The sequence below is a fragment of the Mesoplodon mirus genome (genome assembly GCF_964341445.2).
Source record: "Mesoplodon mirus genome assembly, chromosome: 9".
Taxonomy (NCBI): domain Eukaryota; kingdom Metazoa; phylum Chordata; class Mammalia; order Artiodactyla; family Ziphiidae; genus Mesoplodon; species Mesoplodon mirus.
In genome coordinates, this window is record NC_138985.1 from 98,159,165 (window position 1) to 98,447,522 (window position 288,358).

Here is a 288,358-nt window from a genome sequence, read left to right on the forward strand (position 1 = left end):
AGTTAATAATACTGTATTGCACATTTGAAAGTTAAGACAGTAAATCTTAAAAGCTCTCATCCAAAGAAAAAGGATTCTGTAACTGTGTATGGTGACCATGTTAACTAGACTTACACGGTGATCATTTTGCAGTACATACAAGTGTTGAGCTATTATGTTGTACACCTGAAACTAATATAATGTATGTAATTATACTTCATTTTTTTCAAAAAAGAATTAACTGTTCTTATTTTAAGATTTCAAAGAATTTTGTGTATACAGTTAAAACAATTAATTGGAGCAATGAGGGAAGTTACAAACAATGGATCAATTAGACTGGGGCACAGTTGTACCCCTTACCCCAGATAAATCACAAATTGGTTAATTGCTATTACTTCCATGTTTGCAGTGCACTCTTACAGCTTGGTTAAACTCCTCCTAAGTAATTGAGTATACCTCCACTTAGCACTTATTTTGCCTTAGAAAAAGTTTATTTTTGTTTAAACAGCACTCACAGAGCACTAAATGTCAGGCACAGTCTAAGCACTTTATGAATAAGCCTCTTAACGACTCTACAGTGTAGATACTAATATTATCACCTGCATTTTGAGATGAGAAAACTGAGCCACTAAGGAGGGTTTCACAGCTAATAAGTAAGGGACACAGAATTTGAATCCAGGAAGCCTAGCTTTAGGGTCTGCGCTCTTAGCCACAATTGCATACACATGGCCTCTCTCTCTGCCAGTAGATCTTGGAAGCACCAAGTTCTGCCAATTGTTTTTTCCTGAATTGTGACTGTAAGCCAGGGATGTGGTAGCAGCAGGGAATACAAATGTAAAAAGACATAGCTGTTGCTCTCTGGGAGTAAATCAGTTGTTTATTGAACATAACAGACCACAAAACTGTGGTCTAAAACAGCAGCCTTTTACTTGCTCACAATTCCGAACTCTGGGCTGGACTCACTTACCCATTTGCAGTCAAGTGATGGCTCGACTAGGACTAGAGCATCCGAGATGGCCTTACTCATGTCTAGCATCTCAGCTGGTTTAGCTGGAACAGCTGGAGGCTGGCTAGGCTTCTCTCCTCCTGGTCTTTCATTCTCAAGGAGGCTGGCTGGGGTTTCCTTTCATGACATCTCAGGGCAGTAAAAAGCAAAAGTGGAAGCAGCAAGGCCCCTCAAATGCTAGGCTTGGAACTCAACCAACGTCACTTCCACTGTACTGTTTTGGTCCAAGCAAGTCAGAAGGCCCACCCAGATTCAGTGAGGCAGATGATTACATAATGGCTTGAATTCAGGGACGTGGGTGGTGGTAACTTGGTGGGTGGTTGACAGAGGAACATAGAGAGAAAGATAGGTATTCTAGGCAGATAGGAAAGCAGATGTACAAGTGCACGTACCAGAAAGCATGTCGTACCTGGGGAATAAGAAATAGTTCAGAGTGATTAGAGTAAAGGGCACTTGAGGGAGAATAAGCGTGAGGAGGTTGAAGAAGGAGGCGGAACCAGATCAGGAAGTGGCATGAGTGCCTTCCTAAGAAGTTTCAAATGTTACCCATAGGAACTAGGTCACTGAGAAATTTTGATTAGGGCACGTACATGATATGATTTGTGTATTTGAATGTCACTTTGGGAGACCATGAGAAGGGGTGAGATGGAAATCAGGAAGACCCTTGAGAAAGTTATTGCAAAATACCAGGTATAAGAAGATGAGACCTTGGGCTTCCCTGGTGGCGCAGTGGTTGAGAGTCCGCCTGCCGATGCAGGGGACACAGGTTCGTGCCCCGGTCCAGGAAGATCCCACACGCTGCGGAGCGGCTGGGCCCGTGAGCCATGGCTGCTGAGCGTCCGGAGCCTGTGCTCCACAACGGGAGAGGCCACAGCAAGTGAGAGGCCTGCGTATCGCAAAAAAAAAAAAAAAATGAGACCTCAATGGAACAATGGCATAGGGAGCAGAGAAGAGAAAAAGGACTCCAGAAATATTTATGAGGCAAGATGAATAGGATATGGCAATTGAAGGAAGAATATGGAGTGAATCCCAAGTTTCCAACTTTGGCAACTGAGTAGATACAGGGGACTGAGTTTTATGAGAAAAGTGCTCATTTAAGCTTTGGATCAATTGACTTTGAGATGCCTGTATGACAGTCAATAGAAGTGTGGGGTAGACAAGTTGGATATACAAATCTGAATCCTAGGAGAGAGGACTGGATTAAAGATACAAATACAAAATTCATTAACAAACATGTGGTGGTAAGAAGCCATAGATCCCAGAAGCATGTAGAATGGTAGAATAGAGGCTGGGAATGACCAAAAGGGAAGAACAACATTTAATGATGAGAAGAGAGAGAGAAGGTGCTTCCCTGGTGGCGCAGTGGTTAAGAACCGCTTGCCAATGCAGGGGACACGGGTTCAATCCCTGGTCTGGTAAGATCCTACATGCTGCAGAGCAACTAAGCCCGCGCACCACAACTAGTGAGCCTGTGCTCTAGAACCCGTGAGCCACAACTACATGAGCCTGCATACTGCAAGTACTGAAGCCCACGCGCCTAGAGCCAGTGCTCCACAACAAGAGAAGCCACTGCAATGAGAAGCCCGCGCACCGCAATGAAGAGTAGCCCCACTAGAGAAAGCCCCCACGCAGCAACGAAGACCAAACACAGCCAAAAATAAATAGATAAAATAAATAAATTTATTTTTTAAAAAAGAGAGAGAAAGAGAAAGCCGTATAGGAAACTTTAAAAGGAGAACTATAAAGACAGGAGGAAAACTAGGAGGGGTGGTGCCCCATAAATCAAGGGAGAAAAGAATTTCTAAGGTATTCGGAAAAGTGCTTGTGGGATTTGACAACCCATCACTGGTGACCATGCTGAGAGCAGTTTTAGAGGAGCTAATAACCCAATTGCTATGGATTGAGTAAACCTCAGTCAAGTGAGTGCATGCCTGTATGTGAGATGATGGGTGAGGGGGAGTTGCAGGAAGTTAGATTTCTTTCATCGAAAGTGATCTACCAAGAGGGAAATGTGTGGGCTTAAAGAGTGTGTGAGGGGAAGGCTCATAATAGTTGTGCTGAGAAAGAAAATCTTCTTTGAATGCCACTTCCTGCCAAGTTTCTGCTCAATATTTTTCTCACTTTCATGCTAAACTTCGGAAAAAATCCCTTTACCTTTTCATTCTCTCTTCTCCTTCACTCCTTAAGACCACTTTCACTGTAATCCGACATTTGTCTCTATATAACAATGACTTTCAAAAAAATTACCCTTGACTTTTGTGTTCCACCTAATGTACATTGTGTCATTCAATATTATTTGTTCAGAAGAATGAATATGCTTGCTATTCTTAACAATGTACTCTGTGATTTTGTTTAAATTATTTAATTCTGATTTCCAGTAGTGAAATGAGACTATAAACTCTATTTTCTTCCAATCTCAGTGGAATGTTGGGAGGAGTTGATAAAGTGAGGGTGTGAGGTACATGGAACATCTATGAAGTAAACAGCTATAATTATATTTCCCTAGTAGGATTGTTTCAGGGATTAAATGAGATAATGTAAAAACAACAACATTCTTAATAAATATTCTTAATAAATATCTGGTATATGTTAGCAAATTCATTTTTTATTGAAGTATAGTTGAGTTACAATGTTGTGTTAATTACTGCTGTACAACAAAGTGGCTCATTTATACACATATATACATACATTCTTTTTCCTATTTTTTTCCATTATGGTTATCACAGGATATTGAATATAGTTCCTTGTGTGTATACCGTAGGACCTTGTTGTTTGATAGCAAATGCTTAATAAATTCTTAATAATTACCTGGCATATGATAGCAAATGGTAATGACTGTATTTTAGTTTGAAAATTAGCAAACTAAAATTTAGCAAGTGAAAAAAGAAGGTCCAATTGTTTGGGGGTGCTTAGGTAGAAAAATATTTGGTGTTTATGAAATGATATGTCTGCAAATTGCTTCAAAATAATCTCCTGTGTTGGGGGTGAGGAACAGGAACTGACCAGCTATTGAAGCTGGTCATTCATTATTCTAATTTTGTATACATCTGAAGTTTTCATAGTAAAAAGTTATGATTGTTTATCTGCATGCAACTATATTGACGCAATACACTGGTATATACAGTAGATGAAATGTAATGAACTTAGTTTGCAACCCATCAAATGGATTTTTGAGGTTTAGACACCTTACACCCCACTCCACTCCCCAAAGTAAGGGAGTAACGCAAGGAAGATTTAATTTGAAATGGAGATAATTATTTGGATTTACGGCTTTCATATCATAAGTGGGCGTCATTTCAATAAACAGTCTTTTTCTGTTCCAGCTAACCAACTTTAATCACTAGAAACAAACTACAAGTCCCAGGATGCACTGCACGATTAACGTAAACTCGAGGACCTCGGGTCTTCGAACTGGTTACCCTCGCCTGACTTGAATGGGAATTTTCGTCAATCCCGGCGAAAATTGACGTCTGTGACTTAGAGCAGATTTTGGAGTATTTGTACGCCTGTGTCGGTCGAGCGTGCATTTCGGAAGGGACAGCGTGGTATCTTTCTGATTAGGCGCGGCCCCGGGCAGCCTCACCCCCTTCTGGGGCTTCCGTGCGGCGGGAGGGCTCTGTTAGTTCGCCTCCAAGATGGCGACGCTGTTGGCGGTAAATTCGGGTAGGTACGGGCCGGGCCAGAAGTCAAGCTGTGGGGCAGGGTGCTGGTCCGTTCTTCAGGCAGAGACGCGGGCAGTGAGGTTCCTCGGAGTCCAAGTCCGCACTTGTGCATAGTTCCCGCTTCTCCCTAGCTCTGGGCCTAGAGTTCCGCCCCTCCCCAGTTTGAATGGCGGGCGTCGGCGCTGCGGCTCTAGCCCTAGAGTTGGGGCTTAAGGATCGAGGTACGGAGGCTTGGTCCCCTGGAACCGGGCGTGCAGTTCTCGCAGCCCAGGGCCGAGTCTGGTCCCTTACATTCCCCACCCCATTATGTGTCTGCGGTCCGAATTCCTGCGGGATTTGCAGTTCTCTGGCAATGAGGCCGGGAGACCTGAGATATTTTTCAGCCACGAGCGCAGGCTGAAAACTCGCACCTCAAAATGGACACTGGGGCCCTTCTTGGAGGTTGGGTGGGTGGGTGGGTCCTACAGGAAGAGAGGTCCCTTGATTATGAAGTCTGTAATCCGGAAGGTGGCCCAGGAGTGCCGTGATTCCCAGCTCTGCGTGTGTGGCCCGCCCCTGGATGCTCCTGTACCTTTGGAGCAGTAGATCTTCGGGGAGGGGCAGAATCTAGAAGGGAGTAAAGAAACTCTGGAAGATTTGGGTTGGGTCCTCTGGGCAATTCTCAATCAGGGGCGGACCCCCCCCCCCATCGGGGCGTTTGAAAGAGTGGGTGCATTTTGACTGTCACAATTCCTGGGATGCACCGCTGGCTCTTAGTGGGCGGGCCAAGGATGCCAAAAGTGCTGCAGCGGTCGGAGCGGGCCTGAAAATGAAGAATTTCCTGCTCAGAATGCCTTGATTGAGCCGTACTAAACTTCATGGGCGGTTAAGAGCACGTCTGTGTGGTAAATGCTTGTAGAGGATCTCACTCAAGAGGAGTCTTTTCTGGGCGCCTTTTCTTTCCGTCCTTATACAGTCTTTTTGTTGCTGGTTTATTCTTTTCACACGACTGATATTCTTGAAAACTTGTCTAAACCTGACTTTAGCAAATCAAACCATTTCGGAAACACTACGATAAATTGTTGTATAATAATGCATGATTATGTTTATCGAGTACCTCCTTTTTCGCAGCCACTGGACTAAGCGTTGTACTTTCATCTTATTTAGTCCCCTTTATACAACTCTGGGGTAGCTGCTATTAAACACCCCATTTTACAGGTTAGGAAATAGAGTGTTAGAGTGGTTAAGTAACTTCTCCCAGGTTATACAGCTAATGATTCTAAGCCAGTCTTTGATACTTAAATGTCTACATGCTCCTACTTAAGCAAAACCTAATTCATTTCATTACATAATATTTCCATACATCTGAATGTTAGTAGTGAAATTACTTCCTTAGTACTGCTGTCCTGCCCTCCCACACAGATGTAAACTTAAAACAAGACTTGGGTGTTATATGTGTGGTTATATACTTTTCTTTAGTATGTACTCGTCTTAAGTTACTATCATTAAACATAAATCATTGAAGGAAAAGGAGTTGCCAACAGTTGCAAAGAATATACATTGTATAACAAGGCCTTGTGGCAGGAGTGTTTAATTGGCAACATAGAAAGGAAACATTTTAAAGAGCCCAGTCAGGAGAATATTTTTTTTAAAAAAGTAAATGTCCAGCGAAGCAACCCAAATGCCCATTGATGAATGAATGGGTAAACAATGTGGTCTATAGATATATAATGGAATGTTATTTAGCTTTAAGAAGGAAATCCTGTCCTATGCTCAGCATGAATGAACTTTGAAGACATTCTGCTAAGTGAAGTAAGCTAGTAACAAAAAGACAAATACTGTATGATTCTACTTGTATGAGGGGTTGGAAGTAATAGAAACAAAAATGTTGGTTGCCAGAGGTTGGTGGGAGGGGGAAATGGGGAGTTGTTTAACGGGTACAAAATTTCAGTTTTGCAAGATGAAAGAGTTCTGGAGATATGTTGTACAACAATGTGAAAGCCCTTAATGCTACTGAACTGCACACTTCAAAATGTTTTTAAGATGGCAAATTCTATGTTATGTGCTTTTTACCATAATTCAAAAAAAAAAATTAAACATCTCAGAGTTGTAGAAGGGGAAAAAAGTAGAGGTAGAGTTTGAAGGCCTATGCCTGAGTTTCAGCGGCATGATTTACTAGTATTGTGACCTGTATCAGCCCTGCTGAGTAGACCTACAGGCTTGTGAGTAAAGCAACCATTAACACTGACAATCCTTGGATGGCTGTCTGGTCACCCCTGTCCTGTTCATAGCATTGTCTATTTCAGACCTTTTCCACGCTCCTCAAATCTTTAAGCTCCAACTGATCCCTCAGTCTCCTAGTCACAGAGAAAATAGAAGCCAACAGGCATGAACTCTTTTTTTCACCCTTGAACCTACAAGCCTAGATATATCTGCATTCTTTCGAGTCAGTTTCCCTGTGTCTTCCTGTCTAAGGTAAATCCTGCCCTTTACACTCTTCTCCCCATTATTCCCTCCTCTCTCTTTTATTCCTTTTCTTTCCACTAATTGCCCAAATCTTTATCTTGATCTCATGCCTCATTCCAGTTACCGTCCTCTTGCTCCTCTTCACAGTCAAACCTTTCAAAGATTCATCAGTGTTCAGACTCTGTTGCCGTACCTTCTCCTCCTCTACCCACTCTAGTCTGTTCCCATCCTCCTAACAGCTCTCAACATTTACATGCTTTTCTGTTTCACTAAGTCCACCAGACATTTGAAATCTATCTCACTTGATCTTTTAGGGTAAAGACCCAAATCCTTAACATGGGCAGGTAAGCCCTGCATGGTATGGCAGTTGCCTCCCTTGCTGATCCCTTCTTGGTACTCTCGCTCTCTTGGCATTTTCAGGGATTTGAGAGTGCAGCATTTCCTCTTGCCTTGGGAACCCACATGCTGTCTTCTTTTCCTGCAGTGTACGTCCACCACCTCCCACTCCTACTTTTATCCTTCACATTTCAGCCTAATTATCACTTGCTCAGTGGATCCTTCCCTTCCCTGATCTCCCTGGCTAGGTCACATTCCCCTATTATGTGATCGTTGCCCTGGGTACTTCACCTTCATAGCACATACCATAATGGATATTGCCCTTACATATGACTATATGGTAAATGTGCTTCCTCACTACACTGTGAGCTTACCTATACCTAGTACATGATGAATGAGTGAATAAATGTGACTTGCTGGAAGTATTCCTAAAATTTAGGAAAATAAATGTATTCCTCAAACAAGCAAATGACTTATGTTAAAAATACATATTTAGTAATTTGGAAAAATTATAGCCTCCTTTCATCTGTAATCAATAACGGAGATATTTACCAAAATTAGTCAAACCAAAGACAAAATGAATATAATTCTTTGTTGCACCTACCTTCTGTGATGTGTTGATGTTAATGACGGACTCAGGAGGCTGGTATCTGTGGGTTTTTTTTTTTTTTTTTTTTTTTTTTTTGGCCATACGCGGCCCTCTCACTGTTGTGGCCTCTCCCGTTGCGGAGCACAGGCTCCGGACACGCAGGCTCAGCGGCCATAGCTCACGGGCCCAGCCGCTCCGCGGCATGTGGGATCTTCCCAGAGCAGGGCACTAACCCGTGTCCCCTGCATCGGCAGGCGGACTGTCAACCACTGCGCCACCAGGGAAGCCCTATGTGGGGTTTTTTAGTGTAGATTTTTGATCTGTTATTGGATGCCTCCCCACAAATGGGGGGAAGTGGAATTCTCTCTAGAATTCACTGAGTTTATTGAAACTAAGTGTGTATAGTGCAAAGAAAGTTATTCTTCAGGGGTTCTATTGAGTATTACTTTTACAGACAGTTTACTTTTGTTAGCTTTTTGTCAGGTTTTAAAAATACCTGTGGTAAGGCAAGTTTCACATTTGCCTACAAGTCATTTTTGATAACTTTCCTTCATCCCCTGTGCCAATCAGTTACCAGTTCTGACTCTACCAACAGACCTTGCCTTTCTATTTTACTGCCCTCATCCTGGTTAAGGTTCCATCACCTCATGAGTAGCTTATCTACCCAACAACCTTGGGTCCTGACACTTCATATTCTAGTTAGTCCATTGGTCACACCATTGTCCAAATTCACTTTGTCATCTACTACTTGAAACATTCCCATTTACTAACAGGAAAAATTCCATCTTGGCCAGGAATACAAGGCTCAAACCTACTCTGTCCTTTGCAGCTGGAAAGAGCCAAGAAAATTATCTCTAGGGAAGTCAGTTAGTCACCATCCAACTAGCACCTCACAGGCAGTCACCAGGATCCAGAGTCAGGTCCTCATTTTGGCAGGCCTGGAACTGGATGTTTGTTAGTGTATCCACAGTTGAGTAGATTCCAGTAATTGATGTTCTCTGATCACATTGGGAAAAGACAGATATATAAACCAGTATGTCAATTAATTGATCTTTAGTGGGAAGTACATCTGCATGGGTACTCATTTCATCAGCACATTTTTAATTCTAGAAATTTGTATGATGAGCTATATTTTTCATTAGAAGATTGGCAAGTTTAGGATCAAACAGGAGAAGCAAAGCAGGGAGTTGGATGGTTGCTCTCTATGTAAGGTCTAGACATGGTGATTCCCATTCCTCCACATCCCCGCACCAAAGACCTGATGCAAAACTTCCTGCTCTGCCCTTCAGATTAGGTTAGAGTCTTCCTTTTATATGTTCGCATAGCACTCTGTACTTCTCCATTAGACTAGTAGTTCTGTTTTTTTTTTTTTTTTTTTGCGGTATGCGGGCCTCTCACTGTTGTGGCCTCTCCCGTTGCGGAGCACAGGCTCCGGATGCGCAGGCCCAGCGGCCATGGCTCACGGGCCCAGCCGCTCCGCGGCATATGGGATCCTCCCAGACCGGGGCACGAACCCGTATCCCCTGCATCGGCAGGCGGACTCTCAACCACTGCGCCACCAGGGAGGCCCTGTTTTTTTTTTTTTAATTTAATTTTTATTTTTGGCTGTGTTGGGTCTTCGTTGCTGTGCGTGGGCTTTCTCTAGTTGCGGCGAGTGGGGGCTACTCTTCGTTGCAGTGCGCGGGCTTCTCATTGCGGTGGCTTCTCTAGCTGCAGAGCACGGGCTCTAGGCACACAGGCTTCAGTAGTTGTGGCGCACGGGCTTCAGTAGTTGTGGCTCGCGGGCTCCAGAGCGCAGGTTCAGCAGTTGTGGCACATGGGCTTAGTTGCTCCGTGGCATGTGGGATCTTCCTGGACCAGGGCTCGAACCCTTGTCCCCTGCATTGGCAGGTGGATTCTTAACCACTGTGCCACCAGGGAAGCCCTGGTAGTTGTGCTTTGAATCCTGCATTTAATGCCTGTCTTTCTTGTCAATCTATAAGTTTTCTGAGGCCTGGGATCCCGTCTGTCTTGCTTGCTCTGTAGTCCCTGGCACATGCATGGCCCTCAGTAAATGTTTGTTGAGTGAATGGCTGATCCAGCTTGACTGGTTTAGTCTGTCCTCTCCCTGCACATCCTTTTTTTTTTTTTTTTTTTTTTTTTGCTGTACGCGGGCCTCTCACTGTTGCGGCCTCTCCCACTGCGGAGCACAGGCTCCGGACGCGCAGGCTCAGTGGCCATGGCTCACGGGCCAAGCCGCTCCGCGGCATGCGGGATCCTCCCGGACCGGGGCACGAACCCGTGTCCCCTGCACCGGCAGGCGGACTCTCAACCACTGCGCCACCAGGGAAGCCCCCTGCACATCCTTTTAAAAAAATTTTTTTGCCCAGTAAATTGCCTTCTTCTGACAACATTGTTCATAAGATTGTAATGCATTTAGTTAGGTTATCTTGCATGTCATTCTGACTGTTCTGGTGACTTCAGTGGGATTTGTGTTTTCTCAGATGGCAGTTAAACATGTTTGCAGACCACCCTTTACGGTTTAAGCTATAGTTAATTCATCTGTTGAGTTGAGTGAGTGGTTTTGATTAGTTTCTCTTTCAGAGTCTTTATAAACACAGGGGTGCCATATCTGATTGTTTGCAAACAGAAACTTTGGGCTTCCAGGTCGTGTTTTTCAAACTATGCTTAGTAGCAAAGCTCTCTAAGTATTACTTATTATTGTTATTACCTTTACAACGCAAAATGTGATCCTTTTTATAAGAGTTTACAAAAGAATTCCATACTTCTATGTTGTTTTTTAATAGCTAGTGTCCCAGCCAAAATAAAAACTTATTTTTTCAGCTTCCAAGTTTTACAGAATTTGATTTTTCCCCCCATTCTTGCTTTTCCTCTGGATGATAGGGAGGGAAGGAAAGGCAGTTACATTTATTGAGTGACTGTGATATGCCAGACACTATATTGTATATTTTACCTAGTTTATCTCATTTAATTCATTCAACCCTATGAAGCAGGAGATGTCCCTATTTTATATAAAAGGAAACTGAAGTTCAAAGAGGTTATTTTCTCACTCCATGTCACGTGAGTAATATTAAGTGACAAAACCAGGTTCAGCTGATATTCCAATTTAAAGTCAGGATTTACTTTATATTAAGTTAGGTAAAATGACATTTATATTATTGCTTGTGAATTCTAATATTCTTTTATATTAATGTTTGGTTTGTATATATAACTCCGTATATTTAAAAGTAGCTGTGAGCATGGCTAAAATGTATAGACGATAACCTTACCTTATTTTCCAAATATATGTTTTATTTGATGCTGATTTTTATTTTTTTTCTCTAAGCTGCTAGTCTGTGGGGTCCTTACAAAGACATTTGGCAGACTGTGGGAAATGCTCTTTGGAGAAGACAGCCTGAAGCTGTTCACCTTCTTGACATGATTTTGAAGAAACACAAACCTGACTTCATCTCATTGTTCAGAAACCCAGTAGGAAATTTTCTTTTTTTTGCTTCTTGCATTTGCTTTTTCCTTTAAAGATTGAAGGAGCAAGTAAATTCTTAATGCATGTAAATGAAATGTTACTTGTTCTAGTCCATTGATTCAAGTTTTTTCTAAAAATGGAAGTTTCCTGGGAGCAATTATTATCTTTTTTCTCTTCTCCATAGAAGTTAATATTGTATTTATTTCTAGCTAGGAGATATCTTAATAGTATTTGAATACAATTTAGAAAGTTCCGTATATTTCAGAAATATGAGCCTCCTTGGAATTTCTGACTTATAGTTAATCTGTCTAAGCTTACTTAGTAAGATTCATTATTTTATTTATTCCCAGGTACACTTCAACATTTTAGCTCTTCCTAATGCTATGTAAGTTGTGTTAGCAGTTAATTCTTACATATTGTTAATCACTGCATCTTGACGTACTTTTCAACCAGGGGTAGTGTACTTCAGTGGCAGGGATTCATACTTGGAAGCTCCTTTCCCTGCTGCTTGACAATTTTTTTTTATAGACCAGCAAGACCATCTAAGAACTATTTAAGAGCCCTAGCCTGGGAGCCAGTTGAGCTGAGTTCCAGTCTTGGCTCTACCACTAAAGAGTTGTATGACCACAGGCAAGTCACCTGACTTATCTGGGCATCAGTTTTTCCATTCTATTAATAGAGGAGTTGAATTAAATGACTGTATGGCCTTTTTCAAGGTGTAAATACCTAAGATTTTATGATCTATCAAGTAATTCTATACTATATGTTATTTGTTAAATATTTGCACTAAGGAAGCCTTTTTGCAAATAAGACTACATTTTAAAATAACATACTAATAAGCTATCATTAGCCCTACTAATTAATTCTATAATTCTTGTCGATTTGCTATTTCCCACTTGAAGATTTATTGTTTTTATATTTATTAAAGACATAATTGGAAAGTTTCTTAGACATTTGAAAAATAGTATGCTATTTTGTGTGATTTCTCAACATTTTGTAGTTCAGAGTTTAGCAGAAGCAGTTATTGAGAAGGTAATAACAGTATAAAAAGTTGAAAGTGATGTAAAATGTTACCTCATAAAGGTCTAACTATATCTGATAGTTAGACCTTTATCTGATAAGAAATGCTCCTGTTTGTCACTTTACCAGACTGCCTTGTGAATAAACTTCTCTAGGTAACAATTTACCTTGTCTCCATGTGCTATTGTCATTACATGATCCTATTTATTTATTTTTATTGTTGTAGCCAAAAAATGTTCAACAACACGAGAAGGTTCAGAAAGCCAGTACAGAGGGAGTTGCTATCCAGGGTCAACAGGGAACCCGACTTCTTCCTGAACAGCTCATTAAAGAAGCCTTTATCCTCAGTGACCTTTTTGGTATTGGAGAATTGGCAGCTGTTGAGCTTCTCCTTGCTGGTAGGTTGACATTTAACTGAACCTATGCTAAGGTAGTACATAAATGTAAAATTATTCACTTGTAATTTAAAATATTATATCATTTAGATTCCAAAATAGTTTCTAAAGATGTAGTTTATTTGATATTCACAGTCTTTCCTTTTGTTTATCTTTTTTTTTTTGTGGTACGCGGGCCTCTCACTGTTGTGGCCTCTCCTGTTGCGGAGCACAGGCTCTGGACGCGCAGGCTCTGCAGCCATGGCTCACGGGCCCAGCCGCTCCGCGGCATGTGGGATCCTCCCGGACCGGGGCACGAACCCGTGCCCCCTGCATCGGCAGGCTGACTCTCAACTACTGCGCCACCAGGGAAGCCCTTAACTGTTTTAAGATAGACTTTTTCATGGTAATTGACTAGCAAAGAATGACTGCATCTCAGAAGTTTTGTAGCACAAAGCATTTATTGTTATATAATGAGTAAGAAGGTAACGTCACTGCTTTTTTGGAGTTTCTTTTTGAGGGGGTGATTCAGCTAATGAATAAAGAATAAGATAATTTCGATAATACTGAGTTCTAGGAAGAAAATAAAACAAGGCAGTGGGATATAGAGACATGGTGGGTGATAGGGGGCACCTGTAAGTAGGGTACTTAGGGAAGGCCTCTCTGAGATTGGGGCATTTGATCTGCGACCTGTATGATGACAAGATATCAGAGTTGTTGGGGAAGGGTGTTCCAGGGAGAATAGACAGCTCAAGGTGCGAACAAAGGCCTGCTGAAGGCTACAAAGACCACTGTGGCTGGAACATCAGGAACTAGGGAGAATGAAGGAAGACGAGGACAGAGCAGGAGTCGGATCATAGTCTTGCCGACCGTGAGGATTATTTGGATTTTATTCTAATTACAGTGGGAGGTTGTTGGCAGGGGCTTTAAGCAGGAGTTGCAGAATCCAGAATAACTGAAATTATTTCTCTGGCTGCTGTAGAGAGAAAAGATTGAAATTTCCATAAAATAAACAGTTCATTTTAATTATAGCAAGGGAACCATGTGAAGAAGCCAGGTGGGCATTTTAATTGAAAGAAAGTCTAATACGTCTGAAGATAGCATGTGGCTGCCAGAATCCTTTTTGACCTAAGGCTGCATTAAAAGAAATATGATATTGAGAATGACTAAGGTCGTTTTCCCATTCTGTGATGCAGATGTTAACTAGACATGCTTGAATTTTGAGTTTAACTCAAAATTTCATTTAACAGTTATTTTTTCTGTGCATATTATGGGCCAGGCACTGTGTTAAGACTCCAGGGATATAAAGATGAATAAAACTTCAACTAGTGTAAAGGAGCTCAGGGTCTAGTAATTGAGAAAGACATGGAAACCAATAACTATGCCACCATTAAGTGCACTAATGCAAGGTTTAGGGATTGTCCAGAGGGGAGGCATTTAAATTGACCTCAGGTTGTACAGGGAAGTCCACAAAGATAACGAGGCTTACGGTAGTTGTTGAAAAATGAGTAGGCATATGTCAGATGTAGTAAGTGTGCAGTCAGGAGGACAGAGGGCATCTAGACAGAAGAAATCGCCTGTAAGAGGTGTGAGGCAGTGAGATGAATTTGGGGAACAGAAGGGAGTAGAGTGTAAGAGCGATTGGGCCAAGGGGCGAGAAAAACCATAGGAAATGAAACTGAAACTATAGGCAAAATAGTCCAGAAAAGAGAAAGTAGAACTTGTTCAAAGGAGAGCAGTTAAAAAGGGCGAGTAAGGCTTCCCTGGTGGCGCGGTGGTTGAGAGTCCGCCTGCCGATGCAGGGGACACGGGTTCGTGCCCCGGTCCGGGAAGATCCCACATGCCGCGGAGCGGCTGGGCCCGTGAGCCATGGCTGCTGAGCCTGCGCGTCCGGAGCCTGTGCTCCGCAACGGGAGAGGCCACAACAGTGAGGGCGAGTAAAAGCTGAAACATAAGAAAATGTTATTTAATTTACTAGGGGAAGAAACATACAAATATTTGAAAGACTTCTTGTGAAAGAGAGAAAACAATGGGTAGATGTTTGAAGTAGGGACTCTTAAGACCCTTTAAACCCTGAGGTTCTGCGATTTCTGTGAACTGAACATTGGTATAGTGATTTTTGTCTCAGCCTAAACACATACGTGTTTATTTACTAAATTATTTCTCAACTTCCTTTCCTAGGAGAGCACCAGCAGCCACATTTTCCTGGCCTCACCAGAGGCTTAGTAGCTGTTCTCTTATACTGGGATGGAAAGCGATGCATTGCAAATTCCCTGAAAGCCTTGATACAGTCTCGACGAGGAAAGACATGGACCCTCGAACTCAGGTCTGTTTGCATGCTAGGATTTCAAGGGGTTAATTAGAAATTGCTTGAAGAATTATAATTTTAGAAACAAAAATTCTCTTTAGTAGGTATAATTTAAGTGTATAACCTAAGCTGAGTAATAAATAACTCCTTTATTCTGCCAAGAATGACACAACAGTTTAAACCTGCTTTATTTTGTTTACAAATGAAATGTAATTCAGTTATTTATGGTTAGAAGTTTATTGAAACACAATGATCTAAAAAGAATGGCAAGAGCTAGGTTATAACTCATCTTCGTTGTTTCCAGTAACACAACATTGTCATCAAGAGTGTTTGCTATATCCATGTGATGAGAAAGTATAAACATTACTGTTTATTATAACTTTATTGATTATTTTCATTACAGTCCAGAGCTGGTTTCCATGACAACACGGTTTACTGATGAGCTGATGGAGCAAGGATTGACTTACAAAGTTCTTACTCTTGTGTCACAGATTGATGTTAACAATGAGTTTGAGAAACTACAGCGTGAGAGAGGTTTGGGCAGTGAAAAACATCGAAAAGAGGCAAGGGTTCAATGACATCAATTCATGGGTTGTCTGTGTCACATCTTGGAGGCAGAAAAGTCATGTCACTTAGAACATTCTTCTAATACAGGCATGGGAAAATTAACAATGCCTAGGAAAGTGTGTAGGCAGTTGTGTCCATGAAATTGACTTGCACTTGTTTCAGCCTCTTTCTAGTCACTATATGCCATGCTAGCACTTTTTCTGGAATGAGCCCTTTAAGAAATTTCTTTTTTTTTTAAATTTATTTTTGGCTGTGTTGGGTCTTTATTGCTGCGCGCGGGCTTCCTCTAGTTGCAGCGAGCGGGGGCTACTCTTTGTTGCGGTGTGTGGGCTTCTCATTGTGGTGGCTTCTCTTGTTGCAAAGCACGGGCTCTAGGTGCGTGGGCTTCCGTAGTTGTGGCACGTGGGCTCAGTAGTTATGGCTCGTGGGCTCTAGAGCACAGGCTCAATAGTTGTGACGCACGGGCTTAGTTGCGCCACGGCATGTGGGATCATCCCAGACCAGGGCTTGAACCCGTGTCCCCTGCATTGGCAGGCTGATTCTTAACCACTGCACCACCAAGGAAGCCCCGTGGACTTTAAGAAATTGATTGTCCTATAGAGGAGGTTGGGACTTAAGATTGAGGAATTAACAGTAGGGTTTGTTCAGAATTGCAGAGGTGAGATTTTAGGGTCACTTACGGATTCAGATACATTTATATGGTTCGTCTTTATGATAGATAGTTTACATTTTGGAATAAGATCAGGCTTCAGTGTAATTTATTTATATCGATAATCATTCATCTTTATTTCTAGGTTTCTGATCTCATCAAGGAGTGCAGGCAGTCTCTGGCAGAAAGCCTTTTTGCGTGGGCTTGCCAATCACCTTTAGGCAAAGATGACACTCTGCTCCTTATTGGACATTTGGAAAGAGTGACTGTTGAGGCTAATGGCTCATTGGATGCAGTGAATCTGGCTCTTCTTATGGCACTTCTGTACTGCTTTGATATCAGTTTTATAGAACAAAGCACAGAGGAACGTGATGGTATTGGATTTTGTACCTATTAATACATTTATTTCAAAAATCAGATTTAATTGTGGAGATAACATTTAAGAAGGATGATTTTTTAACAACTAAGATAAAAATAGTATATTTTATTCCTTTGTGTGTAATTCATTCATATTTGAATACTTAGATATAAGATCACATTTTTAAAGTAATTGCAGCCTCGTTAGATATTTCTGTTATCTTTTGAGGTTTTGGAATGGGAAAGTACTAAGGAATTTGCAATATATGTTTGTTGAGTTAGGCATGCCTAATTTACTTGCTTGTTTTTTTTTTTTTTTAATTAATTAATTTATTTGGTTGTGCCAGGTCTTAGTTGCGGCAGGTGGGCTCCTTAGTTGCGGCATGTGGACTCCTTAGTTGTGGCAGGTGGGCTGCTTAGTTGTGGCTCACCCATTCCTTAGTTGCGGCATGCAAACTCTTAGTTGCGGCATGCATGTGGGATCTAGGTCCCTGGCCAAGGATCGAACCTGGGCCCCCCGCATTGGGAGCTCAGAGTCTTAACCACTGCGCAACCAGGGAAGTCCCCCTACTTGCTTGTTTCTTTACTATTCACATTTTAAACCTTTCATTCTAAGGGAGGATAACTATAATTTTTAGTAATATATTATCTTTGACTTTTTTTTTCTGTGAAGTAGATAAAATTCCTCTTGGTAACCTTGTAAACAGTTACTGCTTAGAACCGAGGATCTCAAAAATGATTCCCACAAAGGAAGCTTATTGCCATTTAATGTCATAAATATTTATAATTATTCCAGCAGTTGTCCGCTGTCCGCTTTTGATTGTATCATCCCCGTCTCCTTTCGTTAGGTATGTGAGGGGACCAGACATTTCCCATTCCTCTTTGGTGATCATCCTTAGCCATTACAAAAGGCTTATTTAAAATGCAACTACTCCTTACCTCCAATCAAATTGTCACATAGTACATTATGTGTCACATAACAAGCAGTACCTGTGCTTCTCATATAGGAATGCTGCCAGTTAATGCATTGGTCAGATTTCCTGTATTGAATGAAATGAATCACAGAATTAAGTAGATGTAGTCTGTTTTTATGATAGTATACTTATTACTTCAAACATTAATTATAATTAGTCATAATTTTTTGATGGGAATACTCTGACTTTCTAATTCTTAGACATTATTCCTGTATACTCTAAGTAAAAATTTCTCTACTTTGGTATAGTTGTCTATTTTTGTTTTCAGATATGATTCATCAACTTCCACTGTTGACAGAGAGACAATACATTGCAACAATTCACTCTCGTCTTCAAGACTCACAGCCTTGGAAACTGCCGGGGCTGCAAGCCACTGTGAGACTTGCCTGGGCACTGGCGTTGAGGGGGATATCTCAGCTCCCTGATGTGACAGGTAAACTGATTGTAGGTCATTTTGTTATGAGGAAATGACATATCAACGTTTAACGCATTTCAGAAAAGGTGTTATCTTTTTCTTTTTTTTATTTGGCTGTGCCGTGTAAGGAAAAGGTGTTATCTTTGACATGTATAAGCATGAGCCTAGGAAGATACCTAGAGTTGTGGTAAATGAAATTTTGTATTGTGAAATATGGACCTTTTCCTTTTTTCTTGTCTCCCAAAAGAAATTATTTGAAAAATTTTTTCCCTTTCTTGCAGCCAGTGACAATTCTCTTTTAGCTTCTTTTTTTCCTTAAGAGTTTTAAATTTGAAATGACAGTATAACAATATTTTTTTTACATTTTTCTTTTTGGTTTTGTTTACAGACAGACGAATTTTTCTCACATTGTGTCAGATTAAAAGCTACTATTATTTTAAAATATAGTATATTAAGTGATATTTGGTTCAATCAATAATGGATGTGGAATCTGACTTCTAACAATCTGTTACCCACTATAGCATATCCTCTTCTGCTGTTTATGTTCATGTAATTATCATACTAATAGTGGTTTACTCTAACAGGATGAGAACTATGCTTTTGTTGTAATTTGAAGCCCCCAAAATTGTCACTTCTGTAGGTTTTTACGGTAAATCTGGAAAGGTTTTATTAAAGTTTACAGTCCATGTCAAAGTCTCCTAGTCTTAGAGTGTCAGCAGATTCCAGTATCTTATCAGTTGTATGATTCCAGAACATTTTGTTCTCTAGTCTCATGCTGTTCCCAAGTGGGCTGTGGAAAGATTTTTTTTTTTTTAATTTTTGAAATTTATTTATTTTTCTACAGCAGGTCCTTATTAGTTATCTATTTTATACATATTAGTGTATATATGTCAATCCACATCTCCCAATTCATCCCCCCCCCAACCAGTTTCCCCTTTTGGTGTCCATACGTTTGTTCTCTACATCTGTCTCTATTTCTGCCCTGAAAACCGGTTCATCTGTACCATTTTTCTAGGTTCCACATATATGCGTTAATATACGATATTTGTTTTCCTCTTTCTGTCTTACTTCCCTTGTATGACAGTCTCTAGATCCATCCACATCTCTACAAATGACCCAGTTTGTTCCTTTTTATGGCTGAGTAATACTCCATTGTATATATGTACCACATCTTCTTTATCCATTCGTCTGTCGATGGGCATTTAGGTTGCTTCCATGACCTGGCTATTGTAAATAGTGCTGTAAATAGTGCTGCAGTGAACATTGGGGTGCATGTGTCTTTTCAAATTGCAGTTTTCTCTGGGTATATGCCTGAAAGTGGGATTGCTGGGTCATATGGTAATTCTGTTTTTAGTTTGCTAAGGAACCTCCATACTGTTCTCCACAGTGGCTGTATCAATTTGCATTCCCACCAACAGTGCAAGAGGTTCCCTTTTCTCCACACCCTCTCCAGCATTTGTTGTTTGTAGCTTTTCTGATAAGCCCATTCTAAATGGTGTGAGGTGGTGCCTCATTGTAGTTTTGATTTGCACTTCTCTAATAATTAGTGATGTTGAGCAGCTTTTCATGTGCTTCTTGGCCATCTGTATGTCTTCTTTGGAGAAATGTCTATTTAGGTCTTCTGCCGATTTTTAGATTGGGTTGTTTGTTTTTTTAATATTGAGCTGCATGAGCTGTTTATATATTTTGGAGATTAATCCTTTGTCCGTTGATCATTTCCAAATATTTTCTCCCATTCTGAGGGTTGTCTTTTCGTCTTGTTTGTAGCCTCCTTTGCTTTGCAAAAGCTTTTAAGTTTCATTAGGTCCCATTTGTTTATTTTTGTTTTTATTTCCATTACTCTAGGAGGTGGGTCAAAAAGGATCTTGCTGTGATTTATGTCATAGAGTGTTCTGCCTGTGTTTTCCTCTAAGAGTTTGATAGTGTCTGGTCTTACATTTAGGTCTCTAATCCATTTTGAGTTTATTTTTGTGTATGGTATTAGGGAGTGTTCTAATTTCATTCTTTTACATGTAGCTGTCCAGTTTTCCCAGCACCACTTATTGAAGAGACTGTCTTTTCTCCATTGTATATCTTTGCCTCCTTTGTAATAGATTAGTTGATCATAGGGGCATGGGTTTCTCTCTGGGCTTTCTATCCTGTTCCATTGATCTATATTTCTGTTTTTGTGCCAGTACCATATTGTCTTGACTACTGTAGCTTTGTAGTATAGTCTGAAGTCAGGGAGTCTGATTCCTCCAGCTCCGTTTTTTTCCCTCAAGACTGCTCGTGGAAAGCTTTTTTTGTGTTACAAGTTTTTCTTTGCCCAAGTATTTTTTTTTAATAAATAAATTTATTTCTTTATTTATTTTTGCGTGCATTGGGTTTTTGTTGCTGCACACGGGCTTTCTCTAGTTTTGGGGAGTGGGGGCTACTCTTTGCTGTGGTGTGCAGGCTCTCATTGCAGTGGCTTCTCTTGTGGAGCATGGGCTCTAGGCGCATGGGCTTCAGTAATTGTGGCATGTGGGCTCAGTAGTTGTGGTGCACAGGCTTAGTTGCTCCACGGCATGTGGGATCTTCCTGGACCAGGGCTCGAACCCATGTCCCCTGCATTGGCAGGTGGATTCTTAACCACTGAGCCACCAGGTATTTTTTATATTAAAGCTGGTAGATGGCAAATTAGACATTTACAGTCATGTACAAATTCTGTTTCTCAACTATACCTCTTATTCATTTACAAGTCTTATTTCAGTACTTCTCTGGCATAAAATTACTGTATACTTTTAAGTAGCTGTGTGATAGTTAATCAAATTCATATACTGTAAATTACTGTACCATTGGCCTAATCTTGAGAGGCACAGTAGAAAATACTATATACTTCACCTACATAAGAATAGGATTCCAGGCCTAGTTTCAAGTCCTAGATCTTTGGCTACTTAATCTCTTTAGTTTTACATGCTCATACCCTTTTATAATCTTTAAAATTAAGGGTATTATAATGAATGTTTTTCTTTTTTTTTTTTTGGCTGTGCTGCATGGCTTGCGGTATCTTAGTTCCCTGACCAGGGATTTGACAGGCCCTCGGCAGTGAAAGCGCAGAGTCCTAACTACTGGACCACCAGAGAATTCGCTATAATGAACATTTTAAAGTATACATTTTAATCTGTTAATTTGTATTTTAAAAATTACTAGAAAAGATGAATAGCTTATATTGCAGAAATGGTCATTTCTTGAAATAATCCCGACGAGTTTTAACAAAGATGTGAATTTAAAAAAATTAGTTCCTACTGTTTTTGTAGACTTCTGGACATTTTATAAAATATGATTATTACATTATTTTATAAAAAGTGTGTTTTGAATTTTACTAAATTGAGACGATAAAACTCAATTTACATTAAGATATTAGTGTGCTTTATTACCTAAGTAAGTAGTCTTCAAGAAATAGTTCTTAATTCCAGTATTTCTGAATTCAAGTGAAGGCTTGGAACTAGTTATTGTTATTAATATTTAATTAATATTAATAATTAATAATTTTAGTAATCACTACTGTTAGTAGTATTAAAGAATTAAGAAACTATTTTGTTCTCAAGGAGTTTGTATGATATGGGTAGATATACAGGCTTTATTTCAAAATGCAAAACAACACATAAACAAAAAAAGGGAAAAACCAACCAATCTCTTTTCCTCTGGTTGAGACTATCCTGGTTTATATCTATTCCTGACCCTTTTCAAGGCATTGAAAGTGTACTTTAAGTAACAGAATGTATTTGGTCTCTATGACAGTGAAGCAGAATAAGCTATTTAACTTTTTTTTTTCAAAGACAGATTATCACAAAATTACCTAGTAATTAAAAATTTTATTTATTTATTTATTTATTCATTTTTGGCTGCGTTGGGCCTTCGTTGCTGTGCGTGGGCTTTCTCTAATTGCGGCGAGCGGGGGCTGGTCTTCATTGTGGTGCAGGGGCTTCTCACTGCGGTGACTTCTCTTGTTGTGGAGCATGGGCTCTAGGCACGCAGGCTTCAGTAGCTGTGGCACGCAGGCTCAGTAGTTGTGGCTTGCGGTGTCTAGAGCACAGGCTCAGTAGTTGTGGTACACGGGCGGCATGTGGGATCTTCCCCATCCAGGGCTCAAACCTTTGTCCCCTCCATTGGCAGGCAGATTCTTAACCACTGTGCCACCAGGAAAGTCCCTTCAGTAATTTTTTTATCACTCTCGATGTTATTGTGAAGAGTAGATGATTTTCTAATGTACTTTTTCTGTAGTTCTTTGGGGTTTGTGAGTCAATTACAGTTACACACTGTCTTATTTTGTGTACAGAACATGTTAGAAGGTTGAGAAGAGATCTTAATTTTGAACCATCAGCAGAATATTTTGAGATATTATAATCTAGTTTAGTAATTTTTCCTCCATGTGCTGTTTTTCTAAATGTGTTCCTAGCTCTGGCTGAATTCACAGAAGCAGATGAAGCAATGGCAGAGCTCGCAATTGCAGACAGTGTTTTCCTGTTCCTCACTGAATCCGTAGTGGTGTCAGAAAACTTCTATCAGGAGGAATTTTATATTCGTAGAATCCATAATCTCATTACAGATTTCCTGGCACTTATGCCAATGAAGGTAAGTGTAATAATGTAGGATGAGTAAAAAGTAATAGAAGAATTTTATAAAATAATTTAAAATTGACTAACCAACTTTATGTTTTGGAAACGAATAAAATCTTTTACTGTAGACTAATATTCGGCAGTAGTTGTTATGTTACAGCTTGTGAATTAGTTTGTGATTCATGAAAATGAAATAATGTAAGACCCATTAACTGAGAACAAGCTAAAAGGAAGAAATATTTGACGTTGAGAATTGTTTGTAATGAGAAAATAATAGGCAAATGAAAATGCTTCTGTGGGGAGAAAATTATTAACTTCATGCTACCCTGGAGAATCAGTGCTAAGGTTGTCTTATTTAATGCCTTTTATACATGATTTGGAAGAGATATAGTGGAGAATCTCCAGTTTTATAGTTTCATAGATAATTGTTTAGACTCTTAATTATAGTGTATAAATAGACCTCCACATAGATACGGGTAAAGTAATGCGTTTAAGACACTAATGCAAAGGTTGCTTTTTTTCTTTCTTTCTTTTTCCTTAGTAACAGGGCCCAGGGGCCCTGCCTACCTTTAGTGAGGTTACATTTGAATAAAGTGCTCGAGCTATAACTTTGATCCAAAAAGGAATTCTTAGAGCCATTTCAGACAGTTCCTACATAGCATATGTTCTGTGTGCCATTTTGTGTCAAGGAAGCCATCAGAGTCGTGGCAGGAAGTAAAGGAAGGGGTAAAGTCCTATAAAACTGCCTTTTGTGTGTTTGTGCATAAAAAAAGCACCCGAAGGGTCTACACCTATAATACTAATGTGCAGTTCTGATATCATACCTACTGAAAAACATAAGGCAAATGGAAAAACTACCCAGAATGGTAGCAAACAAGGAATGAAGTGCTTACTCATGATATAATGAATCAAGTGTTCATTGAGTTTCTCCTGTATTCCAGGTAACCTTGCTAGGAATTGTGAAGAAAACAAATAAGTAGGAGATTGATTCCCTGCCAGCAAAGAATATATAGTCTAGTTCAGCGGTCCCCAACCTTTTTGGCACCAGGGACTGGTTTCGTGGAAGATAATTTTTCCACGGAAGCCGGGGGAGGGGGTTGGGGGGGATGGTTCAGGCGGTAATGCGAGCGATGGGGAACGATGGGGAGCGATGGGGAGCGGCAGATGAAGCTTCTCTGATTGCCTGCTGCTCACCTCCTGCTGTGCGGCCTGGTTCCTAACAGGCCACAGACCACTACTGGTCCACGGCCTGGGGGTTGGGGACCCCTGGTGTCTAGTTGGAGAAATGAGATATACACAGAAAAATACAGGTAGTAACAGTAAGTAAATGACAGGTATAGACAGTAAATTACAGTGGATTTCTTAGGCTAAGGATAGCTCACTCAGGACTGGAACAGTCAAGGAGTGTTTAACAGGTAACTTGAGACCTCATCAGCCTTGAAGGATGTGATAGATGAACATCATAGAATTTTGGAATAGGAAGAAATCCTTTCATTTTACATTTGTGGAAATGAAGCCTTAGAAAGGGTTAAGGCTTTAACTTTTTCCTAGTTATTGGTCCAGAAGGGACTTTTACTATGGAAAGATAGTGGTCATCTGGAAAGATAAAGGCTGAGAGGAGTTTGAATAAACAAAGTCATATATGGCTTGGATAGGGTAAACAATGAACTTATTCACACAATTTTGGGACACTGGAATTTTGTTAATAGATACAGTACTATTTAGGTTATCTATGTCTTCTTAAATGAGCTTTGAAGGTTGGTGTCTGTCAATGAATTTGTTTATTCCAGTTATCAAATCAATTGGCATAAAGTTATTCCTAATATTCCTAATATCATACTTTTTATGTCTGTATGATCTATAGTGATGTTTCTTCTTTCATCCCTAATATTGGTTAATTTGTGTTTCCTCCCTTTTTTCTTAACCCGGCTAGAGATTCATCAATCTCATTGATCTCTCCAATGAGCCAGCCTTTGGCTTTGTTGATTTTCTTATATTTTCTTTCACTGTTATTGATTTCTGCTTTTATTATTTTTTTCCTCTCTGCTTGGGTTTTAATTTGCCCTAATCATTTCAGTTTTTGACCACAGAAGCTTAGATTATTGATTTGAAACCTTTCTTTTTTTCTACTATGGGCATTTAATGTTATAAATTTATCTGTGATTTCTGTTTTAATTGGGTCACACAAAGTTTGATATGTTGTGTTTTCATTTTTATTCTATTTAATGTATTTTGTAGTTTTCCTTGAGACTTCTTTGATTGCTGAGTTATTTACAAGTACATTGTTTAATTAAGAAATGTTTGGGGAGCTAGTTTTGCTCATTACATGACTATAGTGGTGGTATTAGTAGTTAGTAGGTAGTACCAGGGATGCTAAATGTCCTGTAATGTTTAGAATCATCCAACCTAGTGAAGAAGTATCCTACCCCAAATGTCAGTAATTGAGGAACACTTTAGTTAAAATTAACTTATCTGTAGTGGAAAATGCATTGAAGTCATAAGATATTACAAATTATGGTTAATAATATTGCAGTAAAATTCCTAGCATATTTCTTCACATTTTTAAAGTGGAATAGATATTTAAGCAATATTTTTCTTTTATGTAATCACTTTTAGACAGTTGCCTGATTTTCTGATTTCATTATTATTAACCCATATAATAAATTTACATATAAACTATATAATAAATTTAATAGGTGAAGCAGTTGAGGAATCGGGCAGATGAAGATGCTCGAATGATTCACATGAGTATGCAGATGGGCAACGAACCCCCCATTTCACTTAGAAGGGATCTGGAACAGTTAATGCTCTTGGTAAGTTGTTATATTGGATGGACTATCATCTCCCTGTCTCCGTTATTTTTTCCCTACCTTTGGAAAATTTCAGATCTCATATCTTAAATATACAAGTGAATTCAATAAAAATGTAAATTTTTATTTAAAAGTAATTTTTGAGTTACAGGCATTTTCCCACAGTCTTTGTTTACTGTTTGCAGATTGGTGAGCTATATAAAAAGAATCCTTTTAATTTGGAGCTTGCACTAGAATACTGGTGTCCCTCAGAACCTCTTCAGACTTCCACTATCCTGGGTTCTTACCTTGGGGTGGCTCATCAGCGACCCCCTCAGCGCCAGGTGAGCTCCTAGTTTTTCTACTTTTGTACTCTGGGATGGTAACTGGAAATCTTAAAAACATGAAAAATGGTATTTCCTGCTGTTATTGCTGTTTGTGCAAATGAACATTATTGTAACCTTTAGACATTTATACTTTTTCCTTTTATTTAAGGAAATTGAAACTCTTAAATTGATCTGATCATTTTGGAGTTTATGTAGTCAGCCTTTTATTAGTTTCTAGCTATGCATCAAAGCATTAGACACAGAAAAGTGTCTAGCTTCTTTATGAGTTGCTTACTTGGATTTAATTAGTATTTATTAACATACTCTGTCCTCTAGAAGCATGACAAAGAATATACATCATTCTTAGCAAGTTGAGGAAGATAGGAGAGGTAAAAATACTACAGGGAAAAGACTTAGAAGTTATAATTAATGACAGAATGCCTATGAGTCAGTAGATAATGTAGGAAAAAGTCCATTTTCTATCCTGTAGTAACTAAAGGATGCTGTGCAGCAGCAAATCAGATGGATTGCCATATCTGTCTTCATCTCTTTGGGATTTTCTGTTCTAGATGTTTTCATGCATATAATACAATTTTCATTTGTGTTAGCTAGAGTCTAAGATCAGGACCTCCCCTTTTTTTAACTGTATTTCTTACATTTATTGTTTCACTTTTTTCCATTTAAAAAGTTTTGGAGAAGGGTTTATTAAAACTTTATAAATACTAAAAGAAATTTCCATTATGAAAATTTGCAAACATATGAAAGCTAGAATAGTTATAATAAACACCCAACATCTTAATTTATTTTTATTATTTTTACAGCAAATTCCCCTTTCCATTTAATCATTTATTTATTGACTGTGTTGCAGTATGTGGTATCTTAGTTCCCCAACCAGGGATCAAACCGGTGCCCCCTGCAGTAGAAGGGTAGAGTCCTAACCACTGGACTGCCAGGGAATTTCCCCAGAATAATTTCTCTTTTTTTTTCTTGCCTTGTGACTTGTGGTCCCTTAGTTCCCCAACCAGGGATTGAACCCAGGCCCTCAGCAGTGAGAGCATGGAGTCTTAACCACTGGACCACCAGGGAATTCCCCAACATCTTAATTTAATAGCTGTTAACATCTTGCCATGTTCACTTCCACTCTTGTTATTTCTCCTGCTTTTATTTTGCTGGATTATTTTAAAGTAAACTATAGGCAGCATGACCTTTCACCTCTCATTGGTTAAGTTAGTATCTCTTAAAAATAGGGATATTTTTCTGTATAATCATAAAATTGCTATACCTAACAGATTTAACAATTTCCAGAGATCTGTAACATTTTTGGTTCTGAGTTCCAACTAATTAGTCTGAATAATATGTTTAGTTGTTGATAATAGATTTAAGGCATAAGCAAGAGAAAAGAGAAATCTAAGAAGCAGACTTAGAGAACAGGAGCGTAGGAACATGTATTGGCCAGAACGCAAAACAGAATATGTTTAGGTTACTATAAAAAGTTCTTTCAGGTTCCTAGATCTTCATACTAAATTTGACTAGGATTTAGGAACTCTGGGTTCTAAGTGTACCTTTGAATTTGCTAGTTAATTTTAAATGAGTAAATTTCTTCAGTTGTTTTACATATTTAGAATGTGAGTAGTCTTATGTTTTGTGACATTAAGATTTTTTAAAAATGTACTTTATGTTCACAAAGATATTCTATAATTGCATTAAATTGCTAATGACAAACTTGAAAATGCAATTTTTCATAAATAGAATACCAGATTATTTTGTCTTGGGTGGGGAGTTAAATGAGAGTACTTAATTCATTTTAGTTCATATGTAGTCTTTATTAGCTAGTCCATGTTAGCTTAAAGTTAAGGTATGCTTTATGTAAACTGTTGGTTTTTCCCTATTTCAGGTTGTCTTGTCAAAGTTTGTTAGGCAAATGGGTGACCTGTTGCCTCCAACTATTTATATTCCTTATTTGAAAATGCTCCAGGGATTGGCCAATGGGCCCCAGTGTGCCCACTACTGTTTTAGTCTACTCAAAGTCAATGGTAGCAGTCACGGTAAGAAAAATCTAGTTGTTGTCTGAGTTTGTTTTGACATTCAGTATCCTTCTACCTATTAAAGCATATTGGTTATATGTGCTAGGTTCTACTGGGCGTATACGTTATTTTTATAACAGAGAGAAGCCCACTGCTGGCTTTATGTATGGCGATGCTTTGATTATGGTCTCACAGACTGGAGAGTTACCATTTGCTTTATAAAATACAGTTCAGTTTAAGAAATGAGAATTAATATACATTTTTAAGAACACATCTGGTGCTCAAAGCAAAATATACACCTTTGCTACATAAGTTTGATTTCTTTATCTTCATAAGTCCTTATTTTCTAAATTTCTGTTCTTACAGTTTTTCTCTCAACCCTCTCCCAATTTCCTCACTTAATTTTCAGACTTGAGTCTGGTTACACCAAAAATAGTGCAAAAGGGAAGAGGAAGAAATATTTATTAAACACCTCTGTCAGGTAGATATTATTACTTTCATTTTTACGTGTGAGGAAACTGAGGTTTAGCAAAGTTAAGTAATTGACCGAAGGTCACGAGTCACAGGGAAGCCATGATTGGAACTGAGATCTGCCTGGCTCCAAGACCTGTGTTTTGACTATTCTGTCAAGCCTTCCTTGTCTTATCTGCTAGGCTTTTGCTCTCAGTGCTTGGTATGTAATAGAGTACTGTAATTTGCAAATCTAGATGGTAGTTCTCTCTCTCTTTGGGAATTTAATTTAAGCTCAACATTTGGGAACTACTCATGGGAAAAGCAGCCCTGTATAGTTACATGACAATACAGAGTACTGTCCTGGATTCGAAGTAGGTAACTGACATCCAAAGTAATTTACCTTTGCATTACATGGGCACCACCCAGTTTTAGTCCCAGGGATAAATTGATCCAGAGTTTAGTTTACAGAGGGTTTCTAACCCATTTTCAACACACAGCTTATCTAGGACAAAGGCAAACAAAGTTTATTGTTTTAAATTTATTTTCTTCCTCCATTTCCAAGCAAATGCTTAGACAATTTTGAAAGGAAATTCTGTGCTGTGTTTCTTTACAGTTGAAAATATTCAGGGGGCAGGCGGCAGTCCTGTTTCCTGGGAACATTTCTTTCACTCCTTGATGCTTTACCATGAACACCTCCGGAAGGATCTTCCGAGTGCAGATAGTGTCCAGTACCGTCACCTTCCTTCACGTGGCATCACCCAGAAGGAGCAGGATGGGTTGATTGCTTTTTTACAGCTCACATCTACCATCATTACTTGGGTAGGTAACCCACCCACCGCATGTGAGAATGTAACTTTGTGTTCTAACACAGTGGCATTGTAAGGAGCCCCCAAGTTTCCTTATAACGCTTAAAGTTTATGAGTGATAAATTTAGCATATATATTTGGCGTTCTGTTCTTTTTTTTTTTTGTGGTTAGTATTTTATGCTATTCTGTTCTTAAGTTCTTTGTTTCTTCACCTTTAGAGGGTATAGTTCTGGAAGCCCCTGCTTACTGCCATAAATGTGTATGAAAGTAATAGCCTAAGCCTCAAAGAAAATAATCAGAAGGGCAAATAAGAATGAGCTGTTGGATACACATCCTTCTAGAAGGTTTCCTAGCATAGGTGTGGATATATAGGTTCTTGTGTATATACATATATATATATACACATAAAGAGTATTTTTTTTTTTTTTTTTCTTTTTGCGGTATGCGGGCCTCTCACTGTTGTGGCCTCTCCCGTTGCGGAGCACAGGCTCCGGATGCGCAGGCCCAGCGGCCATGGCTCACGGGCCCAGCCGCTCCACGGCATATGGGATCCTCCCAGACCGGGGCACGAACCCGTATCCCCTGCATCGGCAGGCGGACTCTCAACCACTGCGCCACCAGGGAGGCCCAAGAGTATTTTTAATTAAAAAGAAAATTTATTTACTGAATATTTTTTCTCATATATATATATATATATATATATATATATATATATATATCTCATATCTTCTTAATCCATTTATCTTTTGATGGACAGTTAGGTTGCTTCTGTATCTTGGCGATTGTAAGTAATGCTGCTATGAACATTGGGGTGCTTGTATCTTTTCAAATTAGTGTTTTTGTTTTGGGGTATATACCCAGGAGTAGAATTGCGGGGTCATATGGTAGTTCTGTTTTTAGTTTTTTGAGAACCCTCCGTACTGTTTTCCACGGTGGCTGCACAATTTACATTCCCACCAACAGTGTAGGAGAGTTTCCTTTTCTCCATATTCTCGCCTTCGTGTTCTTTTTGATGATAGTCATTCTGACAGGTGTGAGGTGGTATCTCACTGTGGTTTTGATTTGCATTTCCCTGATGATTAGTGACGTTGAGCGTCTTTTCATGTGCCTGTTGGCCATCTGCATGTCATTTTTGGAGAAGTGTCTTTTCAAGACTTCTGCCCATTTTTAGTCGTGTTGTTTGTTTTTGTGACGTTGAATTGTGTGAGCTATTTATATATTTTGGATATTAACCCCTTATTGGTCATATCATTTACAAATATTTTCTCCCATTCAGTAGGTAGTCTTCATTTTGTCGAGGGTTTCCTTTACTGTGCAAAAACTTTTAAGTTTAATTAGGTCCCATTTGCTCTTCTAGTTGTTTCTTTTGTTCACTAGAGCAAAGCTAAGTTCCTTAGTCTGACATTCTCTCCGAAGGATAGGAAGAGTGTCTTCTAACTTACTGGTTTTTCCAGTAATGCTAAATAGTATTAAAGGTCGAAACATAAAGTTTGTAATTATTTTTTGTTGAATTAAAATGGAGTGATACTTCATACCGTGTGTGTGGGAGGGTGTGTGTGCACATGCGTGTGTGCATGTGTGTGTATTTCCATTTTTTTCTCAGAAAAGGACAAGGTATTTTATTCATTCATATCTAACGTTGTTCCAGAAAAGATGTAAAATGCCTATGTAAGATTTATGTGACCCTGGAAGACATTCTCTGTTTGTATGTATTATTTTCCATTCTTAGAGCTGTCAAAGTAATTCTACAAAGGCTATCTTTTCTCCATTTTTTACACTGACTGAGCTAGTGACCTGATTTGATCTACTGGTAGAGTTCAAGCATTTGCCGTAGGCTTATCTTTGTTTTAGTATGTATTAAGCCTATGAATACTCAGTGTAAGTGTTAGCAATTTAGATGATTACTGGTCATTTTTCTTAGCTTTTGAAAATGGAAAGTCTCTCTTGTTCTTTTTGTATTCAATACTCAGAGTGAAAATGCTCGTTTGGCACTCTGTGAACATCCTCAGTGGACCCCCGTGGTGGTGATTCTGGGACTCCTGCAATGCAGCATCCCTCCTGTACTAAAGGCCGAACTACTGAAGGCACTTGCAGCGTTTGGAAAATCTCCTGAAATTGCTGCTTCTCTCTGGCAGTCGTTGGAATACACTCAGGTAGTATTATGAGCTCTCTTATTTACATTATTACAGTTTGGAAGTGAGATTTGATAATATTGTACAAGCAAGTGCATCCAGTTGAAACGTATAGTATACCACGAACTTCACAGATAGAAAGTTATGATTTTGGTACTAAGCATAGCATCAGAAACTAACAGTCTAACAGTCTTGGGTTTTTCTCTTGGATCAGCTGACAGCTTCACTGGGTTACTGGAGACTGGTTCTTCTCTTTGTTTTTCAGTGTTTGTAAGATTAATAAATTCCTCAACTCTGTCTTTGATACTAGGCTGATATAAGCCTTCAGAAGTCATGTGTACTCATTAAATGTGGGAGATGCCTGGTTTTTTTGCTGCTTCCTTCTGTACCCTTCCTGTCTTAAAGCAGACGAGTGAAGTGTCTCTATCAACTCTTATTTCTTTAGTTATAAGCCCTATTGGAATTTTTATGTCAAGATAGAGTTATTCTATATGTGGTAAAGTAAAAAAAGGAAAATAAGAATGTGTCCTATAGAGATTTTTCTAGTAAAATGGTTAGGAGGAATATATGTTTGTCTTAGAAATAATACCACATAAGGGAGCCTATGATTCTGACACATTGGTAAAGCTACTGTTTTGAAGCAGTATTCTAGTTGTTTTGTGACATACATGTCCTGAAGATGTTAATGATACTTTATAAAAACAAAAATTAAGGGAGTTGGTGTGTGCTGGAGGCTTGGCCACTTTTAGTTTAGTGTTGATACTTCATTTTTTCATTCATGAGCGTGTCAGTACTTATCATTGTCCTAAGTGCTTCTTTATACCTAAGATGAAGTGTGTTTGGGTGAGGTTTTATCTCATAAATCCTTTTAAGGTTCATTCCTGGAATATCTGAGAGGAAAGTTGCTGAAAACACATCTTGTGTGCACTTAGAAATTACCAGTTTTCTGAAGCCCAGGTAATTGGAAGTTCTCCCTGAGCCTGGACGCAATTGCTAATGAAAGTTCATCAGAGACTTCTCAGTTGTCATTTCTGATTGACATTGTAAGATGTAGAATGTGGTGGGTGTTGTATATGACTGTTACTGCAAAGCTGCTTCTTTTCATTGATAAATGAGTGCTCCTAACATCTAATTCTTATTATTTTAAGGTACTGCAAACTGTAAGAGTTCCAAGCCAGAGGCAAGCTATTGGTATTGAGGTAAAGCTTTCCTTTTAGTTTAAATGCTATATTCATAGATTCACATGATAAAAAGACTAAGAAAAAATATACTTACCCTATTAGGGTTCTGTAATTTTCAACTTTAATGTATTTTCATTTGAGGGTTTTTTGTGTTGAAATGGAGATGAAACTTTTTATGAAAGAAATCAAAATACTTTTGCTTTCAGAGTTGGAAAGGCATGTTAGATGGCAGCCATCCAAACTGAAAGTTTGGTTTGAACTCAGTTTAATTAGGCTACTTGGGTCAACCCTAAACTGAGAATTTACTTGTTTTAGTTTCTTTTCTTCTCTGTCCGCTCCCTTCCTCTTTTTTAAAGAAACATTTAAGGTTTCCATTTTTAACTTTTGTGTCTTTACCTCTGAATAAAAAATGATAATATCTGTGTGGGTCTTCGGGTGTGATATTAAACCGATATTAATGAGTTAATGTCTGAAAATGCTTTGCACTTTATAGCTGATGGTTTTATGTTACCGAATTTCCTTTATTTTTCTTTGGAAGGTGGAACTAAATGAGATAGAATCCCGATGTGAAGAATACCCATTAACTCGTGCCTTTTGCCAGCTAATCAGTACCCTGGTGGAGAGCTCCTTTCCTTCTAATTTGGGCGCTGGACTCCGGCCTCCCGGCTTTGACCCTTATTTGCAGTTCCTTAGAGATTCTGTGTTTCTCCGATTCCGTACAAGAGCTTACCGGAGAGCAGCTGAAAAGGTTATGTTCAGAGAAAAACTTTTGTCTCCTTCCTCATTTATTGCTGCTTTTTCTTTTATTAGAGGTACAAGATGTTATAAGCTCATTTTAGCTTTTGAAAGTTAGTAAAATTCATAGTCTTATACTGACATATCCATGGTCTGATTGGTTTATATGCATTAAAAAATAAATTAAGGCATTAAAACCAAAGCAGTGACTTTTTAGTGATCAGTAATTTAATTGATATGAAGTCATAGTCATTTAGATCCTTAATTGAGCAAATTTTGACCAAAATTGAACCAAAAGTGTTACACCTTTGGCAGTTGGAAACACACTATCCTTTATTGGGATGATTTTGGTTAGGGATTGAAATAAGTTTAAACTTGCACGCTAATTTCTAATGATTAGTAGCACTTCTGGGTTGTGGAGTCTGGTTTAGTGGGAAGGCATATTGTGATTCATTAGGTATGTTTGCCGTGGATAGTGGCTGAGGGAGCACTGACAGTTATGTACATATTTGCTCTGGTTGCAATACACTCACAACTGAGCTAAATGTATATATCAGCTTATGTAATTCTAATATTACTGCAAGGCAGGTACTATTAATATTCCCATTTTACAGATGGAGGCTTAGCAAAGTTAAGGAACTTGCTTAAGGTCCAGGACCAGGATTTGAACCTAGGACTCTGATTCCAGATCCAAGCTCATAACCACTAAGCTATGTAAGAAACCCTTCCAGGTTCTGATGTAATTCACTTTAGTCTATAATACTGTTTATTGGTTCACAGACTACCCTTGGATATATCTTGTAGGGACATTTCTGCTTTATTTTTATAGTTTGCTGTTTTTGAACCTGTTGGGTTTATTTGTTGTATTAATGATTATAAAATAATATAGTTCATGCTAATTTGGGAAATTAGGAAAATATAGAAAAATATACGAAGAAATTATATCACCCATAATCCTGTTGCCAAGGGAAGGGTAACTATTATTCTTTTTCTTATGCATATCTACTTAAACTGAGATAATGAGCTGCATTAGCTTGTATGCCTTTTTGGCCACTAAACATAGTATTATGAGGATTTTTTTCATGCTATTAAAGATTCTTTGAAAACAGTCTTTTTAATGACTGCATAATCATTACTTGTATCTAGCATAGTTTATTTTTCATTGCCGTATCGTTGGACATAGTTTGTTTCTAATATTTAGTCCCAAATAACTGAAGTTTAGTCTTTGTCAGCTGCTTTAGAAGTTTTGCTTCTCATATGGCAGAAATAAACACTGAGAGGGGTATACATTTTACTGAAGCACTAGAATTACCTTATTAACATATGTTTCCTTATTGGATGTAAACTGTAACAGCAGCCATGCCTCATTAATAGAAGTCATTTCAGATGGATAATGGATGCTGATAATTGCCATCTCTTCAACAAAATGTTCTGATACTTTTTGGCATTTCTTTTAAATATCTTATTTGCCTTTTCTTACAAAGGTCATTATGACCTAAGGGTTTAGAGCTTTAGTCAGCAACTTTTTTTACGTGTTTATTATTTTTGACCCATGCATTTTTCTATATTTCTAGCACTGCTGCTCTTCCCAGCTACCATTTATTTCCCCATATATTACCCTAAGAAATTTTCCCTCAATTTTGTGAATTTATTTCACTAGGAAGTCTTCTTAAGGTTTAACTTACATCTTTGTATTTTAGAACAGTAGCTTCTCAAAAACAATGCTTTGGATTGAGATAAATAACTATAAACAGAGCGTTAGAGGCAGTGTGTATATTTATTAATCCTAAAATCCATTATTATGTGGTGATAAGCATTTTTTATTTAAAGAAATTATTTTGAAAAATTTGGAAAATAGAGAAAAGTAAATAATTTTTAAAAAATAGTTTAAAAATGATTATCCCAATTCTCAAAATCAGCCATGATAAAATAATGTACAGTGGAAATAATGACTAAAGTAATATTTAAAAAACCACCATGTACAGTTACCAAACTCAGCCTTATTAAAATTCTATGCAGTGGATTTTTTAAACAGTTTAATTTTATTGTCTGTACAGTTATATATATTTTCCCTTTTCCTTGTTGTTACATAGCTTTTGAAAACATTTTAAACAAAGAGGTGATAATGAGGTCATTTGGGGGAAGCCTACCAGTGATTCTTAACTTTTTTTTTTGATCTTAACTTTGGCTAGAGCCATGAACACTGGTCTTGGAATTAGAAGTGCAGGGCTGGACCTCCAGCACGTTTGCTTCCAAGCTTTATGGTCTTGGGGATATCATTCACTGCTCTGAGCTTCACTTGCTTCACCTGCAAAATAAGTGTTGATTAAATGAGATGATTCCTCCGATCCTGTCCAGCTGAGATTCTTAAGAGAAACTGAAATATTTGACACTTTGGAGAGGTGTTCAAATCTGGTGTTGTTTAATTATAAATCGACTATGGCTAGATAACTGAGTGCTTTAGATTTATTAACAAAGCCCAAATATCTGCTATAGAGATGTTTCTTTTAGACTAATGCTTTTACAAATGTTTTACCTTGAAAAATTAACCAATCCATTGTCCTTTAGCAAAACAAAGCAAAATGAACTGAAATTTCTGTATTGCTTAGCATAAATAAAGTAGAAAGGGGACTTCACTCATTTTCTAGAGGAAAGTGGGAGGAATGAAAAACTTAGCAAGGTTATCACCTTGAACTGTTACTGTTATTGAAATATTTATATTTTTCTATAGTGGGAAGTCGCTGAGGTTGTTTTGGCGGTGTTTTATAAATTGCTCGGAGATTATGAACCTCAACTTGAAGATTTTATAGACCAGTTTGTGGAACTACAAGGTAATTTAATTCTGTCACTTTCAAACAAGGTGTCAGCTATTTATAAACCTATTTATAAATTATTATACATAAGCTATAAATTGTTTCTGGTTATAAGTTAAATTATAATTTTATGTTTTTTGGTGCATTGTTTAAGTCATTTTGATTGTTCTGAGCAAGATAAAATAAAGTAAAATTTCACTGAATGGAGGAGTAAGAACATTGCCTTACAGATTCTTTAGTGAGTTAACATATAACATGTGAACTAATTGCTATGTGCAGATCAGCTCTTTTGGAAATTACCACTGTATATAGTTGGTGTCACCGTCTCTAAATTGAAACTTGCCTTCATCTGTTTAGATACCATTTAATTTACAAGTCTCACATATTTCATAGAAATCAAGGGTGTGACAAAAATACGAATTCACCATCTTTTGCACTATGTTATGTTCTATTTAGGAGAAGAAATCATAGCCTATAAGCCACCAGGATTTAGTCTGATGTATCATCTTCTGAATGAGTCACCAATGTTGGAGCTTGCTCTTAGTTTACTGGAGGAAGGCGTTAAGCAACTTGATACCTATGCTCCTTTCCCTGGTATGTGCCTGAATGTCTTCATATATTGAAAACAGTTTTGCTGGTTTTGTCTTTTGTAAACTGAAGGTTTGAAGTAGATGACCTCTGAACTTCCTTTCCACTGTAAGATTCTCTCTCTGTATCTACAGTGTTGTTTTAGTGAGTCATACAATGAAAGTATATTAAGAGTGAAAGCAGGCTAAAGTACAGAGACTCTCATTATAACTGTCTTATTGCAGGATCTTTGGTAGGTAATCATAATTATCTCTTATCACTTTAACGTCTTTAACATGTCTAACTTTAAATTTTTAAATTTAATTAATTAAATTTTAATCTTTGTTTTGTTTTCTTCACAGTATTTGTAAAAGCCCTTACTATAGGGTGTGGTACATAGTGTTCAATAAATTTCATTTACTATTACTAGTAGTTATTATCATTTATTGAGTGCTTACTATGCATTTGGCAATTTTTTTTTTTTTTTTGCCGGACGTGGGCCTCTCACTGTTGTGGCCTCTCCCGTTGCGGAGCACAGGCTCCGTACACACAGGCTCGGCGACCGTGGCTCACGGGCCCAGTCGCTCCGTGGCATGTGGGATCTTCCCAGACCGGGGCACGAACCCGTGTCCCCTGCATCGGCAGGCAGACTGTCAACCACTGGGCCACCAGGGAAGCCCCCAGAGCACATGTATTTTAAATTTGAATGGTGGGATTATAGGTGACTCTTGTTTATATTTTCTGCTTCTTTATTTTCCAGATTTTCCACAATGGTTATGTATTATTTTAAATCAGTTTCTTGGCCTCAGCACCATTGGCACCTTTGGCAGAATAATTCTTTAATGTAGAGGCTGTCCTCTTGTCCTCTACCCACTAGATGCCTGCAGCACATCCCTTGTTGTGACAACCTAAAGTGTCTCCAGATATTGCTATATGTCCTCTGGGGCCGAGCTCACTCCCATCCGAGAACCATTGCTCTAAATAATCAGGGAAAGGATACAGGAAAAATTACTGAGAAGCCATTGCATTAGAGTAATCTGAGTCACAAAAGTTACCATGACTTGTCTGGGTGAGGAGTCTTGTAAAGTTACTGCTGAAGATTTGAAAACTTGAGGTCTTTTTGAATCTGGAACTTGTCCTTTATCTTGTTTTCCTAAGAATTGATGATGAGTTTCTAAGATTCATGTAGAACTTTCTAACTTTGATTTTGCTCTATAGGGAAGAAACACCTGGAGAAAGCAGTGCAACATTGCCTTGCACTTCTCAATCTTACTCTGCAAAAGGAAAACCTCTTTATGGATCTTCTAAGAGAGAGTCAGCTGGCTCTAATAGTCTGTCCTTTAGAACAGCTATTGCAGGGAATCAATCCCAGAACTAAGAAGGCTGATAATGTGGTGAACATTGCCAGGTAAGTTCCATTTGTAGGTAGAGAAATGATGAAATGAGTGAGATGGCATTCTAGCTTTGATTTCCAAATCTGGTCAGATCCCTAATGCATCACTTAAAAATTTTTTTTGTCTCCTTTTATTATTATCTTCTTTTGCTTCTCTGATTTTAATTACTCTGAACCTTATAATCTTTCTCTTCTTTTTAACTTACTCTTTTTTTTTAAGTGCATTTAAAAAAATTATTTATTTTATTTATTTGGTTCACTGGGTCTTAGTTGCAGCAGGCATGCTCCTTAGTTGCAGCTCGTGGGCTCCTTAGTTGTGGCATGCGAAGTCTTAGTTGCAGCATGCATGTGGGATCTAGTTCCTTGACCAGGGATTGAACCCAGGGCCCCTGGATTGGGAGCATGGAGTCTTAACCACTGCGTCACCAGGGAAGTCCCTTTCTAACTTACTCTATGTCCTAAAAATTTCTAAGTACAAAATGACATAATCTTAATATTGTTTGTGTCCTCTTGGGAAATTGGATGTTTGGAGGATAGGACTGGGGAGCAAACTTTTCATTATATAATCTGAACTTCTGGTGGTTTGGTGGCAGTGCTTGGTGTTCCATGACTTGTGGAAGCATCTCCCAATCTCTGCCTTCACCTTTACACAGCATTCTCCCTGTGTGTGTCTCTGTGTCCACATTTCCCTTTTTTATAAGGATATCAGTCACTGGATTAGGATTCTCCTTGATGACCTCATCTTAGCTTGGTTAATTATATCTTCAAAGACTCTATTTCCAGATAAGGTCATTCTGGGTTTGGCTATCAACATATGAATTTTGGGAAAACATGATTCAACCTGTAACAGGTTACATCTAGTTAGAAGGGGAAACCTTTGTCTAATTTACCCAAAAGTGCTGTATGGGTAGGGGAAGCCCTGATCCTAAATGTTCTGTATCGAGAATAGTAAGAAGCAAAAATTTCATCACATAGTTCCTCAAATGTTCTCTTGTTTTAAAGATACCTATATCATGGCAATACTAATCCAGAATTGGCTTTTGAAAGTGCCAAGATCCTCTGCTGTATCTCTTGCAATTCCAATATTCAGATAAAATTGGTTGGAGATTTCACACATGACCAGGTAACTGATTTTGTTGTTGTTATTTTTTGGTGTTTCCTGAGTACATCTTACTCTTGTATGTGGAAAAATTCTGAGTGTAAGTATATTTGTATATGATGGATGAAAGCCTACCCATGTACTGGGCTGTGATTTGTGTTTGACGATAATACCATTCCCAGTGATACTACATATACTATAGTATGTGATTATACTCTATATTATGGTATGTGACTGTATGGCCTGATGAGACTGTTGCTACTCCAGGCACATTAAAGTGATTATTAGGTTTGTAAGTGCAACTTCTGTTTGTTTCTTGCATCCTTTGTTTCACCCTTCCTCAGTTGCCTCTGTGGTGAGTGAGCCTCTGCAATTCTGATTTCACTGTTGTGAGTTGTCTACTTCTATGGCTTTTTGGTGACCCACATTTGTGTCACTTCATTTGATACACTGAAGAACGTTTTTAGATGTTTTCCTCTTTTAGTCCAATTTATAATAGTTCTCTTTCTAGTCACTGAATAGCTATAATTGGGGAATCTGCTATTTTTCTTTCTCTTTATAGACATTTGTCCTTTTGTATTTTATGCTGGTAATCACTGCTCTTGCTAGTTGAAGAATATTATTGTCTTACCCTGTTTTGAAACAGGGACTCTTCTGGCATTCTGGGTGGGACAGATCTTCATTTTATGTGTAACTGTCCCTCAAATTGCAGGACTCTTAGCATCCCTGGTTCCCTGCCACTGTCTGTCAGTAGTAATCTCTAGTTGTGTTGACTCAAAATGCCCCCCCACATTTCTAAGTGCCTTCTGGAGTGGCAGTATTGCCCAAGTTGAGAACCATTATTTATAGTAAAATATAGATGTCTAATCTGGTTTTTGGATGAAGTTCATGAAACCACATAATTAATTAGGGGATGTTGAATGAAGATTTTCAGTTTGCTGTCATTCGAGTATGAATTTGAATCGTTATTACCAATTTTAGCATCCTGCTAGAGTTCTTGTTTTTTATTTGTTTTTTTTTTTTTAAGTGTATCTATTTATTTATTTATTTTTTTGGCTGCTTTGGGTCTTAGTTGTGTCACGCGGGCTCTTCGTTTCGGCACGCGGGCTTCTCTCTAGTTGTGGCGTGCAGGTTTTCTCTCTCTAGTTGTGCTACACGGGCTCCAGAGCATGTGGGCTGTGTAGTCTGTGGCATGCAGGCTCTCTAGTTGAGGCGCGTAGTCTTAGTTTCCCTGCGGCATGTGGGATCTTAGTTCCCCGACCAGGGAACAAACCCATGTCCCCTGCATTGGAAGACGGATTCTTTACCACTGGACCACCAGGGAAGTCCCCATAGCATCCTGCTAGAGTTTTTAAAGGAGGTAAAGTAGTATCTAGTCTCTCAGTCCAGAAATATAAAACTGGTGTACGTGTACATTTCTAAAGAGAGAAGATGAGAATTTTATTTTATATTTTAGTTAAGATCTGATAGCATTGAGTATATAATGAAGAAGTTATGAAATAGCAATTTAATGTTATTTTTTAAAAAAACTAGTTTGATTCTTTGGGAAAGAAAATTAGTGAAGCAAGTTTTAAAACCAATAAACTTTAAAAGTTTTTGTTTCTTTATTTCTATAGCAAGCTAAATGGCACTCAGTTAAGGAACTCAGTTTTATATTAATTAAAAATGTAACTAAAACCTAAGTACTTTCCTTGGAGCAGATTTGCCTTTTTTCTTTATAGAAAAATGTTTCTAAATATATATCATATTTATCATAGTTTCTCTAATATTTAGTCACTTAAAAATCTTTATATGACTTCAGAGTGTAAGTCAGAAGCTGATGGCTGGATTTGTGGAGTGTTTGGATAGTGAAGATACAGAAGAATTTGTACGTCTAGAAGAGGGTATGTCTTAGATTAACATGTATATTTTTTATTTTATGTAAATGCTTACTGTAAAGAAAACTGTTGAATGTCTAGTGGTGATGTAAGAGAAATTTAAGAATTTGCTAGCATAAAAGTATATAAGGCTTTTGGGAAACCTCTTAAATCTGAACTTAATGTAATGGCTAATCGAGTAAACTAAAACTAAAGAAAACATGGAGGTTTGGGATACAAGTTTTATATTTTTCCATTTGATTTATGTTAACTTTTTATTGTTTTGTGATTTCCACATTAAGGATCAGAACTTGAAAAGAAATTAGCTGGAATCCGTCATGAAACAAGAATCCACATCTTGAATCTTCTCATCACCTCTCTGGAACGCAATCCACCAAATCTTGCTCTCTACCTACTGGGCTTTGAATTGAAGAAACCTGTCAGTACCACAAACCTACAAGACCCAGGTATAGCCATAAGACACATAGGCATTTATTTCTTTTCATATTTATGTTGCTAAATGGTCATTTATTGAATTCCAGGCTCATGGGATAATTCACTGAAAGAAATAAATAATGTATGAAAGGTAATGTGATGGGCCAATCTTTAGGACTTATATCAAGTGTGGACAAACTAAGCCTTGAAAAGTTAGTATTTAATAAATTTTCTGTATCAATAGTTGAAAGGATGTTTATGGTAGGGTATATGTGTATGGAATGTAAGTTTTATAAAGGTATTTTAAGGTTTTTAATGCAGAAATTTGAAAAGAGAAGCTGAATTTCCTTTTGGTTTTACGCAGGAGTGTTAGGTTGCCCTCGGACCTGCCTTCATGCCATCTTAAACATCTTGGAGAAGGGAACTGAAGGGAGAACAGGCCCGGTGGCAGTGAGAGAATCTCCTCAACTCGCTGAGCTGTGTTACCAGGTATACAGAGGGCTGCACTTTGTAGCAGTTAGGAGAAGAAGCTTAATTAAATGCTTGATTCCATTGCAGATATGAAAGTATGACAGTATGACTGAACTGAAATGAGTTTCATGTAGTGGTTTGACCAGTCTTTCATTTTTGGATAAAAATCCTGTAGATCTACATGATCCTATATGTTGATCACTTGAAACATAAGGGAAGTTGGATGCATTTAGACCAGATAATGTGGGAACTTTTCAAGGATGCTGTGTTTCAAGTTGTTTCTTTTTGGTGATGAGAGTAGTAGATTTGAGTCAGAAGACCTCTGGTTCCTATCTCTGCCCCTTAACTAGCTATGTCACCTTGGGCATACCATGAAACTTCTCTGAGTTTTTAAATCTGTGAAATGGGCTGTTGTGAGACTTACATGAGAATGCAAGAATGTAAGTGAAAGTACTTTTTAAGAACCATGTAAATTATGCAGCCCTATAGCTATATGTAAGGTGGTAGACAGTGAAATTAATGTAAGTTTAAACTGTAATGAGAACTGTTGTCTTATTTGTGTTTTATTCTTTTGTTTATTTCTTGTTTTATTCATTTTATAAGTTTTAAGAAGTAGGCTTTATAAGATATGACTAATTTCTCAATTTAAGTGACACCCTGATTCTCATTTTCATGATAAGAAATGAGTCATTAACTTCTAGTAACGTGGAGATTTTTCTTTATTTTCCTGTTTTTCTTTTTGTAATTCTTTGCTGTTTTCCTCTATCCTCTAGCTATCCAAACAGCCCTTCACTTCTGAGTACTACAGCTAGGTCTTCCTGTGAATCCCTTAATTTGGGAACAAACTTGATGTATATTTTAGCACAGTGTTACAGATTTTGACATATTTAGGTAGCAGCAATTGATAAGGTTAATCATCTGGGCTAAAGGAGTTAGGCAGGCGAAGTAAGTGAATGAAACCAGATTTAAGACAAATAGATGGGGAGGGGAGGGAGAGGAGAGTCTGGCAGACTGGAGAGCACATGCCCTGCTACTCAGCCCCTGCTCATTCTTACCCTGTTGGGATGCAGGCCCTGGTTTGCCAGATCCTCTGCTTTTCGAAACACTGTACTGGCCAAACAAAACATGTCTAAACCAGCAGTGCGCCAGTTTATTACACGTGCTCTATGACTTTGCTACTCAAAATGTGGACCAGCATCATCAGCATCACCTCTTGGAAGCTTGTTAGCACAGAATCTCAGGCCCCACTCCAGACCTGCTGAGTCAGAATCTGCATTTTAACAAGAAGCACTGCTCCATTTTTAATGAAAGAGGCTTCCTTTTCCTCTAGTTTATTTATTTGTTTGTTTGTTTGCTTGTTTATTTATTTAGGGTGTGTTGGCTCTTCATTGCTGCACAGGGGCTTTCTCTAGTTGCGGCGAGCAGGGGCTACTCTTTGTTGCAGTGCGCGGGCTTCTTATTGTGGTGGCTTCTCTTGTTGCGGAGCACGGGCTCTAGGCGTGCGGGCTTCAGTAGCTGTGGCTCGCGGGCTTCAGCAGTTGTGGCTCATGGGCTCTAGAGCGCAGGATCAGCAGTTGTGGCGCACAGGCTTAGTTGCTTCGCGGCATGTGGGATCTTCCAGACCAGGGGATGAACCTGTGTCCCCAGCTTTGGCAGGCAGATTCTTAACCATGGCGCCACCAGGGAAGTTCCAACCTCTAGGTTTATACTTCACTATGCTTCAGGAAAAAATTAAACCTCTAAGAAGAGCTTGTTAGTTTAAAAATAAATTTGATCAATCAATCAATCAATAAATAAATAAGTTTGATCATATGGAAGGGAAATAATTTGGGCCTTATTGATACTTTCATCATCCAGCAGTATGAGGTCTTCTGGTTGAAGAGTTGACACTGAATCTTGTGCCTTTGCTCTCTTCACTTTAACGATGGAGATTTTTCCTACCTGGTCTTGGGAACTAGGAAGTGTATCACGCAAACCCTTGTAAAGTGGCTCTTCATGCTTTTGGAACTCACTATTGTGTCCTTCTCCCTCTAATAGTATTACCCCTCCCATATCTGAGCATATTTGAGCATCTGTTCTTGAATCTTCTTAACTTACCATCTAATATGAATAACTTGGTTTTGTTTTGAGAAGTTCAGTATTTATAGAGTGTCAAAAACAATATCAAAGCTGTTTGAAAGACAAGCATACATCTGCAAGTACTTAAGCTTTACCTTGTATTCCCTTCTTATGTTTTCCTTGGGTATACATGTTATTTATTTAGGTATGTTCAGTAGACATACAATTTTGTGTCCCCCCCGCCGTAAACTTTCTATGCTGCTACAATATAAATTACACTTAGGTTGTTTCTAGTCTTTTTACTCTGCTTACTCAACATCTTTAGTTACCTTTTGTTATTTTATATTTTTCTTAAGACTGTATTTCTAGACACAAATTGAATTTACAGTCCGTTGTCGTTACTAGTTGTATAGTCAGAGCGAACACTGAATTGGTGAATACTGAACCATTGCTCTTCGGGAATACATAGGGTTAGATACCTGCAAGGTATTCTCTGATCCCAACATTTTTATCAACTGATTAATACATAACTTTGGTTTTTAGAAGTTACTTCTGAGTAATTTGCTACTAATAATAGTTAAAATACTAAAACTTGTTAATTAACTACATGTATATATATTGGAGTTGGCCAAAAATGTCGTTCGGGTTTTTCATAACATCTTATGGAAAAACCCGAACAAACTTGTAGGCCAACTCAATATTAATATATTTAGGGTGATTTCAAGATTAGTCCTGTAATACTGTTGTCAGCATTCTCCAGTTGTATTCCAGTATATTTTGAGTTAGTGTGCCAAGAACTGCTTGTAATTCTGAGCTTTTATATGTACATGTGTTTATCCATTTTGCTTTAGTTGCTAATGGGTCTTAGTTTCCACTTAGTAGATTTAAGTATGCCTTTTTTCTTAAAATGTATAATATAAAAAGCTGATTTGGGAGTTTTCTTATTTTACTGTAATTCTTTAGGTGATATATCAGTTATGTGCATGCTCCGATACATCTGGTCCTACTATGAGATACTTGAGAACCAGCCAGGACTTCTTATTTTCTCAGTTGCAACATTTACCATTTTCTAACAAAGGTAGGACATTATTTTCCCTTATTATTAAAACAAATCTGTAAAGTATGTGTTGAGTGATTTTAATTTCATAACAGTTGGGGGTAATAGTTTTAGAATTTGTGGAATTCTGTTCTCATTTTATTACTTTGCGTCTGTGTTCCTTTGGGTTACTTTTGTAATTTGTGCTTGAGAAACCTGATGTTTTAACTGCCAGCATAAAATTATTTTAAAATAGCCTGTTAAGGATGGAATTTGATCCTTTTACTAACAAATAAAATTTTAAAATTGTGTTGAAGGGATAAGAAAATATTTATGTAAGAAGATTTTGGAAATTTAGATTTTTTGAGTGAAATTATTTCATAAAAATCTGTTTTACTTTTGTTTCTTGTGTATATATTGAAACCAATTCAGGTCTTGAAATGAAAAATAGAAAACTAATTACGATGGAAACTATTTATAGCTTTAGTTTATTGGCCTGATCAACAACACAGTTATCCCAGGCTACCTATGTTTTATAGGATTCTATTTTATATAATTTTATTTTTGATCAAGTTATAAGTTTTCTGAGTTCATATTATATCCAGACAGTAGTGGTTTTATTGAGTTTTTTTTTAAAGTTTATTTTGCATCATCTTTATGTTTCAGGAAATCTAGGCTCACAAATTTCATGAATTTCCATTACTAGTAGTTATCAGCTTCTATTTACTTTTTAGGGTATGGTGTGAGAGACTGTTGGGAATTACCTAGTGGCAGAAAATTTTCACTTAATTTTCATAATAAGTGTATTTTATTTTTAGCCCTAAGATTTTGTTTATAAGGTTTTTAAGAAACCCTTTTTAATACCTAATTAGAAAAAAACAATTAATATCTTGCCTATTATGCTTTCTACTTCTTAAAAATTGATCTAGCTTTGCTTGTAATCATTATTACTAGCAGCAGTAGTAGTGTTTGGTGAATTTTATTTATAAAACTGTCATAATGTAGGACTTCAAAGCCAGGCATATTGAAATAATATTGGATTCAAAAACTTCTATCGTATAAGGGATTCCCAGTCCTAATTATATATTAGACCAAATGTCCTTCGTAATCTCAAGACATCATAAAATTATGCAATTTAGATTTATTTTAGTTTTTTAAAATGTATTTGTTTTCTGAAATAAGAATCAAATTTTATGATAGTGGGTTTTTTTTTAACAAGTTAAATATTTGCGAATTACTTGGGTTTTCTTTTTTATTTTCATCATTCAAGGATTTATTAAGTCATACATACAAAACATACTGCTAATTGCATTAGCAAAAGATCAATGTAAAAACACTCCACCATTCTGCAACTGTCAGCTTAAACAATTTTGTTCTAGTGGTTGAAAGGTCCAAGCTCATATTCTTACCAGTGGGTAAGTTGTGCAGAACTTCGTTAGCATGAGCACAGGGTTGACAGAACCTCACAGACCCCAAGGAGCATCGGGCAAAGACAGGAAGCGTGTGTGCACTCAGTGAGGCAAGCGGTGGGGGTCAGTGTTATTAGTCCAGGTGCAGTGTTGGTGATCTGGCAAGGTTTACAGTTTAAGAATATCTAAAGTATTTTAAAAACTGTAAAGCTGCAACACATGATTTTTATACCTAGTTACTAGAAGACCAGGGAAAGCACTTATTGGCTTTGAATAAAGTAACATGAAAACAGGAATGCACTTTTACTAATCTACAAAAAAATTTTTCTAATTCATATTCAGAAAGATTTTATAATACAAGGAGGCATATTGCTCATTAAGAAGGGTTTCTAGGGGCTTCCCTGGTGGTGCAGTGGTTAAGAGTCCACCTGCCAATGCAGGGGACACGGGTTCAAGCCCTGGTCTGGGAAGATCCCACATGCCACAGAACAACTAAGCCTGTGTGCCACAGCTACTGAGCCTGCACTCTAGAGCCCACAAGCCACAACTGCTGGGCCCGCATGCCTAGAGCCCATGCTCCGCAACGGGAGAAGCCACTGCAGTGAGAAACCCGCGCACCGCGACAAAGAGTAGCTCCCGCTCGCCACAACTAGAGAAAGCCCGCGCACAGCAATGAAGACCCAATGCAGCCAAAAATAAATAAATAAATAAATTTGTAAAAAAAAGGGGGGGGGTAGTTCTTTAAGAAAAGCACTTGGGCTTCCCTGGTGGCGCAGTGGTTGGGAGTCCGCCTGCCGATGCAGGGGACATGGGTTCGTGCCCCGGTCTGGGAGGATCCCACGTGCCGCGGAGCGGCTGGGCCCGTGAGCCATGGGCGCTGAGCCTGCGCGTCCGGAGCCTGTGCTCCGCAACGGGAGAGGCCACAACAGTGAGAGGCCCGCAAACAAAAAACAAACAAACAAAAAAAAGAAAAGCACTTAACTAAGTTTGCAGCTATGAGAATGACCAGATCAAAGATGCATTAAATGCCCAATCTCAGGAGGGATAGGCAGGTTTAAGGAAAAGGAAATGCTTAAGAAAACACTTACTGATGATACTGACCTTTCTTCATCATCTACTGCATTTGACAGAAATTAACCTTTTAAAACTTTACCTGTGACACTTAGAATAGTTTAATTATTACATATACAATGTAGTGTAAATTTCCATATTTTGTAAAAATACAGTCTTCATCCTCTGATCACAAGTGTTCCACACACTCCACCCAGTGCACCCACGGCCAGAGCAGAATGCTTCATCGGAGGGAGCACGGGAGTAAGAGCTCTGTTCAAAATCTCACAAAAGCTAATACACTAATTTCTTCTAAAAGTCTCACTATGAAATCAAAAAGATTGATCCAAAGAGCTGAGCTGTTACATTCATTCATTATGATGTAAAGTACAATGTTAGGTAGTGAACACGGGCTGGTAAATCAGGATGCATTAAATGACAACGTTTCAGGAAGGAGGCTGTACCGCTCTTCACGTCTGAAACTCATTAGCAAGTGCCTGCATCTCCTGCCTCAGAAGCTACAGTCTCTTCCAAACAAAGGTCTTTAAACAGTTTAGTGGTTAGTGTTCTTAGCCCAGCAGTGCAACTTAGTTCACAAGGTATTTTGGCAACTCTTAATCTGAGCAAGAATAGGGGCTTTGAAAAATAAGCCTTTAAGGAAGCTTGTCATTTTAGGGCTAAACTTTAATAGAATGTGAAAGTTTGAACTCTTACACTTTAAACAAACAAAACCTGGAAATTACTGATTGGTTCAAAATGGTTTTATGGAAAAACTAATCTGTAACAAAAACTTGGCATTGAGCGCAAAGTCTCCACCATTTGACCAAAGCGTACAAAGGGTCCTGGGGGACTGGACAGGCAGGAGGGGCCCAGACATTCACAGCAGCAGGCATTTTCTCTTTCTCTGCTTGACGGGAGGTGGGCAGAGAACTGCCCAGATAGCTTCATCAAAAACTGTCTTGAGGCCTCGCTGCGTGAGCGCCGAGCACTCCCGGCATTTGATGGCAACGATCTCCTTGGCCATGGCCGAGGCCTGCGGGTAGGTGATGGGTGTCAGCTTCTTCTCCTTCAGTTTCTCAATCGTGTCTTTATCATCCCTCAGATCAAGTTTCATCCGCACCAGGATGATAGGAGTGTTGGGACAGTGGTGTCACACTTCAGGGTACCACTTTGCACAAACATTTTCAGGACTCACAAGAGAAAAGCAAATTAAGAATCCATCTGTTTGCTGATAGGATAGGGGATGTAATAGGTCATAATCATCTTGTCCACCTGTATCCCACAAGCCCAGGTTCACCAGTTTTCCATCCGCCATAACATTGGCAGAATAGTTGTCAAAGACAGTGGGGTATACTCTTCAGGAAAGGCATTGGTCGTGTAACTGATGAGGAGGCAAGCTTTACCTACAGCGCCGTCTCCCGCCACCACACACTTGGCCTGCATCGGGTATGGTAGACTCAGAATCCTCTACGTCTGTGTGAAATTATTCTGTTGACAGAAACTTGATTCTCTTTTGTTCTTCAGTTGCTTTTGCTCAACTTTCGTACACATATACTAGTTTATTTTTTCTCCCTTGGCATCTGTTTTTTTTCTTTTTTAATTTTCTAGAGCGATAAATTATTATGGTGCCAATTTTCATAAAATATTGACTATGTTACATGGGAAAATATCTGGTGAGTTATGGATTTTAGGTCTGTTCTGATCTTGTGTTATTATACTGGGAAACTAAACATTCATATTTCAATTCCAGAATATGAAATATCTATGCTGAACCAAATGTCGTGGCTGATGAAGACTGCCTCGATAGAACTAAGGGTGACTTCTCTGAATCGCCAACGGTCACACACCCAGAGGCTCCTTCACCTCCTACTGGATGACATGCCAGTGAAACCATACTCAGGTGAACGTGTTGGCATTTGTATTGTTATGCTGCTGACTGGTCTGTGTGAATGCAAGCACAAATCTGAATCTTACGGTTAGTATGTGACTGTAGGCCAAACAAGCTCTTTCTGCCTTTAGAATTCTTTTCCTTAAAACACAAAATCACCCATAATTGCAATTTTATTGTTGTTTGGAGCATTCACATTTTGCTGTATTCATAGACACAGATACACAGTGGAGTTTGTCACACTGACCCAGCATGACCCAAGATATTCTAATACGTGTTTTACATGCAAATTAAGCATAAGCTTTTCTAATCATCTCACTGGCATGATTGGGTCCTGCTTCCTTTGGAGTTCTGATTATGCTCTCTACAATTGTGAAGTGGATCTCATAGAGACGGAAAGAATTAGATGAATGTTGTTGATAAGTCCTCATCATCTTTGCATTTTAATTATCCATTCGCAAGGGGCTCTTTGACCTAGAAACAGTGAGATAGAAATAAAATACCTTGTGTTTGTTATTTCCAAATAAATTTTATGAGTGTGTTGTTCTTTTTCTGATCTATTATTACTGATGCTCCAACAGATGGGGAAGGAGGAATAGAAGAGGAAAATAGGTCTGTCTCTGGGTTCCTGCACTTTGATACTGCTACAAAAGGTAAAGCCCTTTGAATTTGTAATAAATTTGTAGATATGTATATATTAAATTGCATAAAATCTCAAGAGGTAATTAATGCCTGTATCTGCAAATTCTGAACTGATGCAGAAAAGCTATATGAAGGATTGTTTGTCATCAAAAAAAATTTTTTATAACTAAGATGATAGGATGGGAAAACAATATTTTTGCAAATGAATGTATTAGAAATAAAATCCAATTTAGATTTCAACACAGTCTTCAATTTCCAGACTGCTGTCCTTTCTGAACATAGTGCTGTCTTTGAGGGTGAGCTGAGTACGGTGGTTAGCTCTTCTCTTCAGTGTCCCAAGTGAAATAGAACTACTTTTTTATTATTTCTAGTACGTCGAAAAATTCTCAGTATTCTCGACTCCATTGACTTCAGTCAGGAGATCCCCGAGCCTTTGCAATTGGATTTCTTTGATCGGGCCCAGATTGAACAAGTTATCGCTAACTGTGAACACAAGAATTTACGGGGACAGACAGTCTGCAATGTCAAGGTGAGCGTTGCTTTAGAGCATGTGCAGTATCAAGTGGTTCAGACTTTGAGTCGTTAAGGAAAAAACAACTTTTTATTTTCTAATAGAGATATTGGTTTATTGGACTGGTTTTCACTTTTCAAACAGTCAGGAAAGAAAACTGAATAGGCCACACTAATTTTGCCTCTATAAAAGGTTCCCTATCACCTTCCTCTTAGTAGTCATGCTACCCAGCTATAACAATGGAGTGGTTTTACCCATTTAACTCTCTACCAGGTAAATGGTAATCACCTCACTAGTAGGAAGAAGCTATCCCGTGCAGTTCCACTAACTTTCCTGCCACAGGCGCTCTTTGGTATCACTCTCCGGCATGTGAGGGATATACTGTTTTTGACAGAAACTTGGACAGTGCCACTATTAGATTATATATATAAAGGTATCTGAAACTTGTCCGTCTAGGGCAGTTCAGAGTAATTGCTAGGTTATTGTTCTACCAGTGTCTGAAATGGTCTTATTTTTCTCTCATTTCTCAATTATATAGCTTCTTCATAGAGTTCTCGTAGCCGAAGTAAATGCCCTTCAGGGTATGGCAGCCATAGGACAGAGACCTCTGCTAATGGAGGTAAGCCCTGTTGAGTATATGTTAGTTTTAACCTTTTAACTACGTAACTACTTAAATTGCCAGTTAGAAGACAAAACAGTGAATTGACTTCTAGTTCATTATTAGTAAACTACTTAAAAGTTAAATTTTAATGGTATCTTTCGCTTTTGACTTTGTGACTGTTAAAAGCTGAACTGAAGTTAATGTCTGGATGCCAGGAGAAATAACATCCTTTCTGCTAAGCTAGTTGAGGATTTTGTAACCTTTTCATATTGTGTAATAGAGTTCACTTGCTCCCTATCAGCGAGGAAGGAGTCATTTGTCACTACAAATGGAGAGATACGGGTAAGAGAGCAGGTGGGAAGAACCACATTCATGGAAACACAGTTGGTGAGGTCAAAGCAAGAGGCAAAGAAATAAAAGACACATCAAGGAAACATGCCATTGAACTTGGGTTTTAGGGAACTCTAGTGTTCCAGAGTAGTATAACTAGACAGTTGCAAGAAAAAAGAAGATGGGGTTAAAAACTCATTTCCACGCACATCACCTCTGCCCTCTGCCTTACACACGCGCGCATGCGTGCACACACACACACACACACAGCCTTATTTATTATTTTTCATAGCTCTGGCTACCAGTATAATGTGAAAAGTTATCTGCTGACTTGCAAGCATGTGGAAGGTTTCTGGACTATTCTATAAATGTTTTCGGATTAACTGACAGTGTTAAAAATAGGAACCTGTTGGTTAAAAGACGTTATTTGCCTGTGTGTTAACCTTGCAATTCAATTTCTGCGGCTTTAGGAAATCAGCACTATACTTCAGTACGTGGTAGGAAGAAACAAATTGTTGCAGTGTCTTCATGCAAAACGGCATGCTCTGGAGTCATGGAGGCAGCTGGTAGAAATTATACTGACAGCTTGCCCTCAGGACCTCATTCAGGCAGAGGATCGACAACTGATTATTCGTGATATTTTACAAGATGTGCATGATAAGGTGACATGCTTCATAAGTTACTTTATACTGCCAAAAGAATATTTATATCATTTAAACATAGAGTTTGCCACTCCTTTTTTCCCATTTGGAGTAAATAGAGTTGTGCAATGCCAGTGTTAAGACTTTCCTTTAGAAAGGTATTAACTCTGTACAGTAATGGTTCTCAACCAGAGTGTGTATCAGAATTTTCTGGGAAGCTTTTTAAAAATCTACATGACACATCTTACCCTAGACCTACTGAATGGGAGACTCTGGTGGTGAGGCCATTATGTTAATTTCCATGAAAAATCTCTAGGGAATTCTGATAGGGCTCCCTTCTGGTTAAGAACACGTTACCCAGCATTCTATTTAAATTTCTTTTTGTGTATTAGCTTCTACTGTCTTTGAACAATACAATTCCATTCTTATATTCTTATGGTAATTGAAAAGCTAAATGTATAAGACATGTTAATGACTGTAGCTGAAAGCAGGGTGCTCACTCTGATTTGTCTTTCTGCTTTAAGATACTGGATGATGAAGCAGCACAGGAGTTAATGCCAGTGGTAGCAGGTGCTGTATTCACCCTGACCGCTCACCTAAGCCAAGCCGTTCGCACAGAACAGAAGCAACCAGTAGTCTTGGGACCCGGAGAGGCTCATTATGCTTTTGTGCTTGATAACTCTTGCACCTCACCTCCGCCTGCAGAGAATGCAGTGATGGGGTTTGCGTCTATTGGAGATTCTTCGCTTCATATCATATTGAAGAAACTGTTAGACTTCATTTTGAAGACAGGTTTTTTCATCTAAATTTTCTATAACTTACAACTTCTGTATTTGTTTTAACTTAATTTGAAAAAAGGTTTTTACGCTACTGTATTTTCCTAGGTGGCGGATTCCAGCGAGTGAGGACACACCTGTATGGCTCACTGCTTTATTACTTACAGATTGCCCAGAGACCCGATGAACCAGACACCTTAGAAGCAGGTAGAATTAGATTTCTGTCTTTTCTGTTTTTAGAGATTGGTTACTTTAAATTTTTTTTAAAAATCACCTTTTCATCTTTTGGCTCAGCGAAGCTTTAATAAATGAGTCTTTATGGAATCAAAGTGCTTGCTCTAAAGTCAAGGAAGAATGTTTAGTTTTCTAAAATTGCGACAATAGTACAAAAGTAATGTAAGCACAGACCCTCAAATACTACTTTAGCTTATATATTTTTGTAACTCCCACTCACCTCTGGTCCCATTGAACAATACATACAGTACATATCTTTTAAAATAGCTCTGTTATTCCATAGTATAGAAGTACCATTTGTTTAACCATTTGCCTTATTCATAAGTGTTTAAATTGTTTCTAATTTTTTACTATCACAAAAAAGCTGCATCAAATATTCTTTTATATGCCTATATATTTCTCAGGAAGGATACTTCATGGTGGAATTTCCATGTGAAAGAGGGTGCACATTTTTATTTTAATAGATTCTACCAAATGGCCTTCTACCAGTAAATTCTCATCAGTAGTATACATATGTCTTTTTGTACTAATGTGAAGTTTTTCTTGGATAAATTCCAAGGAGTAGAATTTCTTGGTCAAAAGATCTATGTATTTAAAACAATGATAAATCAACTTTGTAAACTATTGTTATCTTTTTTCTTTTTTTCTTTTTTTTTTTGACTGCGCTGCTCAGCCTGTGGGATCTTAGTTCCCCAACCAGGGACTGAACCCAGGCGGAGTCCTAACCACTGGACCGCCAAAGAATTCCCATATAGTTAGCATTTTTAAATAAGAGTTAATAATATGGATTCTTTCATCGCCAAATGTGAAAAATGTTTTTAACTATTCAGGAGACCAGCGTATAATACTCTTTGCCAGAGTTACTCTGCTATTTAAGAACTTGTCATAAGTACCTTCTCATAATGGGCTCCTTGTGCTTTCTGAGAACCTTAATGAGTATTTGTTATTCTTTTTTTTATATATAAATTTATTTGTCTGTTTTTGGCTGCGTTGGGTCTTTGTTGCTGCGCGTGGGCTTTCTCTAGTTGCGGCAAGCAGGGGCTACTCTTTTTCGTGGTGTGCGGGCTTCTCATTGCGGTGGCTTCTCTTATTGTGGAGCACGGGCTCTAGGCACGCGGGCTTCAGTAGTTGTGGCACGCGGGCTCTAGAGCGCAGGCTCAGTAGTTGTGGTACACAGGTTTAGTTGTTCCGTGGCATGTGGTATCTTCCCGGACCAGGGCTCGAACCCGTGTCCCCTGCATTGGCAGGTGGATTCTTAACCACTGCGCCACCAGGGAAGTCCTGTACACAGATTCTTAAAAACCACTCTGTGTGTAAGACTTAGATTATCTCATATTATTCATTACTGGCTATATATTTTTGTATAATATCTCCCTTAGAATGTAATAATAGCCAAATGACGTATTTATAGGAATTTCCTGCCAGCATAAATAATGCACAAAAATATTTTTAAGGTCGTTAAAAATAATAGTTCAGAGAAACTTTTTAAACAAATAGGAGCTTTTTTTAAGAGAGATAATCCGCCAATACACCTCCCCCATTTTCCTCTTGACTAAAAAAATTTTTTAACATTGTATTTAGTTGAATTGGCAAAAATCACCACTTAACCACTAGATGGAGCTCTACAACACAACGTGCTTTATAAGAAGTCATTATCAAGATGTGGTAAAAGCAGTGTGACCATAAAAGAAGATTCTCCTTTTTTTAAAAAAAAAATCTGTTATCTTTTTATTATTATTATTTTTTATTTTTATTTTTCTTATTTTGGTTGTTCTGGGTCTTAGTTGTGGCTCACCGGCTCCTTAGTTATGGCATGCATGTGGGATCTGGTTGCCTGACCAGAGATCAAACCCAGGCCCCCTGCACTGGGAGCGTGGAGTCTTAACCACTGTGCCACCAGGGAAGTCCCTCTCCTTTGTTTTTAATTTTCAAATGATCTATTTTTAGAGCAATTTTATCCCTTAAGTAGCTTTTTTTTCTTAGTCATAATTACTGCTTATTTTGACTTGTTTTAGATAGATAGCAAAGTACTTTATTCCCTAGATACTAGTATTTTTAATTTTCAAATTAAAAATATTAAATTTAATAAATATTAATTGAGCACATACTTTTGTGCCAGTGTACCTATTTTCTGTTGTTTTAAAACAAAAACTGAATTTTTAATGTTTATATACTTATTTTTTGATACCACTTTTTCTTTATTTTTACATAAACATATGTACTGAATACTGGGCAGCCATTTTCCCTGTTTGGTATAAAAGGAATCTGACTTAGAGAGGCTAAATGACTTGCTTCTTTTTGACAGATCTGAGAATTAGAGTTCAGTATCAGCAATGTATTTGTAGCTCATATCACAGATGACTAATTTCTAATAAATAAAGAGCATCTACAAATCAATAACCCAACAGAAAAATGGGCAAAGGATATGAGCAATTTAGGGAAAAGGAAATTCAGACGTCTCTTAAGCATAGAGTTAATTTTCTGAAAATCCATATGGGTGGATCCTATCACTTTGAGCTGGCAATGCAGTAGATCTGGGGAGGAACCAAAGCATATTTTGGGTTGGCCCAAAAGTTCATTTGGGTTTTTCTGTAAGATGATACAGAAAAACCCAAATGAACCTTTTGGCCAACCCAATAATTTTTTTGATAAAATTATTTGGAGGATCTTACATGTTTCCTTAATTAAGAACAGTGTAGTTCAAATCTGACATTGCTTTTGCATATGTAATTCCTGGGGCTTAGTTGACAGCCATTGACATCACAAATATCTCTCTTTGTATTTTTTTCACTTTTTTTTCCTCTCTCTTTTTCACCAGTGACTAGAAAGAAAAAGTGGATAATCTGACCAGAGCCTAAATGTTTAATATGAACCCCAATTATTATGTTCTTAATTTCTCTATTGATCTGTTCCTTAAGCTCTAGTATTATAAAAATATTTCACATTTAAAAACAGATTGATAATGACAAAGATATATACTTTTCAGCGTATTTTTAATCAGATTAATGTTTTCAATAAAAGTTTATAAAGCCAACCTATAAAGTTATGCTAACACCTCAGTGTAGAGGATATAGTTTATCCTCCTTAATTTTATTTCTGTGAGATTAGCCCTGTTTGAATGTTTTGTTGTAATTTCATTAAAACGGATTATATTGCTTTTAAAACAGATTCATTTTTAACTTTCCATTTTCTAGGAGCTTATCATTCAACTTTAAATTATAGTTGATTGATATAGCTGTATGAAAGATGTCAGTTTGAATTTTTAATTTTAAAATTGTTTAGATTGTAATTTTAAGCACTTTTATTATAAGTTTTTCTCATATGTTCTATTTTCTTCTAAACTGGCTTTTCTTTTTAAGTTTGACAAGTTAATGGTACTCGGTAGTATCTTTTATTTATAAATAAGAATTAGGAATTATAATAAGAATGAGGAATTTTCTGCTCTGCTCATAATTCTTTTGGGCTATTGCGACTTTTGATCAAGAATATTCCTGTTGTTCTTTGTTTATGAAACCATAATATCCAATCATCTTTTTAAAAGAGATTAGAAAAGATAATCTCTTGCCATTATTAAATTTTTTAGGATCCTATCATGAGATTTTCAGTTTTTATGCTCTAGGTGTTAGTATGATCTAGAATTATAGTACAAGTACACCTCTGATTTTAGTCATAAAGTAGTGGGACTAAAAGGATTTCATAGAGCATCTTGCCTGTTGTTAACTCCGTTCTTGTGAATCTGACTCCAATAAGTGACTTAAAAATACAGTACCAGCTACAGGAATTCCCTGGCAGTCCAGTGGTTAGGATGCCGCACTTTCATTGCCGAGGACATGGGTTCCATCCCTGGTCGGGGAACTAAGATCCTGCATGCTGCGTGATGTGGCCAAAAAATAAAAATAATAAAAATAAAAATACCAGCTGTAGCTATATATGTGTGTGTAGTGGGTGCAGGCTTTATGCTTGATGTGAATTTAGATGTACATTTCTCACCACTCCTTTTATTTTTTTTACAACCTGAGTCAGGTCCTAGAACCTTAGAACCTGACTAAAAATTCATAATCAGATATTTAAAAAATATCTTTTGGGGCTTCCTTGGTGGCTCAGTGGTTGAGAGTCTGCCTGCCGATGCAGGGGACACGGGTTCGTGCCCCGGTCTAGGAAGATCCCACATGCCGTGGAGCGGCTAGGCCCATGAGCCATGGCCGCTGAGCCTGCGCGTCCAGAGCCTGTGCAAAAAACAATTTTTACTTTTATTTTTTTATTTAAAAATAAATATTGATTATAGGAAATTTAGAACATACTAATAAACCAAAGGAAAAGTCACACATTTTACCCTTCTAAGATAACTATCACGACATTTTGGTTATAGCCAGCCATCTTTTTTAATTGATTTAAATCTTCTGTTTTCTCTCTATTTAGTATTTTATCAGCTTTTCCTGCCTCATTAAGTAACATTTTTAATACCTGTATAGATTTTGTCACTTATGGATATACCATAATTTATTTAGCCTACCCATTTTTGGACATTTAGATTATTTCCCCTTTTTACAATTCAAACAAAAATCAGTAATCATTTGGTGGTTGATTATTTTTAGTTGTTCCAGGAAGCAGGAAACATTAATTGGGTTCTTGCTTTCATAAAATCTTTTTTTTTTTTTTTTTTTTTTTTTTGCGGTACGCGGGCCTCTCACTGCTGTGGCCTCTCCCGTTGCGGAGCACAGGCTCCGGACGCGCAGGCCCAGCGGCCATGGCTCACGGGCCCAGCCTCTCCGCGGCACGTGGGATCCTCCCGAACCGGGGCACGAACCCGCGTCCCCTGCATCGGCAGGCGGACTCTCAACCACTGCGCCACGAGGGAAGCCCCATAAAATATTTTATCCTAGTAAAAATGGCAATATATGTGTTTATAAAACAATAAGCCTTAAATTGGATGATATAGACCAGATGCCAGCAAGCTTTTTCTGTATAGGGCCAGATAATAACTAGTTCAGGCTTTGCAAGCCATATGTTCTCTGGTGCAACTACTCAACTCTGCCATTATTGTGCAAAAGAAGCCAGAGACGTATGCTATGTTGCATTAAAATTTTATTTACAAAAACAAGTGGGAGATCACATTTTGCCCACGAGCCTTAGTTTGCCAACCCCAAGTATAAATTACAAGTTTTATAAGAGTTAAGAAGAGAAAGGAAATCAAGAGTTTTGCTGGACTCTTCTGGTGGGGTTGCATATACATAAGAATGTTTGAACTAAGGAATTCATGGCTAAAATATGTTAAACCTATAAGGTAGTGGCTTTCAGACTTTTGTCCAAAGCCTTTATTCAGATAATTTTGTGGCAATCCTATGCGTAAAACAGAAGAGGAGATGCCATAGCTCCTCAGGCTGGGTTCCTGAAAACCCACCCACCGTGGTACTCCACCCTGAGAGCATCTGGTGGCATCCCTGGAGCAGTTTCTAAACTTGCCTTTAAGCTGTCAATCAATCAGTAATTAATATTTGAGCTTCTATGTGCTAGACACTGTGCTAAATTCTGGAGAAACAGTGGTAGACAAGACAGAATCCGTTGTTAATAAGCTTACACTCGATGTGAGCAGACAGAGATACAAGCATGGAAACTAAAAAATAACAATTTGAGTAAATCTGATAAATAAGTACTGTGGAGAAGATAAAATAGTACTGTGATATATTGTGTGTGGGGTGGGAGGAGGAGGGAAGCTGGATGTAGTTGAGGAAGCAATATTTGATAGAGGCTGAAATGATGAAGAGGAGGCAGCCATGCTAAGATCTGGGGAAGAATATAAAGAACAGCTAGTGCGAAGATCCTGAGACTGAAGGAAGTGCTGAATTTGAGGGCTAGTGTGGCGGCAGCGTTGGGGTGGAGGTGGAGAGTGGAGGGAGGTGAAATAGAAGTAGATGGGACCAGGTGACCGAAGGAAGTGACACGGTTGAGAAAATAATCTCATACCCTGCTTTGACACTATTAGAAATTAAATATGACTTAAAACAAAATCAAAGTAGTGGTAAAGATATTTTAGGGAAAAAATATCCTTAAAACTCTGAAGGTTTGACTGCTGCAAACTTTATAGTGGAATATAGACCACATTGAGTGTACTTATTTATTTATTTTTTTTTGGTACTCTCACTGTTGTGGCCTCTCCCGTTGAGCAGCACAGGCTCCGGACGCACAGGCTCAGCGGCCATGGCTCACAGGCCTAGCCGCTCTGCGGCATGTGGGATCTTCCCGGACCAGGGCACGAACCCATGTCCCCTGCATCGGCGGGCGGACTCTCAACCACTGCGCCACCAGGGAAGCCCTTGTGTGTTACTTTTATTTTTCTTGGTTAAACCTGCTTTGTTTTGTCCTCCATTCTGATCACCCTGTCTTGAGAATCTTTCCTCAGTTTAAAAACTGCTACCATTGGGGCTTCCCTGGTGGCGCAGTGGTTGAGAGTCCACCTGCCGATGCAGGGGACACGGGTTCGTGCCCCGGTCTGGGAAGATCCCACATGCCGCGGAGCAGCTGGGCCCGTGAGCCATGGCCGCTGAGCCTGCGCGTCCGGAGCCTGTGCCCCGCAATGGGAGAGGCCACAACAGTGAGAGGTCTGCATACCGCAAAAAAACCCCAAAAAACAAAAAACTGCTACCATTGACATATATACACTACTAAATCTAAAATAGTTAGCTAGTGGGAAGCAGCCACATAGCACAGGGAGATCAGCTGGGTGCTTTGTGACCACCTAGAGGGGTGGGATAGGGAGGGTGGGAGGGAGAGGCAAGAGGGAGGGGACATGGGGATATATGTATACGTATAGCTGATTCACTTTGTTATATGGCAGCAACTAACACACCCGTGTAAAGCAATTATACTCGAATAAAGATGTTAAAAAAAAAAACTGCTACCATGTACTAGTTGGGGAAAAGTCATAAGATTAGTTTCAAATACAGATTATTGCTTTATGTAGTGTATTTATGAAACTTTTCTAAAAGGTTTACAGGAATCTATGTAAAGCATATGATCCTATCTTTAATTATCAGTGTTCCTTGAATTAAATTAAATTTAATTAATTTAAATGATCTTCATAATGAGTATACCTTTTCTTTTTAATAAATATTTCAATTAAAAATATAAAAGAATAAAATATCTGTTTTTTGGAAGCAGATCTTTGTCTGCTTTGTACCTGCTCCTTTGTAGCCAAATTCTCATAGATCTCAATAAAAGATAAAACCAGATTGATTAGTGGAATAAATACAGGAATGTTTCTCCTGGAGTTTCATAATTCATTTTGATTTCTTTAAGGATAGTTTATCCTTTTCCTAATACCATTGTTATTTCAGTGTACATGCATGGAATAGTGCATTGTGTTCTTAAAGTTTACCTGCCTAGACTCATTGGTTGATGAGTCTTTGTGTGCAGGCAATAATGGAAGGATTTTTCTGTTGTCGTCATGTATGAGGTGTAATTACTCAGTTACCAAACTGCTTTTTGCTGGAGTGTTTTATATTTCTTCTCTTGTAACCCTTTAGCCAAGAAAACCATGTGGGAAAGGCTGACTGCCCCTGAAGATGTGTTTAGTAAATTACAGCGAGAAAACATAGCCATCATTGAGAGCTATGGTGCTGCCCTCATGGAAGTGGTCTGTCGAGATGCTTGTGATGGTCATGAGATTGGAAGGGTACGGTAACTCCTGCTTAGTATTATAATTGGATAGGTATTTTGACTTATTAAGGCATAAACTGGATCAGCTTTTCAAATGTATGTTATATATTGGGAATTATTTTCTGTAATATATTTCAGTGAATTTTCTTATTTACTATAATTTGGAATTTCTGTTTTGTTCATTCATATGTTTTGTTTACTTACGTTCAGAATCCTTTATTAGTTCAGACTGTACCCTCAGAATAATCTTTTTGCTAATTTTGAGATTTGCCTTACACTGGTAGAAATTAACCAGCAGAGATGCTGGTTAATCAAGATCTTGGCATAAGAGAATGCTGGATACGTAGCTTTTATACTGAATGTATCTTTCTCTGCTTTTTCAAGGAGTATTTGCATTTATGTATCTTTAAAATATTATGTCATACTGGTGATAATACAGTGAGAAGATAATTCCCTGCTGGTGGAAAATTACATAGCATTTGAATCATGTACTCTCTCAATTATGTTAAAAAAAAGTATTTGGGAAGACATAGAACAAAGTAATCTGTGTTTGTCAGATAATGTATTTTCTGTATAGTTTTCTGTTTTCTACAAGGAGCATGTGAAACTTTACAGTTGGGGGGGAGCTATTTTTAAAAATCCCTTTCCTCCAGCAAGTAATGTTTAGATTTTGCTAAAATATATTTAATGCCATTATTTTAATGTGTTAGGTTTTGTTTCAGAAATATAACTTTACCCTGAAATTTTTTCTTTTATTAATAAATCAAGATTCTGGATACATACATACATTTTTCTCAAAAAAAAAAAAGAGAGAGAGAGAGAGAATTGTATTGCAGGCAACCATTCTCCTTGTAAGAAAACTTTTAAACATTGCCAGATAAAGGGAGTTACTGTTGTTGATTTTGGTAGCCATCTCCACATTTTGGATTTTGATCTGTTCTTCCGTCAGATGCTGGCACTGGCTCTACTTGATCGGATTGTCTCCGTAGATAAGCAGCAGCAGTGGCTTCTGTATCTTTCTAACAGTGGCTATTTGAAGGTGCTTGTGGACAGCCTGGTAGAAGATGACCGTACTTTGCAGAGCTTACTCACTCCACAGCCTCCCCTTTTAAAAGCCCTTTATACTTACGAATCCAAAATGGTAAGGCTTTATATTCACTTGAAGTTAGATCAACAGGTCATTTCCTCTTGGGGTTAAGGATATATTAAAGAAAATTAACGTGGCCTACATTTTGCATGTTTCTATCATACAAACTTTAATCATTTCTAAGGAGTTTTAAATTTGGGGACATGTGCTAGAACTGTATCTTCTGAGCATGCCAAAGTTGAGTTGAAATGGTCCTGAGAGGGTTAGTTGGGTACTGAGACTGCTGCTTACTCACTTCGATTGCTGGTGGTGGCAAAGCCACATGACACCCAGTGGTCTATGAGGAGAAGAGTGAGCAAAAATGTCCTTCCGCAACAAAAATCAGACTGTTAGTTGCCTGTTGAGATTCCAATGTAGATGTGCTGGTTCTACTTGAAACACAGGATTTTTCAGTACAGTATGTATAATTCATTTCTTTTCCTCCAAATCTGTTTTAATTTCTGTTTCCTCCTGCTTAAAAATACCACAAATGTCACAATAAGAGAAGCACTAGGGCCTCCCTGGTGGCGCAGTGGTTGAGAGTCTGCCTGCTGATGCAGGGGATATGGGTTCGTGCCCGGGTCCAGGAGGATCCCACATGCCGTGGAGCAGCTGGGCCCGTGAGCCATGGCTGCTGGGCCTGCGCGTCCGGAGACTGTGCTCCGCAGCGGGAGAGGCCACAACAGTGGGAGGCCCAAGTACCGCAAAAAAAAAAAAAAAAAAAAAAAAAAGAGAGAAGCACTAAAGTCTTAGATTCTTCATTAATTCTGTTTTCCCTCCTTCCTTCATTTATTCAACAAGTATTTATTAAATATCTGTTACATGCCAGGTATGGCACTAGGTAGTAGAGATACAGCTGTGAACAAAACAATCTTCCCTGCCCTCCATAAGCCCACATCATGATTGAGTTGAATGCTTAATCCATGCAAGGCGTATGTAGCACTTCAGATACGCTGTGCCATTTACTCCTCATAAAAATCCTATGGTTAAGGTGGTATAATATACCCCTTCCTAGCTAGCTCAGAATTTCTCTTCACCAATGATTACAGATCAGAAATGTGCTATGAGAAAGTCTCATTTTAATGTGAGACCCTTGGCTCTGATCTCTGTACTGATGACTTTTGTTTCATAACTTCTTAGGCATTTCTCACAAGAGTAGCCAAGATACAACAGGGCGCTTTAGAGCTGCTGAGGTCTGGGGTGATTGTGAGGCTGGCACAATGCCAAGTCTATGACATGCGCCCAGAAATGGACCCACAGGGGTAAGCATCCATATCAATTTCTTTTTTTTTTTATGGTTTTTAAAATTTTTTTAATTTTATTTTATTTATTTTTTATACAGCAGGTTCTTATTAGTCATCTATTTTATACACATCAGTGTATACATGTCAATCCCAATTGCCCAATTCATCACACCACCATCCTCACCACCCCCCCACCGCCTCTTTTTTTAAAGTTACCAGTAAAGGATTATTAAGGAAAAAAAAATTTCAAACACAGTTTTGCCGTTTATAATTCTGTTGGAGCAGTACTCTCATCTTGATGGTTTTGTTTGGTCATATACACCTGCCATTAACTAATAAATGAAAATTGCTAATAAGGGTAAAAGTGGGTAGGGACCTAGTGCTTTCCATTTTAGAGCAGTAACGTAAGAGGGAAATGGGAGAGCATTTTGTTAGACGTTTTTCTTCCCAACTTTATTGTTCTGTTTAGTAGAAGTACATGTTTTCGGTTATACTGGTCTTTTAAAATATTGTAACGAAATTATAATTTGTTGTGGATTTTCTTTTCTTGATGACTTGAATAGTATTTTATATTTTTCTCATTTTAACATTTTACCAGCTGCTTGCTAATTTGAAAGCTTCAAGTGAAATGATTTTAAGTTTCAAACTTTCTAGCAGATTTCTCAGTTGAGTTTGAATATGAATTTTTTCTTTTTTGTCTACATGGCTTCAGTGTTGTTAGGGCCTATAGCATACTCTCCTACTGTTAAATAACATTTAGGTCAGTTTGAGTAATTTTCCTCAAAAGATCCATTGCCAAATTGTATGTTTGAGTTTTTCAGGCTTAACTATAGAAGTATTTTACTTCTAGAAAAGAAAATTTTTTTAGTATAACTTTCTAAGGTTTTAAACACGCGAATTGTTACTTTCACCTTAGGTGAAGAGGATTGAGTAAATTGTGTTCCTCAGTTCATGGCACATTATTACTGCCTGTCTTTGGAAAGCCTTTCTGTTATTTCTTTTTATTTCCATATTCTGCTTTCATTCTCTTCTCTTCAACAGGCAACCATTTTTTTTGCTCAAAAATTTAAATAGAAATATTTACAATAAATAAGAGTTTATGAATACAGTGCTCTGAGACCTCATCTTAAAGGTCAAGTGATTTTACAATCTCATTTTAATTTTTAAAATCTTGTTTTATTTTATATAATGGACAATGTAGATTCATTTTTGGCTTTGGGTGTACAAGAGGGAAATTTGGGGAGAGTAACTTTTGTTTCTGTCTGTTTCTCACACATAGTCTCTGTGGCCCAAGGGAACATTTAGAGTAGAATAAGTATGTTTGGGGAATTTTAGCACCATCTTTTCAAATTAATGCAATTATTCTTTACGAAGATTTTAAAAAATTCAGATAACTGTTTTCACTAACTGTACCTCTGGGATACAGTGTCCTCATTAGTAGCTTTACATCTGAATTAGCCACCTGTGATTGTTTGCCGTGGAGATGGTTGGGGACTGTTTTAACTGTTGGACTGTTGCTCTCTCCTTGTTCACTGGATGCGAATCAAGCATGTTTGGCCTGAGAGATGCCCCAGTGTTCATCCCTACTCCAGTGGACCGGTACCGCCAGATTCTGCTTCCAGCTCTCCGCTTGTGCCAGGTCATCCTCACGTCTAGTATGGCCCAGCACTTGCAGGCAGCAGGGCAGGTAAGAGGAATCCTTGGTGTAGAAATCATCAAAATCTTTATTTTACAAATGCAGAAGCCCTAGGCATAGAACACTTAACGTGAATTTACCTTAATTGTTCTGTTTATGGCAGAGCTGGGTATTGAAAATAGACCCCTTGCACTTTGCTCTGAACTTTATTGGCCTGTTTTTGTACTCTTGTTTGAATGAAACGCCACAGCTAATTAATAGAATAGTGAGATAGAAGGCAAGAGATCTAAATTTGTTGTTCTGCAAAAGGAAGCAGTTATTGTGATAGAAATAAGCTGGCTTCTAAAATGTAATTTAACCAGGTATTTATTAGAGAATGCTGCTCCTTTTATTAGACCTTGCAGAAAATACAAAAGATATATGATGATGCCACATTTAGTTGTGATGTTTAAAGAATGAGTAATTTAAATAAGTGAGTTTCTAATAAAATATTTTTCCTTCAAACACCATAAATTAGTTTTATTTTCATTGCTTTTCAGTGAAATCTTCAAAAATATGTTTGTTTCTTAGAGTAATAATGCAATATACAATTTAACCTTTCACTGATTAATTAGGCTTATTACTAAGAATCTGCAGTTTTTTATTGTGTTGCTCTATTATTATGATACCCTCAGGAATTAGGACACATCCTAATAATTTATGGTGATTTTTATCTGCTTTCCCTGCCATCAGTCTTCAGGCGTACCTTCCCAAGATAGAATGCTGCTGCTTCTAGTGTGCTACCTGATTTTATATTGCATTAGTCTAAGTGACATTCTACCCCTTTCATATGCGGCCTTTGAGTCAGTTCCTTAACACCCAAAAACTTCGTCTTCTTCTTTCTCGAGATTAAGGTTTTTTAATAGAAGTGGGAGATTGTGATACAAGGCCAGTCTTATACTGAGCATAGAGGAATTACCTGAGTAGCTTCTTTAAAAAATACAGATTACTGAGTTTCATGTCCAACAATGATGGGCTGAGGCCAGGAATCTGTATTAAAAAATAAAAGGGGCACAGTTCCTGAGAGATTCAAATGTTCAGCCAGTTGTGGTGTAGTCCCTGCCTTCAGGGCATCTATAATCTAGTTAAGAAGATGTTTGAATGTGAAAATGAGTAGTCTTCTCTACTGGTACATTGTAAAACGCTAAGCTGAAAGGGCAGAGTTTAGAGGTCAAGATTTGTATCTCATTTATTTTCATCATATCAAAAGGAGAGTTAGACAAAAGCTTTTATGTGATTGTCCCCATGTCACACTAGTCAGACTTTCACAGAGCAAACTTGAATTCAGTAAGTCATTTTTTAAAAAATAAATAAATAAATTTATTTATTTATTTTTGGCTGCATTGTGTCTTCGTTGCTGCGCGCAGGCTTTCTCTAGTTGTGGCGAGCGGGGGCTTCTCGTTGCAGTGGCTTCTCGTTGCAGAGCACGGGCTTTAGGCGCATGGGCTTCAGCAGTTGTGGCACGTGGGCTCAGTAGTTGTAGCTCGTGGGCCCTAGAGCGCAGGCTTAGTAGTTGTGGCGCACGGGCTTAGTCGCTCTGCGGCATGTGGGATCTTCCCGGACCAGGGCTCGAACCTCTGTCCCCTGCATTGGCAGGCGGATTCTTAACTACTGAGTCACCAGGGAAGTCCCAGTAAGTCATTTTGGAACACACTCATTTTAAATTCATGTTCTAGTTCCATTTAGACAAAAATAAAAAAAAATAGGGGTCAAATAATAGTTTTCAAGTTCCAAGTTATATTATACTCTTCTATACTGGCTTCTAAGTGTATTAATCTCTAAACTTTGAAATAATCCTTATCTTTAGCTTTCTTACGAAATTTAGTTAGATGTTTGCTTCTTGAAGAAATAAACTACGTAAATGCAAAAGACAACTGCTTATCTAATATTCTTCATTACATTAAATTACTTGCTTCAATGTTATTAAACAGGTGGATATAAATTTATAATACAATTTTCTACTCTTCCACCTCTGTTTTTCCATTTCCCCTCCTTTTCTTCATCTTAGGTGTTGCAGTTTCTCATTTCTCATTCTGATACCATACAAGCAATCTTGCGCTGTCAGGATGTTAGTGCTGGGTCTTTGCAGGAATTGGCTCTGCTGACAGGAATTATAAGTAAAGCAGCACTTCCTGGTGAGTTGATTATGTTGAATGGATTTTTACCAGTGCTTTACAGACTGACATACACTTAATAGAATGAGGTTATTATTACTTTGCAGCTATATATGACTTATTTGTGATTGGAACTAACAGAGTTAACTGCCTTTTTAAAAAATATTTATTTAGTTATTTATTTTATTTTTGGCTGCGTCGGGTCTTAGTTGTGGCACGCAGGATCTTTGTTGCGGTATGTGGGATCCTCTGCTGCAGCACGCGGGCTTAGTTGCCCCGCGGCATGTGGTATCTTAGTTCCCCGACCAGGGACTGAAGCTGCATCCCCTGCATCGGAAGGTGGATTTTTAACCACTAGACCACCAGGGAAGTCCCCTTAACTGCATTTATTTGAAGTAATATGTTTATAAAAGTGATATATGGTCAGTGTAAAAAATTCAAAAAGTTCAAGAAAATAATTAACACTCAAATCCCACTATCTAGAGATTATCAAATGTTAACATTGATAAGTAGCTTTTCAAACATTGCTCTATGTATATGTATGTATTGGTGGGGGGAGGGGCGGTGGAGAGAAACAGACATACAGAGGTAATTTATGAGAATGGGATACCTTTTACATTCAGTTTTAGAAAACAACTATTTAATTTTACGTGAACTTTACAGATGAAAAACTAATTGAAGAGAAACTGAAGACATTGATGAATTCCAGACAAATGTTTCTTTACTACAAGTGTACAAGAGATATTAGTTCTTTTTTTTTTTTTTTTTTTTTTTAAATTTTATTTATTTTATTTATTTATTTTTTTGCGGTACGCGGGCCTCTCACTGTTGTGGCCTCTCCCGTTGCGGAGCACAGGCTCCGGACGTGCAGGCTCAGCGGCCATGGCTCACGGGCCCAGCCGCTCTGCGGCATGTGGGATCTTCCCGGACCGGGGCACGAACCCGTGTCCCCTGCATCAGTAGGTGGACTCTCAACCACTGCGCCACCAGGGAAGCCCGAGATATTAGTTCTTAAAAGATCACTATGATTAAGAAGAAAAAAAGATTATGCTAAATTACTAAGATATTTTGGTCATTAAAAAAGTTTTTTTTTTACTACATATAAATTTTAGACAGGGGGCTTCCCTGGTGGTGCAGTGGTTGAGAGTCCGCCTGCCGATGCAGGGGACACGGGTTCGTGCCCCGGTCCGGGAAGATCCCACATGCCACGGAGCGGCTGGGCCCATGAGCCATGGCCGCTAAGCCTGCGCGTCCGGAGCCTGTGCTCCGCAACGGGAGAGGCCACAACAGTGAGAGGCCCACGTATCGCAAAAAAAAAAAAATTTTTTTTAGAGAGAATCAACTAACTCCTGATGTGAAAGATGAAGTAATAAGTTATTTTACAATTCTTCTTCCACCCTCATGTTGTTTGCTTGTATTATTTTTACTTTGTTGAGTAAATATTATTTATATTCAGTCCTGCAACCATAATAACTTCAGCTATTTAGTTTTACTTGTATATTTACATGGATTCACAGAAAAACACCAATTCTTTTTTTTCCTCCTATAGCTTCACCATTTCTGAGTTCTTTCTTTTGATTTATCTCTTGGTGTTTTTAATTCATATTGAGGTCCCCTCCCCTAAGAAAAAGTATATAATCTTCCCTGAACTCTCTAATGTTTACAAACATCTAAAGGTTGCCTTTATTCTTGAATGACAGCATGGCCTACTATTAATAATAATGTCATATTTTTTACAAATGAGGAAACTGAGGCACAGAGAGGTTAACTTGTCCAAAGTCACACAAATAATACTGTAGGGTTTTTCATGCAGTGTGGCTTCTGAGTCTGTGTGCTTAACTACTAGCCTATACTACCTCCATCTTTATATTGCTGTGGAGAAGTCTGAGGCCAACTTCTGATTCTACCCCAACACCTGCAATATTTTTTCCTCTCTGGGCATGCCTCAGTGCCTGAGCCCTTTGTGTTGGGAGGAGAGAGTTTGGCAGGGCGGAGTGCAGTGCATATTACGGTACTTAGAGCCTGTGCTCATTCTGAGGAGATCCCAGGGTCAACTTCACCCAGCCTTGGAGTGTCTTAGTCCTGTGTGCTTATTATGTTCATTTCCCCACTTCATTCCAGTGTCCTGAGATGATAACCAAGACAGGCCACCCTTCTTGCCTTTACTAAGGTCCCATAGTGCTATGTAGTGGTTCTTCTCCAAATGGTTTTTACGTTGGTTTCTCCTAATTACTAGTTCTCCTGATTACTTAATTTACTTAATCACCCGAATGTGCTTCTTTGCAAATTGTGGGGTCTCTATGAGAATTTGCAAGAGTTTGTTGGCTTATCTTCTTTTCTCTGTACTGCTTCTGAGGGGTGGGATGAGGGTCATGAGTTGAATTATGCTACTTACTCCCCTGGAGTTTTCTTCATCTCCCCCCCTTTTTTTTCCCTTAACCACCACCATGCTTTAGTATTTATGGTGAAAGTTGGCCCCTTTCCCTTTTTGGTGAATTTCATTTATTTGTAGGTTGATTATAGAAGGGACATTCTATGATACTACTTCATTCAGCCATCTTAATCCAGAAGTCCTGAGTTAGTACAGAGAAAATTTACCTTTTATCAGATCCTCTGCCAACGTGATTTTATTGATGAATTTTCCTTTTGTTACTTTTTAAAATTACTTGAAATATTCTGTATTTTGCTAATAGCAGCATTTAACCCTGTCACTGTATTAAAGTTTTCTTCAGAAAGGCACAGTTTATTTTAACATGCTCATGATATATTCAAACAAAATAAAAGAATAAAGCACCCCGACCAGCAATTCCTGCTCCCTAAAAGGAACCAATTATCAATTTATACTTTGATTTTCTAGCAGTTTCTCTGCACATGGTGTAAACATTTTTTCCTCCCTACACAAATGAAATACCATACACACTGCTCTGTAATTTTTTCCCCACATTATGTCTTGGGGATTTTTTCTCATCGGCATGTATAGTTCCTACCTGACTCTTTAATTGGTGGAATAGTTTTCCAATTGTGAGGTGGTTACCCAGACCCCTATGACACGTTGACTGTTTCCGATCTTTTTAAAAATGTCAAACTGTTTGGCATTTAATAACTGTGTGTGTGTGTGTGTATACATATACATATACATTTTTGTATATATGAGCTGGTAGGCTTGCTAAGTTCCTGGCAGTGCTTGGTCAGATATAAATATACATATATATATATATATATTTATACATATATACCATTACATACGTGTGTGTATGTATACATACACACACACACTTTAAAATAATTTTAAAAGATAATGCCAAATTACCCTCCTAATTTTTAAAAATAACTTTAAAAAATAATTTATACGGGGTTTCCCCTGGTGGCGCAGTGGTTGAGAGTCCGCCTGCCGATGCAGGGGACGCGGGTTCGTACCCCGGTCCGGGAGGGTCCCACATGCCGTGGAGCGGCTGGGCCCGTGAGCTATGGCCGCTGAGCCTGCGGGTCCGGAGCCTGTGCTCCACAACAGGAGAGGCCACAACAGTGAGAGGCCCGCGTACCGCCAAAATAATAATAATAATAATAATGATTTATACTCCTCTTAACCCTACTCTGCCCAGTTCAGCCCTTGATTACATATGGTTTTGTATTATCCTGTAATTTTACCATATGGTTTTGTCTTAAATGCTTAGCCCAGTACCAGATATGTTGTACCTCCTCAACTACTTATCATCAGGTTAATTTTTTATCTGTGACCCACAGATATTCTGTAAAGTGTTTTGGAGTTGAGGATGATATATATGGTCCACAGCACTCAGGTGGCATGTAGCGGAAAGGTCTTAAGAATCTGAGAATTGGACTTCCTGGTGGTCCAGTGGTTAAGGCTGTGCTTCCACTGCAGGGGACTCGGGTTCGATCCCTGGTTGGGGAAGCTCCGCATGCCACTCGGTGCTGCCAAAAGAAAAAAGAATCTGAGAATTGCAACTTTTTTAAAATAGAGGCAGCAGTTGGTGTGCAGGAGGAATGAAAGAACTGGGGAACAGCAACACAGGCTGCAGAGATCAGAAAGGTTAAGGACAAACAGGAAAAAGCCAAAGTTCCATGGTAGTGTTAAGTGCAAACTCCAGCTTTCAAGGAGTTAAGATGGAAAAGGAGGGCATAAGAATCACAAGCAACAAGTGGAGAAAAAAATATTTCAAGAATTTGATATTAACCAGGGTTTTACTTGGTTTTGTTTTGTTTTGGAGTACAAGGGAGACCTGAACACATTTTTAGATAGTGTGGAAAAATCCTCTGCGGTAGGGTCAATTTTAGAGAGTAATTAAATAAAGTGATTCTGGGAGCCTACTCTCCGTGGAGGTGGAGGTGGGAAAGGGAAAGGAGCTAGTGGAACAATGAGGCGCAGGTGAGGTAACAAGCCAGCATGTGCCAAGTGATATGAGTATTTTCTGTAGGTTTGTGTAGAGGTTGATGGGCTGAGAAATCTAAAAGGAGGAAGGCTTGTCATTATAAGGAGCAAAGGATAAGGTTCCGGGTTATGTGCTATGGAGTGTATGCTTGGAAGTAAGAAATGGATTAAAGGGATTGTGAAAACACATGGATAGTTAGGATGGCTGGGACCGGATCAGCTGGGTTCTCCTCATGGCTACAGTCATGGAACAAAGAAACACACCAGTGGAGAGAATGACCCATGGGTTTGCTTGGAGGGCTCAATAGCAATAAAGGGAGTCCATGGTACTATAAAAGGTTGATCAGCTTTAGGGATTTCATAATGGGTCCAAACTGAGAAATTGAATGGCAACTTTTTTGTGTATGTGTAAATGGTACTTTGCCTAAGGGAAAAGAAAAAAACTCAAATGGTACAATACATAGAAGAGATAAAAGAAAAAAAATGCATTTCGTTCTTAGTGTTTTATATTCTGAACTGTTACATGAGAAAGTAATTTACTGCTGAGTTTAGAAAATTTTAACTTTTATGTTTATAAATAAAAAGTAGATTTTTCTCGAAAACTTTGAAGTGCCTTTTTGAATTACTGATTCAATCTAGATTTAGCTTGCATATGACTGAATATGTGGTGTGGTACACTTACATATTGTGTGGTGGTACACAATCTTTGTAAAGTCGTATTTCTCAAACCTCCTTCATGGCAGAGTCTGTGTCTATTTATGCATATATAAAAAAATATATATATTTATACATATATAAATATAAAATAGTAAAACTGCCATTCCTGGTTTTTTAATGTTTTTATATTTTTGATTATAACACTACATTTAAAAGCATTCCAAATTTTATAGGTATACTAAGTGAACTTGATGTTGATGTAAATGAAGGATCTCTAATGGAGCTACAGGGACATATTGGAAGATTCCAGGTAACTGATTCTTTCTTACTTCTTTTTTATTTTTATTTTTTAAATTAAAAAAATTTTTTTACTTCTTTAAAGAGCAGCTGTAAGACTTGTAACAAAATACAACAGTCCTCTCACTGATCCGCCCCATTCTGCTCCCTGAATTTGGGTAAACCCAGCAACGGTTTTAATTGATTCTTTCATATCTCTAAATAATATGCTTATGTTACTACTACTTGATTTTCCAATTTTAAGAGTCATCTATTGACCTTCCATCGAGAAGGATGGGAATTTAGATCTCTTTACTCCTGTTCTTCTGTCATACAATATGTACCTCTCTCGTAACGTGTCCCCACCCCCAACTCTAATTGTATCATAATTTCGATTAGATTAATATTTAGTGTTATATTATTATTACTATGAAATGTCATTTATGAATAAGCCATGGATGGACCATATGTTACTTTTCTATACAACACTTTTTCCTAGAGTAATTGTTTCTTTTTTTTATTTGCTTGGTTTTATGTACTTATTTCTAATTTATTCCCAAACTCTCCTCCAGTTATGTAATCTCTTTTCAATATATTCAAACAGAGTAGATAGCTTATCAATTAGATATTTTATCACAGTCTTTCTGGGAGCCTCCTGGCCTGCTTTGATTTGAGCACCTTCACTTTTTTTTGGCTGCAGAAGAATTATATTTATATAGTAGAATTTATATTCCATTGTTTTTGATACAGTAATTTTCTTAACCAGTCCTCTTTTCATGAGCTGTTTTTCAAGTTTCCAAAAGAAAAATGCTGCCATCAGCATAATTGTTATCACTGGGTGCATGGGTAAACAAGTAGTACATTTTGAGTCATTGTCAAATAGCACTCCAGAAAGGCTTGTACTCTCTCTAACCAAGCCAAAATACTCTGTTTTGTTTTGTTTTGTTTTTTTAAGCCTTCTAACTTTTTTCATTGGTGGGGAGAAAAAAATATTTTTGATGCATCTTTCATAAGGTAGCCTCTGGAAATGTGTTAGTGCATCTGTTTTTGTAAGAATAGCAAACAGCCAGTTTTAAGTTTTAAAAAGAGTATTTTGACAAATTAAATTTATATTATAATCTCCTTAGTATGTTTTGCCTTATCCATACTTACTATTTAAACTAACATCAGTTTAAGTTAGATATTATATAATATATATGGATATATATATGTAGGGGTGAGTGTGTGTATGTGTAATACCAATGTTTTAAATGTGTTTTTATTGTGCACTTACTAGGTGCAGAACACTGTACTAAGCACTTTAAATACAATTCAATGTCTCAGCTAATCCTAACAATAACCTTATAAGGTAGGAATTGCTATTATTACTCTAGAAATATGAACACAGAGGCTTGAGGAAGTTAAGTAACTTGTCCCAGGACATATAGCAAAAAGTCATGTACCTGTTATTGGAACCCACATCTCTGATTCTGGACATACTGCCAATTTTGCAAAGCTTGTCCTTTCCCACTGAGAACCTTAGGAACAATTATATTCTCAGGTGAAAAGTACCAACATTTCAAACAAATGAGCTTTGCGATTTATCTGCCAAGGTTTCTTCTGTGTTCCCAACTCCTTTTTGAAGTCCCCAGAAGCAGCCACAGGAGTAAGAGCCTTTAAATTTGAGCCTCAGTAGACAAAATTATCACGAATCTGCTTCTGTTTGCCATCTCATTTTGCTTCTCATTGTTTATTGATTAGTATTTATTTAATGGGAATCTACTAAGGAATTATTTGGTGTGATACAAAAAATCTTTGGCAAGCACTTAGATTTTAGTGGGGGTTAACTGCTAAAAGAATTAATATTCTTTTTTTTTTTTTTTTTTTCGGTACGCGGGCCTCTCACTGTTGTGGCCTCTCCCGTTGCGGAGCACAGGCTCCGGACGCGCAGGCCCAGCGGCCATGGCTCACGGGCCCAGCCGCTCCGCGGCATATGGGATCCTCCCAGACCGGGGCACGAACCCGTATCCCCTGCATCGGCAGGCGGACTCTCAACCACTGCGCCACCAGGGAGGCCCAGAATTAATATTCTTTTAATGAGTTGTCTGCCAAGTAAATACATTTGCAGAAAGGTACATTTTAATATTGCTAACTTTAGTTGGGTCCGTTGGAAGTAAGAGATTAGATGCTTTAAAGAGTGATTTCACTCCCCACTGAGTTTTTCTTTTTCATCTCCCTCAAGAAAGATAGGTCACTAACTTTAAACATATACAACTAGATATGAACAAGAAAGTATCTTTTCTTTCCTTAGCGCCAGTGCTTAGGACTACTAAGTCGCTTTGGTGGCTCCGACAGACTGCGTCAGTTTAAATTTCAAGATGATAATGTGGAGGGGGATAGAGTGAGCAAGAAAGATGAGATCGAACTGGCCATGCAGCAGGTAAGAGGAGTGAGAGTTGTGGAAATATTCTTTAAGCTTTTTATGTTTTTGGAGATATTTGAGAAAAATAATAGATGTGGGTAATTTTACAGATTGATTTGTAACTTTGTTGTAATTTTACAAACTGATCTATAACTTTGTTCTCCTTCAAATCTGGATTTCCATGATATGAGGCATTTGGGGAGCTAATATTTTTGTTACTGCTTGTTCTTCCTTTGTAGATTTGTGCCAATGTCATGGAATATTGCCAGTCACTCATGTTACAGAGTTCCCCTACCTTTCAGCATGCTGTGTGTCTCTTCACCCCTAGCCTGTCAGAAACCATTAATAGAGATGGGCCCCGGCAAGGTGAGCTAGCTAGTTCTTTCTTTCTGTATTTGAGGAATTAAGTTGCCAGGATTATGACAAGCTCTAGTTGGCCCCAGTAAGATGCATTTTTTTTTTTTTTTTTTTTTTACCACCAGTAATGAATGGGAAATTTTAAAAACGACTTCTTTAAGACGGGGTGATGAGGAGGTACTGTTGTCAGACCTGTGGATACAGCTGGAGAACTGGAAAGAATAGAGAAATTTAAGATTTTCTGAGGATGAATCTGGAAGAGCCATGTGGGGAGAGTATAGTTTTATGTAGCATGTGAGACCCAAAAGGCTCTAGGATTGGAGAGTAAACTAGCTAGGTGAAAAGTATGAAAATAGACAGTTTGTATGTTAAATCATGTTAAGCTGAATTTAGTGTCTCAGTTGGGTTTTGTATTTAGCTCCAAATTTCTGTAACATAGCAAAGTAAAATTTCGATACTTAGTAAGCTGATGTAGCCTATGATTCCCTAGTGACCCAGTGGGGAAGATTAGGAGTATGAGGCCATTATGGATTGGTTAAAGCTTTTGTCCCATGGGACATTCAAAAGCCAAAGCCCGTTTGGATCTTGGTGGTTGTATTGTGATGGACTGGTGGTGATCTCAAGAAACCTTTTGTTTGAGATTTCTGTGAATCATTTTGTCACATTTTCATCGTCTTCAGGATCTTATTTTCTCTGAAAATTGCTTAATCACATAAAATATCTATTTAATAGAATAATATTATGAAAAAATATGTTATGCCAAGAACTCTTGTTTGTCTAACTCCATTATAAAATGTCCTAGCAAGTGGGATTAAGAAAAAATGTTTTATTGAGGTTTTTTATTTACATACAACAAAATTCACCCATCTTAGGTGTACAGTTTGAGTACTTTTTGTAATTTTATGCAGTGTGTAACCACTACCACAACCAAAATATAGAATAATTCCCTCATCCTTAAAAGTTTCTTCTTGTCCCTTTGCATGTGATTGTTTCCTTTGACCCCCTGGTCAAGGTGTCTATTATTTTGCCTTTTCCAGAATTTTATATAAATGGAATCATACAATATGTAGTCTTTTTCGTGTTTCGACTTCTTTCATTTAGCTCAGTGTTTTTGAAATCCATCCATGTGTGTATTACTATTTTGTTCCTTTTTATTTCTGGCTGGTATTCCATATTAAAAATATACCATAATATATCTCTTCACTAGTTGATAGACATTTGGGTTATTTCCAGATTTTTAGCTATTGTGAATAATGCTACTATGAATATTTGGATATAAATCTTTATGTGGACATAATGTTTTCATATCTTTTGATTAGATACCTAAGAATGCAATTGCTGGCTTCTGTGGTATGTTTAACTAAATAAGATGCTGCCATTCTGTTTTACAAAGTACAATCATTTTGCATTCCTACCAGCCATGTATAAGAGTTCTAGCTGATCCACATCCTTGCCAATGCTTGGTTTGTCAGCCATTCTAGTGGTTGTGTTGTGATATCTCACTGTGATTTTAATTAGCATTTCCTTGATGACTAGTGATGAGCCTGTGTCCAGTTTTAGTACCATTTGTTGAAAAGATTATCTTTTTCTGTTTGGATTACTTTGATACCTTTTCTCAAAAATCAATTGACCACATAAATTTGGGTTTATTTTGGACTCTCGATTCTGTTCCATTAATCTGTATGTCTGTTCTTTCTCTTAATACCACACTGTCTTTATATACTTTATACACACTGTCTTTATATACTTATTCTTCAATAGCTTTATATCAACAATAAAAACCACCTTGAAATCAGGTGGTTTAAATCCTCTAGCTTTGTTCTTCTTTTTCAAAATATCTTATGCTTATGGTTTACATGGTTTATTTCTTTCTGTCCATTTATTTTCATCCTATCCATGTTTTTATGTTTAAAGTGCATCTCTTGTACACAGAGAGTTGAGTCTTTTTTTTCTTTAATCCATTTTGACTATCTCTGCTTTTAGTGATGTGTTTAGTCCTTTAATATTTAGTGTAATTATTTTTTTTTTTTTTTTTTTTTTTTTTTTTTTTTTTTTTTTTTTTTGCTGTACGCGGGCCTCTCACTGCTGTGGCCTCTCCCGTTGCGGAGCACAGGCTCCGGACACACAGGCTCCGCGGCCATGGCTCGCGGGCCCAGCCGCTCCGCGGCATGTGGGATCTTCCGGGATCGGGGCACGAACCCGTGTCCCCTGCATCGGCAGGCGGACTCTCAACCACTGCGCCACCAGGGAAGCCCTAGTGTAATTATTGATACGATTGGATTTGGGTCTATCATTTAATTGTTTTCTACTTATTAATTGCTTTCTACCTCCTTTGTTTTTTTTATTTTTCCTTACCTGCTTTAAAAAAAATGTTTTATAGAATTTGATTTTAATTTTACTATCGGGTTTTTACCTACACTTCTTTGTATTATTATTTTTTTTTTAGGTGTTGCCATAGTTTTTCACAGCCTATTTATTGTTAATAGAGTACCACTTCATTCAAAATTTACAACTCTTACAGCTGTATAGGCCCACGTTCCCCCCTTCTTTTATGTTACAATTGTTACATGTATTACATCTACATACACTATAAATTCCCTTAGACAATAATTTTTATTTCAAACAATTTATTGCTTTATAAGTAAAGAACAAAAGGGTAAAAAAGAAAAAAATAGTCTTTTGCATTTATTTAGATGTTAAACACATTTGATGCTCTTTATTCTTTCTCAATGATCAGAGTTTCCACGTGGTGTTATTTCCCTTCAGGCTGAAAAATTTCTTATATAAGTACAGGTCCGTTAGTGATGAATTCTCTTAACTTTCTTTTATTGAAAATGTCTTGATTTTGCCTTCATTCTTGCAGGATAATTCTGCTGGATATAGAATTCTGAGCTGGTAGTTTTGTGCTTTCTGTACTTTAAAGATATGGTTTCACTTTCTTTTGTCTTCCATGATTTCTAATGAGAAGTCAGTCATTGATGGGAATATTGTTCCTCTATATGTAAAGTTTTGTTTTTCTGTTGCTGCTCTTGAGATGTGCTCTTCCTCTTTAAACAGTTTGACTGTTAACGTACCTTGGTGTGGGCATATTTGTGTTTATTCCGTTTAGTGTTGTTGAGAATTTTTTATCTATACATTTCTTTGTTTTATCAATTTTGGGGAAATTTTGACTGTTTTTTCTTCAAATATTTTCAGCCCCATTCTCTTCAAACATATATTGGATGGTTTGATACTATGGTTTTTTTTTTGTAATGCTCTTTATTTATAAGAAATAGGATGAGAACATTTGCTATACTTTTTTATTATTTGATTTACTATCTCATGTAAAGTTGCATTACAGTTTATGTGTGTTAGCATGATTTCAAGGCCCTGAAGGTAAATGTAATGGGCAGATCATTTATTTTTTGCAAACATTCTTCCTTGTAATTTTTTGTTTATATCTTGGTATCATATGAATATGTAAATTTTATGTTAGCAACTATATTTACAGATAATTGAAGACTGGAATTTTTTTCTTCCAGTTTTATTGAGATATAATTGACATACACTGTATAAGTTTAAGGTGTACAGCATAATGATCTGACTTACATACATCATGAAATGGTTATCACAATAAGTTTAGTGAACATCCATCATCTCATATAGATACAACACAAAAGGGGAAAAATTTTTTTCCTTGTGATGAGGACCCTTAGGATTTACTCTCCCAACAACTTTTATGCATGACATAGAGCAGTGTGAATTATATTTATTGCATGGTACATTACATCCCTAGTGCTTATTTATCTTAAAACTGGAAGTTTGTGCCTTTTGACCACTTCAGTTGCTTTATCTTCAAGTTCACTTATTCTTTCCTCAATAAGCTCTATTTGGCAAAATATATCCAGTGAATTTTTTTTATTTCAGAAATTGTATTTTTCAGTTTTAGAAATTTTGTTTGATTCTCTTATCTCATTTCTATTTTCTCTACTGAGATTAACTATGTTTTCATTGTTTGTTTTCCCTCAGTTATAATAGCTACTTTAAAACGCTCATTCATTAGTTACCAACATCTGGTTTATCAGGGATTCGACTTGCTTGGTTTTCTTGTCCCTCGAGAATGTGTTCCATTTTCTTAGTTGTTTATATGTTGGGTATTTAAAATTGTATACTGGACATTACAAAGGTTTGAAGGTTCTAGATTCCATTATTTTTTCCCTGTATGGTGTTTTTCTTTTGTTTTGGCTTAATTACCTTGGCTATTTTGACCTGTGAACACTTGTTTCTTGGGTGACAGGTGCTGCGTCAGTTTATGTCTTTTGCCTTTAGCTGAGATGTTTTGAGTGTGTTACGTGCATGGTTCAGTTAGTGATGTGGGTAGCTATAGGGATCCCCTGTCTACTCTTCCGGGATTCCCCTAAAACTTTCTTCACTGGTCATGGTTTCCCGGCTTCTCTTTTTTTGGTTTGTCAGGCGTTAATGACTGTGCTTTTTTCATCAGCACTCCTGCTTCTGCATTGTGTTGCTTGTGCTACTGCTGGGTGTACTTAGCCCCGGGCCGAAGGCCATGAGCTGAGAGCTTAGAGTTGTACAGGTTCCATCTGCCCTCTTTCCAGTGCGCCTGCACTCTCCCTACCAGCGTCTGTCTGCTTCTATTTACTTTGGTAACTTTAGGTAGTTATTTTTTGTGTTATGTCTAGGTTTTTTATTTTCTGCCATGAGCAGGGAGTGGGCTGTTGTCTGGTATGGTCTTAGTTTGACATATTTGGAAACAGAAGTTCTTAAAACCTCATAAGATACCTTTACTTAACAATACCTGTCATTCAGTGATTCATTTGGAGTAGGCTTGGGTGAGAGTATGTCTTAAAGAAATTGAGGAAGTAACTATAAAGATTTATAGTAATATTTTATAGAGTAAAGTGCTTAAATCATTCAAACTGGATATATAAAACAATTTCTTTGACTTAGTTAAGCAAATTAATTCTACATAGTTCTAGCTTTCTCCTATATTCAAAAAGTTTGCTGCCAGGAAGATCACTAGACTACAAAGGTGCAGCCTCACCGGCATGAGGGAAAAGTGCTAGTTCAGGTGGCTCGGCAAATAGGAAAAAGGAGGTCTTCTTCACTTGGAGGGGCATGGAATGATTGGGAATCCTACTCAAAGACCCCTTTTCATTCAGAAGAGTGGTTTTCCTACCACGTAGCCGTGACATTTAACCTGCTGTGTCCCCCTTTCTGTCTGGGAGTTTGTAAATGATCATGAATCTGTTTACTAATCCCTGTAGGTCTATAGCTTGATGCAGACCTCTAACTCTGCCTCAAGAGGGCAATCCTTTTCTTCCCCTTTGAATCTAACTTTTTAAAACAAACTTAACCTGAGCATAAGATTTTTCAAACAAAATTCTAATTTTGTCATTTATTCTTCAAAACATTAATATCACTAATAATTATTAAAATTTCATTAGTTTCTTATCATTTTGAGCCAGTCTTTTGCATACCATGTCATTTTTTGATCTTTAATACTTAAAGATGAACTTTATGAAACCTTATAAATTGGTCTTTTTCTTCAGACTTTTTTAAGGGTTAATAAGCATATTCTTCTCTGCCAATTCTAGACATATGAGTGGGTAGGTATCTGGTAGGTTCTAGAATATTTAGTTATAGAGACATAGTTTAACCTAGTGGTTAAGAGCACAGACTGATGATGAACTGCCTGGATTTAAATCCCAGTGCTACAAGTGACTTAAGAAAAATGACTTATCTCTTTGTGCCTCAGTTTCCTTGTCTATAAAGTGGAAGTAATAACAAGCTCCCTCTGATGAATTATTGTAAGGATTAAATGTGTTAATATGTGTAAAGTGCTTTAGAACAGTGCCTGGTGCTTGGCATGACATCAATGTTAGCTATTATTATTATTCTTATTATTGCTCTTGTATTATTGTTATCCTCTAGTATATTTACTATTACTTGTGATCAAGGAACCCTTTTCTGTAGCACTTCCACTTCTTTGACTTCATGGTCTTTTCTGCAGAATCTGTTTCTGTAGTTATATATCTCATGGGCCATCCTCATCTGATGTCTAAGTCTGGTGCCTCTGAATGCTCTAATATTTTCTAGTCTTAAGCAAGTTGGTATATAAGAACTCCTGAAGTGATTTGGAATACTCTCAGCATTAGACCATCATATTTATGGATAGCTTCCTATCAAGTTGAGGTCACACAAATGTCTGGGGACCAGCGTACCTAATTTCACTAGAAGAAGGCACTGTGTGATGACCTGTATCATAAAGATTGTCGTATCTTCACTGAGACTGGTGAAGGAGAATTGGCAAATCAGATGAGTATAGGATATTTTTTTGGTGGCAGAATCCACTGACAAGGGACTCTTTTCTCTTTTCCCCTCCACATGAAGGTCTATGAGATTGGACTTTGGAGCAAAGTTCAAGGGGGTGGCAGTGAAGGAAGCAAATGTAGATCTCTCCTTCAGTGTTCATGGCAGTTGGGGCCATTAAACAAAGATTATCTGCATATTAAACCTGAAATTACCAAGGTGTTTCTCAAAGAAATTCCTCAGTCACAAGGGGAAATTGCTTTACTTGCATCACACAAACCGTCTCTATCAATAGAATAGGAACATTATTGCTCGCCTTGTTTTTCTTCCCTCTGCAAACAGCTTTTCCAACATCACGTTTTTCTTTTATACCTTCATCAGAAAGTCGTCAAGTAAAAGGCAGACCATTTTGTTTTGCTATCCAAATGGAGTTATTGTGGTAGAAGACTTACTAAACTTTAAATTTAATTATCTATTTTTTAACTATTTGTTAGTGTTCTCCTTGTCTCTTTGTAAGAATAACTTTGATCTGGGAACTCAGCAACCAGAAAGATGCAGACTGGAAATGAGTCCATATAAGTAGAGCCACAGGGCAAGGCAGGAGTTATTCACCTGGGGTCAGGAAACTATAAACTGTACTTGTGTGCACGGGGTGGGGGGTGGTGGAGAGATGGGTGTAAAGGTTTATAACTTCTAGAGTTCTCAAAGAGGTCTTCACCCAGTAAAGGGTAAGCTGTCTCAGTGTCCATCAGCCAGATTTCCTTATTGTCTCAAGGCTCCAGCATTATGTACCTACCTCATTACAGTAGCTCCTAACCACTCCTTTGAACTGTCAATGGTATTTAAAAGTAGTCTTGGACTGGTTTTAATAATAGTTTACATGCCCTTAAATTCCTGGGTTTCCTTTTTTTAAAAAAAAAACAGGTCATTTGAGATTCATATAAAATGGCTATAAGTAGAACATTGTTTTTTATCAACTCTATTAGATACCCAAGCTCCAGTGATTCCATACTGGCGCCTACCTGGTTTGGGCATTATTGTCTACCTGCTGAAACAGAGCGCTAATGATTTCTTCAGCTATTATGACAGTCATCGACGGAGTGTCAACAAGCTACAGAACGTGGAACAACTTCCCCCAGATGAGATAAAAGAGGTATAAATCTTATAATGAGCAGTAGATACTTTTATTTTTTTAAGATTTATTTTATTATTTATTTATTTTATTTATTTTTGGCTGCGTCGGGTCTTAGTTACGGCACTCGGGCTCTTCGTTGTGGTGTGCGGGCCTCTCTCATTGTGGCGTGCAGGCCTTCTCTCTCTAGTTGTGGCTCGTGGGCTCCAGAGCGCCTGGGCTCTGCAGTTTGCGGCATGCAGGCTCTCTAGTTGAGGCGCACGAGCTCAGCAGTTTTGGCGTGCGGGCTCAGCTGCCCTGCGGCGTGTGGGATCCTAGTTCCCTGACCAGGGATGGAACCTGCACCCCCAGCATTATGAGGCAGATTCTTTACCACTGGACCATCAGGGAAGTCCCAAGCGATGGAGACTTTTGAGAAGCCATTGTTTTTACTGATAAGGACAAGGGGCCTGGTGTCAGACTTGTAGGTAAAGATGATGCATGCAGTGAGATGAAAGGAATTACAATGACTCAGAGCTCTGTGTGGCTTGAAGAAGAGTTCCTCACCTAAGCAGCACACCTCATGAGCATAGAAACTCTTGAATGAGTGACAGGAAGTTGTACCTGTTCAAGAAAACCACCTGCTATTCAGTAGAAATTTCGGCAGCTGGCCTTTGAATAAAGAGTTTGGTAATTTATACTCTAAAAATCTGTGCTGAGAAACTTAGGTGCAGATGCTTTTTCAGTTGGAAGTGATTCCTTAGGTAAGATGTCTCTGTTCCTTCAGCATTTTCAATATCTGTTAAGTGAATTTTTCGGACAAATGAGATGGCATATCAGACTTGACTGCCTTCTCTCAATGATCCAGAATCATACCCTGGCACTTACTGTTACTAAAGATGCTGAGTTACTGGGCCTGCTCTCTAAGTAGCCTGCCTTTCTTTCCATTTGGCACAGCTAAGCTATAAGGCTTCCCTTGGCCAGTGCTGAAGCTTCGTGGTGTCTTTTGTGGCAGCCTGCATGTTGAGCCATTTTGCCATTCCTGGTTCACACCAGGTTTTCTGAAAAACACCATGTCACTCTTAAGAGTAGTCAGAGCCTACTCCCTTTTACCATTCTTATAATTCTAGGGGACATTTATTGAGAGTTTATGATGTGCCAAGCCATGAGCTACATATTCTACCTGAATACCTTAGGCAGATATTGTTGTGTCTCCTATTTCTCAGATGAGGAAGCTGAGGCACTGAAAGATTGACTAACTTATCCAAAGCCACACAGCTAGCAAGTACAGGTTGAGGCAGATGTCACTGACTGGGTTCAGGTAATCCCTGAAATTGTGTGGTTTACACCCGGCAGTCCTTCCCTGTCGTGCACAGCTCACGGGTGATGCTAGTACGCACGGGAGGAGCTGCAGCATCACAGAAAAGCATGTGGCACTCCCCCAGTCCCACTGCAGAACACCTGCCGCCAAGCCCAGGGTCTGCACGTTAAATTGACCCATTGTGCTTGCAAGTGTGCTAGATGGAGAGGGGAGGTTCTGGTTGATGATCTTATATATTATGCTCTACAAGTCTAATTCACATTTTCTTCAGAAGATACCTGACAGCTGTTACAGAAATTCTCCACACGGCATTGTGACACTTACTGCTTGGAAATCCCACTGTTTTGTTTTGTTTTATTTTAATTTGACAAGAAATTCAGGATTGGTTGGCCCATCAGCAGATTGGAAATGTCTGTTTCAGGGACTGGACTTTCAAAAAGCAGCAGATGAACGTTCATTTGTGAATTCAACTGCTTCTTTGGCTCTCGTTTTTTTAAATTACTAGCTTCCTAATTAGATAATTAACTCTTGTCTGCAAGGATGTTTAAATTTATTTGAATGTGTTTCACAGTACGTATCATAAGTAACTACTTATAGTATATAGATTTTCATTAAATTTTTGTTACAATATATGTCATTCTTAATACTGTTTGTTTTTTTTCTTAGTTGTGTCAGTCTGTGATGCCTACTGGTGTTGATAAAATCTCCACTACCCAGAAATATGTTCTAGCAAGACGCCGTTTGGTGAAGCTGATCAACAATCGAGCTAAACTGCTCTCCCTTTGTTCTTGTATCCTTAATGGATCATAGTGGGGCTTGAAGGGTGACCTTTAAGAGAATTTTCAAATGTGGGAACTGTTTACTTATTTTCACATTATTTGGGTATCAAAATCATGTGGAAAGGGACATAATTACTGTTAGTTTTTTTCTAGTTAAATGTGTGATATATTTCTAAATTGAAAATATTTTTCTTACCTTTTAGAGTAACTAGTAATCCTCATAATATACACAGACACTTTCTGTCCAGACAGGAGACAAGGACACTGAAGGCTATGCTGGCACAGCATCCCACAGTTTCCACCTCCTTCCTCTCAGCACATCTTGCTGCTTTCTGGAGAGACCTTACATCCGGTTTATTAGACTGAGGCTGTGGTACATCACTGAATGGTGCAGTCTCTTCTTTTCCCTCCTGCTCAGAAACTGTTTTGCAAAATCATATGATGAGATTGTTTTCCTTAAATCTGAGCTCTCCTCTATAGTTATCATAGAGACCTGCCTGTTTATTCTCTGGCGCCATCTGGAGTACTACTTGTTACATTGCACACCCACGGATTCTCAAGACTCCTTATTTGCCTCCAGGACCTTATTTAAAAGCAGAAGACTACAAGGTAAACTTTATTCTGAAAATTAGTGAACCATAAATGCCTATAGATTTTAGCACCTTAAAAAACTAGTTACATTTAATCTACTTTTTACTGTTCAGGTTACTAAGGGTGGACTAGGTAATCAAGAGCTACTTAGTTACTAGGCATAGCTATGTTTTGTATTTTCCCTTCTGTCCATGGGAAATTGTGTGGAGCACAAGAGCGTTGTAGAGGCTGCCTTCAGCTGCTCCTCAGCTTCTTGCAGTTAATGGCTGACCCAGGTCCAGAGTCCTCTGATCACAAATAATTTTCCAGAAGAATGGACATGGGTCAGCCTAGGCCATGATTCTTGTTGCTCGAGGGAACTTCTGTGACTGATGAGCGTGTATTGGATCCCTTAGGTGGCAAGAAAGACAAGGAAAGCTTGAGAACCCTGGCCTAGAACAGTGAAATGCTTCCTAGGGGCTTCCATTTACTGAAAGCTGAAATAGAGTTCTCAGTCTTGACCCATGCTTTTCACGGCGCTGTGGTTCATTGTCATCAGGTTCTTCCATTGTGTAGTAGACACACACCTGCAAAGCTGGTTTGACTGTGTCTTTATCTCTAGATTCCTTCGCTTCAGAAAGCAATCTGGATTTTAGAAGTGGGCTGACTGTAGTGAGCCAACATGATATAGACCAGGTAAGGTTCTATTCTCATACTCTTTGTTTTTTTTTTTTTGAAAGTAAAAAGGGAAAGCCTGGTATATTAGTAAGATAATAGTTTTCAAGTTTGCATACAAAGACCTGGCTTGAATTCTAGCATAGCCACCTATTAGCTACGTGACTCAGAACAATTTACTTAGCTTCTGAGCCTCCATTTCCTCAGCTCAGAAATGGGAATGATAATTCAACCTCTAAGCATTTTGTCAGAATTAAATGAGGCTTCATGTGTGAGACTCGTAGGGTAGTGCGTAGAACATAGTAAGAGTTCAGCAAGGGTAAGCATCATGATCTGGAAAGCAAATTTTAAGTTTTACACATTTATACAACAAGGGAAAGAAGGAAAAACATTAGTATCATACCAGTAAATTCTAGGGTGGAAAATGTGAATGTTGAGTTAATTTGGCACTTGGGAAAGGACCACATTACAAAAATTCAAAGGTATTTTAAATAGGAAGACATAGAATAAAAGAAGTATTTGAGACTACTTAATAATGAAATGTCACCTGCGTTACTTGTAGCTTCAGGCTGATGCCATCAGTGCTTTCGGAGAATCACTACAAAAGAAACTTCTGGACATTGAAGGATTATATTCAAAAGTTCGATCTCGCTATAGTTTCATACAAGCTCTTGTCAGACGTATCCGAGGCTTGCTGAGGATATCACGGAACTGAGAGCCCGTGCTTATGCTCTTCTGAGGAAGAGAGGAATTGGGGAAAACTGTCTCCTTTTTATAGTTTCTTTCTAAATTATGGCCAAAAGATATTTTGCTATTTCTTTCTTTATATATGGACTTCTTTTCTGTAAACTTCTTTGCCTGGTGTCGTCCTCACTAGTAATAAATAAATAAATAAATACTTTTTAGAAAAAACAAATATGTGGTCAGTCTCTTAAAATTTTATCTAGAATATGGTCAATATTATCAGGAATTCAACAAATAATCCTTCCACAGTGATGGTTTTCCCCCAGGGGTGTTATTCGGAATGCTAAATTAAAGGCATGGTCTGAAAATTCTAATTTTTTCTCTCTTTGTAGCTACAATACACTTTTTATGATAATGCTCTTTAAAGTCAGGCCATCTCTTTACTAAAATTATTTTTTCTTTTCTGCATGTAAATGACAAAATAATCACTTGCATTTGTTCCTTAAAATATCTGTGGAACTTTTCAAATAAATCATCTGCCTGTATTTCTCATATAGTTAATAGGATGGCTGCAGTTAGAGAAAAAGAATTTACCCAATCACCACTCTATTTCTTGCCCGATAGTATTTATGTGCACGTGACTACCTCATCTGAAAGTCTGTTTTCCCGTTTCCAGCCAAAAATTATTTCAGCCTGATATATAGAAGAGACTGCTGAGAGGGGAAAGAGTCTTGACTCTCAGGTAGTGGCAGAAAATTAACACTTAGTTCTATGGTGTTATGGGGTTTTTTCCCTTAATCTTATAATAAAATTTCCATGGCTTTTTAAGCATTTATAAAAGGCTTTGTCATTGTTATTGTATTTTGAAATTAATCTACTGCCTACCACTTATAAATATCAAGCCTTAGCTGGAAAGCATCCTGTTAATAAATAGCATTCTTAGAGGGATGTGAATGAATAATTAACTGGTCCAAGATATAGTAATACTGACTGCTGCTCCACTGGTGAGGCATATGGTAAACTTTATCACGTGGAACACAGGCATGAACACAGAAATAATCAAAAAGAGCTTGGGGCACAGATTCAAAGCATCTTATAAACCTCTGAAGTGTGAAGCCTTCTGCAGGACAGAGATATTAGCTAATTTGGAATTAGTTACGCTTTGGGATTTACTAAGCTTCTTTATTTTGTTTTCCCATCATTTCTTCCAAAATTACAGCAGACTGGGGGTCAAAAGTTAGGGCAGTGGAGAAGTGTGTGGGAGGGAGAAGAAGGAAGGATTGCAGCTGCACGTATGCTACTTAAAAGACTGACCAGAAATGCTGTTTGTGTAACAAATACGACGGGGAGAGGCCAGCACTCAAGGCCCACGCCGCCTGACTCAGCACTGTTCCCTGGGGCGTGGAGAGAGGCTGTTTTATGCAGCATGTGCTCTTCAGCAAAGCAAAGGAGATTGAACGAGATTTTAGATGGCTTGTTTAAAAAAGTTTTAGCATTTAAAGGTAGATTCATCGGGCTTCCCTGGTGGCGCAGTGGTTGAGAGTCCGCCTGCCGATGCAGAGAACGCGGGTTCGTGCCCCGGTCTGGGAGGATCCCACATGCCGCGGAGCGGCTGGGCCCGTGAACCATGGCCGCTGAGCCTGCGCGTCCGGAGCCTGTGCTCCGCAACGGGAGAAGCCACAGCAGTGGGAGGCCCACGTACCACAAAAAAAAAAAAAAAAAAAAAAAAAAAGGTAGATTCATCTATTCCTCAACAATACTAAATAAATATAGGATCTTAATATGTTGTTTTTACTGAGTTAATTAGTTTGGTGGAATTAGGAAATCAAAAAGAGGTGAGTACCTTCTTCCTAGTTATTAGTGTTTTAGTTTTGATAAATTAGTGATGTTTAAATATAGCTGTCTGAGCTTTAGCTGAGCTATTTATAAAAGCAGTCATACACAATCTAGTCTTTTCTAAGTATTTGTCTATTGTTTTCCCAACTTATTTTGACAAACTTTGAATCTTCATAAAAGTTGAAAGAAAAGTAATGAACCCATATACCTTTCACCTAGCTTCATCAGTTATCAACATTTTGCACATTTGCTTTATCTCATTTTTTTAATATGTATATATACTGGTTTGCTTCCTTAACTATTTGAAAGTAGGTCGTAGACATCATGACACTTCATCACTAAATATTTCAGCAGGTAAGAACAAGGATATTTCCTTCCTAACCACAATACAATTATCACACTTAAAGACGTTTACCTTTTTAAATTTTTTTGGCTGTATCTCACAGCTTGTGGGATCTTAGTTCCCCAACCAGGGATTGAACCTGGGCCTTTGGCAGTGAGAGCGAGGAGTCCTAACCACTGGACCACCAGGGAATTCCCAACAACATTTTCTAATGTTTAGTCCATATTCACATTGTCTCAGTTGCCCTGAAAATGTACTTTTAGAACTTTTTTTTTTAACCCAGGATTTAATTATCACACATTACATTTAATTATCTCTTTAGCTTCCTTCATTCTGAAACAGTTCCTCTGTCTTTTGGGGGAGGAGAGGGTCTTTTACAACATTGACTTTTTTTAGCTGTTTTGAAAAGGGTATTTGGTTTTTCTTTATTAGATTCAGGTTAAACATTTTTGGCAAGAATACTGCAATTATTCAGGTGATATGCCTCGGCGTGTCATATCAGGAGGTACGTATCAGTTTGTCCCATTATATTGTTTGGTCATTTGGTTATGGTAGTATTTGACAAACCATCTCTATTGTAAAGGTTCTCTGTTTCCCATTGCAATGAGTAATCTGTGGCTTGATACGCTGAGACCATGAATATCTTGTTTCTAAAAAATCTTTCAGCCATAGCTTTTATCAGTCATTCCAATTAAATATTTTTATTGCATACTGTTTCAGTCATACAAATAATATAGTCAAGGTAATAAACGCCCATCTAGGTGTTCTGTTCACTCTGTCATTTCATACAGCTAATTTTATCAAATCTTAAAATTAATTATATTTGCTGTAGATCTTTCTAAAGAAAGAAATATGGGGAATGTAAATTGGTGCAGCCACTATGGAAAACAGTGTGGAATTTCCTTAAAAAACTAAAAATAGAACTATCATATGATCCAGCAGTTCCACTCCTGGGTATATATCCAGAAAAAATGAAAACACTAATTCAAAAAGGTACATGCACCCCAGTGCTCATAGAAGCACCATTTACAATAGCCAGGACATGGATGCAACCCAAGTGCCCATCAATAGACAATTGGATTAAGAAGATGTGGTATATATACAATGGAATATTAACCATAGAAAAGAATGAAATACTGCCACTTGCAGCCACATAGGTGGACCTAGAGAATATTATGCTTAGTGAAATGTCAGACAATGAAAGACAAATATATGCTGTCATTTATATGTGGAATCTAAAAAATAATACAAATGAATGTATATGTGAGACAGAAACAGACTCAGATACAGAAAACCTGTGATTACCAAAGGGGAGAGAGAAGGGGGAGGGACAAATTAGGGGTATGGGATTAACAGATATTGTACAACTCCTGTATATAAAATAGATAAGCAACAAGGATATACGGTTTAGCACAGAAAATCATACCCATTATCTTATAATGACCTATAATGGAATGTAATCTGCAAAACTACTGAATCACATCACTATGCTGTACACCTGAAACTAAGAGAGTATTGTAAGTCAGCTATACTTCAATTAAAAAAATATATAGATACAGTTGAGGCTCCTGTGAATTCTCTGATCCCATTCCCCTCCCTCCTTCTTGGAGATAAACATTATCAGTCATTCGTTGTTGTTCTTTCCCATTTATGCTTTATACTTCCACTACATAGGTGTATTCATAGGCATTACAAAGTATTGTTTTACAGGTTGTTAATTTATATATGTGTATCACCAGGTTATTTTTTTTTTTTTCTTTTCTTTGGCTGCACTGCATGTGGGATCTTAGTTCCCTGACCAGGGATGGAACCCATGCCCCCTGCATGGGAAGTGTGGAGTCTTGACAACTGGACCGTCTGTGTCATCATAGCATGTCATCATATTATGAAGCAATTTGCAGGTTGGTTTTTTTGTTTGTTTTGTTTAACATTGTGTTTTTGATAGTCCCTCATGCTCACTTATTATACTTATGGAATTGTAGTATTGCAGTTTACAAATACCCTAATTTATTCGTTCTGCTATTGGTGAGCTGGTAGATGTTTAAGTTCCCAGTGCTTTGCTATTGCCAGCAGTGCTGCAATAACGATTATCATACATATAAGAGGGCTTCTCTGGATGATGCAACTAGAAATGGAAATCCTGAGTTGGAGATTAAATGCTTCAGTTTCACTAGACATTGCAGTATTTTTCTTAGGGGTCATACCAATTTGCTCCTACCCATAGGGTGAGGGCTCCTGTTCATCCACACCATTGATAACACTTCCAATTGTCATACTTTTTTTAAGAGCAATTTTTTTTTTTTTTTTTTTTTTGCGGTACGCGGGCCTCTCACTGTTGTGGCCTCTCCTGTTGCGGAGCACAGGCTCCGGACGCGCAGGCTCAGCGGCCATGGCTCACGGGCCCAGCCGCTCTGCGGCATGCGGGATCTTCCCAGACCGGGGCACGAACCTGTGTCCCCTGCATCGGCAGGCGGACTCTCAACCACTGCGCCACCAGGGAAGCCCCAAGAGCAATTTTTGTTTTACAACAAAATTAAGAGGAAGATACAGAGATTTCCCAAATACTCCCTATAGCTACACCTGCATAGTCTCCCCTGTTACCAACATCACTCACCAGGTACATTTTTACCAAGGATGTTCCTACATCCTACACTGACACATCATAACCAGTTGAAGTCCATGGTCTTTATCTTAGGGTTCACTCTTGGTGTTGTACATTCTATGGGTTTGGGCAAATGTATAATGACATATGTCCTTCACTGTAACATTGTACATCGTATTTTCACTGCTCTAAAAATCCTCCGCGATTTGCCTATGCCTAATCATTTCTCCACCCGCCCTGGCAACCAATGACCTTTTTATTGTCTACATAATGTCATATAGTTACCTTTTGCAGAATGTCATATAGTTGGAATCATATAGTAAGTAGCCTTTTCAGATTAGCTTTTTTCACTTAGTAATGTGCATTTAAGCTTCCTCCATGTCTTTTCGTGGCTTGATAGCTCTTTTTTTTTTTTCTTTTAAGCACTGAATAGTATTCCGTTATCTGGATATACCAGTTTACTTATGCATTCACCTACTGAAGGACATCGTGGTTGTTTCCAAGTTTTGGCAATTATGATCCAGGCTGCTGTAAACATCCACGTGCAGGTTTTTGTGTGGACATAAGTTTTCAACTCCTTTGGGTAAATACCAAGGAGCACGATTGCTGGATCATATGGTAAGAGTATGTTTAGTTTTGTAAGAAACCACTAAACTGTTCCAAAGTGGCTGTACCATTTTGCATTCCCACCAACAGTGTATGAGAGTTCCTATTGTTCCACATCCTCTCCAGCATTTGGTGCTGCTATCAGTGATCTGGATTTTGGCCATTCTAATTGATGTGTAGTGATATCTCATTGTTGTTTTAATTTGCATTTCCCTGATGACATATGATGTGAAGCATCTTTTCATATGTTTATTTGCCATCTGTATATCTTCTTTGGTGAGGTGTCTGTAAAGGTCTTTGGTCCATTTTAAAATCAGGTTGTTTGTTTTCTTATTGTTGAGTTTTAAAGTTCTTTGTGTATTTTGGATAACAGTCCTGTATCAGATTCATCTTTTGCGAATGTTTTCTCCCAGTTTATGGCTTGTCTTCTATCTCTGTTGATAATGTCTTTTGCAGAGCAGAAGTTTTTAATTTTATTAAAATCTAGCTTATCATTTATTTCGTTCATGGATTGTGTGTTTGGTGTTGTATTGAAAAAGGCACCACTATACCTAAGGTTATCTAGGTTTTCTCCTATGTTATCTCCTAGGAGTTTTATAGTTTTGTGTTATATATTTAGGTCTATGATCCATTTTGATTAATTTTGGTGACGGGTCTGTGTCTAGATTCATTTTTTTGCATGTGGATGTGCATGATCTAGTTTTACTTTACTTACTTTTTTCCCATGTGGATAATCAGTTTTCTTTTTATGATTCATTGAATAGCCCATGCTTTCTCACCAGTCGGTCATATTGCCTCTGTCATATGCCTCAGATATGTAGGAGTTCTTTATATAAAGGAATTAGTCCCTTGTCATAGGTACAAATGATGTTTCTTTCTTCTTTTTCTATTTGCCATACTAACACTTTGTTGTTTTCCACTTATACTGAAGATCTTTCTATATCAACACATATAAAACCTCTCCCTTTCTTTCTGTCTCTCTCACAAACACACATATACACCCAGTATTTCAGTGTATGTATATAGCATGATTTACTCAGTTACTTATTAACATTTCTATTTTTTTTTTTTTGCCACGATGAATGTTTTTGAATATACACAAGTTCATGCGATTGCTGAGATAAAGGATATGCTCATTTACACTTCTGATAGTTTTGGCCAAATTGTCCTCCACAGAAGTTTTTAACAATTTGTTTCCAGACTTCCCTGGTGCTTCAGCGGTTAAGAATCCGCCTACAATGAAGGGACACAGGTTCGAGCCCTGGTCCTGGAAGATCCCACATGCTGCGGGACAACTAAGCCTGTGCACCACAACTACTGAGCCTGTGCTCTGGAGCCTGTGAGCCACAACTACTGAAGCCCACGCGCCTACAGCCCGTGCTCTGCAACAAGAGAAGCCACCGCAATGAGAAGCCCACAGACCGCAACGAAGAGTAGCCCCCGCTCACCGCAACTAGAGAAAGCTCACGCGCAGCAACGAAGACCCAACACAGCCAAAAAAAACCCACCAACAACAAAAATTTGTATCCCCGTTAGTACTGTATAGCTATGCCTGTTTCCCTACTTTTTCCAATACATTGTATAATCAAGCTTTTTGATTTTTGCTAATCAGGAGAAAAATGACACCTCATTATGGTAGTAATTTACATTTCTCTTAGTGTGAACGTCACTGGGTATCTTTCCATATGTTTGAGCCATTTGTTTTTCCTTTTCTATGAGCTGTTCATGTCCTTTGACCACATTTTATTGGATTGTTGGTCTCAATGAATTGTGGGAGCTCTTTACATAAAGAAAATTAGGCCTTGTCACTTATTTTACAAATAATGTTTTTCTTCCTTTTTCTCTCTCTCTCTTCCTTTCTGCCATACAGAAAATTTTTTATTTGTATGTAGTTGATTTTATCAGTCTTTTCTTTTATGGCTTCTGGGTTTTGTACCATGTGGGTCATGTGAAAAACCTTCAAATTTGGAAATTATAAAAGAATTTCTCCCTTTTTAGTGATTTTAATATTTCTTTTTGTTTTGTTTAGGTTGTTATTTATCTGTAACTTATTTATGTGTAAAGTGTGAAGTAGGAACCCAACATTATTTTTTCCAGGTGGAAAAATAACAGTGAACCTCATTAGATCCATATCATTTGTTGAATGATCCATGTTATACGCATTTGATGCTCAGAATCACTGGTATGGAACTGAAAAAGGCAGACTGATCGAGAATTAAAATTTTGAAAGGCAAGTATCACAGAATGGCAATGGATATGAAATTTGAGGCTAATGGTCCTTGATTGAAGTTCTGATCTCTTGGGGGTTTAGACCAGATAGAAAAGGGTGAAGCCAGGAGGAAGCTCATAGCTTGTGAGAATATGGAACAGCTGAGAGACTGGACATCTGGCTAAGGTCAAAGAGTTGATAGGATAGAAGGTAGGATTTTGGAATGTAATACTTCACAGGTGGAGCAGGTCCAGGAGGTGACAAAGTGTGGGTTATGAACATGATGGTGGATTGCTGAAGTGGTGTGAGGATCAAAGTCATTAGAGGTAAGGATTCTTTGAACATACAAGTGTTCATGGCCTTTGAAGTCACCCATGATGATGATAGCTTGAGACTGAATGGAAGGCTGTTAGATGCCAAACCTTCAGTGAATGGGGGGACTGCCTAGGAAGTCAATAAGTTAAGGCATTGTGAAGGGATAGAGGGAAGATGTGAATTTTAAAGGCGGTTTTTAAAATATGAGAACATTTAAGTAATAACCTGGGGCTTCCCTGGTGGCGCAGTGGTTGAGAATCTGCCTGCTAATGCAGGGGACACGGGTTCGAGCCCTGGTCTGGGAGGATCCCACATGCCACGGAGCAACTAGGCCCGTGAGCCACAACTACTGAGCCTGCGCGTCTGGAGCCTGTGCTCTGCAACAAGAGAGGCCGCCGTAGTGAGAGGCCTGCGCACCATGATGAAGAGTGGCCCCCGCTTGCCACAACTGGAGAAAGCCCTCACACAGAAACGAAGACACAACACAGCAAAAATAAATAAATTAATTAATAAACTCCTACCCCCAACATCTTCTAAAAAAAAAAAAAGTAATAACCTGAAAGTAGTCAAAGAATCCTGCCTTTTCCATGCCTCGTGGTTATTTGGGGTTATGGAGAGAGAGCCTTTGGAAAGGCCTTAGGGGAAAAGCCAGACTTCATTTAAGGCTTTATCTGTAAGAAGGAGACAGGTTTGTTTTTTTTTTTTTAAGATGTTGGGGGTAGGAGTTTATTAATTTTATTTATTTTTGCTGTGTTGGGTCTTCATTTCTGTGCGAGGGCTTTCTCTAGTTGTGGCAAGCGGGGGCCACTCTTCATCGCGGTGCACAGGCCTCTCACTATCGCGGCCTCTCGCTGCGGAGCACAAGCTCCAGTCGCGCAGGCTCAGTAGTTGTGGCTCACGGGCCTAATTGCTCTGCGGCATATGGGATCCTCCCAGACCAGGGCTCGAACCCGTGTCCCCTGCATTGGCAGGCAGATTCTCAACCACTGTGCCACCAGGGAAGCCCCACCCGGGGACAAGGTTTTATACAAGGAATTTCAATAAATATTGTGTTCACTTTCTGGGCACTAGGAATGGAGTTGTGAACCAAATAAAGTCCTCACCCTCATGTAGCTTATAGTCTGGTGTCTTGTAACTCAAAGCATGGTTCACAGACCACTAGTAGCAGCATCTCTTAGGAGCTTAGTAGAAATACTGACTCTCAGGACCCAACTCAGATATGTTGAATTAGAATCTGCAGTTTAACAAGATCCCCAGGTTATCTGAGTGCACATTAATTTTGAGAAGCCCTGGTCAAGATTTGACTGACTCAAGTTTTAACCTAGACATATTGGAAAGTAGAGTGTGTTACAGCCATCTACCAGCATCTCCTTCCTCTTGGCAGCCACTTTAGTTCAAAGAGACCCTGTCCCTTCTAGTTACATACAGTTGATTGGAAAGCAACTGACACCAATCATCGTTCCTTTCCCAGGTATTTGAAAATAGTAATGAAAGAGTGATCCAGTCTTTCTATTGGATGGACCATTTAATGAGTAAATTTAAGTAACAGTGGCCATATTCTGGAAAGCAGAAAAGAAATGTAAAGCAAAGAAAGAGAACAATGAGACAGATGTATGGAGAAGGGCAGAAATGGAGAGAAAATGCTGCTTAATTCCTAATAGCTTTCCTATTCCTCCTTGTTGTCTACTGTATAATACACTCTCATTTGGTTTAAGCTAATATGATTTTGTTTTTATTATTTGAAACCAGAGTTCTACTTAATATAGCAGATAAGGGTGAATTCAAAAGGCTGAGAGCAAAGAGAAGACGGTGGTCTTACTTTATAAGTGTGTGTGTTGATGGAGGTTGTAGAGGGATTCGAAGACCAGGAGTAGGAGGTGGCAGCTCTGTGTGCAGAGAGGCCAGGAAGAGGTCTTCCAGAGCTCACTGTCCACAGTCGACACATGACAAGCATTTATGGATCCCTTACCTTGTCTCATTTGATCCCCCTACAATTCAGCAAGGGAGCTGGTGCTAGCCCCATTTACACTGAAGAAAAGCAAACTTCAGGGAGGTTAAGTAACTCGTTTCTGGCTGCCCCAGGAAGTGCATGGCAGTCATGAATTGCACCCAGCTGTGCCAGACTCCAAAGGCCTCCATCTTACTACTTAACCTCTATCACAGATCCTCAACGAAGGTTACACAGCATATCTGTGGAGCTTTTGAAAAATACAACTCTGCGTGGGGCCCCAGTGGAGTATATCGCAAAAGCTCCACAGGTGATTCACTTTGCACGTGGGGATGGGAACCACCGCCTCCTGTGATCCTTCTAGGTCAGGGAGTTCTAAGACTGGCTGTGCATCGTAAGTGTGGCGATGCCGGTTAATAATATAGATTCCTGGGCCCCGACCCGGCTTTACAGAAGCGGGATTTGAGGACTGGGCCCTGGAATCTGAATGTTCAAAGCTAATTCAAGCCCGGCTTGGGGCTTGGGACTTGATCCTACCTGACCCCGCACGCTCGCGCCGGGCGGTCAGTTCAGGAGGTGATCCCGAGGAGCTCCGCCAGGGGGCGCCAGGAGCCACTTCCGGGTGAGGCGAGGCGGAAGGCGCCAAAGGGGCGGAGCGGGGCGTGAACCGGAAGTCGGCCGCGGGCTCCGCCCGTCGCGCCGGGGGAGGCACTCTCGGACGGCCCACGGAGGTGCAGCTGACCTACACGTCCTCCTTGCCGACACTATGCTCCAGTTCCTGGTGAGTGGAGCTGCCGAGGAGCGAGTTGGGAGCCCGGAGCGAGGGTCCCTCGGGTCCCACTGCCCCCGCGCCTGCTAGTCGCCTGCCGGGGTGGGCTGCGGGGTTTTGTTTCTGCCTCACCCAAGTCCGTTGGCCGGCATTTTTCTGCCGCCCTTCAAGTCCCTAAAACTTTTGAGGGGTCAGAGCGTGCGTTTTCAAAGCTCTTCTGTGACGTGCCCGCGTGCTTTGTGTATTCTTCGAGTTAAGGCTCCCGGGGTCCTTAATGGCTTTTTCTGCCCTGCCACCCCCTGACGTAGACGCATACCCCGTCGGCTTAGAGCCCTGCTGGTTGGCGTCTTTGAAAACCTAGGAGGGCCAGGAATAAACTCTAAAGGAGTAAACCGCCAGAATTAGAGGCCTGGGGAGCCCTCATCAGACCTATTATAGCTTCCAGACGGAGGATGGCCGGTTGCTGGCCTGAGTCAGGGCCTGGTGTACAAATAATTTTTCCAAAATGCTCACTCTTGGGTAAAACGACTGTTACCATGAGTAAACAAATTATTTTTCATGCGTCTTTACTACAGTTAAAAGCGGGTTTTCTGGCAAGGCCCCAGTGTGTTTCAAAGATTGCCTGGTTGAAGGTTTCAGGAGGACTTGCCAAACTTCCAGGTGAAAGTCTTTCTTCCAGGTTTTCGTGCCTTCAAAACTGGATATTTAAATTCTGATTCTGATAAGAGGCAGGTATTCTAATACCTTCCAGGTGGCCGATGGAAATTGAGTGCTCTTGGGATAAGATACTTTCCCAAACGTTACGTTCTTTATGAAAGAGATTAAAGAAGAAAAAGTGCCCCTCTGTCCTTTTTGAGATGGTAATTAATTTTTCAGTCTCTAGGCCGGAAAGAGTATCCTGGACGTAAACTGCCTAAACAAGACATGGCTACACCTCTGCTTCTGGAAGTTTCTCCAGTGTCCTAACTGGGTATTAGCTTAGGAGTCAGTAGAAATAATTACTGCCATATGGTTGTAGGAAACACTCAGGTTAAAAACAGTGTCAGCCCCAAAGTGTGAGATGATGTAATTGAGTCTCCTGTACAGCCGTAGCTCATTGGTAACTGGGAGGAAGCACATGGATTCATTTACACTTAACTTTCTAAGTACCTTTGCAGAGTGACTTTATTTGGTTTTGAAATAAACTTTTTGCTGTGTATGAATACGGATGTGACTGATATGCAAAAACAGAATTCTCAGCATTTAAGGAGAGATGCCGAGGCCATTCATTAAATTCCTAGCTCAGAAGTAACATGGATGTTCTCCCACCTCCTCATTGCATTTGTTGAAAGAAGTGATAGCATTACTTTACCTTGATTATTCTAACTCTGTCAAATGATTCACCAGCTCATTTGAACTTGGGCGAATCTTTCTCCTTGCTTTCAGCCATTTCATCTATAAAACAATGGGGTTGATGTAGGTGATCCCTAAGATCTCCTCGAGCTTTTAACCTGTGACCAGCCATCATGTCCTAGTGCTTGAGAGGTCAGATTCCAGAATCAGACTCCTGCCTTTGAATCATCATTTTTAAGCAGTGGGAACTTGGGCAAGTTATCTAAATTCTTTATGCTTCAGTTTCCACATCTGAAAATGGGAGCCTACTTCATGGTTTTATTGTGAGGATTAAAAATGAGTTAATACATTAAAGTACTTGAAACAATGACAGTAAGGACTCAGATATTGTTCAGTCTCTCTTTGGCAAGGTATCAGTTGTACTCTGAGTTTCTTCTCAGGAATGGGGATCAGTTTTCCTCAGAAGGGTAGTGATGGAACAGGTTTTGGAAGTGACGGGATAGTCACAAGTTAAATATCTTGGAGGGTGCGCTGTCATCACCCATTTTGGAACCCTCCAAGACGTTTTCTGCAGTTGTCATTTCCTGGAACAGTATTTGAAAACCACTGCACCTGATTGTGTTACTTGTATCTTCTTTTCATTGTTCATTTCTCCTTGGATTAAAATATTTGCCCATCATCCCTGTAACGAAACTTGCTCCTGTGGTCCTGCTGCGTCTTTCCCCTTGCTTGCACTGCAGTAGCTTCCTTAATTGCAGCATGGTTTAGCCAGTTTGGTGTAAGGAAACTTTTGAAGCTTTTAAAGGGAAACCTGATATGATGGGCACTGCTCGTGGCTTGTGTACACTGCCTGTTGTACTGTTACTGGGGTAATGCATTGCTTTTCTTCTCTCTCAGAGCAGCAGCACCTGGTACTCTTAATCACCTCTTTAATCCCTCCTCCCTCGGCTTTTGGATACTGCATCTCAGTGCTTTCCAATATTCTTACACATTGTAACACACATGGACTTTAAAAAAAAATAAATTTATAATTTTATTTTTGGCTGTCTTGGGTCTTTGTTGCTGTGCGCGGGCTTTCTCTAGTTGCAATGAGTGGGGGCTACTCTTCGTTGTGCGTGGGCTTCTCATTGCAGTGGCTTTTCTTGCGGAGCACGGGCTCTAGGCCCACGGACTTCAGTAGTTGTGGCACGTGGGCTCAGTAGATGTGGCACGTGGGCTCAGGAGTTATGGCTCGCAGGCTTTAGAGCACAGGCTCAGTAGTTGTGGTGCACGGGCTTAGTTGCTCTGCAGCATGTGGGATCTTCGCAGACCAAGGCTCGAAACCCGTGTCCCCTGTATTGGCAGGCAGATTCTCAACCACTGCGCCACCAGGGAAGCCCTGGAAGTCCCAAATCTTACTGTTTTTTTTTTTTTAATAGTCTTGAGATACAGTTAGTTCACATATCATACAATTCACCCATTTAAAGTGTAGGATTTAGTGGTTTTTTAATATGTTCACAGAGTTGTGCAAGCATCACCACTATCTAATTTTTATATCTAATATTTTATTGCCCCCCACAAAGAAACTCCATACCATTAGCATTCATTTCTCATTCCTCTCACACCTAACCCTGGACAACCACTAATTTATTTTGTGTCTCTCTGGATTTGCCTATTCTGGACATTTCCTTTAAGTTAAATCATACAATATGTGGTCTTTTCTGACTGCCTCTCACTTGGCGTAATGTTTTCAAGGTTTATCCATGTTGTAGCATGAGTCAGGACTTCATTCCTTTTTATGGTTGATTATTATTACATTGTGTGAATATGCCACATTTTGTTAATTCATTCACCAGTTGATGGACATTTGGGTTGTTTCCACCTTTTGGCTATTATAAATAATCTTGCTATGAACATTCATGTAGTTTTTGTGTAGGTACATGTTTCAGTTTTCTTGGTTATATACCCTAAAGTGGAATTGCTGCGTCAGATGGTAATTCTGTGCTCAGCTTTTTGAGGATTTGCAAGACTTTTCCAAAGTGGCTACATCATTTTACATTCCCACCAGCAATGTATGAAGGTTCTCCATATCCTTGCCAACACTTATACATCTTTTGGATTTAAGTCGTCCTAGTGGGTGCGATGAGACACCTCATTGTGGTTTTGATCTGCATTTCCTTAATGACTAATGATGTTTTCATGTGTTTGTTGGCTGTTTATTTGTATATCTTCTTTGGAGAAGTGTCTATTCAAATCATTTGCTTGTTTTAAAATTGGGTTGTCTTTTTATCATTCAGTCATAAGAATTCCTTATGTATTCTAGGTACAAGTCCCTTATCAGATAGATGATTTGCACATATTTATTTCATTCTGTGGGTTCTCTTCACTTTCTTGTTGGTATTCTTTTTTTTTTTTTTTTTGCGGTACACGGGCCTCTCTCACTGTTGTGGCCTCTCCCGTTGCAGAGCACAGGCTCCGGACACGCAGGCCCAGCAGCCATGGCTCACGGGCCCAGCCGCTCCGCGGTATGTGGGATCTTCCCGGACCGGGACACGAACCCGTGTCCCCTGCATCGGCAGGCGGACTCTCAACCACTGCGCCACCAGGGAAGCCCTCTTGTTGGTATTCTTTGAAACACAAATGTTTTAAATTTTGATAAAATCAAATTTATCTATTTTTTTCTTTTGTTACTTGTGCTTTTGGTGTCATATCTAAGAAACCATCGCCTACCCCAAGATCATGAAGATTTACTTGTATGTTTTCTCCTAAGAGATTTACAGTTTTAAGTCTTACATTTAGGTCTTTGATCCATTTTGAGTTAAGTTTTGTTTATGATGTAAAGTAGGGGTCCAACTTCATTCTTTTGCATGTGGATATCCAGTTGTCCCAGCGTTCTTTCCCCATTGGATGTCTTAGCACCCTTGTTGAAAATCACATGACCATAAATGTAAGGGTTTATTCCTGGACCCTTTATTCTATTCCATTGATCTTCATTGATTTTAAAGAAGAAAAACAATTCATTCGTGTTTACTTGCTATCCCGTGTGCCTTCTCTAATCTGTATTTTTTCAGCCTTCTTTGGGAACAGCTGTCAGGTGAATGCTTACAAAGCAGTGCTTTCATCCTGTTGCTGCTGGTAAAGAGCAGTCATTGGCTCCCCACCGTTTTGTAAATGAACTAAACTCCATTGCTTGGTTTTTGAAGTCCATCAGCTAACCCTACCCAGCTCTCTGTACTAGTATTTCTCTCCATTTTTTAGTTCAAATCCACTTTTCTAATTGGGCCTGTTTCTTTTATTCAGGTCATCACATTGTCATTCCTATCTTGTACCTTGATTCTCCACAGTCACGTCCCTTTCCAGTTTAAATTTTAACACGTCCTCAGCATCTTTAGAGCCTTTAATAACAAGCTGAGGTACACCGATCTCTTTCAGGTGTGGTTTCTTAAAAGAATCACTTCTGTATCACTCTTTTTGTTACTTAATGCATGACTCAGTTCTGGTTTTTCATGCATTTATTACATTCAACGTCCTGTGCTGGGTGCTGCTTTCTGTTGTTATATAACTATTTTACTTACATGTAGCTTTTCTTTCTATACATCATATAAATTCTTTAAGATAGAGACCGTTTTATAATCTTTTCCCAGGGCTGGATATGAAACTGATTTTCAGGATATAAGGGACTGTAATCCTTAATCAAAATCTTTGGAGGCCAGATGTATTTGGGAGGTTTTTTTTTCAGATTTCTTCTCACCTGTTTGTCCTCTACATTACTTCGCTCATGTCACTCCTCAGTTCCCAAACTTATGGTGTTTTACCATTTATTGTCCCCAATATGTTGGTGAGAAGAAGCTACGTATTCCTAAAGTCTCAAAATGACGGCAGAGAGGACATAATAGTGATGTATTTAGTGTTGAACTTGGGAAGAAGGCATTTCCCTTCCTTCTGCACTATCTTCTCTGCAGGGAGTACTCTGGGGGGACCATGTGATGTGGAGGAAGACCATGGTGATAGCATCCAGCCATCCGGATGGACCACTGAGGAGGCTTCCAGGTCTTGGCCTGGAGGAGGTTAAGCATTCTTGGCCTGCAGAGAGGCTTCAGACTCATTCGAGACGTTTTGTACTCTGGCTCCAGTCTAACTTCTCAGACTGAGTCCCTGTTCCTCAGATTTAGATTTTATTTTTTGAGATCCTTTATTTATCCAGATTAAAATTTTTTACCTGTCTAAACTTGTCTATTGAGTATCCCATGAACAACATATAAATGCTTTTCTAGTGTCATGCATTTTCCTCACATTTCTCTTCATGTGTCCATTTCTCTCATGTTGTTTATGTAATTTTGCAATATCCCATTGGTAGACCTAGCAATATTCTGAAACTGGAATTGGATATGACTTGTCTAGAGACCCATGGTTTTTGTTTTGTGTTTTAAAATAACTGCTATTTTTTTCATGTGCCCTGATGCCTCGTGAAATTGCCAAAATGAAGACACATTAGATATGCCATATTTATTTTGAGACACACGTGGTAAGAACCAAGAACCCTAGAATGTTGGAGCTAGAAGGAGCATTGTTAGTATAATGTTTTATAAATCAGGAAACTCAGATCGGCAAAGCGCCAAGGAGGTTAAGTGTCATGCCTAAGGGTACACAGCTAGACAGTGGTAGAACCAGAACTCTAATTTATTTTTCTTGAAATTTTTCAACCCTCTGTTCTTTCTGTTTGGTGTTAGAGCTAACATTCTTAGATGATTTTTTCCCCTCTTCTTTTAAGCAAATTTAATACTCTTTCTGGATTTGGAAAACCTCTGACTGCCTGGTTTCAACCCATAGGAGTGAAAAAAATCATTTTGCTTCTTGGTGCACATTGGCAAAAATATTCACAAGATATGTTTGATTAATCAACTGATCAGAAAATGGTCTATGATTAGACTTGATAGCCTCTTTTATGCTTCTTAACTTACAACAAACCTATTTAAATTATGCTTTTGGTGTTTAAAGCTTAGTAAGCTTAAAACTTATTAAGGATCCAGCTGTATTCTGAAGTTCTCCAACTTGTTCTCTGTTCTCCAACTTGAAGACGATTCGACCACACCACGTATGACCATTAGTGTTAAGTGCTGCGCTTTGTTTTTCTCTTTTAACCTCTGCTGTGTATTGAATAGGAGCGACACTGATTAAAAAAAATGATTAAAAAATCAGATGCCAGTTCAAATTTATAAAATTAGAAGTTAGGCGTTCAGTTGGAGGTTTTTAATTATTGGGGATAAAAACCAGGAAATAATAGATCATCGTTAAAACTCCAACCTTAAGGAACTCTGAAACTCTTTTGGTGTGAAGGGAGTGCTTTAAATTTTCATGAAACAGTTTTTGTTCAGGAAAAGTCACCCAGTGGGATAAACATTTACAGTTCTCTAAAAATCGTGCCCGTCTGTCTTGTCACTGATTAAAAGATGGTAGGGGACCTGCGTTCTCTGCAGGTCTTAAGTGCCCTGCCCCTTAGACTCCTCCCAGGGCACAGTGCTAACCCATGTGCTGTCTCAGTTGCATGTCAGCTTCCTGCTTTATGTCACTGTATATTTTAGTGTTTGAGTGTGAATCTAATTTAGGTTGTCCTGTGCTCCTGTTATGAATGGCCCTGTCCTAGGCCTCAGGTGCCTCTTGAAATATGAAGAGATTGAACTGTGGAGGTCCCTTCATTTTCTAAGATCCTACGATTTAGCCGAATGCTTTTTAAAATTGAATACTTTTTTTTTTTTTTTTTTTTTTTTTTGCTGTACGCGGGCCTCTCACTGCTGTGGCCTCTCCCGTTGCGGAGCACAGGCTCCGGACACACAGGCTCCGCGGCCATGGCTCGCGGGCCCAGCCGCTCCGCGGCACGCGGGATCCTCCGGGACCGGGGCACGAACCCGTGTCCCCTGCATCGGCAGGCGGACTCCCAACCACTGCGCCACCAGGGAAGCCCAAAAATTGAATACTTTTTACTTGATGTAGCAAGAAATAACAAATCTCAAAACCAAAAAAATAAAAATAAACTGGCTTTTAACAACAAAAATCGGAATTTTTGGCTTGAGTTTCTAGAACTTACAGCCATATATTTATAAGGTCGATGTGTTCAGTGCTACCGTATATTCTTTCGTATACTCTTTGACCTTTTGGGAGGATATTTCTGTGTTTATTTTATAGAAGAAAGATGTGAATTTCATGCTATGCACAGCCCTAGCCTGGACACCGGGGTCTTATAACTGTCCTGCGCTCCTTAGGAGAATATTATCATGTAGTCTTGTGTGGTATCGGATGGCACAGAGCTCCGTCTCCGGCGTGACTCTTCCTGTTCTATCCTTACAGCTTGGATTTACTCTTGGCAACGTGGTGGGAATGTATCTGGCTCAGAACTATGACGTAAGTGACCATATTCACGTCTTCCTTGATTTCAGGTAACTAATACATAGTGACTTGTGTTTGCTGAAGTAAGGTATGCCTTCCAGCAAACAAGGTCCATAGGTCTGAGGAAAAAGTCCTGAATTTGTAGAAAGATTTTCCATTGTTTGAAAAAATAACAGAACTCACAGAAGAACCTGTCACCACAGGGGTGCAAAATCCCATCAGTTTAGGTGGTCTCATGGTGATCCTGAGCTGAGTTTGTTAGCATAGAGTAACACTGTTAGATTCTTACAGTTCTATGGAAAATCATGTGAAGTGATACTGTAATTGGATAATCTTTTCAGCACCCTACCCAGTAGTAGAGATGACTGAGTAATTTGGAGGTGGATTCATATAGTGCAACACATTTAAGGAGAACAGTGGTTTGTGAAGTAGGGAGTTGTATTAGCTTCACTTTACAGATGGGGAAGTTGAAAATCAGGTGACACAAATGCCCATGAATGGGGATCCTAAAAGGTAATGCTTATTTTAAAGAGATAAGGAAGGGAAACATGATACTAACTTTTGATTTGTTTTAAAGTGAAGCTTTTAGTGTGATAAAGGGAATTCCCTTTGTCAACCTTCACTTGAGTCATGTGGTTTTCTAGTCATGTGCTTGTTAATTTATGTCACATTTATTGTTTATATGTACAACTTTTACTTGGCACTGGATTGAGGGGCTAAGTGGGTATATAAAAGTAGAAGTCAGGTTCTGGCTTTTGGGGAGGGAGCCTACTTTAACTTACATCTTTTGGTATCCTTCTTAGGCAGTTATGAGGCTAAGAAAGACCACTGTTGAGCAGGTTTCTTTTAGAGGAAAAGTAAAAAATCCATTTATCTTTAGAGGAAGAGAAATGAAAAAATATTGATTAGGTAGATGGGAAATGATAATAATTTCTTTTCTCTTTAAAGATACCAAACCTGGCTAAAAAACTTGAAGAAATTAAAAAGGACGTGGATGCCAAGAAGAAACCCCCTAGTTCATGAGGCCGACTCCAGCACTGCCTCCTGGATAAACTGATTCTGCTGTTCTTGAGGGCCTCCTTTACCATCTGAACCAAAAGCTTTTGTTTTCATCTCCAGCCTCAGCAGTTTTCTTCTTTGCTAGACCCTGCATTGCCTTACAGCACAAATGGGGCCACAAGTTAAGAACAGCCCTTACTTTTCCAACATCCTCACTTCTTCCCTTCCTCCTTCCAGCCACTTGGGAGGTCCTGAGAATGGAATTATGGTGCTAGATTAGTAAACATGACCTTTAATTAGTAGTCTCTCCCTTATTCTTTGGGATTTCTACTACCGTTTTCAGAAGAAAAATTGATGAGTTTTGTATAGCTGATGAGATATAAATAATGCTGATTTCACAGTCTAGCAATTATATTGGGTGTTTAAACCTTTGGTACTAAATTATGTTGTTTCAAAGTAGTAATTAAAATGAAAACCTAGAAGCCAGTTTCTGGTGAGTTATCCACTAATTTTATGTTGTTGTCAGGAAGCTCCATAGTTGCTAATTTAACCAATAAATCAATTTGCTATTCATTAACCAAGAAACTCTGTTCTGAGAACCCTATCAGGAACTGGGGAATTGAAAAGTATTTAAAGTAATGGCCTTTGTCCTCAGTAGAATTCATAGTCTAGCATGCATGTGTTTTCCTAATGATGCATTCGATCTGGCTCTGTTCTCTCATAAGAATCATACTTATTTTATGGGATTACAGGCACATTTGACATTACATGGTAGATAAATGAGAAGTTGTCTATAAAGGAAATTTTATGCCTTTTTACATTTAAAAAATGTATTTAAGTTATAACTTTATAATGATTCTCATAAGAAGACTTTTTGTGTTTTTCTTTCTGCAACCATAAATTACTCTTGTAATTTTTCAAGTGTATAATCAGTCCATAATTTTTTTTTAATTGAGAAAAATGTTTAAATACCTAACTTTTCCCCTGGGTCAGTACAAAGTGATTTGCGTTGTCCCTCAGCTCCTAGTTCCTCTCCCTGGAGTCAGGCACTGCCTAGTTTCCTGTATCCTTTTGCGAAAGATTTTGTGCCTGAACAAACACATGTACATTATACAAATTATACACATTATACAAATGATAACAAACTATATACAGTGTTTTCCCCAGTGGAGGTCATTCCATATCAGTAGGTAAGGAACAAAGAACCTCTTTCCTTTTTTTGGCTACATAAGGTTCTACTGAATGAATATACCATAATTTATTTAATCTGCTCCTGAGGAACATTTAGGTTGTTTCCTATCTGTTGCTATTACAGTGATAATCTTGAATCTAATGTTATTATACATATCTGTGCAGGGGGATAGCTCCAAGCTAAAGTCCTGGAAGTGTATTTTGCACTAAATATAAATAAAGGCCCATTTCACTGGGTGTTTTGTTCCAGAGGGCTTGTTGGGCAGCTTCACTGATGATGCCATTTCTGAAGACATTTTAGCAGAATTAGTAAACTGGAAGAATGGTTTAGAGACCTTTTTTTTTCAGCCAGTGGATGCCACTGATACTAAATGTGATTATAAAATGAAGTGATTCTACTTCTCTTTGGAAACATGGATCTTTCATACATGGAGATAAGTTTTGTCCCTGCAGGTTGTACTGGTGTGTGAGACAGGTTAGGATCATATTATGGTTGGCTTCTCCCTTGCAGTGTGGTCAGGGGCAAGCAGCTTAGTTTTCTGAAACTGTTGTGTTCTCTGTAAGATGTGGATACAATACCTACCTCATAGGGCTTCCATGAGAAACAGTAGAAATAATGTATGTGATGTGTAGCACAGTGCTTTGCAAATTGTCCAATAGATAGTAGATACTAGTCCAAACATGTTGCTTTTGGTCAGAATACTTTTTGTTTTTCTGCACTCACTTTTGGAGCCAGATTATGAACCGCGCAAAATTTGTCATTATTCTATGGTCACTGTCTTTGTTGATGAAAATCTATAGTATGCACCTTGATCATACCACCTGGCTTACAAGGTTTGATCTTGAATGACCAAATCCTCAAACGCTAGAGGTTTACCATCCTTGAGGGTATTCAAAATGCCACAAGCTTGGAAAACTGTTTCCAAAGAGGGATCCCTTGTTATCAGTCATGGAGCATTGTTATTTGTGCGTGTGTTCTCCCAGAGTGGCTTCTTTGAGGGTCACTTGGACGTTGGAAAATTAGGTCTCTATAATTATATATTGTAAACAAAGCTCGTTTGGACTTGGAGCTTCCCTCAGGAGTGACACTTACCTTGACGACAGGATCATCTCTGCCAGTGGGAGCCACCCAGCAAATCACCTTCACCGTGTAAACTGCTACACAGTGAACGCAGGCCGACTTCCTGGTCACCATTCAGAGCCCCTCTCCTAGTTTTAGGTTCTTGCAGGAGTGAAAAGGAGCTCGGAGTTCTCAGGCAGGATTATCTTCACTGAGATATATTGTTAGAGGAACCCAGAACCATGATAGCTTTTAAGGGGTGTGGTGATTGTGATTGTGGCACTGAAAGGTACATTCCCTGGGTGTTTTGTAGAGGCCCTTGCCTTACAAAGCAGCGGAGGGATGGGAAGAACCACTGCAAGACATGCCTTTTTTTCTTTTAAAAAAGTTTGAAAACTGCTGATGTGACTTAAGGAAACTTTTTGCTACACCTGACCTTAAGAGGGTTACATAAAAGTCTACTGAAGGTTACTCACGTGTGAAAAATAAGACTTCAGGGTTTATGTTGGGAACCTAAAAAATACATTGAACTGGAAAGCTTATTCTTAAACTGTAACCCTCCCAAACAAAAAAAACCAAAGGGAGAGAAAAAAACAAAAGAACCTTACAGTTGTTAAAAGGCGCTGTATTTTATGAGTTGAAGTTACCAGTTGATGTCTTTAGATGTCTCTTCTGATTTAGTGTTTTATACAATTAAGCAGTTTTGATTTAAAGGGACAATTTTATTTCCTTCTTTCTAACTTATAGTGAACTTTAAAAAAAAATTTATGGCTGCATTGGGTCTTCATTGCTGCGCGGGCTTTCTCTAGTTGCAGCGAGTGGGGGCTACCCTTCGTTGTGGCGCGTGGGCTTCTCATTGCAGTGGCTACTCTTGTTGCGGAGCACGGGCTCTAGGGCGCATGGACTTCAGTAGTTGTGGCACATGGGCTCAGTAGTTGTGGCTCATGGGCTCAGTAGTTGTGGCACATGGGCTTAGTTGCTCCATGGCATGTGAAATCTTCCCAGACTAGGGCTCGAACCTGTGTGCCCTGCATTGGCAGGCGGATTCTTAACCACTGTGCCACCAGGGAAGCCCCTGAACATTTTAAAGCAACGTGACTGTAGTGATCTGGCTTCGTCAAACCAGACGTAGTGTACCTAATACTGGTATTTCATATGGGCTCCTTCACTTTTATAAGTGGCCAGATAATTTGGCTTAAGCTAATTGGCAGAAGCAGTAATATTCCTGATTAAACCTGGTGCAAGTTTGTCACAAAAGAACTTTATAACTCACAGATACTTGATAAACTAAGGGAGTGACTTATTGGTTAATTATTGTGGGAAAACTGCACGTGCTATCAATAGTAACTTAAAATCAGTTCAAGAAGTGCAGCAGCTATGGGGTCCTCCTTTTCCCATAAGGTGTATTTAGCAAGTAACTGATGGTAGAAATCAGAAATGTGTAATGCCTGAAGACCGGAGGGCCTGGGAGCTTCATCCAGTCCTATAGCAAGGACCTCTGTCTTGGGGGAAAGGGTGTATAGTACAGGAGGAAGGAGGAGGCCTGGATTTCCAAAGTGATTTTTCTCAAAGGAAACATTTATTGAGCAGGTACAGTTTACTATATTGTATAAGTTGTTGGGGACTTTAGGAGACGTAAGACATCTCCCCTCCCCTCAAGAGGCTCATTAACTTGTAGAAAGTGACTGATGTGTTTGGACCTTTCTGTGCTTGTCTTCTCAGGGACGAACTACTCATTACCTCCAGAAGAAAGTCCGTCAAATATCATTAATAGTGCTATGGTCTTAATCCCAGTGTCGGCCTCTTTAATAAGACAAGTATGAACGTTTTTTCTCCCTCCCGACACTTAACCAGCACGGTGGTATTGGTGGTTAGTGATGAGTGAAGAGAGAGACACTAATCTCAATGTGTCTTCTTTCTCTACTTCCTTTTCCTTTGACAGAGAGAACAGCACCCGCCTCTTCCTGAAGGGGACACTATTTCTTTACAGGAATTTGGTGCCAAGATATAGAGAAGCCATTGAAGAGAGACGCTTAAAAAGGAGTCAGAGTAGTGATAAAAGAGTACTGATTGCCACAAAGAGGACTTACTAAGAACTGCCTTTTTGTGGAGAGAACTTACGATAGAAACACTTGAGAGAAAGGAGCCAACATTAGGTCTCAAGTTCTAGGTGAGATTTTCCCCCAAAGAGGAGAAATCACTGGTGTCACTCTCTGTGTATAGGTAGGATGATTTGGATTTCTCCTTCTACTTCTAAAAGGGATTGGGAAATTAAGAATAACATCAAACCCAGTGAGACTAGTCAGTTTGTGAGGCTTAGCCTCTGAGGGGCAACAAAGACAGGCTTTTGTCTCTTCCTGTCTTCAGAAAGAGCCGATTGGAGAGACTAGATACAAGGAAGTGAGAACGGTTTTAGGTTTCCTTGAGCTGTGGTGCTGAGGAAGGAGGGCAGAGCAGAAGACACTAACATCCGAGCCTGTGCATCTGGTGGTTGGAGGCTCCCTGCACTTCACTCGAGGTGGTAGCTGGCGGAATCTTCTGCTGGGGGCTTTGCACTCCTGGTGGTTTGCTTGGCCTGTTGGTCAGATTCCTGCCGGCTGCTGGCAGCTCCTTTGGTTGGGCCGTTTGCCCACTTGTGTTAGGCCTGATCAGTGATGTTACTGACCTTAGCCCAGGCGGGAAAAGTGTCCAGGTGGAAGAGGCTAATTCCCCATGTATTGATGGCCACCATCACTATCACCAGGCCAATGACATTGACCCCCAGACCAGCTTTCACCTGCAGGAGACAAAGCAGGGCACACAGACTCTAGTCACCGTGAGCAGGCAGCAGCGCAGATCCCCAGATGCTCCCCACCTGTGTCCCCTGCCTGAGCCTCACCCCCGATGTGATCACAGCCCACCTGATTGGCCCTGATTTGTTCCAGTCACTGCCTGGGGTGCCCTCGTGGTGCCTTGTAGGGGGCACAGGACTGTTGAGGACAGGAGAGCAGGGAGGACTTGGGGCTGGGAGACGGCCATTAGAAACTTCTCTGTGTCTGTAGCACTCTCACTATTACATGGAGGCCTAGAAGCTATGTACTTGGAACACCAGATCTTTGGATGCTAAGTTACGCCTAAAAAGGGTTCTGTAGCTACATAATAGGGAATGTGTTCATCAAGATTAAACAGAGCTTGTAAAGCAGGAACCTCTCAGAGCCTTTAATGTGCTGACACATACGACTCGTAGGAGAGCCTGTATTCTATGACTGTTACCTTTTTTCCCCCAAGGAGCAGCTCATGGAAGTAGTGTACCTTAGGTTCACCTGGGGCAACAGGTCAGCTGCCTCCCCACCAGCCCTTCCACAGGAAGGTGACACAGGCACCCTGGCTGGCATGGGGCCTTTGCTGCTTTCTCCTGAGGGAATGTCACCTCCACAGCTCTGACCCCTTCCATTCCTGTCATGGCATTGACACTATCAGACGGAAGGGGGACGTGAGGGATGGCAGAGCCAGGGCCATTTGGAAAAGTGTACAGTAAGGATGGCTGGCATCCTACCAGGTGATGAGCAAGTATACAGCGTGTCACCACAAGTCCACTAGCTGGGACTAAGTTGGGAACGTTGCAAGGGAAAAATGAATGCTAGGAAATTGTTCTAAGCAAATGACTAGATGTGCCTTTCTGCCTTCTGGCCCAAGCCCTGGACTTATTAATCACCCTGGTCTCCTGGGCCTTTTGGCCTGGAGAACTGCCCACGTTTCCTAGCAGATGAGAGGAGGCAGGTTCTAAAGGAGCTAAGTTAAGGCTGTTTTAGAGCTGAAAGGGACCACGTAGAGCATCTAGTTTGAACCTCCTCACTTAGCAGGTGAGGAAACTGAAGTCTTGAGTCGGTGCCCAGGCTGGGAATAGAACCCAGGACCGGCTCACTGCTCGTCATCCAGTGCCTTTAAAAATGAGTCTTTCTTCTTAGAGGAAAACATAGGCAGAACACTCTATGACATAAATTACAGCAAGATCCTTTTTGACCCACCTCCTAGAGAAATGGAAATAAAAACAAACATAAACAGATGGGACCTACTGAAACTTAAAAGCTTTTGCACAGCAAAGGAAACCATAAACAAGACAAAAAGACAACCCTCAGAATGGGAGAAAATATTTGCAAACGAAGCAGCTGACAAAGGATTAATCTCCAAAATATACAAGCAGCTCATGCAGCTCAATATCAAAAAAACAACCCAATCCAAAAATGGGCAGAAGACCTAAACAGACATTTCTCCAAAGAAGATATACAGATTGCCAACAAACACATGAAAGGATGCTCAACATCACTAATCATTAGAGAAATGCAAATCAAAACTACAATGAGGTATCACCTCACAGCAGTCAGAATGGCCATCATCAGAAAATCTACAATAAATGCTGGAGAGGGTGTGGAGAAAAGGGAACCCTCTTGCACTGTTAGTGGGAAGGTAAATTGATACAGCCGCTATGGGGAACAGGATGGAGGTTCCTTATTAAAAATAGAACTATATGACCCAGCAATCCCACTACTGGGCATATACCCTGAGAAAACCGTAATTCAAAAAGAGACATGTACCACAATGTTCACTGAAGCTCTATTTACAATAGCCAGGACATGGAAGCAACCTAAGTGTCCATTAACAGATGAATGGATAAAGAACACGTGGCACATATATACAATGGAATATTACTCAGCCATAAAAAGAAACGAAATTGAGTTATTTGTAGTGAGGTGGATGGACCTAGAGTCTGTCATAGAGTGAAGTAAGTCAGAAAGAGAAACAAATACTGTATGCTAACATATATGGAATCTAAAAAAAAAAAAAGGCCCTTAACCTAGGTGCAGGACAGGAATAAAGACGCAGACGGTAGAGAACGGGCTTGAGGACATGGGGAGGAGAAGGGTAAGCTGGGACGAAGTAAGAGAGTGTCATGGACATACATACACTACCAAATGTAAAACAGATAGCTAGTGGGAAGCAGCCACATAGCACAGGGAGATCAGCTCGGTGGTTTGTGACCACCTAGAGGGGTGGGATAGGGAGGGTGGGAGGGAGACGCAAGAGGGAAGAGAGATGGGAACGTGTATATGTATAACTGATTCACTTTGTTACAAAGCAGAAACTAACACACCATTGTAAAGCAATTATACTCCAATAAAGATGTTAAAAAAAAACAAAAGACTGTCTCTGATCACTTGATTCCAGGGTAGAAGGCAGGGGTGAGCAGGGGAAGCACATGGCAGAGGGAGCGGGAGCGGGAGAAGCGGTGGGGGTGGTTTGTGGGGACAGGGGAGTTGGGGCAGAGCTCAGTAGGGGCAGACAGGGTTGTGTAGTAAGACCTGAGGGGGGCAGAGGGGTGGCTGTGACCTCTCTTCCCTGAAGTAATTCAGATGACTCAGCTGAGCAGTTTGAAAGTAGAAAGGATCTGGATATCTGCTCCCAGCCTGAAGCTCTTCCTTTTCTCCATTTGATGTTTACAGGGCTGCTGAGATCAAGTTTGGATTTGAGTGAAAAGTCAGTAGGCCCTCAGCAAGGGTGAAGGGGCCGGGTTTCAGTCAGCCTGGCCCAGTCATCTGTATTAGCTTTTTCCTCCTTTCCCAACCCCGTCAACCCTGGGTATTAAAAAGCATAGCAGTGAACGTAGGTTGAGGGGTGGAGAGTGGATGTGCTGCACGCTAAAATCAGCGGCAAAATGTACCCTCAGAGCTGTCTTTCGTGAGCCTCTCTGAAAACTAAGAAATGAGCTGTGAGTGCTTCGTTTTATAGTTGTTGCTTCGGGGGTTCCTTGCTTGGGGGAGAGAGTTGAATAGAAGGATCCTGTTCTTATCACCCTAGGTTCATGCAATGTCTCAGACTTAACCTTCTATGAATAAACCAGCAACTCTAAGTGAATATCCCCACAGTCCAATGAAGAAACTGAGGCAAAGACTAGAACAAGCTCTTACCTTCTGGAACTGAGTCACATCCTGTGTCTGTCCCAGCTTTTTCTGTCCACATTCCCACTTCCTCCCAGATTAGGATTTTGGGAAGAGCACATTTTTGCTATTCTTGGTGCGCATGGACCATACAGAAACCTTTTACCAGGACTATTTCTGCCACAGCAGACTGAGCTATGACAGGTCAAGGGCACTGCTTACAAAATAATAAACTTGAGGAGAAGGCGGTGGGGCGGGTCATCCCTGTCCTCATGGCAGGTGGGCCTGGCAGGAAGAGGACACCCACGACTCACCATATCTTTAATCTGGCAGTGCCCATAGCTGAAGACGATGGCGTTAGGGGGGTTGCCCACTGGCAGCATCACTGCAAAGGAGATGCACATGGTGACTGGGATCAGGGTGTAGAGTGGATTTATGTGCAGCGTTTCGGACTAGGAGAAGAGAGAATTCACAGAAGCATTAGCCTTGAGATTAGACTTGCATTTCCTGTGCTTACTCTCATGAATGTGCTTTAAATGATGGCTCGGTGTTGGCTAACCTTGGCTGGACACCATGTGCTGGGGGCGGTTAAATCACACCCTCAAAAGCATGTAGTGCTGGGCTACTTGGACAGGTTCCCGCTGCTCACTCACTTCCCATGGAAACATGGGCTCCAAGTTACTTTCTTCAAACACAAATCTCATGAATAAGCTGCTTTGATTGGAGTAGGCATCTCTCACTCTTGGGGTGCAGAATTAAGGGTTTTTTTCCTAGGTAAAATAAGTGCCTTACATGGGACTTGAACCCGTCGTGGTCTTACCCTCAATGTTGCCAAGTTTTAACTAAGTGCATTCCCATGCTCACACAGGCAGGATGATGGAAGGGAGAGGTGGAGGGAGTCATCTGAGCAATGAGCAAAGAGTGGCTGGGAGGAGTTTGGGGTTAGAAAGAGCAGGAGGATATTTTGTTGGCAGTGAGAAGGAGCCTTCATTTTATGGGTTCCACCTCACAGAATGGGACAGAGGCAGCATTTTGTTTGGTGCATTACCTTTGGGGCTGCTTAGCCAGGCTGAGATCTGGCCGTTGCTCCCTCCCCTATTCCATTAATAACAAATTGTTCTGAGACCGTGGAATGAGGCTGGCATTGCTCATAATTCTCAGAATCTCCTGGACAGAGAAGCTGGGTGGAGGCACTGATGACAGAGCTGTGGTTTTGGTCTCTGCAGCCGAGAGTACTTCTGGGAGCATTTTGCCTCCATTTTCTGTAGCTATTTCTCCCGCCCTCCTGTTAGGTCTCCTCTTAGGAGAGACAGGTTGATGATGATTGTGGGGAATTAGAATCCTAGGATTTTAAGGTTATCTTGTCCACTCTTGTTTCCATTCAGGGCTGCCCCTAAACTAAGCCTAGTCCTTTGGAAAAGGGTTTCTAGAACTCTTGCTGTTGTTAATTATCTATTTACTTATCAGTTACTATTTGAAATAGACTTCATTTATCAGACTATGGCTTGAACACCAATCAGTGAAGGCTGTGGCAATGACCAGAAGAGAGAGTCCAGCCAGGGAACTGCCCCTGGGCCCAGGCGTGCCCCTGTCTGTTCCTGTGGTAGCCGGTCTGGATATCTGGGAACCCTGCTCTACTCACCAGCGTGCACAGGATGGGCAGGAAGATGGTGATGGTGGCCGGGTTGCTCACAAACTCTGTGACAATGGACACCAGGATGCACGCCAGCAGGGTGACAGCCCACGGTGGGAGGCTACTCAGAGACAACATCTGGTGCCCAATCCACGTGGAAAGGCCGGAGCTCTGCAGGAGACAAGGTGATGCAGTGAGAAGAAAGCGGGGAAGGCCACTCCCAGTGGAATTCTTAGCCTCCAGAAGGTCAGGGATGGTGAGGGGCTGAAAGGGACCCCACCAGGAGCCATCTAATTTGCTTCCCTGTTTTCAGGCAGACTGGACCCACAGGCATTCCTGATTTTTTATGGTTAGATCACTATGTAGCCCAGCAAATTCTTTTTTTTTTTTTTAATGATTGTACACCATTCAGTCTATTTAGGGCCTCCTGGTCAGTCATTGTCACAGGGCACGGAGAGCCTCTACTTGCTGAGATCCTCCTTAGCCCTGATGTGACTTGGCAGGGATTGGGATCTTTGGGGTGATCAGCCCCGCAACTTCAAACTTGTTACTCTTTCTCCGGCCTCTGACAGTCTCATGCTGTGCATTCAATCAATAATGCCCTTTACACAGATTGCCAAGTGTAATCCTTAATCCTGCTTTTGAAATCTATTTCTCTTATTTTATCACCCGTGAAATGGGAAAAATTATCAACATGTTTGGATAGTAACCTTTCCTCTGGTTTGGGGGGCCTTGAATGGGCAAGACTGAACATGAGAAGTTTTACATGAGTAATGAAGGAGAGAGGGATTACAGGTCTATCTCCATGTAGTGGGGAAGGTGCCACGTCACTGGCCTAGAAACAGTCATTCAGTCTCAACCTGTGTCAGGTTCAAATCTCATCGTGGCTGACATCAGGATCTACCATCTGCCCATGCTTTTTGGCAACACGATATAAAGGCATATTGCCACGCTTGAACATTTTCCATTAGCAACACCTGTACACATCTACTCAAATCAATGCATATTCCCATTTGGAAGAATTCATTAGGTTGGAAGATGTTCGTCTGCCAATGATGAGGGCTCTCCCCCTCCCCTAAAAATGAAGGGCACAATTGAGTTTATGTTCTTAAAAAACCCCAGGTTACCATATGCATTCTCCAGCTCTCCCCACCCTCCCTCCTCTCCCTTCTATGGTTGACAAGCTCTGACTTTTCCTGTTTACCCTCTAGATTGCAAATGCAATAAAGAAATGGGCAGCAGGGCAGAAAGCAAGGTGAGACATTTTATGATTCCTCAAGCTGTAAGCCCTACTCATGTTTTACTGTTAAAGACTGCCTTACTACACTGTCAGCAGGCCACCCTTTCTCCTCTTTTCCAAGTTCATCAAAACCTCATTTGATCTCCACAGCACCCTGGCCACTTCATGACATGCTCATGGACGACTGATGACCAAAGGGCTTCAGAATTCTCTCATGTAGCCATTTTTACCTTGGACCACTTCCCTTTCTTTTTTCTCAACTGACCGAGAGCTATAAATCCAGTATGTGGGGACTACCTCAGTTAATGGTGGGTGCAGAGTCTCGAGACCTACAGGAACTCTGTAATTGTTATCTCTTATGACACATTAAACTTTGCTCTCTGGACAAAGAGAGGGGAGGGAGAGCAGTTAGCTGAGTGGAAACAGTATGTTTTATAAAGAAATGGATTTTTACTTATCATGTTTTCCACATAGTACTCGTAAGTAAAGTGAAATAACTTAATGGCAATTTTTTTTTCAGAACAACTAGTTGATACTATAATGAAATAAACTGGTAAATTAGACTGCAAAGTTAGGAAAAAAAACACAACAAAGGAAACCTTAATTTTTTAAACCCTTGGTATGAAAAGTTTTTTTACTGGATTTTCCTCACTAATGTTAAGACTGAAATTATTTGAAATTCAGTAGGAATCACACATATTGTACCTGAATTATATTATTAAAGTAGTAGTCAGTAGGTTCTACAGTTATACCAACTATACATGCACAATTTTGGTTAAAAAAAAAAAAAAAGATCTTGCCAGGCTAGGCTCAGAGGCCAAAACTAACCACTGAAATTCAACAAAGATAAATATGATGTTGTGAACTTGGAATCAAAACTATTGACAGCATGTATACAGGATTGGTTGAAGGACTTGACGCTTAATAGTGGCTAACAATGAAAAGAATGAAGCGTTTTAGTTGACTGCAGTTTCAATATAAATATTGACATGAATGACAATGAAGCCTTATAAAAGCTTCCATAAAAATACAGGATGGGGCTTGGGTAATTAACTCTTGTACTCTGCACTAGACTGACCACCCCTGGACTGTGTTTGAGCAAAGGCAAAGTGGTCCCAAGGAGAAAGACCAGCATGGTAAGGGGTCACTACTATGAGGAATGGTTAAAGGAACTAGGGAGTTTTAGTTGGAAGAAAAAAAATGGTCTCAAGGGACCTGATTGTCTTTGTTGTTTTAATAATTATTACAGGAGAGGAGAGGGTTCCTGAGAAGAAAGCCAGAACAAATTGTGGAAGACATCCAGAAGACCTGAACTGAAAGTAAAGAACAATTTTCTTTGTTGGCTGTGCAGGGCTTGCCCTGTCACTGGAGGTGTCCTGGAGGGAAATCTCTATTTGGGTGGGAAGATGGGACTCAGTGTCCTCCATGGCTCCTTCCAAGTGGAGGATTCTGTGACTTTGTTACTGATGCAGAGAGCATTTAGGCCCACACTGAATGGGCAGTCAAAAGTGAGCCAAGTTTAGAATGGGTGAATGTAGATAGACGAGGTAGAGGAAGAAAACAGGGAGACCCCTAACCTGCTTGATTCTTAGGGCTGTTTATTTCAGGAAGGGCTAACAATCTAGGAAAATCAACTGTTTCCCACCAGCCCCCTTTAAAAAGTCTCATCCCGAATCCTCCCAATCAGGAAGTGGGGGGCGTTTACAACTGCTTTAGCATACATTCTCCAAAGAGTCTCAATATACGCATATGGAGTCCATATGCATATGGACTCACAATTTGCTGTGAGTCAATCTGGAGCATCTCTGGGCCCTTACACCTTACACCTATCACCACTGTCAAAACTCCAGAAGGACATGCCTACAAAGTCCAATACATCTTTTGCTTGTAGCAGCGTGGGCCCATAAGTGAGGTGTGAATGCCTGTGTGCCGTGACTGTGGCACAGCTTTCTGTAACTCTGTTCCCAGTAGTGCCAGCTTAGAAGGTGGGACAGGATGTCCGTTCCTGGCTGAACCGCTTCCCTTCCCAGTGACTTGGGTGAACATTCACCTCTCAGCGCCTCTGAATCTTCCTTCCCAGCACCATAATGACTCATTAGGTAAAGCTGCTGGAAAAATATTGGACCCAATAAGAACAGATTCAAGGGTTACCTTGCTGCCAGAAGCCAGAGCATAGCCTCCTCCCACCAGAATGACAATCTCCCAGGGCATGGTCTTCTGGAAGTCCTTCCACGTGATGATGGGCTCCGTCCCCAGCGAGGGCTCCTGGTCCTCCCCTGGATCACAGGTAGACAGCGAGGCACAGCCAGATGAACCCTAATGGGTGCGATTTGTGGAGACAGGGGCCTAATTGATGAACCAGAGGATACTCTGCTATTCTGGGAGGAGTTGGAAGGGCTTTGGTAAGGCTCCTCCCAAACTTCTGACTTCGACCATGATTTGACTAGAGCCAGCCCCAACTTCTTCTCTTGAACTCCTCTCACCATCGTTCTTTTTCCCGAAGCAAGGCTTCTTCGCTGGAATCAGGAAGAGGAGGAAGCCAAGGAAGACAGAGACTGTGGCGTCGGTGCGATAGCCCTTCCTGGCGAAGAGACAAGGAGAGCTGGGGAGAGGGTCAGGAAGCCCAGGGGTAACACAGTGTCTCAGGACAGCCTGTCTGAACACAGTGCCTCTTGAGGACCTAGTCTAGAGGGGATGTCAACCTTCCTTCCTGCCAGTTGCTGCCATGCTGTCTGGTGGTGGATTTAATGGGCAACGGTTAATGTCTGGAGGCAGGGCCTGGTTAGGGTAGATGTCTTAGTGTGAATTTATGGACCTCTTAAAAGGAGTGGTCAGGAGTTATTTAGATAAAGGAGACTAGAAAAGGATGAGTTCTCTTTCCTGGGAGGGTCACAAGCTGGCACTGAGAGCTTGTGGCCTGTGGCCCTGGCCCTTGGGAATATGTAGGGGTGGGACAGGCCTCGGCCACGATGGCCATGGTCTTTACAGGTGGTGTTTTACTCTACAGACATATTCTTCTTTAACTCTCATAACAACTGAGGTTCCAAGAGCTTAAGTAACAAGACCAAGGTCATGTGGATGGTAAGTGGCAGCTCTTGATCCCAAGCCTCGACTCAGACTCCAAAGACTATTTTCTTCCTGACTCCACACTGAAGCTTCCCTAAAAAAGGGGGACTTTCAAGGGAACAAAGTGCTTCCTGGGTTCACGACCATCCCGAAGAATCTAGGAGGGGACACCGGTGGGTACTGCCTGAAGGGTTTGGGTTAGGGGGTTGTCCTCAGAGACAATATCCTTTACTTTTCAAAGAAGGAATCCCAACCAGGAACAAAGCCAGGCTCCCGGGTAAACCACAGCACCGTCATCAGGATGAAGAAAAATGCAGTCACCATTTCCGGGTAGCTATAAAAGAAAACAGACCCACTCCAGGAACTGGGAAGTTTCTGTTAGCTTTCAGACTTTGCTTTGGGATGCTCCTGTATGCAGAGCTCTAATAGTGGAGACCTAAAACGCAGCTACTGCTTAACCACTTGGACTTGGAATACAGCAGAGGGGAAGGGTGGCCCTTAGAGTCTGGGCCAGCTTGACTTTGGCATTAAGTAGCGCCTCTAAATACCTAGATTCGTAGTTGAGGAGAATTCCCCCAGCTCAAGGGACCGCTGAGAACAAGGCTGCTTCTGTGCACACTTTACCTGCCACACTTTCTCCTGGGGAAGGAGAGAGGGTGAAGGGCTGATTCTTACGTAATGGCTCCCAGCTTTTCATATTCCTCTTGGATCCTCTTCTCTGATAACTCTTCCCTTTTGGTCTTCTTCTTCTTACTCAGAGAGCAGGTCTCTTTAAAACTGAGATGGGAGAATGAGCAAAAGAATAGAGGAAGCACACTTCTGAGGCCCAGAGGAGAACAGGTCTTAAGCAAATACTAAACTACTGGCTGGCTGGCTGTGATGGCGCTTCTCTCCACTCGCCCCACCTATCATGCGACTTGATCTCTTGATCTGCCAAGTTACACAGCCTCTCATCAGCCTTCTCCCCAGCCTTTCAGGTATATCTCTGGTATATAAATGTAAAGTCATGTCTCATGGACTTGTGCAAGTGTACTTATGTGGGGTTGTTTCTACACATTTTTTTTGCCCAGTTGGGGTTTTTAATTAATTAATTAATTAATTAAATTTGGCCACTCCATGCAGCATGTGGGATCCTAGTTCCCCAATCAGGGATGGAACCCGCACCCCCTGCATTGGAAGTGCAGAGTCTTAACCACTGGACCACTGGGGAAGTCTCTACACACTCGTCCTTTACATAAGTGAGAACCAATGTGATGCGGCATGTGTGTATAGATGCTTATATATTTGTGTGTTGCACACACACATAGGTGTGTGTATGTGTATCTGTCTAGAGACAAGGTTTGTCTGGGGTGAAAGTGGGTGTTACTTTTCAATTAGCAACACTGGAGGCATAGAAGTATACAGTTATCTTTGATTTGACAATTGTCTCTGAGTTATTAAAAAAAAAAAAGCCAACTCAGAGAACATTCCCTGAGCAATGGGAATGTTTGGGTCCCCGGACTAATAGCAAAACATCATATACATCTTCCCTTTATGTGTTCGGAGCTGATCAAATTTGGAGTAAGCATCCGTAATGAGTAAAAGGCTGGCTAAGCAAATTAATATTAGAAATAATATTGCATGAGGAATATCTAATATTATTTTGAGGGATATGAGGATATTTCATACAGCTGCTAAGTATAAATCAGTCATGTCTATAAAATTAAGCCTAAGGGAACTTCTACTTGGCATCATTTCTTTAGAAATTAGTTCAAATTACTCTGTATGGAACTACATTAAACACTCTCCGATTCGGACTCTTTATGAATCCAGCACTTCCCCTGACCAGTTGGTTGAAATTAAGAACATTTCATTGCAGAGCTCATAGTGAAGTGCAGAGTCCATGTATGTTTAGAGTGTCTAGAAGATGTGATGCCCGACTCCTCATCTAGTCCACTGCATCCTCCTCCAGGCACCCTCTGTGGTTACTTGGCAGCTCCCCGTTGGGTGGCACCCTCCAGGGCTTGCGCCATGGCCCTGGCTGGACAGGAGAGCCTTGCTGGCAGGGCCCTGGGACTCACTTGCAGCCCAGGAACAGCCAGTGCATCCAGAACCAGCTGACCACCAGCATGATGAGGGAGATGGGGAAGCTGAAGAGGAACCAGGTGCCGAAGTTGACCACTTCTGCTGCTGGATACTGGCTGGAGGGGAAAGAACCAGGTCAGTGATTAGAAAAGGGTGGATTTCCATTTGGTATTTCAGGGTAATAAGCTAAATGGTCCTTAAGAAGACAGAGCAGAGCTAATGGTAGAGATAATGATAAAAATATGGTAAAACATTATCTAGAACTCACCTGGCAGCTGCAACTGTACTGAGCCCTGCCAAGAATTATGAAATAAGCTAAAAAAGCATCCAAGCAACCAAAATTGATACCACTGAAGTGTATATACTTTGCACTCAGGAGAATCACTCTGGATCTGTTTGCTCTTAATTTATGTAAAGATTCTGATCTGGTTTTCAAGACAACAGAATAGAGGAGGCAATCTGATGTACTTTGTTTATAAAGCCACTGAAGGAATGTTTTTTTTTTTCATTTATTTTTGGCTGCGTTAGGTCTTCGTTGCTGCACACGGGCTTTCTCTAGTTGCGGCGCATGGGGGCTATACATTGTTGTGGTGCGCGGGCTTCTCATCGCGGTGGCTTCTCTTGTTGCGGAGCATGGGTTCTAGGCACGTGGGCTTCAGTAGTTGTGGCACATGGGCTCAGTAGTTGTGGCTCAGGGGCTCTAGAGTGCAGGCTTAGTAGTTTTGGTACACGGGCTTAGTTGCTCTGTGGCATGTGGGATCTTCTCGGACCAGGGCTCAAACCCGTGTCCCCTGCATCAGCAGGTGGATTCTTCACCACTGTGCCACCAGGGAAGCCCCCAAGGAATGTGTTTTGACTGGGGGACACAAGGCATCAATTCTGGAGAACTTCGGTCTCTAGAGCCTTGTGAAGGTTCTAGACATGAACTTTGCCCACAGGAGAACCATGGCTTGGAATCTCCAAATCTGTTATCAGCATCCACTGCTTAGTGGGCCTCCTTGGTCTTAGGGGGCCAAGGAGGTTATCTGGTGGACTCCTTGTTCATCATTGGGCAGAGCTGTGGCCCCAGCCCAGCTGTCCACCTGGACATCTCAACCACTGTATCAACATTTCCTCATCTTTCCCCTCATTTACGTCAAGGGCAACTCTGTTTCCCCAGCTGCTGAAGCCCCAAGCCTGACAATGAGACTTGGGCTTTCCCTCTCTCAGGCTCTTCCTAACCCTACCCAGGCTAGTCGAGCCTCCCTCTGAATCTCGCTCAGATCTGGCCATTTCTCCTCCCACTGCTGCCCAGGCCACCATCAGCTCTCTCCTGGGCATCTGTAGCCGTGTCCTGGATTATCTTCCTGCTGCCTGCCTTTTCTGTTCCAAACCATTGTCCATTTTAAAAATCCAGAATGAGTTTTCAAAACTGTAAATATGATAACCTCACTCCCTGCCTAACATTCTTCAAAGGCTTCTCACGGTCTTGCGGATGAAGTCCAAGTTCCTTAGTGGGCCCTGCGAGGCCCTCTGTGACCTGCGCGTCCACCTCCCTGGCCTCCTTTTGCCCTCTCATTCTCTTTTAGGTGTTCTGCTGTCTTGCCTCTGAGCCTGCTACACTGTTTTCTTTGTCTGGAAGATCTCCCTTCATCTAGTTAACTCCAGCTGGGCCTACAGGTCTCCACTTTCATCGTCGCCTCTTTGGGGAGTCACTTCCTCCCTCTAGACTGGGTGGGGGTCCCTCAGCAGGGCTCCCCCAGCAGAATCCCACCCTTCTTGTCACATTTAACTGTAATGACTTGATCATCTTTTTTCCCTCTTGGTACAGAAACTGCTCTGGTTCGATTTTTTTGTGGTATACTCAGCACCTGGTTCTGTCCCTGACACACAGTGGGTGGTTAGTAAACATTTGTTGACCGAGTGAATTACTTACTTATTGAAGTGTTCCAAGAAGATGAGGCTGGTGGAGGTGCCAATGATGGTGGTCAGGCCCCCGATGGTGGCGGCGTAAGAGATGCTCAGAGAGAGGCACTTGCAGATCATTTGGTCATGCTGGGACTTGTACTTTCTTTTGAGTTCCTGGTTCCTGGGGCTGGGGGTCAGGACTGGTGGCTTTTCCTACCAGAGGAAAATCAGTGAATTTCTCCAACCCAGCTTGGGCTGTCTGGCACACAAAGCATGAAAAACAGGGGCACCATTGTGCAGTGGAAAGCTTGGGTGTCAGAAAAACAAATCCCAGTCCCAGTTCTACCTTTTACCAACTTGGGCAGCCCCATCCCAGCTGCAGTTTCTGTAAAATGAGGAAAATCCTATTTTCTCTGCCAGATTGTTTTGAAAAGTACATGGAAAGCACTTGGAACACTTCCTGGCATTTAACAAATGGTAAGCTATTATTATTTTTGTTGTTATGGGTTTTAACAGCATGTTCTGTTTTTTACTTGAATTCCAGTAAAACTGACTGCTCTCCACTTTCTGTCTAAATACCAAATAGAAGGTGGTTATTCTACGTGGAATTAAAATACAGTCCTGGTTGGGAGATGACTAAAAAATAAGCTTTGCATCATAGAAAGAGTCCAGCTTTCACTGGGCGGAGAGTCAAAGTGTGTGATTCTCTCCTCCCTTCTTTCTCACTTTTTCCCTTCTTGCCTATTGGCTTTTCCTTCCCACTTTCCCCTCCCCCTTGCATATCAACCTCAGCCTGGCCATGGTCCTCTCAGGCCCTGCGTGGTCCATGTGATGGCCTTTCAGGGTCAGCGGTTGCTGACCTCTGGTCTCAACTGTGGACTAAAGAAGCAAGTGCCCCTCTGTCCTGCCAGGCCTGGCCCCAAATCGTGAGACTAGGAGTAGCCTGGTACAAATGTCAGCAGGTCAGGTCATAGGAAAACCAAGGGGAAGAGGCCACCCTGCCACATTTCTCAAAGCCCGTAACCACTGCCCCATCTGCCTCGGAGGGCCCGGAAAAGGCTGGATCCTGCCACATTTTCCTGAAAGATTCATTGATTATAAGAGCTAGAGGAGACCTCAGAGATTCTCTGGTCCAGTGGTTTTCCACAGTCCTTTCTCCTAATGAAAATTTACATGGACCTCCAATAGAGAAAACAAGTGTAGCATTTAATGGGCAAACATCTATTTTTTAACTGAAAGTATACACATAGGGTCAGGGAGACTTGGATTTGAATCGAGGTTCTCCTCTCACTAGGTCTGAGGCCTCGGGTACATGATTTCCTCTCTCTGTGTCTCTGTCAAAATGGAGTTCAAAGTTGCTACCTCTCTGGGCCAAGACTAGAGAGCAAATGCTCAGCCCAGTGCTTGGTATTTAATAAACAATGGCATTTATTTATGATGATACGGATGCTACATAATTGAGACGATTTTGATGAACACAAAAATTTGAAATCAAGGGTTATAAGTGATGGTTGGAGTTTTACGCCACCTTCGACGTCCATTTTACTTCTGCATTTTGTTTCAGTGATAAAGTACCAGGAAAATCAGGGAACAGAAAAGCAGTTGCCTTAAAATCTCAGGATACTCAAATAAAATATTTACAGTGCCCCTGAAGCACCTTTGAGGAGTAGTTTGAACACCTCTGATCTAGATCAAGTCTCAGTTTTTATAGCTGAAGAAACTGGGGCTCAGACAGTGGAATGACTTGCCAAAGTCAACAGTGAGTGGGATGTCTTATCTCCATGGCACACGCAGGCCAGACACATAGATGGATGAAGTGTGCCTGGTGACAGCCCGCTAGCCTGACACCCTCACAGCTTCATGAGCAGTGCCCCTTGGGAAGCTCAAGGCACTTCATGTAGGAAACAGGATTAGGAGGTGCAATTCCATTACCTGAGATGGGTGCTGCTTCTTGTCCTGGTGGTTTGCTGTTCTGGCGGAGTTGGTGATTGCGGGCACGCCATTCAGGTTCTGTCAGGACACAGACCGTCACACTATCACGAGGAGACTGTGGGGCCTGGAGAAGCCACCTGATCACCCTGGGGGCACCCACGCCTCCTCCCTGTGGGACTCAGAGACCAGAAGCAGGGCGAGCAGGTGGTAGGGAGCCACCCCTACTGTGCCTGCCTCCTTCTCGCAGGTTCCCCATTTGAAGAGGCTTTTGAAACTTGGAAAAACATGGCTCTGTCCTTATAGGAGAGCTTGGCTTTCTAGAACTTCATTAGCTAATGAAGAACCCTTCATTTTTCTTTTAACACAAAGAACATGAAAAAAAAATCATGCACAACCAAGTCCACAGTTTGGACAGATCAAAGCCCATCCATTGGGACTGAGGTAAGAAGAGACGTAAAACCAGCCCTGGGCGAGGGGGTGAGGCCGCATAGAGTGTGCAGGCAAACTTGGCTTTCCCCTATAAACGTGTCCCCTTTTTGTAATAAGATTTTTGTAAACGAATCCCTCCTGAAGGGGATCCTGAGGCTGAATACGTGGCTCTTGAATATCTGGATGGCTGAATACTGGGTTTACGCGAGGAAACGTTAACCTGTCCTTTGTGAAGCTAAGCCCAGTACTCAGGGCTGGGGCTCAGAACTGCCCAAAGCCTCATGCATCCAGGCTCAGGGGAGCACCTCTGTGCCCTCACATCAGAGAAGGCCGCTCGACAAGCTGCCAGGCTTCTCTGGCCCTGAGTTATCTTGAGGGTCTTTCAAGTATCTCAAAGCACAGAAGAAACCCAGGGCCATACCTTGTTCTGCATCAGAGAACTGAAGTCTGCATTCGACGTGCTGGAAGAAAGCAAAGGAAGTGGGAAAATCAACAGTGGCCCAGACTTGATGAGATGGGAATTCTCCCCACATTGGTGTTTGGTATTAGTGACCCTGCTAGACTCAGGTGTTCTAAGCTACACCTAGAAGAAGACGAATCTCACCTTCCAGAGATGTGGTAAGGATATGTGGGAATAGGGGCAGGGCATTTCCTTTGGAGGGAAACCGAGACTCCTAATAATAGCTGACATGGAATGCTTATTAGGTGCTGAGCGCTCAAATACGGACTTTAATCCTCACGACAGATCTAAGGGGCGGGTATCACCACCTACATTTACAGAGTAGGAAACTAGGCAGAGAGAGGTTACTAACTTCCCGAGGGCAACGGGTGCTAAGTGGTGGTGCCAGAGAGGAACCTGTCTCTGTCTCTGCCTGGAGAGCCTGGGCCCCTGACTGTGTTCTCACTGGCTCACTTTCTAGAAGGAGAAACATGAAATGCTTATCTAAGGCGACAGGAGCAGGGAGGGCCAGGGCCACACATGGTAAAAAGCGTGTGAGAGCAAGAAGGTGGGGGTGAATTTCTCATCAGCAGCTGCACCTCAGAGGGTGGCAGGCAACGCGTGTGCTGAGTCCCTCCCACTCTTACTGGTCCCCAGTCTTTGCCTTGAGGAGAGAGGAAGGTGGGGATTTAACTGCCAGCACTACGGACTCACACTGAGCACTAAATGCATGTTTCTGGTCTGTCCTAGTCCTGAGGACAGTGGGTGCTATGAGCTCAACCGCTGGGAAGGCCAGTGAGAGGGGCTGGACACACGTGCAGGAAATGGGGTCCTGGGGTTGTCACCCACCTCCAGGCTCTATCAGGGAAGGACAAGGCATTGATGGGGCTCAGAGGAAGCATTCACCGGAGAGAGTCATTCGGCTGGGAGGAGTACTGTGGTGTTTCCCAGCCTTCCTTGCCAAATCGGGTGAGGGGGCTGGCATGGAACCCCTCAGACAGCATGGGAGGTGCTGGCGTGAAAGAAGACCGCCATCCTCACACCGTGACAGCCCTGGATCCCCCCTGCACGCTGCTGAGGAAGTCCGGGACAACGTGAGCTTTGGCTTTGGAGTTTGGGGACATGTATTTTCATCCAGAAAAGAACAAAGGCAAGAGGCCAGCGTGAGGAGAAAAGGCCCACTGCACTGGGAGCAGGCTGTGCCCTCAACGTCCAGTCGTCTTTATTGGGGGAGGCACAGGGAAGGTAGCTGGGCTATTGCCACCTTGAAAAGGCCCTGCCCAAGAGGCCAGAGGCGTCCCCAGAATAAAGAGGCTGGGGAGCAAGCCACCAGAGCACAGAACCGAGGGAGCCCAGGCGGCCATCCAAGAGCGCCTCGTGCCATGAGGCCCAGGCTCTGCAGAGGTGGCCTCAAGGGGACACTCCGAAGACCCTGAAGGTAAGTGCCCGACGTGTTAAAGGGTCGGGGCCTGAATCTCAGGGCACTGGCCGCACTCTGGAATACCTCCAGCCAAGACCCTCTTTGCCCCTTTATCTTTCCTGCTCACTACAGCCTCTGCCCTGACCCTGGAGAATTCAGACGCAGAGAGTTGGTGAGGGGAGAGGAAGGAGGTGGGGGGAAGAGGAAGAGAAAAGTCCATTGTCTCACCTGCTCACTTCTACCTCTTATCCTGCAGACCTGGGCTGAAGGGGGGTTGGGTGAGAGCGTGAGAGGAGGCGGGGAGAAGCTTCAGAGGGGGGATTGAAGTTTTGCTCTGGGTCTGGACTAGACTGCCGAATATCTAAAAATGAGATCATGCTAATATCTGAAAGGAACCAGAAGAGCTAACAGGATTTGCCTGAGATACGGTCAAGGCTGGGGAGGAAAGTCCAGTGCACTATGACTGGAGCCAGTGGCGGGAGGAAGATAAGCTGATGGCACCCTCTGCCTCTGTCCCTGCACACCGTGCTGGGCTCGCTCAGTGTGACTTCTCCATTTTCAATGAAAAGAGCAAATTGCAAAACTGAGCTCTAGTACAAATGCAACTTTCACAATGTCCTGTTCATCCCAGTATTCCTTGAAGACCACATTTTGATATCAGATCTCCAAAAGAAATCAGCTGTTAATGGCTCTACCAAATGGGTGTTTGAGACGATATTTCTCCTTTTCTAAAAGCTGCTTTTTTCATCAGCACGTGGCTGTCTCACCAACGGTCTTCGAATCCCCTGCCACCTAGTTTTTCTTTGCCATATCTAATAAGATCAATAAGACCACATCTAATATCTAAAAAATACTTTGTGATTCTCTAAGACTCTCCAGTGACATCTAAAATGTGAGCCTTTTTTCATTAATAGATTAAATATATTATTCTCCCAAGAGGGACATCAATTTAGCTGAAATGCTACTTGGTAGATGTATAGATAGTCCACATACTCCCTCAGATTCAGTGTAGTCTTTCCCCCTCTTCCCTCAGCCCTGCGATACCCGGTGGTTAAGGGAGGTGCCCTCAGGGTCTTGGCAAGTGGCTCCCTGGCATGGAGAGGAGAGCGGGACGGGGGGAGGTGGTGGTGTGGCAAGATGTGAGCTTGGCCGGTGCAGCTGAAAGAGGCTCCTTCTGGGAGGAGGGAGGTCATACTCACTCTTCATTGACAAAAATGAGTTCCAGGGAAGGTTGGCTGTTGTTTACGTCGAGATCTACGGTAGCAAAGGAAAGCATGAAGTGAGATGTGGAGCCTGGACCTGACCCTGAAGGGCAGGGGCTCTGGGCTGGGGCTGGATAAGGAAACAGAGGCATCAGGGCCCCTGCTGGGCCTGCTGCCTGACGACGCCCCTTCCCTCCGCCCGGCAGGCAGAGTGGGACTCAGGGACACAGACAGGCCTGGGGTCTTGTCGTAATCCTTGAGCGTTTGGGGGAAAGGAGCAGCAGTGGCTGCTCTAAGTAGGGCAGGAAGGAAGAGCTGGGGATGGGGGTCACAGGGAAGCTTCAGGTTACAGGGCTGGTACGGGGTAAGGGGCCAGGAAGGGGAAGAGGCCAGAGGGGAGGCGGGACGCAGGTGAGGGTCGGTGGGGGCGGGCGCAGAGCTGGGCAGTGTCAATCGGGTGGAGAAGCAACGGGGAGATGAACTCCAGCAAACTGTACTGATGGGCTCGGCCTCTTCGGCGCTGGAGCTGCCGGCCGCGAGAGGCTCCTCCTCGGCCCTGACCAGCTCCTGCAGCACGGCCTCCACGATGGGCATGACCATGGCGGTGGTGGACGTGTTGGAGAGCCACATGGACAGCAGCGTGGTGCAGCACATGAAGCAGAGCAGCAGCCTGGAAGGCAGGGAGGCGCAGGGGGAGCATCACAGCACGCCCACCTCCCCGGGTGACACTTGCGACCTCGCACGGCTCCCTCGGGGCCTCCTACGAGCCTGCTGGTGCTGGCATTTATCCAGAAAATGGGGGTTTTAGGTCATACATTCAGCTTTGTACTCCCAGGGCCTGGTACAGAGTAAACGTTAAATAAAGATGTGTTGAATGAATGCATCACACTTCGTGGGCTAGTGGCCTTAGCCAAAAAAAAAGAAAAAAAGAAAAAGAAAAGCCCTTGCTTAAGCAAAGAATAGCTTTGGTGGGAGGGTCACAGGGCATGGACTTCCTGATTGCTCTCCTCTGTGGGCATTAGCTTGGTGATGATGTGTGTTTTTTGTGTATAAAGGAATTCTTTTTTCGGCCCTTGCAGCCAGCAGTCCTACGAGTACCATCCCATTCCTCGCTTTGCAGCCAAGTCACCGCAGTTATTAGTGACCAAGTAGAGACTAACGGACAGAGCTTACAGTTCCGCCCACTACTTGTCCCACTACCAACCGTTGAAAGCATAGCCCCCAACGGCTCAGCAGTGTCCCATTGCACTGTGTGCACTTTTTCAAGGCTGTGTCTATGAGTTGACACTTGGAGGAAAACACTAACAAAGATAACTCTCAAGTTCTCCTTGACTTTGAAAACATGCACTGTGTGTTTGTACAGATATAGTTCTTATTTCCGTAAGAGAAGCCAGCATAGAGACTACCCGTGTTGATCGCCTTAGGTGGGATCATTGACTTTCACAGTTTGGGGCCAGCACAGCTGTCCTGTGGATCATGACCGGGCAGGTGCCAGAGCCCTGATGGTGTCTCTGTTTAGGCTGATGGAGACATGAGTTTGTCTGCCCTGGACATGCACCGGCAAACAGAGGGCCCCGTGGTGGGTGGAAACTTGCTGGAGGGTGCGGTAAATAGAGACGAGTAGAAACGCAATGGGATAAAAATTCTTGATGACAGTACCCGGGGGTTTCAAAGAGCCGCAGAGCCTCAGCCTGATGTGGGGAAATGCCATTGTGTGTCTAGGAGGTCAAGTGTGGAGTACAACACCTCAGGTTATTACTGAGTGATTATGCTTTGAGTTAGGCTGTGGTTCAGTGGGAGACAGGAACATCTTTTTAAGTATAACATGTCTTCATCTAATGACCAGGGATGAAAACTAACACCGTATTATTTATTTATGCTCTGTTGGACTCCCAGGAGAGTCAGGGCAGCTTACATAAAAAGTGTTGCAAGAAAGTTGTAAACTAGGAGGTGAGGACGATATTCCAAAGGGAAGATAAGGGCAGGGTTATCCAACAGAGCAGGAATGAGTTCACACAAAACCGTCAGTCCTGACCTTCCTGAGCGGCCTTCTTGACAGCAGAGAGAAAAGAGGAAGCAGCTGGGGGCCTGCAGTGCCCTGCAGATGCTGGGTTAGATGCCACATTTGACAGGCCTCTGGTCTAAACCAATGTCAACAAGAACTCAGGGTGGATGGGAGGAAACCTCCATATGCCTCCTTAAATGACAAAGGAGAAGACACCACTTCCTCATCCAGCCTGTTCCCTGATACAAGGGAAAAAGCGTGGGAAACAATTGATGCTGGTCCCTTTTGTTTTACCAGATGAGCCTGTTAGATCTTGTAACCTGCTGCCCCGGCAGTCTAGGTTACTCAGGTTACTAGAACACACAAAAGTCACCCACTCACGTCTCCATTCCGTGGTCACAGGCCCTCTCACTGGAGGGGGAGATGGGAGCCCTGAGGCCCTGGTGTCCTCCCATCCCCACTGGTAGAGAGCCTCAAGTGGATGTCCCTCTGACCATCCAGGGGGCCCACTGGGAGCTGAGGGGATGCACTAAGTGTGACTTACATGCCCGGCTTGGCTCCGGCCATCAGGACCATGCGCAGAGCGATGCGCTTGTGCAGGTTCCACTTCTCCACAGCCGCCGCCACGCAGATGACACCCACCAGCAGCAGCGTGGTGTTCTTGAAGTACTCGGCCGCCACCTGCAGAGGCCAGCTCGGGTCACCCCTACCGGACCCGGGGCCCAGCCCCCGCCCGACTAAACTCAAGCTCAAGCAGAGGCTAGCAAGCAAAAAGCAGGGAGATGAGGGTTATTAAAATAGCCAGTTGTTGTATATATGTATATTACATATATATCTAATTTTAAACTTAAAAAACTTTATGTATACGTACATACATACATACTACCTTGGGCAGGCACTGTGCTAAGCACTTTACAAAGATTTCATTTAATCCTGCCAGCAACTCTATAGGGTAGATAGATATTCTTCTCCATTCTAATTGTGATATGAATACGATATCAAAGAATAAACATATTTACAATTTTATCTTAATTCTTAAAAATTATGAAAATAACCCTGAGTTTGTCAACTGATCTCATTTTCTTTAGCTTTTTAGAAAATTATGTTCGTTTTTTTATTGGAAAGTTAATACATGTTCATTATGGAAAACTTTAAAATATAGAAAAATTAAAGATAAAATTACCCTTAATCCTACTACCGTTAGTACTGTGGTATATTTTCTTCAAGTTTTTAATGTCTATATAGATACATAATTGGATTTATACAGTATGTACTGGTTTATATCCTGCTTCTTTTTTTCATTTGACATTGTACCCTGATCATTTTCTTATGAGACTGAAATTTATTGAAAAAATTCATGCTAATGGCAGCATGAAGTACCACAGAATTTACTTAGTTAGCCATTTTCCTTTTGTTGAATATTTAAGTTGATTTCTTTTTTTCTTTCTTTGCTGCAAATGGAGCAAACAATAATTTTCAGCTTAAATCGTTAACCTTATATAAATGTGATTATTTCCTTAGGACAGAGTTCTTGAAGGTGTCTTTATAACCTGCCTTAAACCTTTAAAAAAACTTTATATTTGAATAACTCTTTAACTCCAAATAATTCGAGTTCCAAAGGGTTCCAAAATGATAATAGTGCAAGAAATAGCCATCCACTGTCTGTATAGGGTTTTTTTTTTTTTTTTCCTGAACCGCTTGAGGGTAAGTCATATACATTTTGGTCCTTTATCCCTAAATACTTCAGTGTTTATTTCCTAAGATTAGGGGTTTTCTCTCACACAACCATAGCACCAGTTACCAGCTGCTGCTTCTTGCTTTTTAATGACGAGGAAATTGAGACCTAGTCCTGCTCAAACATGTTTTCTATGTTTGTGCTCCAGGACCAGCTCTTTGTTGATTCCCTCTCTTGGAACATTCTCTCCTTATCTCCACTTTGAGGAGACTTCAAAGCCCAGTTCAGGCCTGGTGGCGTCCAGAAAACCTTCCTTGTGACTCTAGCCTCTGACTTCAGAACATTCCTTGTGGGTACTACTAACTCTACACATCACAGAGCACATAGGGCAACGCTAGAACTGTTGCTTCATGCTTGTGCTGTTTATTTTTTTATGTGTATCTCTCTTGTCTCTTAACTGAATTCTAGGCTGCAAAAGGCCAAAGACCATGTTTCTTTCTGTATTTCTTAACACCTAATAGGATAATATGGAAAAGTCGATGCTCAATAAATACTTGTCACATACAAGAGAGTTGTTCCCAACAATGCAACCATGATATAAATTGGGAGGAAAAGATATAGAAAAGTTTAACTCCTAACTTAGAAATCCTCTTAAAGTGAGAAAACAAGAACATTTTTAACTGCAAGAAAAACAAAAACTGAACAGGGAAGGAAATACAAATATAGTCAAATCTGCGGTGTTGGAAGTAGACAGAATTTATATAATCATACTGTTAAACTTTGATTATGGAATTATATGCCTGTACTGGGAAGGTAGAGGGAGGAGAATTGGGTGATGTAAGAGTAGAAAATCCTCACCTGCTATAATCAGAAGTCAACTGATAATGGCTAAAAGTGATAACTCAAGAATTAATATAAGAATATCATATAGGACCGTGGAGCTTAATACCAGAACAAGCAGTTAACAAAGTTAAGTTATTGACTCTGGGTCAGGGGAGGTGGGATTTGGTGGAGGGAGGGGTGGGGAAGGAGTCTGCTGTTTTTTTCATTGTGACCTTTTCAGTATTATTTGAGTTTTAAACTCTGCACGGAACACTTTGGTAAGATAAGAGCCCCCAAAAAGGTAACCTGCTCCATTTCTCCCTTCTCCCTTTTTCCCCACAGAGATTTCCTTGTGTCTGGTTGATGAGTTCTGTGCAACAGAAGGATCATCTCTCCTCTCTGAGACCATTTCCTGGGGTAAGAGGCCTCTGCTTCTGGTTAATCTAGTCCTCGTCCTCGACCCCAGTCCTCATGGACACTGTCACTAATGCTCCCGGAGGGCAGAGAAGCTCTGCTGGGCTTGTGACTCTGGGGCAGAGTCCGCACTGGGAGGGACGGGAAGGCCTCGGGCCCTGACGGTGGGTGGAGGTGCGGCCCCCTAGTGGGAGGTGGAAGCACTGCTGGGATGGGAGGGCTGGCTGAACTGGGGGCCTGGGACCTTCCTCACTGCCCACTCATGTTCCTAGGCAGCTGAGAGGCAGCTTTGTGGTGCCTCTACCAAGGAGAGGAACCCACAGAAGACCTGAGACACCATTGTCCTCCTGGGTAATGGTCCCCCACTGGCCCCATGACTCATGGCTCTCTGTGAAGCTTTTAAAGACTCAGTGCTACCAGGGTTACTTTCCCAGGGGACTGACTGACAACATTTTAGTTTTCTGCCTCTTTGGCACATATCCTAATAGACCCCAGTTGGTGATGGCCTTTTAGGGGGATCAGAGCCTGCACAAGGGGTGGGGCTACTTTCTCGGGGTTCCTCTCAAGGGCAAGGAGGAAGGAACCAACATATGGTAGAGTGCATTTTACATGCCAGAAATGTATTTTGCATTCACTTTCTCACTTAAGGTGAGAAAGCAGACTCAGAGAGGTTAAGGAAGTTTTCCAGGGTCACAGTGTGAGGGGTGGAGTTGGGATATCAATCCAGGTCCATCTGGATCTAAAGCTACTATTCGACATGCCACTCAGGGTGGCCAAGTAGAAACCACTCATCTAATTCAACTCCAGGGGAAATTCTGGGTACCCCAGACAGCACGGGCCAGCCCACATTCCTCATCTTTATTCATAATCACAGTCCTGACACTGGCCCCAAATACCTGGGCCCGGTCCAATGAAAGCCCCAGGCCCAGGTTTAGTGGGATATTGGCCCTGTGATGTTTTCTTATTTGGTGTTTGGTGTGCTCAGGTCTGTTCACGTGTCCTTCCTGCCCCCTTGTAAGCGATGCCAAGTGTTTGGTGATGTAGCCTGGGTGTAGTTTGTGACTCGGCTGTATGCTGGGCAAGTTACTCAACCTCTCTGGGCTTCATTTCTCTCATCTAAAAAAATATATGAGGATTATATGAGTCCCAATATTCTGTAAAGCTGTTGTGAAGATTAAATGACACATGCAAACCAGCTAGCGTGGCCCGCCACGTTGACAGCCAGGGTTCCTGGTGGCTCTTCTGTTACTATGTGGTCCACACAAAGGCTGACCTGGTCTGAGGCCATTAGCAGACAGAGAGGGCCCAGGCACAATAAATAAAATTTTGTCCAATGGTGTTGTTGGTTAGTTTTCTAGCCCACTGATCTTCTTTTTCTTTACAATAAAACCTTGGTTATTTACAACCCCTCTGGGAGTTCCAGGATCCTTGAGGATTATTTTAATCGTTTTCTAAAATGTATTGCGTCCTCACACTTGCCATGAGCATTCCTTTCCCCACTATCTAATTTCTAAGACTAATAGTCTGTGAGTTGGGAAACTAGATAATGAAAATTGTTAGAACGATCTGCAAAGAGAAGTTAGATTCTGAAACGAGTGCTCCTCCCATGGCTAGAGTGCATGGATTTTGTGACATTTCTGTCGGCAGTGTTATCGCCTTTACTGCTTTTCTGCTCTGTGGTTTTTCTCAGTGTGCCGAAACCCCAAGTTTGGAGAGCAGAGATGTTTCTGGACTGTGTTTAAGAAGAGATGGGCTCAAGGAGGCCGCTCTGAAAAGGTGGAGCAGAGGATAGCAAGTAAGAACTCAACCCGGGTTCAAATGCTTGCTCCCCACAGGTGAGTTGTATGTTCTTGGACCAAATACCGAACCCCTGTTCCCCCATCATTTCAACCTTTTACGTAGTAATACACAACACATTGAATCCGTATGGGCCTTAAGTAAGATGATGCAAGACAGGCCTGGCACATAGGAAGTGCTCAGTAATGGTCCATTATTATTGTTAAAGAAGTGAAAAGATGAAACGCTTCAAGATGAGATTGAGGGTTAGGAATCAGGTATGCCAGCATGACCACGTGGGGGAATAAGAGAAAGAAATGAAGTAGGAAGGAGCAAGGTGGACCTAAAAGACAAAGATTCCCCCAAACTTTCTTAAGTGAAGGGTGAGTACATCTCAAGAGTTTTCTAACCCAGCCTGGATTGAGGCACAAGGACAGAAGTGTTGACCAATGTAGTCTTTTAACGAACTCGTTCATTGTTAGTAAATTGCAGGTGACATCTGTTAGTGATGAGCTTTTAAAAACATCACTCTCTTTGATCATGGAATTATTTATTGCTCTCTGGATATGTCAGGTTTTAATGTTTTTACAAAGTTGTTTTTTTTTTTTTTTAATGGGAAGGTGAGGGGAGTTGTGGCTTTAATCCTAGAAGTTTGAGGAGAATGGAAATCTGGATATTGATCTCAGTTCAGTGCTTTTCTCACTAAGAACAGGGCCATCGTCAGGGAGGAAGACAGATGGACCAATGAGTCATTCGTGCAGATAAGCTGCGTGCTGTGATGGGCACTCTGTCACTCAGATCGGTCTAACATCCTCACAACTCCCCATGAGGTGGGTATGCCTATTATTCTTATTTTCCAGATGAGTAAAATGGCAGTTTAGAGAGGTTACACATGTAAAGAAAAGAATGTTGCCCGCCATTCCAGTTCAATAACGATCAAGCCATTAGCCACTGCAGTCATGCACCCTGAGGGGAATTCAGGATGGAGAAAAACAGGAAGCATTCTGTACTTTGGGTACTGGCCCTAAATAGTTAAGATGCATATCTAAGGAATCATTTCAATGACCCCAGATTCTTACTTCTTCCCATAGATAGAAAAGCACTAAAATCATTAACTTGAGATGGCTGTTGTGATTAGCAGTAGTCTTTTGATATCTGACTACATGTTTTTCCAGAAAAAAAAATTCATATATTTCCTGGCTCCTACCTTACCTCTTAGGAGCAGTACCTCAGTTACCTAAGAGGGTGTCTCCCAGGCCATGGTCCTCAGTAAGTTCCCCAAATAAAACTTAACTTGCAACTTTTATTTCAGTCAACGCACAACTTGCTCAAGACTAGTTAGTGAGAAAACTGGATTCAAACTCAGTTCTCCCCTACTCCCAACTTGGATCCTGACCCTCTCCACATTGCCAGTGTCCTTGCTTATAGTGGTGGCAGCCAGAGACTGGCAGAACGCGTGGATCTGAATGTGTCCTGACGTAGGCATTGGTGGCGTTGTATGGGCCCCGTCAGAAATGCAACCAATCAGCACGCTGCTGCTGGCTGCACACACCTAGGCTCTCCTTGCCAGTTGCTGTGGGTGTGCCTCTTCACGTGGCAGGAATGTGGCATTCCCTCAGGAGACCAGTGGTGGTCTCTGGAAACGGACCTCTTTTGAGGCTCTTTTGGTTCATCTGAACAATTTTGCTGCGACCCCAGGATGGGATGCCTGGGCTGGCCCCTCTCCGGGCTGAGCTAAACCCCCATCAGAGCTGAAGCCCCTCACTACACCATTCCAACCACCACCCTGGCAATGCAGCCAAGTCCAGCGTGGCTGCCTCTCCGCCTTTCCCTGGGGGCAGGAATGCTGTTTCTGCTGGTAAGTCTCTGCGGGCTCAGACCCCCTCCTAACCACCTGTCTGTTTTCCCTGAGGACAGAGGTTTTCAAACCACTCACTGCCTCTGAAACTTCAGCTGCAGGAACAGGGTGGCCGTGAGGTACTGGGAGGAAAGGGCCCGGGCAGCCAGGGCTCTAGGCCCCCGTGCCTAATCAGAGCAGGACTTCCCCTTCCATCTGCTTCGTGTATTGATTTTCCTAAGATTTACTTTAAAGGAAAGGTTTTGTTGTTTAAAAAACATTCTTTGTAAACCCTACCCTAGAGATGTCTAAAGCAGAGAGACCCAGATGGGTGCTGACCTGACCCAAAGTCGGCCCAGCTCCTGCAGAGCTTGGAAATGCTGACTCATAAGGTGTCCCCAGTTTCTTCAAGACTGAATGATCTGCCCCTGTAGCTCTTCCTATGGAAACATCAACTTGGCCTCAAAAGGCTGCAAGATCTTTGGGTTCCTGGTATCGGGCCCACGTATGGCCTGGGTGTGGGCTCAGCTCTGGGCTGTGTCTGGATGGCTGTGGGTGAGGGTGTGTAGCTGGGCACGGTTGCTCAGCCTGTATCCTCACAGGCCTGTATGTGTGGCTGGGGGATGGAGGTAGGGGTGTCAGCCTCCATAGTGAGTAGAGGCCAGAAAGGCAGAGTGGAAAGTGATATACGAAATGCCCCCAGGTTTACACACAGCAAGTCAGGGTCTAAGCACTGGTCAGGAATCCAGTGGGTCAGAAAGATCAGGAGCAAACAGGGAAGCAGATTTCATGACATCAGACTCAAGTATCACTTGGCTGTAGAGGCTGTTTTGTTTCTCCAGCTGGAGCTGCCTTGCTGCCTCTCTTTCCTTGGCAGGAGCTAGAATCTGAATTAGACTTGCTAGAAGCCTGCAGTGCAGGGCCACTGAGACACCAGAAGGAGCGTGTCTGTATGTGCGTGCGTGCGTCGGTGCACGTGTTGGGGGGTAGATAGAGAGCAGGTGTAATCACTACCAGAAGTAGGTCCTGACCCTGGGCATCTCTGAGGCTCTTTACAAGTCCCAGTGTTCAAACCATGCTCTTCAGTTCCCCAGAGAGCCGCTTGGTCCCCGCATCTATGCCATTCTCCTATAAACAGTGAATCTCAGCTCACTTGATTGACACAGGTAACACAGTAGAAAGGCTTAGAGGACTTTCAAGGCGTATATGATGACAGTAACGAGAGTCACAATGGAGGCAAAACAAAAAAACAGACCTAAAAACAAATCGGAAATACAGGACTGAGCTCTGTACACCAGCAGAGGGGAGCAGAAGCTGGATGCTTACAAGGCGATAGAATCCTAAAGTCAAGGGGCCCTTAGAGCCCAGCCCCTCTCCTGAGGCACAGAGTCTACCTCTAGTGTCCTTGACCTGGTCATCTGGTTTGTGCTTCTGGGGACAGGAACACCAGGACCATGTGTGGCCCCCATTTCAGGGTCTTCCCTCCCAGAGGGGGCATCTACCTTATGGTGCTTTGACTCTGGTTCTGGTTTGACCCTTTGAGCCTGGTATGTTGAGCTGTACAAGCCAGAAATCATGCCCCTCTTGAGGCTTTTCTTCATTCCTCATGTGACTTAGCTTCTAGATTTCAGACATCTTGGCTGCCTACTTCTGAATGAGCTCCTTATCCAGAACTTCCTGCTCTGAACACATACGTTTATTAATTGAGCAGATTTCAGTACATACTGGCTAGCAGTTAAGGGTGAAAGTTCTGGAGTCAGGCAATTCTGGCTTCAAGTCCTGGCTCTACTACTTACTAGCTGTATCACCTTGAGTCAGTTACTTAACCTCGCTGAACTTCAGTTTCCTCCTCTGTAAAACAAAGATAAAAATAATAGCCACTTCACAGAGAATTAAAAGATACAGTGCATGTAAAGGGTCTCCCACTGCGCCTGACATGTGGTAAAGGCTTGGCATTCTGGCGGCCACCCTGGACAGAGAGCCGACTCCCACTGAGTCTATACTCAGCTGAAAGCCAAAGATCTTTTTCACACACACTGCTAACATTTATCCTTATTAAGCTTCATTTTGCCTGGACTTCCCTTCCAGTCCATTGTCTCTTCCTGGCAGCATTGATTCTGTCACTGTACATTAGCTAGTGCATCTAGCTTTGAGTCATCTGCAGTCCGATAACGTGCCTTTCTTATTTTCATTTGTGCTCTCTCTCCAGCGCGATGCCAACATGTTACTCAGATTCTTTCGGTTCAGCTATTCAACCAGCACTCAAGTTACTCAACTGTGCTATCATGCAGCCCACATTTCTCTGATTGAGAAATTGTTATCCCTGGAAATATCGAAGGCTCCAAAAAAAAAGTTAATTTATATTCAGCAACATTTGTTTAAAAGACCAGGGAGGACTTCCCTGGTGGCGCAGTGGTAGAGAGTCCACCTGCTGATGCAGGGGACAGGGGTTCGTGCCCCGGTCCAGGAAGATCCCTCATGCCGCGGAGCGGCTGGGCCCGTGAGCCATGGCCGCTGAGCCTGTGTGTCCGGGGCCTGTGCTCCACAACGGGAGAGGCCACAACAGTGAGAGGCCCGCGTACCGCAAAAAAAAAAAAAAAAAAAAAAAAAAAAAAGACCAGGGAAATTATAAAGCTTTGTGGAAAGACCTCAGTCAAAAAGTGGTCAATATAAAGTTTGGGCACTCGACAGGGTAAATTTCATTTATATAGAACATTCCCTCATGTGAAATTGTGTAAATTGGGGTCTGCAAGGCCAGAAAAGGAGGCATTACTGCATAGGGTCTTCTGTGTTATTCCATGTGGTTTATACTTTCTCTCTGCTAGAGTAGAAACTTCTCAAGGTCAGGAGCCATTTTGACCATTTTCTGTCCCTTTTCAGCACCTGAGTTCGGCTGATAGAAGACAGTCTAAGCTTTGCACACACTGAACTCTTAATACCTGCAGACTGACAATTCATCACTGTAAAATTTAACCATTTATATGCACACATCCAGCCCTAGGGGGAACCCAAAGCATTAGCTATGAGATTCAAGGGCGCAGAAATGATATATTAAAAAAAATTTTTTTTCTTTTTTTGGCTGCACCACACAGCATGTGGGATCTTAGTTCCCAGACCAGGAATTGAACCCGTGCCCCCTGCATTTGGAGCACAGAGTCTAAACCACTGGACCACCAGGGAAGTCCCAGAAATGATATTTTTTTTCATTTTTGTCACCAGCAACATCGTCCATATTGTATCGTGCACGGTAGTACAGCACTCAAAATATTTTTCTGAATGTTGACTGAATAACCTGAGGGACAAAAGCCACAGATTCAGGGTCACACTGATCCTATTCACATGCCTTCCTTCATATGGAGAGTACACTACTGACACACCATCAAGAAACGTTGCAATCAAGAAACATGAACTAGGGCTTCCCTGGTGGCGCAGTGGTTGAGAGTCCGCCTGCCGATGCAGGGGACACGGGTTCTTGCCCCGGTCTGAGAGGATCCCACATGCCGCGGAGCGGCTGGGCCTGTGAGCCATGGCCGCTGAGCCTGCGCGTCCGGAGCCTGTGCTCTGTAGCGGGAGAGGCCACGGAGGTGAGAGGCCTGCGTACCACACACACAAAAAAAGAAACGTGAACTAAGGGCTAGTGCAAGAATGGCCCGGATGCATAAGATATCGTAAATCCTAGAGGGCGTGAAATCTGGATGGAGAGAGGACGTGTCCACATCAAGTTTATATCTGATGTATCTCATGTACCGTTAAAAGGACAAAGGTATCAGGGGGCTCCAAGGGAAGGGAACAACACTTTTAGCTGAGGTTTTTGGAAAGGCTTCAACCAACAGGGTAATTGGGTAGGATCTTAAAAGCTGAAGGAATTGGAGAGAACTTTCCAAAGTGGAAGAATGGCCTGAGTCCCGGCAAGGGGCTGGGCAAGCACAAGGTGGGTTTGGGGAGTGACAAGTGGATGATTTGTCTGGAGTAGGGGGCTCCTGCAGACCCCAGGCCTAGCTTTTCCCAGGGAGCCATGGCACATGCTGCTGTAGGGGAGAAGTCGGTGGCTGTGGAATAGATATTTTCTCTGTCTGCAAAGTCAACTGGCTCACAAAGGGCTATAACCCATGTCCTCTACCTGATCGGCATGTCCTTTAATCTGAGTTTAAAAGGCTAGCTAAACAGATTATATTTGGCCTAAACTGCTCTCTGGAGCTCAGCTGTTAAATATCACCAGCCAAAGCCACTTTATCAGACAGATGGGGTAGGGTTTTTCTCCTCAAATAATAAAATTGGCCCCTGGCTTCTCCAGTGTTTTCCACTTCCAGCCCCAGCGATAGCAACACCCAATCTCTCCCTGGAAAGTCTTCTTTTTCTCCTTACAAAGTCCTGTTGCCTTTGAAAACAACTGCCTCCCTAGACTCCTTATAGGTTGAGCCTTCCTGGCTGTGCAGGGGGGCAGGCCCTAGGATGAACTGTTGCCTAGCAACATCCCTAGTGTGTGGAGGGGCTGATTGGCCCACCTGTCTATAAGATTCCGCTGCAGGAGGCCCTTGGGGAAATAGAGACATCATCTACTTTAAGACTAAGGCATACTGTTGGCTTTTGGGCTGCCTGTAGTGAAATACAAAGATATCAGTCTTTTAATGAATAGTTAGCTCACTTTAAAAATGTTACTAAAGTTTCAATTCTTTCTATAACTTCACTTCTTCCTCTGCTCTCTGCTTTCACCTCCGGACTCATTGGCTTTTGCTTTCACAATTTTAAAGAGAAATCTGCAGGACAAGTTCATTTATGTTTCTCTTAAGAAAAGTAATATTACACTACCAAATGTAAAATAGCTAGCTAGTGGGGAGCAGCCGCATAGCACAGGGAGATCAGCTCGGTGCTTTGTGACCACCTAGAGGGGTGGGATAGGGAGGGTGGGAGGGAGGGAGATGCAAGAGGGAAGAGATATGGTGACATGTGTATATGTATTACTGATTCACTTTGTTATAAAGCAGAAACTAACACACCACTGTAAAGCAATTATACTACAATAAAGATGTTAAAAAAAAGAAAAGAAAAGTAATATTGGTGCTTGTTCTTTTAGGCATGCACACAGACCCAAACTACCTGTTCTCTTTCCACAAAGGAAGGGGGATATTTGGAGTGACTGCCTAGTGCTTCAGGTCCCAGGCTAGCTTTTATGTGGGTCCCCAGGATACTGGTGTTGGGCCCATCTCCAGGAATCAAAGCACTGCTGAGGGTTTTGGGGATGCTATCCTTTTTGGAGAGTCTGAGGCTATTATGATTACTAAATGCCAGCAAACGAACTGATGTACCAACAGCCTCCAAACCAAACTGCCCCAAACCAAAACAAACAAACAAAAACCAGCCAGTTGAGTCCATGCAGTAGAAGGACAACTTGTGAATTTGTAGTCAAGTACAGCAATTAGGGGATAGCCTAATTTGTATCTCTGGACTTTAAAAAAAATTCTGTTATCCATGGTTAAGGCATCCCATGGACCCAGGTTCATTATTCCTTCCTCACATCACACAGGTGAAGAGATGTACAGTTCTTAGTATTAACTCACCATGAAGCTACATAATACATTATGGAGTGTTTTTCTTATGGTACAGTAAGCAAGTGCATAGACTTTGAAATCTGACAGGTATGAGTTTGAATCCAATTCTGCTATTTCCTACTTTGTGATCTTGGGTAAGTTTCTTAACTCTGAAACTCTTTCCTCATCTGTAGAATGGAAATTTTTTTTTTTTTTTTTTTTTTTTTTTGCGGTACGCGGGCCCCTCACTGTTGTGGCCTCTCCCGTTGCGGAGCACAGGCTCCGGACGCGCAGGCTCAGCGGCCATGGCTCACGGGCCCAGCCGCTCCGCGGCATGTGGGATCTTCCCGGACCGGGGCACGAACCCGCGTCCCCTGCATCGGCAGGCGGACTCTCAACCACTGCGCCACCAGGGAAGCCCCAAGAGTGGACATATTAATATCCACTTGTAGACATCTCGGGAGTAGTAACTAATACAGCACTCCTGGTGAAGTGCCTGAGTCTTAGTAGGAATTCAGACATTAGTTCCCTTTCCTCTTTCTTCTGTGCCGCTGTCCTTAACTAACCTCTTCCATTTAATCTCCTTCAGAAACCCTAAGCGGAGACCAGGTGCTATAAGGAGATACTCCAAGTGGAACCAGGTGTTAATGAATGAAGACCATTCTTCATCTTGCTCCAGGTTTCTGGCTGTGATTTTCTTCTTTCCTGTTTGTGGTAGGCTTAACTGTTTGCACGGGCACCACCCTGGGCTTCCTGTTGACAATTTCTGTTAGAAGTTTAAGAATGCCATAGAGAGAGAGAGAGTGAACAGAGGAGAGATTCTAGGTGGACAGCAGTCAAGGAAAGAATATGCAGTAATCTTGAGTTGGGGAAGGAGGGACAGAAATGTCTTTTAGAGAAAGTGAAGACATTGTCAGGACTCAGGGAAACATGGTAAGTCTCTCTGTCGGCAAGCATTTATTGAGCACCTACTCCATACGGGCTCAGCTTCATCATGAGATTCCAAGGACCTGGGAGGCCTGATTTCCTGCCTTTGAGTGCTTAGAGTTTAATGGACAATCAGAAGACAGAGAAAGAGTAACAGCGGTCTGGTTGAATGTGCCAAGCATACAGTTCCTAAAGGGTTTCAGGCTGAAGGGACAATTGGATGTGATTAACCAAAAGGCTTCCTGAAAGAGGCAGTTTGACAGAGATGAAGGTCATGGGTTGAAGGAAAGGAGCTCAGGGTCCAGAACAGCAGGTGCAAAGGCTTAGTGCTAATGGGTTGTTCTAGAGGGTGAAAGAAGCCCCCTCCTCAACTGCTTTGTGAGTCTCCCTTCACCTTGAGCCCTCTTTCACTGGCCCAGCAGGGACCGAGCAGGGGGCTACTAATGGTCTAACCTCGCTGGATCGCAGGACTCCGAAGAACGGGTAGAGGAAGGCAGGCACCAGGGCTGCAGCTCCAAGAGGCATCGCCTCGGACACCCAGTACACAGCAGTCACGATCAACACATAAGCACACGCAGCCTCCTGGAAGGGGAGGAAAGTGGGTGGTTAGTCACAGGGACAGCCACTGCCACCGAGGATCCAAAAGAGACCCAGGGCAGAGGCAGGAGGCACACGGACTCAAACGTGGGCACTGGAACACAGTTCTGGGAGGTGCAAAGGTGGACTTGGCAGAGAAGTTTGGTGGATACATGCCATTGTATTTTGGTGGGTGAAGTTATGGCTGCTCCTTGGGGCGACTGATGCCTGGCATGTGGTTTGCACTGGTTTGCAACAGGGTGGCCACCAGACTGTTATGCTATCACAGCTCGGTTGGTTCCTGAAACTGAGCAGGGTAGGGACTGAAATTAACTGCGGTGTCCAGATCATGTACTATAAAGGTGTAGTTCACAGTTTTAACTGGGTCTAGGCAGGATATTTTGGTGTCAGATTGATCAGATACTAGAGGTTCTTGGGGTAGCTGAAGGTGGGGATTAATTTGTGTAACTGATTCACATGTGAGTTCTGAAACTGGCCCGTTTGGGGTTGGATCACTCCTTGCTGGGTTGGTGGGGAGAGCTGTCCTGTGTATTGTAAAATGTTTAGCAGCGTCCCTGACCTCTACCCACTAGATGTCTGTAGCACCTTCCCAACTGTGACAACCAAAAATGTCTCTAGACATTGCCAAATGTCCTTTGGCGGCAGGGGGGAGCGGAGGGAATCATCCCTTGTTGAGAACCAGTGCCCTAACCAGTGTCTGGGACACTCCACTTCCTGATGCACATGGAAACTTCCTTCTGACAAAGAGAGTAGGAGTGCTGTCTATCTGGAAGGGAAGGCCTGGAAATTTACCAGGGTTTTCCCCAGCCCACTCCCTCTGCTGGTTGTACAACCGTGGGGTGTGCAGAATAAATAAGTACAACATTCTTATAAAAAATCAGTCCTCCTTAACCTTAGCTCCAGTAATCCTGGTTGCCCCCGAATGGTGCTGATTAATGGTGGTGAGAAAGGTCACTGGCTTACTCTTGGGAGAGGTCACTGTCCAAGGGTTTTAACAATGGACTCCGGAGGGCCACTGAATAGAAGATCCATGCTGGCTGTGGACTCCTCTGTTTATACCTAGCTCTAAACCCACTGGGCTCAGGTCTGACCTGCCCTGAGGCTGGCTGGTGATCAAGGAACCTGCCAAATCTTGTTCTGTTTATCTCTCCCCTGGGTTCAGAACAAGCGTCCTCAAACTCTTACACAAAAGTTACAAAAGGTCGCCACCATCAGTGCCGGGCATCAGGAGTGATTAACCCAGCCTGGCTGGATGGAACCTTGTTCCCTCCTGATACGCATGGATTATGGGGTTGGGGGTTGAGGAATGGGAACTGGGCGCAACAATTGTTGACTGTAGCTCCCACTGAGATTTCCTCTGGGGCCAAAAGATCTGAGAGAAGTTAAAGCTTTTGAAAGTGCTGATAAGACAACAGAACCAATACTGGGGGGAAAAAGGGCTCCATTTGAAAAAGAATGCAATTTAGAGACATGCTCCCTTTACTGCAGAAATAAAAATACCTAAAGGAGTTCAAAGCCCTTCAGCCCACTTGAGCTCACTTATTCCCATCTCCTTCCTGGGAAAGAGACAGAATGGCAAGTGTTGTTTCTAGTTGAAGAAAAGGAGATCGAATGTCTTTCCCTCACTGAGAAGCCCTTATTCCTTACAAAGAACCTTCAGTCTTTCTTGGCTTGGTCATTACAGGTCCAGGAGCAAAGGAAGGAGAGAAAAGGAAGGGAGAGAGACCAAGAGCTATTTCTTTCTACCATGCATCATTCTGGTTTGAATTAGGAGAATTTGGGTAAGCCAAGGTAAACTTTTTGATTGTGACTATTGTTAGGAATTAGAATAAGTTACTGGAGGAAGTCACCAAGCCACCTTCATCCAGCAGTATTAAGAACAGGATAGGGCTTCCCTGGTGGCGCAGTGGTTGACAGTCCGCCTGCCGATGCAGGGGACATGGGTTCGTGCCCCAGTCTGGGAAGATCCCACATGCCGCGGAGCGGCTGGGCCCGTGAGCCATGGCCGCTGAGCCTGCGCGTCCGGAGCCTGTGCTCCGCAACGGGAGAGACCACAACAGTGAGAGGCCCGCGTACCACAAAAAAAAAAAAAAAAAAAAAAAGAACAGGATAAACTGCCATCATTTTTATCTGAACTTTCCTTAGAGCTTTCTAACTTTCATTAGAAAAATGGCCAAGAGACCACCTTCAGATGGCCTTTCCATCTGCTTCGCACTCAGTACACCCATGGAATTTACATAAACTTCCTTTTGCCCCTTCTCAACTGTCTCAAAATTCAGTAGGGAAGCGTGTACTCAGATAACCCAGAATACTCTGTGAAGTTTGTTTACAGGATCCTGTGTCCCTGCGTCTGGCAGGTAGCTCAGTCAATGTTGGTGAACTGAACTGGGCTCCTCTGCTGGCTAACAGGTCTCTCTTATCTACTGGAGAAAATATTCTGGAAACCGCCAGCCTCTTATCGCTGCCACTGGTCCGCAGGAATGTAGGGATTGGTGCATACTCGGGCAGTGCCTTTAAGGGATAGTGTTGTCAGTTCTTTTCTGCTCCTGTTGACAAATAAAGGAGCGAGTTCAAAAGTGGCATTTGCCCACAGCGGATGCTCCCTGACCCTGCTACTAACTGATGTTTGCATCTGCTTCTTTCCCTACAGTCTGACCACCCCGATGAAATACCATTCAGATTCCACTGGAAGGAGCTTGAGGTCATGTAATTTGGTGTCATAAATGACTGGAAGGGCTTTTGAAAATTTAGCTTGGGAGTTGAGTGTAACTTTTATCCCACCGGGATGCTGAAGCTGGGCTTAGTTACAGATGCCCCCCTCTTGCCCCTCCTCTTCTGTATATGGGAAATCAAGTCTGGGCCCCTGGCTTTAGAGAGCTGGGCAGGAAAAAAGGGGAGGTCATGCTAATCCTTCCTAAAATGCAGCTGCAGCTTGTCACTTTGAAGAACCATCAGAACTGCAGGCCAGGAGCTCTTGCCCAGATCACTTCTCTGTTCCAGCCCAGAGCAAACAAGGCTATTTAGGGATCTTAAGGATTAAATATCAGAATCTAAGTGTGATGCAAGGGGGCCGCATAGATGAGAGCCAGTCCCCGTGGTGGTTTGTGCCTACTGTGACCTCAAGGTGCTTCTGCGTCATTGCAGAAGAAGCAGCATCTTACTGACACTGTGACACACGGAGGAATCATCTTTGCAGGGCACACTGGGGCGAGTGGTGAGCAGGCTGCATCCAGGTCTGAGGGCTTTGGCCACCCAGGCTCCATCTAGCTGTCCCGAGGGCTACCCATGAGCACAGACTGGGAAGCTCTGAGGTAGCATATTTCTATTTTCTTAAGGCACTGGTTCTCAGCTGGAGCCAATTTTGCCCCCCAGGGAATATTTGGTAATATCTGGAGGCATTTTTGTCTGTCACAATTGCAGGGGGTGCCTGTGTGCTGCTGGCACCTGATGGGTAGAGACCAGGGATGCTGCTAAACATCCTACAATGCACAGCACAGCACGGCCCTCCTCTCACGACAGAAAACTATCTCCCCCCACCCCCAAGTGTAACTGTGTAGCTGTTGAGAAACCCTGCCCTAAGGTGAAACTTAGTTGGATAGAAGGGGCTAGGTCAAGGAAGGGCAATGTCTCTCGGTCTCAGTGTGTCCATCTTTCTTTTTTTTTGGGGGGGGCGGTACGCGGGCCTCTCACTGTTGTGGCCTCTCGCGCCGCGGAGCACAGGTTCCGGACGCACAGGCTCAGCAGCCATGGCTCATGGGCCCAGCCGTTCCGCGGCATGTGGGATCTTCCCGGACCGGGGCACGAACCCATGTCCCCTGCATCGGCAGGCGGACTCTCCACCACTGCGCCACCAGGGAAGCCCTCAGTGAGTCCATCTTTAAAAACCTATTCAAGAATTTTGATTGACCCCAACAGAGCAGAGGCTTACCTTTCCTTCCTTGTCTCTCCTCTTTTTTTTTTTCCACAACATCCTTCTTCTGTCACATTTATAGATTTTTTTTTGTCTGCTTCAATAATTTGTTATTTTGTTTTCTTCTTCATGTTAGTACTTCTCACTAGTCATTGGTAGCTGAGAAGCTCCAAGACAGGCTCCCAGAATTAAATGGCAGCACTACCCCCTGGAGTCATGGTCCCCAGAGATAGGGCTGCCTCAGGGGACACGGGGGGTGCCTGATGCTGCTAGTGAGAAGAGCAGGTGCCACTTGGTTGGCATTCCCTTAACCCATCTGACAGTGAGTAAAACAAAACAAAACAAAAACATGAAAAGGAAAGAAAATCAGCCTGCTGGGACAAAGCCGGAAATGGACTAGTGTCTACGCCGGGAAAGCTTTCAGCACCAATCACTGTCTGCTAATCCCAGCCCGGTTTTCATCAGCAGCTCCCTGGTGCTCTGAGTTTTTATTCTACTAAAGATTTAAGCCAGTTTGTTTTTAAGAAACCATTCTAATCCCCTTTAACTGTATAACTTAATCTTGGTTACAAGGTTACTCTGGGAGCTGAGTGGAAGACACCCTTCCCCTCCCACAAACAAGATTAACCTTTCTTAGCTTATTTTTCCTAAAGTCTCAAGGGTAGTGCCAGCTAGGGGAAGGGGTAAAGCCACTGGGAGGAAGAGGAGAGGGAGGAGGGAGAAAAGGAGCCGGAGGAAGGCAAGGACGGCAAAGGACGGTCTCAGAAGCAGAGCCAGAGCTCAGGCTCTTCTGCTCACACGAACCTGGACAAAAAATTGGGCCACAGTCTAGAGTTGGGGTCTCTTATTCTTTTTTATCGAGTCATTTGCTGTCTCTCCTTCAAGAGCACAGAGAAGAAAACACAGAGGATACAAATAATCAAAGGGCCATATGCATGGGACCAGGGCAGGCTGCCAAGCTGCGCTTTCAATTTAAAGTTCAGAAGGAACTTGAGAGATTAAGAGTTTCAAATCCTGGTTACCAGAGCCCACCGTGGTCACCCACAGACCCTGGCTAGATGCACAAGAGCCCGGCCGGGGACCCCACCGCAGTGCACCTCAGGCCGGGGTCCACAGTCCCCTCCCTCCCCGACCCTCCTCTACTGGGAGGTCTTCCTGCATGTCCAGTTGCTCTCCCATATGGACAGTCACATGTTGACTCCTGGCAAATACCGGCTCTCCAGAGCACCCTTCTCTTTATCGGGTGTCCGCCTGGCCCCTGCCGCCGAGCAGGCTGGCCCACTGCTCTGTGTCACACAGATCAGCCACTCCAGCCATCGCCCTTCCTCTTATCTCAGTCCTGGCTGGGGTCCATGGGGCTGGGGGACTGGGAATGGGGTGAAGGGATGAACATGGCAGTTTTTAGGCAGAAAGTATGTTAGCCTCCTCCAGGAAAGCATTTCCATTTCTTTACACCAACAGAAGAATGCTGAGGCGCTGCACGAGCACCCCACTCCCTCCACCGACCTCCCCTCTGACCTCCCATCTGACCCCCTGGCCCAAGGAGGGGACCGACTGGTACTCACGCTGCTGGGGTGGAGCATGGGCAGAGGCAGCAGGAGGAGCGGCACGAAGATGACGAGCAGCAGCTTCCTGGCTCGGAGGAGGCCCCTCAGCAAGCCCATCCTGGACCTCCTCCCCTCGGAGCCCGCGCCCGCCGAGTGCCTGTGCTGCTGGCGACGCTCGCCTCCCTCCAGAAACACTTCTTCCACCTTCCTCGGCTTCCAAGAGTCCTCTTTCGTCTTAAGAGCAGAACAGGAGGGCAGGTGAGCCCCTGTTTGCAACAAAGGCCGGCCTCCTCGCCTTCGGTTTTAGGTGGGATTGGTGAGCATAGTTTTATGCCCAGCAAAAAGGAAGCGGGAAAGGATGATAAACGGGGGCATAATGGCTCTCTCTTTGCTTGATCAGTAATGGAGTAACTTCATTCCAAAGCTCAGCAAAAGCCCCCTTAATCAAGATTACACCTCTGCTGCAGCTGTCTGGCTGCCGTCTATTGTGCCCTCCATCATTTTTCCTCTCTCTGATGGCCTGTTTTGGGCAGTACCACTTTCGCTTTCTACCTGTGCTGGCTGTACCCCCTTTCCTTAAAAAATCTAGTCCCCCCCGCTTCCCTTAAAACAAACCCCCGAGTTTGTCAGCAGACCATGGAGACTTCAAATAGGGCTGGTCTCTTCTCCCAGGACCTGGCACCTTAACTCTGTTCAAATTGCTTTCCTTCTAATTGGTTTCCCATTATAATTTGCCTTGAGGCTGGGCCTCCAAAGCAGAAAAAAAAAGTCCCCAAGACATTCCTTTTTGTCACGGGACAAACTCTTGCTGGAGGCCCACCTTAACTTTCCTTCACCTATGGGACGCAGGACAGAGGCAGTAGCCACGCCCATTCCTCACAGCCAATCAGCACGTTGGAAAGAATGAGTCATTATCTCTTCCAAAGGCAGTTCATGATTGGTCCCAGCAGGGGCCTGCTGATTCTGCAGAACCTAAGCAATTTGCAAAGCTTATTTTTGTTTCTCAAACATCCTAGGGGCCGGAGTGATGACCATCACCGTAAACATAATCCCACTTCCTCCAGCACTGCTTTAACGTTGCAAAGCATAGGACCCTGAGTTTTCGCAGGGAGGGCCACTTGCTGACCTAGTCCTTAGGAAGATGAAATGTCTGGTGGCAGGGAGAAAATGAAATATTAATCCTGGAGAAATTTACCCCCGAGTATAGAATATTAAGTCTTTTAGATTTCCCTGGTGGCAAAAGTTGTTTGCTTCAGCACCCGGGTGAATACAAAGCATCTGAGTCAACAGAGGATGTTAGCCTGTCAGAAAGACCACAGACCCTTTCAGGGAGAATGGGAAGGGTACTGCCTCTCTGGAAAAATCTAGATGCCAGTCTCATTTCAGAGGCCCTTGGAGCCCAGACATCGGTGGTCTTTCTGGCTGGAGTAGGTGTTCCAATGTCCCTCTCTGAGGCTCTTTACCAAAAACGAAGCAGGAGGCTTCCTTTGGCTGGTGTGCAAGGAGGAGGTGGGAGGGCAGGAAAAAAATGGATGGGTTCAGGAATAGGGCCTTTGCAACCCTTGGACGCTGGAATTTCTGCTGCTTACAGTTTAGGAGAAGCATTCTCTTTTCTCTGAAAGGTCATGTGGATATGGGGCAAGGAAGAAAGAAAACAAAGAGAGAGGAGAGAGAGAAAGCCCCCAAACTTTTATATTTGGTGGTCCTTGGCAGCATTGCCTTGATCTGAGAGATGCTGAGCAGAGTCAAGTGTTATGAAATTCACGTTCGCTTGAATTCACAGAATGCAAGGAATGGCATTCTAGGGTCTGCAGCTATGCCAGTTGGAAATAATCCCCAGGCTAAAGGCAGAGTGACTCCAGAAAGGTGACTCTAGAAAACCAGTTCTTCTTGACCTCTAAAGCAGGAGCAACTGTGAACGACCCAGTTTGAAATTTTCTTGCCATTGTAGGATGCGCTACAATGACTCATCTCTTTAAATGCATTTTAAAGACTGGCTACTGTATTTACTGCATTCAGGCCTCATTTTGTGATGATTTGGAAACTCAGAATGAGCAAAAACACATGTGTGATGTTTTGGTGGCAAATATTAAAGAGACGGTACAAATAAACAGCTGTGGAAGTCAACATTCTCTGTTAAACCCATGAGCCACTTTAAATTCCTTGGTGAGATAATATGAGATAATACAGATTCCATTAAGCCTGGAAACTCGATCATGACATTTTTATTACACCATAAGTGAGTATTTGTTAAATTATGTGAGTGACATAGTAAGACCAGTAGTTCTCCTTCAGGACTCTATCCACTTTTTAGATAAGGAAATTTTATACATTGCTTAAGAAATGTAAGACAGGGCTTCCCAGGTGGCGCAATGGTTGAGAGTCCGCCTGCGATGCAGGGGACACGGGTTCGTGCCCCGGCCCGGGAAGATCCCACACGCTGCAGAGCGGCTGGGCCCGTGAGCCATGGCCGCTGAGCCTGCGCATCCGGAGGCTGTGCTCCACAACGGGAGAGGCCACGGCAGTGAGAGGCCCGCATACCGCAAAAAAAAGAAATGTAAGACAAATTCCACCTATATGAGGTATCAAAAGTAGTCAAACACTTAGAAACAGAAAGTCGAATGGTAGTTGCCAGGGGCTGGGGGGAGAGGGAAAAGCAGAGTTGTGGTTTCATAGGTATCGTTTTTGCAAGATGAAAAAGTTCTGGAGGTCTGTCACACAACAATGTACATGTAGTTAACATCACTGTACCGTACACTTAGAAATGGCTCGGATGGTAAATTTCATATGATGTGTTTTTTAACCACAATAAAAAATGAAAGATGTTAAAATGGGTTAGGAAAGTCAGGGGCACCATGTAAAGTCATTTAACAAACATTTAATTTTAGGCCAGTGCTCTGGCCTTTACCACTTATGTGATTTACCACTTACGTGATTCTCCTTTAGTTAGATTCAAGGTGAAATGACAGAGCAATGAAGGTTTCAGCATCGAGATGTTTTTCAATGTCTCTTGAGTGACACCAGAGGTAGCCATGAGAATGCCAACTATAGAGGAAACTTCCAGAATTTTTAGATCCTAAAATTTCCCAGCAGTCTAGAAATGGCAGAAGGGTTCCACTGAGTCACAGGCAAGCTTCCACTACTAATGTCGCACTCTGAATTATTCTTTGAGTAAATATGACAAAATGTGACTGGGTTGTGATGGTGGTGTGTATGGTGCAGCATTAATGAGGCAAAATGGGAGAGTCCGTTGCTGTCCAGGTTACTCCCTCACTGCTCACTGGGCAAAGGGTCGGGTTTGGGGGTGGTGGTGGTGAGGAGAATATTTGATTTTGCTTGTAAATGAAGTCTGTGCCATAAAACTTTTTGTGGGTAAACAATTCATTTGTATTCAGCCTAAAATAGTGTTGAAGTATCTAGTTACTAAAAATGAAATTTTCATTTGTCTTTAAAAAGGTTGTGCCCTTCTTCTTTCTTTTCTTTTTTTCAGTTGCGTGCCATATAAGTATGGACCCAATTTACCAGTACAAAAGTGCCTTTAATTTTTTGTGGCAGGGTGGATGAACTGCCATTGCTATCACTGGTCCTGGGAACCACCCTCCCATTCACAGATCTCCTACCCCTGGGAGCAGCCATGTATATCCTAACATGGTAGGCAGGGACGACAAAGGTAGGTCTTTCCTCCTGGTGACTAGAAGAAAGCTCTCAGATCCATTCTGATAGGGGTGGAGCGCCAGGGTGTATGCAAGACTCTGACTGTTAAGAGTATTGCCCAGTGTCTAAGGATTGAGGCCCTGCTGACCCCCTCTCCAGCCCACATCCAGGAAAAGCACAAATACTGAAGGTAGGCCGTGAGGCTAATCTGCTTTCTGGGCAATCCCAAACTTGTCTGTACCTCTGTCTTCACTTTGTTTTAATCAGACAGTGATCCGCAAAGGAAACAGTGAGCAACAGAGTACGGGCAAGACGAGGCAGCGAGAGGTCAAGCAGAAGAAACTGGGAGATGCCTCGAGGAATGGATATAAAGATAATCAGAACTGGACCCAAAGACAGAACAGCAGAGACACCAACTACAATGAAAAGAAAGAAGCAAGTGGAGTGACTACATGAAAGAGAACATGCAATCTTAGAAAGAGAAAAATTGAACAAAAAAGCATATATCAGAGTCTGTATTTGAGGGAGGTAAAAGAGCAATATAACCGGGGAATGAGAACCAGAGAGACTGATTAATCTTCTGAGCCTGAGAACATCAGGATGCAAAGTGGGATTTTTCTCTGATGATAAACAGCTTGTTCCTGCATCCTGGTATTACTTCAAAAGATCATGCAGCTTGCGCTGCTAGGCAAGGCTCACTTATTCAGATATTCTAAAGAGGTCCAGACCAGCTTTCATCTTCATTCAATGACAATGGTTAAATACCCATTTCAGAATAAAAAATTTAGCCCAGTGAATCCTTGTTTATTCAAAGATAAGACGTCTTGCAGCTTTAGCCTCCAGAACCCAGCTGTAAACCTCGGAGAAGCTGGAAACATCTCTGAGCTCGTGGGGAATCTTTATTACGACCCAGGTGCTTTACTCCTAGCAGGGACCTTCATCTATTAACTCTTATTTAATGTGGAATTATAACAAGACTTGCTATCCTATTTTTCAGGCGATGCCCAGTAAGAAAGAATAAATTGCAAAGGGCAAGTTATGTTGGTGGCAAAGAAAAGTGCTCCTTTTATCACCTGACAGTGAGGAAGGCAACAGAAAAACTCACATCAGATTCAGAGTTAAGAAAGCCTGGGACCTTTCAGGGTTGATACAAACAGGCCAGCAGAGACATCTCAGGTCCAGGTGTCCTCCCTGTAACATCTCACAGTTAGTTAAATGCTTGTGGAAATTTCAGAAGCAGAGGCATCTTAGAGATGATCTCATCTAACTCCTTCATTAGAATGTTTCCAAGATACTAAATTCAACCTTACTGGCTTTCATATATATCCAGTCAATATTGCTAAAATGAAAGTTTTGGCATTTGAAAGGGTAAAATTCTGTCATCTGAAAATCATTTTTATTTGGAGCACTTAACTCTCTGATGATGCTCAATAATTTTAGCATTAGGATAGGCAGGCCGTGGCACTGGTGCCACCTCTTTCGTTAGGTTGACCCTCTCTGCATTAGCCTGGTTTCTCTGTTCAAAAGGCAAAGCATGACAGTAGCATTTCTGTTGGCCCCCTTCATGTTTCTCCTCTACATTAGACCAGCGGTCAGGAAAGAAGAGTCTAGATATATAGCTCGTAACTGATTTTCTGACTGATTCTTTTTGGGGACTCTTGGAAAAGTTGAGAAGTATATCCTTGGTTCACAATGTATTTATTTGGCTATAGCTCTAGTTTCTTTATATCTTACTACAGAACTTTGGAAAGGTGTTCATTCAGTCCAGCACCCTGATCTCTTAGGACCAAAGAAACCTGTCCCCCACTTTCCCGCCACGCCCAAACTTCTGTTATGTCTCTCCTGGCTCTGTCCTCACTCTTGGGTGTTTGTGTTACAGTCTCTCAATGTTCAAGCATATCTTAGACTCCTGCAATTCACCAGGCAAACCATTCAGCCTCTGGAGGCAGCTTGAATTACCATTCCAGCCCTTTTTTCCAGCCCAGGTCACATTATGATACGAATCACAATCTTATGCTTGTCAAGAAGTTACAGGGGGCAAAGAGCATCGGTGTTTCTTATGTTATCTTTGCTGCTCTGAGTTGGTGGTATGTGTTTTGTGGCTGGTCTCTGTAAATGGAGTAGAGAATGAAGAATTTCTGGATTACTGTGTGCTGGTCCCTGCTCCGTGGTCCTGGTGCCAGCCAGTCTCTCAGGGAGATGCTCTGGGACATGAGGACCGCATCAAGTCATGCCTCAAGGCATGGAAGAGGCTAAGGAGGGACTGGGCCCAGATATCCTTCTGATGCCCTTGGGACGAGGCTGTGCGGTAGGCTGTGTAGGCCAGGGTCAGCGCTGTCCTTTCGAAGTCCTCTTTCTTGAGGATGCCTGGGTGGCTGGAGAGGCTGGCGCTCAGCCGCCGGATGTCTGGGATGCTCTTGGGGATCACATCATTGCAGATGGCGCGGAAGTCCGAGGCCTTCCGCAGGGAGGCGAGCTCCTCGTCCTTGATGGAGATCTTCAGGTCAGGGCCGATCTCAAGTTCAGCCAGCAGGAACTGGGGAGAAACATGGGGTGTGGAAAAGCATGAGGCACTCGTTGTTGAGGACATCACTGGATTCATGATCACGTGCGTTCGCGTAGGGAGGTGGCTTGCAAAGAGCTTTGGAATCAAGAGACCTGGGTCCCAGTTCCGACTTTTCCACTACCTGTGTAACCTCGGATGAGTCACCTAACTTCTCTCAGCCTCATTTTCTTCCTCTGTGAAATGATTAATAACAGCAATACTTCACTGGGATATTGTGAGGAGTAAATAAGACAAATATGGGCGACATCTATCACTGTGCCTGGTACAAAGCCACTATTAAGTGACTCTTTGTTGTTTCTAGTGTCCCGAATCCCCCCCTTCTCTCCTTCCTCCCTCCCACCCACCAAAGATCTTCTAAAGCACAAACTGACTATTTTGGATAATTTAAAATCAGAAGCTGGGAATTAGAAGGATGCAGAGAATTGTGCTAGGAATTAAGTGTGCTACAGAGATGTGTCCTCATTTCTTGACTGTTCTTTAAGAGTGGGGGTGAGGTCTGTCCTAGGCACCCCCCGCTCAGTGCCACGCTCATATCAGGAACCTAATCAGTACAATTTAGACTGAGTCCTAACTCTCCCCTCTGTCTCCGGCTTCCCCCGGCTCTAATCCATCCTGCATGATGCTGTCTGTTATCTTCCTAAAACAGGTCCCTTGCTCTGACTCCCATGTTCATGACCTGGCAGAGGCTATGCATTTTCCAGTTTGTTCCCCGAGGCAGGATTTGAAATCTGCTGCCTGGCTCAGCTGCTTGACTATGGCAGGCTGTCTCCTTCTTAGTCAGACAGTTCTAGTACATGCAGGATGTCAGAGGACGTCAAGACAGGAGGGCAACTTTGGCGATCTTTGGAGTCCCTCATTTAACAGCTGAGGAGATTCAGGCCCAGGGAGAAATGGTGGCTTATGCAAGGTTACATAGCTGAGGGGCGGCAGAACCAGAACTAAAGCTCAGGTCTCGAACCTGGAATTTTATCACTGAACCAAACCAAGCGGCCTTGGTAAATTTACCTGTGGTTTGGAGGAGAAGTGGGGTCTTGGTGCCAGAGGTGTGAGAGGCAGAGGGAGAGAGCCTTTGGGGCGGCCCCAGATTCAAAAATGGGGCTGTCACAGTAAGAGGTTACTGAGACACAACTCCACTCAAACAATAGGTTTGGCATTGCCTGGGCACTGCTGATGAGTCCTGGCTTAAAGCTCTGGCTGGGGAATATTGCCCCGCTCTGTTGCTTGGGTGCAGGTAGAGGCACCTCTGGGCCAAGCCTAAATCTCTAATTTTGCCTCGACTAAACCCCTAATGCCATCCTTCCCTGGGACGGCATGCGGGAAAGGAGAAGGGGGTACGAGGAACACTTTCCTTTGGGATGGGCAGGATTCCACAACCTCCACACACGAGTCTAGGCCAGTCCCCCGGGCAGCAGAGATCACTCATTTTCAGGGGCTCAGGTCACTTCTCCAAAAAACATAGAGACGGAGCAATGCCTTTTGAGTTACTTGAGTGGCCCACTCTCCCCTCTGCCTACCTCATAGAGCAGCTCTACTTCCTCCAGGGAGCTCTGCAGGACGGGGTTCAAGGGCACCGATGAGGATCTCTTTGGCCGGTGGGCGGCAGGGAAGAGCACGGCTGAAAGAAAAAAAGAGTGAGTTCGCGGGGCTGCAGCATGCACTGGCTTCTCCCGTGGGTGAACCCCAAGCTTAGCCATCCAGTCTTGAAAGTGACTGACTCCAAGTGGTGGTGGAGCTGCGAGAAAAAGGGGCAGCTTCTTCAAGACACTTGGTGTGATCTACCAGAAAACTGGGCAATAACTGTAAAAATTGGTGAGGCCTCGAGGTAAGTAGGGGCCCCTGAAGTTGTGCAAAGCACAATTTGCGTGACCATACATGACAGCTCTGCTTCTTGATAATGGTGCCCTGGGCCATCAAGATAGTGTCCAGTGATGTCCAGAGTACTGTGTTGAAGAAGGGAACTGCATAGGCAAGGATTTCTATTAGAAGTGATAAGAATGAAACATCTTCAACGTAAAGGACACTGGTAGGAATCCCCCACCTCCTGGAAAAGCTGGTTGGCTGTAATATTGCTGTAATATGGCTTTCTCTGTAATCCATTTATTATCTAGCCCACAAGTTCCTCAGGGGCTTGGATCAATGTGCTTTCATGTTTATGCCTGTGCAGCGTAGCCTGGCAGGTTTCCAGGGTGCACACAAGGCGCAGTTCTTGGCAGACCGCATCCCTGCATTGGTGGGGGCCTTGACGGGCAGAGGGATAGCCCTGCTTCTGCAGACCATCTTGGGGGATGGAGCCTACAAACTCCAGAGCAATAGTTCCTGGCCCAGAACTTTAGCCGGATTTGTTCTCTTTGCCAGAAAAGTGCCCATTTCCCACAGAATCATAGATTTTAGGACTTGAGAAGGCCTTAGCCTCTGCTCACTCACAGCCTCGGCCTCTGGTCTCAGGTGGAGCTCAGGAGGGCGAGGCATCTCCTTCCTACTCTACAGGCTCACAACCTTGACCATACATTAGAGTCACCCAGGGTGTGTGGGTCCCAGCTCCAGTAGTTCTGATTTCAGTGACTAGGATGTGATTGAGACAGTGAACTTTTTGAAAGCTTCCTGGGTACTTCTAACGGCAGCCTAGGTTGACAGTGAGAAGGTGCTTGACCCAAGGCTGTGTAGAAGGAGATGTTCCTGCTGAGTGGACACTCCCAATTTAGCCCAGTGCTTCTCAGCCTTGACTGTGCATTAGAATCACCTGGGAGCTTTATAAACCTACATGCCCAAGGCTGCCTCCCAGGCCAGTTCATGGGCATCTCTGGGGTGGATGTAGGCATCGGGACTTCTGACAGCTCCCTGGTGTTACAACAGGCAGGCAGTGTCCATAACCCCTGGACCCACCGCCAAGCAGCTGGTGCCCGGCTAGAATTCAGAGCTCACTCCCATCCGATGAGGATTTACAGGGGCATCTGAAGAGACCAAGGCCCTCATGTTCTCGGAGACAAGAGAGTGGCGGCACAGGAAGGGTGTGCTTTGACCCTACTTTCTCCTTGGTGGCAGGTGACACTAGGACCAGAACTGGTCCTGGACCAGGATGTGGCCTATTCCTTCTTACCATGAAACCCCTTTTCAAGGTAGGATCTGAGAGCAACTCCTTTACGTCTTCTCTGTTATTGTGAAATGAAAGGTATTGTTCCCTTTAAAAAAATTCACACTGCAGCAGGTGAAGGGGATAAGAGGGGACAAGGTCCTGGCACGGGGCCCCTTCTGCTGCCTCCCGGGAAGTTATTCAAGGCCAGACCTACACGCTCTCCACTCAATTGCTTCTCTGCGAACAGCCACTTCCTTTAACATGCACACCCCTGGTGGATCCCTAGTTCTCAAGAGTTGGGAAGAAAATACTTCCTGATGCAAAGCTGGGCTTAAAAATGGAAACGTTGCTTCCAAGAGGCCTTGTTCTCATAATTTTTAAAATAATAACTCAGTTTGGGGAAGATTGTTAGAAAACAATTCAGCCTCTGGACTAGGGCTGATTATTGCTTCAGAAAGTATATGTGGGGAGCACCGGAGTCTCACAGACGGACCCCTTCCCCCTTCTTCCCACCTTCCACGGGTACCCCTCTCGTTGCTGTGGCTGCTTTGACGGTGTGTGTGGGGCAGGGGCTTTTATGGCCCTCTGGGCTGTGACGTGCAGCCAGCTCTGGGGCAGGCGTCTCGGCAGCTGCTCGTGTCTTACTTCCTGTGCATGAGGCTAGGTCTGGAGACCTGAATTCATCTCCACTGGAGATGCTGCCTGTGTTGGGCGAGAAATAAGCTGTGTCTGGCCCACGTTGAAACATTCAGGTAAGAAGTTAAACGACTAACCACTCCAGATGTCCTTGTCCATAATGACAGAGGCCAGGACCCTGACAGAATGCAAATGGCCCGACCAAGAGCTGACCAACTCCAAGAGGTAGGCATGCAGACCTTTAAACCAGACCGGCTCCCACGTCGTTAGAAAAACAGCCCTGTGCCCCTAGGAAGCCTTTCCCTGGGACCCCACCGTACACTGCTGTGTTCCTTCTCCATCGCCTTAATTCTCTTTTTATCTTCTTCTTGTATCCTTTCTACACATTTCACATCTTGCTGTCTATTGCTGGCTCCTGGGAGGGAATGAATTTTATGCTTCTGCTTGACCTCAGTGTCTGCATAGAGCTCAATATATATACTGAGTGCAGTCTCAATATACACATTTTGGAATGATTTTAAAAATAAACTAGGTATTAAAACAACAACAACAAAACAGAACATCCCTGGAGACTCCAATTCAGGCTTTGCTGGTTTTCCTCCCTTTCCCTTCGGCTCCATCTCCCAAAATTATGGTCATTTTAAGTTCGGCTCCCTCCTCGCTGTGAGTGATTATAAGCGGCTTTGGGCAGCCCAGTCTTCGTGAGGCTGGTAGTTCTGAGGCCTGAATGCTCCCGCTGGACGGCGGTTAGCAGCTGCACCCTCTCGGAGGGAGAAGGGAGAGAGGCGAATGGGGTGGGGAGGCCAGAGACCGGCAGAAGGATCCTACTCCCTCTTGGGCACCAGCTGAGTGTGGAGCCTTGGGCAGGAAGGCTGCTGGGACAGTGCTGTTAAGATCACTGACTTTGTGTGTCTTCTGCCTGGTGTAAAACTAGGCCGATTTGTTTCTTCCTTTTTGACTTAATGCTCCACACCCAGCCCACACTCCGGCTATTTCTTCAGGTTGTGAATATGCCCACAAGGACCACTCAGTGTGATCAGGGGACTCCAGAGACTCCCCCATGGCCTTGCATGAAGGTCTGCTGCACCGGCCAGCCTCGGGCAGGGGGGCCAGCCCCTCCTCCCCGACCCCCCGGACTCATGAGCCTTCAGGGGACGTTGAGTATCTGTGATACACTGGACCAACCCGCATGGAACAAAAAATTTCCTTGCTAAAGTTCACGCCACATGCACTAAGTTAGTTCAGGAACTGGATCCAGGGATTCGTGTGTCTTAGCATGTTCTGTCCGTGTCTTCTATTGAGAGACACATTTGGACCTCAGGCCAAAGTTGTTCACATGTGGAGCCCAGACATCCTAACAGCTTATGCGCTCACTGTGGGTCAGTCAGCATGCTTGGTGCTTTCCTTATGTACCTTGTGAGGTAAACATTCACATCTCATTTTATAGATGAAGATACTTGGAGGCTAAGAAACTTGCCCTTGGCCACCCAACTTGTTTATAATAAGACTGAGATTAAAATCCAGGTCTCAAGGGCTTCAAAACCCAACTGCTGTATTTAAAATAGATAACCAACAAGGACCTACTGTATAGCCCAGGGAACTCTGCTCAACACTCTGTAATAACCTAAATGGGGAAAGAATTTGAAAAAGATAGATACATGTACAGGTATAACTGAATCACTTTCCTGTATACCTGAAACTAACACAACATTGTTAATCAACTATACTCCAATATAAAATAAAAATTAAAAACAAAACAACAGACAAACAACAAACAAAAAACCCCCAATCTCACCAATAGGGTGAAGTACGCTATCTTTTTGTAGGTGCATCTGCCCCAAGACTGGGCGTTCTTCAGTTGTGTGTAACCATGGGAAGGATACATGTAGTTAATTAGGAATGAATGAATGCATATGGTATAAAACACACTCAAATGAATCACACATATTTAAACAAATCTCTGACTTTGATTGATAATGTGATATACAAGGTCAAATTTCTACAGCCCTATGATCTTTCTCTTGCACAAATCCTCATCTCCTTTGCTCCCTCTTAGTTCCTTTGCAGTCACCAGGCAAAAACACACCCCATCTCTTTACCTGTTCCACACCTGCACCTGGGTTAAGTGGTCTCACTTGAAATTTGTGATCGTTATTCTCAGGAGGGGCCTGAAATGCTGCCTGACCATTACCCATATTTCCTGATTCCCCTCACTCTATTTCAGCGTGAAATGGATGATGATTTCACACCTCCTCCTTTCTCCTTAAACCTCTTGCCCAGATCCTCTGACTTCCCTTCTGTTATTATGTCCCTGCTCTTATCTCAAGCCAACTTTTCCCCGCGTGCACGAGATCTCCAATAAAGTTGTCGCTCACCTTTCCACCTTTCTCTCCCACATCATTAATTTCCCCCTCTCTAGTGATCTTTCAAGCCAGCATGAAAGCACGTTGCTGCTGCTTCTTTAAAAGAAAATCCCCCCTTGCTGGCCGCTCTTCCTCCTCATCCGCCTCTTCGCATTGCAGACTCCTGGCCTCAGCCTGGGTCTCTCCCCTCTCACTAGCCACACTGACTTTGTACGGATGTTCTGCTGTGTATTTCCGGGCCCGACTTCTAGATATGCAGCTGCCTGCAGGAGAGTCTCCTTTTGGATTCGTAATAGTTGTCTCTCCTGATCTCCATCCCAGTCCCAACCCCCGCCATCCATCACAACTGCTCCGCATCTCCTGCTTTGTCTGCTGTCTTCCCATCTCTCGTAGTTGCTCAGGTCAAAACCTGGGAGTTGTCAGTCATCCTTGCCTTTTCTCTTTCTTTCACATCTCACACCCCACTAATCAGCAAATCTTGTTGGCTCTACCTTCAGAATATATCTGGAATCTGGCTACTTCTTACCACATCCCAGCTAGCCTCCTGGTCCAAACCTTGAACATTTTTCCTAATGGTGTCTCTGTTTCCATCCTTGGCTGCCATCTTTATCCTCCTCATTGTATTCTTTTTTTTTTTTTGACCACGCCACATGGCATGCGGGATCTTAGTTCCCCTGCCAGGGGTTGAACCCGTGCCCCTAGCAGTGGAAGCGCAGAGTCTTAACCACTGGACCTGCCAGGGAAGTCCACCTCATTGTATTCTTAACACAGCAAGTAAAGCGATTCTGTGAAAACATAGGTTGGATGATGTCAATTCTCTGCCCAGAAACTTCTATGGCTCTCCATCTCCCTCAGAGTAGAAGCCAAAGATCTTCAGATGGCCACCAGGTACTATGCGACTTGACTTCTTACTACCTCTCTGCACTCATCTGCTATCATCCTCTGGCTCATGCCCCTCTAGCTGCAGGCCTCCTCACTGTTGCTTGAGCTCACCAAGCATGCCTCTGCCACAGGGCCTTTGCACTTCTGTTCCATCTGCCTGGAATACTCTTTCCCTGGAGACTGGGAAAGCTCACTCCTGTGTTTCCTTCAGGTCTCAAGTCACCTCCTCAGTGAGGCCCTCCCTGACTCTCCTATTTAAACTTGTGGTCCTTTATACCCTCTAATCTGTCCCAACTTTATTGCCATCCAATGAACCAGATGTTTTACTTCTATATGTGCTTATTGTCTGTTTCCTTTCACTAGGACGTCAGCTCACAAGGGCGTGGGATTTTGTCTGTTTTGTTCACTGCTGTATTCCCAGCGCCTAAAGTCCTGCTGATGACTGTTGAATGAATAAACAATCCCATAGAAACACATTCACTCTCCTTGTTATTCAACTCCATTGTTTTCAGAGTGCCTCACCAAATCCTTCTCTCCTTCCCCCCCCCCCCACCCCACGGTACTCGGGCCTCTCACTGTTGTGGCCTCTCCCGTTGTGGAGCACAGGCTCCGGACACGCAGGCTCAGCAGCCATGGCTAACGGGCCCAGCCGCTCTGCAGCATGTGGGATCCTCCCGGACGGGGGCACGAACCCGTGTCCCCTGCATCGGCAGGCGGACTCTCAACCACTGTGCCACCAGGGAAGCCCTTCTCTTTTTAACAGGGTGATTCTGGAACTTATTTGCAGTTACAGGTCCTGGATAATTATCAGAAAGTAGATGTTGTCTCCTGTCTCCATCACACCCTCCCTTTATCTATGAGGAACCCCTGTTTGGGTCTAGGAGAAACTGATTATTTTTTTTTAATTGAAGTATAGTTGATTTACAATGTTATGTTAGTTTCTGGTGTACAGTAAAGTGATCCAGACATATGTATATATATATACACACACACACATATATTTAGTTATACATATATATTCTTTTTCATTATAGGTTATTACAAGATACTGAATATAGTTCCCTGTGCTGTACAGTAGGTCCTTGTTGTTTATCTAGTTTATATATGGTAGCTTGTATCTGCTAATCCCAAACTCCTAATTTATCTTTCTCCCACCCCTTTCCCCCTTTGGTAACCATAAGTTTGTTTTCTCTGTCTGTGAGTCTGTTTCTGTTTTGTAAATAAGTTCATCTGTATCATATTTTAGATTCCACGTATAAATGATATCGTATGATGTTTGTTTTTCTCTGACTTACTTCACTTAGTATGACAATCTCTAGGTCCATCCATGTTGCTGCAAATGGTGTTGTTTCATTCTTTTTTATGGCTGAGTAGTAGTCCGTTGTGTATATATGTACCACATCTTTATCCATCATCTGTCAATGGACATTTAGGTTGCTTCCATGTCTTGGTTATTGTGAATAGTGCTGCTGTGAACATTGAAGTGCATGTAACTTTTCAAATTATGGTTTTCCTCCGATATATGCCCAGGAGTGGGATTGCTGGATCATACGGTAAGTCTATTTTTAGTTCCTTAGGGAACCTCCATACTGTTCTCCATAGTGCCTGCACCAGTTTACATTCCCATCAACAGTAAAGAAGGGTTCCCTTCATACCCAGAGAAGCTACTTTTAATTATCTCAGTCAAGGCTTGCACCTGCACCTGTCTTGCTCCCCAAGCCTTACCTCCTTCAAGCTTTCTTGCCCAGACGTATAGGCAGAAGCCTCCCTAAATGGAAGAGCCTATTTTTGCTTTGAGCCTGATCTTCTCTTTGACTTTTTATAACCTGGGATAAAAATCTCTTCTTCCCTCCATCTCCCAAATAGGTTAAAAAAAAAACAGAACAATATTAAGGCTGACCATGGTTTCCATGTAACTGTGCACAGCATCTGTACCAAAGAGCTTATTGGAAAGGATTCACACTGTAGACCATATCATACCAAAATGCAACCATATTTTTAATGAATCAGTTGAAGCAACTCTATGGAAATGACTGTGGGTGTGGAAAGGAGAAGCTCTCATTTATAAAAAGTCTTTTGCCAGATCCTACTGATGTCATTTACTTTTTTTTTTTTTTTTTTTTTGCGGTACGCGGGCCTCTCACTGTTGTGGCCTCTCCCGTTGCAGAGCACAGGCTCCGGACGCACAGGCCCAGCGGCCATGGTTCACGGGCCCAGCCGCTCCGCGGCATGTGGGATCTTCCCGGACCGGGGCATGAACCCGCGTCCCCTGCATTGGCAGGCGGACTCTCAACCACTGCGCCACCAGGGAAGCCCCAATACAACCATATTTTTAATGAATCAGTTGAAGCAACTCTATGGAAATGACTGTGGGTGTGGAAAGGAAAAGCTCTCATTTATAAAAAGTCTTTTGCCAGATCCTACTGATGCCATTTACTTTTTTGCTCCTGGGCCAGCCCTTCAGAAACATGGTGATGTTCTGAGGGAGACAGGACCTTGGCCCCGTGTCTTGGGGTCCCCTGGAGTGCTTCTGAAAGGGCTGCTGTGTGTTGGCTCCCCTTGGCCAGAATGTGCCACCTCCCAGGGGGAGCACTGGAAGGGATGCAGGAGCATGAGTGAGGACATTGAGACTCTGCCTCTGCAGACTGGGTTGGGGAAGTGAGATTCAGCTCTAAGCTTCCAGCTGAGGGATCTGGGGCGTGCTAAATTCTCCCCCATCCTCCAGCTTTCTTACCTGATAGTGGTCGGAATAACGCCTCCTAAGGCAGTGACCATGGAGTGAATGAGGTGGCCGCTTAGTCATCCTGGCCCAGTGAGTCAGTTGACACTTACTGAAAACACCCACCCGGGGCCCTTCCCTTCACGGAATATTCACGACTGAAAACACACACAGCACTAAACTGGACACCTGAAGATGACATACATTCCACCACTGCAGGGCCACCCTTCCTTATGAAACTGCTTTTCAAAGAAATAACATATGTATTTAATAAAAATCAGATACTTATGGGAATTAATACATGTATTTTTGTTTTTAAAGACTGGCTAATTCCCTGAAGCCCCCCAGGCAGGTGTGCCGGCAGGACCTGGGTGGGGCTGGGACTTGGGCCAGGTGTGTCCACTTCCCAGCAGCCTCGATAACCACAGGTGGGTCCCTTTGTCTTAATCAAGGAGGTGGGGCTGGAGCAGCCATCCTGGCGCAGGGAGCTGCCTCCCAGGGCGGAATCCTAGAGAGCGTGTCTGCGTCCGAGGGAGAGGCTGGGAGAATGGTAAGAAAAAAAGATGTCCTGATGGCAGGCTGTATTCCTTTTGGGTTTATTTCCACACTTCTACCCGTGGAGGCAGGGGGTGGTGTTGGGGGGGATGGAGGAGGAGGGTTTTGTAGGGAGAAGTCGACCTCTGACTGTTTCCAGAGGGAATTCTTCTAAATTAGGCCTAGCACTGGGGTGGGGGGCAGGGTTGGGGTAAGGATGCAGGCAAAAGGAACAGTTAATACATTTGGAAAAATTGGTTTTTCTCTGGGTGTGACTCCCAGTCTGTCATAAAAAAAGGGCAATTGTGTATTCCTTTTATGATTAGAAAAAAATGTTGAAAACGGAAAAAAAAAAATCAACTACGTGGAAGACTTCTGATGATGGTTGGAAGGGCTCCGCATCATTTGTTGGCCCTGAACACTGATATGAACGGCTATTCCAGCACTTAACATCAGCTGCCTCACCATGGCCTCTAGTTCAGCTGTGTTGGCCTTGTGTCTTTATACAGATTGTTATCACTGTTGGGGGGCAGACCCACCCCGGTGAGGAGGGGTGCAGCCAGAGCAGCTGCTCTCAGGACATTGCTATAGAACCGATAGGTTTTCTGCTGAGAACCTCAGATTTTCTTTAATGAAATTTTTTCATTTTTTAAGTGGTAGGTAATAGCTGACATTTATATAGCTCCTCATCACTTACAAAGCGTTTTATTTACATTTTTCAATATGACAACACAGTGAGGGTCAGTTTTTGTTACTGTTAATATGTAATCTGTTCATGAACTAAAGCTCAGAGAGGTTAGGTCTTCCCAGACATCACACAGCCAATTAGAGGCAGAACTTAAATCTTGGAGTTCCTTGCAGGATAGCTCATCATGTGGCTATTGTGTTTACAAGCCTTGTAACAAATCAAATCATCTCATTTGGCTTTCTAACAGCCTGTGCGTTAAAGAGTGGATATTATCATCCTTTTTTAATAGGCAGGTTAAGGAAGGCCCCCAGGGTCACACAGGGGTAAGTGGCAGAACACAGCGCCAAGGTCTCTTTGCTCTGTGCTTCCGAGTGTTGCCCCCCGAGTGTGTGCACATGATGAGCAGGGAGATGTGTGTGTGAGGGAATAAAAACCCTAATAAGTGCATTGGCTTTTTCTTTCCCCCGTTTCACATCTGCTCTGCGCCCCCAGCTGGCCATCCTTTCCTTCCCTGACACTTGCATTGAGAACCAGGGGGCTCATCCTCTTGCTGCTGTGCAGTCGTCACCCTATTTTGGATCTCTGGAAACACCAGTGAGCCTGACTTCTTTTTCCAGTTCTTTCCAGGAGAGAGACCTCAGTTGACTTTAGGCAGTGGAGAGATCTCAGTTCAGATCGGTGTGGAGCAGTCAGCACTCTTGGTCCCTTGCTTCCTAAGTGATAGACCCTCATTGACTGGAGGTGCCACCAGTGTCTGCCCACGGGAGCCATAAAAGATGCCAGGCCGGCTCTGAGAAGCTGTGTCCCAAGAGCAAGGAAGTCGGCCGTGGGGAGCAGCCTTGCTGGGCTCCTTCCTTTCCCAGGGGGCTGGCCAGGGCGGTAGCAGCCAGGCAGACATGAGGGTGCTGAGGGGCTACTCGTCCTCTCCTGCTGCTGGACCAGCTCTCTCCAGCTGGAAAGATGCGTCCACTCCTGCTCAGGAAGCAGTGTGGAGCCCTCCATGTGGACACCCCACTCCCTCCAGGTAGCAGGCCTCTTGCCAGTCAGCACCCCCAGTCCCTTCATGTCAGTATCAGTCCCGAGCACCTGCTCTCCGCATGCCCTGCCCAGCTGCAGCAGCCTGGGGGGAACTCAAGGGAGTCTGTTCACATTCTAGGAAGCAAAGATGACTTCCCTCTGGCCTGTCAGAAAGGGATGCTCTCTGCATTCTCCCCCTCGGCCCAGTTCCCTCAGCGACTTTGATTTTTTGGTGTCATTTCCCCCATCACCTTCTAATACCTTCTAGCATGTCAAGAAGCATAAAGCAATTGGCAGGGATGAGATAAAAGGAGGGTGCAGGGCTTCTAATTTTCTCCTGCTCTCTCCATTCTTCCCCCCAAATTCCTAATTGTACTGAAGAAAGAATGAGCATCAAGCAAACAAATAAAGTAAAAGCAACTCACCCCTGCTCCACCTGTGCGACAGAGTGGCCTGAGCATCATAATACAACAGCAGAAGCAGCAACGTCTTCCAACACATCTTTTCCTCCGAAAAGGTGAAAAGTCACCCTCAGACCCACTGGGACCCCAAGAGCTACAGGTATGCCCGTACTGGTCCTCCCAGTATGACAATATCGTTCTTACCTCCCCTTCCTTTTCAGACCTGCAGGGGTGCCCTCTCCTGCCTCAGAAGGGTAGAGGCAAGGGCTGCCACCTGGGGAGGACAGGAGCGGGACCTCTGTTAATCCTACTCTCTCTGGGATTGGGGGACTGGGCTTCCACAGAGAGACTCTGTTTTTGAGCACATCTGGAGTGACTCACGGGGCATGTGATCTCCTTGGCAGTGGGGTGGATAAATATAATTTCTGTACTTGAGTTCCATGTGTTGGATGCACCCACTGGAATTTTTCTTTAACAAACAGACTTGCGGAACTTGTTAGAGAGCCCGGCAAAGACCTGGCCGTGGTCCCCGTACACACACACACACACACACACACACACACAGCTCCAGGGGCGAGGGCTGCAGCAAGAGCCAGGTGGCTTGCCTGGCAGACGCGGGGGCTGACTGAGCCCAGAGTTGCCTTCAGGACAGCAAAGTCATTGTGGTGTCTGGGCTGAGTGTCACTTGTTCCCTTCCCTGCAGCTAGCCCTAGTGAGGAGCAGGAGAGAGCTGCCGTGGTGCCTGGGTATTGTGCAGGCAGGTGATGATCCAGGGGCCCACAGGTGACCCCATTCACATTCGTGACACCCCGATTTCTGGACTGTCTATATCTGGTACCAAATCACTTTGATCCTCTCAAGCAAAATGGTAGTGTTTTTCCAAGATCATTCTTTTGGCATTAATTAATTTTTATTGAGATATACTTGACATATAACATTGTGTAAGCTTGAGGTGTACAGCGTGTTGATTTGATATACTTCTCTGTTGCAAGATGATCACCACCATGGCTTGAGCAACCCACTTCATTGCATCACTTAATTATTCTTTTTTGTGGTGAGAACTTTTAAGATCCATGACCATTTTTTTTTTTTTGGTTGGGGGTAGGAGTTAATTAATTAATTAATTAATTTTTGCTGTGTTGGGTCTTCGTTTCTGTGCGAGGGCTTTCTCTAGTTGTGGCAAGCAGGGACCACTCTTCATCACCGTGCGCGGGCCTCTCACTATCACAGCCTCTCCTGTTGTGGAGCACAGGCTCCAGACACGCAGGCTCAGTAGTTGTGGCTCACGGGCCTAGTTGCTCCGCGGCATGCGGGATCCTCCCAGACCGGGGCTCGAACCCGTGTCCCCTTGCATTAGCAGGCAGATTCTCAACCACTGCGCCACCAGGGAAGCCCGATCCATGACCATTTTTAAAGTTCTGCCATAGACACCTTGATTTTGTTCAGTACCACTTCCTCGCCTTCTCTGAAATTATAGACGTACAATGCTAAAGCTTGCAGGATATTTAAAGTTGATTTCACTCTGTGGGTTTCCAAGCTGTGGAGGTGGTGCCAGGGTGAATGAGCTGCTGGAAAGGACACCTCTTTGCTTCAATCAGATGTGCTTTTTTATCTGTTAGAGGAAGTTGCTTGAAAAAGAAAACTTGGCTACGACATTTACAAAACACTGATCTTTCTAATATTAGGAATAGCTGTTGGGTGCTTACTTTGTTCCAGGAATTGTGCCAGGTGCTCTCCTTGTATTCATTGATTTAATGCTTGAAGCAAACTATGAGGTCAATATAGAACAACCCTCTCCAATGGAAATATAATTCGAGAAACAAATATAATTCGAAATGTTCTAGCAGCCATGTCAAGAAAGTAAAAAGGAACAGGAAAATCAGTTGTAGTAATACATTTTATTTAACCCAGTATATCTACAATATTATAATTTCTACATGTAATCAATACAACGTTGAGAAGATATTTTTATTCCTTTTTCATACCAAGTCTTGGAAATCCAATGTGTATTTCACACATTTAGCACATTTCAATTCAGACCAGCCGCATTTCAAGTAATGGCCGCATGTGGCCAGTGGCTACTGCATTGGGCAGCGCTGGGCTAGAAGGTAAGAGGACAGGTTCTGCAGCCGGAGGACCACAGTAGGTTTAATTAACGTCCATCACCTCACATAGTTACACATTTTTTCCCCTGTGTTGAGAACTTTTAAGATCTACTCTTTTAGTAACTTTCAAATATACAATACAATGTTATTAACTATAGTTACCATGATATATGTTACACCCCCAGAACTTATTTATCTTATAACTGGAAGTTTGTACCTTTTGACCACCTGCACCCATTTCTCCCCCCTCCCCCAGCTCTGGTAACCACCAAAGTGTTTTCTGTTTCTGTGAGTTTGTTTTTTTAAGATTCCATGTATAGGGGCTTCCCTGGTAGCACAGTGGTTAAGAATCCACCTGCCAATGCAGGGGACACGGGTTCGAGCCCTGGTCCGGGAAGATCCCACATGCCACGGAGCAACTAAGCCCGTGCACCACAACTACCGAGCCTGTGCTCTAGAGCCTGCGAGCCACAACTACTGAGCCCACGTGCCACAACTACTGAAGCCCGTGTGCCTAGAGCCCTGCTCCACAACAAGAGAAGCCACCGCAATGAGGAGCCTGTGCACTGCAGCGAAGACCCAATGCAGCCAAAGATAAATAACTAAATTAATTAATTAATAATAAAAAAAAGATTCCATGTATAAGTGAGATCATATAGTATTTGGCTTTCTTTGACTTATTTCACTTAGCATAATGCCCTCAAGGTCCATCCATGTTGTCGCAAATGGCATAATTTCCTTCTTTTTTTATGGGTGAATAATATTCCACTGTATTTTTACATACCACATTTTCTTTATCCATTTGTTGATGGACACTTAGGTTGTTTCCAGGTTTTGGTTATTGTAAATAATGCTGCAATGAGCATGGGGGTGCAGATATCTTTTTGAGATGGTGATTTCATTTCTTTGGATATATCCCCAGAAGTGGGATTGCTGGATCATACAGAAGTTCTATTTTTAATTTTTTGAGGAACCTCCATGCTGTTTTCCATAGCGGCTACACCAATTTGTATTCTTACTAACAGCGCTTAAGGCTGCCCTTTTCTTGACATCCTCACCAATACTTGTTATCACTTGTCTCTTTGATGATGGCCATTGTCGACAGGTGTGAAGTGATATCTCATGGTTTTGATTTGCATTTCCCTCATGATTAGTGATGTTGAGCATCTTTTCATGTATCTGTTAGTCATTTGTACTTCTTTGGAAAAACATTTATTCGGTTCCTCTGCCCATTTTAAAATCAGTTTGGTTTTTTGCTATTGAGTTGTATGGATTCTTTATATGTTGTGGATATTGACCCCTTGTCAGATACATTATTTGCAAATACCTTCTCCCATTCCATAGGTTGCCTTTTCATTTTGTTGATGGTTTCCTTTGCTCTTCAGTGTACTTCCTTTTTAAATCTGCAGAGCTTGCCCAAAGGACCTGGCACAGGACTGGGTGCTTTGCAGTTGCCCCTTGAATATCTGTTGATTGATGCTGAAGCTGAGAAGGCTTCCACTCCCCCTGTTCTCTTGCCAGGAGAACTCCCATGAGCGAGGAGGTTGCTGGGGAGGGAAGATGGACATGACTGGCCTGGCCACTGGTCCTGGAAACCAGGACCAGAAAGCACAGTCTTGGCCTCCAGTCCTGGACTTTCTCATCTTCAAATGCAAATCATCAAACTGTCACCTACTAATTACTAAACTAGGATGCGGATTAGCTTTGGATCTGGGCTGGGAACAAATGTGTTTGCTACTCATTTCATTTGATAAGGCAGGCCCTCTCTCCCACCACTTCACCCCAGCAGCAGGAGGCGAACGTGTACAGTTTCTCTAGGAGCCTGATGGAAGTCTTGGGAAACCTTGGCCTAACACACTGATTTTTTTTCTCTCTCTATGTTTTTCTGGGTCTTGCTGCAATTCCATGCATGCTGGTTAAGACTGGCAAGTGAATGCAAGCACTGCCTTTTGTAACAGCCCAGTAAACCCACACAGTGGCGTTTCCCACAGCTACTGATTATGTGTAAAATACTTTTTTGGGGGGAGGGATGTTCTACTTAAGGCAACAGTTGTCAAGTCCGTTTTCACCTCTGAACTCCCACTGCGCCTACCTGTGTATCTCTTGTCAGCGCCATTTTCCAGCTTAGTGACATCTACCGTTTACTGAGTTCTGACCATGCACCTTATTTCATTCAATGTTCACAGCAAATCTGTTCAGTGGATGCTGTAATAGAGTCCATTTTACAGAAAACTGAAGCTTAGAAAGGATAAATAATGAAGGTCGCACAACTACTGTATGGTAGAAACTTCCATATACTGCCTATTAGGGACTGAGATGAAACAAATACCAATAAAGCAGCTTCTATAGGTTGGAAGAATGATCAGTAGAGGGAGAGCTGAGCGGGGACCCATGTAATAGGGATAGTTGTGTGTGAGTGGGGGGGGGAATTCTGTTCATTTTGAGGGCGTCTGTCTTTAGCACAGAAGTGGCCCAGTCAACCCTCATTTGATTGTCATTCCACTCATTCATTCATGTGCTTTTGGAGCAATAGGTATAGGAAACCAAATAAGATATGGTTCCTGCCATCAAGGATCTTCATTCTACTGTGGGAAATAGCTCCACAGAGATTTAGACCACGTGATATTAGATTTAATGAAGGATCCTATGGTGGGAAATGAGAGAGGAGGGGCGTCAGGGAAAGCTTCTTGGAGGGGTTGACACCTGAATCAAGATTTTAGGCATGAGCTGGATTTAACTAGATTGTGGGAGAGGGTACAGTGAAAGCTGGGACAACCTGAAAAATGGCACAGAAGGGGAGAGATGACTTGATGTGTATGAGGAGTTAAGGCGTTTGGCCTTTTGCTGGAAGATCAGGGATGGGCAGTGGGAGACAGGCTGGCGGGAAGGCAGGGCCCGGTCACACCTGGACTCTACCATCCTGGGAGTAGGTGGTCAGGCAGGGTCGCCCGCAGGGGAGTGAGGTAGTTGGCTTTCTTGTGGCTGTGCTGTTGAGGGTGGATTTGCCAGGGTAGAGACCAGTCAGGGAAGGAGAGGATGCAAAGTTCTAGGGAGAGACGAAGGACCTGAAACCGGGCAGGAGCCAGCGGTGAAGGAGAGGAAGGCATGGGTTGGAGAAAGCTTGAGGAGGTAAAGTCAGAAACACACAATGATTTCTCAGAGGAGGAGCTGAGCGAGGGAGAGGGGGAGCAGGTGAGACATGCTGGGGTGTCCCCAGTGAGTCTGGGAACACAGAGCGGGAGGCGCTGCTTTCATAGGCGCTGTGATTTCGGTGTTGGGTGTGTTGAGGCTCACGTGTGCGCTGGCTGTCTCTGTTCCTGGGTTTCCAGGGCGCTTGCTCCCTGCCATGCCCTCTGTGACGTGCTGCTGCTCTTTGCCTGTAGCCCTGGGGATGGCCTCTTGCTCTCTGATTTGGGTGCTCTCTTCTGCACTGGGGTTCTCTGCTGTGGTCTGCAGCTGTGAGGACAGGAGACAGTGTAAATTCTTCCTGGAGAGAAGAGTCACCGGTGGATGGATTAGGATATGAATGAAGGTAGATCTGCCTTTGGGGGGAAATAGGGACACTGGCTTCCTTCTTCTGGGTCTTCTCCCTTAGCTGGGGGCGGGGGTACCTTAAGATCCCCTCTTTATCTGGTTGACTCCATTCATCCTCCACATTCTGGCTCCGGTGTCCTCTCCCTGGGAAGCCCTCCCTGACTAGAGTGACTCCCCGATTAAGCATGTTCAGGGCTCTGTGAACCTCTCCTTTGTATCGCATTCCAGTTGTAATTTTACTTTGTGATATTTTGATTCAGCCAATTAAATGGCAGACGGTAAGCCCTATGAAGGCAGGGACTGTGCTAATGTTTTTTGTTTTTTTTTTTTGCGTTATGCGGGCCTCTCACTGTTGTGGCCTCTCCCGTTGCGGAGCACAGGCTCTGGACATGCAGGCTCAACGGCCATGGCTCACGGGCCCAGCCGCTCCGCGGCACGTGGGATCCTCCCAGACCGGGGCACGAACCCATGTCCCCTGCATCGGCAGGCGGACTCTCAACCACTGCGCCACCAGGGAAGCCCAACTGTGCTAATGTTTGCTCACCATTGTATTCCCAGTAACTTCTGGCACTTACAAGGTGCTCTAGGGCAGCCAGGCAATAGGGGTCTCAGTCAAGGTCCTGGCAGGAAACAGGTGGCACTTTCTAAAAAGGAATTGAAAAGACTCTAGTGAAGGGACTATTTATAAAGGAGTGATAGGATTAAGGGAGCAGTCCAGGGACTAGCCATGGTGGGAGGCTGTTACCACTTGTTAGGCATTGAAGTATGTCCTCCAAGGAGATATATATATATTTCATTTTTTTTTTTTTTTGGTTGCGTCGAATTGTTGAGGCATGCGGGATCTTTTGTTGCAGCACATGGTCTCTTCGTTGTGGTGCTCAGGCTTCTCTCTAGTTGTGACGTATGGGATTTTCTCTCTCTAGTTGTGGCGCACGGGCTCCAGGGCACGTGGGCTCTGTAGTTTGTGGCACGTGGGCTCTCTCATTGAAGCAAGCGAGCTCAGTAGTTGTGGCATGAGGGCTTAGTTGCCCTGGGGCATGTGGGATCTTAGCTCCCTGACCAGGGAGTGAACCCACGTCCCTGCATTGGAAGGCGGATTCTTTACCACTGAACCATCAGGGAAGTCCCTATATTTCTTAATTAATTAATTAATTTAGGCTGCACCGGGTCTTCGTCGCAGCACATGGGATCTTCACTGTGGCATGTGGGATCTTTAGTTGCAGCATGCGAGCTTCTTAGTTGCAGCATGTGGGATCTAGTTCCCCAACCAGAGATCGAACCTGAGCCCCCTGGCATTGGCAGCATGGAGTTTTACCCACTGGACCACCAGGGAAGTCTCCAAGGAGATGTTTTGAAGTCCTAACTCCGTTTTTGTGAATGTGATCTTATTTGGAAATAGGGTCTTTGCAGATGTATTCAAGGTAAGATGAGGTCATTAGGGTGGGTCTTCATCCAATCTGACTGGTGTCATTATAAGAGGAGACATAGGCAGAGACACACAGGGAGAAGACAGCTGTGTGGTGATGGAGACAGAGATTGGAGTGATGCACCTATAAGCCAGGGAACACCAAAGATGGTTGGCAATCACCAGAAGCTAGAAGAGGCAAGGAAGTTTCCCCTACATGTTTCAGAGGGAGCATGGGCTTGCTAACACCTTGATTTCAGACTTCTAGCTTCCAGGACTGTGAAGCGATACATTTCTGTTGTTTTCAGCCACCTAGTTTGTGGTACTTTGTTACAGCAGCTCTAGAAAATTTATACACCACTTCTGGGCCTGAAGGGACAAGGGGAAGAAATGAACCATTTGCAATGATCTGTAGCAGAGGGGCCACCTTCCAGGAGCTATGGCCCAGGTAGAAGAACGCAACTACTGCAAACCCTGGCCAAGCAGGGAGGGAACAGGGGAGTAAAGGCCTTGACTTCTCACCTCTCCCACTTTCTAATTTGCATGTCTTGCTCCCGTCAGCCAAACCCATCTGGCAGCCAGAGGGAAAGGGAGCTTGATGATGTGGTCTGTAGAAGTCAGCGTCCTAGACACAGAGCAGAGAGGCTGGGGAGAGTGATCTGGAGGGCAGGGAGAGTAGGTCTCATCGAGGAAGTAAATAAACTATTGAATGAATGAATGAATGAGTGAATGACTGAGTGGGAGCATGATGGAGACAGAACTGAAAGTTAATCTGCGTTTCTAGTTCGGGAGCAGATGCCCTTGTGGCACTGCCCTGTCCCCATCACTAGGCGAGAAGAGAGGCGTCATAGGATTTTCGTAGTTAGGACTTTTGGGGTCGAGCTTGCAGCCCTGCCCTCTGGCTTAGCACCCAGGTTTTGAGTCTTGAGAAGCCTCCCTCTTTGTTTGTTCAGTCAGCACCTTTAGGCTGGATTCTCTTTTAAGGCTTTAAGTGAGGTAATTTGGCACGACAACAGAAACACAGCTGTAATTATGAAGTGCCAGCCTCCGAAGCAGAAATGTCGTCGGCCCTCAAGGGTTGCCAACATGAGTGGCTCAGTCGTACATGCAGGCTTGTGCCAGGCAGGCCAGGCCGTCCCCCTGCAACGTGCACCGAGCAAAAGGAACACTGGGCTCATTCAGCTCCTGTGTTGACCTGGGCCCTCAATAGCCAGGTGCTGCCAGCTCTGCCAGCTGGAGCAGTGATACAGGGGAGTCAAGGTGGCCCACCGACTCATGGGCCAATTGAACAAAATGGGCCAGACCTCTCCTCTGGTGGAAATACCATCAAGACCAGGCTGTACTGGCACAGCCTCTGAAGCTAGGTTTACATGTCACTAAAACATCTGCAGCGTGATCAGGTCAGCTACTTGGCTTTGTATAGACCCGATGACTGCCTCATCTCCATTCTCCATCAGGTAGCTTGACTTGCCCAGCCCAGGGTCTTTTTCTTTCTCAGATTAAAAATAACCAAAAATAACCCTTTGCCTCTAGGGTTTTTTTTTTGTTTGTTTTTGAGGGAGGTTGCTAAAACAGAAACATGGCATGAGTAGAGATTTGAATGGAACAAATTCTCAGTGTTCCCATCCATTGCTCAGGTTTTCTGACTATGCTAAGAATGCTGTGAATTCCTCTCAGAATTATCCCAGATGACAAGCATTCACTGGTGTCCACCATGTTCAAGCCACTCTGGGGAAAACATAAGCAGTGGCTCTGCCCTCTGAGAGATTTCTACTTTTTCCTTTTTTAGCAAATGGAACTGCCAAACAGTTTCTGTAGAAGCTGAACCAGAAGGGCACCTCAGGGCAGATGTCGAGACTCCTCACTTACTAAACAGATATAAGGCAGGCAGGAGACCTTGAGAGGAGAGGCAAAATGAGTTCTTTGAGAAGCCTCTTTTGGTGTGAAATGCTCTGGGGAGAAGGTGGTCTAATTTGTACAAGGAGTCCCAGGGTATTCAGGGAGGGAAGGACTGGATATTAACTTTATTAGTCAGGGTTTGCAAGGTTATGCTGCTTTAACAGATAACCCCAAACTTTCAGTGGCTCACAACAACAATAATACAGGTTTGTTTCTCACTCATGCGACATATGCATCCTGAGTTGGCCATGGCTTTACTCCATGTTGTCTTTGTCCTGGGATCCTGGATAGTGGAGCAGCTTCTATATGAAGCACTGTTTGGTCTTCATAGCAGAGGGAAAAAGATTCATGTAAACCACACTCTGGTTCTTACAGTTTCTGCTCCAAAGTGACACATGTCCCATATTTCAATTCCTCCCACATTTATCAGTAAATGGCTAAAACAAGTCAGGGGGCAACTCCTGAGTTCAGCAGGGCAGGGATGTATAATTCTCCCATAGGATGGAAAAATGGAATATGTGGTGAACATTAATACAATCTGCCATATATATTTGCACCTTCCTCCTGAGGTTCATAATTAGGGAGATGGGGATATAGCTCAGGGGCAGAGCGTGCGACTGCAGAATTAGGGAGATCGATTATTGTTGGCATCAGGCAGCTCTGATCATGGCCAGTTGCAGAGATGGGCAAGTGGATTCCCAAAATGAAGTTACCAGGAAGTTAGAGAGAGAGAGAGAGAGAAAAAAAAAAAAATCTGATGGGTCCACCTGAGTGAGGCTGGAGAGAAGAGGGTAATGGTTCTGGGTCCACGAGGTGCTTGCTGGAACCCATCCTGACCCAGTTCTCCAGGGTTTGGCTCACCCTGAGAAACAGCTAAAGGAATCCTTGGGAGAGGAGCTCAGATTTTTGGTGTAGTTTTCTTTTTTCCCACAGTTTTATTGAGAAATAATTGCCATATATCACTGTATAAGTTTAAGGTGTACAGCATGATTGTTTGACTTATATATATTGTGAAATGATTACCACAGTAGGTTTAGTTAACATTCATCATCTCATACAGATACAATAAAAAAAAGAATTCTCCTTGTGATGAGAACTCTTAGGATCTACTCTCTTACCAACTTTTCTATATATCATACAGCAGTGTTAACCATAGTCGTCATGTTGTACATTCCATCCCTAGTACTTATTTTATAACTGATACTTTGTATCTTCTGACCACCTTCCTCCAACTCTCCCTCTCCCTGGTGTAGTTTCTTGACTGAGCATAGGCCAGAGGGTGGCTTCCAAGGGGCACTTTGCTTATCCTGACTCTACACCCAGGGAAGTAAAACTTTTCTCCAGCCACCAGCCTGCCACTGCTGTTGGCACAGCTAGAGAAGACTAAATAAGATTTGACCCCTTCCCAAGGCTTCTCAGTTCCTTTGCATTTTCTCCCTCTATCCCCTACCTACATACTAATCAGAAGTCAGATATCTTTGGATATAAAGAGGCAAAGGAGTTGGGGTTTTGAAAAATACAGACTGGATTTCTAGCTACTACCAACTCTGGAACCTGGTTAAGGCTATTTGTACTACAAACTGTGAAGAGGGACATCTCAGTTACATAAAAATGTATAAGTCACAATTCCTCCAAGAATTATGACCTAGAAGGCAAGACATAGAATTTAGAAAAAAACTCACAATTAAGGCAATATTTGCTAAGAACAACAGGTATTAAATGTGAGAGGCAAATAAGCTTTAGTATGCTAATCCACTGAGATGTTGGGAATGTTATAGCTAGACTGTAACATGACTAATTGTGTGTGTATGTGTGTGTGTGTGTGTGTGTGTGTGTGTGTTGTGGAGAGGTGGGAATAGACGTCAGAGATCCAGAAGGAGTTTCTCAGAATGGAAAGTTCTCTGGGATGGGCATTTTGGCTGCTCTTTGACTCGATTCCACAGAAGGAGAAGATAGTGCTGAGACTTTATGGAAGAAGTGGTCAGTGTCTCTGCAAGTTAAATCCCATCTTCTCCCCTAAACTCTCACCTGGAAGGGATTTGATGAAGTGGATGTGAAAATACATTATGAAGCTGTAACTTACAGTAAGTGGCCCATCGAACCAGCCCGTCAGAGCCAGTGGGTGGCCAGGAAGCCAGGAGAAATAGCCAGGGAGGAGTCTAGTTTCCTGATCTCAGCAGGCTTCAGGAAGAGAGGCTAGTTATGCAGGGAATTTCCTGCCTTCGAAGTCCTTCATGCCAATAACCACAGCTTAGCAAATTCACCTCCTGGCTACTTTTGGGAATTTTCAAAAAATACCTCAGAAGCTCTTTTAGGTTTGTCCTTAAAATCCAAACCCAGTTCAGGACTGGTTCATTTCTGAATCAGATTTTGGTAAAAAACAACAACAACAACAAAACCTGACAATTAGTTTATTTCATCAGCTATCAAAATGGAAGAAACTCTTTTATCTTTTCTTCTTTATTTGGAAATTCTGGGGTGGGGGGAGAATTTGTTCTTGAAAGAATAAGAGGTAGGTGGAGGGCGGGGAGAGGTTAGAAAACTACCTTGGTTTCTGGATGGTGCCGTCAGGGCTAGAGCCGGCCAGGGGCTAGGATAAGGCTGATTGGGGTGGGATGAGGCTGTCGGCAGCCGATTATACACAGTATTGTCACTTTAAGAAAAGGGGGAGGCCAGTCTAGGGAAAGGAAGGAGGAGTCAAGTAACAGACAAGCACCACCCCTGCCTGTTTTGAGGATGAGAGACATGTGAGCTCAGGGGCCTGGACCAGATCATTAGGATCCCAGGGAACTGTTTTCCTTCCTATCTTAGAAAAGCAAAGTACGTGGGAGGTGAGAGGTATGTGTCTTGATTTGAAGGAGCTGGGAAAACAGTGATGTATTAGGTTAGCTGGTGCAGATGAAGTATTCCTGAGGTACATGTGGGGTAATTTGAGGGACAAGCAGTGCTTAAAGGGGAGATGGGGGATCTGAAAGCTTGCTTGCCTAAAGGCTATTTAGTTGTGACATCTACACCTGGTTGTCCTCTTCCCTTTTCTTGTAAACCCCTGAAGAGTGGCGATCAGTAGAGAAATGGAACTAATTAGCAAGAGGAGAGAGGTGTGGAAGAAAGGAGAGATCAAGGGCTGAGCTAGGAGGGATGAGAGAAGCCCAAGAGGGAATGAGATGGAATTTGTGTCTCCTCCCCCTGCCCCACCCCGCCCCACCACCTCCCACCACCCTTTCTGTGGTATGTTCTGTCCCAGGAATGTGTGAGGAGGGGAGGACTTCACTGGTCAGTACCCAGGCTGGATGTTAGCACAGTAATAATGATTCAGACCATTAGGAGTTCTCGTCTCTGTGGTTCAATCAATATTTGTTGAATAAACCTTAAGGCAAAGTGATTATTTCTTATGTGTATCATCCAAATGATTGTTCCCAATCTTCTTTTCTTTCTCTCTCTTTTTTCTTTTTTTTTGCCCACGCTACGTGGCTTGCGGGATCTTAGTTCCCGACCAGGGATTAAACCCCAGGGCCACGGTAGTGAGAGCACCAAGTCCTAACCCCTGGACTGCCAGAGAAATCCCCCCACACCCAATCTTTTCTTTGTATGGGCAAGAAAGACCCTTTCTGTGGTTAAATGGATGCCTGACTTTGTGCTGGAGTTTCAGTGTGCACTGCAGTTAGACTCACAAGGTGTAGTATGGACATGTTTAAAGCTAGTGTTAGACAAAATAAACAGCAGAAGGAAGAATGAGTGGTGGGAATTCACTGAAGGGTCCAGCAGCTCCAACTGCCAGAAATGCTTGGAGACCCAGTTCACATTCCCGCTGTGAGCCTTGCTCTTTCCCACATACCTCAAGGGAGAAACTGCTGTAGTTTTCCGTGGAGGACAGGAGAGCTAGCTGAAGTAGACACCTACTTACATCTCACCATGGCAGCTGGTCCCTCTCAACTAGCCTCCAGTGGGTAGAACAGGAGAGCATCTTTCCTTTGTGAATAGATGTCACCTGGTGAAGAGAAATGGGTGTATTTCTTGTACTTGAATAAGACCTGTTGTCTTTGTTGGTGAACTCGTAGGTGCAGGAGTCATATCTCTGTTTATGAGGAAACAACCACTCTCTGCTCTGCAATTCAGAGAAAACACTGTCATAACCCATGTGAAGGTAGGTGCTCCATAGCAGCTCTTAGAGAAGAGGCAGAGTCAGAGGACCTCAGGGCTGAAAAGACTGTCAAGGTCAGCTGGTACCTCTTCCTCTCTCATCATGCTGTGACCCATGGAGGGTGACTCTCGTTAAAGTTCATTTGAATAGAGAATTAAAATAGGCACATGAGACTAATTAATTAATAAAAATCACATGAACATAGTAGCCCCAAACTGAAAACAGTGCAAATATCCATCAATAGGAGAATGGATAAACAAAATGTGGTATGTTCATACAATGGAATACTATCCAGAAATAAAAAGAACAAATTACTGATACATCATGGGTGAACCTAAAAAACATTACCATATTGAGCAAAAGAATACGAGGTTGATAAGAGGCTCAAGAATAGGCAAACTATATTATGGTGACAGAAGAAAAAAAAAAGGCGTTTACTTCTTGGGGTCATGGTGGCTATTGACTGTAATCAGGCATGAAAGAACTTTCTGGAATGATGGAAGGGTTTTATATTTTTATCCAGATGCATGCTGCATGTGTGTGTATGTGTGTGTGTCATTGAGCTGTATACTTAAGGTTCGTACATTTTACTGAATGTAAATTATTCCAGAAAAAAAAAAAAACAAAAACAAACCAAAACCCAAACAATGAACAATACAGAATGGGAAATATGTGGTTAACTGACTAAGGAACATTTACTGTTAATAAGCTCAAGGAAGCAAACTGAATAGTGAGCAACACTAATAGAAGTCCCCTGACCTAGCAGTTTAAGTAACTTGGGCCTGTTCCTTAATATCTCTGAATTTTAGTTTTTCTTTTATTAAAAAAAAAAAAAAAGGTTTCATTTGTTCCTTGCACACAGAACCTGCCACGTCAGATGGCACTGGTCTAGCAAGGGGAGGACACAAAGACTCCAACTGCAGACCTGATTGTATTCTGCCAGTACAGGGAGCCCAGTAACACAGAAATCAGAGTAGCTGCCAAAGACAGCCCTACCCTGTCTCCCTTTCCTGCCTTTCTGGTTACAGCCAGCACTGTGGGAGCTGTGAAAAGGCCTGTGTTTAGGGCCAGATGCGAGCCTGTCTCCTTCCTCCAAGGGGCTTGCTCCCCCTGTGCTCCAGAGCTGCTCTTGGGCTCCTCCAGCCCAACAGCCCTGAAAGGCTCTTTCTGTTTGGTGAATGAGTTTGAAGCCAGGGAGGGAGGGAGGGAGAGAGGGAGAGAATGAATCTGAGGGCACTTGACTCACACCCAGCCCCAGTGCCTAAAATATGTGGCTAAGAATCCAAGTCTAACTACCTTGTAGGGAGACGAATGACAAAGGTCCTCCTTCAGGCAGTTCCAAAGACCTGTAAAGAGGTCCTGATGCCTCTCCTGCCCTCAGCAGCCTAGGCCGCTGAGCTAGCTCTAAGCATGGTCTCTCCTACCACTTCACTTCCTCAGAGCCCCCCAAAAGGGGGAAGAGTGGGGTGTATGGTTTGGACCTGGTCACCAGAGCAGCACCTGGGTAGTTTTCCATCTTGCTTCATTTACTCCATCCTTTCTTCTGGACACAGGGAGGCAGACAAGTTGTGTCTCTTGTTTGCTGATGGGGAAACTTAGGCTCTGAGATAAAGACCTCCTAATGGCAGTCCTCGGGCAGAGGGCACACTTGCCCTCCCCGATTTACATTCATGATCCACACAGGAAGCCAGCTTAGCTCCTTGACTTGGAGCAGAGTCAACAGCCCTTGGCCAAGGCATGCTTCTCACAGGAGCAGGGTTCAGTGAAAGTACAAATACTGACCCTGTGAGACCATAGATTCTTATGCAGGAAGGGATGTGGAGGTCAGAGACTCCAGTGTCATTTAATAGATGAGGAAACAAGCGTGGAGTAACTTGCTTAGGGGTAAAAGCCAATCAATGGTTGAACCAGGAAAAGAACACAAGTGGCCGTGTGGACTCAAATTCCTGAGCCAACTGGATAGAATTGACCACAGCATATTTGTCCCACTAGACCAGGCTTCTCAACCTCAGCGCTACTCACATTTCGGGCTGGATACTTCCTTGAGGGGCACTGTTCTATGCATTGTAGGATGTTTAGCAGCATTCCTGGCTTCTACCCACTAGATGCCAGTAGCACCCCTTAACCCAGTTGTGACAACCAAAAATGCCCTCAGACATTGCCAAATATCTCCTGGGGGATGGAATAGTCCGTGGTTGAGAACCACTGCAATGCAGAGCCTGTGCTTTCAGTTCAACACGCAAAGATGCACTGTGATGCACTTACTCTTTGTAGAGCTGTTCAGGTATTAGTCTGTGAGTTTTTTGAGGGCACCGACAGGGTCCGATTCCCCTTTATGTTTCCTGTGCCTTGCAAAGTATCTGGCAGGTGACAGATATGCAATAAAGGGTTTTGAATGAACAAATGAACCAACTCCCTGGGAGACACTGAAATTTAAACTTCCACTCCCTGGAAACCTGTATTATATTAAACATCACCTGGGCAGTGGCTGGTGGAGGGGCAGGAGACTGACCTTCATGACCTTCTATCACCTGCTTTGTCATCCACTGTCCTGGCTCCACAGAGGCATCTTCTCCTTGAGCTCCTTTCCTCGTGCTCCAGGCTTAATTATGTGGCTTCTTTTCCTTCTTGCAAAACAATAGAAATAGACACTACACCAAAGAGATTTTTCTCACCAGGGGTTAAGCCAGCATTCTGGAATGTTAAGCCCGAGATTCTCATAGTTAGAAGCCAGAAGCCCCTAAATACTGCCATTAGCAGCCATGAGAGCCATGGGAGGATTTTTGTGATGGAGTCATAAAATTTTGGCATTGGGAAAAGTCATACGTAAAGTATGAAAGGAAACATTTCTACCACAAAATCCTATCTTACTGTTTTTCTTAATCCCAGAAATTTTCACAAATGTTGTCTTTGGGCAGGTGACTAGACTCTTGTGTATCTGTTTTCCAAACAATTAAGTGCATGAGAAGGTAGAGTTCTTTTTGGTAAGACCCCCCAAAAAAAGAAAAAAAAGATTTCCGAGGACCTTATATGTAAAGTTATAAAATATAAGTTCCAATGAATTTTAAGATTCTGGATTCTTGAAATTCACTGGAACTTTATGGTTTACTTTGGGCAGAATAAAAATGGAAGGAACAGAGAGAAAACATAAGCTGTTGGTTACATGGATCTTATAGGGGAATTAATTTAAAAAAAAAGATGGACAGACCTTTCCAAAGACCTTACTGGCCAATTAATTCAAATGGACAAATTGACTTGAATGTAAATGGTGAAAGAGGACACAAACAGAAATAAGGACAGAAAGGGGAATAAAGAAATGGCAGTGAGAGGGAAGAATGATTGGCTACTATTGGCCTAATGTGATTTTATAGGTGAGTTTTGCTAAGCTGCTGAAGTGCATCCAGGACCCTATCATAGAGCCCTCATGTCTGGCCTCACAGTGTTGGAATATATATGATTGCTCTTCAGCCTAAATTTTAGTAGGTCACTATCAGGGATAATGACTGTTTTTTAAAAATTTTATTGAAGTATAGTTGATTTACAATCTTGTGTTTAATTTCTGCTGTAGAGCAAAATGATTCAGTTTTATATATATAATATATATATATTATATATATATGTATTTCTTTTCCATTATGGTTTATCATAGGATATTGAATAGAGTTCCCTGTGCTATACAGTAGGACCTTATTGTTTATCCATCCTATATGCAATAGTTTGCATCTGCTAATCCCAAATTTCCAATCCATCCCTCCCCCATCCGCCTCCCCCTTGGCAATTACAAGTCTGTTATCTATGTCTGTGAGTCTGTTTTTGTCTTGTAGATATGATCATTTGTGTCGTATTTTAGATTCCACATATAAGTGATATCATATGATACTTGTCTTTCTCTTTCTGACTTGCTTTGCTTAGTATGATAATCTCTAGGTCCATCCATGTTGCTGCAAATGGCATTATTTCATTCTTTTTAATGGCTGAGTAATATTCCATTGTATATATGTTCCACATCTTCTTTAAGGGATAATGACTGTTGCTTATTTTTGACCAGTTGCTCTTGGGGACGCAGGAGATAAACCTGTGAGATAGACCTGTGAGAGAGCCAGAAGGCTTGAGGTCCCAACTCAAAAGAGGACCTCTGAATGGGACCCATAACTGAGACGGGAGGGAGAGGTTGGGAAGGTGGAGAAGTGTCAGAGGTTTCAGGAAGAGCTGGGGAGCAATTTGTTCTGGGACTGCCATTGAGAGAGGAGTTGGGGCAGGAGCTGGCCCCCTGGGTGTCCTGGGACTTGAGCAGGTCTGAGCAGCACATCAGGGAGGGAGACAGGGCTTTCCAGCCCACCAGGGGTGCACAGACTCACAGAATTTCGAATTGGAAAAGTCTTAGGAATCTAGCTGAAACCTCACAATTTTTAGATTGGGCGCAGGGAGATTGACATATGCAAGCAGGAGGCCTCCCTCAAAAATTTCACCATTTCCTCTAGAGAAATGGTCCCTGTTTTCTCTGAGAGCATAGAACATATTTATTGGTTTTTTAGATGACCTTAGGCAAGCAAGTGTGAAGCAGCCAGACATGAAACATCTCCCAGTGAGATTTACCTCCGATGCTCCTCAATGCTGAACCTGCATGCATATCATTTTATATGCTTCTGGTGTGTACGCACATAAATCCTCATCTGCGGTGACCAGTCCAGGACTGTGTGGAGACCAGAGCCAGCTGTGGGGGAGGCTACAGGAGATGGGGGTGGGGAGGGATGATGTGATCAGTTTGCCAGATTTAGCACACAAAAATACAGGACGCCCAGTTAAATTTGAATTTTAGATGAAGAATGAATGATTTTTTTTTTTTTTGGTATAAGTTTGTCCCCCGTATTGCATGGGATATACTTACATACTAAAAAAATTATTCTCTGTTTATTTGAAATTCAAATCTAACCAGGCTTCCTGTGTTTTATCTAGCATCCTTTCTTGGGACCCTCAGCAGCAAAGAAGTCTGGATCTTTGTTAATGGTAGTGATGCTGAGGGCATCGTGCTGCTCCTGTATCAGATGGAAGATGGCTGCCCCGGTCCTCTTCTCTCGTAACTTCTCTCATTCACCTGGGGTTTCTAGAAGAGACAGGAAATCCTATTGCCTTGTAGATGTCCAGGCAGTAAAGGAAGGATAGAACAGCGTTTGTAGGTCATTGCTACCACAAATTTCTTTCTCCAGTTCCCTTTTGTCTTGCTCTAGCAAGAGGAACAACTCGGTCTTTAAGGATTTGGGGACAGGAGGAAACGTGGCTGGATAAAGCTAGCACACACTGACTGGAGCATGTGTCCTGGGGAGATAATGGCTCTGTACCTACTAAAATAAATGGTCTGCTTTGTTCTTGAATAATAATCATTTGGCAGCTTTGTTCTCTCTTCCCGGCAGCTGGATGAGGGGATTCTGATTTCAGAGGAAATTGGGTGACCTAGGGCTGGCCATTTTGGACAGGGGGGGAGTGGAGATTTACCACACCAGGGAGTCCCATGTGGTGATACAGCCCCTGCTGCAAAATATTTCCCCAATGCCTGTCTTAATGCCCAAACGTCTGCCATAAGTCTTAAGGTTAATGACCATCACCTTAAAAAAATGCATATTTCCCTGAGAACCAAAACATATTAAGTGATTATCTTTTTGGAATGAATTGGTTCCTTTTTTTAAAAAAAATAAACTTATAAACAATGGAAACTTATTTCTCATTGAATTAGTTCCTTAGAGTCTTCCTAACCGCACATTTGGCTGAGAGCAGGGTCTTAGGTTTGTTGGATCCTAGGCCAGACAATTCTTTGGGGGACAGAGAGATAGAGAGGTTGACCCACAGAGGAAGAATAGGACAAAAGCCTAGAAATTAAGGGTCTGGGCAGTTCAGGAGGACAAGGGAAGGGGGAGAGGGGGAGGAACAAGAGGAGAGGAGAGACAGAGGGGAGGGGAGGAGGTGAAACTACCTACCTTATTTGCTACCATCCCTGCCGGGGCTCTGTGGACAGAAGCATCCTCCACTTTCCAGACAAATTTGGGCTGGGCATTGCTGAGGTCAGGGCACTGAGTTCCTGGCCTGCTCCTCTGTGTGAGTCGGGGAGCCACTCAGCTCCACTTAGTTTTCTTGACTCTCCTCCCAAGTGCCAGGAGACAAATGAGAGCACAGAGAAGGAAGGCTCTGCCTGGCTATAGCTGGGAGGAGTGTATTAGGCTGCAGGGAAGGGAAAACTCACACCCAGTGGCTTGAACCTTATGGGGTTTCTTTTCCTCACGTGACAGCAAGTCCAGAGTAGTCAGTATGGGCTGACTTAGTGCTTGAGCGTGTCATCTGGGATATGGGCAATGTCTGTTAGCCTGCAGTAGAGGAGGTCAAGGGGCTTGGTGTTCAGTAAGCTGCAGTGGCCCAGAAGAAAATCACTGGAACATATTCAAGATAGCTCTGGCATTCTGGGCCTTTCTCTTTGCCACCTGGAGAAAAGTCCACCATCCTGACATTGTGCTTTCCAGCACCATTCCTCTTGAAGTGGTTGAATGTTTCATTTCCTCCACAGATATCTGAGCCCATCTAGGTGCCACTTCTGTCTTCCCCTCTATTGGGCAGGGTACCAAGAACACTGCAGGGTCCAGTTTGGTGCCTGGATCTCAGTAGACTCTCTGGACACAGGATTACTTTTTCCTGAGCCTTCCATCCAAAACCTACTTTCCAGGAGAGCAGTGGTCACAACCCTTGCTTCCCCTACCCAAAGAATTCTTTCGCCACAGTCAATTCAGTACCATTTTTTTCCTGAAGACTAAAGCCTGAGAAAAGATACAGTGGATGACTTGAAGGTCAGAGAGGTGGGCTAGCTGGAGCAATGCCTGCAACTTTCCATTGAGAGTGAACTTTTCTGCTCCCCCTAAAATGTCTGTAAGTCCCCGAGGTTGCCCTCTGTCCAGTCTTGGCCAGCTGACTGAATACCATTTCTAATTCTGACAACAGCAGAATTTGGAGTGTGATGAAGCTGGTTGCAAACTTCTCTCCATGGATGGATAGATCATGACACAAATGGGGGTTAGTGGTTCCAGGAGCATAGCCTGCACTCTGACTGGAGCCAGCTGTCCTAGAAATGTGTCCTCTAGGTTCCAAAGGATAAAGAATGTGTAGCATGTCCTCTCCATGTGGCAAAAGCTGCCTGATTTAGCGACGATAAGAGCTCTGGAATCAGGAGGTCAGGAGGGAAGCCCTGGTTTCTTCCCCTCTCTAGTTGAATGGAGCCGTACAAGTACTTCAGCTCTCAGAGAGATTGTTTCCTCCTCTGTAAAATAGGGATAAAAATCCTGGATTGCTGCTCTCATGGGAAGGTCATGGATATGAATGTGAATTTCAAATGCTGAGCTAGTACACAGCTTTAAGTAAGTACAGTTTGATGACTGTGATCACAATTGTGGATAGAGAGTGTTAACTTCATAATCAAGGGACAGTCTGTTTGGCCCCTGATTGTCTCTGACCAAGACAGTGATTTCTAAAGCAGTGCCTTGAATGAAGTAGCTGCTAATCAAAGTAAAAGTGACATGAATTAGTTCAGATGAACAAATGTCAAAGGCCCTTTCTTCTCTGTTTCATCTCACCCCAGGACTAGGACCACTGTGGATTCAAAGGGATTGTCCATTCTGAGACACCACACATCACTAAATGTGCCCGTGAGCCAGGGCTGACCACCAGTAAGGCAAAGTACCATTGAATGAATCCCTTCTGCCTGAAAGGACATGAGAACTTCTTCCTGATGGACGCCCTTGTTTGTTCTAGCTCTGGTCTTCCCCAGGAACTCTTCTTTGCTACTAGAAAGTATTTTTTCATTTTCTGGTTACAAAAAAATACACTAGTGTAAAAAATCATTGGCTATCTCCAAAATGATTAAATGAAGGCAATCATCCAGATGATTCCAGTAAAAACCTTAGTGGATCCAGGCATCCTGTGCATGGACATGGGGAATGCAAATGGACAGAAGAAACAATGGCTAATATTTATTGAGTAGCTACTATGTGCCAGACACTGCATGACATGTTTACATGTATTATTTACATGTAAACATTTAATTCTCACATCAACCCACTGGGGTAACTACTACTGTACCACTTTACAGATGAGGAAACTGAGGTGCAGGGAGATCAGGGAATGTACCCATACAGCTAGGAAGTAGCAGGGCTGGGGCCTAAACCCAGAACTGTCTGATTGCCAAGCCCATCTCTTAACCACCATGCAGTTATTTACCTCTTTGCCTTTTATCCCCAACTTGTGATTTCCAATCAACCTAAGAGAAAGCACATCTCTTTTGCCCTCTAACTACCCGTGTCTCCTTTCTTCTGTCGGGCAGCTCTGGGTTGAATTCCACAGTGAGCCTCTGCTGAAAGGAGAATGGCCTTTGGTGTTGAGCTCTGGCCCAGGCAGGCTTTGACGCTATAAGCAGTCTGACCCCTCTTTGGCAATGACCTTGCCCCTTGCACTAAGGGTGCTGCAGAGGCCCCTGGCAATGCTTGGGGGGGGGGGCAGGGCTTAAAGTTTCAGGGACAGGATATTCTGCCACCAGGGGGCACTGCCTGAAGCAGGCGGGTGTCCTGCCAGCACTGTCCTAACCCCAACGCCACAGGCAATCCCAGGACAGAGCTGAAGTCTCTCTTTTCACTTTCTCCTTTGAAATGAGCATAGTGATGGGATACCAAGGGATAAAATGTTGAGAACATGTGTTTTGCCAAGTGTTTTAAAAGGCTCAGAATCAACCCCATGCCTCCCTCCTGTGCAAGTCTTGCAGAGGTGCTCCTGGCTGCTACTTCTCATCTGAAATCAGTGCTGGAGTCACACGTCCAGGAAGTCTCCCCTGAGGACCCAGGCTGGGTTAGGGCGCCCTCTCTCTGTGCATCCTGCTATCATTGTGCATCATTAGCACATTAACGCGATTAGTGCATTTATTACCAGTTTCCTTATCAGTCTCCTCGGCTCCTTGAGGACCAGACTGCGTTTCCTGGCATGTAGTAGATTCTTCTGCATGTTTGTTGATCTGAACCTAAACTGAGTTGAAGAAAAGATCAATATCCATTTCAAAGGTTTTTGTTGTTGTCGTCTTTCATTTGTTTTTAATATCTGATGCTTCCACCTTTTAGGCAGAGCTGTTCCTCAGAATTTTAGACACCTTTGGGAGTTTCCTTGCCTCATGCAGATCTCTGGGTCATGACTTCGTGTTCCAGGGAACTCCAGGGGGAAAAAAAATAATTTGCTTCTGCAAACCCTAATGTCCACTGTTCTGATAAAGGATCCCAGCTGTGACAAGGAGATTATTTACTTGAAACTAATGAGTAAAGCTAATTACTGCAGTAGATTTGGGCAGGAACAGAGTGTACCAGAGCAGGCTGCTGACAGATATCCCCAACCGTCCAACTTGGCAACTGAGCCAGCAAGCCCACTAGATGTGCCAGTGCCTTTTGGTCCTTGAATTGCATGTTCAATAGCAAACAGACTTTAGGATTGTAGTTTGCGGCTCAATTTTCTGAGAAGAGCCAAGAATGAATTTCTGTGGCTTGTTCTTTTTCTCCCTGGTTCCAATTTTGGTAAAATATATAATAAAACAAAATCTGACTTTTTGGAGGGTGTGGGATTAGAGGTCCACTGACCACTTCCACAACTTCATTCTTCACAACTCCTCCATGACTCCTGTCTTCCAGAACAGTAAACCCACTTCTTACCTGCTGCTCACAAATGCTTGCTTCCTATGGCTCAGGCTTTTCTGTTTCCTTCGCTGCCTGCAGTCAGAGCCATGTCTCTCCTAATGCAGCTGCAGCTTACCTGCCAGGAAATCACTGCCGTTGACCCCAGCTGATGATGATCATGCCCTTATCTGGCATCCTGAGCCGTGCTTGTCCCAGATGCCAAATCCCATTCTACTGAACTATGTGGGGCATCCAAATTCTTTCCTTTTGGTGGAATTTTGTTAAAATTAGACCTGAGAGGGAGTAATAGTGGTATAGGATGAGAATTAAATGTATGAATTAGATAACATATAGTGCTTAGTCCAGTGCCTGGCACAATTTATATACATTTAAAATATATATAAACGGAATCACTGCTCTACAGCAGAAACTAACACAATATTGTATAAATCAGATACTTCAGTAAAAAATAAAATATGTACATTTTTAGACATTTAATTTTAATATGCATCTTTAGAGTATATATTGTGAAACCCAACTCTGTTCTCTACACTGAATAACAGGAATTACTACCCACCCCCCGCCCATAAACCATAGTCTCTGCTCTCAGTGTGTTTGCATTTTGGAGGGAATGACAAGAGACGTGTCACAAGCTAGAAGCAGTCTGCATGTGATGCACAGGCCACAGGGAGAGAGGTGGTGTGGAGCACAGGCCGAAGGGTTGTTGGGATTTAAAGTGAGGCAAGGACAGCCATGGGTGAAGTTAACTGGAAAAGGCTTAATGGGGAAGGATAGTCTGAAAGTGTAGGTACTGTTTTGCCAGAGACTATTGTAGGAGGCACCCTAGGTGTGGGGAAATGTGCGGGGAAGCCCAGAGATCGTTAAGAGGATGAGAGGGCAAAAAAGGATGAGAGGACTCTGAGGTGTGCAGGGTCTGATGGGCCATTGATTGGGTCTGTAGGAGCTGAGGATGTGATGGCCCCTGGGGTTGGATTGTTAGTGAAACTGGGCAGCAATAACTTCAGAGAGGGGTTGGTAGATGGTGGGTATTTCAAAATCGGAGTTAGGAAAACATTGGTTTTCGTTGGAATTCTGGAGGGAGGAGCGTTACCCAGCTTAAGTTAGAAGCAGTCAGAGGAAGAGAGTCTATGTGTTTGAGAGGAATGGGGTTGAGATGTGCTCTGGAAAATGGCAAGTTCAGCCAAGATGAAGTGGAAAGGCGTGCAGATGGCCGACAACAAAGGCAATTTAGCTCTAGGAAATGGAGCCTCACAATATGAACCACGGAGGCTGTAGCAGGAAGCTCTGGGGCAAAAAACAGTGGCCACCTATTTTTTTGTTTTTGCACTGAATTAGCAAGCACACACTGTACTTTGTGCTTTCAATCCTTAAGGACAAATAAGAAATTTTGATGGATCTAAGTTCTTGAATTTTTAAAAACTTACAATAGAGAGATTCTTATTCCATACAATTGGTCAAAATAAAGAAAAAAAAGTTGACAAATCAATATAAAAATAGGACCTATGTATCTTAAGCATTTTAATTTAAAACATAAAATGTACATCCCTAACATTTTGATATTCAGCCTAGGCTTTTTCTCTGACCATGGGGATGCTGATTGTAGTTCTCTATTTTCTTTCTTACATAAACAGCATTCTTAATGAATCAATAATGGCCCCAAATCCTTTGCTACTCCTTCCATTGAGGGGTGGAATCCAGTACTCCTCTACTTGTTTTGAGCTTACCTTCGTGATTTTCTTGTCCTACAGAATGCAGTGGAAGTGACGTTCTGGGAATTCCATGTCTAGACTTTAAACTCCCTGCTGGGCTCCTTGGAATGCTCTTCTGGGAGCCCTGAGCTTTGGGAAGCTCATGGGAGCTGCCATCTAAGAATTCACTACCTTGAGTTCCCCTGGTTTGGAAGGCCACATATGGGTGCTCCAGAGGACAGTCCCAGCTGGGCTCAGCTTTCCAGGCATCCCCATGAAGCCACAAGACGTGTGAGTGCAGCTGTCTTGGGTCTCCTTCACTGATACCATGTGGAACGGAAAAACTGAATGGCTGAGCCCTCTCTGAATTTCTAGCCCACAAAATTGTGAGATAGTAAAATGGTGGTTGTTTTAAGCCACCAATTTTGGGGGCAGTTTGGTATATAATAGATATCTGGAACTTTTTTTAAAGAAGGCTGGGCATGTAGTCATAGAGCTGGGAGAGACTAGAGATCAGGTAGTTCAGCTCTCTGATGTGCACATGAGAATTCTGAATACTGACAGAGGCTTCCAGAAACTGACATCAAAATGCCTTGATCATACAGAAGTGCCTGAGCCTCCTAATTTCAGCTTCACCTTTCCTGCCCTTGAAAGTGAGGGGTCTCCTGTGTTTACCTTTCCTGGATAAACTTGCTGGAAAAGCACCAGCAAGCCGAGTTAGATATATAGAGTCAGCCACATCATCTTGGCCATGGGAAGTTGTTCCAAGAATCTGTTCTTCAGCAGTTGGTGTCTGCCTTCCCAGGGCCCCAGAGAGTCTCTGAGGTCAGGGACTCCATTTCCTGTTTGTCTGACTTCCTTCCTATTCCTTCCACAGGATAGGCTCCCTCCAGCTCAGTGTGGGCAGCAGCCACACTTAGGGAGAGCTTAGAGCTTCTTACCTGAATGCTAAGTCTTCCATAGATGATCCATGACCAGGTCCAGCCCCATGGACATGCAACCAGCATGGTTGCTCAGAGCCCAATACAGAGAGGAGCCCCAAGCTTGCTTTAATGCTCTGTGGGCGCCATCTTGAAATTCTTAATACTTTTGAAAAAGGGGCTCTGCACTTTCATTTTACACTGACCATGAAAATTATGCAGGTAGTCCTGCCATGACTCATACCACCTGTGGTTGAGATCAGGAGCCATGGCTGTTTCCTTAGTACAGCCTGTACTATCTCACTGAGAACTGGTGGAGGGGTGGTCAGTGAGGAAGGGAAAACCATGTGGAAAAATGAATGCTGTATTCCTGTTTCCCATATGAAAAGATAAACTGAGGCATATTAAAATTTTTAAGAGTTTATTTGAGAAAAAAATCGATTGGAATCAGGCAGCACCAAACTGGAAGTATGGTTAGGAGCTCTCTGAAAGGCAGGAGCTGGGGAGAGACTCATAGAGAGAAAGTGGGGAAGCAAAGTAAGGAAATTATTGGATTGGCTATAGCGTAAAGCCTGGCTGGGTGTTTGTGATTGGTTGTCCTTAGCATCTTGATTTTGTGACTTTGAGGCATTTACAGGATTAGACTTTGGTTTGAGCAGGCTGCCGTGGCATTAGAGCCTTGTCAAATGGCCTCCTTGTTTGATTACTTTAACACCCTCTGTAAGACAGAGCCCCTTCCCCGCGCCCACAGCTGACAAAATGATCCACCCCGGGCAGGACTGACTGCGTGTGAGGGGTGCTTGGCTGGGAATGAGTCTGGAGGCAGACAGTGCCCTGCAGCTCAGGCCCAAACCCAGCTGCTTTCTCAGTCCTCCTTCACGAGGAGTCAAGGGGAGGAAGGGCCTTTCTCACCAGCCCAGTTTTCCTACAAAGGGAGACACAGGCAGTGAGGGGCAAGAGGCGTGGCAATAACTGGGGCAGGGCTGGGCCTGGGGGGACCGGACACCCACAGTGTCTAAGAGAGGGAAGAAATGAAGAGCTAGGTCCCACCCAAGGCCTTGACAGAGGCCTAGGAAGCTGGGGCAGGGGTTAAGAAGACCCACACCCCCTCCTGCCGTAAACGTAAATCCCACTCACCCTCTGTCTAAGTTCCCCCTCCTCAAGCAAACTGTTCCACACTTGGCAATCATTTAAAAACTCTCTTCTGCCTGCTGTCAGCTTGCCCTTTCACATACCTGCTCAGATCCAAACACAGCTGTCTTTTCTTTGTCTACCACCTGTGTCTCGAAAAATCAATCAGGCTGGGCCTGAGGTTCCACAGTGGGTGATTCTTCGCCTTTTCACTTTCTCTTTGCTCTCCTAGGACAGTGATTCTCCAAGTGGTGTTCCTGAACTGGCAGCGTCAGCCTTACCTGGTAAACTGTTAGAAATGCAAATTCTTGGACACCACCTCAGACCTACTGAATCAAAAACTCTGGGGGTGAGGCTGGTGATCTGTTGTTTGACAAGCTGTCCAGGTGATTCTAATGATCACTAAACTTTGAGAACCCCTCTCCTTGAGACCCATGGCTGAAATAAGGTCCTCTACCGGAGCCTACAATTTCAGCACTGACACCTGTGTGACAGATGCGGCATCTTTTTGCAAAGGAAAGCAGTAGTAATTCTTTCACGTATAAAACCCCTCCTCCACACACACAGGCACACAAAAATACACATAAAAAGGAAAAATGCTTTGCTTCTCATTCCTCCTCCATTTAACATCTGTTACCCAGCGTTGAGTCCTTTGAACAAGAGCATCGGCGTTAGAGTAATTGCTTGCAGGGTGTCTGGAAGGCAGGTGAGGCCTGCCACTTTTAATGCAAGCTGAGAACAAACACAGCATACTGAGCCCCAGCCAGCCTTCTGCTGCTAGAGACAGAGGTGGAATTTATGTTTTGCTGGGATGATACCCCCTAAAGGGCTGCCTTACCTTGAGGCCTTAATTAGAAGCAGCAGTAGCCCGTGGGCCTGCTGAGTTTCTATCTGATGTGATTGCACAAAAGAGCTGGACCTTTTGTTATTTAACATATTCTGAAAAGCTTTTTCATAAAATCCCTTTTCCAGTTTCTTATTTCCTGTCACACACACTGGGGTAAATTTAAAAAGATTTATACAGGGCAAACAATTAGTGATATCTGGTTTTCCCATGTTTGCCATAGATTATCAGATTTAATTTATGTCATTTCGGCCCTACTTTCTCTCTCTCACAGGGTCCTGTCCTGCTCCAGCTACCTTCCCATGCATTCATCACTGTCCTTCCCTCCCTCCTCCCCGTGGCTCTCTTTCCTTTTTCTTTGCGTCTTTCTAGAGAGGGCCTAGTGTCTAGTATTAGCTTGGAAGCTTGAACATATAAAAACAAAATTCAGTAAAAAAGTGAGAATTTCCACTGGAGATGTCGGTATTTTAATTTCATAATTGCACCCCCCTGATAAATCAAACTAAAGAGCTGCAGAGATTTTCTTATGCTTTTCTTTATACCAATTTGGCAAGACAGGACATGCCACATGCTGTGAGATGTCAGCTGTAAGCTATCTGAATGGCCAGTAAGGAGCTGGAAAGAACAGAGATGTGACTGTCTTCCTTGATCTGCCACATACGTCATGTAAATGAGTTCATGGGCTTAGCCCATTGCAGCTCTTGGCTCATGATAAGTCCTAGCTAATTGTCTGCTATGTGGTACTTAGCTGCATAGCAGAGAACCCTTACCTTGGGTTAACAGGAAACACATAAGAACAATGTCTTCTGACACAGGAAGGGGGTCTTGCCCCAGGATCTGTGGATCTGCATTGACTGGACAAAGTCTCTCATTGCTCTCTGTCCTGATTCTCTGGGTTTTCAAGTCATGGATTACTCTTTTGTTGTTGTTCTTGTTTTTAAAGTCACTTAACTCTCCTTAAGCACAAAAGGGAATTTATTGGATGAATACTGGAGTATCTCAAGAATCAAGGCCAAGAACTATAGCCTGAGCTTCATGAAAGCCTGGAACTAGGAACTGAGTGGAAAGCCATCAAGAACCTAGTAGTTATTTCACTCTCACTTTTCTCTCTCTCACTTGGGGCCAACTGGACTCTTTGCTTCTTTCTCAAGGATGATCCATGCTTCTTTTTGTCTGTAGACCAGCTTTTACTTCTTTGGCATGAGCATGGATAAACATGGCTGCCACAAAATGGCACACTTTGCTCCCTAGTTCAAAAGGGAGTCTTGAGGATGGTGTTCCAACTCCCAACACCTGGTAGAGAAGCTGAGCAGTGCAGGTTGGGTCAGTTGTGACCTAGGCTGTGAGTCATGTGATACCAGCATTACTGCCATTGTTTAGTTCATTAGGTGGGGATTTATTCTGTTAAGAAAAATTATCTCAAATTTGGAAATAAGGCAAAAGAAAGACAGCTTGTCCTTTCAATGTCATACTGGAGTGTTGCTTAACCACCTTAGGGTTCTTTAATTATCTAGAGGAATGTATCTTTATATGACTCACTTTCTCCTACTGATTAAAGGCCAAGACTCTGAAATTACATGATAACTTATAGATTTTGCCCAGTAGACATTCAAATGATTTCTATCTGGTAGAAAATATAACCAAAGTTTTTGGTTTTATTGCCCATAAGCATGTTAACTAGTTTTGTACCTAACCTAGCAATCTTATTCCAACATTTCCTTTCTTTAATGACTGTATATTCTTTTAACTTGTACTTCTCCTTTGAACAAGGCTCACTATCCTGCTGATTTCCTCAGAAATGAAGTGAGCAAATCTTGACATATGTTTATTTTGTATTTGTATGAGAGGCATGTTGTTAACTTTTTGAACATTATTTTTTCTTAGTTTTCAGAAAAAAAGGGGAGGAGGATTGAATTGATACCTCAAAGTTATCTATTATAGCTTCTATTTTGGTTCCTATGAATTTCCTGTTTTTTAATGGCTTCCACAACATTTAGCCAATGATCTGGTCTTTTGCTTTAGTGAGAGTCTGCTGTTAGTATACTTCACTCTTTGCTGGTCTGAAATATATTTATTTTATCCTTGTTCCTAAAAGGAACTGTCATTGGATGTACATTCTAAGTCAACATTCTAAGACTCTCTCTTAGGTTTTTGAAAATATTATTCTACTGCCTTCTGGCTTTATTTGTTGCTTTCAGAAGTCAGAAGTAAATCTAATTGTTATTCTATCATAGGTAATTTTTCTTTTCTCTCTGGTTGCTTTTAAGATCTTTTTTTCTTTGGTATTCTTTGACTAAAAAAAGTGTGGATTTTTAAACTTTTCATCTCTTGAAATTCATAGAGCTTCCTGATTCTAAGGATTTGTGATTTTCATCAATTCTTTGAAAAATTCAGTTAATAGCTCCTCAAATATTGAGGAGATATTCACATTATTTATATTATTTCAGAATTCCAAGTAATTATATGTTAAATATTCTTACCTTAAGGTAAATATTCTTACCTTATCTTTCATGTCATTTAACTTCTATTTAATCATCTTTTCCCCCTATTCTGTGCTGTATTCTGGATAGTTTCTCCAAATCTATCTTCCAGTTTACTAATTCTTTCTTTAACAGTGGCTAATATTCTCTTCTTCTTGAGAATAACACATGAAAAGGTATTCAACAGCATTATAAGCAGGAAAATGCAGATTGGAATTATTACTGTCTCATCAGAATGGCTAAAATTGAAAAGAGAAACAGTTCCAAATGTTGATAAGAATGTAGAGCAGTAGTTACACTGCTGGTAGAGTGTGACTGGGTACAACCCTTTTAGAAAACAATTATCATTATTTGCTCATGTTGACGCTCCTCATACCCTTTGAGCTAGTAATTCTACTGATAAGTGTATAATTAACAGAAATACAGGCACATGTTCACTAAGAGACTTACAAGATTATTCATAGCAACATTATTCATAATGGCCCCAAACTGGCGTTAACTCAGATGTCCATTAAGAGTAGAATGGTAATTAATCATGATATGTTTATACAATGGAGAATTATAAGCAATTATAACAAACTCTAGTTATAAACAATAATGTGGATGCATTGCACAAGCCTAATGTTGAGTGAAAGAAACTAAATTCAAAAGAATGTACTCTGTATGAACCCATTTATAAACAAACAGAAAACAAACAGAAAAGCAAAACAGTTTGGCAAAACTAAACTGCTGTAGGGCTTCCCTGGTGGCACAGTGGTTGAGAGTCCGCCTGCCGATGCAGGGGACATGGATTTGTGCCCCAGTCCGGGAAGATCCCACATGCCGCAGAGCGGCTAGGCCCATGAGCCATGGCCGCTGAGCCTGCACGTCCAGAGCCTGTGCTCTGCAACGGGAGAGGCCACAACAGTGAGAGGCCCGTGTACTGCAAAAAAAAAAAAAAAAAAAGCAAAACTAAACTGTTGTATTTAGGGGCAAACACTTTGGAGTTAAAACTATGAAAAAAGGAAAAGATAACCATAAAAGTCAGGATAATGGTTAGCTTTGGGGAGGGGGGATAGTATAGAGATGGGAAGGGATGCTCAGGGGTTTTCTGGGGTACATGTAATATTCTATTTTTTGACCTAGGTGGTTACTTGAGTGCTCATTTGGTAAAAAATCATTGAACTATATGCTTCTTTGTGAAAAATAAAATACACACTTTGACTTGTAAATAATGAAAATATTATATATCTAAATTTGTGAGATGCAGCTAAGGTGGTATTTGGAGGGAAATTTATAGCTTTAAATGCATATGTTATGAAATAAGAGTGGCTAAAAATCAAGGAATTGAGCATTCAATTTAAGAAGTTAGTAAAAGGACATTAAAATAGTTAAAAGAAAGTAGAATAAAGAAAATAATAAATATTTGAGAAGAAATTAATGAAGTAGTAAACAAATAGAGTAAAATATAGAATAAAATGATGATCAACACAAAGATTTTGTTCTTTGATATGACTAATTAAATTGACAAACTTCCAGAAAAATTGATGAGACAAAGAAGGAAGACAGAAACAGATATGAGGAATAAAAAAGGGACCACACAGCAGATACAGCAGAGATTAAACATAATAAGAGAACTTAGGTGAAATGGACAAATTAGTGGGAAAATATAACTCAGTATTGAAGTCAGTATTATAAGTCAGTATTGAAATTGAATTAAAAGTAATAGAAAAATAGTTCTATAATCATTGAATCAAATAAATTGAATTATTAATAGGGACTCTTCCCATTAGGAAAATGCCAGCCCTATAAGTAGGTTTCACTAGACTTAAAGAAACAGATTATTAAAATATTACACAAACTCTTAGAATAGAAAAAGAAAGAACACTCTATTTGACGCTAGTAAAAATCCTTCATACCCAAAGCAGATGAGGACAATATGAGAAAGGAAAATTGTAGGCTGATTTTACTCAATGAATATAGATACAAATATTCTAAACAAAATATCAGCAAACTGAATGAACAATATATAAGGCGACAACAAATCATGACTAAATTGGAATAAGGGCTTAACCCAGAAATCCAAGACTGGTTCAACATTTGAAATGGACTGATATAATTTACCATGTTCACAGATCCAGTGAGAAAATTCACATGGCATTCTCTCAGTAAAGGCAGAAAAACTGTTTCATAAAATCCAACATTAACTTAATGATCAAGACTCTTAACAAATCAGGAATAGAATGGAATATTTTAAACTGGATAAAGAACATCAGTGTACAAAGAAAACTTACAGCAAATGCCACACTTAATGATGAAATTGAGAAAGCAGATCCCTTAGCAAGCAGGAACAAGACAAGAATCCCTGCTTTTACCACTTCCTAGCCAGTACAGTAAGGAAAAAGAGAAAGATTTATACGGTATAAGGATTAGAAGGAAGACACCACACTATCATTATTCACAGATGATATGATTGTTTGCATAGAGTCATAGACAATTTGTTAGAATAATAAGAGTTTGGCAAGGTTGCCAATTATAAACACGCTTTAAACAAGGCAATTGCATTTTTACACACCAGTAACATTTGGAAAATTTAATTTGATAAAGTTATCATTTACAATAGCAATAAAAATGTAAGGAAAGTATGTCCATTTTTCCAAATTTAAACTCGAGATTTAATGCATTTCCAGTAAAAATACCAACATGGTTTTTCATGGAAGTTGGCAAGCTGGCTCTAATATTTATGTGGCAGGGCAAAAGTCCGAGACGAGACTAGCCAACACAGTCTACAAGAAAAAAGAACAGAGAGGAGGGATTTGCCTTCTTAGCTATCAAGCCTCATTATAAAATAATAATAAAGAGAGTGAGATATTAGTGCAGGGATAGACAGAAAGACCCCTGGCACAAAACAGCCTAGACACAGACCTAAGCATATTTGGAAATTTGATAAATGGAAAAAGTGTCATTACAGAAAAGTGGGGAAGTGCTACACTATTCAGTAATTATTCATATGGAAAATAAATGAAATTGGAACTCTGTATCACTCCACGTACAAAAATCAATTCAGAATGATTAAGGGCTCAAAGGTAAAAGACAAAATTCTAAGCCCTTTTAGAAAAAACACAGAACATCTTTAAGGCTTCAGGGTAGGGAAGGATTTCTTAAATGTTACACAAAAGTGCAAGGCAGCGAGGAAAAGACTGATAATTCTACCACCTTAAGAACTGCTATAAGACTATAAAAAGAGTGAAAATAAAAGCTCCAAGCAGGGAGAAAGTATTTGTAACACATATAAACAAAAGAGATTATTATCCAGAATATATAAATAACTCCTAAAAATCACTAAGAAACAGATAAACCACACTATACAAATGGAGAAAATATGAGAGCAGGAACATTATAGGAAAGGAAACACGGATAACAACATATGAAAAAATGCTCAATTTCATGATTAAACATGGACTGTAAATTAGAACAAGGAGGAAATACTATTTTATGCCACCAGACTGGCAAAAATTAATAACTCAGACAATACCATGGATGTGAGCAAAACACTACTGGTGGATGTGTAAATTAGTACTTTGGGGAAAAAAATGGCTTTATCTAGAAAAGCTCAAGATGCGACATGGCCCAGAAATTCCACTATGTACCCCTTAGAGAAATTCTTCCATATGAACTCCAGGAGAGGAGCACAAGAATCTTTGTAACAGAACTGTTGTTAAAAACAAAAGAAAAAAACTGGAAACAACACAAATATCCACCCAGGAGAAAATGAATGCATAAATTTTGCTATATACACTGAAAAATGAATACAAGACAGCTCATGCATTAACCTGGGGAAAAAAATCTCAGCAACAATGTTGAGTGAAAGGAACCATTCATGAAAGAACACATGACTCCATTTCTACAACGTTTCCAAAAATGCGAAAACCAAACAAACACTCATTCAGGGATGTATTTATGTGCTGAGATATTTTGCAGGCGAGCCTCACAATAGACACATTCTATAGCCTAGGCTCCTGGCTGCCTACCATTTTTGGCAAGAGGACTCTTACCTGCTTTTCTGAGAGATGAGGGGACCCTGAGTCAGGAGCACAGGTATCCTCAGGCCTGCCCACGTCCTGGATAGTCATCACAAAGAACTCCTGACCATCCGAATTCTGCTCACTCTTTGAACTCAGTGTCATCAAGTTCAATGAACATCAGATTTACAAGCCCTGAATGAGCTGCCATCCCAACAGAGGGGGCCAGTTGATAGGCTCCATCTCCATTCTCAGTCTGCTGCTGGGCTCTGGAGTTGAGCCAGACCCTATTTGAGGCAAGGAAATGTGGGACTTCAAAATCTCAAATTAGATGGCTTGATATGAATTTAGTCTTGTTCAAATCAATCCCCCTGTTTCCAGGTTTGTTTTGTTTCTTTTGTAATTTTACAACTACATCATACCAACATACTACTTTTTATTCCAAAAACTAGGACGTGATCTGAGAGGTGTACCAGGTCACATTAGGTTCAAGCAGCGTGAAAGGCAGTAAACTTGGTCCTGCCTGTCCTGAAAGACCCAGTTTCCGGCCACGTGTCCGGCCAGGGATGCTGTGACTTGTGGGCTGCAGCTGCTCCTGACTCCTGTTGAAGGGCTCCTGTCTCTGTCCCCACTTCCGTCCTTGCCAAGGCAGCTGTCTGGTGGGATGAGGAAGGGAGGAGGGCAGGTGACAATGGAAGGCAAAGGAGGACAGGGAAGAAGGGAGGAGAGGGAAATGTGGGGGGAGGAGGCCCAGGCGGGCCTGGAAGTGAAGCTCTTCAGTTTTGATTCACTGAAGCCAGGATTGCTTTTGAAATACACCAAGACCTTTCAGCAAGTCCTCAGACAGACCCACCATTCATCTGGACAGTGTGTTTTTCCTTGCAGAAAATAACCTTCCTCAGCCAGCAGCTCCTGGAATGTCGGCCAAGGAACACAGTCCAATGGGCCGGACCTCCTTTGTCCACTGACGCCAGTGGCCATCAGGCGGCGACATCAGGGCCTAAAAATAGCCTCCGCCTCCCGCACTCCCACTCTGGGCCCTACTCTTTCCAGGGACTCCGTCTCCATATTGACTTCATTTGGGGGGGCAGTAGATTTCTCTGCAAGAAGGAGATTTCTATTCTGAGCTGCTTTTTCCTTCCAAGTAAGGCACCCTGAAAACACTTATCTTCAATGAGACATTCAGTAGGAAAAGATTTGTGAGTTCTACCAAGTTTGAGCTCACAAACTCAATCAAAGGCCAGGGTCCCGTCAGTGGTGTGAAGTGAGCCAGGCAAACACACACACGTAATTACGGGAAAGCCAAAATGTAAAATGGGCCCATCAGCAGATTGGTGAGCAGAGCCACCTGAGAGCAGCCCATTCAGGACTTGTAAATCTGATGTTCATTGAACTTGATGACACTGAGTGCAAAAAGAGTGAGCCCCCAAATGACAGCCTTTACGCCTTTTCTGAGCTTATAGGCAATGGACTTAAAAATCATATATCATAGTTGTCCCTGAGTTGAAATATGAAAACACGTTCTGATGTGGGAAAGTCCAGTACCATGGACCATAAGGACAGGCCGGGGTCTTTCCTCCAGATGAAGATCCACATGAGGGTATTTAGTACAGACGATTCTGCCATCACCTCAATGGGCTACTGCCCACAATCTTACTCATCTCGTTAGTTACCCTCATTAATCGTCCTTGCACCCCAAATCCCAGCTTCCTTTCCCAATTACCCAGTTCCTACCAGGGGAACTCATTGTTTCTCAGAATCTTCTATGATAACTTCCCTGCGCTTCACACCTGGTCCTTAATCGGTCCTCCAGGCAGCAATTATTTTCTTCCTTAGAAATGAAATAGTTGCCTTGACTCTCACTCCAACTCCCATCATTCTAACAGCACTTCACCGAGCGCCCTTGATCGGTCTAGCAACTCCCCAATAGGTCTTGCACATCTCTGACAGATTGATCTTATCAACACATGGCTTTTGCATCTCCTTACCCAAGAACTCACAAAAGCTCCCGATTACCACCTCCACCTGCTTTTCTTTGGCTGGCTCTTGCTCTACCTGTTCAAATTAATTTTTTTGTGGTTACCCATTGTGTGGGCTTTATTCTTCAACTTTAGGTTCCCCCTCTAGGTCATAACCCAGCTTTTCAAGGGAGGAGTAGGGGAAAGAGAAGGAAGCTGGCAGGGAAAGAGAGGCTCATGTCCACCTCTGTGACTGGCCGTCCTACCCACCCTGCTGTTTGCCTCTGTCCACCCTTTCCCCGTCTTCTCCAACAATCCAGGTCTTGAACTTCCTTTCTTTGAGACTCAGCTTCCCATCGGGGCCTTTGCTATTAGTAACACCTTCCTCCCCAGTCTTCTGAGCTTCTTCAACCCCTGTGGGTACAGCTTCTATGACTCAGGAGCTCTATGGGGAAACATGCTGGTGCCATTGTTCTCCTACTGGTCATGTCCACTGTCCATGGAAAGCTAATGATCCACTTAAAGATTTGCCACCAGAGATTGAATTGTATGGACCACCCATGTCCCTGGGCAGTTCTCAGGCTTCCTAAATAATCCTCCTGTATTTGCTGTCTGATGCTAGAAGAAAAATCGGATTCTGCTGTCTCCTAACTTCCCTCTGACCTCATCATTCATTTATCAAACCTTTGCTGAGCACTACTGTGTGCCAGGTGATACATTTCAGTCTTTGAGGATTCAGAAGAAGATGGCACAGGTTCTGGCCCCAGAGAACTTCCAAACATGTTCTTGCTTTGCGCACAAGTCAAGGGAATAGATATGTCAACAGTGGGCTGTCATGAAGGGCCTCCACTTCCCCCATTTTAACTCAGAGAGTGACGTTGTTGCTTAAATAGCCACAGTTCTAATGGAAAGAAAATAATTCAAAAATCTGCCTATGTTGTGGTATCTAAGAGATAAGAACTGACCTTTGAGACTTCCCTGGTGGCACAGTGGTTAAGAATCTGCTTACCAATGCAGGGGACATGGGTTCGAGCCCTGGTCCAGGAAGATCCCACGTGCCATGGAGTAACTAAGCCTGTGTGCCACAACTACTGAGCCTGTGCTCTAGAGCCTGTGAGCCATAACTACTGAGCCTGCGTGCCACAACTACTGAAGCCCACGCGCCTAGAGCCTGTGCTCCGCAACAAGAGAAGCAATGAGAAGCCTGCGCTACTCTTCTCTTGTTGCAACAAGAGCAGTAACAAGAGAAGCCACTGCAACAAGAAGCCCGCGCACCACAAAGAGTAGCCTCCGCTCGCCACAACTAGAGAAAGCGCGCACGCAGCAACGAAGACCCAATGCAGCCAATAATTAATTAATTAATTAATTTTAAAAAGAAAAAAAAAAAAAGAACTGACCGTAACACATCAAATAGTAAGTGCACAAGTGGAGCATGAAATGTTGCTTCTGAGAGAATTGTAGACCACCACCGTCATGTATAAAAGTACAATTATAGGGCTTCCCTGGTGGCGCAGTGGTTGAGAGTCTGCCTGCCGATGCAGGGGACACGGGCTTGTGCCCTGGTCCGGGAAGATCCCACATGCCGCGGAGTGGCTGGGCCCGTGAGCCATGGCCGCTGAGCCTGCGCGTCCGGAGCCTGTGCTCCGCAACGGGAGAGGCCACAACAGTGAGAGGCCCGCATACCGCAAAAAGAAAAAAAAAAAAAAAAATTTACTGTATGGTTTGGGAAATAAGCTTTAGTTTCTCAAAGAAAGACTTTCTTGGGCCAGGCTATCTATTTTTGCATTTTTTTCCCCCCACTAATCCAGGGATGGTTAGGGTTTGGCTCCAAAACAGGGAATGTGAGCTGACAGTTCATTGTCCCCACCTTGGGGGCTGAGACCCACGGGTTGGGAGTGGAATGCCAGCACAGTGGCCCCCTAGGCAATATGCAGAGAGTAGCCTAATTTCATGTTTGTGAGAGTGGCTTTAACAACCTGTGTTAATCAAAGGAAATACCATTTAATCCCCCTTGTTCAGCATATTCTTTAAAAAATTACCATTTTCTTTTTTTAAATAGGTGATACATTTGCATAGTTCAAAAATGAAAACTATAAATAGATATGGTAAAATGGCTCCTTTGCAATTCTCTCCCTTGTCCTGCCAGCTTCTCTTCCTCCAGCAGCTATCCCATATTATTTGTTTCTTGGGGCATCCTTTAAGAGGTATTATTAAAGCAGGTACAAACAAATATGAATATACAGCCTTTCCTCTCCCAACTTTTAAAAATCAACTAACAGTGTTCCCTACATTTTGTACCTTACTTTTTCCTCTTACCATCTTATCTTGGAGACTTTTCCATATCAGTTCCTTAAGAGTTTTCCTATTCCTTTTTAGAGTTGCATAATATTCCATTTTGTGACTGTGTTACTGACTTGGGTCCTTGGACTCTTTAATTAGTAGAAATTGATAAGAGGCAAAGTGAGAAATTCAGGCAAAGCTTTATTGGGACTCGTGCTCTAGCACAAAAGAGCTAAAACAAGTAACAGGTGCCCTTGCTCGCTCTCTGAGGAGGAGGGCAGCCTCGTTCCTTAAATGTGGTGAGGGTTGGGGTGGGTCAGGCTGGAGGGGCGGCTTAGGTGGTCTGCCCACTGCCTTGGTGGTGCTGTGTGCAGGGATCTTGGGCAGTACCCTACTTTTGCTCCCAGCACCTCTGAAATGGCAATTGGTTTGTGGCCTTTTTGTCTCTTATTGTTCATGATTGCCCCAACTGCGCATGTGTGTATTTTTAGTTCCTATAGTTTCCTTGTATTCTGTTGCCCATGGAGACAGGCACAAGTGCAAGCATTCCAGTAAAGGGTCCCAGGTCCCAGCCTATCTAAGCTGTGCCATAATTTATTTAATCAGGTTCTTATTGATGTACATCTAAGTGGATTCTAATCTTTTGCTATTGCATACAATGCCTCAGTGAGTAACTTTGTACACAGGTCATTTTGCATGTGTAAAAGAACGACTGTGGGATGAATCCCTGAAGGTGGAATTGTTGGGTCAAAGGGAACATACCTGTGTGATTTAATAGATATTGCCAAATTGCTTCCAAACGGATTGTATCCATTTATACTCCCACCAGCCATAAGTGAGCGGACCTGTTTCCTCTGCAGGCTTCTGCCTTATTAAACATTTGGATTCTTGCCAATTTGTTAATTAAGAAAATGGTATCTCAGTGGCTTTAATGTACATCTTTTACTATGAGTGTGGTAGAGCATTTGTATTTCCTTTTTATGGGTTATCCTTCACCCATGTGACTTTAAGCCATTGATCTTTTTACTTGTCATTTTGTGAGAGCCTTTTGTATTTATGGAATGTGAGCTGCAAATATTTTTCTGTTTGTCATTGGACTTTGCTTTTAATAGTTCATTTGGCTATTTGTTTTTATTCATGCAGAAGTTTCAATTTTTATAAAGTAAAAAATTTTAATCTTTTCTTTCATGACATCTGGATTTTGAATCATTTTAGAAATGTCTTAACCATTCTAAGGTTATAACCTTAAAAGAATTCTCTGTTTTCTGATTTTTTTATCATTAGATTTAAATTCTTGATCCATTTGAAAATTTTCTTCATTTATGGCATAAGGTATGGCTTACAAACTATTTCCAGATGGCCTAACTAGTTGTAATACTACCGTTTATTGAAAAGTCCTTGTTTTCCCCACAGATTTTCCAGATTTATTATATACCAAATTCCTTCATGTATTTGAGACTATTTCTGGATTTTCTACTGTTACATTAGTCTGTCTGCTTATTTATACACTAGTAATACTAAATTAAAATTTTGGTAATACTACTGTGATCATTAATAATACTAATGTGAATACTTCTCATTGTTCTTTTCAGAATTTTCCTACTTTATTTTTCTCTGAGGATTTTAGCATCATCTTGTCTAGCTCCAGGAAAAAAACTTTGTTGGTATTTATATTGATATATTAAATGTATTAATTCCTTTATAAAATATTGACATATCATGACATAGTATGCCTTTCTGTTTGTTCAAATCCTTTTTTGTTTCTTTTCAGAACCGTTTTCAAACTTTTTTCCTATAGACCTTGAACTTTTTTGGTTAATTTTTTCTTTTTTCTCTCTAGTTCCTCTTGTAAATGGCACCTGTTTTCCCCATTATTTCTTCAGAGGGTTATTGTTTGTTTATTGGTTCTGGAGCCTGCTACCTTACTAAATATTCTTATTGTTTGAGATAGTTTTTCTGTCAATTTTTTTGGGTTGTCTGGTGTATCATCATAGAATCTGTAAATAGTGATGTTTTACTTCTTCCTTTCCAATTTTTTTAATATCTCTAACTACTTTCTTTTGTCTTGTGCTAGGAAGGTTAATGGAATTGTTCTTCAGTAATACATGTGCAGAGCAAGTTCACTGTAATGGAGAGAGTTTGGGCATAGTTACATATGGAGCACAGGTGTCTCCAGAGAGGGAATCGTTTGAGACCCTTATTCCCTCTTTAGGAAATTTAATGTTGTTATAACAAGTTGTAAACTGAATTGCTCAGCAGGTTAGATGGCAAGAAAGGATAACAGAAGGCTCTGAGAGAAAGCTCACCAGAGGGCTGGGGAGTCTGGCCTAGGACTCGGAGAGGGCTAATTTTGGCCACAGTATTTGGCCTTTTCAGGAACTACTCTAGATCCAACTATCTTGGAACCATGAATATGATTTTAGGGAAAAAATAACTCTGTGTGTGTGTGTGTGTGTGTGTGTGTGTGTGTGTGTGTATGTGTATGTGTGTCTTCCTGCATGGACAGATGGGAAGAGTGGGTTATTGGACCTGTAACATTTGAAGTCCAAGTTCCCACCCCCTTTCATAGGAGGCACCATGGGATGCTGGGTGCAATGCTGGGGGATGAAGAGCCCCTGCATGGTTGCAGTTGCAGGGAGCACTGTGCCTTGGGGCGGCTTTATCCCTGTGGATTGCAGGCTCGGCTACGTTGCCCTCATGACTCCTTAGGTGAATGGGCTGGTCCTGGGCTGTTGGGCCTCTTGTATTGGAGATGATATCAGGTTTTAGGAGCAGAAGCATCAAGGATGGAGAATGGAACTCTGGGGGTACTGAGTAGAGCACGGAAGCTTCTCCACCTTCAAATCTCCACCTGCAGAACCCTGCTTCAGAGCTGAAGTGCACCAGCTCTGCCTGCCCCCAACAGATGGCAGGAGGGGAGGTCACACAATGTCCTTTCATAGCAGCCATACTGTTTTTTAGTTTAGTGTGTTTTGCATATGTATAGTGAATTATTACGAGACAGTAGGCATGGTTAGAAGAGCAAAGCGTAGATCAAGCAACACGTGAGGTATTTGTCAAGTCACAGGAGAGCAAGAAGAGCAACTGATGAGATCAGAGACATTTGCCTCTGTGATGAGAGGCTGAACACCATTGTCGGAAGTCTTGGCTTAATGTTGGTTCAGATGAGAGCTAGGAGTTTGTTCAGAAACTTAAAGCCAATAGGTGGTAAAATGCTTCTCCTGAACCATCACAAGCCACACGTGGCCCAAAGGTTCAAGGTCTGTTCAAATCTGCTCCACATCAAAGAGTGAATTTGAGGGGCTGACTGCAGACACACTGGCCTGGAGATCACAGATACTAAGGACATTCTTAGGATACTTGCAGAGATCATCCGGGGGCGGGGGGGGGGAAGGGATTACCTGCCGCAACAGGTGTTCAGTGTAGGTGATATTGGCCTACTTATTTATTTATTTTCTAGATTTATTGAGATGTAATTGACATATAACATTGTGTAAGTTTAACATGCACAACGGCTCTTTCTCTCTCTACCTGCAACCTCGCTGTGTGGCCCCTCTGTGTGCCGTGTAGTTTCCAGGACCTGTAAGTGATAAACTTTGTTTCTTTCAAAGTTTAAAAAAATAAAATGCACACCGTATTCATTTGATATACATAGATATTGCAAAATCATTACCATGATAGTATTACCTAACACTTCCATCCCACAAAATTAATATTTCTTTTTAGTGATGAGAACATTTACATCTACTCTTGGGCTTACCTGGTGGCACAGTGGTTAAGAATCTGCCTGCCAATGCAGGGGACACAGGTTCAAGCCCTGGTCTGGGAAGATCCCACATGCTGCGGAGCAACTAAGCCCGTGCACCACAACTACTGAGCCTGTGCTCTAGAGCCCGTGAGCCACAACTACTGAGCCCGCATGCCACAACTACTGAACCCCACGCACCTAGAGCCTGTGTTCTGCAACAAGAGAAGCCACTGCAATGAGAAGCCTGCGCACCGCAACGAAGAGTAGCCCCTGCTCGCCACAACTAGAGAAAGCCCTCATGCAGCAATGAAGACCCAATGCAGCCAATAATAATAATAAGAAGAAGTTAAATCTACTCTCTCAGCAATATTCAATATATGTTACAGTATTATTAGTATAATCACCATGCTGTGCATTAGATCCCTAGAATTTGTTACTTATATAACTGGAAGTTTGTGCTCTTTGACCAATACCTTCCCATTTCCCCTAAATACCCCAACCTCTGGTAACCACCATTCCTCTTTCTGTTTCTCTAAGTTCAACTTTTTTAGATTCTACAGATAAGTGAGATCATATAGTATTTGTCTTTCTCTGCCTGACTTATTTCACTTAGCATAATGCCCTCAAGTTTCATCCAAGTTGTAGCATACAGCAGGATTTCTTTGTTTCCATGGCCTAACAATATTCCATTATGTATATGTACCACATCTTCTTTATCTATTCATCTGCTGATGGACATTTAGGTTGATTTCATGTATTGGTTATTGTACATAATGCTGTAGTGAACATAGGAGTACAGATCTCTTTGAGATCCTATTTTCACTTCCTTTAGATATATACCCAGAAGTGAGATTGCTGGATTGTATGGTAGTTCTATTTTTAATTTTTTGAGGAAACTCCATACTGTTTTCCATGGTGGCTGCACGATTTACATTCCTACCAGAGGTGCACGAGGGTTCCCTTTTCTCCACAGTCTCACCAACACTTGTTACCTCTTGTCTTTTTGATGATGACCACATTGGCTTCTTCTAGAGAAGACTGCCCCAAAGGACACATATCATCCACAAGTGGTGTGAAAGCTTCACGTGGTTGAATCACAGTCCTGTTGATGGCAGTGAATCCAGAGGTGGCTTCTTAACTTTAGACTAATAACCCTTCGGAACCAGATCTGCTTTAAGTAGGAAAGCTGTGTCCTTAGCTGCTATGTGCTGAGAGTAGGGGGGACTGCCCTTTGGTGTGCATAGGCAAGCCTGGGATGTTTTGGAATGGTTTTTGGAAGGAAGTTCTGGAAGTATGTCTTGATTTCTTACTAAATTAGGCAGCTAGGGGCTTAGAGGCTTTATAAGAAATGTGGGAGTTGGGGGTCAAGATGGTTGTGTAGAGTTAGCATCTCCCCACAACTAGGGCATTTGCCAGCAGCTGGTGGAGGACTCTGATGCCCAAGGAGACGGAAGGAACCCCAAAGTGAACCAGTAGGACATAGTGGGGCTGAGGGGGCAGGAAAAGTGGAGGTCAGACAGGATCAGTGGCCCTGAGGCTGGGGAGATCAGGAGAGGCAGGTGGGAGGGACTCTCCAGGAGGAGCGGGAGAGGAGTGGAGGGCGATTGCCTTGCCCACTCGGGCCTGGGGAGCCTGCTGAGCTCCCAGGCCAGTCCCCTGCCCTCCAAAGCCCCCTCCAGGCCACGTGGGTCCTTGGGGGCATAGGAGGGAAGCTGGGAGATCAGGAGAGAGGGGCGGGAGGGGTCCTCCTGGGAGGGGCCCTCCCAGACTGGAGGAGCAGGAGAGGACAGGAGGGTATTTGCCCCACCCACTTGAGTCCAGGAAGGCTGCTGGGCTCCCAGGTGAGGTCCCCTGCCCTCTGAGACCAGGGGTGGGGGGCACGCCTGGGCCCCTTCTGTTCCTTGAGCCTAAGCTCCACCCCCGACAGCCCCCAGGGCCTTTTCCAGCCCTGTGGGTCCCGAGCATTGGCCCCACCCACCACCCAAACCTTGCTTAGGCCCCACCCTCCACAGCCAAGGCCTTTTCCCACCCTTTGTTTTTTCTTTTCCCTCCCCCTCTTTTTACTATTGTGATACTGATGTACCTTCTGGTTGTTGATTCATCTATATTTTTATTTTTATATTCTTCCTAACATATCTGTTAGTTTCCTAGTCTAATTTTATTTTTTACTTTGTTATTGTTGTATTTTGTTTTGTTTTTGCCACTCCAGGTAGCTTACAGGATCTTGGTTCACGAGCCCAGGCAGACCCCAGGGAATATTCATCAGAGTGAGGTATCATAGAGTTCCTTATCTCAGCACCAAGACCCAACTCTACCCAATAACCTACAAACCCCAGTGTTAGAAGCCTCAGGCCAAACAACCAGTAAGACAGGAACACAATCCCATTCATTAAAAAAAAAAAAAGAAAAAAATGAGATGGCAGAAAAATATGTCACAGATGAAGGAGCAAGATAAAAACCTACAAGACCAAATAAATGAAGAGGAAGTAGGCAATCTACCTGAAAAACAATTCAGAGTAATGATAGTAAAGATGATCCAGAATCTCGGAACTAGAACGGAGGCACGGATTGAGAAAATACAAGAAATGTTTAACAAAGATCTAGAAGAACCAAAGAACAAACAAACAGAGATGAACAACACAATAACTGAAATGAAAAATACACTGGAAGGAATCAATAAGAGAATAACTGAGGCAGAAGAATGAGTAAGTGAGCTGGAAGACAAAATGGTGAAAATAACTGCCGAAGAGCAGAATTAAGAAAAAAGAATGAAAAGAATTGAAGACAATCTCAGAGACCTCTGGGACAACACTAAATGCACCAACATTCGAATTATAGGGGTCCCAGAAGAAGGAGAGAAAAAGAAAGGGTCTGAGAAAATATTTGAAGATATTATAGTTGAAAGCTTCCCTAACATGGGAAAGGAAATAGCCACCCAAGTCCAGGAAGCACAGAGAGTCCCATACAGGATAAACCCTAGGAAGAACACACCAAGACACATATTAATCAAACTAACAAAAATTATATTCAAAGAAAATATATTAAAAGCAGCAAGGGAAAAAAAATAACATACAAAGAAATCCCCATAAGTTTATTAGCTGATTTTTCAGCAGAAAATGCAGGTCAGAAGGGAGTGGCAGGTTATACTTAAAGTGATGAAAGAGAAAAACCTACAACCAAGATTACTCTACCCAGCAAGGATCTCATTCAGATTCAACGGAGAAGTCAAAAGCTTTTCAGACAAGCAAAGGCTAAGAGAATTCAGCACCACCAAACCAGCTTTACAACAAATGCCAAGGAAACTTCTCTAAGCGGGAAACACAAGAGAAGAAAAAGACCCACAAAAACAAACCCAAAACAATTAAGAAAATGGTAATAGGAACATATATATCGATAATAACTTGAATGTAAATGGATTAAATGCCCCAACCAAAAGACACAGACTGGCTGAATGGATACAAAAACAAGACCCATATATATGCTGTCTATAAGAGACCCACTTCAGACCTAGGGACATGTACAGACTGAAAGTGAAGGCATGGAAAAAGATATTCCATGCAAATGGAAATCAAAAGAAAGCTGGAGTAGCAATACTCGTATCAGATAAAATAGACTTTAAAATAAAGGCTGGGGGCTTCCCTGGTGGCGCAGTGGTTGAGAGTCCGCCTGCCGATGCAGGGGACACGGGTTCGTGCCCCGATCCCGGAAGATCCCACATGCCGCGGAGCGGCTGGGCCCGCGAGCCATGGCCGCGGAGCCTGTGTGTCCGGAGCCTGTGCTCCGCAACGGGAGAGGCCACAGCAGTGAGAGGCCCGCGTACAGCAAAAAAAAAAAATAAAATAAAGGCTGTTACAAGAGATAAGGTGGGATACTACATAATGATCAAAGGATCAATCCAAGAAGAAGATATAACAATTATAAATGTCTATGCACCCAATATAGGAGCAACTCAAAACATAAGGCAAATGCTAACAACCATGAAAGGAGAAATTGACAGTAACACAATAATAATAAGGGACTTTAACACCCCACTTACACCAATGGACAGATCATCCAAACAGAAAATAAATAAGGAAACACAAGCTTTAAATAACAAAATAGACCAGATAGGTCTAATTGATATTTATAGAACATTCCACCCAAAAGTGGCAGAATACGCTTTCTTCTCAAGTGCACATGGAACATTTTCCAGGATAGATCACATTTTGGGTCACAAATCAAGGCTTGGAAAATTTAAGAAAATTGAAACCGTATCAAGCATCTTTTCTGACCCCAACGCTATGAGATTGGAAATCAATTACAGGAAAAAACTGTAAAAACACAAATACAAGGAGGCTAAACAGTATGCTACTAAATAACCAAGAGATCACTGAAGAACTCAAAGAAGAAATTAAAAAATACATAAAACAAATGACAATGAAAACAATGATCCAAAACTTATGAGACGCAGCAAAAGCAGTTCTAAGAGGGAAGTTTATAGCAATACAATCCTACCTCAAGAAACAAGAAAAATCTCAAATGAAAAATCTAACCCTATACTTAAAACAACTAGAGAAAGAAGAACAAAGAAAACCCAAAGTCAGTAGAAGGAAAGAAATCATAAAGATCAGAGCAGAAATAAATGAAATAGAAATGAAGAAGACAATAGCAAAGATCAATAAAACTAAAAGCTGGCTCTTTGAGAAGATAAACAAAATTGATAAACCCTTAGCCAGACTCATCAGGAAAAAAAGCGAGAAGACGCAAATCAATAAAATTAGAAATGAAAAAGGAGAAATCACAACAGATACTGCAGAAATACAAAGGGTTATAAGAGACTATTACAAACAACTATATGCCAATAACATGGACAACCATGAAGAAATGGACAAATTCTTGGAAAGGTACAATTTTCCAAGACTGAACTATGAAGAATTAGAAAATATAAACAGATATATCACAAATAATGAAATTGAAACCATAATAAAAAATCTTCCAACAAACGAAAGTCCAAGACCAGCTGGCTTCACAGGTGAATTCTATCAAACATTTAGAGAAGAGCTAACACTGATCCTTCTCAAACTCTTCCAAAAAATTACAGAGGGAGAAACACCCCCAAATTCATTCTATGAAGCCACCATCACCCTAATACCAAAACCAGAAAAAGATATCACAAAGAAAATTATAGACCAATATCACTGATGAACATAGATGCAAAAATCCTGAACAAAATACTAGCAAATGGAATCCAACAGCACATTAAAAAGATCATGCACCGGGCCTCCCTGGTGGCGCAGTGGTTGAGAGTCCGCCTGCCGATGCAGGGGATACGGGTTCGTGCCCCAGTCTGGGAGGATCCCATATGCCGCGGAGCGGCTGGGCCCATGAGCCATGGCCGCTGGGCCTGTGCATCCGGGGCCTGTGCTCCGCAACGGGAGAGGCCACAACAGTGAGAGGCCCGCATACCGCAAAAAAAAAAGAAAAAAGAAAAAAAAAAAAAAAGATCATGCACCATGATCAAGTGGGGTTTATCCCAGGGATGCAAGGATTCTTCAATATATGCAAATCAATCAATGTGATACACCACATTAACAAATTAAGGAATAAAAACCATATGATCATCTCAATAGATGCAGAAAAATCTTTTGACAAAATTCAACACCCATTTATGATAAAAACTCTCCAGAAAATGGTCAAAGAGGGAACCTACCTCAATGTAATAAAGGTCATATATGACAAAACCACAGAAAGCATCATACTGAATGGTGAAAATCTGAAAGCATTTCCACTAAGATCAGGAACAAGACAAGGATGCCCACTCTCACCACTCTTATCAACATAGTTTTGGAAGTCCTAGCCATGGCAATCAGAGAAGAAAAAGAAATAAAAGGAATACAAATTGGAAAAGAAGAAGTAAAACTGTCACTGGTTGCAGATGACATGATACTATACGTAGAAAATCCTAAAGACACCACCAGAAAACTACTAGAACTAATCAATGAATTTGGTAAGGTTGCAGGATACAAAATTAATGCACAGAAATATCTGGCATTCCTATACACCAGCAACAAAAAATCACAAAGAGAAATTAAGGAAACACTCCCATTTACCATTGCAACAAAAAGAATAAAATGCCTAGGAATAAACCTGCCTAAGGAGGTGAAAGACTGGTACTCAGAATACTATAAAACACTGATGAAAGAAATCAAAGATGACATAAACAGATGGAGAAATATACCATGTTCTTAGATTGGAAGAATGAGTATTGTGAAAATGACTATACTACCCAAAGCAATCTACAGATTCAGTGCAATCCCTATCAAACTACCAATGGCATTCTTCACAGAATTAGAACCCCAAATTATACAATTCATATGGAAACACAGAAGACCCCGAATAGCCAAAACAATCTTGAGAAAGAAAAACGGAGTTGGAGGAATCAGGCTCCCTGACTTCAAACTATACCACAAAGCTACAGTAATCAAGACAGTATGGTACTGGCACAAAAACAGAAATATAGATCAATGGTACAAGATAGAATGCCCAGAGATAAACCCACACACATATGGGCACCTAATTTACAACAAAGGAGGCAAGAAAATACAATAGAGAAAAGACAGCCTCTTAAATAAGTGGTGCTGGGAAAACTGGACAGCTACATGTAAAAGAATGAAATTAGAACACTACATAACACCATACACAAAAATAAACTCAAAATGGATGAAAGATTTAAATGTAAGACCAGACACTATAAAACTCTTAGAGGAAAACATAGCAAAAACACTCTTTGACATAAACCACAGCAAGATCTTTTTTGACCCATCTCCTAGAGTAACGAAAATAAAAACAAAAATAAACAAATGGGACTTAATTAAACTTAAAAGCTTTTGCAGAGCAAAGGAAATCATAAAAAAGACAAAATGACAACCCTCAGAATGGGAGAAAATATTTGCAAACGAAACAACAGACAAAGGATTAATCTCCAAAATATACAAACAGCTCATGCAGCTCAATATCAAAAAAATAAACAATCCAGTTAAAAAATGGGTGGACATCTAAATAGACATTTCACCAAGGAAGACATACAAATGGCAAAGAGGCACATGAAAAGATGCTCAACATCACTAATTATTAGAGAAATGCAAATCAAAACTACAATGAATTATCACCTCACACTGGTCAGAATGGCCATTATCAAAAAACCTAGAAACAATAAATGCTGAAAAGGGTGTAGTGAAAAGGGAACCCTCCTGTACTGTTGGTGAGAATGTAAATTGATACAACCACTATGGAGAACAGTATGGAGTTTCCTTAAAAAACTAAAAATAGAACTACCATATGACCCAGCAATCACACTACTGGGCATGTACCTGAGAAAAGCCATAATTCAAAAAGAGACATGTACCACAGTGTTCAATTGCAGCTCTATTTACAATAGCCAGGACATGGAAGCAACCTAAATGTCTATCGACAGATGAATGGATAAAGAAGATGCGGTGCATATACCCAGTGGAATATTACTCAGCCATAAAATGAAATGAAATTGAGTTATTTGTAGTGAGGTGGATGGACCTAGAGTCTGTCATACAGAGTGAAGTAAGTCAGAAAGAGAAAAACAAATACCATATGCTAATGCAGATATATGGAATCTAAAAAAAATTTTAAATGGTACTGATGAACCTAGTTGCAGGGCAGGAATAAAGAAGTAGACATAGAGAATGGACTTGAGGACATGGGGTGGGAGGGAGCAGCTGGGGCGAAGTGAGAGTAGCATCGACATATATACACCACCGAATGTAAAATAGTTGGCTGGTGGGAAGCAGCAGCATAGCACAGAGATCGGCTTGGTGCTTTGCGATGACCTAGAGGGGTGGGATAGGGAGGATGAGAGGGAGGCTCAAGAGGGAGGGGATATGGGGACATGTGTATGCATATAGCTGATTCGCTTTGTTGTGCAACAGAAACTAACACAGTATTGTGAAGCAATTATACTCCAGTAAGGATCTATTAAAAAAAAAAAAGTATATACTGCCTGGCTCCATTTCTATACTCTCTGAGAATAAATACAATTTTACTGTTTCCTTAAAAAAAAAAAAAGAAATGTGATTTTCTTTTGCATCCCTGGCTAGTGAAGTGGAGCATAGTGGTTACATTGTGCCCTTTCTTCAATGTGCATTTCTCCGGGGGCTGTTTTCTCCTTTGCACTGAGGAAACAGAGGCAGTGTACTAGACCCTGAAATATGCAAAATATTGCAGTAGTAAGGAACTACTGTTGCTAAACCACCAAATTTGGCTGGAAGCTCTGCTGGTAACAGCCCACTCAAACAGCAGACACATGATCCCTACTTCCCAGCCAAAATCTGGTATCCAGCATTTAAGAGTGAAAAGAATCAGAAGACTTGGTTAGGAGTCTTCGGTTCTGGCCACACATCAGACTTCTAAGAGTTCAAGGAGTGTTTACAAATTCAAGTTGCTCAGGCCTCTTCTCCCAGAAATCCTCATTCAGTGGGTCTGGGTTAGGGCCCAGTGAGTGACTCAGATGTCCAGCCAGGGTTAGAAACCACCAGTCTAGGCTTGTCCAAATGCAGTCACTAGGGAGCTGAGTGACCTTTGACAAATCACTTTACTTCCCTGGACTTCAGTGTCCTTCTCTCTAAACTAAGTACTTGGATTGGAAGTGTCCAAACTGGCTGCAAATCAGCAACTCCCAGGAAGCTTTAGAAACACAGATTCCAGAGTCCTGCACCAGACCTACTGAGTCTGAATCTTTAGGACCAGGGCCCAGGAACCTGTATTTTAAAAAATTGTGTTAAACCACCTCCTAGAGAAATGGAAATAAAAACAAAAATAAACAAGTAGGACCTACTGAAACTTAAAAGCTTTTGCACAGCAAAGGAAAACATAAACAAGACAAAAAGACAACCCTCAGAATGGGAGAAAATATTTACAAATGAAGAAACTGACAAAGGATTAATCTCCAAAATTTACAAGCAGCTCATGCAGCTCAATATCAAAAAAACAAACAACCCAATCCAAAAATGGGCAGAAGATCTAAACAGACATCTCTCCAAAGAAGATATACAGATTGCCAACAAACATATGAAAGAATGCTCAACATCACTAATCATTAGGGAAATGCAAATCAAAACTACAATGAGGTATCACCTCATAACAGTCAGGATGGCCATCATCAAAAAATCTACAAACAATAAATGCTGGAGAAGGTGTGGAGAAAAGGGAACCCTCTTGCCCTGTTGGTGGGAATGTAAATGGATACAGCCACTATGGAGAACAGTATGGAGGTTCCTTAAAAAACTAAAAGTAGAACTACAATACGACCCAGCAATGCCACTACTGGGCATATACCCTGAGAAAACCATAATTCAAAAAGAGTCATGTACCATAATGTCCATTGCAGCTCTATTTACAATAGCCAGGACATGGAAGCCACCTAAGTGTCCATCAACAGATGAATGGATAAAGAAGATGTGGCACATATACACAATGGAACGTTACTCAGCCATAAAAAGAAATGAAACTGAGTTATTTGTAGTGAGGTGGATGGACCTAGAATCTGTCATACAGAGTGAAGTAAGTCTGAAAGAGAAAAACAAGGACTGTATGCTAACACTTATACATGGAATCTAAAAAAAAATCGTGCTGAAGAACCTAAGGGCAGGACAGGGATAAAGACGTAGACATAGAGAATGAACTTGAGGACACGGGGAGGAGGAAGGGTAAGCTGGGATGAAGTGAGAGAGTGGCATGGACATATATACACTACCAAATGTCAAATAGATAGCTAGTGGGAAGCAGCCACATAGCACAGGGAGATCAGCTAGGTGCTTTGTGACCACCTAGAGGGGTGGGATAGGGAGGGTGGGAGGGAGACGCAAGAGGGAGGAGATATGGGGATATATGTATATGTATAGCTGATTCACTTTGTTATACAGCAGAAACTAACACACCATTGTAAAGCAATTATACTCCAATAGAGAGGTTAAAAAAATTGTGGTAAAATACACACGACACATTTTACCATCTTGACTATTTTTAATAGCTCAGTTCAGTCATGTTAAGTATATTCATATTGTTGTGCAACCAATCCCCAGAACTTTTTCATCTTGCAAAACTGAAACTCTGTATCTGTTAAACAACAATTCCCCATTCTTTCCTCCCCCAGCGCCTGGCAACCACCATTCTGCTTCCTGTCTCTGTGAATTTGACTACTCTCATAATAACTGGAATCATACAGTATTTGTCATTTTGTGATGGGCTTATTTCACTTAGCATAATGTCTTCAAGGTTTTTCCATGTTGTAGCAGGTATCAGAATTTCCTTCCTTTTTAAGGCTCAATAATATTCCTCTATGTGTATAGAACACATTTTGTTTATTCATTCATCTGTTGGTGGGTACTTGGGCTGCTTCTACCTTTTGGTTATTGTGAATAGTGCTGCTATGAAGATGGGTGTACACATATCTCTGAGACCCTACTTTCAGTTCTTTTGGACACACACTCAGAAGTGAAATTGCTGGATCATATGTAATTTATTTTAATTTTCTGAGGAACCATCATACGGTTTTCTCCAGCAGCTGCAGTGTTTTACATTCCCACCAACAGTGCCTTAGGGTCCCAGATTCTCCACATCCTTGCCAATCCCGATGGGTGTGACACTCTGTATGCTTAAGAAGCTGTCCAGGAGGTCCTGTTTTAGTCAGTCCCTGGGTAGGCACCATTCCATTGGACTCAGGGATGACTTGGGCTCCTTCTAGCTCGTAAGTGCCTGAATACATATATAACGATAAATTCAAATGGCTAAACTTATAGTGTCAGCAGTTGTCATGGTTTTCCTCCATGCTATGTCTGTTTCAGATTATTCTCTAGCTGTTTTAGGTGTGAGGACTTTTCCTCCCTGTTGACTCTGAACTGCTGGCATCAGTGTCTGGCACATGATAGATGGCTCAAAAACAGAATGAATCAAGGAATGAACAAATTAAGTCCCTAAGGCAGAGAACAGGCCTTCTGTTTACTATGAACCTCTCACTGTGCCAAGCAGAAGTGTGCTAACACAGTTGACACTAATAAGTGTTTGAGTGTGAAATAGACACGTGTGGATCATTTTTGTTAGTATAGGAGTTGGCATATTGAGAAGGCTGAATGCATTGTGGACCCCAGGCGACAATGCTTGGGTTTTTTTCCTTATAGGAGAGTTTTTTGGTCAAGGCAAAGCCTGTGTAGGCAGCATCAGAATGCAGCGCGTCTAGGAGAATACACCTAGATGAATCTGTGCATTTCTCTTCCCTGTGCACAGAGGTCCCAGAGCTAGTCAGCTGTTGGCAGGCAAGAGAGGGTGAAACCCTGGAGCAGAATCCGTCATTGCAGGGAATCCTCGCATTCAGTGATGGTCTGCCCTACCCTGAAGGATTGCTGACGCCAGCGTTGCTCAGGGCAGCTGGAGTCCTTCCTTGCTGGGTGGTCCAGAGAAGCAGGAGGGGAGACTGGTGCTTTGTTCTCTGGAAGGTGGAGCAGGGTGTGACGCCACCGCTCTAGATGCCCTGGAGATTACAGCCTTGCAGATGTGTCTGGGGCTGCGTCCTGTGAGGCCCCCCACTGCCTGCAGCCCTTCTTGTCTGGACAGCAGCCATGGAGAAAACAGCCCCACAGCCTTCTGGCCAGCATGGCCGTCACCTTGGGTGCACCCAGTAGGGGTGGGGCACCGGACGGCCAATGTGCTCAGCCGTGATGCTCCCCTGGTTACAAATCAGATCTTCCCTTGGCATAGATAGCCTTCGAGTTTACATACAGTGTCATATTAAATCACACACAGTGGGTTGTTTATTAGCTTTGCAGGGTGGTGAAGTGAAAACGCATATTTCTTTGACAACCTTGGCCAGAAGCATTGATGTCATCCGCTCCCTTAACTCGCTACTTGCAGGCTCTGCTCTGCCTTTCACTTCCCCTTGTTCAACACAGAATATTTGTCAGAACAGCAGGCTCTTCTGGCTTCCTGAGTACTGAGTTTTCTCTTGGAAGTTGGCGAAGATTGAACTAGTGAACTGATTTAAAAACCAGGATGCATCTAGGAGAAGGTCGTTAGAGAAGAACGTATGTATCTATAAAATTAACAACAATACATCTGCAACCACAGCGGACATCGACACAATATGTACTCAGAGCTGGCTGTTCTGAGTCTCTTCCCTCTCACAGAGGAGAGAATGGAGGCCCTGAGAGGGTGGGTGATTCACCTGCTGTCATACAGCTCGTAGCAGAGTTACATCCTCTGTATCTTGGTCTCTTGCTCCTCTCACCACTGTGCTGCTTCCTCAGATGCCTTCTGCCCATTTATTCTTTATTCCCTACTCCATGCTCCCAGCACTTAGAAGAAAAATTGAGGCAAAATGCATATCACATAAAATTAACCATTTTGACGGGACTTACCGTCACCACCACCACTGGTGGTCTAGTGGTTAAGAATCCGCCTTCCAATGCAGGTGACGCAGGTTTGGCCCCTGGTCAGGGAACTAAGATCCCACATGCCACGGGGCAACTAAACCCATGAGCTGCAACTACTAAGCCTGCACGCCACAACTAGAGAGACTGAGTACTGCAACTACAAAGCCCACGCTCTCTGGAGCGTGTGCGCCACAACGAAAGATCCCACGTGCAGCAACTAAGACCCGACTCAGCCAGAAATAACTAGATAACCATTTTAATGTGTACAATTCAGTGGCACTTGGTATATTCACAGTGTTGTGCAGCCATCACCTCTATTTAGTCCCAGAACATTTTCATCACCCCCAAAGGACACCCTGTATTTATTAAGCAATCACTTCCCTTTCCCTGGCCCCCCAGTCCCTGGCAGCCACTGATCTGCTTTCTGTCTCTATACATTTGCCTATTTTGGACATCTCATATAAATCAGATCATACAATACATGGCCTTTTGTGTCTGGCTTCTGTCACTTAGCCTGTTTTCAAAGCTCATCTATGTTGTAGCACGTATCAGCACTTCATTCCTTTTTATGGCTGAATCATATTCCATTGTGTGGAGACACCATATTTTCTTTATGCATTCCTTTGCTAGTGGCTACTTGGCTGTTGTGAATAGTGCTGCTATGGACGTTTGTGTACAAGTATTTGTTTGTATACCAGTTTTCAATTCTTTTGGGTATATACGTAGGTATGGAATTGCTGGGTGACATGGTAATTCTATGTTTAGCTTTTTGAGGAAACTTCTAGCACTTTTGAGTGGAGCAGTTCCCTTCTTACACTAAGAAGACTGGAACACGCTTAACTGTCTTTCCACGATGCCAAATATCTGAATGAAAAGCCAACTGTGTGTATGCCCTCAGTGGTTTACGATCCAAATGTTTGGCCCTAAGGGAACCCTAGCACCTGTGTGCATTAAACATACAGAGGTGCAGACAGTTAGACGAAGATGAAAAACTCAGCAAATACAGAGACCACAGGCATCTGCAGATAGAAAGTGGACTGGCTGACTTCTTCAAGCTGTTTTAGGCTTGGTAGAGTACAGACCCTCTTTATTTCTTGTATCAATGTAGACTCTGACTAAAGACCAATCCAAGTTGAATGAAATGAGAATGGGGTGGGTGGGGAACGGGGCAGAGTCCAACACCTGCTTGTCGGGCGCACTTCTCTGGCCACTGCTTCCAGCTTCTGGACTCAGGGGCATGTCCTGACTTGCACAGCCTCAGTAACCGGCTTTCTCAGCTCTGGCGTTAAGAGGGTAAAATAATTCCCTTATCCCGACATACCACAGCTACTTAGATGTGGAAATTTAACTTCTTAAAAACAAAATCCCGTGACTCACCCCGTCCATCACTAAACTGGAAAGAATATAGCCTGATAGATTGATAGAAGTAGCTAGCTGAAAATATCTCATCCATACCGCATCTTCTAAAAAACTGAGACCTCTATTGCGCTGGTGATTTCCAGGAGTAAGTACTTTTGGAATAGACAAGGGGCTTCCACACGCAGCAGTGCTCTTTGTAATTTTCAGAGTCCTCCTTGTCTTTGGGAGGCGGTGGAAAGAGAAGGGACTTTGGCATTAGACCGAATTGATCCCCAAGTCTTGAGCCTAACACTTCCCAGTTGTGTGACTTTTCTTCATGAGCCTGTTTTGGTATGTTTTGTTTTTATTTGCTTATATACCAGTTACCTTTGGGCTGTTGTGAGGATTAAATGAGATAGGGTGTGTAGATAGTTCTTTTCTGTGTCAAGCACGTTAGCTCCCCATGCGCCCACCACTCATCCCGACCCCATGTAAAAGTTAGACTTCACACCAGTTGTATCTTGTTGTCCATGGTTTAGGGGTAAAAGATGGAGAACACAGCACAGCAGCATGACCTGTCTCTGTTCACAGAACATAAACTGTTCTGTGTTCACAGTATATAAAAAATTAATTCATCTCAGTAAAATGTTTTCATTCTATTGAGATATTCCTTGAGTCTTGCTTCCTTCTGCCCTTTTGTTTCCTTTTCATTCTTCTGCAAGATGAATTAGATCACCCAGAAGGCACACTCTTTATCCAAAACATCAACACATCCTATTTCCTTTGAAGAGCAGAATCAAAAGAAAGCAAACAAGGGATCCAAAGAAACCCATTGTGCGGGCTGGGAAGATCTGGGTTGCCTAGGAAGGCTTGGGTCTGAGCCCTTTAGTCCTGCTTTGGCAGTTTCAGCAAAGTAGAGATGCTCTCTGTTCAAGTGTCATCTTCCATCTCCTAGGGTACAGTGACCTCTGCATTCAAAACCCTTGACTTTTCTTTCACGGTTCCAAGTTCATGATTGCTGTCTACCTCAGCTCATGGGGACTCCCTCCTTCTTTCCACAAATATTTGGTGTGTGCCAACCATGTGCTATCCTTGCACACAGCCAACTGGTTGGAGTTGCATTTCCGAATGAATGGATCCAGTGTTAGTTATACCACAATGATTTTATTAGCCTTAGGCAGAGGGGTGTCTTAAAGCACTTACATGTGGACATTGCCAAAATCGTCAGATTTCCAATAGCATGGGGGTACATTCTCAATTCCCGAGCCTTCAAAATTTAAATAAAGAAAATGTCCAATTATTTGCAAATGGTGAAATAAACAGCCCTCTAGCCCTCTGCATATGTAGAAGTCATTTGATTAAGGGCAAACATACCCTGCCAGGCTTCCTTTTAGAGCGGGGGACAATCTCTCTCAACTGTCCACCCCATGTTTCCCCCTGAGCTCTTCCACACTTTCTGAAGGACCAGAGAGGAGCCTGCCTTTCTCTCCCTCTCGCACCTGACCTTCTCCACAGGAATGGGGCAGGGTGACATCCAGCTGGTGAGGTGGGGAGAAGGGTCTCTGAGTATATGTCCTGAAGTGGCTTCTTGGCTAACGAAGGTCAAATGCTGTGTCAATGCTTGCTCCAGGACACGACCTCGCAGCTTCCCACATGGAATTTACATTTTTCCTTCCAACACCGAACCGTTTATAAGCCAGATGCCAGCTGGCCCCCCCGGTGTCACACCCTAGAGCTACACTTGGCTGGAATCCCCTGTTCAAATTCCAGGGTGGAGAGAGGCTGATGTAGTCGGGCTCACTGCAGCCTCCAGGGCCCCAATTCTTTGGATGTGCTCAGCTACCCAGATGTAACAACAGCTGCTGCTTTAGCGGCCAGAAAGGCCCACTCAGATCAGTTGAATATGTTTCCTAGAGCCGGGTGCTTGCAGAGAGGGGGCGTCGTCCCTCTCCACGCAGCCGTCCGTCATCTTCTGACCTCTCGCTGTCTCCTTTCTCGTCTTTCCTTTGACCTCTCCCTCCTCCCCTCCATCCCCACACCCCGCCTGCCTCCTCCCCAGCAGACGCCCTGGCTCCCCTCCTTGGAAGCCCTTGTACCCACTGTAACCACAACCCTCAAGGGCTCACCTTGCAGCCCTAGACCTCCCCAGCTTACTCTTCCAGACAAGGAGTTTCTGCTTGAAGCGAGATGTGGTGACAGCTCTTTAAGATGATAACTTTACCCCCAGCATCGATTATACTGTTTGTATGGTGTAACTCCTGTCCACAGTGGTGGGGTCTGTGGCCCTTCAGGAGGTAGCTGGGGGTTCCATGCTGCCCCTGCTCACAGGGAAATGCCCCGACTGATTCTGTTCCAAGAGCCCTTGGTCAGGGACCCGGTTGTCCCTCTCTGACCCCACAGAAAGGGTCCCTTACCCCAGTTCCCCACCTGCAGATCCGGGGGACTTACCTATGTCTAGGATGTTATTCCAGGAGAGCTTAGCCGGGTCCTTCTGCTTGGGGCAGCTCGTCTTCCCCTCTGGACCTCTCTCACAGAAAGGCCTCCTTTCTCCCCTTTGGAGTGCTCCTCATCCCTCTAGAGTCCAGACCACCCTCCACGCCTGTTTTCAGTGGCCACCGTCTATTCTGTCCCCTTCCTCAGGCCTCGGAGAAGGAAATCATTGTCTTTCACTTAAGTGGAATTCCGTTTTCTTTGGACTTTTGTTTCCGCTTTGGTGTAACCTGGGGAAGAGAAAATGGCCCTGTGGTACGAGTAAAAAAGAGGAGGAAAGGGAAATACACACACAGCCACATCAGGGTACACAGGCTGTGCACTGCACAAATCCAGGGTCCCATTCATACGGCCTGTGATGTGATATGCAAAATGGGGTTTGCAACCTTATGAAAATGCTTTCTTTGAGCTCTGCCTTCTCTCATTCATGGGCAGTATGGACGCATGGAGAGGGTGATGTGCTTTGAGCCCAAAAGATCCCAATTTGAATAACCCCATTTCTGTCACCGCCTCATTAAATGGCCCTGGACACCTCTCGTAACGTCAGACTCCAGTTTCCTTATTTGTGAAAGGAAAATGATTGCACCTCCTTTACAGAGTTGCTGCGAGAAAGAAATGAGACCTGATATTAATCGGATGGCATGTATTAGGTGCTCAATAGATGCTATTTCCTCAGGAGGGTTGTCTGGTTGAAGGAGTGTTTGCCAGCCTCACTACCGGCCCTTTTCAAGTGAAAATAAATAGTGCCTTCCAGAGATGCTGGGGGTATATCTGTTGGAGGCTGAAAAAGATACACTTATTCCCTTTGGAGCTCAATTGAAGAAAATAAGAAATTAAGATATGAGGGTTCTTGGGACGTTCCAGAACGTTGCAGTCTTAACAAAAGACACGACAACGTATTGAGCACATCCCGTATGTTAGGTACTCTTTGAAGCACCTCCACGGATTATTGCTCTGGTGAAAATCGATGCTTCTGGGACACAGCATCCCAGACCCTGTCCCCAGAATTCTGTGTCTTTGTAAAAGGGTGAGAAAAAACTTTTCTTTGCTTCCCAAGCCCCTTCTGGCCTTGCCTGGTGCTTTTGCAGATCTTTGGGTCCCAAACCTGGTCTTTTTACATCAGCCCTTCTGTCCTTTTGACAGTTAATCACATTTGAGCAGTGAATGGGACTCCATAGATGAGCACAAGCCCCAGGTCTGCGAGCTGGTGGTGTGCTGGAGCCAGATTGTGCCCCCTGCTGAAGCCCATGGTCTGCATCTCCTCCCAGCTGGGCACCAGTGACGTCAGTCTGGTCCTTGAGATCAGCCATTGCAGAAGTATTCGCAGCAGGGAAAACAGCAGATGCTATAAATCGGGACCAACCCCACCACTGGCTTGCTCACAGCGACACTGTGGCTGGAGAAAACTCAACAGTATGTTCCAGACTTGAATGGAGGTGTTCGTAGGAAACCTTTAATTCACAGACATGCGCTAAATGGAGAATTTCAGGTAGGCAGATTTTCCACTTCTATTAAGCTCCAAATTGAGGAAGACAAGTAACAACAGGTCTTCACTTGAAAACTACACTTGAAAGTTACCCTCCGGGGACCAGGTACATCTTTAGCGTTTTAGTGTTTAGCCTTTTGTACCTGGAAACAGCTTAACATGCTCAGGGACACCTTTCATTTCTTATAACGCGAGCTCTCAGTGGACTCTGGAAATGAAACAGGAGGGCGCAGACCTTGTAGAAAGTTAGTGAAGTAGAAGAAAAGAATGGGTCGGCACATCCTGAACTTCAGTGTTTCTACACAAGATGGCGCTCTCTTCTTAGGAGAAGGGGACTGTCAGAAAAATGCTGACTGTCGACCAGTCGGGGGGAATTGGGCTCGTCTGCTCGTTGTCATCTATCACATTAGGGCGATTGGCTTGAGCTGAGCAACATTAAGGTCAAAGTCACTGGCCTGCTGCCTTATAAATCCATCTCTGTGATCATGTGAGTCAGCATTAATTCCTTCTGCTCCTGGGGGAAGGGGAATAGAAAACCCCCATCCCTGCTGCAGGCCCAGTAGCTTGTGAGTATTATGTTCATAGACGAAGGAGAGGAAATTATAACTGATCCTTTACTTCCCATAAGTAACCAAAGGGTTCCCCTGTCTCCAAATGGAAGGTAAAGAAGTGTCAGAGATCTCTCTGTAGACTGTGCTTCTGAATTCATGGTTCTCTCCTGTTCCTCTGGTCTCTGCTGTCCATTCTCCCACCCTTTGCACATCACCAATTCACAGCCACAATGAAATCCTGCTGTAAGTTGCAGGGATTCGCAGGAAGCAATGCTGCTCAGATGAGATAAATTATGGTGCAGATCTAGCTCAGCGCAGATGCGGGCACTGACCCATCCACTTGAGGTCTCCCGTCAGCGGTTCCCTCGCTGTAACTAACTTGCAGGCCCTGGAATTCCCCCTCTCTCTGGCAGCCCACTGTGCCTGAACCCCCAGCCTGAGGCCAGGCTTTTACCTTTGGCCCATTCTGCTCACAGACGCCCGCCCTCGCTCCCTGACCCAGGCTGCACCAGCTCTGCTGGAGGCCGCTTGTCCCACTGGCCTGGCTGTGTTCCCTCTGGCCGTCACCTCCAGCATCGTCTGCCGACTATGGCCCCTCAGTCTCTTCCTTGCTTCTCTGAGCCGAGCCCTGCTCCTGCCGTCCTTCCCAGAGGCCATGTCCATCTCTTGGCTCCCACTTTCCTCGTCTGCCCGTTGGGCATGCCTTGTCCTGTTTCCCAAGCCCTTTGCTTCAGATCAACCCCTCTCAGGTTGTTCCTCTGCCTCACCCGGAAACGAAGAGCCTTCCGAAACGTCACGCTCTGCTCTCAGCATCGCCCGTTCAGCAGGAATCAGCCTGCGGAAGCAGAGTCTTGGGAATTTCATGAAATGAATCTCTCATCTCCATGTTAAGTTGTGGGGAGGCTGCAGACATCCTGTGCACGTCGGATTATGCCACATGTCAGAGTCAAGAGTGAAAAACACACAACGGCCTCATATTTCAACCCTTGCAGCCTTTGCCAATGACGTAGGTAGACCAAGATCTCACCCTGCCTCTCCCTGCCTGGTCATGACCAAATCCTTCCATTCCCAAGTCAAGTCTCACTGTGCTGGTTTGAAGGGAACCACCGTGTAAGGTCGCCAGTATTCCTTGCTTCCCATCTATTCCTTCTATTCCTTCCATTTCAAGACTGCCAGTAGCTGGAGAGGCATAGGAAGTCAAGTGAGAGTTTATTTAAGGTAGAGAGATCATATCTGAAGGCTGAAGGGAAGGAGCCAGTCGGTAGGGAAAGCAAAAGTATTTGTGATTGCCCGCAGTGAAGAGCAAAACAGCCACCCTTCACCCAAGCTCTCATGGTTCACAGGTGTAGAGAAGGCAAGAATGAGCTCTGGGGTCAGTCTGAGGATCTTCAGCCTTCCTAACATGAAAGGCTCCTGTCCCCTGGTGCCCAGTCCTGTCATTCCCTTCCTAACATGAAAGGCTCCTGTCTCCTGGTGCCCAGTCCTGTCATTCCCTTCCTAACATGACTGTGGAGATTGCCTTCCTCAATGCAGATCTCAGTCTGCCCTTGATTCCAATCTCTTTTGGCCTTTTTTCTTTCGGGCACTGGGACAGACTGATGTCATTACTAGCCCCCATGAGCGATCTCTCTGTATCTATGCCCTTTGCTGTGTAGCTGTGCAGTCTCCACCCACTCTGATTCTGGGACACAGAGCTTGCTGTGGCCAACGGGACGGGAACAAACTAGATGAAAGTACAGACCTGCAGAACACTTGTCTGCTTTCTTCTCCATCTTCAGCTCCTGCCACCTTCTGTGAGCAAACCTGGACTAGCCTCCTGGGGGATGAGAGGCTGTGGAGCTGAGTCATGCCAGTCGAGGCCCTCTTAAACCAGCTGGCCCTCAGCCGACCTGCCAGACATGAGTGAGCCTGCTCAGATCTGTAGGATGGCCCAGCGATCCATTGGCTCGGGAGCAAAAAGAAAAGTCTGTTTTTGTACTCCACTGAGGTTTTGTGGTTGTTTTTATGCAACAACACTGTGGCAATAGAAAGCTGTACTGGCGTGGAATGTGAGTATCATCGGAGGTATTCTCGCCTGGAGATTCTGGGAGTGATGGGGCTGCATCTTCCCTCATCTCTCTGTCACTCTCAGCTACTGGGAGTAGACTGGGAAAGGGCTGAGAGATTCTGCTGACATAGTTTCATAAAAAAGAACACAGAAGATCATGGCTTTTTGAGCCAGATGTATGTAGGAGTGGTGTCTATCTGAATACAGGGAGGGACCTTTGTAATCCTCTCCTGGACTCCATTATTGACACCTGGTAACTAGACTTTATTTAGCCTCTTTAGTTGAAGAAGTGAGCAACTCCTGCATGTGAGGTGCACTCGTAGACTTTGGGTTTATCACATGTGCTGCAGCACTTTGTGCATACGGAACTAAAGTCTAACAATCACGCTCCATCACCTGGATTATTGCAATAACTTCTTAACTTGTGTCCAGACCGACACATCCTGCCCACCATTGCCAGATTTATCTGTCCCAAACACCATTTCGCTTATGAATTTTCTATTCTCTACTCAAGGAAATACAGTGGTTCTCCATAACCTGCCCCATCCTAGTTATTTACTCCCATCTCCCACTATTTCCTCCTGCCCCCGTGTCCCCACATACGCTCTGGCCCCTACCAGGCTCTGGGCCTTTCCCCATTCCTTCCCCTCACTCCTGCTGCCCTACCCACCCGCACCACTCCTCATCTCCACTCCACCTATGCTGAGCCTCCCTACCCTGCAAGGTTCCGCTCAGCCCTCAGCTCACCATGAAGCCTCCTTGGTATCTCTAGAAAATGTGATGTTTGACTGTCGTGAGAAACTGTAATACTTATAAGTGGAAGTGAGTCTCACAACCTTCCCTTCCCTCAGTGACCAGTCTCCAGAGGACAAAGCCAGTAGCAGAGAGTTTAGATGAGTCCTCATTAGAATGGTCAGTTCAAAGCTTCTCCTGTACCTGAGGGAACAGGTGCTAAGGAACATGTAATCTGTTTTCCATTCTGTAAGCCTGCAGAGGAATACATGCTGGAAGTATAATCATAGGATGTTCTAAACTTATGGATGGAGACAGCACCGTGGAGATTATGAAACAGGAAATATTTCCTTCCTAGTAGAAGCTACTGTGTCTGAGAATTAACGTTTGTGCCGTGTGTGTGTGTGTGTGCGCGTGCACGCGCGCGTCAGTGGACCTGTTTCAACAGGTGCAACAGTTAAAGAAACACTCATGCCTATAACCCATTCAGGTGAGAGACGCAAAGGCAATCTGACCCAGAAGACCCTTCTGGCCCCACAAGGAAAGCAGGCATTCCAAAGCTGTAACCACTGGATGCTCTGTGGGATCTGGGGTGTTAGTGGACATCAGTGATAATTAGAAGTCTCAGTACCCTCCTTCAGACTAAGTGATTTAGACCTGGGAAATGTACTAGCAGGGAGAAAGCAGATGGTGGTGGCATCATGGTCCCTTTTGGCGCACAAGGATCTGGTTTTCCCCAAAGGTCATTGGAGATTCCAGCTCGGGAGGTTTGATGAAAGAAGATGCTTTGAGGAGAGATATGGGAATTCTATGTCTGGGAGCCAGGTTAGGGACTAAGGGTGCACGCCTGAGGGGCACCTATGTGGAGGCATTAACACTTTAGATGCTGTCCCTTTGGAGTCTGGGAAAGTCCCACTTACTTAGTGATAGGCTTTATCCCTGCCCCTCCAACACTGAGCTCATCTTTTTAATTGACCTAATTCTTCTGAGCACACCCTGTGCAGCCCTGCACGAAGTCGTAGGGGAGAGGGAAGGTCAGAATGGAGGGTTACGGGTACACCTCAGCCCTCTCAAGGGTTTATGGCTTCTTTGCAATCATTTTTTAACTTCAGGATTTTAATTCAGTGAAAATCTGAAAATGCTAATCTAAGATCTTCTGAATGACCATTTTTAAATCAAAACTGTCATAATATTTTCATGCTTGCATTTACACTTTTGTACCCAATCTCCATTTGCACCAAGTGAAAGCCAAATGAAATTGCAGCGGTGGTAGGAATGAAGCGTTGTAGCTTCAAATAAGGAAGTGAGGTGGGAGGCCTGAATCATCTCCTGGCTCACAGTGGTGCAGGCCGATGCCAGAGAACTGCGCCTGCACCGTTGCAGCTTCATGTGCGCATTAACCAGGCTTCTCCAGAGAGACAGAACCACTAGGATGTATGTGCAGTTACACAGAAAGAGATTTATTATGAGGGAGTGGCTCATGGATGATGGCAGCTGAGGAGTCCCATGACCTGCCAACTGCAAGCTCGTGGCCCAAGGAAACCGGTGCTGTTGTTCCAGTCCAAACCCAAAGGCCTGAGAACCATGGGAGCCGATGTGTAGGTCCCAATCTGAGTCCCAGTGCCTGAGAGCCAGGAGCACAGATACTGGAGGGCAGGAGAAGATAGAAGTCCCAGCTCAAGCAGAGAGCAAATTCATCCTTCTTCCACATTTTTGGTCTATTCAGGCCCTTAATGGATGGGATGATACCTGCCTGCATTAGTGAGAGTGATTATTTTTACTCAGTCTATTGATTCAAATGCTAATCTCTTCTGGAAACATCCTCACAGACACACCCAGAAATAATGTTTTACCAGCTATCTGGGCATCCCTTAGCCCAGTCAAGCTGACACATAAAATTGAACACCACAGCATATAAGCAGATATATTGTGTGGCTCAGTTGAGTTGAGTACTTTGCAACTTGTAGTTTATTATAAGTAAGTATAGTAGTAAATTTACAATACAGAATTCTTCTTCTAATACAGTCAATAATCGGATTAAATTTAATGTAGACTCAAGAGTGTCACAATGTTAATCTTATCTTCAACTGAATTTTAACTTCACAGTGTTATCAGATGAGATATCGATAAAACAGGCATTTGAGAATTGCATGCAAGTTTTGGCTAAGTATGAGGTCTGATTATTCTGAATGAGCAGACAAAGCCTTGAAGCCACGAATATAGTTTTGTTTTTTTTTTACATCTTTATTGGAGTATAATTGCTTTACAATGGTGTGTTAGTTCCTGCCCCACAACAAAGTGAATCAGTTATACATATACACACGTTCCCATATCTCTTCCCTCTTGCTGTCTCCCTCCCTCCCACCCTCCCTATCCCTTTTGACTAGCACTCTTATGTAAACAGGCCCTTTCTGAATTAGTGTTATGGAAGTCAAGCTACAAAGCCAAGCCAATTAAATAAAGAACCAGACCCGAGGCTCTCTCTTTCTATTATTAAAACCAACACCGCTAACTTGGTTTCAACAAAACAGTATCATTAAATTGGTGTTAATTTGAATATTATTGGTTTTTCAGGAATTTTTTTGGGGGGGGTGTCATTTTAAATTTGCTTTGGTACTTATAAATTTAAAAAATTTACACCCAGTTTTATGTTTATACATATCGAAGTAACATTATAAAAATGTTTAGGTCAAATTGGAAGGTCCCTGAAAAGGTTTCCTTTTAGGGGACTATTCATTCCTCTAGTTTGAGGAAAAACTGTGATTTGGGAGAAAGATCTCTGGGTTATGTATGCGTAGCTGGCATTATAGATTTGTCTCATATTCTTCTCCAATTAGTCTTTTGCACAATAAACTTGGCTCCCCAGTTACTTTATTATGCTTCTTTGTTTACCCCACAGCACTAGGCCCAATACTGGGCACGTAACAGGGATGGGTAAATACTGGCTGCATGAGAGTGGCCTGGGCTCCACGAGTGGAGTGTTTTTTTCACTAAACATTAAAGAGGGTTTTGCCATATAAAGAAAAGCAAACTGAGGTTGCTATGAAAGAGGTTAAAAAGTATGCAAGACATCACTGAAAAATTAGTATCCTCTGAAGTTCACATATTCAGAGTAAATATATTTGAATTTTTTTCAATTTCCCTTTTGTCAGCAAACATTACTTAATAACATTACTGACATCTTAGATGTTTGTGGGGACCAAGATAATAGAAATCATTGTCCCTCAAAGAGCTCGAAATCCCATAGATTGTATGGCAGCACCAGAGGTATAAAATTCAAAAGGACATTATTTCTCCTCCATTTCTTATTCAACAGTTAATGTCCTGGGAAAATTCTTTAGCTAGGCTGTAAGTTCTGCTAGTACAGGGACCTGTGGATCTCCCACGGTGCTTAATACAGAGGAGGGGCTCAGTCAATACTTCTGAAGTACAAAGGTCTTAAACTTGACAAAAGGAAGAAAAACATAAACAATGATCTCCAAGAGTCCTGTCCACGTACATCCAGGGAGTCCACAGCTGCTGTAAGTCCTAGTATACGCCTCTACTCCTAAGTATACACATTCACACACGTAGACACACACACGCACTCTTTCTTTTTTTGCAGGGCAGTGTGATGGTCCGAAGTAGAACCTTATGATGAGGGAGGCCATTTGAAGCCTTGTCCCCAGAAGACCTTCCCTGCATCTGGAAATCTGACCTGACCAGCTCAAAGGGGGTAATCTAACCCTGGTCACATTTTCAGTGAGTTCTCAAGTATCAGCAGCCTTCCTGATACATACCCAGGGCTGACTTTCCCCATGGGCTAGCCCAGTCTGGCTGACCATTTCAGAGCAAGAATGGAGCTCCTGTGGGTGGGGCTTGACTGCAACCTATTGAATACATTGTGGGCAGCTGGGGCAGCTGGGCCCTGCCAGGGGTCCACTACATCACTGTTAGTTAGGGACCAAGCGAGCCCTGGTGGGTATGCCTGTGAGGGTCCCAAGAAGTGGGCTCAGTGCCATTTTCTAGGATGTGTAAACAGAGTAAAAGGAAGAGTCCAGCTTCCACCCACTGGAACTCCAGGGCTTTGGGTCAAGACTGGTGGTTAAGGTAAAACCCTCGGAGGCTGGGACCCAGGAATCTAACGTTTAAACAAGATCCCCTGGTGATTCTGAAGTGCTCTCAAGTTGGAGAACTACTGAGTGTGTTAAGGCCATCCATGCTGTTGGCCCTGCCCACCTGGCTGAAGTGCAGAGTTTCTCCCCTCCCCTGGTGAAGGGCCGCCCCGAGATGGCCCAGGGCCACCCTAGCGGGCTGGGAATCAAGCTGTCACCCGCTAACCTCCCTCTACTACTAAACCAATTCCTGCCAGCTGTTGCTGCTGCTGCTGTGGCTGTCAAGATGGGAGCTGCTCTGACATTTGTATCCCACTCTCCTGATCTAAGATGTCTTAATCACCATTGGAACCTCTCCCTTCCCTCCTGGCCTCCTCCCTGCCTCTGCAGCTGGCGGCTGCATCTCCCTTTTCTTTTGCAGCCGTCACATGCCTGTCATGGAGAGAGACAAGGGTGAAAGTGGTCACGATATCATATCTCTTGCCCGTGTCTTGAGCTGTGAGTCTTGTCTAGATCAAGGGCTCTATTATCAATATAAGCAGGCCGAGGGCCAAGGGCCAAGTGCCAGGCATGACTCCTTTCTCCAGTATGGGCTCAGGAAGAAGGAGATTAGAAAAAGGAACCTAAGAATTCTCTCTGTCCCGTCCTCTTTCCTTCCCACCTCTGCCTTCCTTCTGATCCTCCCCTCCCCGTCACATCACCGCATCCTGGACCCGACGTGAATCTAGACACATGTATGATAAAAGTTCCACTGGTCAAGGACACAAATAGCTTTATCTTCCTATTCCTAGGCTGGTCTTGTACCCTTAAGAGCCAAGCCCCCTTCCCTGTCCCTTAAAGCTGGTGGAGGGATTTGTCACTATCTGGTTCTTAATTTAGTATGCTTGACACTCCATAAATAATACTTATTATCCTGAAGGGCAAATATAGCCATTCCAGAAAAAACTAACCTGATAATGAGGAAGACAGGAATCAGCCAGATGAGGCTTTCCTCCCATGGACCTGGACAGCTAGATGTGTCTTACTTTTAGCACACTATTTCTTTTTCTGATCGGGTCTACTAGGCAGCTGGATTTCATTGTGCTTTCAACAAATTGAGTACCTACTGCATACTGTGCCCCACCAGTGGTTTCTAATGCTGGCTTCACTCAGTGATTAGGATCATCTGGGGAGCTTTAATAAAGGATAGTTTCTTCCTCGTTGAGACTCCAGTTCAGTCAGTCTGGGATGGGGTCCTGGTATCTGCATTTTTCATTGTGATGAGTTTGGGAACCACAACCCTACACCATGGTAAGTGCAGTGGGGATACAAAAGGATTATGACCCCACTATTGCCTTTGAGGAGCTTACGGTCCAGTTGGGGATGGACATTTTAGTCATTCTGCAGCATTACATTCTATCAAGTTAATAAGAATTATGTAGAGCCCATGTTGGAAAAAAGATGGAGGGAGTAGGATCTAGGTGGGTCTTTCTACTGTGTGTGTGTGTGTGTGTGTGTGTGTTTAGCTGCAAATTTCACTTATTTTCCTGCACCTTAATCCGTCCATTGTTTTGTTGAGGATTGGAGGTAAGCACACAGGCTCAGAAGTTCATTGAGCTATAGGAGACTTATCTAATCCAAATCCCTGGGTTTACAGTCAAATACACTGAATTCCAGAGAGATGACATGACCTGCCAGAGGTCACACAGTGAGCTCCTGGCAGAGCTGGAGGAGGACCTTGGGCTTAAGCTAGATTCACAGCATCCAGTGTCTAGGGAGAGACAAGCGCCACCCACCACAAGCAACTTCCTCTCAGGAAGGAGAAGAGTAGAGAGCTTTGTCACAGAACCTGCTTCTGAAAATCTCACCAACTCTGATCAGCGGGTTCCACAGCATTCCCATACCTGGGGCTTCATTTCTGTCCACCTCTGCCTCGTGTAGCTATCGAGTTGAGGAACTTCACAGGAAGGGCTTTTGGACTTGGGCAGTTAGAGCCAGATTTGCCACCTGCAGTGATTGCTAAGTACATCTCACACTGGGGTTCTAGAGCCATCTCAAGGGCACTGGTGGGTCCAGGACCTACCAGACTGGAAGGGTATCCCTCTCTGACCTGTAGTCCTCCTGTTCTGGGAAAATCTAGTTAAATACTCACAGCAACATCGAAACAGTGAGAGCCCATATTTGGATCAACCATCAGTAGAATTTCTGGGGGACAAGAGAGAAGCTAGGAGGAAAAGCAGCCTCAAGAATGAGGAAGGGAGTGGGAGTGGAGACTATGGAAAAGAACAAGCCCAGTTGTTTCTGGAAGCCAAAACCACTGTTGTCCTTCTGTCTTTGGTGACAGGGGAGATAGTGCTAGGAGATGGGCTTTTTCTATGTAGGCTGGGGGTTCCCTTCATCACCTCCTCCACCAACCTGCTGTGGTCTGAGTGATGTGACCCAAAACAATTACACCAAGGTGATATACTCTAGGGAGGGCTCTGCTGCCCCTTATATTTCTGTTGGATTGTGGACTTTACATTTTTCACCTTTGTAACATGTAGTACTGTAATTAACATCTCATCAGGTCCAGGGGATAAAAGGAACTGGTCCAACTGTAAAAATCAAGGACACACATAGACACACACAAATCAAAGACAAAGAAAGCAGATGGGCATCTCCATGAGTTAACTAGAGGATTCTTCCACCTTTTGGCATTTGAATGTATGCAGAGGGGAAATATTGCTAAGACAAGGCTGTCTGTGAGTTATGCCCCCCTCTTCCTGCCAAATTTTCTGCCTTGAGCTTGCAGAAAGAGGTCTGTGAGGACTTACCTAGCTCTTTCTCTTCCAATCAAACATTTTCCGGCTGGAGACACTGGAACACACCCAATTCTCAGTCAAGAAATGCGAAGGACCCCAATTCAGGAACCCAGAAGACTCAACATCTAGCCAACCTTGCTCCAGACTGCTCTGACTTTCTGGGTAGAGTAACTGGGTTTCTGCCTTATACCAGGAACTATGTATCCACTCAGTGCCCCTTCTGGGAGCTGGTTTCTGTCTCGTTGTTTCAGTCTAGAATTTCTGCCCAGTTCACTTACCTGCTAGTCCTGTCTCAGGGACTCCGAGGTGTTCTTGTCAGTGCTTCTCAGGGTCTAGGGTCCTGTCCCTGAACCCAAACCCTCTGGCTAGTTCTCTTGGCTTTTATACCCTGTTGACGATCTAGGTGGTTCTATCACGGTTCAGGGAAGCCATTTAGCATCTGTGGTAGGCTGCATCATGGCCCCCAACGATGTCCATGGCCTCATCCCTGCAATTCTGAATGAATAGGTTGAATTACATGGCAAAGATGTAATGAAGGATTACAGATTTTAAAATATAGTCTTTTAAATGTGGATAATTGGATCCAGATGAGCCCAATCTTACTAATCAAATTCCCAATTATCTGGGTTCATCACCCCCTCCCAAGTGTAACAATATGTCTCCTAGTGCCTCATGTTCTTCTAACCCAGTAACTTTCTATTGTTAAAGATGGGCAAGGATTACTGTGAGTGAACCTCTTGTGATAATAACTACTATTTCATGAGTGCTTATTATGGTCCATTAGCTTTACAACCATCACTTAATTTTCTATACACAATAACCACATGAGGGCGTTGTTATTGTCATCATTTTACAGATGAGGACACTGACATTAAAGCTCAGAGAGGTTAAGGGACTTGCCCCAGGTTGTACGTTTGTTAAGTAACTGGGAACTGGGATTCAAACCCAAGGTTGTTTGATTCAAGGCCTATGTTATTAACCACTAGATCTACTTCCTCTCATAGTTAGGAATGTTTTGTCCCTTGGATTTACCTTTGTGCACTGTCTTCTTTTTGGAAAGAGGAGTGTTCTGTTTTTAAACAGATGACCACAATTTTTTTGATCTCCTTCCTTGAAGAGGTGAAGCTTAATTTCCCTCCTTCTGCCTGGGGCTGGGCCTGGTGACTTGCTTGTAATGAACAGAACAAGGTGCAAGTGATCATGTGTGACTCAGGAACTAGGTCATAAAAGACATCGGGCGTCTCGCCTTCTCTCTTTTCTTGGATCGCTCACTCACTCTGAGGGAAGCAGGCTGCTGGCTTGTGAGCCTCTGTCTGGAGAGCTCCACGTGGCGAGGAACTGAGGCCTCCAGCCAACAGCCAGGGGGAAACGAAGGCCAGCCAACAACCATGTGACTGAGCTTAGAGGGGTTCCTCCAGCTCAGATTGTGTAGCCTCAGTCTGCAGTGGCAGCAACCTCCCAAGAGACATGCTGAGCCAGAACCACCAGCTAAGCCGCTCCCAGATTCCTGACCCATGGAAACTGCGAGATAATTAATGTTTATTGCTTTAAGCTGCAAAGTTTTGGAGTAACTTGTTATGCAGCTAGAGATAAACAGAGGGAGCATGCTTGTCCTCCCTCTGCTGTGGAGCCTCAGAATTAAACTCTTTCATGAGTCACCGATATTAGAACTGAAAGCACCTTTGGAGATCAAGTAGTTCAACCCACTCGTGTCTGCAGTAAGACAGCACAGTCATGTTTACTTCACCGGGCACTCTGAGAATTAAGTGGAGAGACAGGAGCAGTATGTCCAGTGTTTGAACTGAGTGAGCCTTCAGGGAAAGCCACACCCCTCCCACTCTGGGTGAGGACGTTTGGGGCCTGAGAGGTGAGGTGACCTGCCAAGGCCCCAGTGCTCAGCAGCTGCGGAGCTGAGTCCTAAAAGCAATGTCCCAGGTGCCCAGCTTAGTGTCCCCCTTCCTCCTACCCCTTTCCCCACCACTTCTCTACCTCGTCCTTGTCCATCAGATGGAGTCAAGGCACCAATGAGTGATGTCAGTGATATTTGAGGGGTGTGAGCAAAACATGTGAGGAGGTGTGGAGGGGGCAGCCGACCAGGGGCTGTGCTGTGCTGAGGACATTGCATATGGTCCCCAAAAGCCAAAGGAGTTGCAGGAAATTCTCAAGGCAGTTGTGATGGGTTGAAGCCTGAAGTTAACGAAGGTGATGCTGGCAGTTGGGATGGAGTGGAGGGGGAGGGACCAGTGGCCAGGACACTGATGACAAGGATAAGGAGGTTGTTAGCAGCCTAGGTCCAGCCCAGCCCTGTGCCGGTTTGTCACCCCAGCATCTGGCGCGGTCACCTTGCGTAAAGCAGGCGCTTAATAAATGTGTGCTGTCCTGGCTGTGAGTCACCCTGCTGCCCTGCCTCCAATATGCTTCCCCTCTCAGGTCCCAGGTGCTAATGCTACCCAATCTTCAAAATGCAGCTCAGATACGCCATCTGCACACACAGTATTGGCGGCATGGATTTCCCAGAGCCGCAGGGTAGTTCACCTTGGACTTCCTCTGCACCAGCTTGTTTCTCATCCATCTCCCTCTCCCAAGAGCGGCAGGAGCTCCGAGTCGTGAGCAGACCCAGCTTGCCCACCTGGGTTTTATACTTCACACTCTGATTCTTCCCTGTCCTTCATAGGTCATTGACCTTCACACTGGTGAGCACTTGGGTGTGGGGTGCTTGGGGGGAGAGACAGGCAGAGGGACGGGGCTTTGCTCCCTTGAAATGGCATCATTCTAACATTGTAAAAAGCCTTTCGTATCAAATGCCTGTGTGTGATGTCAGGTGTTTGCAATTGTCTTAAAGGTAGGAGCCGCCGAGAACACAGAGGGGTCAGTACCTTACCCAAGGCTCACAGGGGTGGGCAGCTGGGCCGCAGTTAGCCTGGCTGGGAAGAGCCGTGCCTGAGGCGAGCCTGGGCCACGGATGGCTTTGGCTGTGCACAGCCCAGTCGGTGTCCCACAAAATGACATTCTTCTGTGCCTGTAGATTTTACTGTGGGCTCTAGGTGGCCCAGTCCCTCTGCAGTGGGCTTGCATCTTACATGTGCTTCAGAGTCATCAGATAAGGTAAGAGTCTCAGATTCAAAACTGTCTTTGAAAAATCTCTGATGTTACCATGAAACTATTATGTGTGTAAAATCCTGGGCCAAATTATTTGGCAAGAATGTCTAGTGGAGAAAGTAATGTCCAGCATATAGAATATAGGAATGAGTATAATTTACACCACATATGAGTATAATGAGCTTCATATATATGAAATTAAATTCATAGAATGCATTTAATTTCATGGTATGTTACATATAGCCTCCCCCAAAGAGAATGATTTTTCAACACAGGAATCACGCTGTTAGGGAGACCAAGTCTCCAGGTTGCCTAGAACTGTCCTGGTTTTCGTGCTGTAAGTTCTGTGCCTCAGGAAACCCCCAAATCCCTGGCAAACGGTCACCCTACGTCAGCACTGGGAGCCGCTCACATTGTGAGAGGTGGGAATTGAAGCTCGCGGTGGGCTTTGGGTGTCCCTGGTAGGCCAGAAAACGAATCAGCCTGCAATTCCTTCTCTTTCTCTCTCCATCCTCCCACCCACAGTGCATGTAATTGAATTTGCACCACCTGTAGAAAATACCCTCAACTTCTTGCTTCTCCTGGAAAGCAGCAAAAACACAGGCTTTTCTAATGCTGAGTCCTTGACATCACTTGCATAGCAGAAAGTCAATGTGTATGTGCTTGTATGTGTGTCTGGGTCTGTGATAGGTGTGTGTATGTGTGATTGAGGGGGGAGGGGTGTAGATGTGTGTGAGTGTGTGTAGGGGTGTGTATGGGGTGTGTGGAGGTGTGTGTGTGTGTGTGTGTGTGTGTTTGTGTGTGGAGGGGCAGAGCAGGGTAAACCAAGAAGCAGCTTCTGGCAGGTGTCACGGATTCCCTTGCTTATGAGGTTCATTCTATCAATACCAATTGCTGATGAAAGAAGTTGACACTTCCTGGCTGGGGTTGCTCCTTGAGTCGGGATGTCTTACAGCAGTAGTCAGCCAGTGCCACGGGGCATGTCTCCTTGTCAGATCTTGGGTGGGACAGGAAACAGCTGACTGACAGCCACTCCCTGTGTTTGGCTGGCACTTGTACCCTCAACTTGGCGGTGGTATCAGTGATCGCTCATCAAACATTTGCGTTGGAGTTGCCTGGACAGAAGGCCACTTGGAAAGGTTCCTTCTCCCTCCTTCCCTATCTGGAGTTGTCTAGAAAAAACTGGCAGATTGCAAGAGGCTTTTGACAGGGGAGTGACATCTAGTTCTGCCAAAGGGCTTTTGTTGGGGGGGACCAAGCCACTGCCATGTCTGCAGAGGGGGACTGAAGTGAATAAACTCACACACTGTTCCTTCTCTGATCTCCCAAAGGCTAATGAAGGGGGTTTCAGCAATGCAAGGAATCAGGAGTCTCCCAGGGGCCTAACAGTGGGTGAGACAGGACCAGTGCAGTAGCCAGAGACTGGAACAGGGACAAGTGGGACAGGCAGCCCTGAGCATGCCCACCACACAGCTAATGTGTCCCCTGGAAGAAGATAGGAGAACACTGCAGCCTGGATTCTGCACCAGCCCAGAGACTGCACGCCAGCCCCTCTTCTCTTTCCTCTGAGAAATGGGCCCTGGGAAAGCCCCTGGGGTCTGCATTCTCATACCAGGTGTATTAGTGGCCTGGCAGTCTAATTACTGTGTGTGTTTTTGTTTTGGCTGGTTTATATGTAATTAGGCATTTTCTCATTATCTTGAGCAATACAGGAGAAGCATCTAAAAGCCTTCTTCTGTACATGGATATACTGGACTCTAAGACCAGGCGTGGGGCAGGGGGCATTCATGGAGGATGGGAGACAGGCTGTGGGCACCAGCCGAGGAACGGGGCTTCAGGGCCACGTTTGTTTCTGGCATCAAGGGCAGAAGGAAACAGTGGGGATTACTCCAGCTCTGTGCTATGTGTTATCTTTTGGGCCCACTCAAGCTTCAGCTGTGGTTAGATGGCCTCTGCAAAGCACAGCTCATACTTTTCCAAGTTTTCCTGTGTCACTCCATTTCACCACATCCTGCAAAACCTGCCTAAAGAGCTCCATGGGCCCAGCAGCTCCCTGGGAGCATCTCATCTCGGCACCTAACACGGATTCTAATTAGATGTATGTTTGTCAATTTATTTGCTGAATGCCTGTCTACTTTCTGCACTGAAGTCCGGTGAGAGAAGGACTCCAGCAGTTCTGCTCAGCATTGTAACTCCAGCACCCAGCCCAACGCCTGGCTTAATGTATGTGGGGTTTAAACATTCACTGAATAAATAATTGTTCTTTCCCATGAGGTTCTGCTGGGGAGGCTGGCAGAGCTTGCTGAATGCTTGTGCCCATGTGTGAGTGAATATTAAGCAGAAGACACAAGAATACCTAATTTACTTTTAGAGAGTACGTATTGTATCCGGTGATGTTTTTGCAGTCCCTTTTGGTCTCCGTTAATGAGCTTAGAATACGAGATAGAAGAGTCTGGAAGCTGTCTGCCTTTCAGTCCTTTTAAATGAGATGCAACAGGAGGTGGTTCTGGGGACTGAGGGGGAGGGGAGCTCTCTGTGGCGGGGCTTTGGCATGTGGAGAGCAGGTTGGCCCCCACGAGATCCTTCCAGGCTCATTAAAGATAATTTGCTCCCAGGCCTTGCAGTCATCCCTTCCAAAGGAGAAATGTGGCAGACTAACATCTGGAGAATTCAGAGGCCTGCGAATTAAGCAGAAGAACAGAGGCTCTGCGTTGCGGGGGAAGGAGTGTGGTGGGCAGAGGTGACATCTGTGCCGTGCCCCCTCGCAGTTAACTTGCCAATGAAACCCTCCTCCACCAGGCAGGAGACAGAAACTATCTCACTGACCTCCTTGAATCCCGGCCACAAGTGGACCTCAGTCATTAGCGGTGCCCACAGGCCCTGCTGTGGGCACCTCGCTCTTTGCTGTCTCCCAAAGGGATCTCTCGGCCTCGTTGGCTGCCTGGCATCATGGGCCACCGTTTCTAGGCAACTTGTGCCAGAGAATGTCATCTGGCGCTGTCAGAGGTGCTCGCTGAAGGCCCATCTAGCGGTGGAATAAGTTTAAATTTGAGGCTCTTAAGCCAAAACTTCCCTCTCATCCCTTAAATAGAAAACAGGCAAATCACCCATGGAGCACGGCCCTCCTCCTGCTCTTAGGCAGGGATTCCCGGGGATCGCCATGTCTGTGCTGACAAGCGATTCACCAGATTGGTGCTTTTCCAGCGTGGCTTTGTCTTTGTGCTAAAAGTCTCAAACTGTACATTTTAGTAGTAATGAGGCACTGATGTGGTTTCTGAACCCTCAGTGGGGATGGTTGATTAGACAAAACAGTGATTTGGGATGTTTTCTCACGGGGGGAGGTTGTGCCCTGTCAGGGCTGGATTAGGTACTTACGGAGGGTCTGCGATTCACATGTACATCAGAAGAATTGGATCAGGATGTGCTGAGCTCAGGAGAGATGTGAGAAGCAAGAAGGAACGGGAGCCCATGGTTCTGAGGCCTGTGAAGGTCCAGACATCGTCCGAGCACTTAATGAAGATTGGCTTCATTTAGCCTGTGATCGTCCTTGATCCCTTCGGGAGCCCGGCCTCCATCCACCCGGCACCGGAGCAGGAGGCAGAATCTGACCAGAAAATGACTTTTAAGATGTTTGGAGTGTCAGCGACTGGGGAAGCAGCACACTAGCTCCGGGACGACTCCAGAAGTCAGAATTCAAAGTGCCAGCTTGGCCAAGACGCTCACCAGTCACACAGGCTCTCCTTGGCTTGGGGTCACGGGCTCCGCGGCTGGGTTGCGGCTCCAGGGGGAGGAAAGACACCTGGTGTTTCTCTTCCTCCAGAGCAGCGGTTCTCAGGCTAGCCGGTGTCAGAGTCACTGATGGCCGGGCCCAGCACCCCAAGTTTCTGGTCAGTAGGGCTGGGGGTGGGTCTGAGAATCTGCCTTTCTAACAAGCTCCCAGGTGATGCTGACGCTGCCGGTCCAGGGACCGCACTCAGAGCCTCCGCTCTGGAGCACCCGCGAGAAGGAGGCCCAGCTCAACACTTGCAAAGGGCCGGGTGTTCTGGAGATGGGTTGCTCCTTGCCAGAGCTGGATGGTAGAGTCCTTCAGGCCGTCCTTCCTGGCCACTCCCCCTCTACTGTCCCTTTTTACTGAACAGGCTGCCGAGGGCAGGGACAACAGTGGATAATCTTCTCTTTCTGATGTTTTTTTTTTTTTTGCTATACGCGGGCCTCTCACAGTTGTGGCCTCTCCCGTTGCGGAGCACAGGCTCCGGACGCGCAGGCCCAGCGGCCATGGCCCACGGGCCCAGCTGCTCCGCGGCATGTGGGATCTTCCCGGACCGGGGCACGATCCTGTGTCCCCTGCATCGGCAGGCGGACTCTCAACCACTGCGCCAACAGAGAAGCCCCTCTTTCTGATGTTTTATAATTCAATCCTCTCAGCACTTTGCAAAGCCTTTTTATGTTTTTTGTTAAAATAAAAAGGATCCGGGGGTCCTTGAAGACAGATGCCCTTTGAGCTTTGCTTTGGGGGGTGCTTTTAGCTGCCTATAAAGCAAATATCTCCGGGAGCCTGGCCTCTTATGTGTCTGGCAGGGGAGCCAGTGAACAGTCACTCTGCTCCCAAAGGTCAGGCCAGGAGCCCCCGTGTCAGTAGCACTGGGCCCCCTGGCCACTATTATCCTGATACCAAACGTTCTACATCAGCACCCAGGGAGAGGCTAATGAAGGTCAGTGCCAGACTCCAGGAGGCTCTTGGCAAACGTTTATTTAATAGATAGATGGACTAAGGTATGCAGCGGGAGGTTGTGTGTGTGTGTGTGTGTGTCTCCTATTCTCATGTCTGGGTAAATGTCTCATGTCTCATTCTCATCTATAGCAACAAACTTATTTCCAAGTCCTAGTTTCACAAACTGACCCTACTGGACAGAGGGGTGAAGGTCACTGTTAAGGGCATGAGCTCCACCCTTCCAAGTCTCCTTTATAAACAGGGCATAATGAAAGCCCCTACTTGGAAGGGAGGGGACCCCTTGAATATTTAGCCCCAGGCCCCACAGGAGGCCAGTGCGTCATGACTAGTGGCGGCTCTGCTTGTGGATTTATGGCTCTAAATAGGCTTCTTCTGTTGGGACGTCAGATGCACTTGGGGACGGGGTCTTGCTGTTCTCAACTCTGAACATGACCCGGGCAGATGCGGCGGCAGCAGCAGGTTTTGATTATTAACTGGAACCAGCGCAGCCACGCTGGGCTGCCAAGACTCCAAGTGAGGCTTGCGTCTGTGCAAGTCACCGCTGGTCCCTCCGGAAAAACCGGCCAGGCATGGAGCCCTGAGATGCTGTGGGAATCTGAAGCCACGCCCACTCCTCCCCTCCCCCTCCTGCCTCACCTCAGGCTGTGCAATGCCTTGGGGGCCAGCGCCCACAACTCTGTTGGTTTTTCCCTGGTGGCAGGTGGGAGAAAGGACCGTGTGAGGTCGTGATGGACCATCTCCAGCCGGGCAGGCCAGCCACTACACCTGTCCTCCTCCCGGCACCCACTGAAGAACTGAGGGGCCCTGGAGGTCTCAGAGGCCGGTGGGTGCTGCGGTCCTGATTTGCCCTTTGACAACTCTCTGCTCTAGGTATTCCCTGTCTCAGGTGGCCCCTTCTCAGGCCACCACTCTGCACTCGGGTCCTTCTCTCAGATTCCATGTCAATGAGCTTCATTTATGGGCCCTCTTTTGTTTCAGTCCTTCAGGTCCTATTCCACAGTCTCCTTCTTTCCTTCATCCATTCATCCATTCACCCACCCATCCATTCATTCATTCATTCATTCATCCCTCCATCCATCCATCCATCCATCCATTCATTCATTCCTTCATCCATCCATCGACTCATTCCTTCATTCATTCATCCACCCATTCATCAATCTATCCATCCAACCATTCATTCATTCCTTCCCTCATTCATTCAGCAGTAATTACTGAGTGCTTCCTCTCTGGGCAACAGCCTGCTGACCAGCCTGTGTGAGGAATGAAGCCGGGACCTAAGTGTTGGGCCCGCCAAGCACATAGGTGGTGGTGACAAAGTGGGTCTCTGGCTCTTGGTTTGCCATGTACCTCAGGCCCAGATGACAGTGGCCTGGGGGCTTGGCCTGGCTGTCAACAGCATGGAGGTGTAAGGCAAAGCAAAGGTGGAGGAACAGACTCTGACTATCTCTGTCAAGAAGGAAATGCATCTCTACATTGAAGCCCAACGGTGAGCTCTCATGCTACCTGGCTTCTCTCTGGGTATCACCTATTTGACTGGGAGACTTGCTTCTCTGAAACCAAAATTACCTTAATCATTTTCTGTGCAGGGAATGGCAACACCAGCCCTGGGAGTGAGTCTCCCAGCCGGTGTGTGTGGGCAGATGTGAAGGAGGACCAGAGCCTTGGAGAGCCAAGTCTCTACTGCCCCTCAGGGCTCTGCCTGGCTTTGTCCAAGGTTGGCCAGATGCCCAGCCAGAGGAAGTCAGCAAGTGCTTTCTTTAGTCTTCTTTCCGAAGGGTCAGCATGGACATTTGAGGACCTCCTGGGGGGCGTGTGGAGGCACTATCAAACCTAAGGCCTCAGATATTTTGATGCAGAGCTGAGTCCGCCTCCCCATCCCACGGTAGAGAGAATCACTTTGTGTAAAGAGATGTTCCTAACGGGGGTGTGACGTGCTTGTGAATGACGTGGGGCTACAGGAAAGGGAGAGAAACACTGCCTGCGTTCTTTCATTCATTCACCTCCAGAACACTCATCGAGCCCTTGCTAGGTGTCTGGCACTCTCTTGGGCAATGGAATATTCATATGAAGAGCAGGCTGAGAGGAAGTACGTGCTGGCATCCTTTGGAAGCTTGCCATCAAGGTGAGCCTGTAAGAACCTGGTTGGAGAGAAAAAGAGGCCGACAACCCCTCTGTTAACTTTGGAAGTTGTCGCTATCTCTCTGGGGACTCCACCCCACATAAGATGTTTGGAAGTCAGGAATGTTCAAGGTGCTTCCACCAGAGTTTTTTCACTCAGTTGACCAGAGCTAGGTGCCCAGAAACTGGGGTTGTGAGTTTAATTCCCAGAGATAACAGGTAACTGACCAAAGGGGGAAAACCATTCACAGGCAGGCATCTTGCAGATTATGTCCTTGGTTCTGGACTCAAGTAGCCCTACACACTCCAGGAAAACAAACAACTCGAGTGCAAGTTATAGAAGTGAACTGAAGGTCTAGAGTCAGGCATATCCAGGGAAGCTGGAGGACTGACAGAGGCCTCCCCAAATGGTATTGATACTGATGACCTCAGGGTGTAGGGTCTGCCCCTAGCCTTATGCTCTCAAAACCTGATTCAGTCAGCACCATGAGAGCAGATCCAATGCCTGGGAAAGATTTGCTCTAACCAAACGCATAGGCTTGTGAATCAAATCAGAATGTCAGCTTCTTGATTTATACCGAAAAACACGACTGTCATGCAGGTAAAATACATTGTGATGGTCTGTATCTCTTTCTATAGAACAAACTTCAAGCCAATTGTCAACAGTAGATTGTTTGGTGAGTTTGAAATCAGAACAAAGGGATTTAGTTAGATGGTTTTGCTACTTCATAGCCTTAACTTGTGAGAGCCTGCTCAATCATAGTTATATGTAAAATATATGGTCACTGGCTCTGATGAATTTGAAATGGGCAGAGCATCACTCTTGAACACACCTTGGGTCGGGGCTGCCAACTCCATTTCTGATGGCATGTTCCTGTTTCATCTCTGTTATGCCTTCAGTCCAGGCTTATAGGTTTGGGAGTCATTCTATCACTCCACTGTGGTCCTTCTTGCATAGAACTTACGGTTCAACAGGACAACCTTATATCCTTGGGACTTTTTTGTTGTCCCCATGTACTGCCAAACAAGAAAAAGTTACGTGCCATCCTCAAGCACAAAGACCAGCCCATTGATCGCTGATTTTAAATTGGCCCAGACTTGGGTCAGAAATTCCTTTTCCTCTTGTAGATGGTAGAAATTTGTCAGTAAAGTGAAGAAGTCTGACTTACCCTAATGCATTTGACTGGTGAGTTTTATATTACCATGTCACTGGAGAGATTTCTTTTGGGGTGCTGAATAAAATGAAGTTATTGCTCTTTATAAAGTAAGAAAATTCTGGGATAATGCTCTTGGAAGGCAAAAAGCGTGGTGGTAGGGAGACATGGTTTCTCTGAGGAACTGGAATAGAAATGGACGGACACCTATTGGTATGGAGGGAATATTAAGAAATTCACAGGGACCAGGTCATGAAGCTACTTGCAAGCCATGTAATAGAATCTGAACTTTACCTCGAGAGCAATGGGAGGCCCTTTGTAGGTTTACAGGTAGGGCTTTAGCATTATCTGATTGATTTCCTTCAATTAGCACATGGAGAACAGATTGGAGAGAATGACGGCAAGACCAGAGGGAAGGAGCCCAGTTAAGAGACCTGCTGTCACTGGGCTGGGTGACTCTCAATCTTGAGAAACAAGAGAAGCACCTGGCCCTACCCTCGTCCCAGCTGGGACCAATGACATCAGAATCTTTGGGGGTGGATTTCCCAGGTGATCCCAGGGTGCAGCCAAGATTGAGAACCATTGATCCACGCGCTACCAAATGGCAGCCTGAATCAGGAAGGTAGCAGCGGGACTGAAGAGGAGAGAGAGATTTAGGAGGCAGAATGAGCTGGATTTGTGGGAGGTTAGGAAAGAAGCCTTCCCTCTTGGTTACTGCTTTCCTTCCCTCTTGGTTACTGCTTTGACCCTCCGAGTAGATGGTGGTGCAATTCATTCATTCACTGAGAGGCCTTTAACAGGAGGGTTAGCTCCAACCCTGCAGGAGAGCAGTAAGCACTTTCTCCCAAAAGCTGCCTGTTGTTCAAGCAGGCTTTGCTCTGGCGTCCTGTGTCTGCTTTCCAGGTTTCTGACCTCCCTTCCCCTTGCACTGTCCTCTGGCACCGCTTCCTCTTCTGCCTCTTGAATACTTGCCTGGCTTCTGACTTTTGCTTCCATCATCTCCCCAAATCTAGCCAATACCTTGGCTGGCTCACCTGTTCTGGCTGCCACGTTACACCCACAGTTCAGTGATGGCCACAGACGTGATGAACCAAAGGAGAAAACCTCGGTTGCTGTGACATCTCCTGGGGTAGAGGCATGGGGTCTCCCTCTCCCACAAAGACCATTCAGTCATTCAGTCTGCCGAGAATGGAAGCTTCACTCTTGCTATTTGTAGGCTTACATGGAACAAGGCTGGATACGCTATCAAATACAGACTCTTCATTAAAAAAGAAGCTCGCTGCTTTTTAGTTAAGGTGTGGAAGGATGCTCAAGACCCCAGCCCCAGTGAAGGAGGGCAGAGGGCTCCTTCTTGGCCTCAGACCTATTCCCCTAATCCTGTTCAGGCCCTGCCTGAACATAATTTTTCTCAGTCCTGCTTTAGTCTCTAAGGAGCAGGACACCTGACCGGTGCCCTGTGTTCCTCTTACCTTTTAGGCAGACCTAAGTTCCCACCTAGGGATTCTCTTCAGTCCAGTAAGTTATTTCAGTTAAGTCCAAGTGCTCCGGAGAGGAAATTAGCCTGTACGTACAGGGCTTCTAGCACATGCTCAGCACTGAGTGAGAATCTGGAAAATGCACAGGTCAGGAAAACATCTACACCTGCTGGGACCCTATCTGTCTGACTCGGCAGTCAATGGCCACCTGAGAAAGGCAGAGAGTCGATAATGCTCGGGGTTTATACGGAACTTTCCTGAGCCGGCTGGCATTTCTTTTTCTCGTCTTGGTTGTGACATCTCAGCCTTTACCGTCCCATGTGCACAGGTCCCTGGGCTTTTTCTACCTGGGCGGTTGATAGGCGTTTCTTGGCTAGGGTAGCTCACTTGGTCTAAACGGAACCTTACTACAGAGGTTGCAGTTCCCATCGGTGCCACACCAGGGTGCCCTTGGGGGAGTGCGGCTGTCAGTCAGGCAGCCACCCACTCAGGGGGTCAGATGCACACTGAATCTCTGTGGAGCCCGGGCTGCTTTGGCCACAGGGACCTGCGGGGATGGGGCAGGAGCGTAGAAACCAAGCTGGGTTGGCTGGTGAGCTCAGCGGTGCCAGGGTGGCCTCAACAGCACACAGTGAGGGTTCCAGGGACCCAGCGCAGCTGAGGTGGTGATGTGGGAGGCGCTAGGAAGGCTCATGACAGTGGTTATTTACCAAAGGGTGACTGACAGCCATCCTTTCCTTCCCTCGTTGTAGCATTCCCTTTCCCAGCTGTTTTTTTTTATTTTGGGCTGTGTTGGGTCTTCATTTCTGTGCGAAGGCTTTCTCTAGTTGTGGCAAGCGGGGGCCACTCTTCATTGTGGCGCGCAGGCCTCTCACTATCGCGGCCTCTCTTGTTGCGGAGCACAGGCTCCAGATGCACAGGCTGAGTAGTTGTGGCTCACGGGCTTAGTTGCTCCACGGCATGTGGGATCCTCCCAGACCAGGGCTCGAACCCGTGTCCTCTGCATTAGCAGGCAGATTCTCAACCACTGCGCCACCAGGGAAGCCCTCCCAGCTGTTTTTGAACAGATTCTCTAACTGAACCTCAAAATGCAGGTACTGGAGAGCTACCCTCATTCCTGTTCCCATATCCTTGGAGTTTTCCTGCATATGGAAAACACGAGGACAAGGAACTGACCAGTTGCCTCTGATTGACATCATATCTGGGGAAGAAAATGTTTTTAACCAACTAACTATAAGCTATTTAGTTAGATCCCAAATCCTCACAACCATCCCCAGCATTGATCTTAATGGGACTAGGCCACATGGGACGCAGACTGATCCAAGTCCCCAGAGCCTGATATTTGTTTCCCTTCCTTCTCTGGCTCCCAACCCTGCCAGGGCAGCCCTTCTCCCGTCTGCTCCCAACAAGCCTGTTGAGAGTCTGCATGGACCAGTGATATCTTTATTGGGAACAGCTGCAGGAATCATTCTGTCTAGATGCTCCCTGAGCTTGGAGCTCCACCCATTTCCAATCTAGGCTGATGTGATCGAGCCCCAATTTGTAGTCTTCTCAGATGGGGAATGGTAGTGATGCTGTTAGGCAATGGGCTGGCACAGACACAGGCGACCCGTCGGGCCACAGTCGGCACGTGTGTGCTTATTCCTGTCTTCACCTGTACCAGAGGACTGGGCTCGCCAGTGCTGTGGTCACAATACCAAACTAATAATATCAAGGACGTGGGGTTCTATTATGGCCAGTGCTAATTAGTTTCAGTAGAAGAAAACCCTCCATCTTGCGGACACAGATGTACTTCTAATGTTACAGATGTTCCTTGGTCCCAAAGGAGATTAGAATAGAGAGGGGGTGCTGGTTGGTGGAACCCATCCTGATACCCAGAAAAACATCCTGGAAAGCGTATTCTTTTGGTGGTGATCATTTTTCATAGTCTGGATGATACTTCACAGCAGAGAGAGAATGTGGGCTGCTAATTAGTAGGAGAACAAAACACTTTGCCCTTGTTTATTCTGATCTCTTGATTTTGTGTTTTTCCCTAGATCAGGGATTGTAAACTGGAGGCCAGGATGTTGACTCTGGTCTTCAGATGGATTTTGTTTGGCCAGCACATTTTTTAAACTTGCATTTGAAGGCCTGCAGGTGGTATGTGTCTCTAGTTAGGCCCTGACTCACATAATGTTACCTCCCTGGCCTTTATCACATGATTTTGTCCTATAAACTTCATGCCAGGTGTGGAAACATCTGCCTCAGTAAATCTGTTCATTTATGACTGGTCCTCATGAACCCTTTCAGGACACATTTTAAGATCATAGAAAACATCTCTTCATCTGGAGGGGCTTCCCTGATATTTAGGGCTTTCATGGTGTGACCCAACTCCAGGGCACCGCTCACATACAGCGTGATGCGCCTGGAGGCTCTGGTGCTCTGTTAGGGTGCTTTCAGCTCTAACCTGTTGGGCCGTTGTTACTCTGCCCTGATTATGTCGGAAGCTTCTCTCCCCTTAGGGGAGTGGGCACCCACACTCAAAACTATAATCTGAACAGATGAGCATGAAGCTGCTCACCCAAGACTCATTTTGGACTTGAGCTGTGGAGGGTAGGACAGATGCCTTGTGCCTGAGGAGGAGGCACCGAGGTGGCCGTGGCCCAGGAATGGGTTCAGAGTGCCAGGAGAGCCTCAGTCCTAAGCCCGGACCCACTGCCCGCCTCACCCACACTGAGCGAGGGCCTGTGCTGAGCTCTGTCTTTTCCTCATTTTGTCTGTCTTTCAAATCTTTTCCTGTGTGAGTGGGGAGATGCATCTTAACTCTTCCCAGGCCTCTTATCCTCAATTTTCCTCAGGAAAGAAAGGGTTAGGGGAGGCTTAGCCAGGGAAAGCAATTCATTTCAAAAACTCAAGCTAACCTGTGCTCTCCTTCCCTACCTCCAGACTATTTTAATCTTGTGAATGGTAATGATGTGTGTGGGGAACAGTTTTGCTGTTTACTGAAGCAGCTGAGTGATAATTGCAGAGAAAGGAGAAAGCAGAAGGCTTCTCCCACATCCTGCATTTCTCTCTGCCGTTCTCCATGCTAATACAGGCCCCGATGTTGTATCCTGTGAATCAAGATGACAGACCAGGAAAGGGAGCACAGCAGTGGGTGAGGGGAGGAGGGAGGCAAGCCTGAGGCCTGGACCCCCTCCCAGCAAGGGAGTAAATGGGATTGGACAGTTGCGGGGTTGGCTGACTCCTCAGGGTGACACGGTAAAAAAGGGTGGCTGTGCAAACAGCTCTTGGTCCACCAGATGGGGTGCTGGGTCTTCTGAAATAAATCCATGATGGAAAGTGCCTTCTGGTATCAGATCAAAATGCGTTCTGCTACAACATAAAAAGGAGGAAGGTAGACCAAGTGGAACAAATATAAAATTATTTTATTTAACCTTCTTAGTCACATTTCTGTGTGACTACTGTTCATTAAAAATTCATCATGCTTGAAATTATCAACACCATATTCCTCTTTAACAATGTACATCCCTTAGATGAGCTTCTTGTCACTGCCAGATATAGAATGTATTGAATGCCCAATGTATGTAGAAGCCTGTGTATACACTGGGCTGGGAAGCCAGGGTGCAATTTACAGTCATGTTGGGTTGAGAGAGAATTTGTGTCTCATAACTGCAGGCTGCTTTACATGCAATAGAACACATGTTAAAATGTTATAGATGTCATGCCTTGAGTGACGTGACTGTAAAGCAGCCTGGGATATGAAGAGGTAGGGTCAGTGGGGAACAGGGAAGGCATCCAGAGCCGTACAGGACTTGTCTGGGGGATGGCTCACCCATAGTAGGGTTGACCGAGATGGGGTTCACGAGCTCTTCCACTAGAGTCACCCAGGACTGGGCGGAACGGATGGACTGGGCACCTGGAGGAGAATCTCCAGTGGTGGGCACAGGACTTCCCTCTTAACAAGCTTGCAGGAATTCTTGTGCACACTGAAGCCTGAGAAGCTTTAAGCCATAGGGAGCTTAGGTGTATTAGGGGTGGCTGTCTGCAGGCTTGTGGAGGACAGGCGTGACAGTAGGCAACCCTGGCAACAGGCCATGGTTTTAGACTCTGGATGATTTGTCCAATGAAAAAGCAAGCCCCGCCCCTGATGGCAGATACAGGGTCCACTCCATCCCCCAGAGAGGGGAACTGACAAAAGCAGACCAGGGACTGGGGCCTTGGTGCACTGGGGGAAACCCAGCTGTGTGGCAGGGCTTGGCCGAAGGTCATGACCTGGGGGGCATGAGAAGGTTTGGGCCTCCCAGGGTAGGTACACGTTTCCACATCGCATCTGCTGGTGGGCCTGAGGCTCTGAATTTCTTTCCTTCCTTGGGCAGGACTGGCTCCAGGGCTGGGTAAGCCTAGGCCTGCAGGTGAGGGGCACCCGCAGGTAGGACTGAGCAGTGGGGGCAGAAGCGGGGAGCCAGGTCAGCAGGGCAAGGGTGACCTTGGAATTGAAGACTAGAGATTTTAAGGAAAAGCTTTCTGGTGGAGCACCTAAGTTCCCCAACAAACCCACAGAAAAAGCAGGAAAACTCTCAAATGCTGAGACAGAAGTGTTGTTACAAGACATAATGCTCTTCCTTGGACCTGCTTGGGTGGAAAAGGAGTCCATAAGCGTAGGATTTCCTAGCAGGCCTGACCATGTCCAGGCAAACTTGACTTTGCTGGAGTCGCCGACAGGAGCAGGGTCATGTCAGACAGAGGAGGGTCCAGTGGGCTTCTTTTCCTGATCTTGGTGGAGGAGGCATCTCTCAGCCCTTTACTCCATTCTTAATCTGAAATCAGGCCCGGCTTTAAGAAAAGATGCTCAGTTTCGGATCGCTATCATTTTACATCAAAAACCCCAGGCTTTTTCTTGTTTAAACTTCTTTTGGTTAAACCTTCCCTTTCGACTAATCCTGCGATGAAATTCCTACAGCAAGCCTGTCCAGTTATAGGGTATTTGACTCTCAGGATTCTTGTCTAAGAGAGACCAAATCCTCTCTCACCTAAAAGCCTGGACTCTGTTACCCACAGCCTCTTGTTTGTTCTGTCTTTTCAAACAATCCCTGAGTCAGAATACAGGGAAATTTTCTGGGACAAAACAAACAGTGCCTGAGAAAGACTCCCTTCTCTTTTATATTGCTTACAAAGCATCCACAGACACTTCCCTGAAGGTAAAACTTCTCCTTTAATTGTACCCAGCACCCTTAGCCAAGGCAGACTCTGGATCCAGACAGCCCCGCCCTTCTAGGTCAGCACCAAGCCATTATCCTCTGGAGCAAAAGTGCAAGGAACGGGCAGGACTTTGTATTGCGGCTCCTTTTTGGACTTAAAAGTTGAGTTTACGAAACACAATTTCTTTTGGCTACTGCATCTATGAACTTGCTCATTTACTGATTTTTTTCCCCCAGTAGTTTTCCCTATCTCCCACTCTTTTATAATCTGGAGAGCTGTGCCTTCAGTGGCTTTTGCTTCTGGGGCATTTGCTGTGGGAGGAGGTGGGGGAGACCTTAGGCCCAGCTAAACTTCAAGTCAAGCCTGCTACTTCTCCTGTTCCCACCCTTTGTCTCCTCCGAGGAAGAGCTCAGGTTTCTCTTGAATGCGAAGAAAAGAAGGATGTGGTAGGAGGCTCTCTTCTGGACTGTTTCTCTGAACCCCCAGGTCAATCAATCTGAAATGACCTAAGTAACACACCTTCACACACCCACCCCCTTTTCGCAAGCAGGGAAGGAAGAAAGAGGCAAAGGGAGCTGGTTCTGAGGTTTTGAAGAGGGTGATAATTCCTGGAGGGTCTGACCCAGCGGGCCTGACTGGGGGCGGGGCAAGGGGACTCCATGGAAGATAATGAAAACATTACGTTGTTAGGGAGGTTTTGGCTCCCAGGCTCCCTGGGGAGCACCTGGAAAGTGCTGAAGCAAGCGACTCCCCTACCTCACTCTCCTGCCAGCAAAACACCTTGAATTATCAGGACATTCACATTGCTCTTCATAACAAACCGATCACCCTTCCCCTCTTAATCCTATTTTATCCTTCTACAAGTATTAGCTGAATACATTGTCACTTTTCAAAGTTCAGAGAACGTAGAAATAGATTGTCTGAGTTCAAATTCCCTAGAAAAATGGGCCGGAGGCAAAGTTTACTGTGCTAATACTTGGGATGGAGGTGGGGGAATCCCAGGGAAGTGAGATTGAGAGAAATGGGGATGTGAAGCCAAGGAAGGAAGAAGGTAAGGTGGGAGTTACCAAGTAGGCCACAGGTTCACAAGAAAACAAGAGAACTCAGATGGTCTTGATTGTGCGGGACATCGCCAAGGAACCGGTTACACCCGAGGAAGCCTCCTGTTATTTCCTGTCTTTCATTGGTCAAAGGTTGTACCCTGGATGTATTCCTCGGGCTGCTGTAGAGGCCCAGAACTTCTATGGGCTGGACCGAGCCCAGCACTTTCCACTATGGCAGGAGCCAAAGGCAGAATCTTGTTGGTATGGGAAACTGAGATAAACATTCTCCCACTTGCCCTCCTCTCCTCAAAACAACTACTCTTAAGAGCTTAGCGTATATCATTCCAGGCCCTTTTTTTTATGCATTTGTACGCATATCTTTGTGGGTTTTAAAAAACATGAGCTAGATAATTTAGTATGTATTGTTTTGCAATTTCCTTTTTTTCCTCTAATTATACCTTGTAGATTTTTCATGTTTGTACATTCTTTTAAATCCCTGTGTAGCATTATTTATTATAGTATGGATATGCCATAATTTATTCCCCTTTTGCTGGCCCTTTAGATTTTTCCAACTTTGGCTATTATAGTCAGTAATTGCAACGAACATGATTCTTTGTGTACATGTGAGGCTATTTCTCAATAACAAATACCTTGAGCTTGTACTTTTGGGTTAAATGATCACCCACAAAGATCAAATAACTCCCTTCTTGTCAGGATCCTTTAGATCCTGGAAGAATTTAAAAGTGGAGGCCACTTGATCCCGTTGGTCGGAGCATGAAGCCAATGAGCCTGGGAGATACTGGACTTGATCCTCAATAAATAATGAGGGGACCATTACACCCCATGGTCACAGACTGCACCCTGAACCTTGGCTAGCTGCTCCTCAGACGTTTATCGTTGATCATGAGGGGGAGAGAGAGTGCCTGACTCTACAGAGTGGTTCTCAAGGGGTGGCCCACAGCCCAGCGCCACCCAGAAACTTATTAGAAAGGCAAAGGCTTGGGTTCTGCCTCAGAGCTACTGAATCAGACATGCTGGGGGGTGGGTCCAGAAAAAAAAAAAAAATATATATATATATATTTGTGTGTGTGTGTGTGTGGTACGCGGGCCTCTCCCGTTGCGGAGCACAGGCTCCGGACGCACAGGCTCAGCGACCATGGCTCACGGGCCCAGCCGCTCCGCGGCATGTGGGATCTTCCCAGACCGGGGCACGAGCCCGTGTCCCCTGCATCAGCAGGCAGACTCTCAACCACTGCGCCACCAGGGAAGCCCAGAAAATCTATGTTTGAACGGGTCCCTTCAGTGGTTCCAATGCATATAAGGTCTGAGAACGGCTGCCCTTCGAAGCCCATCTCTATTACTAGGAGAAGAAAACACAAAAGTCGATAGAGCTCCATCCCCCTGTTTTTGGGTGAGGGGCCGCAGAACCATGTCAGGCACATATGAGGCTACTGCAGGTGGAACCTTCCTTTTTCTGGATGATTTGGCCCTTAGGATCTTCGAACCCACATCACAGTCTCTCCCTCTGCACGCACTGCCCCTGCTGTCAGACCAGAGTCACCAAAGGTGTCCAGCAGCTTAGGGTGTGTCTTGCTGATAACCTCACCTTCATGACGTCATCCTTTGGCTTCTTAACTTCTGTGGCCTTTGATCTTGACCCTGGAAACCCCCAAGCAAGCTTGACCCCATGAGCCACAGTCCACTGACCAGTGTTGGAGCCCAGCGCCTACCTATGGAATCTTCTATTTCCTTTTCTGTTCAACCCTGTGGGGCCTGCTGATACCTCTGCTAGGCTGTGACAGTTATTTCTGCATACAAAGGATGGCATTTTTGCTTTTTCATATTACACCACGGACTACAAATCCCAACCCTGTACATGGATACATTTAAATCAACTGTCATTGCTGTGATGCAAGAAAAACTGAATTAAAAAAGGATTTTGGGGCTTCCCTGGTGGCGCAGTGGTTAAGAGTCTGCCTGCCGATGCAGGGGACATGGGTTCGTGCCCCGGTCCAGGAAGATCCCACATGCTGCGGAGCAGCTGGGCCCGTGAGCTCTGGCCGCTGAGCCTGTGCGTCCGGAGCCTGTGCTCCGCAACGGGAGAGGCCACAACAGTGAGAGGCCCGCATACCGCAAAAAAAAAAAAAAAAAAAAAAAAAAGGATTTTGGCCAGTTTTCCCTGCCAAGGAAAGTCCCCTTTAGTTTCATATTTATTGCATCTGCCTCCAGTAAAATGAGATCCTCACCAACCTCAGAATATGAGTGGCGATCCCATCCAGCTGACTTCAGTTGCCTTTACTGTGACGTAGCAAAACTGATCTTGCATAGATTTTTTCCTTTGATGCGTCTTATTGGTTGAATTTGTGCCCCCCCCCATTCACCTGTTGAAGTCCTAAACGCCAGTACCTCAGAATGTGGCTGTATTTGGAGATAGGGTCTTACAGAAGTAATGAAGTTAAATTGAGGTGATTAGGGTGGGCCTTAATCCAACGTCCTTATGAAAAGGGGAGATCTGGACACAGACGTGTGCAGGGAGAACGCCATGGAACATGCAGCCAGAGATCGGGGTGATGCTTCTGTAAGTCAAGGAACCCCAAAGATTGCCAACAAACCACCAGAAGCGAGGGGAGAGTCATGGGCCAGATTCTCCCTCACAGCTCTCCGAAGGAACCAGCCCTGCCGACACCTTGATCTTGGACTTCTGGTCAACAGAACGATGTGAAGATAAATTTCTGTTAAGTTGCCCAGTTTGTGATGCTTTTACAGCAGCCCTGGCAAATGAATCCAACAGGCCTGCCATCTTTTACTTTTCTTCTCAGAGTCCTCCTGCCTTTCCGATCTCATCAGCTCTTACGTGGGCTCCTGTGAACAGCTGTTCTCCCTGACTCAGGCTCCCCACACTCCATCCTGTCCAGCAAATCTTCGGCAGAGCAAGCTTTACTAAGAGCGGTTTTCATCTCCTCCAGCACTCTATTCTTACTACTCCAGGTCTGAATCCCGTGACCATAGCCTGCTCCCCAGACTGTTATCCTCACCCCCATCCCCTACACGGCCTCTGCTCTCTCTTCAGATGGGCCTTCTCACTACCCCATGAACATATGTCACGTCCCCCTGCATACAACTGCCATGCCTTCCTTCCCAAGTTCTTCAGAGGCCCTGCATCACTTAGTCAAGGGGTTCGCAAACTTTGCTGCATGTTAGAATCACTTTGGGGGCTTTTTTTTTTTTTTTTGCGGTACGCGTGCCTCTAACTGTTGTGGCCCCTCCCGTTGTGGAGCACAGGCTCCGGACGCGCAGGCTCAGCGGCCATGGCTCACGGGCCCAGCCGCTCCGCGGCACGTGGGATCTTCCCGGACCGGGGCATGAACCCGTGTCCCCTGCATCAGCAGGCGGACTCTCAACCACTGCGCCACCAGGGAAGCCCACTCTGGGAGCTTTTAAACATCCCAAACTCACAGGCTGCTCCCTATACCAGTTATCTAAGAGTCTCTGGCATGGGATCCATGCGTCAGTAGTTTTTAAAGCTCTTGGTGATTCACCGTAGGGCCAAATTTGACAGTCTTAGTGACTTCCTCTTCCGAGTCACCCTGGCGCCTCTCAAACCTCAATGTACACACAAGTCCACAAGGCATCTGCAGGGCCTGAGTTCTGCCTTTCTAGCAGGGTCCCAGGTGGCGCCAGTGCTGCTGGTCCAGGGACCATACTTTGAATGGTGAAGTACTACACAGCTTATAACTCAGTGTTTATACTCAGCTCGGCTCATAGAAGATTTAAGATGGTTTACGGGAAATACATAGACAAAAATTGGCAGTTAATTTTATTTCCTTCATCCAGACATGCTTACAAAGGTCCTTGGAGAGCATCTAAGAGAAACTGACAAAGACATGCCAAACAGTGATGCTAGAGAGAGGAGAAAGCCTGGAATAAGCAGGACATCCACCTGCACTCCCCTCCCCCAGGCAGCTGTAGACACGGGCACCCCATGTAGCAGTGACAGGGGAGCAGCCACAAGGAGCCCTTTTGTCCTGTGATCTGAGGTATGGGGTACTTTAAGGAAAACTTGGGCTTTTACGTTTAGGGAACCTCGGGCCCATTTCTGTGCACTCTCTCTTGTTTGGGCTGGGGTGTGATTTTGCTTGGGAAAGTTCTATAATTTTAGAGACAGTGGAGTGAAGATGCAACACACATGGGTGAGCCTGGCCAGTACTGTCATATCATGTGATTCCTGGGGGCATCAGTATCAGGGAATATAACACGGACGGCACCCCCTGCATTTGTCAATATAGAGCCTGTGGTCAGGGTTTGTTTTTTCTTTTTTTTTTTTTTTTTTTGTGATACGCGGGCCTCTCACTGTTGTGGCCTCTCCCGTTGCGGAGCACAGGCTCCAGACGCGCAGGCTCAGTGGCCATGGCTCACGGGCCCAGCCGCTCCGTGGCATGTGGGATCTTCCCGGACCGGGGCATGAACCCGTGTCCCCTGCATCAGCAGGCGGACTCTCAACCACTGAGCCACCAGGGAAGCCCAGGGCTTGTTACTTAAATTCTTTGAGCTGTGGTTTCTTCATGTCTAAAATGTAGGTAATAATACCTATCTTCCAAGGTCATAGAGGTGATTAAATGAGATCAAGCATGTAAAGCCTCTAACACTGAATCTGATGCATACTGAAAGTACTCATTAAACGGTTGCAGTGATTATCACCATAATCACTTCTATCAATGTTTCATTTCTAGGGCCAGGGCAGTGCCCACATGCCTGGGAGCAGAATGGTTACTCAGGACGTGCTCCAGGGCTCTTGAGGTTTGCATGTTTCTTGCTCAGCTGCACGTGCAAGGGCAGAATGGTAACTGGGCATTTCTGCAGCTGCTCGTTTGGTTTCCCTTTTGTTCAGTCAGGGCTGCATTATAATTTCTGGAGTTCTTGGAAATTTTTGCCTTTCTTGGGCCTCCTTTTGTATAAAAAAAATTAAAACATATTTTGCGATTGCATCGATATAAATGTGAATGCAATTCAGATTGGATTATATTCACTTTTTTCTTCTGATTTTACAAGTTAAAACATTTTCATGGGCCCCTAACCTATCACAGGCTCTGGGCACTATGCTCACTCTGGCCCCCAGATGGTCCGTCAGGCCTGCCTGTGCTGACCCTCTCAGCAGCTGAGCGCACACGGCTCAGGGGGCAGGAGGGCCAAGAGCCCCAGCATAAGGTATCATTTTACAAGCAAAGTTCTTTCTTCTTAATTAGGTCACAGCTACGTCCAGAGCAGGGATTTTCCTTGTTAAATTCCCTCCCAGCTCTGGTTGCGGAGCCAAGCACTCGGGCCGGTTCGCTTATTTTAAACGCATTGCAACATAAATACATTTTGCCGCCGATAATTGTTAGGAGGCTCCTTCCCAAGCCTTGGGAGACAGTTGCTCTGCAGGTTCCATGGTCATTTTTAGACTCAGGTGGGCCTCTCCAGGCCTTTCTGTGGCACGGCCTTGAGAATTTGGTCACAGTAGGCTCCCACCACTGATGGAGTCCATTGTCACACAGGCCAGAGGAATGAGGTGATGTGGAGGTGCCTGGCCCTGCGTCCTCAAAACTGCAATTCAGAGTCACGTGGAAGCTCCCTGTGGGGGGGCCGAGCTTCACCCCCACGTGCTTCCTGTGAGCAGCAGCGGCCAGTCACCTACAAGGTGGATTTCCCGCTCTCTCCCTCTGAGCGGAGGTAGCCTGGCAAGGACACTGTCTGGGATTGTCACACAATCATCACTCACTGCTGCTCTTCCCTAGGTCTATTCAGTTGGGGAAAACAGCACATACCACAGGCAACATCCACCAGTACCTGTAGGCTCCCAGGGTCACCGTCCACCCCAATAGTAACATTTGGGGGAAGGTAACAGGGGCATGATCCTTGGAAGGATGTGTCATTTGAAAGTGCCCCTGGGGCTGCCTGACTGGGAAGCTGGGGGGAACGACAGCTGGGGGTCGGTTTTCTCAGCTCTGTTCCTATGTTGGTTCAGCTGGGAGCGTGTTCATGTAATCTGTCCAGCTGATGCCGAGGAACTGACAGGACGGTGACGGTGGAGCTGGGGACAGATTACAGAGGCTGAACAGTGACAGCTCTGGAGCAGGCAGCAGTTTTGCTGTTCCTTTTGGATGCTTGTTTTTTTGTTTGGTTGTTTGGTTGTTTTTGGGTAACACTGTTTTTGCAGAGCACAGGCTCCAGATGCGCAGGCTCAGTGGCCATGGCTCACGGGCCCAGCCGCTCCGCGGCATGTGGGATCTTCCCAGACTGGGGCACGAACCCATGTCCCCTGCATCGGCAGGCGGACTCTCACCCATTGTGCCACCAGGGAAGCCCCGAATGCTTGTTTTGATATGAAACTTATTATTTCACATCTTATTTATAATAAATTGCTTGTTCATTAGTTTTTCTTGATGATCTATTATGTTATCTCTGAATTTCTTTTGTACAATTTGAGAGCTGCTGAGACGCTTAGTCACTGTTACTGAATGTACCCAGTGGCAGCAAAATGTAAATACTGAGCTAAATTCTTAGTTTGGAGATGCAAATTAGTTAGTTACTAATTAACCCAAGTCCTCCAAAAGTTGTTAGGATGTTGGCTTGTGGTGCAGCATTGAAGGAGGGATATAAAAATTAGGATTAGGGCCTGGGAAATAAGATGGGTAGGATATAAAAACCCCACTGATGGTTTCAAAGAGGAATCTCGAGTTGCATTGGAAGCAAAGACTGTTTGAGGACTGGTGATGGACAATTTTAAAAGAAGGTTCAAAGCCTTATGAGACTCAGACCAAAGAAACAGTCTGACTCAAGAGCAAGGGTAATGGAGGGACTTCCCCGGTGGTCCAGTGGTAAAGAATCTGCCTTCCAACGCAGGGGATGCAGGTTCGATCCCTGGTTGGTGAACTAAGATCCCACATGCCGCGGGGCAACTAAGCCCACACGCCACAACTACTGAGCCCATGCACCTCAACAAGAGAGTCCGTGTGCTGCAAACTACAGAGCCCACGTGCTCTGGAGCCCACACACCACAACTAGAGAAGAGAAAAACCAGCACACCACAACTAGAGAGAAGCCCATGCGCCACAACTAGAGAGGAGCCTGCGCAGCACAACAAAAGATCCCGTGTACTGCAACGAAGATCCTGTGTGCCGCAACTAAGACCTGACACAGCCAAAAAAACAAAAAAAAAGAACAAGGGTAATGGAAACACCAAGGAATTTCCTCCATCCATCTGTTGATTTTATAAATATTGTTTGAATCCTGGCACAGAGAGGGGGAGGCAAGTGTGGTTACGACACAGAAGCGCATATGTGTTCCCACAGGTGAGGGGAGGCATACTTTGGACGGTTGATTTGGTGAAAGAGACAGGTCATGAAGGTCTTGGAAGGCATGGAGAGGCATTTGGATCTTGGACTTAGGGCAGTGGGGAGCCACTGAGAGCTTCAAGCAGAAGACTGAGGAGCATGTGTTATTTGGGAGTGGGGCCAGGGTCGTGGAGCCCACTGGAGGGTACAGTGATCCAATGCTACAATAATCCAGAAGAATAATTCCATCGTAGGAACTAGGGGCTTCAGCAGCAGGAGGCTTAGCTGTGTCTCATGAGAGGGGTTGTTGAGGATGTGGCTTGGGGTTGGTGGAACTGATAAGTTTAGTTTGGAAATATTGAAATTGAGGGGCCTGTGGGACTTCCCAGTGTCTGCTTGCATCTGGGGTAGAGGTATAGATTTGGGAGTCACAAGACGGTCATTGATGAAGTATAGGAGTGGCTGAGGTCACCTCGCTAGATGATATGGAATTGGGTCACCAACACCAAGGGATGTGATGACTTAAAAAAAGAGCAGGTCATCATGAGTGTCAAATGTTGGAGAGAATTCATATAAGAACTTTATCTATTAGATTTGGAACAAATAGATCTTTAGTCTCTACATATGGGAGTTTATTTTTTTCAATCAATGAATATTTCCTGAACATCTGTCTGCTCACTCACACCGGGCACTGCTCTTGGCTTGAAACTTACATTCTGGTAGGAGAGACAAGCAACCAAGAAGTAAACCAATAACCAGGCAAGGTTATTTCAGACAATGATAAGAGCTACTGAGAAAACAAAACAGGGTGATTGGTAGTGGCAGTGGGTGACTGGTGATGAGTGGGGAGCTTATTTAGATTGGATGGGCAGGGAAGACTGTTTGAGGAGATGATATTTGATCTGAATCCTGAATAAGAAACATCTGCATAAAGATCCAGGAGGCAGAACATTCCAGGTAGATGGAACAGCTTATGCAAAGGCCCTAAATCAGTGGTTCTCAAGCAGGGGTAATTTTGCCCCTAGGCAAAATTTTGTCCCCTAGGTAATTTTGTCCCCTAGGGGACATTTGGCTACCTCTGGAGACAAAACACAACTGGTGGGGGGGGGAGTGTTACAGACATATAGGGGGTAGAGGCCAGGGATGCTGGTAAACATCTTACAATGCACAGGACAGGCCCCACAGCAGAGAATTATCCAGCCCCAAGTGTCGTTAGTGCCAAGAATGAGAAATCCTGCCTTAAATTAGGAACAAGTTCGGTTCATTTAAGGAGTAGAAAAGAGGTCAACATCTGGGAAACAGGGGACTTGAGTTAGAGGGGTGAGTAAGGCCAGGTGTCAGAGGCCTTGGAAGGAGGGCTTGGTAAGGGATATTTACTATTTCACTTCTGGAAGTGCAATGGAAAACCATTTGAGGGTTGTCAGCAGAGAAATGATTTGATCTGATTTACATTCTGAAATGATACTCTGGCTGCTGTAGAGACAGGATTGCAGTGGGCAAGAGTGGGAACAGAGAGGCCAAGCAGCCATCCAGATGAGGAGAAGAGTGGGATATAAGTGGACAACTAGGTAGAGCTGATGGAATTTTTCTGATGGACAGTTTGAAGGTTGAGGGAAAGTGAGGAATCAAAAATTACTTCTTAGATTTTGGTTTGGACAATAGGATGGGTATATGTACAGCTCGCTGTGATGAGAAGATGGGGCAAGGTTTATATAGAGAAGATAAAAACAGTTTGAAATGCATACTAAGGGGATTGTCAAGGTAATGGATGAGGGTTTAACACTCATCATGTTTATCACACAGCTGTTTGAAATAGCTGCAATCAGCCTAATTATCCAATTATAGGAGATTAATTAAATAAATTATGGAGCCAGTATAAATTAATATTACAGAGTATATCAATTAACATGGAAATATGGTCACAATGCAATAAATTATTATAAAATAGTATGTAGAGTATGATACCATTGGATTCTCATTTCACTTTTTATACCAGAATATGTACTCCATGAGGTCACAATTTAAGTATAGAAGTAAAATTATAAAAATAATAGAAGAAAATAAGGATGAATATTTTTATAACCATGGAGTGGTGAAACCTTGTATAATATATTATTAAAACCAGAAACCATGAGGAAAAGGTGGATATACTTGACTATATGAAAAGTTAAAACTTTTGTGGGAGGAAACCATAGACGAAGTAAAAAAAAAGAAAAGAAAGAAAAACTAGGAAAAATTATTTGTGATAAGCGTGACAGAGTTAATATCTCTATTAGCTAAAGAAATTTTATAAATTGATAGAAAAGACAAATGGCCCAGCCACAAAATGGACAAAGATGGGTAGGCAATTCCTAGAAGAATAAATGGCCAATCAGCGTATGAGGAGTTCAGTCTCCCTATGAAAAAAATGCTAACTGAAACAATGAGTTCATTTTTTACCTATAAGATTGGCAAAAATTAAAAGATTGATAATATTCATTTTTGGAGAAGGTGAGGGAGAGCACCTAATACAATCTTTTTAGAGTATAATCTGGTACCATCAAAATGTAAATGTGCTTATTCTTTGACCAAGCAAATCTACATTTGGTTATTTAGCCTACATGAATAATTAGACAACTATTAAAAGATATAGGTATAAGATGTTTGGATCTCACTAGTGATAATAAAAACTTTGAAATAACTCAAATGTTTCTCAGCAAGGAGATGCTTAAACAAATTTTGGGCCATAATAAGTGATAAAGCGATATTCATCTGTTCAAAGGAGGGAGATCGATCTGTACGTCCTGATTTGGAAAATCGCTCATGACACTGTTAAATGAAAAAAGCAAGTTCCAGAGCAGTCAGCGTGATATGGTCTCATTTTGTAAAAATAACTAAATAAAATTATGTTTTGATAGATATGGTTCTAAATGTTTAGGAAAAGGTCTGAAAGGCTTACACAAATTTATTCAGTGTTGTCTTTTTCCAGGGAGTTAAATTTTTAGTTCCTATTTTTTTTACTTTTCTCTATTGTTTATTTATTTTTAACATAGTGGCATGTGTCTAAAAATGCTCTGTGGTAAAAATTTTATATTGGCATATTGGTAAAGATGGACTTAACACAATTATGAGGGTAAAATATGTTCCCTTTGTCAAAATCATCTTCTTAGGACTTCCCTGGTGGCGCAGTGGTTGAGAGTCTGCCTGCCGATGCAGGGGACACGGGTTCATGCCCCAGTCTGGGAAGATCCCACATGCCGTGAGGCAGCTAGGCCTGTGAGCCATGGCTGCTGAGCCTGCGCATCCGGAGCCTGTGCTCCGCAACGGGAGAGGCCACAACAGTGAGAGGCCCGTGTACCGCAAAAAAAAAAAAAAAAAAAAAAAAAATCATCTTCTTAAAATTTCCACCATTATCTCTTCCTATCTTAACATCACAATATATGTACTTAGAAAATAAATGAAATAACGGCTTAATGTTTGATAACGTGTTAAGTAAATATCACATCCTTTGGCCTCCACTGTTTTCTGACATGTAAATAGATGTGCCAAGTTGTCACAGAATGCCTTTTTTAATAACAGAAGCTAACACTTTCATAAATCTTTGGATAACACAGAAGCAGCAGGAAACATAAGCTATTGCCATCTCCTATTATCTTGTTTTTGTTTGCTTGTTTTGTGAGCATTCTACTTACACCTGCGAAGTACTTGTGAAAATACACATGTAATTTGTACATATATGTATGTATTAAGTAGTATATGTATAATATGAATAATATGAATTCAGGTTTTAAATTAGCATTGTTGTAATGATGAAAAGCTTGAAATAACTCAAATGTTTATGTGTATGTGTGCATGTGTGTGTATATTCTCTGTGCATATATCTCTAAATCTACACATGAATATACACACAGAAGGTAATCTAGGATCTATATTAACCTACTAACAGTGGTTGGCTTGGTGTGGGTGGGTTTATGGATTTTATTTTTTAATGTTCATTTTAGTTGCTTGAGGTTTCTAATTATTCTGTAATGAGCATATCTGCTTTATAATAAGAAAAATTATTTTGAGAAAAAAGGAAGAAAAAAATAAAAAGATGTCAGTGGTGACCTTGTCCAGAGATGTTTCTGGGCAGTACGATAAGTCCCCTACATACGAACCTTCAAGTTGAGAACTTTCAAAGATGCGAACGTGGGCTTCCCTGGTGGCACAGTGGTTGAGAGTCCGCCTGCCGATGCAGGGGACATGGGTTCGTGCCCCGGTCCGGGAGGATCCCACATGCCGTGGAGCGGCTGGGCCCGTGAGCCATGGCCGCTGAGCCTGTGCGTCCGGAGCCTGTGCTCCGCAACGGGAGAGGCCACACAGTGAGAGGCCTGCGTACTGCAAAAAAAAAAAAAAAAAAAAAAAAAAAGATGCGAACGTGCGTTCTCATGTCCAATTACGTGAGTTAGTTCACATGTCTGGCGTACATTGTCACGTGCAGCCTGCCCTCCGTCTCCTGTTGCTGACGACCCTTCAGCTCTGCCATCTCCCCACTCCTCTCCCTCCTCCAGCCAGTAGCTCTTCTTGCCTGTTCACTCGATGTCAGCCCCTGTACGCCAGCTGTTGTACTGTACTACTGTATTTTTCAAGGTACTGTACTGTAAAATTTAAAATGTTTCCTTTATTTTTTGTGTTTTTTTAATGTGTTATTTGTGTGAAAAGTATTATAAACCTATTACAGTACAGTACTATATAGCTGACTGTGTTATTTGGATACCTAGGCTAACTTTGTTGGACTTATGAACAAGTTGGACTTACGAAGCACTCTAGGAATGGAATTCATTTGTATGTAGGCGACTTACTGTAATGACAGGGCAGAAGCTAGCTGGCTATGGGAGATGATGAAGTAGAGGCAGGGAGTGTGAAAAACTCCTTTAATAATCTCGAGTGAGGGAAAGGAGATAAGGTCAAGAGGGAGAAGCTGAAGATACAGAGAGAGGCTGGAGGTTGATGTAGAGTCAAAGGGAGGTTTCTGCTTCCTCTGTCTAAGCATGTCCATCTGTCTGTCCATGGAACATCAGTGCTCATGCTGAAGTTTTCTTAAAAGCAGTCTTACTCTCGTTTTCCATTGTCCCTTTAAATCTGTTCAGGTTCTGGCCATTTCTTTGGTTCCTCTTTCTTAAAGTTCTTAATCATGTGAGGTTACAATCTCAGTCTCAGTTAATTTAGAATGTCTGCTCCAAGATAATAGTCAACACTCTGCAGCTGGTTTAATGTGCAATCTTCTCATGTGCTCACCACCCCCTCCTCGTCCCCTGCCCCGCCCCAGATGGCCCCTTGATATGATGGTGGGGGCTGGCATGGCCCTCCTCTCTCCCCCCATCACCCCACACTTTCTCCTCGTTCTCTGCTTGCCAGCTGTGCTTCTCCCCCCAGGGTCAGAGCTAGGAGGAGGGATAAGTGGTGAGGCTGGCTCTCTGGTAGGATGGTGTTGCCTTCTCTGGGGCAGCAGGTGTGTACAGCAGACTCTCGCTGGGCATTTCCATGGGTTCCTTGAAAGTTCACCTGGTGGGGCCTTCCAACTGCAACTCTTCAGCTGGCCTTGTCCTATCCACCCTCAGTTCTTCGCCCAAACCCATGCCTACCTCCCAGTACTGCTCACAGCTTCCTGCTCCTGGAGTCCTCTTTTCTGGGAGCCTCTCCCTGAGCAAAATTCTTACAATTTGATCCCCAGGAGTGAAGTTACTTCCCAGACCCAGCCTTCTACCCTGCTGCCTGCCTTGACCTTCTCAGGCATGAGTAGGTCCCAGTCTTCCTAGCACCCAACTGCAGGGGACATGCATTCATCTCTCCAAGCTGTCCCATTAAAGCGTCCTCACTAGGCTTGAGAAGAAGGCAGAGATCCCCTTCATCCTTCCATCCTTGGGGTCTGAGACCCACAGCATCCTAATGGCTCTACTCAAGAATCCTCTTCAAACCCCACTCCTTTGACTCTTTAGCCTCCTGCTGAATGAGGGAATTTAAAAGTCATAATACTGGTTCTTGGTTATTCTACTTTGAAATTGCGCATATGGTCTAGCACATCCTTTGAAATGTAGCTTTTACTATATCTTGGTGCTTCACAGTCCCAACTTCTAACATAACATTTTGTTATATACCAATGGCGATGAGCCACAGCTAATACAGAGGGAGACTCTGAAGATGCAGGAGAGGGGCCGATGGAGTTGGGGTCCCAAGCCTTGGTGGGGAACTGGCCTAGAGGGAAGAGGGCCTCTTTCCCATTGCAACAGGAGGGAAGGGAGAAGGCAAGTCGTAGATTAGCAGAGACAAGCAAGGAATTGATGGAGCTTCCATCTGATGAGTTGATGATTTCTATTGTCTCCATGAAACAGGAGGTCAGAGGTTTACTGGAGCACAGCAAAGAGGAAAAGTCCTGATTGAATCAGTCTGAATAATTTGCATGATGGAATTCCGAGGGAATTTCTAGTCCAACTTAAAGTTGTGAAACTTGCTACAATGGTGTGGGCTGCTGAAAGGGCTGCTGAGTTCCTCCTGCATAAGGAGAAGTTAAGGTTAACACCTCCCCAGCTGGGCTGTGGCTGTGGCTACCAGGAGAGGAACGATGAGAGAGTACAAATACTAAAGAAAGAAGGGTATTACATGACGAAGGAAGACCAGAAAAGCCTAAAGATAGCCAGCCTCCCTGGTTTAGAGAGGAAACTTTTATCTTTGCAAATAGACTCAGAGTTCAGGTTTGAATGTCCTGAGTCACAAAAGCCCCAACTATACACTAATCAGCACCCCTGCTGAATCCTACAGCTCAAAAGAGGAAGGTGGTATGAAAGAGAAGTCATGATGTGGTCTGCAATTAGTGACTGGTGGAAGGGAAGGATGAAGTCCTTTGGGCTTATTCAACCTTAGAACCCAGTCTCAGAACCCCTGATTTGTTCAGACCAGGTAGACTCTCTTGATTTTGTTTCAGAGGAGTATGTGGATATCCACGATTGACAGTGAAACTTTCTGATGTCTCAAACACCTTTATCTCATTGAAGTAAGGGTGATTGGGGCTTTATTATTAAGTTGGTATCATATATGACCAAATGCTCTAACAGCGCCTTTAACTGTAGGAGATACAATTATAAGAACTGAAACTAATATTTTGGTAGTAATCCAAGGTCAGGGGAAGGGGGAAGAGAAATGAAAGTGAAGCATATTTTCTGAAAGCAAAATGGCTACTCGCAATCAAGGGGAATTAAGAGAAATTAACGAGCTACAATTTTAAGTAGGGACCCCTTTGCTGCACTCCCTAAAATAAATCACATGGGCAAGTGCTATTAAGCCTAAGTGATGGGCTAGTCTTATTAATAGTGGGTCTTAAAAAGGGTGCTTCTACTGAGGATGGTCACCTTAAATTGTCCCGAAACCTTTCAGGGATTTTCATGGGGCAATTATGTCATCAAGAAGTCATTTGAAATGTGTACAAAGCCAAAAATTAATTGCTAAAGTGGAACTTTGCTTTTTCTTTGGAACTCCCCATTCTAGACTTGTCACATAGGGGAAGAAGTTGGGATGGATCCCTGGCACTGTTGCACTGAATGTATGCCTGTGATCTGCATGTGATTTTCTCTAAAGGGATCAAAATCTTCAATCTGAACACGGTGCAGTACGTTCCAGGGATTCTTAAAAGCATTGCCACCCATGAGGGCAACTCCTTAAAGGTAGTGGAAATAAAGGAAAGGAAACAGATTTCCTCAATAAGAATCAAAGCTTTTTTATTGCAATCCCGTTAAACTCTCCAGTGCTAATTATTGCCTGGATTTATTCAGCCTCGAAGCCCCGGAAGTCTACTGGCTTGAGCGTGAGGTACTCCATTTTAATGTTTCAAAACCTCTTAAATAACCACAAAAGCAACTGTTGATCTCAATCTTCCCTTCAAACACCTGCTTACTGATACTCGATTATGTGTTTTGAGGCTTGTGATTGAGAGTCTTAACACCTGGCTGATTAGGCTGATGTTTGATCATGTTTTGAAATGCAATCTTACTGTTTCGTGTGTAGTTCCAGGCTGCAGTGCATTAAGTGGATTTGATGCCTCAAAACTCTTATTGTTGGTTTTAAAAAATAACCGTTACAGAATAATAGCTTGTTTTCATTAAAGAGGAAATGAACTGTAAAATGCTTACCCTCTGATGTGGCCTTGGTCTTTAAGACAGTGGGTTTCAAAGTGTGGGACTGGGACGGGGTGGGGCTGGAGGGCCGGGGACCTACCTTGATTTCCTAGGCCTACTGCACCTGAATCTCTGTAGCGGGGCCCAGGATTGACATTCTGAACTCATTCGCTTTGTTGAGAAATGCTGCTTTAAGAGAAGGCACCTTTCAATTGGATCCTGAATAGGAGCTTTCTGGGTAGAACCTTCTGGTTCCTACCTGTGAAATGCACCTGAACTAGAGCTGAGAGGTTTTGGCTGTTCCCTGGGAGAGTACGGAACATGCGCGTGAGCTGGGGAGTGGGCCGCTGTGCTCAAGAGTCTGAGAGGTGAGGGAGGAGATGTGCCCTTAGGACCATGATAGGCGCCCACTTTCCCCCTTCACTTTACAAATGAGAAAACTGAGGCCCGGAAAAGTATAAGGACCGACTGAAGGTCACTCAATGGCAAGCCGAGGCTAGAACCCAGGATCAGAGTCCCTGCCCACTGCTCTTGTTCCCGGGTCAATGAAGTGAGGCCTCTGTAAGAGGCCAGGCCCCTCCGGGACCCCGCCCTATCCTTTTGCCCAGCTCGGTACCCAGGAGGCTGACCTGCTTAGCTTGCAGCCCAAGCGTCCTGCCCTCCATCTTCTGGCTGGGTTTGGGAGACAGGGGGAAGGAGCCCATGGGTGGCCTGAGGGCACCACTTCAATCTGGAGAGGGGAGTAGCCTGTCCAACCCTCCTAGTCTGCCCGGACTGAAGGGTAATACCTGCCATATTCTTTTTAGTGGTTGTATAGTGTTCCTTCTTCTGGATTTATTGTCTTTTATAAACGTATCAAGCCACCTATTAATAGGCTTTCAGTTTGCTTCTAATTCAGTGCCATCATTATTTTTAAAAATTTATTATTATTTTTTAAAATGTATTTATTTTTGGCTGCGTCGGGTCTTTGTTGCTGCGCACGGGCTTTCTCTAGTTGCGGTGAGCGGGGGCTACTCTTTGTTGTGGTGCGTGGGCTTCTCATTGCAGTGGCCTATCTTTATTGCGGAGCACGGGCTCTAGGTGCATGGGCTTCAGTTGTTGTGGCACACGGGCTCAGTAGTTGTGGCTCGCGGGCTCTAGAGCACAGGCTCAGTAGTTGTGGTGCACAGACTTAGTTGCGCTGGGGCATGTGGGATCTTCCCAGACCAGGGCTTGAACCCGTGTCCCCTGCATTGGCAGGCAGATTCTTAATCACTGCGCCACTAAGGAAGTCCCTCAGTACCATTATTAATACAAATAATGCTGCAATGAATATCCTCGAGTATCCGGGTAAAAGGGAATGTGCATTTAAAACAGTGAAAGCCAGTGTCAAATTGGCTTCCATAGAGGCTGTACCAGTTTACACTGCTCTGCTCTGTACAGAAAAGTGCCTGGTTCCCGCAGCCCTTCCAGAAGTACACCCTCCAATTCAGCTATGGTCAAGGCCTGGGTAAGCAAATACTAATTTTTGCTAGTAAGTCAGATCCTCTCCCATTTTACTTCCTTACTGGTCTCTTTCCGGCTACCAAGGCAAAACTATCCTCTAGCCAGAGCCATTTCCTGCCTTTTCTGCTCTTTTGCTGTGTCAGCTCATTAGCTTTAATTGTCTTCAAAATGATCTCCAGCTGTGTCATTCTCTCCAGACCTGCAGAGCTTTGGGAAATGCTGTCAAAGCTAGGGTGTGTCTATAGGGGTAGACCGAGGTCTGTGCAACCAGTAGCCAAAGTTGGCAACTGGAGAGTAAATCAGCATTTTTTTGCTCTGAAAATAGGTCACATGGACAAAGGCAGTGAGGAGCTGGAGAGCTTCATGCCAGGGCAGCCATACCAGAGTTTAGGCTTCCTTTCAACATCTAGAACTATGTATGAACGCACAGGACATGTTTGTGGGAAAGCTGGATTTCCTGACCCCAATATCTACCATCCCCACCTCCCATCTCCACATATTTTGTACAGGTGGAGAACTAATGTGACCTTCTCCAGATCTCCTCCAGCCAGTAGTGGGTGGGGTGGGGGGGCGGGGACAGGGATCAAATCGTATCAGCATTTGAGAGCTGGTTGGTAAGTTTTTAGGGATTTTGTGGGCTGCTTGTTAAATATAGCCATTATTAAAAATTACATAAGTGTACAAGTAAACGTATTTATTAAAAACAAAGGTAATGCTCAAACACATCACTGCCTAATTATTACACACATTTTATTTATGCTTTTGAGTTTTTACATCGGTTGTATCTGTCGATGAAAAACTAATCAACAGTTGATCTAGGAAAGAAATGAAAAATTTTATTCAAGCCAAACTGAGGATTATAACTGGGAACAGCCTCTCAGAAAGCTCCGGGAACAGTTTCACCCATTAGAGGACTAAAGCACAGTTATATAATTTTTTGAGACAGAGGCCTCTACATTAAATGACATATTATTGACAGTTTACACAATCCAGATCTACGGGACAAAGCAAGTAGTGGGTCATGGGTCATCGTGGCTCTTTACAAGATTAAGAAGGAAGGCTATCTCCTAAGTAGTTGTGACCCTTTATGAGATTAAGAAAGGAAGTTATCTCCAAAGAGGTCTGGTTAATGCATTGTACAACACACAATAAAGCGGAAGGAGGAGGCCTAAAATTTTATGTTTTTCTTGTCTTGCTATAAAATATGAATTTTATTTCAATCTATACACTGGAAATACTATGTACTAGTGCTGTGTGTCTCTTCTCTACTTGGTGGTTGGTGATGTCATGTTGGTAGCTTGAAATTGTCCACAACGGGAATATGTACACCAAGGAAATTGGCAAATGCTATAAATCAGGGCTTGATTTATTGCTTTGTTGCTTGTCTAGATTTAAGAAAGTTAAGGAGAAAATATTAATAATGCAGAGTAAACTTAAAAGTCTGAAATGACTAGAGCCAAAGGTGAAAGAGGACTTAGTTCAATGAACAGTTTGTACAAGAGTGAATCTATCAGTAGATCTTATCATATGTAATGACAATAAATTTACTGGGAAAAGAGCAGACTGAGATGCAACTCTATATGTCAAATCATGGTTGAATTGCAACCATGGTTTGACTATGGATTCAAGAGCATCCTGGGAGGAAAATCAACTATATGGGATCTGCAGTAAAGACAATTGTGTATTTTATTACTATCTGTAAATTGTGTATTGTAAATATACATGATTTATATCAGTGAAACTTACAATAGCCTTATGTCTATATGTACATACATTCACTTTTTTGGTTTTTTGAGAGCTGGTTGTTAAGTATTTACCTGCCTACCACCATCTCCAGCTTCAGAATTCTGTGACTATATCTTGAGTTATACTGTTATCTCAGAAGAAATCCTGCCATTTTCATTAGTCTGCATTCTGTGCAGTGGGGATAAGACACCATTTGGCTCCTTTCCTAAGGAGTGAAGCTGGGCCTGAAGAGCATCTTCACCCGGACCTCAATGTGTTGCTAATGATTAAGATGGGGATTAGACCTGGAGCTGGGGAGCTTGCCTGGCTTGGAGCCAGGCCCTTTTTGCTGAACCTTCTTTCTGTTCAGTGGCCAGAAGTTTTCTGCATTTTCCTACCTCAGGGGTTGGCAACCCTTCTGAATTAGCAAGCCAAGTCCTCATTTATTCACTCTAAGGTGGCGTGTGCCAGGAATACATTCTAACTTTTAAAAGTTCTCTCTGTTAATCCAGGTTCTGGCCAAAGTCACTATATAGAAGAATTCTTTTATTATGAGAAAACCCACTGAAACATAAGATCCAAAATACACCATTTCTTTAAACTTTTGACAAGAACTGAATAGTTATCATTTTGTTCCTCACCTGAGGGAGGTTTTCATCTTGCCCCACGTGACTTGAGCAGTAGGGCACGTTTCTTGCTCTCACGCCCCCAGTCAATGCTTCAGGGCCCCTCAGAAGCCGTATTGGCAACTCAAGGGCCAGGGAGAATGGGTCGGTGCCAGGGTTGCTCCTGGGAACGTATCAGGGATTAGGGGGTGGGGGCCTGTGATAGTTCTTTTACTTGGTATATCATCCAGAATTCATCAAGGCAATCAAGAGATACTACTACTTATGAAAGGGGTAAAGAGACTTACTAAAGGAATATTAGATAGGTCAAGTCCCTTCAGAAGGCTATAGAACCAGGTTTGGAGGGCAGGCTTGAACAGGAGGCTAGGTATCAGCTAGGACCACAGCCGCAGTCACATTCTAAACAACAGCCTGGTGAAGACCCTGCAAATGCTTTTTGCCACCGTTGAACACTGGGCACCTCTGCTTAGACCAGCTCTGCTGCTGGCCCAGGGCACTGGATATTCTTGCCCCTAGAAACTCTTTTTGTTGTGTTGAACTAAGGCTTGACTCAAAGTTCAACACGTGTGAGTCTAGGCCCCTTGCCTTTGCTGAACTGCAAGGGAGCCTGGGAAAAAGGCTATTTGGCTTTTTTCAGGATCTCTAGTGGGAAGAAGGCTCTGCTTTCTACTGAAAAGCACAAGGGGGATGTGCTACACACAAAGGGCAGGGATTGGCTGCTGGGTAGCCAAAAAAGGAAAATCAGATGTCCATGACACTCAGCCACATGCTCTGCAGATTTATAGGCTCTCATTTTTCATCTGGAACGTGCTCATCTTTTGCTTCACGGGACCACTACGCACTGTGCCTCCTCTTCTCTAAGCAGGATACTCTGGGACCCCTTCTCCTCGTCTGTAGGCTCAGGGGTGGCTCTGGAAGAGATGCTGGTGCAATGCTGCCCTGCTGTGTGCTCTCTTGTCCATCTCAGGACAGCACAACCTGCTCCTCCATGATGTTCTGGGTCATGACGCTTCCCCTGCCCGATCGCCCAGGTCTCCCCCTCCTCAGCCTATAACGCGTCTGTAGTCTCATGAAGCAAAAGGGTGTGAGAAACAAGGGGTTGGGTCCTGACACCCTCGTGCTTCCTGGGGAGTCCCCACTGCTCCTGCAGTAGTCCTCTCAACACCCATGGCCCACATTGCCTTGTGTATCACAAGGGGACAATCCCTTGTCCTGGTGTTTCATTTTGAACAGTGCCTCATCCTTACTTTTGGTTAGATAACTATCAAAACAATATATTACATTGGTTTAGTGCTGCAGAGTTTTCAAACAAACATTTTCATGACGATGAACTCCTTTTATTGGCTGGGCTCCCCCGTGAAATATCAATAGCTCTTATTATTCCCATCATGGAGTCAAGCCTCTGAGGCCCAAAGGGCCCAAGGTTGCACAGCTGCTAAGGGACAGGGTTGGACTTGACACCAGTTTTCCTTACGCCTCACTTGCTGCTCCGTGGACAGTATCACGGTGCTGTGGTCATATGTGATGACAATGGCATGTGCTGCTATGATGAAGCAATGACCCAAGAATCAGTGTCCTTGCTGGACAGTCCTGCCTCCGTGGAGTTTGAAGGCCCCTGCTGAGGTCTGTCTTGCCTTTTGGGCCAGATCCGGTGAGCTAGGCTCCCCTGAAAGTGATGAGGAGCTCTCAGCAAGAAGAGTCCTGGATTGATTTCCAGCCCCACCTGGCCTGTAACTCTCCCTTACTCTCTACCCAGGATTTTTCTCCTTCCCCACTAGTCATGAACCCTCTCAGAGGCAAGCCAAAAGCAGCTGATGCAGTGGTCACAGCCCTCTAAGAGGAGGCCAGTGGGTGGAATTCTCAACAATCCCAACCCTGAGGTTTGGAAGACAAACGACTTCTGTTTCAGACAAATGGGAGTGTCAAGTTATTCCAGCCTGATGAGATTACAGCTCGGAGGATCACGAGGAATCAATTCCTCCAGAAGAGGAAAAAAACAGCTGGCATGGGAGCTCTGCAGGGCTTTCTGCTAAGGGTAACGTGGGGTCACAGGCTGGAAGGTTCCAGTTGATGACGGGGTTAGGGCGAGAGGGGACTGGCACGTGAAACAAGCCCAAAATATAGTAAATGATGAACCCAGGGCACGTCAGGAAGGTACGCAAACAGCATGACTGACGATCAGAGGCACCAGCTTCTGGGTCCCTTCTCTCTGTCCAGAAGCAGCAAAGGAGAGACAGGAGGAGTTTGGACTCTCACAGGAGAGCAGTAGAAATATAGAGGAGACCAGGAAGAGGCAAGAGAGGAGAGCGAGGCACTTCCCTTGGTCACAAAATTTAAGGGGGAGCCCCAAATCTCAGAAATCAAGATGAATAATATTTCAAGGCCGTATTTACAAAAATCAAAATTAATGCAAAAACAATCTGTGATGACAAAATACCAAGATTTTAAAGCAAGACTGGACAGCAGCAGTGCTGTATGGAGCATATTGGAGCCTTAGGCAAAGGGAAAAATCAATAATATTGATCCTGTCTTTACTCAAAATTTTGGCATTTTGTTCATCATGAATTTTTTGCATTTGGTGAAGTACACGTAACACAAAATGTACCATTTTAACCATTTTCAAGTGCACAGTTCAGTGGTATTGAATGCATTCACACTGTTATGCAGCCACCACCAACATCCATCTCCAGAACTTTCTTCACTTTCTCAAACTGAAATTCTGTATCATTAAACACTAATTCCCCACTCTTTCCTCTCCTGGAAACCACAGTTGTGCTTTCTGTCTTTATGCACTGGACCGCTCCTGGGCTCCTTCTACAAGTGGAATCACACAGTATTTGTCTTTTATGACTGGCTTACTTCATTTCGCATAATGTCCTCAAGCTTCATCCATGTTGTAGCAGGTGTCAGAATTTCCTTCCTTTTTAAGGCTCAATAATATTCCATTTTGTGTACATACCACATTTTGCTTATTCATTCATCCAGAGATGGACATTTGGGTTGTTTCTACCTTGGCTGTTGTGAACAATGCTGTGATGAATATGGGGATACAAATAACTGTTCAAGTCTCTGTTTCAATTCCTTTTGGGTATATATCCAGAAGTGGAATTACTGAATCATATGGTAATTTTATGTTTAATTTTTTGAAGGACCACCAAACCATTTTCTATAGAGACTTTTGCATTAATTTTGATTTTTAAAAATATTGTGTTAGAATTTTATTTATCTGAAGTACTGAATTTTTCAGGACTTGCTTCAGCCTAGTCCTGGCCCTGGAAATACAATCCTTAATGCCTGGTGATTCATCCACGGCACTGAATGGAGCCACTAAGCTCTTTTCCAGAACCATGGAAGGACCTCTTGGCTGGCCTGTTATTTAGTGCTTTGCCCTTATTTGGGAAGATGATGCTTTGGGTTGTTTTTCTGGTTGTGAGACCAGGTAACATAGACCCACCTGCTACCTTGTGACACTGGCATAGATCTGTGGAGGAGTGGCCAGTGTTGGGGTGCAGTCTGTGACAGATACCATTCTGGTAGATGGGATGCTAATTGTTCTGAGCAGGAATTGTACCTGCTGGCACTCTTGATCCTAAATTTCATTAGCAGCAATTAATTCTACATTGTCCCCACGGTTTTCTTAAAAACCGTGAGTTTTTAAGTGAGTTTCTCTTCCATTAAACAAACCAACAATATTTTGATCCTTTCTTCAATTTTTTTTTTTTTTTTTTTTTTTTTGTAATTGGTAAAAAGAAGAGCAGCCTCCCTACTGGAATAAAACATGACCTGTGTTCTGACACAACACCCTTGGACAGCCCGAGCACATTCTGGAATTACAGAAACAAAAGTTCATCTGAGAAGCAAAATGGCTCTTTTCTATTTGTTTTTCCTGAGAGGAAAGTGGAAGTGCTCACTGATGCCATGGTCCCCAAGTCCTCTGGGAGCAGATAGTGCCTTGGGAGGCTCCAGACATGTGCTCACCATTTGCTTCTTGGTAATTCTCCCCAAAAGGGCAACTCACTCTCTGGCTTTTTGGGTTAAATATGAGGTTTCCAGGTAGTAATTTCCATCCCCATTTTGAAAGGTCTCTTATTCTCTCGATGAGGCTCTGTGCTCCATGAAGTTTGGTGGATGGTCTCCTTTGTCTTTATGCTCATTCCAGGGTGTGTTTACTCTTCATCTCACACCCTGGGGCTTTCTCTTCTCTCACTTGGCTGGAAACTGGGTAGGGAATGGTTATGGGTGCATAGAATGACATTTTCCCATTGACTTGAGGGTCAGTGACTATGAGCCACTCAATAGCTTCGTGCCTCAGTTTCTCCAATGGTTCAACATTAACATCTGACTTCCCACGACCTTTTGTCTCTATTGGGAAGAGTACCTTTGATATGAGAGGAGGAGATGGTGATTAAATATAAGGGTGTATGGCTGGCTGGTTGCATGTATTAATTCTACAAATAATTATGGGAGTCCCACTGTGTACCTGGCACCCTTCTAGGCACAAAAGGTAGAGGATTGCTTAAACGTGGCTAGGGTACAGCTGGGGATGTAGACAAGTAAAGGGATTTAATGAGAGTATATGTTTAGAACAGTGGCTAATACAGCTCAACAAATGGTGGTCCATATTTCTATATTGCCCCCCCCACCACTGTCATCACCATGCTAGGCTTTGGGGATATAAAGATGAAAAAGCCTTAATTCCTTCCCTTAATTTGCTAATGATCTAGAGGACAAGGTAGACATGTGAACTACAATTTATGTGTGTATGAGATTAAAGCTGTCCTACCCATGTGCCTCCTCAGTTACAATAACCCTTTTAACAGATTGGAAAACAAAAGCTCGTAACAGTCATGTGATTTCTTTCAAACATGCAAATAGGAAAAGCAAAGTCAAACTCCAAACCCAGGACATTACTGTTATTTTTTTAAACATCTTTATTGGAGTGTAATTGCTTTACAATGGTGTGTTAGTTTCTGCTGTATAGCAAACTGAATCAGCTATACATATACATATATCCCCATATCTCCTCCCTCTTGTGTCTCCCTCCCACCCTCCCTATCCCACCCCTCTAGGTGGACACAAAGCACTGAGCTGATCTCCCTGTGCTATGTGGCTGCTTCCCACTAGCTATCTATTTGACATTTGGTAGTGTATATATGTCCATGCCACTCTCTCACTTTGTCCCAGCTTACCCTTCCCCCTCCCTGTGTCCTCAAGTCCATTCTCTACGTCTGAGTCTTTATTCCTGTCCTGCCCCAAGGTTCTTCAGAACCATTTTTTTTTTTAGATTCCATATATATGTGTTAGCATACAGTATTTGTTTTTCTCTTTCTGACTTACTTCACTCTGTATGACAGTCTCTAGGCTCATCCACCTCGCTACAAATAACTCAATTTCACTTCTTTTTATGGCTGAGTAATATTTCATTGTATATGTGTGCCATATCTTCGTTATCAATTCCTCTGTGTTGATGGACACTTAGGTGGCTTCCATGTCCTGGCTATTGTAAATAGAGCTGCAATGAACATTGTGGTACATGACTCTTTTTGAATTATGGTTTTCTCAGGGTATATGCCCAGTAGTGGGATTGCTGGGTTGTATGGTAGTTCTATTTTTAGTTTTTTAAGGAACCTCCATAATATTCTCCATAGTGGCGGTATCAATTTACATTCCCACCAACAGTGCAAGAGGGTTCCCTTTTCTCTACACCCTCTCCAACATTTATTGTTTGTAGATTTTTTGACGATGGCCACTCTGACCGGTGTGAGTGATACCTCATTTTAGTTTCTATTTGCATTTCTCTAATGATTAGTGATGTTGAGCATCCTTTCATGTGTTTGTTGGCAGTCTGTATATCTTCTTTGGAGCAATGTCTATTTAGGTCTTCTGCCCATTTTTGGATTGGGTTGTTTGTTTCTTTGATATTGAGCTGCATGAGTTGCTTGTATGTTTTGGAAATTAATCCTCTGTCAGTTGCTTCATTTGTAAATATTTTCTCCCATTCTGAGGGTTGTCTTTTCGTCTTGTTTATGGTTTTCTTTGCTGTGCAAAAGTTTTAAGTTTCATTAGGTCCCATTTGTTTATTTTTGTTTTTATTTCCATTTCTCTAGGAGTTGGGTCAAAAAGGATCTTGCTGTGATTTATGCCATAGAGTGTTCTGCCTATGTTTTCCTCTAAGAGTTTGATAGTTTCTGGCCTTACATTTAGGTCTTTAATCCATTTTGAGTTTATATTTTTGTATGGTGTTAGGGAGTGTTCTAATTTCATTCTTTTACATGTAGCTGTCCAGTTTTCCCAGCACCACTTATTGAAGAGGCTGTCTTTTCTCCATTGTATATTCTTGCCTCTTTTATCAAAGGTAAGGTGACCATAGGCACGTGGGTTTATCTCTGGGCTTTCTATCCTGTTCCATTGATCTATATCTCTGCTTTTGTGCCAGTACCATACTGTCTTGATTACTGTAGCTTTGTAGTATAGTCTGAAGTCAGGGAGCTTGATTCCTCCAGCTCCATTTTTCTTTCTCAAGATTGCTTTGGCTATTCAGGGTCTTTTTTGTTTCCATACAAATTGTGAAATTTTTTGTTCTAGTTCTGTGAAAAATGCCATTGGTAGTTTGATAGGGATTGCATTGAATCTGTAGATTGCTTTGGGTAGTATAGTCCTTTTCACAATATTGATTCTTCCAATCCAAGAACATGGTATACCTCTCCATCTGTTTGTATCATCTTTAATTTCTTTCATCATGTCTTATAGTTTTCTGCATACAGATCTTTTGTCTCCTTAGGTAGGTCAAACCCAGGACATTCTGATGCCAAAGCCCGAGCTGGTCTGTCTTATGGAGATGATGGCCAATGTTTGTCAAATGAATATTCATTCATGAGATGTAAGTGAAAAGTCCCAACACAGGCAGAGCAGAGGGCACAAGAGGTGCTTAAAAGATTTTAAAAGAATATCTGAATTTTTTCCCCTCCTGCAATGTGTACATATAAAGAAAAAGGAGTGGAAACAGCAACTAAAAACCATCTTCTGTGAATCAGGAGCAGAGAAAGACATAGACTCAAAGACTCCAGATTTCTCAGAGGATTAGATTACCAGGTGATGATTTCAGAACTGACAGCTGAAAACTGTTTCCTTCTTTCAGGATGATTTGGATCTGTTGTCCTTACTTTTACCCTATACTCTACAGGATAATCTCCTCGTGTTTGTTTTGTATCAAGGACTTGTATTTGGGTGAGTGACAGGGAAGCAGAGGTGGGCAGACAGCAGAGAGAAGAGGAAAAGAGCTGGTGGTTCCTTTCCTTTCTTAAGAGTATTTGAGAAAAGCTTTGCACCCTCTGGCTGTCAGGTCTGTCTAGTGACTCATAAAATAGGTTAGCATATTCTGAAGTGACAGTTTTTCCCCCCAAAGGAAAATTGATTTTTTTAAATTATAAAAATAATCCATGTGCCTTGAAAAAAAGAAAAAGACACAGAAAAATATAAAAGAAGATGAACATCATTCATTTTTCTATCACCACGAAATGCACATATACACATACCCACACGTATTATATTACAAAAATGGGATCACACTGGTAATAGGTACCACTTGGGTACATGCACAGTAATTTTTCTTACTCTGGGAACATCCCAATAATGAGAGTTGGGTGGGTCTTATATAAACATAAAATAACATGTTTATGTTATTTGATGAACCAAAGCTGATTGGTTTTAGTGCAGACATCTGAGCCAATCTAGACCAACCTAAAAATTTTGTAAATTTTTTTTCTGCTGAGGTCCCTGAAACTATGTGGGTTCATATCCTTTCTTTGTTTTTAGTTGTTTTAGGCTTTCTTCATCCATGAAATAGCTCAGCATATTTCCAGTAAATTCCCCCCTCTCTCCTCTCCCCTCCTCCCATCTTCTTCCCTTCCCTTTGTTTCATCACCTTCCTTCTTCTGTCTCTCTGCTTATGCTGGTCAGAATCAGGTCCTCTTGCTTACAACCTGAAGAAACTTAATTAATACAATATTATATTTACTGTTTTCTAAGCTTTTCCACTTAATAATGTGTTTTGGGCATTTTCCCATGTCTATAAATATAGAGTCAAATGTTTGTGTGTAATGGCGGTCTGGTATTCCACTGTATAGACGTACCACCACTTATGTAACTAAAAGGAAACAGTTTTCAGCTGTCAATTTTGAATCTAAAAATCAACAACAAAAACAGCAAAAAAGGACTCAAAATCCTGTATATTTGGAAATTGAGAATATTCTCCTAAATAATTCATACATCAAGTAAGAAAAATCACAATAAAAATTTTAAAATATTTTGAACTGGATCATAATGAAAATACAACAGATCAAAACTTGTGGATGCAGTTGAAGCCTTGCTTAAAGGAAAATTTATAGCACTAAAATGTACATTTTAAAAAAGAAGCCTAAAAAGCAATAAGCTGAGCACCCACCTCAAGACGTTGGAAGCAGCAGCGGTGGCAACAAACACAAATATTCACTAAAGATACCTGTAGGGTCACCTTCAATGAAGATTTTGTGTTTGTTTATTTTCTTGCTGTCTTCTATCTAGAGTTTTATAATTATTGTTGATGCTTCCACCTGGCCTTTCAGGCTCTCAGTCCAGAATCAAGCCTCATGATGGTATTTTAGGGTTCCTACTCCATGGAAATACTGGGGATGATACAGATGATACAACTTAATTCCTGATCATGAGGTTCTGGCTTTGTCCCAGGCAGCAGGTCCATGGCCTTTTTTCTCAGCTTCTTTTCACAAAGCAGGAAATTCTCATCTCCTCCTTCCCCAAGTCCCCTCCCCAAACCGGCTTCCAACAGTGAATGTGAGGCCAATCCCCTCTGCTATGGCCTGAATGTTTGTGTCCCCCCTCCAAAGTCCTGTGTTGAAGCTTAGCCCCCAGTGTGGCTTACTTAGTGACGGGGCCTCCAAGTAACAGGTTAAATGAGGCCATAATGGTGGAACCCTTATAAGAAGAGATGCTAGGAAGCTCTCTCTTGTCTCTTTCCCTCTCTCTTCATGCACAGAGGAAGGACCCTGTGAAGACTCAGTGAAAAGGTGGCTGAATACAAGTCAGGAAGAGACTTCTCACCAGAAACTGAACCCTGTTGGACTTTGATGTGGGACATTCAGCCTCTCGAAATGTGGGGAAATAGCCTTCTGTTGTTCAAGACACCCAGTCTATGGTACTTTGTAATGGCAGCCCGAGCAGGCTGCCACAACTTCCTTCAGAGTGACTGAACCATTTGTGGCCCCTGCCTGCTTTGTGGCTCAGTGGTCTGTATCCGTTCTTTAGGCCTGATGGCTTTGCTTTGCAACTGCTCCACAGAGGTGTTTATCTTCTTTTTGAGTCCAACTATGACATTCAGTTTTTTTGTTTGTTTGTTTCACATATTTTATCTGCTGTGAGGTGAGTTCACAAAGTGTGGGCATATTGTTTAAGATCCTTCATGTATTGTAATAAGGAAAAATCACAAGGAGACAGATGTGCCATTTAATTTTGCCCTAAAAATTAGTAAGAGTCAATGGCCTTACTACATTACTTTTTTTCTCTTATGGGCACAAGTGTTTGGAATCAACCAGTTACTCCTTCATAGTGACTAAATAGTCTGAGGTTCACTATGAGCCAGTATTTTCCAGATCATTCTTGGGGGGAGGGCTGTCAGCCATTCCTTCCCCTCTCCTCACCTCCCAGTCCGCTGATCCCGGCATCTCTCCAACCACAGCTCACTCCAGCTCTTTGTGTTTCTCTTCCCACGTTACCACCAACTCCAAGCTCCACCCTCCCAAGCAAAAGTGGCAAAGTTGCATCTTTATGTACCTAAATGAGATGCAAGTTGGGAAACAAAGCTACAGTGAAGTATTGTTTGTGATGAATGTCTGTGTGTACATGTGTGTTTTCTTAACATCACTGCTTTCATGGTGTGAGGGGATGTTACGGATTCTGCCCACGTAGGGCAGATTCACCTGGAGAGGATATGTAAATGTTGGTCTCCTCCCTCTGCTTACCCATTGGTTACTTGCAGGCCCTGTAGTCATTTGTGATTCTGCCTTTCAGACTTAAAGCAGAACTGGAGCCTTTTCTTAACATTACCTTCTTTCTCAGTGCCGCAGGATTACATAGATGTGTCTGTGGTTTTCAGCATGTGGTGTTAAAAGTTTGACAACCAAGAATCAAATGGAACAAATGGCTTCAGATGCGATTCCTTTGAGTCCCAGGGGGCTATGTAAGAAGGTGGAAATATGATGGACTTTTGTGTTGCTCAAATCTTATTCATCCATCCATTAGCTGTGTGGCCTTGGACAAGTTCTGTGAGTTTAACCTCTGTGAGTTCGCTTGTAACAGGGCCCTTATACTGCAAACCCCACAAGGTTAGTGTGAGCGTTAAATGTATGTCAAGCGCCCAGCCTGTGCCTGGAGATGCTCAAAGTGTATTACTTTTCTTTCCTCCCTCTCCTGGTCTTTCAATAGCTAGATGCCAGCCCTCAGCACAGTCATCCCATCCCCCACACCTCGTCTTTCTAGGCGTCAGTGTAAGACATGTGAACCCAGCAGCTTGACTACAATGATGTCCTTCTGTTTCCATAATGCTGCGGCTGCCATCCAACAGCTGTTGATCAGGCTATGTAGGCGGTTTGTCTGGTTTGTCCCCCTCCTCCCGGGGGAGCTAAGGAGCCATGTTAAGGAGCCATGTTAAGGAGCCATGCTAAGGAGCCATGCAGTTGTTTATGACTGTACTGATTAGGAGAAGAGATCATTTAAAAAGGCTTAAAGGGAAAAGGGGTTGGGTTAGAACCTGTCAGGAGAGGGTGTGAAACTTGAAATTGCTGAACACAGCAACGGGGACATCCCTTCTCCACGCTCGAAGGCTGACTGAGCAAGCGAATCTCTGCTCTTGGAGATCTGGCTGAGAGGACGGGCGGGAGAGCCGGCTTGCTATGCTGGCACATTTTCCCAGGTATAAACCCTGGGAAAACGACAGAAAACTTGGATTCTGTCCTTGACACAATGCCCCCTCCTCGCTTTGTGTCCTTCCTCCCTCCCCCTTCATTCCGTACTCTGTGGTACCCCCATAGGCCTGGCTTCCTCAGTTCTCACAAAATGTACCTCTTCTTCCCTCAGATTAAGTATTCTCTCAGTACCCAGTTGTCAGGCTTCCCACAGAGGAAGGAGATCTGAGAAATCAATTCCCAACTAGCTTCTTCTCTATAGTGTTATTTATAAACTCTTCCAGAGGCATTTACGTATTTAAAGAACTGCTTCTTAATGGAATGTTATATTTCACTGGGCTAGTCCATACTAATTGTGAAAGGAATTAATAGTATGATGTGATTTACCTTAAGAAGCCTACATTAGGGCTTCCCTGGTGGCGCAGTGGTTGAGAGTCCGCCTGCCAATGCAGGGGACACGGGTTCGTGCCCCGGTCCGGGAGGATCCCACGTGCCACGGAGCGGCTGGGCCCGTGAGCCATGGCCGCTGAGCCTGCGTGTCCGGAGCCTGTGCTCCGCAACAGGAGAGGCCAGAGCAGTAAGAGGCCCGCGTACCGCAAAAAAAAAAAAAAAAAAAAAAGAAGGCTACATTAATATAAACACAATGTGAAGCAGGAAAGAGGAGTAAATCCCAACCTAACTCCATGGGGATCAGACTTCTCTTGGAGTTGTTACATATGGTCTTGGACTCCTTGCTGTAAGAAACACCTAGACATAATGGGATACGTTGGATCCCACTGGATCAGTGAAGAGTAGAGAGATTCAGCAAGGCCTGGAGAACTGCCTTCCACTCTCCTGAAG

The 288,358-nt window shown here is 43.2% G+C and overlaps 4 protein-coding genes and 1 pseudogene across 5 annotated transcripts; 2 read left to right on the forward strand and 3 right to left on the reverse strand.

The window, feature by feature from the left end:
• The first annotated feature begins 4,565 nt into the window (after positions 1-4,565).
• Positions 4,566-86,557, forward strand: NUP205 (nucleoporin 205). The gene is made up of 43 exons (XM_082631758.1): positions 4,566-4,648; positions 11,343-11,485; positions 12,727-12,898; positions 15,056-15,200; positions 15,586-15,745; positions 16,544-16,772; positions 17,998-18,162; positions 22,565-22,740; positions 25,421-25,537; positions 25,720-25,857; positions 27,734-27,884; positions 28,930-29,135; positions 31,093-31,275; positions 32,403-32,453; positions 32,974-33,183; positions 35,902-36,001; positions 36,440-36,577; positions 37,769-37,958; positions 38,946-39,066; positions 40,844-40,925; positions 41,201-41,365; positions 41,698-41,822; positions 44,826-44,940; positions 49,108-49,257; positions 49,827-49,898; positions 50,259-50,416; positions 50,937-51,017; positions 51,800-51,991; positions 52,495-52,762; positions 52,855-52,953; positions 60,504-60,652; positions 61,586-61,777; positions 62,903-63,024; positions 64,555-64,693; positions 66,690-66,816; positions 72,076-72,152; positions 74,409-74,537; positions 74,759-74,885; positions 82,172-82,338; positions 84,284-84,407; positions 84,877-85,005; positions 85,589-85,662; positions 86,204-86,557. Exons 1-43 carry the CDS (start codon positions 4,621-4,623, stop codon positions 86,354-86,356), a joined length of 6,039 nt encoding a protein of 2,012 aa, XP_082487884.1. The 5' UTR covers positions 4,566-4,620; the 3' UTR covers positions 86,357-86,557.
• LOC309810660 (ras-related C3 botulinum toxin substrate 1-like) lies at positions 47,514-48,800 on the reverse strand (annotated as a pseudogene). The gene has a single exon. The product of its transcript is annotated as a ras-related C3 botulinum toxin substrate 1-like (transcript).
• A 10,244-nt stretch (positions 86,558-96,801) lies between the features above and the next one.
• STMP1 (short transmembrane mitochondrial protein 1) lies at positions 96,802-107,075 on the forward strand. Its single transcript, XM_082632197.1, is given in 4 exon segments — positions 96,802-96,965; positions 104,610-104,663; positions 105,597-105,665; positions 105,667-107,075. Coding segments are annotated over 4 exon segments (177 nt in total). The 5' UTR covers positions 96,802-96,950; the 3' UTR covers positions 105,706-107,075.
• Positions 107,076-110,306: 3,231 nt separating this feature from the next.
• Positions 110,307-150,280, reverse strand: SLC13A4 (solute carrier family 13 member 4; the record flags this gene model as incomplete). The annotated part of the gene is made up of 16 exons (XM_082632196.1): positions 110,307-110,674; positions 114,128-114,265; positions 115,456-115,617; positions 118,838-118,962; positions 119,170-119,267; positions 119,985-120,086; positions 120,428-120,529; positions 121,813-121,932; positions 123,732-123,916; positions 125,636-125,713; positions 126,486-126,525; positions 129,123-129,177; positions 129,623-129,795; positions 131,675-131,811; positions 144,563-144,691; positions 150,182-150,280. 16 exons carry the CDS (start codon positions 150,278-150,280, stop codon positions 110,537-110,539), a joined length of 1,881 nt encoding a protein of 626 aa, XP_082488322.1. The 3' UTR covers positions 110,307-110,536.
• A 4,810-nt stretch (positions 150,281-155,090) lies between these two features.
• On the reverse strand, positions 155,091-169,018 carry FAM180A (family with sequence similarity 180 member A). Its single transcript, XM_082632601.1, has 4 exons — positions 168,901-169,018; positions 168,721-168,796; positions 157,898-157,998; positions 155,091-156,353 (listed from the first exon to the last, which is right to left on the reverse strand). The coding sequence occupies exons 2-4, from the start codon at positions 168,794-168,796 to the stop codon at positions 156,009-156,011; spliced, it is 522 nt and encodes a 173-aa protein (XP_082488727.1). The 5' UTR covers positions 168,901-169,018; the 3' UTR covers positions 155,091-156,008.
• Positions 169,019-288,358: the final 119,340 nt, after the last annotated feature.

Excerpts from the sequence above, each read along its gene's own strand:
- NUP205 (XM_082631758.1), top strand. The coding sequence starts at position 4,621 with ATGGCGACGCTGTTGGCGGTAAATTCGG. Across the intron at positions 61,778-62,902 it reads ATACTTACGAATCCAAAATG|GCATTTCTCACAAGAGTAGC; the intron begins GTAAGGCTTTAT and ends ATAACTTCTTAG. Across the intron at positions 85,006-85,588 it reads TAAAAGCAGAAGACTACAAG|ATTCCTTCGCTTCAGAAAGC; the intron begins GTAAACTTTATT and ends CTTTATCTCTAG.
- FAM180A (XM_082632601.1), bottom strand. The coding sequence starts at position 168,796 with ATGTGTTGGAAGACGTTGCTGCTTCTGCTGTTGTATTATGATGCTCAG. Across the intron at positions 157,999-168,720 it reads GTCGCACAGGTGGAGCAGGG|CCGTGCTCTTCCCTGCCGCC; the intron begins GTGAGTTGCTTT and ends TTTTTCTTTCAG. Across the intron at positions 156,354-157,897 it reads AAGTAGAGCTGCTCTATGAG|TTCCTGCTGGCTGAACTTGA; the intron begins GTAGGCAGAGGG and ends GTTTCTCCCCAG.